The sequence below is a fragment of the Carettochelys insculpta genome, chromosome 11 (genome assembly GCF_033958435.1).
Source record: "Carettochelys insculpta isolate YL-2023 chromosome 11, ASM3395843v1, whole genome shotgun sequence".
Lineage (NCBI taxonomy): Eukaryota > Metazoa > Chordata > Testudines > Carettochelyidae > Carettochelys > Carettochelys insculpta.
Window position 1 is genome coordinate 25,251,002 of NC_134147.1, and position 266,037 is coordinate 25,517,038.

Here is a 266,037-nt window from a genome sequence, read left to right on the forward strand (position 1 = left end):
ACTGTAGTTCCTGTCCTTGCCGCACTGTATATTGGGGGCTGTAGTCTGCCTGCTCTAAGTGCCTGAGGTTGTACTGTCATAAATCTCCTTTAACTATGGGCGCCTAAACCTGTCCCCTGTCCTGTTCTGGAAGGAAGGGCTTGGCAGCACGTCTCTCAGAGAAACTGATCCTGCTTCTCTCAAGTTAACACGCACTGCTGAGAAGATAAAGCACATTTCAGACTAGGGCACAAGGCAGCAAATATGCAAGGATTTAGTCGAGAACCAAACAACCTGTTATCTCAATTATAATTGAACTATGTCTACAGTATTGATACACAATATACAAAGGGCAGATTTTAGCTAAGGAACCTCTGTTAGCTCGTGTGAACTCCATGTGGAAAATGCTTTTGAACAACGTATAATGAGTGCCTTAAAATGACATATTGGCCTCAAGATGCAGCAAGGACTGTCACTCTCATTTGGGCCTTCACAGTCACAGTTGACGCTGCAAATGATGATCCCAAATGGAACTATGAAGGGTGCAATCCATAGTCTACGTAGACTGAAGGATGCCTACTACTATATTGGCCTCATTTTTAAGTCCAACAAACTTGTTTCAGCAGGATAAAACAGTGGGACAGGGATGTCCCTATATTAATTTTATGCCTCCCTTTTCTGGTGATGAGCCCTAACATAAATAAGAAAAATCTAAGGAGTGCCCTAATTTACACTTGGCTGCCAATACTTTCTAAGTAATTGAGATAATGCCACATATGAGAGCTTTTACACTGGGTTTCTGACACGCTAGGAACCCTTCTCCAGCGGAGGTATTCCCATGACTTCAGAGTTCCTTTATATGTTGTAAACAGACCATAATATAGCAAAGCTGTTCACTCAGAAAGTATAGGAAACATGACTGACTCTTCAGTAATGATTAAGTCAAATTCAATATGAATAAAAATTAAAAAGCAAGTTAGCACAGAATATCATTTTGCTTCTTTTTCTCTTCCTAATCTCAGGGCTGGCATAGAGAAGTTACTCACCGTAGTAACGATGGTTCTTCGAGATGTGTCCCCGTGGGTGCTCCACGATAGGTGTCAGGCTCACCCCGGCGCTGCAGGTTGGATCTTTTCAGCAGTTTCTGCCGGACCGCGCATGCGCCGGCGCGCGCCGCTCCCTTGTGTGCTCCTGGCCGCGTGCGCGATCCGGTCCCCGCCAGTTTCTTGACCAACCGCCTCGGATGCTCCTGAAAAATACTAAACAGAGATCCGAAGCGGGGAGGATGGGCGGGTGGTGGAGCACCCACGGGGACACATCTCGAAGAACCATCGTTACTACGGTGAGTAACTTCTCTTTCTTCCTCGAGTGTCCCCAGGGGTGCTCCACGATAGGTGACTACCCAGCAGTAACCCAAGATAGGTGGGTAATCGGTTCATGTGCAGCTTGTACCCGAGAGGACCGCTGTCGAGAGACGAGTATCCTCTTGGAATACCCTGTGAAGGGCATAATGCTTGGCGAAGGCGTCCTAGGATGACCAGGTCGCCGCTCTGCAAATGTCTTTTAGCACAATGCCCTTGAAAAAGGCTGTTGATGCCGCCACCGTCCTAGTGGAGTGAGTCCTAGGCGGGGCCAGTAAAGGAGTCTTTCTAAGTTCGTAGCACATTTGTATGCAGGATACGATGTGCTTCGAGATTCTCTGCGAAGAGAGACCTTCTCCTTTTGATTTGGGAGCGAGAGAGACTAGGAGTCTATCCGTTTTCCGGAAGGACTTAGTCCTGTCTATATAGAAAGCCAGCGCCCTCCTCACGTCCAGGAGGTGTAGGCGCGCCTCTTTGTTGGAGTTATGAGGCTTTGGATAAAACGAGGGTAAAACTATAGGTTCGTTAATATGAAACTCTGAAGAAACTTTGGGAACAAAGGGTGGATGCAGCCGTAAGGTTACCGCCTCCTTGGAAAATACCGTGCAGGGTGGCGTTGCCATAACTGCCGCAAGCTCGCTCACCCTGCGAGCTGACGTGATTGCAAGAAGGAAGGTCGTCTTTATCGTAAGGAGATGGAGGGAAACTGTGGCTAAGGGTTCAAACGGTGGTCCCATTAGCACATTAAGCACCGGGTCCAAGCTCCACGAAGGTGGAAGCGGTTTCCGAGGCGGGTATAGGTTTACCAGCCCTTTGAGGAACCTGGTAACCATGGGATGGGCAAACACTGTCTGCCCTTCCTCCTCGTGTCTGAAAGCCGATATAGCGGCAAGATGGACCTTCAACGAGGATAGGGAGAGTCCGCCTCTCTTGAGGTCCAGTAAATACTCTACTATTACAGGTATAGGCGCAGCAAGGGGGACTAATTGCTTGGTAGAACACCATGCAGTGAATCGAGTCCATTTTTGCTTATAGGTCTTCCTGGTGGAGGTCCTCCTGCTACTTTTTAGGACTTGTTGCACTCCCTCCGTACACGTGCTCTCTAGGGAGCTGAGCCATGGATTAACCATGCTTGCAGTCGCAGGCCTCGGGGGTGTGGATGCACTGTGGACCCCTGGGTTTGTGTGAGCAGATCTGGCGCCACCAGGAGGGGCATCGGTGGATGGTCCGACATGCGCAGGAGTAAGGGGAACCATTGCTGTCGATCCCACGTTAGGACTACTAGGATCATTCGGGCTTTCTCTCTCCTGGCTTTCTGCAAGACTTTGTGGATAACCACTGTGGGAGGAAATGCGTAGAGCAGGGGGCCCTTCCACGGGATCGCGAATGCGTCCCCCAGGGATCCCTGTCCCAGTCCTGCCCTGGAGCAGTATTGTGGGCACTTCTTGTTGTGTTGAGTGGCAAACAGGTCTATCTGGGAAAATTCCCATGCGTGAAAAATCGGTCGTAGCAGATCGGAACGGATCTGCCACTCGTGTGTGAGTGCAAAGCACCTGCTCAGCTGGTCTGCCTTCACATTGTGAGCGCCTGGTAAATACGAGGCTTTCAAGGTTATATTGTTGGCGATGCACCAGTTCCACAATTGGACTGCTTCCTCACATAAGGCACGGGACCGGGCTCCTCCTTGCTGATTTATATAAAACATGGTGGAGGTATTGTCTGTACTGATCCCAACTACTTTGGCTTGTATATGGTCTCGAAAGTGTTTGCAGGTGTTGAACACTGCTCTGAGCTCCAGTATATTTATGTGCAGTGACTGTTCCATGGAGGACCACAGTCCTTGCGTCACCTTTTCGCCCATGTGTGCTCCCCACCCTATGTGGGAGGCATCGGTAGTGAGAAAAACAGATATTTGTGGTTGGTGAAAGGGCACCCGTTAGCATGTTCTTGGGGTTCACCCACCATTGCAGAGATCTGCGCACCTCTGTCGTGGGCGACACCACCCTGTGGACGGTGTGTGCTGCCAGTTTGTAGACGCTCGCCAGCCAGTGCTGCATGCTGCGCATATGCAATCGGGCGTTCTGTACCACAAACGTTGCTGCTGCCTTGTGGCCCAGCAGCTGTAAGCACGTCAGAACCGGCACCGTAGGGCTGAAGGTGATGACTTGCATGAGGGAACCAATGGCGTGAAAGCGGGCATCTGGTAGATAAACCCTTGGTGTGATGGAATTTATACATGCCCCTACGAACTCTATGTCCTGTGCGGGGTCTATCTTTGATTTTGCCAGATTGATGACCAGGCCCAGCGAAGAGAACGTGTCTGCTGTGACGCGTATCATGCAAAGTACCTCCTCCTTCGAGGCCCCTTTCAGTAAGCAGTCGTCCAGATATGGGAATATAAACACCCCCTGTCTGTGCAGGTAGGCTGACACCACTGCCAAGGTCTTGGTGAAGACTCTGGGGGCCGAGGAGAGGCCGAACGGCAGAACCTTGTACTGAAAATGTTCTTTGCCTACCATAAACCGGAGAAAACGCCTGTGAGCCGGGTGAATAGTTCTGTGGAAATACGCGTCTTGTAAGTCGAGGGCTGCGAACCAATCTCCATCGTCCAGTGCCGTAAGCATAGAGGCGACTGTGATCATCCGAAAGCGTTGCTTGTGCAAGTACCGGTTGAGGCCTCGAAGATCTAGGATGGGCCTCCAGCCTCCTGTCTTTTTCTCTGTGAGGAAGTATCTTGAGTAGAACCCTTTCCCTCGGAGTTGCTCCGGCACTCTTTCCACTGCCCCTATAAGCATAAGATGGTCTACCTCCTGCTTGAGTCTCGCTTCGTGGAAGGCGTCCTTTTGGTGGGGTCTGGGTGGAGGTCGTGGCGGTGGGAGCGACTGGAAGGGAATCGCGTAACCCGTGGCTATGATCTCCAGTACCCATTTGTCTGTGGTGATCTTTTGCCACTGGTCGTAGAATGGTCGGAGGCGATGGTGGAATAGTAGCTTCGGATGACATTGCGCGATGGTAGTGATAGTGCAGCCCTCGATCTGTGTGTCAAACTTGTGGCCTTTGGCCCTGCCCCAAGGACGCACGGCTCTGTTGAGAACGTCACCTGGGAGTTCTGTACTGTTGGTGCTGTTGATGTCGCCCTTGCTTGTAGCCCCTGTGGTACTGGGGACGCTGTGGTTGATACTGCAAACAGCTTCTGTGTGTCAAAGGGGAGATCAACGATCTTCGCCTGCAGATCCCTCGGGATACCCAATGTCTGGAGCCAGGACTCCCTGCGCATGACCACTGCCGTAGCTGTTGAGCATGCTGCCGTATCCGCTACGTCTAGGGCGATCTGAACTCCTGTCCTGGAGGCTGCGTAGCCTTCCTGCACGATGGCCTTGAGCACCGGCTTCGTGTCCTCTGGAAGCGAGTCCATGAGGGAAGTCAGCCTGGAGTAGTTGTCGAAATTATGGTTCGCTAGATGCGCTGCGTAATTCACCATTCTCAACAGTAGGGTAGAGGAGGAGTAGACCTTTCTGCTGAACAACTCTAGTTTCTTGGCATCTTGTCCGTTCCCCGTCTTGTACTGAGAAGTTTTCGACCTCTGTTGAGACGATTCCACCACCAGACAATTTGGTTGTGGGTGGCTGAACAGGAACTCCATGCCCTTCATCGGGACGAAGTACTTCTTATCCGCTCTCTTGTTTATAGGCGGAGTGGACGCAGGGGTCTGCCATATTGTGGTGGCGGACTCCATGATTGCTTCATCAGCGGAATAGCTATTTTGGAAGAGTCTGGAGGTCTCAGGTTTTTAGGGAGCTTATGGTGTTTCTCCTGCACCTCTGCTGTTTGGATGCCTTGCGTGAAGGCCACCCTTTTAAACAGCTCTTGGAACTGTTTGAGATCGTCCGGAGGATGGACATCCCCTGGGCCGTGGCCTCGTCAGGGGAAGATAGCGAGGAACCGCTAGGGTAAGCCTCTCTGGACCCCTCTGGGTCCTGTTGATGGTGATACATCCTCTCGCTAGATACTTGTGAGGGAAAATCTCGGGGTTCCAGAATCAACTCCCCCAGAGATATCTGCGTTTCCGTCCCCGTCCGCGATTGCCCTCGGGGATATTGAACCGTCTGGGGGGATCTGTCCCTGGGAGTATGCCTATGGTGTCTATGCCCCGCGTGATAGGGGCGACCATGGCAACACGGGCACTGTTCCAGAGATGGAGACCTGGACCACTCTGGAGGCGCATACCCCCTGTGTCTGGGGGAGCGAGATCGTCTGGGTGATTGAGATAATGGAGAGACTGATTTGTGGCAGTACTCCAGGGGTTCAAAGCCCAGGAAGGGCAATGGTGGTCCGAGCCATGGTGATGCTGGCTGTAGGAATGGGGATGGGGGCTCAGGGTATACTGGAGGTGACCCCTGCCACCTCGTTGGAGTCTGCAGCATAAGTGGAGGGCTTAGAGCGAGTAGCCCTGCAGCCCTGTCTGGAGAAGGGCTGCAGTGCCAGGTTTTCTGTGCTGCCTTTCCCCTCCCCTGTGGGGCTGGCTCCGCCCCTTTCCGCGTTGGGGATCTTGGCCCCGCTGTCTGCGCCGTGCTCGGCACGCTCTGCTGTGGTGCCGCGCGGGTGGTCTCCTCCCGTGCCTGCAGGCTGCGTGCTTGCGAGTTCTGCACCGCTGGTTCCCCGGGGGTTGGTGCCGCTAGCTGCAGTGCCACCAGTTCCGGCGCTTGCCTGGCCGCCGCCCTGCCCGTGGTGCGGGGCAGCTGTTTGATTATCGGAGGCTCAGCCTCTGCCACGTGCGTCTCTGCGCCGCCGCCGCTCAGCTGTGACTGCGGCTGGGGGCTATGCGCTCCACCCGTCCCGCTCGCTGTGGCTGCCGGCAGGGATCGGGTTGGTGAAAGCTTCCTCCGTTTTTGCGCTGATGGGGTTAGGGAAGCAGCTTTCCTTTTATGGGCCCCTGCGGGTCCCTCCTGCTGAGGCCGCTCTGGTGCGTCTGGCTGGAGGGCCTTGTCAAAGAGCAGCATTTTCAGCCGCATCTCTCTGTCCTTCCTTGCTCTGGCTGTGAGCTTTGCGCAGAAGGAGCATTTCTGGGTGACATGAGATTCCCCGAGGCACCTAATGCACTGACTGTGCCCATCAGAGGCCGGCATCACTTCATGGCATGACTCACACTTTTTGAATCCTGAAGAGGACATTGTGGTGAGTCTTTGAGTTGTTAATAGGGTACTTAGCACCTTCTCTGTGCCTGTTCCCCTCTCGGACTCAGCCTGCCGCGGCAGGAGGCCTAATGGCCTTACATCCCCGGGCCTCCGCTGCTCCGCTTGCTACTAAGGCTGTAAAACTTTACTTTTTACTCTTTTTTCTTTTTTGAAAACAATAACAAGCTAACTTAAGCTAAAAGACTGAAAAAGAAACTCTAAACACTTTAAAAACATTAAATACGCTAACTCTGGCCGTAGCCTGAGTGGATTCCGTCTGCAGCCGATGGCGGTTAAAGAGGAACTGGCGCGGACCGGATCGCGCACGTGGCCAGGAGCGCGCAAGGGAGTGGCGCGTGCCGGCGCATGCGCGGTCCGGCAGAAACTGCTGAAAAGATCCAACCTGCGGCGCCAGGGCGAGCCCGACACCTATCGTGGAGCACCCACAGGGACACTCGAGGAAGAACAGAGAGTTAGCTAGCAGGATAATCACCTGGAGCCTCACACCACAGAGGGCCCCACAAAGCAGGCTTAGGCTTCAACTTAAACTACTGACAGCAGAGCTTGGGCTTCTGCTTCAACATCAGATAGCAAATCCTGGGCTTCAGTTTCCAAAACATTGCAGATACGTGAGCAGGTTAAGGAAACAAAGTGGGAGCCTGTCATGTTTAACCCCTTCCCCACACTTTATGAAAATTGTCCAATGAATATGAATATGCATAACTTGAAGACAATAAATATCACCTGTAACAAATCAATTTTAACATTCAAATGCTGAATCTGTATAGCCTATGTTTACGCATATATCAATTTTGCATGTTAAGATAATATGAAGTGTGGCTCCATTTATAATTCTAAATGTGCTAATGAGGGCCATCACTGATGCCTCAGAACCTGCACAGCTTGATGATCAAGTCAATGTATTAATGTAATTAATGCAATCTTGTGGTAAAAATAATGGATTTAAAAGTGGCTGCCCACCAGGGGAACTGGGGCCAGGGCTGCAGCAGCCCACCAAGGATTCTGGGGTCATAGCAGCCAGTTGAGCTGGGAACAGCAGCAGGCAGCCTGGCTGAGTCTGGCAGTGGAGCTGGGGGCAGGCTCAGGGACCTCTACTGCTCAGCAAATTCCCTTCTTTGGGACCATTCAGGTCCCAAGGGTGCTGTATCAGGGAAGTCCAACCTGTACATAAATTTCACCTCACTGGATTAATACAAATATTGTTTGAGTAAGGACAGCTGGAACATGTTTCAGCAGTAGTGATTCAAGGTGCTAATGAGACACGTGGCTTCATTCAAGTACAAATACAAATGGCAAAAATCTGTAAAGCCATGCTGCTGTAAACAAGCAATTTTTTTAAGAGTTAAAAATTAAAATTTGATCAAAAATTAAAATTGTAACAAAAAAATCTATTAATTCATTGCTGTGGATTTATGACTGAACTGTGAGTGCCTTGATTATAAGTAGATAGGGGTAGTAGCCAATGAACTCCAGGTCCAAATTTTCTCAGTTTTACAGTGCACAGATCCAACAATATAGTCCATGCCCATCTCTTGTTCAAATTACTCAGTTATTGTCTTATAAAAGTTTTATGCTCAGCTAAATTTAGGGGAGTTAAATGCCTTGCAAAGTAACAAATAGTGCTAAAATAGTTCCTCTTCAGATACCAAAGCTCTCATGTTCTTACTCCTGCGTTTTGCAGAGCGGTCAGTGACTTGCCCATTCCCAAGCACCAGAATTCAAGGAAATAATCTCTATTGCCAGTTACCAAAATAGAGCATGTGGTGGAATAGAGACTAACATCAAAGAAAAAAACACCTTAAGCAATCTCATGTTTGTATTGGGTAGTAAATATTAATCCTTAATTTTTATATTAAACTCATGAGTAATTGATCCGAAATTCCAGAACATTTGTGTTAGCCAAAGATACTGGCTACACTGTTAAAGAGGGTTTTGTTTTAAATAAATGAATATCTTTGTTCTAGTAAGCCTGTACTCTATTATCCACTCTTCATTTTGAACTTTAGCTGACACTAGTGTATTATAATTTAAAATGAATTTTAGCTAGACTTTAGTGTGTTGTTAAATAACGGACTGTCTTTTTTTTACTCTAAACTTTTGATCTCTAGAGCAATGTCCAGAAATAATCACTTGTAATCTATAAAAGACAGATATTTTCTTCAATTAATAAGAATAATCAAAAGATGCTTTAAACTTGGAGTTACTCTAACAGATGATTTTTGTCATAATGACCTGATTATAGATATACGTATACGGCCCAGAAAATGCTAATGAGACATGGATGTAAATTTATGGCACCTCATTAGCATACAGTCACATGATTCAGAGTCCAGAAGAAAAAGCTGTGGCTGATTGAATACATGTCTAGTTTACCAATGTAAATCGTATAACATGAAAGGTTGTTCATGGTCAAAAGTTCATTTTCTGTGTCTTTTCTGTGAATGCAGGCTATGAAGAAATATCAGTTACACTGTTTTGTCCATTACAACACACATCCATAACAGGTAAGTGATAGCAGCAGCGCTGACAGCTGCTGTCAGCCCTGGGGCAAGGTGGGAGTAGGACCTGACTCCATGACCTGTCAGGGGCAGGGGCTAAGAGTAGAAGGGGCAGGGTCAAGTGCAGTCAGCTCTCAGTGCAGTCAGCTCTCAGTAGTGCCCAGACAGCAGCGCTGCCCACCTCCTCCTTCTGCGGCTCACACAGCCAGTGCAACTGGCCCCCTTTGAAACACTATGCCGAGGGGCAACAGCCCCATTTGCTCCCCCATTGTTGGTGGGCCTCAGTGATAACTCAAATGGCTTATTGATTGAAAACAAGATCAAACAAAGGATTTTTCTTTGTTCTCAGCAGGACGTAAAAGGTGAAATTTAGCTAGTCAGTCAAAAGGGAACTCAAGTACACCACCTTTCTTCTCCAGTCTCAGATTTTGTGTGGATTTCCTTTTCTGTATATTGCTGTATTAAGTATTGCTTGGTGATTTAACAAAGCTTAAATCTAAGTTATTTCACTTCATGAATTACTGAGTCTGAACACAATAGTATCAGTAGTCAGAGTCTCAACATTGGTTCAGATATTTGCTTGCATAGCAAAACAATGCAGAACTGTTATATGCACACCTTCCTTTGTCCATTCTTTTCTATCAGACCATAGCTGCAGTCATGTTAAAAATAATTAGCTCACTCTCTCTTTTTTGGTCTCAGTGCACCTTTGCAGGCATTAAACTTTGTACCTTTACCTATCACAGATTGGGCTACAGCACCTGTGTAACAACTGTTATCCTATAGGCCCAACTGACTGCAGGGACCTCGAGTTCTTTCCTCAGGAATTTGTGATCAGTGGCATAGTGACAAAACAACTTCAAAATCAAAGTTTCTTAATTTTTTACAGTAAAGCTTTTACAGAAGCAGAATTTTAGGACAGACACTATATACACATCTATCTTACCACTTCCTCATACACCACCAGAGTGGATTTTGTATCTCTGTCTGGTTCAGCTGAACTGCTGCTGCCTCTCTTGTAAGGATGCCCCTTTTAATTCATCCAGAGTTCATTTTCTTTTGCATTTGTAGGCCTTTTCCTGTCCTGATCAAAACCACTGTCAGAGGCTGACTGGAGATGCAGGCAAAAATAATCATTCTTGTATTGTCCTGCAACAACTTTATCTGTATACTAAAAGGAGGCTATACTGGACCATTCTTTTCTTTCCTTCTTGTTTTTCCACAGTTTCTTACTACACAAAAAACAATACATCATACAGTAAGCATCCTTGGAACCAGTACATAAATTGGCACTGGGTATTGGTCACTGGTACCTCTGTTAGCTTGCAGACAGCCCAAGCAGATTGTCACCTCGATACTCTAAGGCATTTTCAGAGGATGAAAGGTAGGTAGAAGCATCTGGCATCATCTCACCTTGCATCTGTGAGGTTATTACCTTTCTTTCCTACTCTTTCTTATGCTTTCTCCTTAGACTTCTTTCCTTACCTGTCCCTTCAAAACTCTCCCCACCCCTCCCCACTGTTATTTCACCAGTTACTTGCTTATACTGAATTTCTGTCCTTCCTGCCTCTGCCTCCCTTGTCCAAAGTTTTCCACTTCCTTTCTCACATATTCCCCAGCTCCCTGGAGCATTCTCTCAGTCTTTCACATTCCCATCCTCCTTTGAGTCTGGTGGCGGTTGCTCCTGATCATGTGGTGGGGGGGCTGTCTTCCCTGTTGATGCAGTAAGGCAAATGATGAAGGAGCTGGCAGAGGCACAAATACGGAACACTCTCTGTAGGCTGCTGAACAGATTCAATAATTTCTCAGTGAAAGAGATAATTTGAACATGTGATTTGCTCAATAAGTAAACATTCCGAAACATTGAAATTTATTTTCTTTTACAAAAATACATATTTTCAGTCAAGTGGTAATAAGCTGACATAATTGCTGCCAGTTTACATGGTTCCAAAGTATCATATAGTACTTCAGTTAAATATTTAAAGAATTTACCAGAGTAATGGCCACTTTTCAGTTTCAGGGTCAGAAATGCTAGTTATCAGTTGTGCAAAACAAATTGCAAGTTAGAGATTAATTAATGCCATAGTGATATAATTTCAACGACAGTGTCTTGATACAATTTGTTAAACTTCTGATTCAAATATTTTTATACAAACTGTAAGAGTATTAAAATACATATGTTCTTAAAAATAATGTGACACTTTAAACCTAAACATGACATTTTTAGAAATATAGTATGAAATATTTATCATACAAAGACATTTGTTCTATGGTAGGTCTGCAATATTACAAGACATCTTAGCCTATGTAAAGCACAAAAAGCAGAATCTTTTGATAATGGTGAGCCACTTGCCCCCTAAGAGTAAAGTACTGTATTTATTTGTACATCAAGGCTTCACTGTATCCTGGTTGGAATGGATCCTCACAGTCACATTCTGCATGCAGGACAAATGTACACTTTTTATACCAATCTTAGTTTTCTTAATTTAAAGTGATCTCGTGACAACGAATTCTTGTTGCTTAATACAGAATGAAAAACAGTTATTTATGAATGTTTACTGCATGCATGTATTCTAAGTATCTTCACTGTTGTTGTAGCGCCTTCTGGATAGAGTCTCAACAATCCATAAGATTCCATCAGCTGGACGTAATATAGTCTCATCCCTACTACTATATTTCCTCCTTCTAAAAAACAGTCTAACACAATAATTTCCTTACATGAGAGATAAGCACACCATTAGATTAATACAATGATCCTCAGCTTCCATGGATTCTATGCCAGCTAACAGTACTGAGATCTATGACAGGATAAGCAACAGTAAAATTAAACTTGGTGTATTTAATAAGCAACACTATGCATATTTTATGATGGAGATTATATAGTTAAGTTTCCTTTCGCTAGTTTTAAATTCTGAATTTCAACAGTTTCTCTTTAAAATAATTGAAATTGTTACATGATAAAAAATAGTTAGTCTGAGGTTAGTATTAATTAAGGCCTGTGAAGACAAGCACCCATTATCTGACCAAAATTGACAAAGTTAAAGCACAATGTATCAATTTCTTTTTTCTTATAATGTTTTTAACAGATGACTCATTTTCTCTTCAGAGGCAACTGTGATAAAATCATTAAGAAGAGTTAAAAAATAAAACACAAGATTCAGGGCCTATGTAATACTTTCACAGGCCTCTGATAATAGCAGTTCTGATTCATAAGCAATGATATGTCAACAAAATTTCTCAACTATTATGTACTTCATCTAACTCGGAATATCATGGCAGTTCGTATTTAATACCAGATGAAAAATATCCACAGAAAAAAAGGAATTAAAAATAATATACATAAAATGGGGCAGTCTCTTTACATAGCCAGTGTGAATATTGCTTCCCCCTGAGTTAACATGAATGGACACATAAGCACCAATTTAAAAAATATTCTGCAATGCCAGCACTGCACTGTGATTCCGCTTGTTTCATATACCCACAGGTTTTGAATAAGAGCACTTGGTTTTAAACATAATTGACACAGAAATTCTGTTAGTGCTATCAGTGTTTAAGTGGAATTCCTGCAGGTTTATATTTAAAAAAAAAAAAAAAAAAAGCTAAAATTGCTTTTTCTACTGTCCATTGCCAAGAATTAGTATACCACTCACAGCTCCATTCCACTGATCTCTGCTAGTCTCACATGTGAAGCTTTGAAATGTGGTGTGTGTTTGTTGCATAAAACTCCTGGTAAAAATCATGTTGCACCAGTTTTGAGCAGAATATCCTGTAAATCATCTGGGAGTGCTAGTATAATTGCATCAATGTGCATCTGTAGCTGTTCCATGGTGTCAGGTTTCACAGGTAGATGTTCTCTGTCAGCTTGTAACTAGAAGAGGCACAATTAAATTTTTCAATTAAAGAAACTGCAAGTGAATTTCATGTTCATTGAAGAAATTGAACTAGTGAATTTGAAGTATGCCATCTAGCTAATGAACAGCAGGAATGCAAACATCTCCTCATTCCACCAGTATATTTCAACCTTGATTTGGCTTGATTTCCAGGAATGAAGTGACGTTTGCTTTCCGGGTTCATTTAGGATTCAAGGCTTGTTCCTACTGAAGTCAACAGCAAAACAAAACAAAAAACAAAAAAAACAACAATCACACTCTGGCTTTAATGTGAGCAGGACACTATTCCTTAATTTTTAGATTCTCTACTTGGATTTCCAACATTGGTAAGTGTAACTGGGTAGCATGTCCCTTAAGGCTGGAGGGTCTGCTGCTCACCAACCCTGATTACTGAATGAGCCACATGCGAGATCACAGTTAATTTTCCTATAAAGGGTAGCAGGAAGCTCCTGCTGGAAAGATGCTGACATCAGGAGCATTTGGAGACAAAGGACCAGTGAGTTGGAGGCTCCTGTGGGAAATCCCTGCCTGCATTTGGGTTTAGCAATCAGAGACAGAAGTTTGAGTTCCAGCCTGCAAGAGATGGGACAGCAGATTGGAAAATAAGACAACATGTGGCTGTGACAGAAGATTTGAGAGGCAAATATTAACTTTGGGTTAGGGTGATGCACTTTATTATGGGACCCTAAGGATTGTTTTGAATTATTTCTGTTATTAAACCAGCACCAGGCAGGGATAGTGTAATCCCAGAAAATAGCCTGTGTGAAGTTCTTTCTGGGGCCCTGAAGGAGGGGAAAAACAGAAACAAGGCACTGGAGAGCAACCTTGGGTGTCAGGTTGTGAGTCCTAGTAAACCAAGTTTTGAGAGGTCAGCTAGGCACAGGACTGAAACCATCAATTAAACTGAGTGCTGTTCAGTCACCAGTTTGTTGAAGTAGGCCACCCAAATTTAATTTAATAGCCAAGATGATCACCATCAACTTTCTGAACTACCAAAATCTTGGGAGAAAATTCAGTTTAATTTGAAGTGACTGAAAAAACACAAACACATTCACTCACTCAATAATATGAGGTGAAAAAATTCATCTGTACTTACTATAGTTACATACCAATTTATTCTTTAGCTTTAAGACAAGATCCACTGTTTCTACTTCGGTATGTCTCTTACTCCAGAAAAGTAGGTCCTTTCAAGATAAAAATTCACAGCACTGAAATATTTTCATATACAAACACATAGTATTTTCAAAAATACCCTTAGCTTACTTTTGAAAAAAATCGAGTATATTTAGAACATTACTGCAATATAGTACTCACTATTTATGCATTTGTAACTGCAGACAAACAGACCAGTCCATTTCATTTTCCAGCTCTCCAGTTTTACCACACTCTTTAGGTTACAAATGCTGCAAAGATTTTTTAAGTGTTTCAAACTGCAATTTAAGTTGGTTTTACTTTTATGTTATAGTTGAAATAAAAGGTTTTGCCAAATTGGATCTGACATGCGTCTCAATCTTTTTAATGGTTATGGCTGACAGGTGATGAGAATGCTGCTGAAACATGGAGCTAAGTTGTGACGCAAAAAAGAAAGTTTTACAAATCACTGATAGCAAAAAAAAAAAAAAACCATATTCTTCTCACCTCATTACAGAGTGCTTCTAAATGGAGGGCCTCCAACTTCTGTGTCATTTCCTTCCACCGGGTCCTGAACCAGCCATCAAAGTTTGGAGATTTCAGGAAGTGTCTTTAATAAAACCGTGCAAACAAATTTAAACTTTTATTTAATGACATTCTTAATCCAATTATTTTTTTACCTTCCACCATCAAATATCTTACACAACTTCATAAGATTGTTTAGTAGTCTTGTTGGGCAGGGGGGGTGTATAAAAAATAAATTCAGAAGATTTTTATCTTTCAGAAAAATTATTAATTCTGCTTGGGAAGAAAAGTTATGTAGTGGAACACATTGATTAAAAATGTCAACAATCTGAAAGAAATTTCTGTGTCCCGTCAAAAATATGCCAACAAGCCTTATTCTCTGAAGTCTCTATGAAGTCTTCAGGCACAAAGATTCTTGTATTTAAAATACTTGTCCTTTTTTTTGACATGCTGATTATCCAAAACAATCTCATGACCCCTGCCATTGTGCTTTGGGTAACAATTTCCAATTTTGTGAAAGAAAAGTTGATTGAGAACTAACAGGTTTCATGGTGATTACTGTACTTGCTAGTTCTTCATGGCCATTTCTACACATGCCACTTGTTCTGAAAGTGGCATGCTAATAAACAGCCCACAAAATGCTAATGAGGCATGTATGTAAATTTCTGGCACCTCATTAGCATATGGTCACATGATTCGGAGTCCAGAAGAAGCTCTTCTGGACTCCAAAACTGTGTTTAGAAATGCAGTTCCCAGGGGAATCTCTCGGAAGGAAATCCTCCTTCTGGAAGCCCCTTCTTCCAGAAAATGTGTAGACAGGAAGGGTTTGGAAAATTTTCAGGAAGAAGCAGCTTCCAGAAGGAGGATTTCCTTCCAGGAGATTCCCCCAAGCGCCGCACTGCTACACACTGTTTTGGAGTCTGGAAGAGCTTCTTTGGGACTCCGAATCGTGTGACCGTATGCTAATGAGGTTTCAGAAATTTACATCCGTGCCTCATTAGCATTTTCTGGACCATTTATTATCATGCCACTTTTGGAACAAGTGGCATGTGTAGAAACGGCCCATGAGTTTAGGGGTTAATATAACATAGGGTCTTTGAAAATGGATTCTTATTTTCCATATTGGTAGGTTTATGAGTACCGTTCTGCCATTTACTCCTGTTTATACAGATTATTGGTAAATATTTCTATTATGGTATTACTCAAAGGTCACTGTCAGGATCAGGGCCCATGTATGTCAGGTGCTGTGCAAACATATGCTGGAAGGAAACCCTGTCTTGGAGGACTTGCCTTCCAAGACGTAAAAAACAGAAAAAATCATAGTGGATGGGATATAACATGCAAGCAAATAGACATGGACAAGGAATAAAACAGCTTGCTTAATTCCTTTCTTTTTAAAATAAAGGTAAAGGTACAGTGAGGCCTGGCCAAGAAAACGGGAGCAAGAAAAAACATATAAAGGGATGGAGCAGTTGCCAGGGCTCATCTGCCTAACCACAATCAGCAAGCAGTGTTTTGAAGGCATCACAGCAGAGGTAAGTGGTAATGAGGCATCTGAAATATATCCAGATTGGGGTGTCTTCTTTTAAAAAGTTACCTGTAAAGCCCTATCCAGTCTCCCTTTAGTCCAGAGGTAAGCTGCGGTCCTGCTTTTTCAAGTGTTTTCGTAAAGTCTTCTTGGCTGAATTGTCTCAACTGTGGTGGGCTCTATAAAAGAAACAGTTTTTTGGCATCTTACAGTATGAGTTCTCTTTAAATCATGAAGACTTTCAGCTCATTCAAGGATTATTTACTTACCTTCCATGGAGATATGCTCTTTTGCAGGGGCATCAGGCTTGCCACATAACGTTCCTGAGAAGGAAATAAAACAATTTAAGATAAAAACCCTGTTCTTGGAGCCACTATATTTTTAATTATTTCACAGTAATATGTCACTTTGTCCAACAAATATTACATATGTCATCTTACTAATGGAATGATGAAGCTTTGTGTCAATTCCAAGAAATAACGTTTAAGAATTACACTTTGGGCTTCGGCAGGACGTTTCTGCTGTACACCCTGTGAGAAGAAATCACAGTAATGATCAATTATTCCAACATATGAGAAAAGGATTTCTTAATCGCTAAACAATTAGGACACACCAAAGCCAATGTTTATGTTACATTAATGTATACCTAACTAAAGCAGACTTAAGACATTCCTGTAGAGAAATCACTAACAAAATGGTGCTGATTTCAGATTCTCTTTCTTTATGGTTTTACATGGTATCCATATTTCAAATTCATCTAGGAAAGGAAACCAAAATATTAACAGAAAAAAAAATCTGGGAATAACCTTAGATCAGTTAAAGCTAGGAAATTTTTAGTGGAGAAAACTTACACAACAAGATTTCTAGGCCAAAGAAGTTTAACTAAAGTCTATCCAGGCTTTTCCAATAACTGTCTGGATTTTACCGTGATTTTTTTTATACCACTCCATTTGTATTTTTATATTTATCTGTTTATTTTTAGAAAGCATGTGGCTACCACTGCTGATGAAGACAAACACTCCCAGAAGACAACGTTTGAATCAGCTCAGAAAGGGCAAGTACGTAAGTATGTTAAGTTCATATTTTCAAAGTTTCTCGTTTTACTCTCTGGGAACTCTGTCTACCTACTTCATGACCCATTTTATAGGGTGATCATATTTACCTATGCTGAATACAGCACACATGGTAAAATTATTCAATGGCAATCAGAATTATGCAATATAAATACTCAAATTAACATCAAGTTGATTGAGTCTCTGTTAAAAAAAACACTGCATACATAGTTCAATTATTTTTGTTGACCACTTTATTTAATTTTTTTTTAGATGGAGAGGTATGACAATCCTCCCCTTCGTCCATTGCACACCTCTTTCACACCTGGGGACCAACTGACTCAACCCTTCCTCTGTCTGATGTTCTCCACCCTCCATGCCTGGCTGGGCCCTCCAGGATGCACCCATCTCTCCTGTTATCAGGAGTCACATTAACAAGTGGGCAGAGAGGCAGTGAGCACACAGGAACACGTCTGCCTCCCCAGATTTCTGCCAGAGTTCACACCAGAATGCGGTCAGCAGCAGCCTTCTACCCTTCATTCCCATTTCCACATAGTTGGAGGCTGCTAGTTCCTTCCCACCCATACAGTGCAGAAAGGCATCTCACATGTTCAGGCTGCTGCTAACCACTGACTTGACCAGCTGCCTCCTGTCCCCCTGGCTACAGCATAGGCAGAAAGAGGTTAAGGTGGCATTGTGCAACAGGACCCAGGGACGCTGATGCAGGAGTGTCTCAAAACCTGGCCAGAGAGCTGGCTCAGACCGAAGGGTGCCTCAGGGATGGAGCAGCCCCATTCACCCAGGGGACAGGACCCCCTGGTGGGGCCATGAGTGAAGATGGTGCTCAGTCCCTGCCTTGGGGGCTGCTGTGAAGCCTGCAAGATTCAATGCACAAAGAGGCTAGAAATTGCTTCCAACCACCATTCCAGAGCTTCGCCAAGGGGTGGGGAGGCACCTCCATGCCAACGCCATGTGGTGCTTTGGCACATGAAGGGCTTGACTCTTTCTGTAAGTGCCCTGGACTGGAGAGTCTCTGGCTTTCATGGGTCACCAGCTTAGCCAGAGGCACTGTGGGAAGGAAGTAGCTTGCCACTGAGGCTCTTAGTGATCTGATGCTCCAACCGGGGACTGGTTTTCATACAGCGCTGGAAACAGATTATCACCCTGCCAAGAGAAAGATAGTGGTGCAGGGAGGTAGAAAGGAGCAGGGAGAGGTCAGTGAGATGGGGCAGACGTAAAGGGCTGATGGGTGAGCAGCAGAGGCAACACATTGTTGCTTCACACCTGCCCGAACTCACCAGCTATTGCAGCTTGCAACACAAAGCCAGCACTGTCTAGAAATGGGACAGGCCCCTGATGGTTGAGAAAAGATACACAGGGGAACTGTGCTGATGGACCAGTGGGGGATTGGCCAGCTCTGTGCTGCATCTTTGCCACACCACCAAACTTGAACACCCACACCATTGTTGGCCACTGGACAACCCAATCCCAAACTTGCAGCTGGAGAGCAGGGAGACTGCCAATAGCAGTAGTCACCAGTAATGACCAGGGGAAGGGGGAAGAAGAGAAGGAGGGAGAGAGAAAATTAGTTACAATTTGGCCATTTTTCCATTTTTAAGAAAACATTGGGAAAACTGCTAGAGAGCTTAAATATTGGACTGTCTGTTTGAAAACAGGATGTCTGATCATCCTACATATCTGAAGAAAAATCTATCAGCATACAAAACAGTTTCAATAGAGATTTGCTACTTTACCTTTTGTAACTGTTTTATGATTTCTTCATCTCTGTTCAGATATGGCTTATAAGACGTATATACACCTGGAAGGAAAAAAAAAGGATAAGCCAAAAAAATAACTAAGCCATACAATTTAGGAAATAAAATAGTAAAGATTATATTTTTACACTGATGAAGTTTATTACCAGGCTTAGAATCCAAAGTTTTTAGGTTCTTCAGCTTTTTCACTTTCACTTGCTTTGGAACTTCACCTAAAAAAAGAATTAAAAAAAATCACCATCTTAAAATCTTTTCTTTGGGTGCATGCACCACAAATACACTGTAATACAAAATGATACATGTATTTACAAAACCTTATTTTTGTACATTTAGTATACTGCCTAATAACACAAGAGATATCAGAAGTGGACTTAAGCATCCCAATTAAAATATAAATGCATATGTGAAAAAATAATGGACAAATGATTAAATTTTGCAGACTTTTCATTGATCAAAAAGTACATTAAAATAAAAAAAAAGTATTAAAAATAAACTGTGGAGAAAATTAGCAACTGTGGCCAAATGATTCAGAGCGATACATGTGATTAAAACACAAGATATTATCCCTATGGCAAGATAACTGCCTTCTCCATTCATCTTCTAAATTATATCACATCTCTCTTTGATTCTTATAGGATGCGTTCATTCCCAGTTTCATCATTTGGTTGATAATAAGGCTCGTCAAGAGTACTTAAAAATTATTAGGGAGAGATCCAAGGCCAGCGCATCAGTCCTACGCTACTATTAATATTTTGCGGAAGATGTTTTCTCCCTTTCTCTTCCACATCATAGTGGTGCTCCATACATGGCACACAATAGCCTCATGATGCTATATAGAATCAAAAAGTGAAGTCTGGTAACATTGCTATTAGGTTTTGGAGCTGGATGCTAGATTCTTGAAGGGGGTCAGCAAGAGTTATACAGAATAGTTTGAGCTTTTAAAAAGGATGAAAATATGCAAGCTCGTAAGTATCATTACCTCCTACCTTGAAGACAGAAAAATAAATCGACTAGATCGACTTAAAGTACCACCCTACAAGATTTTCAAGAATTGGAGTTCATTTAACATCCTTAAATTTCACAGGAAACAAGGTTAACACGGTTTTGCATGATAAACTCAATCCTGGACACTGGCTCAGGAAGCACTTAGATTAAGTTATCCCTTAATAAGCATCCAAGGCTTCACTAAAGGCAAAAAAAGGAAGGACAATTATCTTTTAACACTTGGAGGCAGAGCAGTAGAGCTTATGTTTTACCTGGAAGTTTAATTTCTCCTATTCGGACAATATGTGGCCAGTGTTGGAGTGTTTTAGCAAAAAAAGGGTTTGTCACTCCCAAAATGACAGAAGGCCTAGAAAAAGGAGAATGGAAATTCAGTCATGAGAACAAAGGTTTCTGTCACTGAAATATAGATAATATACTATTCTAACCTGAACTTTTTCTTAAGAGTTAGAAACCAATACCAATGCAAAGAAATAATTACCTGTTTTAAAAAAAAATTAAACAGCATTTTCCAAAATCTCAGCTGTCAAAGAACTACAAAACAGATATATCGCAGGCTACATATACTCCTCCTCCCTCCACTCCCACTTCCCAGCTCTGCTCTGGTCCCATACCCCAGTGTCATGCCTGGCCCATCCCTGGCCTGGTTACACAACCAGTTGGGAGCCTGGCACCAAGCCCCATGGTGGCCCAGACCCATGCCAGAGCTGAGCCTCAGCCAATAGCTATGACTCTACTCCCGAACTGGGGCCTAGACGGGGAGCAAAGCTGGTAGTGAAGCTGCATCTGGTCTCTGGTCCAGCTAACAGTCTTCGGCACAGCCTGACCAGAAACCCGTTCCCAGCCCCAGCCCCTAAATACAGCTGTGCTCCTAGCTCCAGCCATGTGGCACAAACGGGGTAAGTTATGGGTGCAACTCACAAAAGTTTGGGAACTGCTGCCTTAGGAAGAAAGCAGGTTGTAAATCTTATCTGGCTTAAGACTAGGAAAAAGAGCGAACTGTCTCAAATTGTCAATTACTGACACCAGCTAAAAAACAATGATACCTCTTATTTGTTAAAGGGTACAGAAAGTAAATTCTTAAAGGGTTCATTACTAACACCCACTTGCCTATGCTGGAGCTGACCAAAAAGGGACACAACTCCTTTGGGTTTAGCCAGTTGTAAGTATCTTGATCAATTAGTTATAAATGTTTTGTTACTGTTTGGATGTAGTGAACTGCTTATTATTTAGCTTTTTAGGTATGTTTAGAACAATTGTATAAACAAAGTTTGTCTCTGGATTTAATAAAGGAATACATACATTATTCAGTGATTTCTTATAGGAATACCAATACTTTCAAATATTGATTCCGTCAGTAGACAGAACCTTACTGAAAGTCCATACTGTAATGTGATTACATTCCCCCCAACCCCACCCAAGTCTCATGTTATACATATTCTAGGCTAAGTTCTCCACAACTGCATTGGTACAACCCTGGAAATACATGGCATTTAACTGCATTTACATAGATATAAGAGCAATTTGATCTTGTGTATATCTAAAAAGACAAATAGCTACTTCAGGATTTTATTTTGACAAACTGTTATTGCTTAGAAACTTGTGCCCGTTCATGCACTTTGTCAAATGACCGATTGCTCCTCCAGATGACCAGTAATTTAAGAGGGGAGAAACTTATGAGATTGCCTATTTCCCTGCTGAGGCATGATTGTTTGCTATTAGAAAACACTGTGCTTTCTAAATCTAGATTGAAGTCACCCTAGGTCTTGGGACGGCATTTCATAGTTCAATGTATTTCACTGACAGTAATTTTTTCCCTTTTTGTTTGCACTGTTTTCGTAGTCCTGCTGGTCCCAGTATAGAAGACAGACAAAGTCAGTAGGGAGTGTAACACCTAAATACAATACACAACAGACTTAAACATAAGATGAAGTCGGCAACTGACAACTGCAATGTGACAAAGCTACCTCCTTGCCTTGATGGGTCCGATGATTTCAGGTGGGTAACTTGCCTAAGAGGCACATGGCAGTCCTCACTTGATACTTTCTCTAGGGCTTTTCTTGCTGTTTGTTGAGCCACCCTCATCATTTGCCAGCAACAGGAAAGGAGAGAAGACCACACTCCATAGTCTCTGCTGCCATTTCAAGTTAACCAGGGCAGGACAGACACCTTTACCAAAATTAGTTCTTCTCCTGTGCTGAATAGTAGGTTGATGATGGGGGGAACCCAGGCTCACCCTCTACACCAGGTTCCAGTTCAGGGACCATGTAATAGCAGCTTCCTGCAATGTCTCCAGCATCAGCCATGTGGCAGCTACAATTCCCTAGGCCACTTCCCCACAGACTTACTCACACAGGCCCTCCCCCTGGTACCTGCTCATGCTTGTCTCACCCAGACCTTCCTCAACACCTTTCCTCCTCATGTGCAGTGAGCTAACAGAGGGGGAGCCCTTTTTATCCATTCTCAACTAGTTATTCATTGGCTCCAGGTATCCTGATTAATCTGGTTCACTTGATTCTGGAAAGCTAATTGACTCCAAGTGTCTGAGTTGGTTTGATTGTCCAAATTGATTCTAGAAAGTTCCTGCTGGGTCTAGATTAGTCCTTGTTGTTTTACTCTGGGAAAAGGAGCCAATTTAATCTATGGCTAATATACTTCCTTGTAGACATCTGGTCTGAACCTGTCACAGCAGCTATAGGGCTAAGGTGGGTTAGTGGCTTACAGATTATTGTAGTGAAATAAATCCAGTGGCTTTACTAAGTCATTTATTGTCAGTGTCTAGACAAGTTATGCATTTAAGCTCCCAGGCTTCACTTTTGAAGATGTTGGTGCAGGTTCCTTTGAGGCCTGAGAAGACAGATGTGGAGTGATTGTTTTGCTATAGATTATTATTTTTCAAATGAGCTCACAGAAAAATTAAGTAAAAAATATCCTGTTACAAAACCATCACCTGATCCTGAATCACTGCATAGACACTGTACTGCTAGAATTCACCATCTTCAGAACAAGGGACTCTCAAAAATAAAGGCCTGTTTCTTGTATCTAATTTTTTAATTAAGACAAACAGAAAGATGCATTTTCTACTCATGTACACATGAACAGCTATAATTTTAAACATGCATCAATAAAATTTAGTTGAAAACTACTTTGGAGTCCATGCAACTGATTATTCAGTTTGCAATGTATTTGGCTGAAAATAAATGGACCACAAAAGTAGTGCCCCAGTTTTGATGCTTTTTCCATTACTGAGTTTCTCAGAAGGATTTTTCTTTAAAGAAGAAAAAATTCAACAGGTCACCAGTTGCTCTTGCTTTATTTCAAGGAACCTTGTTCAGAAAAAGGTCAGTAAATCTAATGGAAACAATAACAGATTACCTTGTATGATTTCAATACAATAGTTATTGTGAATTTAAGTACTGATCTGGTTACCAACAACACGTGAATTTGGATCTAAAGTTTCAATATTTGGTCCAAGAGCACTTAAGACAATCTAATATCTCTCAATCATATTTCCCATATCAATAAACAAATCCACAAATATGACTGATAAATTCACTCAGGGTCACTGAAAGAAGCATAATCTTTTTTGAAACATCTGTCTACATAGGGAAGTTAAATGGAATAGCTTTTGTGAATTATCAGCTATTCCAGGATAGACACTTTCATGACTGCTCTATTCCAAAATATGTCATTTTGTGCGATAATTATTTGGGAATAAAATGACTTTTATTCCAGAATACACTCTCTCTCTGAACTTTTCTGAAATAACTATTACAGAATAGCTTGCTCTGCCATAGCTATTCTGGTCTATTCCCCAAGCAGACAAGCCTTACTGAACACGGAAATGTTCCTCATTCAGGATTTAACTTTTCTACCAATGATGTAAAAAACCAAGCAGTTCTATAGCATTTTAAATATTAACAAAATGTATTTATTAGCTGAAAATCTGAAGAAGGGGGTCTTACCTAATAAATACATTTGTTAACCTTTAAGGTTCTACAAGACAGCATCTTTTTTTTTTTTTTTGGTGAAGATACAGACTAACAAGGCCAGCCCTCTGAAACTATTTGCCAGTCAGATACACAGACATCCCACTGACTTCATGTATAATTCCAAATATGAGACCATTAGGATTATATTACAGGTTTCAGATTCTCTCTCTCTCTGTCTGTCTCTCTTAAATAGCAAGATTAACTAAAATTAAACAAACTCATATAAACTTAGGGATGCAAGAGACCTGAGAGGCAGAACCCAGTACACCTAAACCACCAGACAGTTGTTTGTAAAGCCTCTTAAAAATCTCCAATCATGACAATTCCACAGCTTCCTTTGGAAGACTATTCCAGAACTTAATTACCCTTCTAGTTTAAATATTACTCCTAATATCTGATCTAAATCTCTCGGGACAGATTAAGCCCATTACTTCTTGCCTACTTTCAAGGGCACATAAAGAACAATGGACCAGCATCCTCTTTATAGAAGTTTTAACATACCTCAATGCTGATCAGGTCCCATCCTCAGTTTTATCTTCTCAAGACTAAGCATGCTCAGTTTTGCTTTAAGTTTTTAACTCGTCTTCACAGGCTATGTTTTCTAAAGCCTTTATCATATTCCTTGATTTCCACAGGATGCTCTCCAGTCTATCCTCATCTTTCTTAGAGAGCAGAGCCTAAAACTGAGCAAAATACTTCAGCTCAGGCCTCACCACTACAGAGCTGAGTAGAATAGTTACCGCCCCGTCTCTCATAAAATACTCCTGTTGTTAAATCCAGAAAGGCATTAGCCTTTTTTCACAACTGCAGGATGTTGTTGACTCATATGCCACTTGTGATCCAATGTAACTGCCAGATTCTTTTCAACGACTCAGCAGAGTTATTCCTCATTTTGTATTAAATAGTTAAATACAGCTACTGTGTTACAAGATCTAAAAGAAGGGAGTTTCTTTCCTAAGTGTTCAGAACAAAAGTCTCAAAAATTAGGTTAATTCTTTTTCAGTTTCCACTTTAAGCCACTGTTACTGTGCAAGAATGACTTGAACATCAATTTTTTCGCCTCTAATTCATCTTACTTACGGAGCCTGTGTACGAGTGGTATATTCTTTGAATTCACTGTCATGTATAGTGAAGTAGGGCCTAAAATCACTGCAGTACTTCAAAGGTGAAATACAACTGTGGGGCAGAAACACAGATGGTGAAATTAAGAAAATACATAGAGATACTTCACTAAAAGAGACCCTAATAAATGTTAAATTTCTAGAGCTTCATTTAATGCTATTCAATATTCTTCTTAGATCAATAGGCCTAAACTGTAAGAACAGTATTTACCTAACAAGTGCCAGAACAGTTTCTGAAGATTCAGACGGTGATGGTGCCATAACAACCACTGGTTCTCCTAACAACACTAGCTCCCAAAGCATCTGAATGTGAAAGAATACTGGACAAAAACATCTGCAAAACAGATTTATAGAAAGAGTACACAGACACTTTCAATATATTTAGCACCAGAATGAATACAAATACAATACCAGTTAAAAGGACAGAACTAGATAAAGGATATTTGAAAACTGTAATAAACATTTCCCCTGTTTTCCCAGTTATTAGAACAATTTGCCCATAACTAAATCACCAATTATATAGATCTTGCTACTTATTGTGGTTACTTTCAACTAGTGTTAGATGTACTTTCCTTTTGTCATCTTCACGCAAACAACACTTTAACAATTATTTGCAATTATGCTGTTAAAATTAGTCATTTAACTAAAGAGTCATGTTTCAGGAAGCTCCCACTAGCATCAGTATGATTTGTGAGCGTTCATTACTGTTGAAAAATCAAGTCAAATTCTTACCTGAAAAGATCTACCTCATGAACTGTAGGTAAAGCAATGGAGATTTGTGTGTCTACCTGAAAGGAAGAAAATTAACTTTTAAGTCAGTATAATGCAATTTAAAGTATTGAATAAAAGTTGCCCTCAAATATTTACAGACAGTGAGCCAAAAATAAAAAACCCATATACTATGTCATATTCCTATTATTTACTCATGCTGAAGTAAGGATAGCAATTAACTATGTTGAAAACGTACAGAGATCTGTCTTAGCCCAGGGATGACACCAAATATTTAAGGCATTTCAGTCCATGAGATCTACCTCATGATCCAATCCTTGTTGTGGTGAGGTGGTTTGTGGACAGACACCTGGAGAGCTATGCCAGCAGGGGCTACAGCTCCTGGAAGGGTCACCCAAATTGGACAGGTCAAAGGGTAGAGACCAGACAAATTTGGACCATCTCTCCTGAGGTAAAAGGGGTTGGTTTAGGGTTAACAACTGTTTCTGTAAAAAAACAAAAGTAGCAGAAGCATCTACAAAGAAACCTACAACCTACACAAGTCTTGGGAGCAGTTGACAATCTGCTCGGCTTGAATATGAAGCATGGCAGGAAAAGGCAAAAGGAAACTGCTCTGCAGATGACTCTTCTCTCACCCAGGACAACCACCCAGTTTGGTACATGGAATGTTCTGACCATGAATCAAGTGGGGAAGACAGCACAGATTGCAGCAGAAATGAAACTGTACAAGCTTGCAATTTTGGGCTTGTGACAGACAAGGATGCAATCTGGGCAGCTCTGCCTGGCAACAGGTGAATGAATCCCTCACCTATTCAGGATATGAAGAAGAGGGTGCACCACACACACAAGGTGTGGGCTTCATGTTATCAAGAGAGGCATCTGGTGTTTTAATGGAGTGAACAGCAGTATCTTCATGCATCATCACAGCTAGATTCTACACTGAAGTGGAAAAGGTACTAATTAATTATGCAATGTTATGCACAAACCAATGAAGCAGCTGAGGAATGTAAAACAGACTTCTGTGAGAAACTACAAAGTGCGGTGAACCAGAAAGCAAAGAAGGATATGTTGATTTTGATGGGTGACTTCAGTGCAAAAATTGGAAGCATAAATACAGGCAGAGAACAGACCATGGGAAAAGAGGCTCTAAGCAACATGGATGAAAATGGAGAGCGCTTCACTAACTTTTGTTGCTTCAACGGATTGGTAATAGGTGGTAGTATTTTTCCACACAAAAGGATACATAAGGTCACTTGGGTTTCACCAGACCACCAGTCAGAAAACCAGACTGATCACACCTATATCAGCAGTTCTTTCAGACAAATCGATGCAGAGCGTCTGCTCTAGAAGAGGAGCGGATATAGGTTCAGACCACCATTTGGTCATGGTAAAACAAGTTCAAGATCAAGAGGTACACCACAAAAGTGACCAAGCCGGGATTGAGATTCAACATGGAGCAGCTGAAGAATTTAGAGTTAAGAGCTGGTTTCCAAGTGGAGCTGTCCAACAGAGATGCACTTCTGACAAGCCTTATCCCGAAAATTGCTACCCTTGAACAAATCTGGGAGCACACCAAAACAGCCTGGAAAGAAACCTGCAATAACACACCAGGAAAAAGGACAAACTGTCACAAAGAATGGATCACAGCAGAAACTCTGAGAAAAGAGAAGAAAGGAAAGGATAGAAGAGCAGCAGTCAACAGCAGCAAAACTAGAGCAGCCAAGATGGAAGCTCAGAGACTGTATTCAGAAGCCAATAAAGAAGTTAAAAGAGTTGTAAAATGGGACAAGAAGAACTTTGTGGAAAACCCTGCAAAACAAGCAGAACAAGCTGCAGGACAGAGAAACTTGAAAGAGCTCTATAACATCACATGGAAGCCAGCTGGGTCACAGCATACAGTGGATCAGTCAGTACAGGATAAGGAGGGGCATGTGCTAACAAACCCAAGTAGCAGCTCTGTGTATAGAAGGAATACTTTGAAGAGCTACTGAACTGCCCCGCCCATATGGAACCTCCCGAGTTACCACCTGCAAATATACCACTGCAAATTAACAGCAGATCTACAAAAGAAGAATTCAGAAAAGCCATTGCCAATCTGAAAAACGGAAAAGGGCCTGGTCCAGACAATATCCCCACAGAAGCAATCAAAGCAGGCAGTGAGACATCAGTCAGCATGGTGTACTGGTATACTGGTATACTGAGTGATTGGGCAGCAAAATGGCAAATGAAATTTAATGTGGGTAAGTGTAAGGTAATGCATGTTGGAAAAAATAACCCAAATTACACGTACTACATGATGGGGTCAAATTTAGCTACGACAGATCAGGAAAGGGATCTTGGAGTTATAGTGGATAGTTCTCTGAAGACATCCACGCAGTGTGCAGCGGCAGTTAGTAAGGCAAATAGGATGTTAGGAATTATTAAAAAAGGGATCGATAATAAGACAAAAGATATCATATTTCCCCTATATAAAACTATGGTACGCCCACATCTTGAGTACTGCATGCAGATGTGGTCTCCTCACCTCAAAAAAGATATATTGGCATTAGAAAAGGTTCAGAAAAGGGCGACTAAGATGATTAGGGGCTTGGAACGGGTCCCATATGGGGAGAGGCTAGAGAGACTGGGACTTTTCAGTTTGGAAAAGAGGCGATTGAGGGGCGATATGATAGAGGTATATAAAATCATGAATGGTGTGGAGAAAGTGAATATAGAACAATTATTTACCTTTTCCCATAATACAAGAACTAGGGGACACCAAATGAAATTGATGGGTAGTAGGTTCAAAACTAATAAAAGGAAATTTTTCTTTACACAGCGCACAGTCAACCTGTGGAACTCCTTGCCCGAGGAGGCTGTGAAGGCCAGGACTCTATTAGGGTTTAAAAAAGAGCTTGATAAATTTTTGCAGGTTAGGTCCATAAATGGCTATTACCCAGGGATAAAGTATGGTGCCCTAGCCTTCAGAACAAGGGCAGGAGATGGATGGCAGGAGATAAATCACTTGATCATTGTCTTCTGTTCTCCTTCTCTGGGGCACCTGGCATTGGCCACCGTCGGCAGATGGGACGCTGGGCTGGATGGACCTTTGGTCTGACCCAGTATGGCCATTCTTATGTTCTTATAATCTATTAGGGAAAATGTGGGACACTGAGGAGACCCCACAACACTGGAAACATGACTACCTTATGAAGCTTCTGAAGAAGGGTAACCTGAAGGAATGCAAGAACTGAAGGGGCATCATGTTACTGTCTATTCCAAGAGAAGTGTCCAATTCTCTTGGAGAGAATGAAGACAGAAATCGACAGACAGCTCAGGGAAGAACAGGCCGGCTTCTGAAGCGAGAGATCCTGTACTGACCAAATAGCAATGCTCAGTGATCTTAGAACAGTCGCTTGAGTGGAACTCCCCCCCACCCGGTACATAAGCTTCAAGACTTTGAAAAAGCCTTTGACAGAGTTGATAGACACACTTTGGAAACTGCTGCAACACCATGGCATCCCACCCAAAATTATTAACTTGACTTGTTCAATGTATGAACCCTTGACATGCCAAGTTGTTCACAATGGTGTCTTGCCAGAATCCCTCAGCATACCATCAGGAGCGCAACAAGGGTGCCTATCATCACCTTTCATGCTCTTAATCACAGTGGACTGAATTATGAACAGGACAACAGATGGCCATCAATGAAGCATTCAGTGGACACTTTTTAAACAGCTAAAGGACACTGATTTTGCTGATGGTGTCACCCTCCCTTCACACCAACATGAAAGAAAAAAGTTACAACGCTAGAAAAAACTGCCTCAATGACTGGACTGAGCATTAACAAGGGAAAGACCAAGACAATGAGGATCAACCAGTCCAACAACACCACCATCAAACTGGGAGGGGGACCTGGAAGACATGGAGCAGTTCACTTACTTCTGGAGTATTATGGTTAGAGGAACAGATAAGGATATTGATGCCAGGATAAGGAAAGCAACATCTGCATTCAAGACACCCCATCCCATATGGAGTTCACAAATAGCATCTGCAAAGATGAAACTGTGGATCTTCAACACAAATGTGAAGAATGTGCTCTTATATGGATGAGAGATCTGGTGTACTAAAAAGTCTTCATATCACAAGATACAGACATTCATAAGCAGATGCTTGAGGTACATCCTTCACATCTAATGGCAAGACTGTCTTCCCCACTACCTGTTAGACTGATAGTTTTATTTACCCTATATTCTGCCTGACAACTAGGCTTGTCATACAAGCAAATACACATTACTTTGTCTAAGGCAAATTGAGCTTATGCACTGCTTGCCAAGGATACAGTAAGAACAGAATAATTCTTAATATGCACACCTACATATATCACACAAGAGTGTTAATGATCAGTGAGTTATTAGTCTTCCAATGACTCAGGTGTAGTAGCTTTCACTTACTCAACCAAAAAAACCAGAACACTGATTGTTGGGTATATCAGCAATAAAATGCTACAAAATTCACAGATCTAGAATACACCAAGATAGGAATAATCTAAAACAGAAGGATACAGGCTCTCTTTCAATGATCTATACTAAAAAAAAAAAAATAAGAACTGATGTTTACCTGGTGTGCGAACTGTACTATTTGGATTGTTCCAGGCTTGTCATGACATGTTGGAATTCGAACCTTAAGAACAAAAAGTAATCAGCTCTGCTTATATCCAAATCAATTTAAGCTTAGAATACCGAGTATGGGACAACATTTTAGGCAGCTCCAATAGCAATTACACTCATCCCTCGCTTTACCAGCACAATTGGTTCCCAACTTTGCTTGCAGGCAGAAACTCGTAAGAGGGACGCTACATTCCTATTAAATTACACGTAAAAGTCTCTGATTAGTTCTTATGGCTCCCAACTTGGGGAAGGAGTGGCAGCAGGTGGCGCTGCTTTTGAGAGGTGAGTGAGCCTTGGGTTGGGGAGAGTTAAAGATTGGGAGTAGCCTGGGGCTGTGAGCAGGAGACAGGGTTAAAATCTATTGGGGGGGTTCAGGCTGTCGCAGTTTCGGGCCTGCAAGGGCGGGGTTCGGGCTGCGGGGCCGCAGGGGTCAGGCGGCGGGGGGGGGGGGGGGGCCCATCTTGCTGTGGGCCAGTAAGGGGGTCTGTCTGCTGTGGTTTGAGGCCCTGGGGCTGGTGGGGGTCAGGCTGTGGGGCCACGGGGGTTACAGGCAGGGGGGTCTGGCCATGGGGGATTACAGGTGGTGGGGGCCTGGCTGCAGAGGTTACAAGAAGCCATGGAGCAGTCTGGCTGCAGGGGATACAGGTGGCTGCAGGGGTGTCTGGCCACATGGGTTACAGGTGGGGGTGTGTGTCTGACCGTGGGGCCGCAGGAGGTAGAGGCAGCCACAGAGCAGTCTGGCCAAGGAGGGTGTACAGGTGGCCACGGGAAGGTCTGGCTAGGGCAGGGGTACGGCAGCGGGGCCAACAGGTGTGTCAGGGCGTTGGGCTGCGCAGGTTACAGACAGCAGCAGGGTCTGGCCGTGGGGCCGAAAGGGTTGTCGGTGGGCATACAGGTGGCTGCAGAGTCAGGCTGCAGGGCTGCTGGGGGCACGGGGGGGCGGGGTCTGGCCACGGGGGCGGGGTCTGGCCACAGGGCCGGCAGAGGGTCAGGCTGCAGCAGGCTGGGGCTGTGGGGAGTGTAGGCAGCCGTGGTGTGTCAGGCTGCAGGGCCAGCAGGGGGTCAGGCTGCAGCAGGTTGGGACTGTGGGGCTGGCGGGGGTGTGTGTGTGTCAGGCTTGGGGGGTTGGAACCATGGTGGGGTAAGGCTTGCATGAACGGGGGAAGTTCACTTGTGGAGTGAATGAAGGTAGGTCAGCATCTCCCTTGTTTAAGCAAGTACTCCTAAATGAAGTACTCGTTTAACAAGGGATGAGTGTACTATTAGTAAGGTTGCCTGACATTTCCCATTACAAGACCCTGTTTTCAGTTGCTTGTAACCTTGACAAATTTTAACTATTTGGACTACAGTTTTTCTTCATGAAGGCTGTCTGCCAGAGGTTGAACCATTTGGAAAATAATGAATAAGAGGGTACTACTTCGAAGAGTGATACTTAATTCCTCCTGACAAATTTGAAACTTTTGATAGGGAACCACAGATCATTACAACAAAGAATTATATTTATGTTAAAGCATCCTACACTATTACATTGCTAAACTCTTTTAAAAGTAAGAGCAGGACTGATTTAATTAGGATTTTTTCTATTAAAAGGAAATGTTGCACTTGCCTCTGGCAAAACAAAAAACAAACCAGAGACCTTAGAATTGGTGGCATTTTAGAAGTTAGAAAAAGAACACTCCAAACAGATTTTATACTTTCCAGTTTAAAATGGTAGTTCCCAACACCTCAAACTTCTCCATAAACACTGAAACAACCAGCAACTGCCTAAGTACAGAGGGGGACAAAAAAGCCATGATTCAACTGAATGTCAGCAGGAGCCTTCCATACTTTCAAATTAACTAAATGCCAAAAAATAGAGTGATTATAAGAGAGCATTCTGTTTCCTTGTATCTGAAAATTAAATATTCAGAATGTAGAAAAACAGAAGACCCCCTCAAAAACCAGGCAGATCCAATACTTGCCAATTAGAAATTAAAATAAAAACAGAATGCTGCTTTACTAGTAAGAACAGGTTACTCTTGCAGAATTGTCTCACACAGATCTCCATCTTTGGGAATGCACAAACTTCCGGCCACAAGCCTGGAATCATTTGCTAACAATAACTCTGCAAGCATGAAATCCATTCAAGTCTATGAAGGAATGTAGCTCCCAAATGCTTCAGTTCCCATCCCCATCCGATCACTGCAGTTGCTTATGATTTAGTGTAGAACCGTTTTAGCATTTTACTTTTTAAAAAAATGGTTCAGTATTAATACTAGGAATAGTTTTTTCAGTTGCTTAATTTCTTAGGCTGTCAGGCCCACATATGGACTAATTTGGAGTTTATTTTTTAAATAACATAAAATTACTAGGACAGGCCAGATTTTCCTCCAATTTACATCACTGTATCTCCACTGATTTGAATGGTGTTGCATACATATAGTAGAAAATACGCCCCTAAATATTCTAAAATGTTTTCTCCAATGTATCAGTATATTTTTGAATGTCAGTGAAATCACTAAGAAACCTGCTTGTAAAGTATATTCTGGAGGAAAGGTACTAGCTAGCTGCAGAGGTCTGGAATTTTTTTTTTTTAACATATTAAACCTGTACGTAAAATCTTAGTGACCAAACTAATACTTATAATTTTACTTACATTTTCAAAGGGCTCCCGGATATTTAATCTGGATCTTCCCAATCATAACTATGAAAAACTAGGCTGAATACACTGACTATTATATACAGTAAATGGGTAAAGGAGAAACTTGGCAAAAAGACACAAATTTACCTTCATTATAAGGCCCATAATAGGCAAATTTAGTGTTTTCCCTGGGACTGGTAGTGGCCAATGATCAACATCACTGCAAACTGAAAAACAAAATCAAATAGGTAAAGTATGGTATATATCTAGTTTATAGATGCCATACTCTAAGAAATGCAAATTACTTGTATACATACTGAATAATTTAAAGGTTTAAATTAACGTTTGTCCCCAACAGCATCACTCCGCTGAAACTTTTTCACTTAACCTTATCTACTTTGCTTCATATTCTGAAGATATCGTATTGCATAGCATGGACAAGTTCAATGGTGCATGTTATTCTAATATATTGTAGATAATTCACTGGTCCAATAAGACAATGCGATATCTCCTTTTCCTGTTATTTACATTACAGCAGCAGACAGAAGCTGCAAGTTAGAATCAGGACTCCATTGTGTTAGGTCAGTGGTGTCCAAAACAAATGGCATTGGAAAAAGTTCTGACAAGGGCAACCAAAATGATCATGGGTTTTGAATGGGTGCCACATGAAGAAAGATTTAAAAGATTGGGTCTTTTCAGCCTAGAATAGAGGAGACTATAAAAGAAGAGATATGTTAGGAGTCTATAAAATCATGACTGGTGAAGAAAAAGTGAATAAGGAAAAATTATTTACTTATTCCTGTAACATGAGGACTAGAGGTCACCAAATGAAATTAATGGGTAGCAGATTTAAAACAAAAGGATGTTGTTTTTCACGCAGAGCTGGCCTGTGGAACTCCTTGCCCGAGGATGCTGTGAAGACAGGACTTTAGTGGGGTTCAAAAAAGAGCTAGATAAATTCATGGAGTCTGTCCATGGCTATTATTATTGGTATCCTGAGCCTCGGTTTGCAAGAGGCTGTTCCATTCACTTCCTCTGGGGGATCTGGCATTGAACACTGGGCTATATAGACCTTTGGTCTGATCCATCATGGCTGTTCTTTTGTTCTTATGTAAATTAGTTCTTATCACAATTTACAGTTTTTTTTAAAGATAAACAGGAAATATTAATGATATGCAATGATAAAGCCATATGGCTGGAAAGTTTACATATTTGCTAGAATTTGTAATTGTAAACTCTGTTCTCTAGTAGAGATGTTAAAATTTAACCAGAGAGCAACATCCTAATTGGATGAGGGTTACTAGTTATGGTTAACCAGTATGTGCTGGAGGTTGCTCCAGCTCCACAGAGCTACTGTGAGCAGAGGTGCTCCAGTGAGGCAGGAATAGCCCTGTCCATGGCAGCCCCGGGTGTGCGAGGGACAGCTGCGAATGGGAGAGAGGTGACTGAAGAGGCCGTTCTACACCAGCTGAGCCGGACAGCCCCTGCTCGCAGCACACCATGGACTTTGTGGATGGGGACAGGCCAGCTGAAGCACCCCCTGCCCGTGACACTCCTGGGACAGGATGATGTGGCAGGTCCGGACAGCTCCGCTCGTGCCACGAGAAGAACTGCTCCAGCCTGGCTGGAACTGCCCCAGCCTGTGGGGGGTGCTGCCCAAGTTCAGCTGGGATGGAGCACCCTCCCCTTTCCAGCCTCACTTAATCAGTTAACTAGTTAAATCCATCATTTAACCAGTTAACCAATTAGATGGAATTTTACATCCCCATTAACAAGTTCAGCAGGTGCTAGCTTTAAACACAGAAAAAAAGTTATTGTGGGGTGAAAGATTGGGATACAATACAATAAAATACTGTTAATACCCACTTCAATAAATTACAAATCCCCACTGAAAACGAATCCCAAAACTGCTGTTCACTGAAGCACAAATCAGCAAGACTGCTCAGGATAGAACCAGCCTGGGCAATAAGGAGAATATATCTTACCCGTCGCTGATTTATGGCACTTAATGAAGTTCTAAGATAGTTATGAGTCACTTACTTGTGAGCTATTGCTTTTGAGAGAGGGGACAAACCCAGATTCTTAGGGTCCCCATATCAATAATTTCATATAATCCAGTGGGTATAAGGAAGCCATTAAAATGCTACTGCCTCTTCTGCCTATTCTCCCTTATCAGCAAAAGCTCGAGTCATTATAGCTCTCTGTGACAGATGAATCCAAATTGCAAGTAGAGCAAATTAAATATGCTACTAACTGTATTGAGCAGGCGGTACCCAGACTGAAAAGACAGACTTTTGGCTTTTTAAATGGGAAGCTCTGTGCCATCCTTGGAAGAAGTCAGGTTCTACCATATTGTCTTCCAGATAAGTCTTCACCCCATTTTTAAAAAGTTTAACTTATAGTCCAACCAGATGGAAAATACATGCAAGTGGACAATCTCATTTTGTCCAGTTCACAGCTAGATATGCCATCAGTATTTAGCTCATTTGTTGCATTGAATTTCTATCTATAATTTTATGAGCTTTTCCAAAACAATAAAATAGTATTAACTAACCTGCTTCCAGGAAAAGGTCATTCTTAACAAAATATTCTGGTGCTATATGCCTAAGCACAGTGTGGAAAAGGTGGATATAAGGCAATCTGCTGATGAGAACCAAGGACTGGAATAAAGCAGAAAAAAAAAATCCACGATTAAATCATTTTCATTGACTCCCTTCCAAAAATAATAAGCATTTAAAAAAATAAAAACAATCAAAATCACAATCACCACAATCATTTACCAACAAATGTGAGGTGTTAACCACTCATGTAATTGCAAGTAACTACAAACAAATTTATAAATGTCAGTGGCTACCAATTTATTGTTTCAACCTAGTGTAGTTTTGTTTTGAAAAACAAGTGGCATGGTATGATTGCATGCAATATAAAGGCTTCTGTGTTAAGCTTGCACCGTTTATTGTAAGTAAACAGGTGGCTATAATAAAAGGAACCCAACCAGGAAACTCAAAGATAAACTGAGTTCATTTTGACTTGTGCATTATCATCAGTAATTCATACTCTGCAAGACAAATTCTGCCCCCAGTTACATGTACACAAACTTCTATGACAATAAAATTTGGCCCTCCAACTGGAATTTAGTTAGAATTCTATCAGTTAGATACAACCCAAAATAACATTCAGCTAATTCTTCTGAAGTTTTACTGCATTTGCAGAGCTAATAAAACTGAAAAGTAGTTAGAACCTTATTTTTCACTGAAATACACAAGTGCTACCTCAAACCATAAGATGTGTTGAATGAGATGTTTTTAAAAATAAAAGCAAAATAAAAATAAGCATTTTTCAGAGTTAACCCTCAAGAGCACTAGTTCACACATACTAACCTTTTCACCTTCCAGGGATGTCCAAGTTACTTTCTAATATGGCTCCATCACACTGTAATGTTCATCAGCTCAACAGTGCAAGTGTTTTCCCCACTCAGGGCAGGTCTATACTTATGTGAAGATCAACACTCTGGAGATCAATCTTCTGGGGTTTGATTGAGTGCCTCTAATAGGGATAAGCTAAATTGTAAATAGAGGTTGCTCACTTTGGCTCTGGTACTCCTTGAAGCTGTAGACCTCGCACAGTGGAGACATACCAGGTATTTGACTTAAGGTACCTGGAGCCCAGATACTCAATTCTCATAGACAGAGTGGTGTATCTTAAGTAGAATTTTTTGTAGCGTTGATCTCCAGAATCTATCTGATCCTATACATTAAAATGTATAAAACCCAAATTTGCTACTTAAGTTTTTCCTCCATATGATAAACTACTCTTACTAAAAGATTATGGTAGATAAAAATGCAGAATATATAAAACAAGGACTTATGAATAACATAACAGACCACAATGAATGCACTACAATTTTCTGCAGTTACAATTTCATGGTAGGTAACTCATGATTCATTCCTTAAGCATCAATGGATTCACAACTGTAAAGAAAAGAATGACACACTATTTCTGATCCATGTTTTTCTAGTAAGACATTTGATTACCTTCTGGAAGTATCCTCTTTTTAATGTTTTGTCTCGAACCTGTCTAAAATATACATAGCCATAGTAATATGCAGGGTCCTTCTGTAGAAAAAGAATACAAATTTAATAATTTAAAAGACTGTCCCCTATTTTTAAATGTTTTATGTGTTAGTTAAAACATTATGTTTTCTTACATATTCTAAACTGGATATATGTAGTAAAGCAAAAGAATCATTTTCTTCAGCCTCTCTATAGGAATGAAACATTCTACAAATGCTGAAATAGAAAAGCTCAAGATGAACTTATTGTAGCGTTTATCAAAGAGATAGCCATGTTAGTCTGTATCTTTGAGAACAGAAAGAAGTTCTGTGGCACCTTATAGACTAACAGATATTTTGGAGCATAAGCTTTCGTGGGCAAAGACCCACCTTATCAGATGCATATTCTGAAGCAGGTCATTGCCCACAAAAGCTTATGCTCCAAAATAGCTGTAAGTCTATAAGGTGCCACCGGACTTCTTGTTGTTATTGTAGCATTATCTGGACTTATTTCTTCAATAAGCTTGCTGTTTCTAGTCTCCCTGTACATATGTCCCCTGAAATCTTCTGCAATAAGACTCAGTATCTCTTGAAAACCACTATTGGAAAGTCAAATAAAAGGCTATAAATCATGTCATCAACAGTTGGACATGTATTAGCAGTAAGAAAAAATAACATCAGTATTGAAATTTCCAATAAGAGTTGCATTACATAATGTAATGTTTAAAAGGTGAACTAAAGCATTTCTATTGACCTAAGAAAATATTGTTTAAAATTTGTCACTTGACACCACAGATTACCTTAAATATCAAACGTCACAAACATCCCCCCCACATATACAGGTTGAACCTCTGTAGTCCAGCACTCTCACCCAGAAACAGAATGATTTTAGTTAGCCAGATGACCACTCGTCATGGATGTGGTCAACTTTCCCATACACCATAAAGTTTTGTTACAGCCATCAGTCCTGGCTCTCCGTGTTCTGCGCTCTTATTTAAATTTAATTTACCCCTGAATGTCTTTTTTGAGCACAGTGAACAGTGGAAGTGTTGGTAATGCTGCTAGACAATATTGATCTCTTGTGATCCAGCAAATTCTCTTGTCTGACACCAGTCAAGTCCCAAGGGTGCCGGACTAGAGAGGTTCAATCCGTACTTGGATCAGAGTTCATGTTACAATCTATCTCTGACAAGTAAAGGATCCCTCATTCTAGATTGATTTTGCACATTTTCCTTTTGCAAGATGTTTTTCCTTTCCTTTTCATATTTAAGTAATTTAAATACTGGTCTCTTTCGATTTTATTTTAAAAAATCTTGTAACTATTAACGAACCTTTAAAAGCACACTTTAAAAGTTCATGTAAAACATTTCCAAACCATTAAGAAAAAGAACGCACAGACTTAAAAAGAAACCTATTTTAACACAAAGTGTTAAAACCATTCCCATCCACCCTGAAACATAAGAATTCACAACCTTTTCCACCTGTATTTATAAATCAAGGCCTGAATTCAGCGTTTTGTACTTTCCCTGAAATAGACAAAGATAATTAGTTTTGAAAAGGAATTCAGAAAGTGCAGCTTCGATTGAGGTGATGCCATCAACAACTGAAGGAAAAAACAGACCTCTGAATTCAGATCTTGGAAAGTATTTTTATTTTTTATTAAGAAAAAGGAGCTATCATTTACACAGAACCATGGATGGAATTACTTCCTGTCTCTAGCTTTCAGTGTAATCTATGGAAAAGATCTGGTCATTAGTGGAATTTCCTTTTACCACACCACACCATTTATCTAGCAATGAAAACTTATATACAGAAATTGCACATAATAAAAGTGATAACTACTAGAATACTTTACAACTCAAATACTATCTGGTAATGGCATGCAACAAAAGAAGGAAATCGATGAATATTTCTCTCTTTGAAAATATCTCTTAATCAACATCTCTGAACTAATTCGGTCATTATGACACCAACACCAAACATTCAGATCAGAATTAGGGTACCTGTGCTAAAATTTAAGTGTACTTCTGAACTTTCAGTTTTTAAATTGTGATATATTTCCTTTTAGTGTGTTTCCAACCTTTAAGGAAATTGGTAAGTCTCTTTCCAGCTGGTCCATCATACAGTGAAGTGAGAGCTTCCTACCAGAAGACTGTCGGAATCTAAAACAAAATTGTGTGTCTCCAAGACAACCTATGTCAAAACAAAAAGAGAAAATAATGGTATCTTCATTTCAACAGACTTTAATTGAGAGTCTGTCTTTATAAAGATGTTACATCAGAGAATTTCAGTTTGTTTGCCTTGAAGTGCTTTGAGCCCATATGCACCTTTTCTTTAAAAAAACAAACAAACAACAATTTGGTGTTTTGGTCCACAGAAAATAATCCTCCTTGGAAAATACCCCCTCCAGCTTTACATAACATTTAGAAAGTCTCCCTGCCGTCTGCTCCTGCTCTTTGTCCGGGGTAGCTTCTCTTGCTCTCACAGATGTGGAATATACACCAAGCACTTATCACACAAGACACAAATGATAAAGAATATCCAGCCCTGTTGGATGGCACCATTACCTTCCTTTCAGTCTTCCAAATTCATGCTCCACTATCATTTTCTGATTTAGTGCTTAGTTAAATCACCCTTTTCTCTTATCCAAGTGTTCAGTAACATTTATGTAAGCCAAGGAAGTGAAGTGTGGGATATATTAGCAGGAGTGTTCTAAGTAGCACACAAGAAGTAATTCTTCCTCTTTACTCTGTGTTGATTAGGTTTCAATTATATTGTGTCCAGTTCTGGGGGCTACATTTCAGAAAAGATGTGGACAAATTGGAGGAATCCAGAACAACAAAAATGATTCAAGGACTAGAAAACGTGACCTATGAGGGAAGACTAAAAGAGCTGGGTTTGTTTAGTCTGGAAAAGAGAAGACAGAGGGGATATAGCAGCTTTCAAGTACCAAAAGACTGTTACAAGGAAGAGGGAGAAAAATGATTATATTTAACCTCTGATAGGACAAGTAGCAATGAATTTATATTGCAGCTAGGGAAGTTTAGGTTAGACATTAGGAAAATATTCCTGTCCACGTGGTTAAGCACAGGAATAAATTGACAAGAGAGACTGTGGAATCTCCAACCCTGGAGATTTTTACAAGCAGATTAGATGAGCACCTGCCAGGAATGGTCTCCAACCTTTTCATACCTAAGATCACTTTTTGAATTAAAGGGCACCCCAAATTCTACCCTGAGGCCTCACACCTTCCCTAAAGCCCCCCCACAAAACCCTTCTATCACTTGCTGTTCCAACTCTCACTTACTTTCACCACATTGGGATTTGAGAAGGGGCGCAGGCTTGGGGGGGGAAGGGGTCGCTCTAGTCTGGAACCAAGGGGTTTGCAGTTTGGGAGAGGCTCTGGACTGAGCCTGCAGCTAAGGGTTGAGGTGTAGGAGGTGTGACAGGTGCAAATTCTGGGTAACAGACAAGGTAGAGGAGGGGTACAAGGTTGCTGGCTACAGGAGTGGGCTGAGGGGGATGTGAGCAGTCTCATGCTGGATGGCACTTACTGCTGAGTGGCTCCCAGTTAGCAGTACAGAGAGGCTCAGGCAGGCTCCCTAACTGCCCCAAACTCATGTTGCTCCCAGAAGCAGTGGCACTGGATCAGTTTTTGGAGTTGGGTGCTGAGCTGAACACTCCTCTTTTACACCTGCCCACACCCCTCACCACTCCTCAGAGCTGGGATCAGCAACCGGGACCCCAGGTCTAGCAGCGGATCCCCCAGCTGCAGGGCTGGGGACCAGGCAGCATCCAGAAGTGGAGCGACCAGGTACAGGGCCAGGCAGGACCCCAGAGCCAGTGTACAGACTCCCAATTCAGAATCATTTTAATTACTTCACTCCAATATTCCACTGCCTACCAAAGTTAAATCATTTCATCATGTACCTCAGTTTCCCCATGTGTATAATTCATACATTTCATAGTTATATTGGGAGGTTCAGTCATTGTTTGTAAAATGCTCTGAGACCATCAAGGGGACTGACCTAGAGAAAGACAAGCTTCACAAGCTAACAATCCTAATATTTCATTTATGCATAATAAACTGGGATTACCACAATACAAGTAACAACTAGATCTTAATACTATGAACTAAAGTTCAACTGTGAATTTCCTGGGTTTTTAATCTTGAGGGCGGAGAAATAATCACACCATTCCCTGTGACACACGCTTACTCTAAATTACTGATATTTACTGTCAAATTTAACTCAATATTGTTTGAGTTGGAAACAGAACACATCCAAAATATAAAATAAAATAAAGCAAGCATTTACCTGAATTGGAATCTGGAAAAGATAAATAGCAAATACTGGTCTTCTGGAAGGGGGGAAATAACCAAACAAACAGCGGTTATATTTCCTGAAACACGCAATTTTAAAATGACATACTATATATAACATACATGTATGTTTTAGCTCTTACCTCTTTATCTGTAAGTTTTGAATGCTGTGGATATATTACCTACAAAGAAGGTATTTTGTTTGAAAACAGGACATAACCTTAGACTGTAATACATTCATCTTTTAAATAGTTACTATGATGCAGTACTCACTGACTTGTCCATGTCTATTCTAGTCTCAGCACATGGCAGTGAAATCACATTTCACAACACTATCCTTTTTCCATCTGCTAAAGTTTGACTTTCACACTCCTCAGAATCAGTGCTTTTCCCTACTCAATCTTCATTATGACAGCTGCTAGTTATATCATAACTTGTTTTCTCAGCCAGTCACTGTAAAAATGTTTCTGATGCAAAAAATGTAAATTTACTGCCTCACCCCTACATCTGGGGAAAAAAAAAGATACAACTGACTGAATAAATATGGTAAGTAGTAAGAGTACATTTGCTGAGAATCAGTGTTCTCTCCAGGCTACATCATCCCTTACCTAGACAGCGTTAACAATCAAAACAGCTTGCCACTACAGCCACTTGAGGTGATCAAAAACATTAAAACTGTGAGCAAGAAGCAAATTAAGAGACACAGAGTACAGACTTGGCTTTTGAAATAAACAAAACATTTAATCATAAGACCTGTCACCAATGTGACATTCTATCTTAATTGTTTTTTGGAAGCTACCTAGAGAAATAAGGCAGGTATGTTTGGAGATTTAAAACACTTTGGATGGAATCATGACCCCACTAACGTCAGTAGAAAGACTCACATAACTTTAACGAAGAGGAAGATGTTACCCTTTAACTCAAAGCTCAAATCATATTCATAGACAGGTGTAATATGTTAAAGCACCAAAAGGGCAAAAATATTTTGTATTTGTATGGACAAGCACATTAAGAATTTATCTTGAGGCAGCCAGAAGTACACATGAAAATAGCTTTAAAAGAATGCTAAATTTACAAAGACTTCCTCTTTCATGAATCATGCAGAAAATGTGATTTCTTGCACAGCCCTCAACCTGTTTGTAATGCTGGCAGGTCTGCATTAAAATATTAACTGTAATCAAATCTCATTCTTCAAGACTTCAGCCAATTGGCTGTAGTGGGCTGGAAATATTTTTCCCCAATATCCGGACTTTCCTATGCATATTGTAAGGGTTGTTTTACCTTCTTTTGAAGCATCAGAAATCAGCACTCTGAGCTGGTTCCAAAAGCCCTCTTTATATATGCTGGGCTAGTGAGTCTTGTTCATATGCTCAGTCAGGGTCATTTTGATAGTCAATACAGGGTTGGGAAGGAATTCTTTCCCATGCCAGGTTAGCACAGATATCACAGGTTTTCCCCCTTCCTCTGTAGTATGACATATGGGAGCTGCACAGTATCTCACGGTCAAATTCCAGGTACTGCTTCCTGCCTCAGACAGTAGTAAGCCTCTTCCACTACAACATCTCAGAGCACAGGCCATTGATGACCATTTGCCAGCAGCCCGTCTTCGGCTATTTTTTCCACTTCCAACTCCCTCAAGATGAGGGCCCTTGTTCTCCCAGTAGTGGAATCTGTTGAATGGTCATCAGTTTTTCTGTAACTGGGATTGTTTTATGGGATGGGAGTGCTAGCCCTCCTCCTTCCCTCATCCGGGCTTGAAACCGGCCATGACGGACATATGGTGGCACCTTAATTTTTCCTATTTTCTGCCAATTGGATACAATTTAGATTCCTGAAGACTTAGGTGCTTTAGTCTAAATAATGCCTTTGCTTTTAGGATGTCTGTATGAAATGTAACTGCCTGTGATAGAGAGACAGCCATGTTAGTCTGTATTCTATCAAAACAAAAAAGCAGTCAAGTAGCACTTTAAAAACTATCACCTAATAAATCATTTTGTTAGTCTTTAAAGTGCTATCTGACTGCTTTTTTGTTTTGTAATTGCCTGTGAGATACTGGAGGTCAGACTAAATCATCGTATAGTTCCTTCTAGCCTTAAGTTCTATGGAACTATGAAACAAACTCTTCAATACTAGCAAGTAAGTATCAGACTCATGGTTGCCCCTGCAACTTTAGTTTTCCAGTCTTCAATTACATGATTAAATAATGGAAGTTTGCCTCCATTCTAGGACAGGAGCATGACACCTGGCTTAACAGTAAGGCCTATAAACTCTGTATCATTAGTACTAGTCAGTGATAAGGGTGAAGACATGTATTCTTTTTCTGCTGATTCTGAGTCTAGTGTACCCTACTCTAAGCCAAAGGGTATTTTGGTGAGGGAGAGCAGCCACAGCTTCTACCACCATTTTGTAATATCTCTATAGAGTTTCTGAGCTACGTGGCCTCTTCAGAATGACGCAGGAGGCTCAGTGAGCTTGAAAGATGCACAACAGAGAGATTCTTCAGTAAATTAAAATGTCTAGCACCCTATGGTATGGAACACCGTTTCAGATTGAAAAACAAAACTTAACTTTAGCAAACCAATCCACTTTTCAGTAGCTCGGCTTTCAGAAACAGCTTAACTTGTTTTGCTCAATTTTTTTTCAAATATTTCAAGAGAAGGCAGAGGCTAACTATGAAAAAGTTCAGCTCAAGATGTTAAGCCCTCCAAAGAGCTCAGTTGAGAACTTGTTGTGCTTCCATGCTTTAGAACAAGGATGTGCCTTTTGGGATCACCATGATAGTCAGCCAAAATGTGGTCACATTATAATCCTCTGAGAAATCTACTTGAATATAAGGCTTGCTCAAATTAGGACTGTTTGCATATAAGGCTGGCTAAAAATCTCTGAAGATGTCATCAGTACCTACAAATGTGAACTGGACTGTGCAAACACACTATCCCAACAGAGCAACTAACCATCCTCCATTTCAGGACTGCAGGGATAAAGCAACACTTTCTCTGCATTTGACCCTCCTGGTGACTGGTATAGTACCAAGTACCAGAGCTGAGGACAAATGTTCCCAATGCTCTCAACTGTTGTTAAGGCAGCGAAGAGGCATAAACGCCCTGATTTGAAGGCAGAGGAGTGAGAAATTGGGGGAGACACATGCAACAAGGGGACAAAGACATAGGACCAGAGGGGAACCGAACAACAGATGGTGGGAATGGGTAAAATAGAGCCAGGAATGTCCAAAGGACTGGGAAAAGGAGTGAAGGAAAAGATAAAGATAAGAATAGGGGACACAGGCAAAAGCAAATAAAGCAGAGGCAAAGATAACACAGGCAAAAGGATCCCTAACCACTTCAGATCATTGTGCACAGAACTGGTTTACAATAATATTACTTGTCTCCTATCATACAGAAATTGTGGCAGAGGCAGGAACAGAATCTAACTTGCCATGGTGGAATTTAAATGTCTCATCCATGAATACCAGTGTTTCAGCAAACCTATAGTAATAAAATCCCAGTTTATGGCCAGAATATAAGCCATTATTAATTCATAAAGGAAATGTAAAGTGATTTGAAAATAGTGGGTAATGGGGGCAACCGCATTTTACAAGATGTCTATAAAGAAAAATATGTAAGACAACCTTAATGAGTACTTTTACAGATTTGAAGTTTTCTATATATGCACAGTACTGTATTGTTCTCTTTCCTTTGAAAGTGTTTCAAGATAGAAGATCAGATTTGTATTCATTAATTTCAGTTAAGAAAAAAAAAATGTTCACTTTGTAATTTCCATACCTTTTGGTACCTCACACACTTGAGAAAGCTACCTGTACTTGATTACTCAAGGTAGAAGTCTTGACACTCAATTAAAGAGTTTAAATGATAGAAACATCTTAGACCCTAAGCCTGCAGGTACTTAATTTTAGAATGAGTACACCCCAGACAAGAACATAGGATTGCTTGTGCAACAAAAGCTAACCACATGCGTAAGCATTTGGTAAACATGGCCCATCGTGTGCTCTCTTTATTGCTGAGGAAAGCTGAAAGGACAGTGTAAATCATGTGTTGCAAACAAATTTAGCCTTGTTGTTAGTAATACATTATAACAATTAAATCAAATTTTTACCTTCAATTTCCTTTATGCTAATTATTCTATTTAAATTGCTCTTTTCAATAATAAAGAAAAGCCACTAAATCTGTTTCAACTTTAAGAGGTACAAAATCTGAGTTTCAAAAACTCAAGAATATATAAAGCAAAATTCCTTTAATCCGGCCTCTGATGATTAGGAAATCCTGATGGTCCAGCATCTGGCAAAAACAGTCCCATTTACACAGATAATCTGGCAAAATTTGACAGTCCAGCGTACAATAGTCCTCAGAGATATGCGATGGCTGCGTTCCACGCAACCCTCGCATATCTCAAAATTCGTGTTAATTGGGGGTGCTTGGGTGGTTAGGCCTGGGGTGGATTAGGGCTGCAAGAGGTCCAGGGGGTGGAGTGGAGGAGTGGGGGGTGGTAAGAGGCTGTAGGGGTGGTGACTTCCAATAGTCTAGAAATTTTGGTAATCTGGCAGATGTCCAGTCCCAGATATGCCAGACTAAAATAATTTTACTGTATTTACTAATAATCTGCAAGAGATTGACAAAATGGTCTACACTCAGACTGTTACATCTTGTAAACTTTCATTTAACATCTAGATGCTATGAGAATGATACCATTAGAAATATGTGGAAACCACACTCATCTTGGATAAAAATGACAAGCCTTCAGAAAAATGCACACTGAGAAATGACAGGTGTAAAACAACAATTCTTTGAAACTTAATTCATTCACTTCTCTTGGAGTTTGCCTGCCTTTTATTTCCAAAGGTGGAGGGAAACCCACCCAATGTAAAAAACCTAATTGTTTTAGGACCTCACATTTGAATAGCTCAATGAATGCATTGCTTTTACCACGGAGAAAATCCTTCTGGCTATATGCAATCCAATCTCTCTCTGTTTCCTCTGTTGCTGTGTGACTCAAACAATAGGGGAAGTGCCGAACATCAGAGAAAAAGACCGTGAAACGGACTCCAAATAAAGTGCTGTCAAAAGCCCAGACTTAAACCACCCGGGAGCATAGGCACAAACGCGGCCCCGGGGACGCTGACCTGCAGGGCCCGGCAGGTGAGGCACAGAGTGAGAGCCTCGGCCGGCATCTACCCAGGAAGGCACAAAGCGGCGTCCGGACATCCCCCTCCTCAATGCCAGGCGCCGGGCGAGCCGGGTCAGGGCGGGGGAGTCTGCTTGCGGCCAAGGCCGGATGCCGAACCGCGACGCGCTTCGGCGCCTGGCATTGAGGAGGGGGATGCCCGGGGGCAAGTCCCGCCCCTACCGACGGTCCTGGCCTCTCCCCGCCCGCGTCGCTCACCTCCACGGCCTGGCCCAGCTCCAAGTCGAAACCCACCACGCACACGCAGTGCAGCCAGGCCGAAAAACGGTCCCAGGGCAGCAGCGACAGGCAGTGGCCCGGCGCAGCCTCCTCCGCCTCACAGAGGCTCCGCGACGCCGCGCTAAGGCCGCCGCTCCGGCTCGGCTCGCGCACGGCCATGGCTCGGCCGCTCTAGCCACGGCCGGGCCAGCTCCGCCTCCGGTGGCCCGCAAACACGCGGGGAGGGCGAGAGTCACTCACGTGACACGCCGCGCGCTGAAGCGACCGCGGAACACAGCGGAATTTGAGAGTCTGACGCGCCCCCCAGCGGGCCGGGCGCGCAGTCCCCGAAGGCACAGGGGTCCAAAGACGCCCCCCCACGCTGCTCTCCCCGCAGCAGGAGGCGGAGAGACTGTCCGTCGAGCCCCTGGGGATGGAGCGCAGATTCGGAGCAGGCCCTGAGCTCGAACTGCTGTCGCCCTGCCCGCCCCTTATTAACGGCCGTCATCCCCCCCGCCTTTGGCGCAGGAGGTGCCTGATCGCAAACTTCATAAGGGTCGCCGAGCTAGTTCAGTGTGCACATGGAATTTTTTGCTTGTTTTCTGCTTTAGGATGTATTTAATGAACAATATCAATGCCACACAAGGAAGTAGAGGGTCCTTTGCATTTTCAGGCAAATACAGTAGACCCGACTTATGGGGAGGTTGTGTTCTTGCACAACCCCACATAAGTCAAATTTGGCATAACTAGGGACAGCCAAGCAACTGACCAGTGCAGCAAGAGCTTGGCTCTGGGCTGCCACTACTCATAGGAGAGGGGAAACTGACCAGTGCTTCTGTGCTGGTCAGTTTCCCAGCTCCTGTCAGCTGGGGCAGCCAAGAGTCAAGCTGCTGCCCCTGACAGGAGCAGGGAAACTGGTCAGTTTCCTGGTTCCCCTGAGTGGCCAGCAGCCAGGAACCAGGCACCACCTCCTTGCCACTCAGTGTCATTAACCTGAGATTCTGGCAACTTGAGTGCACATATGTCAGGATTCTACTGTATTTTCTGAAAAGCAACATTTTTTCCCAAGGCTTTGTATTTCTCTTCTGAAGTGACAGGTTTTTTTTTCCAAGCAGAATACCAGGCTAACAAAGGTTTGTGAGTGGTATGTATTATTAAAAAGTCCTCTTCTGGGTGCATTCTGTGGGCTTTACTTTCCATTAAAGAAACGAAAGTGTGAAGCCTAAACAGATTGACAGTGTCTTTAAAGGAATGAAAAAACAACCAATACATAAATATTTTTAAATCCCACTTTTTTATTTTTTCTAAATATAGGTTGCACCTCTCTTGTCCAGCACCCTTGTGGCCTGACTGGTGCTGAACAAGAGAATTTGCTGGACCAGGGGATATCAGTATTGTCTTGCAGCATCACCACTTCCATTGCTTACTGGCTCTTAGAAGACATTTAAGGGTAAATTAGACCTCAATAACAGCCCAGAACACTGAGAGCCAGGACTGTTGGCTGTAACCAAATGTTATGGGACCACAGGAAACTTGGCTACACCCATAATAAGCGGTTGTCCAGCTAACTTAAACCATGCTGGATTATGGATGGTCCTGGACAAGAGAGTGCTGGATTAGAGAGATTCAATCTGTACAACAATAGTCTCCCGTAACTACACATGTACACATCATTACAGGCATTTCACACATAAAAGGTGCTTCGCCTTTATCATTTTGCTTTGTTGTTGTGTATAGCGGATGTAAAGGGATTTCCTCAGATCTATACAGCTTTAGGCTTCAAACTGAAAATCTAAATCGGGGGGGCAGGAGGGGAAACCAAATGAAGAACAAACAGAAAAGACACTCCTCTCACACATCCCACCCCCAGGCTTAGGGAGGCCAGGGCTAATAGATTTTGTGGGTCCTCAGAATTTGATGTGGGGCCAAAAATGAAGGGTTCAGTGTGGGAGGGATTGGACTTGGCGTGTGGGTTCTAGGAAGAAGATAGGATGCAGGAGCAGGCTGGGGTGGGCAATTTGGGCAGGAATGGGGTGCAGGAGCAGGCTGGGGTTCCAGGGTCTGTGAGTTGGGGGGGGACACTTACCTAGTGCAGCTCCCCCACCACTGCCCCATCCCCTGCTATTCTGACTTGCTGCAATTCCAGCCAGGTGGTGGGAAAAGTCCCACTAGGCAGTGTTTCTAAATGCTGCTGTTGTGCTAGCTGGAAGGAGGAAGGGCAGTAGCACCACACACAGACACTTTGTGCCCTGCCAAGGAGAGGCTGTGGGCTGCATCCAGTTTCTGCTTGCTTGACTGACCCACGAGGCTCCCATGTGCCCCACTCCACAGCAGACTGGATGCATAGGAGGGGAGCTCTGAGCCTCGGGGGCCAGATACAGGCAAGCTGCAGGCCAGATCCAGACTGTGGTCCAGAAGTTCCTCACCCCTGACCTAAACGTAACCTTCAGACTTAACCTTGTCATTTCTCAGGTAGCAGCTACTCTCCTGCCCCCTGCTACCTGCCTATGTGCCCTTCAGCGTCAACTTCAGTGAAGAATGAAGACATGAAAATTCATTCTTATCAGGAGAGTAATGCCAAACCCATTGGGGACTGGGGACTGCAGCAGTAACTTTTTCCTCAGTTATTGTGAAGAGGATTTTCAAACTAGTCATGCTGGCTTTAAATTACTGTTTGGGAACCAATACAATTAAATTATAATTAATTATAACTATAATTTAATTGGCATTATCTGTAATGTGGAGAGAGTTATGTCAATACAAAAGTACTTATATTTGTAGAGCTAGTTTTAGTAAATAGACATAGTTGTAATTTCTAAACTTATAATAGCTAAACTGATGCAACGAAGGTATGTAGACAATCAGTAAGGACCTAAGTTTTGCTGCTTTAACTATGCCAGTATACTTAAGTAAGAAAACTCCCTGAATATGGATGAAGTTATGCCAGTAGAACTTGTTAAGTTTCAGTATGTAGGATAAGGCATTTTTATACTGGTACAATTGCATCCATACTAGGGCTTTTACTGGCATAATTGTGTTGGTAAAGTAACACTCCTAACCAATAATTGTACTGGTTAAACTTTTAAGGGTAGGCCAGTTCTTCAATATATTGCATTTGTGATGGGCTCCTTGCCTTCCCTGATGTAGTTATCCACACAAAGACCAACACAACCTGACCCTTTATCTGTGAACACCAACCATGAAAAAAGTAAATAATCCATAAGCAAATACTTCTCTGTCACTGCAGAGTACCAGAAAGATTAACATTCTGGGGATATGGTCTTTCATTGTGTATTTCTATTGCATAAGCAAAGAAAGTGACAGCCTACCACAGAACATATTCAGAGGCAGAGAACATCTGTATTGCACAGATCTCAGATGAAAAGTTCTTCAGAGATTGAAACTGGATCTTAGCACAATTCAGAATTGATATGCACTGCTGTTCCATCATTTGCATCCACGGACACTTTGAAGGCTTGTATTACCATGCATTCAGAGAACATTAGCTACTCTGAGGCCTGGTCTACTCTAAGAGATTAAATCGAATTTAAGGGTCTAAGTTCGATTTTAGAAGCTCTCCAGCTACACCCCAGTGCTCAACAGGTTGATTTTGAGGTCCTCTAAGTTCGCCTTTTGTGAAGCTGGCTTCCCTCCACAGTAACTTGAGAGGTCGAATTTGCAGAGTCGAAGTATACAAGTGTTAAAGAGAGCCTAGCCTGAGGCCTACTGGGGAGAGAGGCTGCCATGTACAAATGTGAAGCACAGAAAAAAAGATGTATTTTATTAGTCTTTAAACTATCTCGTAGTGCCCCTCAGGTGTCCTTTCAGGTTATTGCTCCACCCCCACTACTTTCCATGTGTGCAAGAAGTAGGAAACAGGAAGCCTGGCATTTTGAATTAATTTCTTTCTGATCAGAGCGGGGATCACATCTAGCCACTTTAGGGAGTCCCAGCATGGAGCCATCAGGAGATCCAGGATCTGAGTTTTGGCTAGCCCCCATCCCACCACACCACATGTCTGTTTGGCTATGAGGACCATACAGTGGCACATGAGGACTTCCTCCCTGCACAGGATATAGCAGGAGTGGCTAAGATAGTTTTTTTCTGTGCTTCACATTTGTACATGGCAGCCTCCCTCCCCCACAGGCACCATTCAGTGTGGGGGGGGTCTAGCCCCCACCTCCCTACATAGTCCCCCACCCCCAGACGCCATGCAGCTCACAGGCCAGCTCCCACCTCATCACACCATGGGGTGGCTAGACTGTGGGGGTTGTGCTTGTAGGAGAGGCCAAGACACTTCTTGTCTGCCATTCTCCCATAGGTGCCATGCACTCGGGAGCACAGCACCCGCCCAACCACAACACGTGGCTAGCCTCCGCGCCCCCACACCACATACCAGCAGTGCAGTGCAGACCATGCTTTCCAGACAGCAGCATGTCCTGCCCAGTGCGGGGTGAAGGCGCCCCGCCCTCGGTGAAATATTTTCAGGGGCTGTCGCCAGGGGGGAGTCTCCCCCCGCAACTAAGATTTTTGGGGGCTGCTGCCAGGGAGAGAGATTGTCAGGTGCTGGCTGGCTCCTGTAAGCCAACATGTGTCGGGGAAGGCTCCCCGGCAAGGCTGCACCTATTTTCTGGTGACTGCACCATGTTAACAGGTGCCTTAGCTGGCCCCTGCCAGCTGAACTTTGAGGAAGCTACAGCTATATTCTGGGCTGTCCCCCCGGCCCCACCCAAGCCTCCAGGTGACAGCACCATGTTAGATTGAACTTTTGCAGTATTTGTGAACTATTAAAACAAAATTTAAAACAAAAACAAAAATGCAGGACCTGATAAACCAGTATGAGAAATGAGTTCCAGAACTAGGTAACTCTCATGGAATTTAGAACTCATTGATTTCCATTGCTTCAGAAGCAACGCACTAGAAGAGATGCAGACTCTTACGGAGCAGGCTCCACTGATGTAAAACAAACGTAAATATTTGAAAGATTGGGGCCTTATCCATCTCCTTTCTAAATTTAAATCCTAATCAATTAATCTCTTTCCTTGCATAAGTCTCTCCGTAATGTTATTCAATTTCACTGCAACTTTCTGGACTCCTCCATTTTATTTGTGTGTCTCACTTGACATTGGCTGACCATTCTTCCGGGTGAGTGTGTACTATTGATTTATAAGATGGCACTATATTATCTTCGACCACCTTCTTATACCAGAAGTTCTGAACCTTTTCTATACTGCAAGCCACGTTTTTGTACCAGGACCTGCATGCCAACAGCCCCTTGTCTATTGAGCTAGGTAGCCAGCAGGTAGCCTCCCTACCATTTTGCAATTTGAGGAAGTGGTGGGGTGGGGTGGTCATGATCATCAGACAAATGGTTACAACTCCCAGAGAGAATATCTTTTCCTTATATATCCAGGTAATTTGCTTTCCTTTTTTATTGTTACTGCACAAAAATCTGCTTTCCACTGATCTGATAATAACACTCACCTATTTTCCCTGAATGGTAATAGTTAATTTGGAATTCATAGGAGCCACTGCAGCACAAGATGCTTAGATTCTGATGCAGTAGTTAGGACCCGAGAAACTCCCATATATCCTGAGACATTTAGACTAAATTCCTGAGGTTAGGCAGGTAAGGCCATGACTCAAATACCATTTAATTCTACTAGCCTCAACTAAACACCAACTGCCTGTGAAGACAAGGGAGTTTGCTGAAAGACAGACTATTGCTACAAACCAATAAGTGAGGGACCAAGGAGGGCTGCTGCCAGCCAATAACCTATGCCAGGACTTGGGGAGTGCCACCAGTGATTAGAAATAACTGGACTCAGAAAGGACACTGGGAGTGAACTGAACTCCTGCTGAGAACAGAGAGATTAGCTGGGAATGGGGGCACCCATAAGAGACATAAGATCAAGAAACTCAAAGAGATTATGGCTGAGCCCAGGTGGAGAGATGGCTGGCTACACTTCCTTTTCTCTCTTTTTACTGCTCTTGCTAACTTCACAATGTCCTTATGTTTATTTCTTGGCTCTAAATCTCTTTCCTTAAATGAATCAAAATTCTATTGCACTTTCTATTCCTTCCTCTCCCTGAGGCTTTCTTTTCTTTCTAATTTCGTACAGTATATCTTAATACTTTACCCTAGATAAGAAAAAATCCCTAGAGGGCAGATTTTCAAATTGTGGTATGTCTGCCTTGGCCAGATAATACATGGGTAAATTTTAAATTTAGAGTAGGAATAGCAATCTACTAAAAATCACTGATGATAATTATGAAGGTGATATTGCCAAGCAGTTTTGAATCTTGGAAGTGGAATGCACGGTCTTGAAGTTTGAGAACCACTTGTGTAGATCCATCCTGCTTTTATAAAGACATACCTATTACACTTTTCCTTCCATAAATATGCTGTCTGGTTTTTCACCTTAGATTTGACGTTCCTGCCTCCTCACTCTTTTATTTAATTCTGCACCTTCCACTTCACTAAGGTCCAGCCTTCCTTGGCCCCTCACTATATCAGGCTTGTAGAATTAGTCTGTCTTTCAAGTGGGGGAAAGGGTAGCCATTGCCTCAGGCTAGGCTCCTTTAATACTGGACCTCCCTAGCAGCCCCTTCTTCTGGACAATGTCCTTGTTGTCATTCCTAGGTAGAAGGTAAGATCACTTTTCTTGCTAAGTCCAAAGACCTTCTCTTCACTTATTTTTCTCTTTTGACCTGTTACTGTCAGTCATTCCCTCATCCGCTTGGGCTTTTAACTTATACAGTTCCTCCTAACCTCATTGTCTGTCTCTCCCAATGTTTGCTTTTTATTCTCCTTACCTCTCTCCAATGGTATTGTTCAAAACTATGTTCTTAATTCTTCCTTCTTTCTGTATATCCTGCCAAGGAACGATCTTATCTGTTACCATGGCTTTAACTTCTAGTTTCTTAACAGCTTCTGCTAGATTGCTTTAGAGAGGCTGCATAACTATGTAAATAAACCACTAGCCCAAGAGTTAGGACATCTGGGTGCTCTGCTTGGTTTTGCCATCTTTTTTGCTCTGTGCCTCTCTGTAAAACCGGGACATAATGTTGGCATCCTTTCTAAAATGTTTTTAGAACTGGTTGACCAATACCTAAGAGTTAGGTAATATTATATTTATGATTAAGGCTATGAGTTTGGAATGAAAATTCTTAATAAATTCCACAGCAGAGGTGTGGGGAAAAAGAAGTCATAGAAAAGTAGCTAAACATTTTAGGGTTTGTTGCATCAACATACCTGTTCACCTTTCCATAGGGACAGGCACTCTAAACCTGAATGGTGCTGTAATGCACCCCATGCATCATGTTATATTTTCCAGAGCAAGGTCAAGACTAGCAGCATGGGACAGGAGCAACTGCTGAATTGGTGTGAGGCAATTTCTCTCTCCAGCTCACACGTTCCAACCTCACCTTTCTGTACCTATACTATCTTCCTGTGTACACTGATGCAGCAAATCCTACAACAGTTAGTGACTTTTCTGTGACTTATTTTTTCCCCACACCTCTGCTGTGAAATTTACTAAATTAATTTCATATCAAACTCATGGCCTTAATAATTGATATAATAATACCTAACTCTTATGTGACCTCATGTACCAGGTCTCAATTGCTAATCAGTTTAAAGGCCTAATCAAATGTATTTTTACAGTCATTTCCAGTATTTCACAGACAATTTAAATTAATGATTTCAAATTCTATCACTACAATGATCTAGGACAAAATTGCTGCCGTATTTGATGACTCACCAATCTTCAATTCAGTCCTGCATCTGCTAATGTCTTTTCCGCATCTGACTCCATAGCAATCAGGAGCTGTGATTGCCTGGAGACACCAGAAAATATAGATTTACTGCACAACATTTAGCAAGTAAGTGCTGTAGGTTTCACATGCTGGGGTAAGCCATAAAGTTGAGGTTGAGACAAGAAGATACAGAGGGAACAACAGGAGATGGCGAAGGGAAGAACTAATTTTTACATGCACTTAGGTTATAAGTGCAGTCCTGCCTTAGGGCTTTTTTCAACTAAGATGAAATGTAGCCCCAAGAAACGAGGGTTTTTTTTTGTAACTTCCCTGCTGTGTGTGGAGCAAAAGAGCATCAGGGCCCTGTTCAGCCACACTCACTTTCAGGGGTTTTTATCCTAAGCATCTTTGCGTCCTGACTGCTCTACTCTCATCTAACCCTTCCTCAGTGGGACCTCCTTCTCCAGTCTTGGGGCGATGGCTTTTTCCCTCTTCCTCTATCAGCCTCGGACCTACTGTCCCTCTTCTCGGGGAAACATCCCTCCCGCCCCTCGTCATCTTAGACAACATTCCAGAGTCCAGCCCCTGCGAAACGCCTCTCTCAGCCCCACCCCAAGGCTCACGCCCCGCCCCCGAATCCCGTCCCGGTTCCCCTCGCTCTCCAACCCGGAAGCGCAGCCCACAGGCGACACCAGATCAGGATTCGGGAACAAAGTTCCGGTGAGGCTTCATTTTATATAACACGCATGCGCGCAAGCTCCATACCTGCGCACTTCTGTGCACGTCCCTGGGACGCTTGCGCAGCCAGGGGTGGGCGGTCGCTGGCGTGTCCTTCGGTCAGGCCCAGTTCAGAGCGGCTCCTCCCTCTCCCTATTGCCAACCCCCCCCCCCCTTCCCCTCCCCGGCAGCGCTGCTGCTGCTGCTACACCGGGTAGGTTCCCAGTTACTATGGCGGCTGCTGCGGGGAAGGTAAGAAGGGAGGGAGAGGCGCGCTCATGTGCCCCTCTGCCGTTGGCTGGGCCGGGGAGCGCTGGGTCCGGGGTGGGGGCCGTCAGGCCGGGGCTCAACCTGACAGGGTTTGTTTTGGTTCTGTAGGGCAGGAGAAAGTTTTCGATGTCGGCGGCTGCCTGAGAACGATTCCGAGCGGGAGGTATCAGGGCCTGACCGCCAGGCCTCTGCAGGAGCCGAGCCAGTCGCGCTGGGACAGCGGAGACCTCGCTGCTCAGGAGAGAACGACAAACGACATGCCGATGCGTAGGCACCTGCGGAGACCCTGAGCGGAACAGATCCCTCCCCCTCGTTCCGGCGCGCGGAGACCACAGGGAGATTCTTCCTTGAGACTTCCTATAGCTCACCCCCCTGAAAGAGACACCCCGGGCTCTCCAACGGCATCCCGCCTTATGAGACATCCACTCCCCAGTCTTCTGAGGGGCGACCTTCCTATACACCCAACCTCTTGCAGCCCCCATCTGCCGCCTCTCCTCCGAGTTGAGGAGGCCCTCATCCTGTCAGTTTAGTCCCGGAAGACCCTTCCTTGTAGTTTCCTCCCCAGTGGAGAAGAATTTGTAACCCTCCTTTGCACACTTTATCAAATTCCGTATCTGAGTGATAGCTTCACACTCTTGCCTCAGGTCAATTTTATCTGGTGCAAAGGAAGAGAACAGTGTGGTTTTGCTACCTTCAGTCAAGGGCCACCCACTCTGTTACCTTGATATCTGAAAAAGATGAAATGTGGACTATCATATGGATCAGTTAAATTGACTGTCTTTTGTGGAGCAAAGTCCTTATGCTCATTCTCCAACTCTTGATCTGGGTTGTGAGTCTGGACACTAAACCTTTTTTTCCTACCCTGGCCCCTAAATCTTTTCTTGCTTTCATGCTTGATTGGCTGTAATTTTGGTAAGTTTTGTTTACGGAAGGAAAAAAGAAGGGCAGTCTGAATCCTGAACACAAGTATTTGTGTATGACTCATATACTTGGATTTAAAGACATCTCCAGCTTCAAGGAATCTTGCTTCCCTGGCTGTGAAGTCAGATGTTTGTTCCTGGTCTCCCTGATGAGCATGGATTGAAAGTTGCACCTTCTAGATTTTTTCCAGTGTGCTGCTGATTCCGTTAAAGGGCATAATGGGGCTTTTCCCCTGGATTATTGACAGGATCAGTTTCTACAGTGCAACAGTGAGTTGCTAGGCCGCTTTCATGTACAGGTAACATTTGTCCCGCTTTAATGTAAAATTGCTGGGGAGATTTGGATTAAAAATTGTGGAAAGCAGTCTGGATCAGGAAGAGTTTCTCTTCATCCCTGTTTGGTGTGACATCCTCAATTTGTCCTCGATGCCTTCAGCCTTGGCCATCTTCACTTGCCGCCCGAACTCTCACCCATTTCAGGAGCGTCATGTGTACCTGGACGAGCCTGTCAAAATTGGCCGTTCAGTGGCTCGCTGCCGGCCAGCTCAGAATAATGCTACTTTTGACTGTAAAGTGCTATCCAGGAATCATGCCCTTGTCTGGTTTGACCACAAGACAGGCAAGGTAAGTCCAATTTTGTCTGTAAAAGGGAGACTGATTCTTTAAATATGAGATTATTTTAGTCAAGGATTGGGTTTCTGTAGGTTCCTGTAAACTGCAGCTGGCTTGAAGATCTCCTTGTAATCTGTATGGTCACATTTTGCAGCACATAAGATTCCTGGTCACACCACAGACTTTGATTTTTTTTTTTCTTTTTTCAGTTAAATTGATAATGCCCTGCTAAGGCAAAAGCTTGAGAATGGGGTTTTTTAAACATTATAAAATTCTTAGTAGAGGGAATTGGTGGATCCTGAAGATTTCCTGTGTTCATTCCTGTGAAAGTATGATGTGAAGGGTCTTATATTCTGTGTAATTCAAAAACTGCAATATAAAACTTGGAAGATTTATGTTAAGGAGATATTTATTTTGGAAAATCATTACTTTAAATACAGGAATCATTTTTCTAAGAAGAGTTGTTTTTTCCTAAAGCAGAGTTCCCTGGAATTATTTACTCTTTCTAATAAGTGCAATTTATTTTACACTAGCAAAGAGGATCACAACTTTTGTCAAAGAGCACTTTCCCAAAACTAAAGCATTGTAAATGGATAAAATCTATTTAATATTGTATTCTGTGTACTTGCATTTTTGTATGCTGAACAAAGTACTTTGGTATTAATTTACATGCTATCAGGATAACATTAGCTTCAGGGATTATAATTAATGACCTATAAAGTCTGTTCTCCGTGCTAGTGAGAGAGTTAAAACATGCCATATGTTATCTTAACCTGAGCCTGGCTTTTTCAATCAAATAAGGACTGTTGGTTTCATAAAATGTTCAGGGGCTTTGTAATACTTGATTTTGTCCACTAGGGACTGACACGAGGTAACCAAAGCTATTTTGCTTAAGATGTCATGTTAAATTTAAATTAACTAATAGCAAAAGCTGTGCTTTATTCACAAGCTTCCATGGTTGAAAGGAATGTGCTTTAAAAATATGCATCACTAATTCCCTGGCCTAATGCTTCCTTCTTTGCTGTTCAGTTTGTATTTTGATGCCTTTCTGAGTATGTGTTCTTCTATGAAGAACTCTTCATAATGCCATGAATTTGAATGGAATAGTCACTGTTTAGTTGTGTGATCCAGGCTAAGGAACAACACGGTGCAGTAAGATTTAAGAAATCTTTTTATAATTACCAGAGGTTATACAATACTTTGGCATGATGGGACAAGCGAAGAGTTTAATTTCTTAAGGCTGGGTTGTGACATGACTTTGAAGTTGCTTACACATAATTATCATGAACTACTCTTTATATGAATTCATATTTTACTATTTTTTTAACCTTCATAATGTGGTGTATGAGATGCTTGTTCATCGCATTGGAAGTAGCCATTTTGGAGTGTAACATTAGTCTATAAAACTTAATATTTCCAATTTGAGAGTATGTACTTGGTCTTTCCTGTTTTACATATTGAGTAGGACTCAGTCATCTAAAATGTCTCTTCCAATCTAGTCTAGTTTTTGTGACTGACATATTTGTGCAATGGAATGTGAATATGTATTTCAGCGCTTCATTAGTAAACTTCGAAATGGCCATTTGAATGGCCATTTTGAAGTTTTTGGCTAGTGTAGATGTAGCCAGTATGTTTGCCTACACCCCAATGCCTTACAATATGTTTTATGACAGCGCTGATATTCCTAAATCAAGTGTAGCTACGAGATGATTGTCTGTGAACAGGGGCTGAAATGATTGTTAGAGCTGGGAAGAACAGGCAAGAGTGAGGGTCAAGCTAGGGTTGGAGACTGGCGAATAGGAAGTGATGTGAGCTCTGGAGTTGCTGTAGGCCAGAAGTCTTCAAGTTGTTAAACCAGTTATTTGGGACATCTTTCAGGGTTAATAGTGAGCAGCAATTACAAAAGTATTTTATAATGTGGAGAAACTTTCATAAAAGTTCACCACAGGTCCCATTAATTGATTTGGGGTATAAGTAAATTGGACTTTTTTAAAACAGGAAACCTTAATTTCAACAATCAGTTTTAATTTGTCTTTGCAATTGTTCTTTTTAGTTGTTAAAAGGTTGATTTTTTTTTTCATTGATTGGTAACAAGTAAAATATATTGATTTGCATCTAAATATAATCTTTAGAGATTTAAATATAAACACATTTGGTGATTTTTTTCTTGATAACCAGGAGTCTAAATTGTATTTATACTTATTTGTTTAAGCAATTATATACCTCATATACATTTTCAGTTTCTTAATTTTTAGTATGAATTTAGTTAGAAAATTATGAATTTCTAAGTAGATTAACTTTTTACTTGTGGTTTTTATCAACTCTATTTGGACAAAATTGGAATTCAGTGGAAAGTGGACAAAACATTTTAATTATTAGAATATGACTGGACATATGAAGTTTATCAAGCATGTCTTACATTTAAAACTGATTTAACTTTCAAAAATTGTTTCTAGACAGTAAATTAATGTCACAGTGTCCTCCGAAATCTTACTACGCCACATATTCATCTTTCCACCTAATTTTTATTCATAAGACATTCTAGCTTATTTTCAATCTTAATTGGTTTGTGTTCCCTGTACCCGCAGAAGAGACTACTGCTAATTTAGCCCTTGAGCAAGCTTTCATTCCAGGTGCTTAGTCAATGCTTGACTTTCTTCTGACACTTGGTGGCAAACATGCCACTTGCATATTTTTTTATTTAAATGAACTGCAGCTGTCCTCAAATTGTGGGTCGGGACCTTGTTTTAATAAGCTTATCAAGGCTGACATTAGATTTGCTGGGGCTTGGAGCTGAAGCCTGAATGCCATTGTCTAGGGCTGAGGTCTTACATCCTGGGTAGCAGAGCTAAGGTTAAAAGTCCACTTACAGGGTCTTTGGACCCCTCATCTGAGGTAATGGGTCACGGGCTTTGGCTTTTGACTTTCTACCTGGGATGGCACGGCTCATGTGATCCCGGCTTCAGTTGCTATGTCTGGGGTTGTCTAAGAATTTTTATCATCAGAAGGGGGTCATAGAACAATGAAACTAGAAACTCTCTAGATTGTAGTCTTGAATTTCAAATTAACATAAATAGGTTTCTGTTTAAGAATTTATTTTTATCCATTGTGGATACCAAGCTTATTTGTGAATGATTGGCTGCCATGCTGGGAATGGGACTGCTATACATGCTATACTGAGTTGCAGTTTGAGAAGTCACAGAAGTATTGTTGAAAGATTTCGGCGCCAAACTTTATATGGCGTGCTTTACATATATGCAAAAAAGCTCCCTTCCCAGAGAAGCCTACATATATATATGACCAAAACAGTACTAATAGTTTAAAAAAACATACAGTGTGAAAATGGAAACAGACAGGTTTTGAGGGAAATCCGGAATAGAAAGCCAAGAAAACACAGGATTTGGTTTAATGCAGGGGTGGGCAATAATTTTTGATGGGAGGCAACTCAAGATTTTGGTCAAGGGGAACATTTTTCTATGGAGGAGGTGTAGGGTCTAGGTTGGATAAAGGATTGGGGTGCAATAGAGGCTCTGAGGTATGAGAGGGAGTTTGGTTGACAGTGAGTGGTGTGATCTGGGACAGGAGACTGGGGTACCGAGTCTGAGTGGTTATGGGTGCAGGACAGGATTCTGAAAAAGGGGAGGAATGTAGGAGGAGGTGAAAGGTCTGGGAGGTAGTCTTTACCTGGGAGGTGCTTACTCAAGCAACTCTATGCCTGCCTGCCAGGAGCCCCAGGCCACTAGCTGTTCCATGTGGCTCTCTGTGCTGGAAGGGAGTTTTGCACACTGCCCCTCCCCCCCAGCAAAATCTGTCGGCTCCCATTGGTTGGTTTCTGGCCAACAGCAGCTAAGAGATCTTGCAGAGGGCAGGGAGAGTATGTGGCGCTCTCCCACCTCTGCAGCCCTAGGGGCAGCCCATGGGCCAGATTAAAGAGCTTGGTAGGCTCAGAAGTGTCTGAATGAAATTGAAAAGCAACAAATTCTAAAACTGACGATAGGAAGTAAGTTTTTGTGCAACACATAGACTATGGAACTCATTGTCACAGGATGTCGTGGAAGCCAATGGTTTGGAAGGATTCAAAGAGGGATTAGATATTGTGTGAATGAACAGGATATCCATTATTACGGTAGTAAATACAATGAACTCTTTCATGTCTGACAGTCCTGGGACTGGAAGGTTGCCAGATATTCAAATATTCTGGATATTAGGGAGGTATACCTAGCAATGCATAACACTAAAGAAAAAGAAGATTAGATATTAAGAAACAAATATGCATGCAGAATACTTTATTTACCAACAATAGTTTTGAACATTGGAACATGAAACTGTATACTTACAGCAAATGTAACTAAAATTTACTTATGGTTAAAATGCTGGTTATTTGAGTTTGAGATAGTAGAATTCTGGATATGAAAGAGTTTACTGTAAGTAGGATGAATTTTAAATAAGGACTGACAAAAAGTAGTCCAATTAGGAAGGAAAAAGATATACGTAGAAAATGAGAAGTGACAGTATAGGAAAGAATATTGCCAGAAGAGATCTGGAGCTCCTAGTGGACCGTGAGTCCAAATGTAACATTGTTGTCAGAAAACTCAACATCGTTGGGAGTAAATTGCCTAGAGAAGCTGTGGGAATCTCTGTCACTAGAGATTTCAAGAGCAGGTTACACAAAGAACAACTGTCGGGTATTGTCTAGATAAGGTGTGGGGAACCAACAGCCTGTGGGCCAGATCAGTCTCCTGGATTAATTTGACCTGGCCCTTTGCAAGTCTGTGAACCAGCAGCTGGAAGTCCTGAGCTTGAACACCCCCCTCAGGCTTGAGTATGATTGCTGGCTACCCACTATAGGGGGAAACCCCAAGTCTCAGCACATCCCGTCAACATGTCTGGATACGAGCGCCAGCTCACCCTTCTGTGTGTGTGTGTGGGGGGGGGGGGAATCCTGGAGCCTCAGCTTGCTCCCTCCTCCCCCCCCACATACACACAGGGCTGGAGCATGAGTGCCAGCTCAGCCTGTTGTGGGGGCATGGTCTGGGCCAAGTTCAGTGAGAGTTAGGGTCATCCGTTTTGTTTTTTGTTTAGGGTGTTCTTGTTTTTTGCTTCCCACTTGGGGAGCATTAAGAGCAGGTGGGTAGTGAGGGTATTGTGGTGATGGTGGTTTTGTTTGTGGCCCCCAACTAATTTTTCAGTGGGCCATTGGCCCTTGATTTAAAAAAAGGTTCCCCACCCCGGTCTAGAAAACCTTCAGTCCAGCCACGAGTGCAAGGGAGTGCGCTAGATGAACTCTCAAGGTCCCTTTTGGCCCTATGATTCTATAATACTACAGTCGACAGGAGGCTATACTCCTATGAACTATATGGAGAGAACAGACGGGACCAACATGCCCCTGTTGCTGCAATGGCAGGAAAATGATCACATGAGGGAGAACTACATAATCCTGGCAAGTAAGCCACATATTGCAGAGAAACATAGATCCCTTCTGAACATCGCTGTCAATCTGACCTGTTTATTTTTGTCAATGCTATCCTTTAGCTTATGCTGCTTTTTCCTCCCTCCTTGCTGTTTGTTGTCCTGATATATTCATAGGGAGCAGTCATCTTCCCCTCTGTCATCTTGTTGCTAGCCTAAATAAGGTAAGCTCTTCCAGTTTTGTCTTTGACTCTCCATTCCCCGATCATCCTGCTATGTTTTTTCTGCACTTGTAGCAGTTCAAAATAACCTTTCTGAACATAGGTGAAAACTGTGCATAGTGTTACGAATGAGACTTTACCACTGCTTTGTGCAATGGCATTAATACTTCTTAATCTTTACTGGAAGCAGCCTACCTGATTCATCCTATGGTTACATTCGCTCATGCGTAGCTACATTCCATTGGTTGTTCATAGTTGTTTAGTGATTCACCAAGTTTCCCAGGTCTTTCCCCTTACCCCCCTTTGTCATTTCCAACTGATGAACTCCCACCTGGTACAAATTATTTATTATTAGATCCTAAGTGCATGACTTTACATTTCTGCCTCTTTTGGAAAACAATGTCCAAATTGGTCAATTACACTTTTTTTAAAACAAGCTGCCACTGTTGCACCTGATGTAGTGCTTCAGTGTACACCAGTGAGGAGCAACTTAGGAGGTCACATGAGTGGTTCTCCTTTGTCTCAGTGGGCCACAAGATAGTGGTAACCAAGTCAGCCTTCCAGGAAAGGGTAGCTTTAAGTACACTTGCGTACCTAGAATTTGCAGGTGTGTTGAGTGAACCATCACAGCACTTCAATGGGATGCACAGCATGTTTCTGCCAACGTTGTATGCAATCAGCAGGTACCTCACTTCATATGCTCTTGCTTTAAGTGCGTGTCATTTTTGTAACATTGGTAGGAGAAAAAACTATGTGGATGAAAACCATCAGAATCTGGAAACCTTGTGCATTGTCAATGTTTTTTAAAAAAAAAAAACAAAAAAAAAAAACTCACAGCACTTTAATGGGCCACATACCCACACTACCTATACCAAAGGGGGAGAGTTGCCCATTTGTGTATATAGTATTCCTCTGCAAGAGGTGGCAGCTAAGCTGGTAAGAGTTCTTTTGTTGGCCTAGTCCTTTCTGCAGTGGGGTTGAGGTGGCTTAACTATGCTAGTCAGGTGTGTGGAATTTTCATCACTGACAACTTTATTTTCTAGTGTAGAGTGGGCCTTAGAATCCTTATGAAAATAACTGACTTTTTTTCTTTCAAACTAAAGTCCTTTTCAAAAGGAAAGAAAGTAAGTATTTTCTGACCATATGAACTTGTGATAGATTCTTTATTTTGGTATCTGAGTTGTACATCCTCCATTTTAATTATCGACACAACATAAGGTGAGATATGGAATGGAAACCAGTAAAAAGTTCTTCAAATATCAGTTGGCATTTAAGCATACTTAAGTTTCGGTAATGTCAGTACAGAAGCATTATCAGATTCAGTTTGTATGAAGTGTACTTTAAATCCTACAGATGAGAAAACTGTTTAAAACTTTCTTGCTGAAACTGAATTAATGAACTAGCATAAATGAAGTACAATGATAAGCTTGTTTTATGAAATGTTAGAACAGAATTTGCTTATGAAAGCATGTTATATAGACAACATAACTTTTTAAAAAATCACGGGTGGTGGTAGATATCTCTGACTAGTGGATAATTTAAAATGTCATTTCTTAGAGCTGTTTCATTAACTCTTACTATAGTTAGAGGAGCTTTTCTAAGTTTGGTATTTTTTATACTAAGCTCTAAGTATTCAGAGTGGCTTAAATGTCTTCCATTTTTATAACTTGTTAGTGGTTTGTACATTTAAAAACTTGGTCAAGGTGTCCTTATGTTGTTTTTAGAAGTGATGTATCCCTATCATAATTCACTGCCACAGCTGGCTGACTTGCTGGTCTAGTCAGAGAGATGACACATTGAATGAAAGTGGAGGCAGTCAGAATCACGTTAAGAACTAAAGGATTCATCCAGTGCAGGCTCAGACATGCTAATAGGGCAGAAAAGAGAAGCTTTTGTTTCCATTTGCTTTGTATGCTTTTTCTAAGGATATATAACTTCAGGCCTGTAACTATTTGGTTCTATATAATGCCTGGATACCTGACAGTACTAAAATTTCAAACAAAAACCGGGAAACTTCTGCCAATCTACTTGATGGAAGAAAATGAAACATCACATACAAATACATGATTATTTCTGTGAGAGTGGACATAATAGATTACTTTCACTTGATGGTTCCCAGTTGCTACTTCCTTTTTAAATACTTAAAAGGAAACTGATTTTTGTTTGTTTTTTTTCCTCTTCTTTTGAGCATTTTTCTTAGATGACACTCGCAAGGCAGAACACAAAAGCCAGGAATGCACATCTACAGCAAAAGGATACATGTATCTTCATAATCTCTGAAGCAAGGAAAGAAATGTAAATATCAGGGTAACAAGTTGGTATTAGATACAGCCACAGTTACTGCTGAGCAAGGTGTGTCACAGAAACAAATCCTGTCTGGACCCTAAGTTAGCTGTTGAGAATGTGGGTAGGGATCTTAGTGCTTGACAAAAGGGAAACCTCTGTGTGTTATTAATTAAATATAAATGGTACAAAATTATAATGTATGTTCTGTTATCAATATTACAGAACATTTGAATGCATAAATCTTTGTATGCCTTTCCCTTGTTTTCATCCTAATTTTCAATTAAATTATCTTCTAGACAGGAACTTAAAAAAAAAAAAAAAAAAAAAAAGCTTTCTGTATGGTGTTCCGATACCCCCTGCCTTCCAAATTAGGGAACAAGCAGGAAAATGCAAGGAACTGGGAAACTGGTAGTTTGCTTCCTGTCCTGAACAAAATCTGTTGCACTGATGCATTAACCAACAGCACTCTTTCAAAACATATTCTGCTCTTGAAATATAATGCAAGATTTTCACTGATTCTAGTGAAAATTCTGTGTTTATATCTGATAGCAGAATTTGGTTGTTAATATCTATAGTCACAAATTGTTTTTTTTTTTTTTAAATCCATATGTTTGTTTCCACAAAACTAGTTAACTATAATAGACTTCACACAGGGCCATCTCTACTAGTGGACTGTTGCTTGGAAGTTTTTGCTAGTGCAGGATCTGTTTGCCTCTCTGCTTTCTGAATAAGACAGTCCAAAAAGAACATAAAATGCCCACATAGGGAAATCCAGGTAGTTGTCTATTAACCCTGAAATGTAAGTACTTCAAGCTGTCTTACTTTTGGCACACCTTAAACATTCAAGCTCCCTTTTGCTAGAGTAAGTGTGGTAGGAGCCTGAAGCAGTGTATTTCCAATAGTAAGCCCTTGAAATATGTCTAAGTATGTATTATATGTACTAAATAGTAGTATGGGTGCATTTGGAAGGTGCTGTCAGATGTCTCTTGAACTAGACTCTTTCTAGCTCTTGACTTCAGCTCCCTTTTCTGCCATGGTGATCGTATACACGGGCTTGTCTACACAGGGAAATATAGACCAAAATGTCAAGGTTTTTTTTTTAATATTTGTCTCAGAATAGCTCTGTATATACACATTCTGTTTCATAATAAAAGTTGCATGAGGCTCTGTCACAGAATAGGTTATTCTACAATAAATATTGGCAACTTTTCCCACATAGACATGACTGAGGCTAGTGAGCTGGCCCACGGGTCGAGACAGTGAAATCATGCCCCAAAGCTACTGCTCCAGTTTTCTTTTCACATTTCTGTGTTCATTGTCAAAGTTTGATACAATACATATGCCTCCTAGTTCTTTAGGCTCTTGTCTTATTCTTTTCTTGCAGGCTTTGCGGTCTTACATGCTTATTTTCATACTCTTCCTGGCTGAGACTTCTCCCCACAGGCAGCTGCTGTTTTCTGCAGGTGTCCCTTTTCCAACCTTCTGCCTACCAGCTGCAGCTTAGTGGTCTCCCTCTACACTGCTGTACCTTAACGTCAGGAAATCCCCATACAGAACATAACTAGGAGCGAGCAAGTGACCTGCAACTCCAGCTCAAAGTTTTAAAAAGCCCTAAGTGTCATTACTTTGTGACTGAAGAGAAATATTTCATCAGTTTCTTGCTGAAGCATAGTCTGTAGTTAACGGGTATCTGTTCGCTGTGGTTTTGCCAATTTTTAGTGCTTGTTGGCCATCATAGATTCTTACTAACTAATAATTAATGCAGTTAAACTGGTATAGTTTTGTGGTTTATTATTCAGCCAATAAGTACCTTGTGTAGAGAATTACAGTAAATGCTGAAAAGAAGAGTTTTGTTGGACTTCTAATACAAAAATGATTGGGCTTTTCTTTCTCTCTGCTGACCAGGATACACTTAATGTAAAAACTTAACTCCATTGTTCCCTTTCCCTATCCAAATACAGCTTTATTTTGGATCATCTTGAGATGTTTGTATTTGTATAGTTAGTTGACTTACTGCCATGCTTATTCTTACAATTAGTAGACATGGCAGTTGTGACACTTGGTTGTTCCTGGGGTGTAATAGAGAATAGTGTTTTGAAATATAGCTTGGGGCTTGCCTTTTCGATACTAGTGTTGTATAAGTTTGTACTGAAAGTGTCTTACAGCCTGGCGATCTCAGTGACAATAATTTTAGACAATGACTTAATTTAGCTAATTATGAAAATGCAGAAGTTGACTCTTACTTGAGACTAAATTCAATTTTTTTTATTACAGAATGGGAAGAAGTTTGGAGTAGTACAGGGTTAGGCTATAGGTTGCTACTAAAATAGCATTATCCCAACTGGCTTCTATCCCTAATGACTACTCCTGTTCTTGAAATCTAAAACTTACATATTAGGAATCTACATGTGCGTATCTCGTTTTCCATCATAACTACAGTGTTGTTACAAAGGCTCGCAATATGAAATCTTCACAATTTTTTCTGTATCTCTCAAAGCTACATTGGCAAAAAGGGTTTATGTATTCTTATAATAGCCTTAATCATATAAAACCAGAGGTTAGAGCTTGTTGATAGTGTATCTCATGTTTTAACTTGTTACTTGATATTTAAAAACAATGTTTATAATATTGCTGTAACAATTGGGAGCAAAGACTTTAAATGCTTTGCAGTATTTAACTTGGTACTACTGACATTCTTTCGAAACAAAAAAGCAGTCAAATAGCATTTTAAAGACTAACAAAGTAATTTATTAGGTGAGCTTTCATGGGATAGACCCACTTCTTCAGACCATAGCCATACCTGAACACACTCAATATTTAAAGCACAGAGAACCAAAAATATTAATCAAGGTGAATCAGAAGAAAAATTATCAAGGTGAGTAAATCAGAGAGTAAAGGGGCTGGGGGGGTGTCAAGTCTTGGGGTCAAGTCACCCTCTTCTGCCCCTCTACTCTCCGATTTGCTGACCTTGATATTGAGTCTGTTCTGGTATGGCTATTTTGTTAGTCTTTAAAGTGCTACTTGACAGCTTTTTGGTTTTGATAGTATATAGACTAGCACAGCTTTCTCTCTTACTATTCACGTTCTTGTTTGCTCAAGTATTAAAGCAGAGTAGAATCTTCTGTAAGGATCTGGACTCAAGTAGAGAAATTTTTATTTTTGAGCAATCCTTATACTCATGTACATTTCTATGCTGCACTGAAAAATTACTCTAAACAATTGAATACAATGGGGGTTTAATGCCAGTGCAGTGACCATATTAGGTTTAAGGTTGCTAGTGTTTCTGTAACATCCTGAGGTTAATTTATTTTGCATATTAAGCCCAGGCTGAGACTCAGACTTGAGTCTAAACTGTCCTTCCATCCACTGTCAGATAAGTGTGATTGCATTTAGCAACAACTCAGTACTTGGGTCATAGGAGGAGCCTGCTTGGGATGGAGATCGATCAGAGCATGAGTTGCTCTGTGACTTGGATCCAGGTCTGGTTGTTTTTCACGTTATACAGCTGATAGGGTCCTCACACTGTGGAAGAGGAAAGGGTACATTTTACTAGGGCCTGGAGGCTCTGGGAAGCCCAGTCCAGTTTGCAAATTATGGCATATATGGGAGAGGGCCCATAGTACAAGTTTGTACTGTGCCTGAAAAAAATTCTTTTTGGGCCTGGCGGCTGAAGCTGCAAACTGGAGTCAGAAGTCTGCATAGTCTAGCATGGACATGTTAGCATGTCTGAGACCTGGGTCTAACAATCTTAAACCCAGATTTACAATGTGGTGTGTACCTTCAAAAGCAGGCTTGGAACTACCAGGTCTGGAACCCTGCGTCTTGCAGACCTAGGTTTACAGTGCAGTATAGCTATATACAGTAGTTTGGGACTCGCGATCCCCTTATAGCCTTTACATCCAGGTCTGCCATCTCTTGCACTACTTGCCTTTGTGATATTTGTATCTCCTCATGGCTGCTGATAGACTTCCTTACTGGTATTAATGGGATTAAAGCTACTGCCAGAAACTTTTAGGACAAAATCAGTCTGAATAGTATTTGCAACGTCGCTACCCTAGTGTTTGCAGCAGTGCTTTATCTACAAGTCATTTTGAATTGATGTGATAAAGATCTACATGACTTGTAATGTATCTGTGCTGTGTCTTAACCTTCAGTAACACCTGAAAAATGTATTGTTGTTAAACAACTGGGGATCCATGTTTGGGCTAGTGCTGTGCCGGAGAAACTGCCGGACAAAGTAGTGCAATCTCCAGTTTGTATTTGTGCAGTTACTGGCTCCTCTGAATTTTGGGACAGTGTTTGGCAGTCTGGGATTCCTGACATGAAACATCCATAAGCAACTGTGGGATAAGTACCCACAATGCACTGCTCATGCAGTCTAACTTGGGTAAGGCAATGGGAATGCATAAACTCGACAGGGAAAAACAGTGGCTTAGGGTGGCCTGTTGGTCTGGGGGTATGAGGCTCCCTTATGGTGGGAGTGGTCCTGGGTTCAAATCCCAGACAAACCCTTCTTCTGCCTTTCTCTGATAGCTTACTCAGGCAGCTGGGAGGCTGGTGTCCTGGTGCATGTTTTTGTGGGGGAGGGATAGCTCAGTGGTTTGAGCATTGGCCTGCTAAACCCAGCAGTGTGAGTTCAATCCTTGAGGAGGCCATTTAGGGACTGGGGCAAATAGATGTCAGGGATGGTGCTTGGTCCTGCCAAGAGGGCAGGGGACTGGACTAGATGACCCCCCAAGGTCCCTTCCAGCTCTAGAAGTGGGGTGTGTGTGTGTGTGAATTTTCAGAAGGTTTGTACACACAAATTCAACTTTGTAAGAATGAGGTTAAAAATTCAAGTTTAGTACCCGTCAAATTTCTCTCATAGTACAGACACAGCCTAAGGCAACAGTCAAAATGTCTCTGAAAAATTAATAATTTTAAATATCCACTTCAAGCATTTTAATATAGTAATTTTTTTCCAATCTTCAAAAATCAAATCAAAATCTGGTTAATTGTTTCTTGAGGCAGCAAGTTTTTTTGTGCTTCTGACTGACTATCTCATTCAGAATTGCATAATTTTAGGATTATAGGCTGCAGAGAAACTAACTTAATGATATGATTAGATGAGAAGGGACAACTTTTTCCATACAAAAGATTGTAGATCTGGTGACGTGTATAAAGTTATCAGAATTTTGAACAAAGCAATAAAGCTCATAAAGTAAAAATAAAAGGACAAATGATGGGTTAAGCAAAGAGCTATTATATAAAGCTTGTTTTTGTGTGTGTTCACTGTTTCTGTGCTCACTGTTTAAGATATTTAGCAGCATATGATCATTTTCATTGCAGCATTTACAGTCTGAATATTTCACAAATCCAAATTATTCCCAGTGCTATGTTTTTTGTTTTTTTTTAATTTTTGGCAAATATTGTAGTGGGCTCATTGTGAGCAACAGAACTTTTTATAAAGAAGTTCTTGATGTTCCTGACTGTGTATTTTATGCTGTGTGGCCATTGAATTTCGGAGAATTGAAAGTGCCTAGAAAACTTACTTTAAAAGTTCCTCAAGACTTTTTGAATGATGAATTGGTGTGTTTCACATTTAACAGATTTTTTTTCTTCTGGTCTATACACCTCTGCAGATGATTTTTGATATTAGCAGCAGGTCATTGTACTTTTTAAAAATTAAAATAGCATTTTCTGCTGCTTAGTGAAAGATGAGAGAATTAGGGTTATTGGGACTGGAATCTTGACTGCAGTACTGATAACACACTTTAGTGTACATGCTCAGAAGTGTCAGAAACAAAGGAAAAGATGTGTGAATTTATATATGTATTTCATGTTCAATTCTTCTTTCAGAATGACTATCCACGAAAATAGTTTTTCAAACAGCATTACTCTTGGAGAATGTGATTCCCTGTTCCATGCAGTATTTTACTAGGTGTTCATAGACTCTATCAGTGCTTCTTTTTTTCTACACAAAAAAGTGCTGGAACTCAAGCCCGAAACTGCTCGACTAACAGCCCCCCCAAGCTCAACCCTGCCTGCAGCCACAAACGGCCCTCCCACAGCCCCATCCCCACTCAATCCACCTGTTCAGCTCCAACTTAACCCCCCTCCCCACCCCCCGTGCAGCTGCATGGCCTGGGCTCTATCCTCCCCCATCCTGTGGCCCCAGCTCAATCCACACCCTCCCTACCACAAAGCCACGCAGCCGTGGCTCAGCACTCCCCTCCCCCCATGTGGCCGTACAGGCCTAGCTCAGTGGTCCTGGCTCAACCCCCCACCCCCCAAGCCCCAGTTCAACTCAACTCCTCCCCCCACAGTCCTAACCCGCTGCCGGGCTTAATTCACCTCTCACAGTCCCAACCCACCACCAGGGTTAACCCTCTCCAGCTGCTGCCCCCAACCCAGGACTTATATCTCAAAAGGAGCGCCACATTCTCTTGCTGCTTCCCCAGCTGGACAGCTCCAGCCGTGTATAGCTGCAGGAGCAGCTCCCTGACCTGCATGCTAAAAGAGCAGGAGTCAATTTAATTGGTTTAATGGTCCAGCTGGCTGTTAAGCCAATTTAAATCGAGTCCTGGCCTTTCTTCTGCAGGCAGGGAGTCAGAGGTGGAGTGGTGGCGCCTTTTAAAAATGGCACTGGGGAAAAAAGGTGGCAGAACACACTTCCGCTATGTTCCACCAGAAACAAAAAGCCCTGGACTATATCAGATGATAGCATGTTAAGATTTTCTTTTGTTCAGGTTGTTTATAGTGAACTCATCCCTGTGTATCATCTGTGCAATTTACAGCTTAATCTTCACTTACTCAAATAAGCCAATCATTCCTTTATTTGGTAACTAAAATTACTGTTGTTTAGATGACTACCATGGGAAAATCAACTCCACATCCCCCAAAAGGGGGAGAAAAGCAGGTTAGCACAGTTAAGAGATTCTTTACTTCATTGGGGAGGTCAGTCTCTAACTCAGCTGCAGATGGGTGAGGTAGTATCTTTTATTAGACTAACTTCTTCTGGTGAGAGAGTGAGGTTTCAAGTAACACAGAACTCTTCTTCCACTAATCAAAGTGGCACCAAACACTGCTGGATCAGATGCAAAATCTGAGACTGCTCCAATGATCAACAATCACTACATAATATCTTTCAAGATCCCTGGGTTCTACACATATCTGCCTCAATATGTGTGATACACCTTATCCAGTGCACTGAATGCCTCAGTAGCAACTATGTTGGTGAATGAGACAATCTCTATGTTCTTGAATGGACTCAGAGGAGAATAAGACGAAAACACATCACCTTTTTCCACAAAAAGATCACTCTAAATTTGACCTGTCAGTCAGGGCTATTTCTGGGAATATGCAGAGTATGCAGCTGCATAGGGGACCGCTGAATTTGGGGTACCTCTGTGCCTCAAATTAGGTCGTGCTCTATGCTCTGTATACCTAGTGATGGCAGACTGAAGCAGTCCCGATTTTCGCCAGTTCCTCAGCCTCTCCCATTCTGCCTCTTGGTCCTAGTGGCCCAATTTCCTAGTTCTTTGGCTCTTCCCACTCTGCTACAGGACCCAGTGGCCCCAATCCTCCTGGCCCACAGAACTGGTGGGCTGTTCTATGCCCCTTTCTTCCTGCTTTCCTACCAGTCTTCCTGCCCTGTTCCTGCTCCCACAACCCTCCCACCAAGTTGCTGCCTCACTCCCTGGCAGGGGTGCTGGTATGGGCTGCATAGGACACAAGGGCTGCATCTATACTAGCCAAAAACTTTGAAATGGCCATTCAAATGGCCATTTTGAAGTTTACTAATGAAGTGCTGAAATACATATTCAGCGCCTCATTAGCATGCGGGCGGCCGTGGCACTTCGAAATTGACGCGGCTCGTCCAGACGGGGCTCCTTTTCGAAAGGACTCCAGCTACTTTGAAGTTCCCTTATTCCCATCTGCTTATAGGAATAAGGGGACTTTGAAGTAGCCAGGGTCCTTTCGAAAAGGAGCCCTGTCTGGACGAGCCACGCCAATTTCGAAGTGCCGCGGCCGCCCGCATGCTAATGGGGCGCTGAATATGTATTTCAGCGCTTCATTAGTAAACTTCAAAATGGCCATTTGCATGGCCATTTCAAAGTTTTTGGCTCGTGTAGACACAGCCAAGAAGTCATAAGGACCACTTTGCTGTCAGTATTTGTCCTTGAAGGAAACCTGCATAATACTGTCAAAAGACAAGTCTGGGTGCTTAAATTCAGATCTTTGCTAGATGGTAAAAATCATGAACTGAATAGAGACACTAGGTTTATGGCTTTTTATAATATTTTGCAACCCGCTAACCCTCTCCTTTTTTGTTCTATGATAACATTTTGTGTTTAGGGACCATTTCATGTTGAGTGCTCCCTGGGAATATATTGTTAGTACTTGTGCTAAAATATCATTTCACTCTTAAGTTTCGCTGTGACATTCTCAATTTCTTTCCCAGACCTGAAGACGAGCTCTGTGAACGCTCAAAAGTTTGTCTCTTTTATAAAGTTGTTCTAAGGAATATTTGTTCACTCATCTTGTCTCTCATATCCTGGGATTTACATGGGTACCACAGCGCTGCCTACAACAAACTGAGTGTTTTTGAACTTCTGCACAGAATGTTCTGGATCTTAAGGGTGCAATAATCACAAGTCCACACAGTTCTTAAAACTTAGTACATCGTACTGTTCTAATGGCACTGTTCATTAGCAAATGAACCTAACTTCAAAAAACTCACCATCCTAGTAATTAGTTTGCAGTGATTGTTTTTAGTTCATGGTTCCTGTTTTTAAAAAAACAAAACAAAAAACTATTTGTCATTGAATAACTTACTAAACCTTTCAATCTATTTATAATAACTATTAACTAACACTGTTTCTGTCCCCCACACGTTTAAAAAAGTTGAGAAATGTGGAAGTACTAGTTGGGATAGAGTGCTGAATAGCAGATGATCTTAAAATCGTCTTGAGCTAATTGACAGCAAACTTAACTCTTAGTCTATTACAAACATTGTTTTGTGTTGCCTTATGTGTAGACTGGTGACTGATTGAAAAACAAGGCTATTCAAAAAGTACTTTGTACAAAGCTACATCTTTAAACTGGGTGAGGCTTTGTACAATGCCATTAGTAAGAAAGAGTCTATGTGGGAGAATTCTGTAAAACTGTTAAATACATAAACAGCATAATGGGTGTGTAAACCAGTTTTTCCCCAAAAGGTTTCAGTGAATTATTACAATTCTGCAGAACTGGAAATTTTAACATCTTTGCTATCGTTAAGATTGAACCATTTAAAATTCTGCCCTACAGAGAGGAGCGATGATTCTTCCAGCTTGCTAAATAGTATGGAACCCATAACTCATCTATAAAAATGTACAAGTAGTGTGTATAGATGGATATATGTATTTTATTAATAGGGCAAATAAATGGAATGCTAGTACAAACAGCTCAACAGTATTTTCACAGTTTAGAAAAACAAAACAGTTTAGAGTTTTTGGAAATGTAGGTGTGAACCCTTTGTTTTAAAATAATCTCATTCTTTTTTAATAATAAAGCCTTTACTAAATAAGTCTCCTGTCAAGTTCTAACAAAATAGAACAAAGATCATCAACTGGGACCTTCCACTTTTGAACAGTTCTCTCATGGAAAAGTGTACGGTTGGTTGTAATTGAAGATAGTGTGTAATCCTTCCATCAGTGTGTTGTGATGTAAACGACAAGAGGTTATCTACAGTAAAGCCTATTTCATAAGGCTTGTTTTGTCCTTCCCAAATTAATGTTTCTTCCATAAAACTCAGAAGGGCAGGTACCGTCAAGTCTCTGTAACTTAGGGGTTATCCCAGAGGTTCTATCTTGACAGGTGTTCCAAGATGGTTATGCAAGTCTGTTGTTGATTCTCAAAATGGAGATGGATGTGAATGGCATTGTACTGAAAGAGTAAGTCTACGCAACAGTGAGCCTCACAGCCCAGGGTCAAGGACACAAGCTTTCAAGACTTCATCTTTTAAAAATAGCTGTATAACCAGCGCTTTCGGTGCGCCAACTGGAGCGTCAGTGCTGAGCCTAGGGAATAGGTGGATTTTAGAGCTGAAGCCCAATTTCTAAACATTGCCTATACAGCTATTTTTAAAGCACTAATAACACGAATCACATAAGCCTGAATCTTTTGATCCTGCCTGAGAGCCTTGTTGCCACAATACTGGTTACATCAGTTCATAAAGCATTGCTGTTCTGTCCAGTGGAACAGTAGATAGACTTCTCACAATTGTATATTGACTGATTCCAAGGCAATCCCCACTCTTATAAAATCCATTTCTGTTACTTAATGTCATTGGCTACAATTTTTGAGGTGTTTTCTTGGAATATGCACATAATAAACTGTGTGGAATGTAAATTCTTTCTTAAAGACCTGAGTCAATTTTTTTCTATATGTGAGCCTATAGTTTTCTTGGAAATAAAGTAATTCAAACCTAATATTTATTTCTTTAGGCAAATCATCCCTTGAAATCTAAGAGCTCAGTTGCACTGTTTTGTTAGTTTCAACTTTCTTAGTAAATTTGCAGCCTGCTTCCATTTACTCCACTTACTCTTTAAGCATCTTCTCTATTTATTTGAGTTTTGTAATAGGTTTTAGAACTGGTACACACAAGTCTATTCTTTCTCTGTGCATGCTGATCTGTTTCTTGAAAATGCAAGAGATTTAGTATTTGCTTTCAGAAAGATAAACAGCATATATTGTACAAATCCTAATGGACTCTTCTGTAATGTACCTTTTTCTTAAACAGCTACAACTCTCACAGAAAAGCTGTGATTTCCCTGGGAGGCACCATGTAGACCAGTGGATTTGTCATAAAATCCTCAGTTCTCATTAAGCTTTTATATTAATTTCTAGAGTGAATTTGGGCAAGCAGCTTTAGGAAAGCTGAAGGAGCCTAGGACCTCAGTGGACTGTGGACCTCAGTCTCAAAAATCTGCAAAATAGGAATAATGTTCACCTATTTCATAGGGGTATTTGAGACTTAATTAGTTTCTGTAAAATGTTGTGTAGGTGCTGTACTAAGACTACCTGATTGTATAGGTGAAAATTAAATTTTAAATCTATTGGCGCTCTCAGCTGTACTTAATTCACTAGGTCTTTGGCTTTTGAGGACAGAGAAGGGGCAGAGTGAGGGTTTTCATATCAAGGCAATGACTTAAGGTATTTTAAATAGGCATTGAACAACTTGTTAGCTATAATAGCTCTTCATGTAACCGAACATTCTTCTGTATATTGCAGGAATGTTTTCTAATACTTGACTCAGAAATGCTCCTGTTATGAAATTTGGCATGTAAACCGTATATAATAAATGTTTTGTTATATGGACTACATCTTACATATTGATGGCTTGTATATCTCAAGTAAATTTTCAGTATAAATATGGACTCCTTTTTCATGTCACTTAAACTTTTTTATTCTTTTGAAAGAAAAGAACAGAATATGAGACCTTGAATTCTGTGTCTAAAAATCCATATGGGGTAACAGTGAATTAAAGTCTGGCAGGGCTAGCATGTCTTTCAACTAGCTTAGGCAAAAAGTGGGTTTCATTAGTTTTATTTTACCTTCTTTCCTAGAAAAAAACAACAATCCCACAATGAAATTAAAAAAAAAATAGCTTCTAATAGAAAGAAACCACTAAATTATCAGGAAAAAATAATTCCCTAATGTGGCATAGAAAACTGCGTGAGTTGCCAGTGGGTTGAAATATAGATGATGCTGAAAGTCAGGAAACTGACTTGACTATTTATTCTGTTATTTGTTGCATCAATTGTTGAAAATGAATTCCATTTTCCCGTCTCTCTAGGAAGGAAATTGGGTTTGTACTGAAAGCTTAAAAACACAATCCTGAAATACATATGTCTATAAATTACTGGTTAGGAAGGATGAAGGAGCATGTTTTTTTAAATGGTTGCCATGTATGTTATCTGACAGCCTCAAATCTCTCTGCTTATATTGTCATTTTAGTGATCGTGGGTTTTTTACGTAGTCGAATTGAACCTCTGATCTTCATAGTCTGTCTAAAGCTGAGCTGAGACAGGAGGAAAAGGGCTGAAGGAAGAGTAGAAAAGGCCAGAGCACAGGGACTATAAGGAGGAGTTGGGCAATGGCCAAAAAGAAGGGGCAATACAGCTCTTATTCCCCAAACAAGAAGTTGAGGCCTTGCAAGTGCACTTACAGGGGCGAATCAAAAGGCAAAATATTTTTTGGAAAAAAAAAATTATCTTGAAGCACAGTGATGCGCTAATGTTTACCATTTTTAACTTTGGTAACAAGGGGATATTGCCAGTTTTTGATAAAAGGTTGACATGGATCCTGTGGAGTGAAATTTGCTGAATTTGTGTGAGAACTCAAACTGATTATTTCTTCTTTTTATTATTTTGGGTTGTTTGCAACTCATGTTCTCAGGTTAGCTTCCAGTGAAGCTGAGGCTGTGATAGTGAGTGGGAAGAAACTAAAAGTCTGATTTTTCACCTCTTTTTTTACAGTCTGTCACTCAGTTGAATAGTTACTGACATGAGCTCTCATTTTAATAGCACTTCTCACTAGTAGTGTTGTTTATGATTGCTGATGGGACATTATATTTCCTTAGAAAGAGAGGTGCTGATAAACTCCAATGATGTCGGATGAGGGGGATTACAAGCACTGTATGGCTACGTCTACATGTGAAGCCAACATCGAAATAGCTTATTTCGATGTAGCAACATCGAAATAGGCTATTTCGATGAGTAACGTCTACACGTCCTCCAGGGCTGGCAACGTCGATGTTCAACTTCGACGTTGCGCGGCACCACATCGAAATAGGCGCTGCGAGGGAACGTCTACACGCCAAAGTAGCAGACGTCGAAATAAGGGTGCCAGGCACAGCTGCAGACAGGGTCACAGGGCGGACTCAACAGCAAGCCGCTCCCTTAAAGGGCCCCTCCCAGACACAGTTGCACTAAACAACACAAGATACACAGAGCCTACAACTGGTTGCAGACCCTGTGCCTGCAGCATGGATCCCCAGCTGCCGCAGCAGCAGCCAGAAGCCCTGGGCTAAGGGCTGCTGCCCACGGTGACCATAGAGCCCCACAGGGGCTGGAGAGAGAGCATCTCTCAACCCCTCAGCTGATGGCCGCCATGGCGGACCCCACTATTTCGAAGTTGCGGGACGCGCAACGACTACACGGTCCCTACTTCGACGTTGAACGTCGAAGTAGGGCGCTATTCCTATCCCCTCATGGGGTTAGCGACTTCGACGTCTCGCCGCCTAACGTCGAAGTTAACTTCAAAATAGCGCCCGGCGCGTGTAGCCGTGACGGGCACTATTTCGAAGTTAGTGCCGCTACTTCGAAGTAGCGTGCACGAGTAGACACGGCTTATATGATCCTGCATCCTAAAATGAATGCTTTCTCCTTTAATGTAACCAGTTGAGATTTTCTGTCCCAATTGGTGCATATGTTGGATATGTGTGCATAGTATAGTATTGGTGAGGATGTGATGTGACTGACAGTGGAAGAATGAGGCTCCTATTTTACCCTTAAGTGTGCGTTGGATGGTTTAATTTCTTTTGCTCTAAGAACTCTTTAAGATTTTTTTTTTCCTTCTTAATTCCTGGTGATTGTGGTTGAATCACCAGTCTCAGAGGCTACATCTACACAACAGGGTTTTTCCTGACAAAACTGGGCTTTTATTGGAAAAACCCATGGTGTGCCAACATGCCAAATGCGTTTTGCTGACAGTCCTGTCAACAGAACTCCGTATATCTGCTGGCAACATTATACCTCTCTGCATTCAGGTATAACTCCTTTCTTGACAGCTTCCTGTCGACCAAACAGCTGTGTAGATAGGGCTTCTGATTCACCAGGCACCCCCTTCACAGAGCTTCTGGTCAGCTGTTCTGTCAGGTGAGGGTGCGGCAGTCTGGCTGCTCTGTCGACAGAGGGGATTGCTCTTTCAATCTGCTTTTATGTGTTGATGAAATCTGTCAACAGAAGTTTTTCTGGGAAATCTCTCCAACAGTCACCGGTATTGACAGATGCTTCTCATGTAGATGTAGCCCAAGAATGAGGGAATATGGAGAGCCTAAGGGAAAGGATTAGGAGTTTGGTTTTGATCATGTAAAGTTTAAATTCATGGTTATGCAGGTAGGTGGGGATGCAGGTTTTGACCAAGGGCTAGAAGTCAGGAGTGGAGTGAGAGATTTGTAGTTCAGCTGTACAAAGATGGTGGTAGAAATGATGTGAGTTGATGAGAATTCACAGGGTTTTGAAAAACTAAGGATGGGAGACAGGATATATAGTATAATCTCAAAGATGTGAACTCCTGAGGAGTGTAGTTTGTTCTTGACTCTGAAATGCTTATAACAGAACTGCCACATATTTTGTTTGTTCTAGAATTTACAGCTGATCATTGACTTAAAACAGTTTTGAAACTTCCCTATGAAGAAGATGCTGGTTGAAACCATTTCCTTACATGTCAAATTGTGTGTTTTTTAAACTTACCCTTTATTTTACTAGTGTAATGTTTAGTACCATGCTGTTTCAATTTGAAATAATTTTTCTTGCTGTTTTTTTAGTGTTTTGTTATGCAGGGGGTGGTGGGAAGCTGACACACAAGCCCAGTGGTTTATTTAAATGTCCATTCAGATGGTACTTTAAAAAAAAAAAACTGAAGTAAAACAGACTGGCACTAGTTTTTATAATAGAATTTCAAAATGTATGCAAACTTAACATCCTGCTTAAGAACTTTACAGATAAACTATGTAGACTTGGGAAAAATCTTTAAAGGCACTCTGTGTGAGGTTGCTAACAAGCCCTTCAGCTACCAAGGTGCATAGCTCTTGGAACATTAGTTTAATCAGCATAGCGTTAGGGTGTTAGTCAAGCCAGTGAACACAGGCAGCAGAGCACTTTTCTACTTGCATGTGTGGAATTTTCTTGGCATTCTCCCCCTTTGGCTATGTCTAAACTGCGGTCTCCTGGCAGAAGTCTGCCATGTCAGGAGCATTGTGTCAACATCCCTGCATTGCACAATGCATTTGTGTATCTTTTGCCAACAGTTCTCGGTAGTCTAGACATAGCCTTCTTGTCACTGTCATTGTCATGGTGTGGTTGTGCTGTTTCTCATACCAATTCAGTTATTTCCTGGTTGCTAAGAATAGAGTCCATTCTCATGTCTCTCTGTTTAGCCATACCTTCTGTCCCTCCATGATGATATCTAAAAGTTGTTGCTCATCAGAAGAATGAAGCTGATACGTCATTTTCTCAGTTCTCATTCTGTATCATCAATACACAGCCAAAGTGTATCCCATTAGCATCTTAAAAACTGACAATCTCACTCCTGGACCCAACACACATAGAGACAGCATCTTCAGCTGTTCACAAAAATCTGAGTACATTTCAAATTGTATTGATCCCGGGAAGTCACAAGAGTTTTTTTTGCTTTTTATCAGCATTGACTGAATGAGCCTTATGACATATGGCGGCAAAACCAAACACCTAATACGTCAGTCAATAAATGCTTTTCAAGGGCAGGGCGAGTTGGTGCACTACCCATCAGTAGCACAACTCATAGGTGAAGATTTTTGATATAGGTAGCCTTTCATGGGTGGAACCAATGGCCTAAAAATAGTTGGAGAAAATGTGTCTATTCATCCAAGCATGTGCTGGCTGTAGTAACAGAAGAATAGAGCTGACCTAATGATGTTTGCAAAGCAGTAAGGAAGATGTTATGCGTTTGTGAATGAACACCAGTGGGAGATGGAAATCCCCACTTGAAATGGCCATACCTATCAGGGTGACCTGAACTTTCCTGGATTTGAAATTCTTTGCCTGTTTGACTCTGCCTGCCAGAGTCAGGTTTGGAAGCAAGTGCCAATATAGTCCCATCTTATTGCGATTAAACATTTGGTTCTGGGTAAGTTCATGGTTACTCAACAAATTATTTGAAAATTTTAAACTTCACCAGTAGCATTCTAGTCAGCTGTCAGGGGCTCCTATGCCTGGGTTGTCACCCCAGCTTGGAGGGGGAGGCTGGGAGGCAGGATGCTTGAGTTCTTACCCTGACTCTAAGTGGGGAGTGTGGGCTAGTGGCTGGGGTGGGCTGGGAGGCAAGAATCCTGGGTTCTCAGCCGAGCTTGGGGTTGGGGGTTCAGTTGGGGGGGGGCAGTAACTATAAGATTTAGCTGAAAAATTTTTGGGTATGTGTTTGTAAGTGGATACATATGCTGATTTTCGTGTTTGGTTTGTATTTTCAGTAACTATACTGCTTTGTCCCTTGAAAAGATTGTGTGCTTTATAAGCATAATAGTAATGCCAAGTTGTGCCTTACGGGAAACTGCCCGCAAAAGGTGGAGAAGGAAGAGGGTGAAAGTGGAGATGGGAATTAGTCTGGTGGAGAGCAGGTGGAGAAAAAGTAGTCATTTGGTTATGATGGGAAAGAGAAGGGATAACTGCTGAGAGCAACGAAGATCATAACATATCGTGCTGATATTTTCAGGGAGAAAAAAAAATCTGCAAGAGGTTTATCAAAGTAGGGGAAAGAATGTGGGCAGTTATTGTACATCTTCTTTTGCTGATCATTTGGCAGATGGCAGTGAATGGTTCCAAAAACTGAATCACCTATGTGCTTTAAGCTTCATTGACTCTCAGTAGACTGCAGCTCTGGGCCTCCGTGGTATATTCTGCAGTCACTAACGCTTCTTCAAAGAAATGGGGCTCTTTAGAGCACCTGCCTAAGGTACTCTTAAGGTGCCAGTGCTTAAACCTAAACCAGTATTTTAAATATACTATTTCGCAGTACTCTATCCAAACATGTGAGCCTTCTAACTTACTCAAATGGTGGGTGGGTGAGAAGCATGGTAGTTGTATATACTATGAACTTTGGGTTTTAAGTTTTAATCAATAAACACCAATAAAACACTCAGGTAGAAAAAAGAGAGATGTTGGTGTTTATTGGATAAACAATGAAAATACCAGAAATGGTTACTTGTATGTACCATAAATTATTTTAACATGTTTTCCATTTATTGGTCTTGAGACCCTGATATTGAGCACTAAAGTTTCCGTAGTACACTGTGACATAGTGCTCTGTGAAACAGAGATATGTTGAAGGTCACTAGGGAACATTTCTAAGATTACCCTGGACAGTATAAATTACTCTAATATATACAATAACATTACTCATTTCAGTATGTACAAAAAGAGACCAGAAGCAGCCTACATTTTGAACAACTATATAAATCTCAGATGCAACAAAATAAATATGGAAAAATTAAATTAATATCCCCCCCAAGCCATGCAGGTAATATACTTTGTACAGAAGTTTAATACATTATTACTTTTCAGTTAATGCAACACAGAGGGCAGATCATGTAGAAAACAACTAAAATGCTAAATGTAGAGCCCCACCCTAGTTCCTCCTTGGAATTCCTTGGCAGTCCAGCTGTGTTCAGGCAGGCCAGGCTTCCCTGCCTCATTAGGCTCTCACATGCAGCTCTCCACTGCAGTTAGATACAGTGACTCTGCCAACTGACCCTGACATTTGAGCTAGAGCTGAAGCCCAGGCTCTAGCACCACATGAAGTGAGAGGGCCCTAGAGATCAGGCTGCAGCCCAAGCCCAGCTGTCTACGTGGCAGTTATATAGACCCTTAACCCAAACCCTACAAGCCTGAGTCAGCTGGCACAGGTTAACTGTGGGTGTCTAACTGTAGTGCACACATGCCCTTAGTTTGAGCTGGTGAAAATCGCTGAAGCAGGCAAAGGGATGAGTTCCTGTCCCCCTCTTAACACCTTCCAAAATTTCAGGTGACTGACCTCCTGATCAGCTCCAAGAGGTGATCTTGTTTGTTGGGGACCACTCCCTTGCCAAACCTGTTCCTATGGGGAAGTGAAGGCTTTTTGTGTACTGAGTACATTTTGGTGGGTTACTACTTAATTCAATTATCCTCTTTTTGCTGATGCTGGAATTCCAGTCCAGCATGAAGCAACCCCCCCATCCCTCCCCCAAAAAGCCGTCCAGCTCCTATTCAGCATGGAGTTTGCAGCTTGTTGAGGATACACAGGGAGAGTTGATAATCTGGCACAAAATTAACTGGGTGGGCAGAAAGGTTCCTCATGTCATCCCAGGATGTGGGAGGAGGGGAAGCGGAGGCATTGGCCCCCAAAGCTGTGGGGTCACAGAGCTCCTCCAGGGTGGTGGGGAGCAATCACCTCCAGTTCAGAGTCAGAGAGATCCAGCTCCTCCACCTTCCAGGGGAGTGTGAGCTCCACTGGCTACAGGGCAGTGGCAAGGAGAACCAATTCCTCCAACTTCTGGGGTGGGTTGGGGGATGGAGAGAGCAGGGAGGAAGGCAGAGAGCGTTCATCTGGCCACCAGGATGGTGGTGCAGCACAGGGGTCACAGAAAGCGTCCATCCTAAAGCAGCCAAATTTTAATCCCTGTGCATGCCCATGTCCCAGAGGGTATTGCAGGATCTCATTTGAATTGCTACCTCTGCATCCCTGTCATGTGTGAATGAGTGTGGGTGTCTGGCAAGGAGGATGATCGAACAAACCCACAGTAGTCCTGTGACCACACATCTTTCTCTGTTTCTAAAGACTTTATATGTTACTGGAGTGAAGGGAGAAGATGTTGGGATGTGACGGTAGTTCAAAGTGGTGGGCAAGACCCCGGGGTGGGTGAAATTTCATAAGGGGGACGCAATGTGATTGGCTGCTGGGTGCCAGGCTCATCCGTCTCATTAAAAGCATTGAAATGTATTACTGTTTTTATGTTGGAGTATTCATGTTTACATGCCGATTAATGATGTTTTCACTTTCTACCTACTTATTTTCTTGCACATACCAAGAGGGTTTTTTTATATGAAGATAACTGAAATTTCGGTCGGTTTGGATTATGCTAGGCTGGGGGGCTCTGCTAATTGTAGGGGTGAAAAGTGAGGTCCCTCATAAGAAGCTCTCTCACCCCTGGGTTATGAGAGAAATTGGCAGGTTGGAAAAAAGGTGCATTGTGGGAAAAGCATCAAAAGATTGTGGAGTGAGCAATATACATACGTGCACTGTGATTGAAGGTCATATAAGGACCAGGTGAAGATAAGTGAACAATACTAAAACCAGTGAAGTAGTATTGAAAGGAGTAATAAAGACTGCAAAACAATTACTTAGGATTGCACATTCTAGATTGCACAGCTACTTAGAAACACACACACACAATCTGCACTGTCACTTCCTCATTTTAAAACCACACCTACCATTTAAAGTTAGGTGCTTGAAGAACAGAGTTGCTATTTGTTAGGGAGAGACTCAAGAAAAATGTTAATCTAAGATCAAACTTACTGTATTAAGGTAATGGGATTTTTAATTGAAAAATTGTTTAATTTACCAAATTGTCTCCATATCTTTGAGACTATGTATTTCACTTAGTTTAATTGTATATAAAAGTAGGTTAATATAGGAAATAGATGCTATCATGATGATTCAGTAGTAGCCTTTGTAATATGCCTTTCTACAGAACAAGAATTTTGTTAAGCAGTTCCATGAACAATTTGTTTAAGAACCAGTGTAGCTGATCTCCAGTTAAGGATGTTAGAATGAATGGTTTTATGGTTATTTTTTAAACAAAATCATGCCTAAATTCAATAAGAACTAAGGAATACAGATTGACTGCTTTTTAATAATTTGAACTTGGACTGAACTATATATTCTGGGCCAGAATTGGACTATTATGCTTAGTAGAGACTTGTGTAGTAAATTTACCTGTTTTAAATTCTACTTTAACAGATTGAGATACAGAGCTTTACGAAGTAAAAAAATAAAAGGTTTTGATAATTTATTTACTTTGTTGTGTGTGAGATTTTAATTACACACACAGCCCTACTTCTGTTCAGTTGCATTCTATTGCCATTACAACTAAAAATTATCATTGTAGGCTTTTTTAATCCAGTGGTTTATGCAAAAATGTACCAAACCATTTTACAGCATAGTTCAAAATACTTACATATTTAGTAAAGTGTGCGATTGTGAATGTTTATAGTAAAATAAAGTCATTTTAAAATTTGTTTTGGTATGAGACAGGAGTTACATGGTTTTTTATTTTAAAAAAGTATTATAATTCAGTGTATTCTAAGCCTCTACATGTGTTCTGAGTTGCTTAAAATCTGAGACTTGGTCTGTGATGATCAAGTAGGTCGATTTGCAGATACACAATTCTAGCTGTGGCAATTATGTAGCTAGAATCAACTTAATATGCAATTGACTTACCTGTCCATCCTCACTGAGGGAGGTTGATGGGAGAGTTTCTCCCATAGATTCCCCTTCCTCTTCATGATAGTGAGGCATACAGGACTTGACTACAGATCCTAGATATTTTGAATTCATGCATGTCTACCATGTGTGAAACCAAACTCCAAAAGATCAACCCTGAAAGGGTTGATCTCCCAATAAGTATAAAAAGCTCTGAGTTACAAAATGTTTAATGTCAATAAAAGTTCAGGAAAGGTGACTGAATTAAAAGAGAGAGTTTTTAGTTTTAAATTAATGTAGTAAATAAAATGGTCTGTGCTTAGAAATACTTGGAATATCCTAACAAAAAAGCAGTCAAGTAGCACTTTAAAGACTAACAAAGTAATTTATTAGGTGAGCTTTCGTGGGACAGACCCACTTCTTCAGACCATAGTCATACCAGAACAGACTCAATATTTAAGGCATAGAGAACCAAAAATAGTAATCAAGATTGACAAATCAGAAAAAAAAATTATCAAGGTGAGCAAATCAGAGAGTTGTGGGGGAGTCAAGAATTAGATTAAGCCAAGCATGCAAAAGAGCCCCTATAATATCCCAGAAGATTCACATCCCGGTTCAAACCAAATGTTAATGTGTCGAATATGAATATAAAAGAGTTCAGCAGCCTCTCTTTCCAAAGCCTGTTTGTCGTTAAGATTTGTATTACCATATTGTATAGGAGCTCTAGTCGTGGACCAGGATCACACCATGCTAGACAGTGTACAGACACACAAGAAAAAAAAAGTCCTTGCCCCAGTGAGCTTGCAGCCTGTTTATTTCAGAATCCCCTTCAGATTGTTTTAAGTATCAGAGGGGTAGCTGAGTTAGTCTGTATCTTCAAAAACAACAAGTCCTGTGACACCTTATAGACTAACAGATATTTAGGAGCATAAGCTTTCGTAGGCCACAATTTGCTTTGTCAGCTGCATGAGTGGGCTGATGAAGTGGGTCTTTGCCCACGAAAGTTGATTCTCCAAAATATCTGTTAGTCTGTATCTTCAAAAACAACAAGAAATCCAGTGGCATCTTATAGACTAACAGACATTTTGAAGCATAAGCTTTCATGGGCAAATACCCACTTCATCAGATTCATGAGTGGGCATGGTCCAAAATATCTGTTAGTCTATAGGGTGCCACAGGTCTTGTTTCTTCAGATTGTTTGTTTGTTTTTTAAAAACACTAATGGCAAGTCTACAGTACAAAACCGAGTCTACTTTAGTTGTGGTGGCGGCGTTGTACAGCCACCACAGTAATGAAATTGCTTTTGCATGTCCATGTGTGTTGACAGTGCACATTCTCACCAGGAGTGCTTAAACTGATTTAACTGTCTGAAAGGAGGAAAAAGTTGATGTAAACAAATCAGTGTCTACAGTGTTATACTGTAATTTAATATTATTGTTTTTTTAATTTGTAAGGAACTGTGTGAAGCAAAAAACAACTCTTCATCATCAAACAAAAAATTGCTTAATGATGCTGCAAATTTAATTTCATGGAAGAAAAAATGTTACTTAACATGTTAGCAGCATCTGTTTTTAAAGGTATACTTGACTGTAAAGGTACATGTTAATATATTTCTGTCTGAACAGGTTTTGTAGACTTCCATTTTCTATGCCTCTTTGAAGTGTGCTCAATCTGCAGATTCAAGTAAAATATGTTCTATATGGATTACTAACATTTGAATCCAAATGCAACTTGCATAAAGTTTTTCTCTGTGTACGTTCAGGTTCAAAATATTAGAGATTTGCAAATACCAGGAAAAAGTATTTTCTTATTTGGTGCCTGATACAGATGGCTGAAGGGTCTTTGAACCAGCCACGCTGGCTTCTTATTTATGGATTATTTACTTATCTTTTTGTTGTCTGGTTACTTGGAATAAATTCCTCCTTTACTGATCAGATTTAACAAATCTCCAATTTAAATTAAAACGAACATGCTTTTAATAAAGAATAACTTTTGTATACTATGGAACAAACTTTAGTATATAACATTTGTAATACTAGAATTTTGTATTCTGAGCACTTATTCATTTAGTGCTAATGGGCACAAAATGTGAATATATTTTTTCACACTAAATATTTCTTTGAACAATACTTTTTCCATTGGTGTGTACTATGTAAAATTCTAAAAGTAATCTGAATTAAAAGACACATAACAGTTTCAGGGAAGACATTAAAAAGGGAATGTGTCAGAATTCTGGGTTTATTTGATGTGCTAGCAAAAACCCTGCTATAAAATCCACTTATTGAACCTTAAAAATCAATTGAAGCATGGAAGAAATTAATTTTTGATTCTAATTCAGAGTTAGGTCATTTTTTATTTTACAGTGAATAAGATGATATGCTACCCCAGCCCTTCATTATTGGTAGTTCCCAGGCACAGTAGAGTGAAATACATTTCCTGTTGAGATTCCCTCTGAGTACTGAGTATGCACTGGATACAGTTCCAGCTGTGAGGGTGTGGCAAATATGTATAAATCATACTCAGCAAATCAAGCCTTAGAAAGAAGAAAGCAGGTAGCTATGATCTTTTCACTTAATTACTGGTGGAACAACTAGTAGAATTACAACTATCTAATTTAAGGAGTCGGTCCTAAGTGAGTCCTACTGTGGCTATTCCTAATGGAAAAAATAGCGTGGTGTTCAGCTTTTGTTTCTCTTAGATGTTTACTGTCATGTCTTTTCCAGATCACTTTTTAGTTAGAGTCCTTCCTTAGGAGAAAAGAGGACAAGAAAGTATCCTGTGCTCAAAACATGTGCATGTATGTGTTTTTAAAAATAAATAAATAAAAAGATGTTGCTGAAGAAAGTCCTTAAATACTTCCTAAATTGTGCCTGAGGCTACATCTACACTGACCATGGAAAATTGACCACTCAGGTTCGATCTTCCTGGGTGCTGTTTCGCCCATATGCAAAATGGTGCGTTTTGGGCTCAGCGTTGACCCTGGAACTCCTCATGAGCCACAAGGATTAAGGAAGGTCAATGGGAGGAGCACTCTTGTCGGCCTTCTGAGAGAAAGATAGGCACAGAAGTCGACAGCTGAAAAGTCAGTTTTAGGTGTACCTAAAATTGAGTATTGGCTGTTGATCTTCCAGGTGAGTATAGACACAGCCTTATTAAGAGTTGAAGAAACTGCTTGTACTGACGTGAATTGAAACTTAAATACACATGAGTAAATATTTAAGAGAGATTTGTCATAGAATTGTGGGAAGTTCCCTTTTGTCAGCCAGAAAAGTTTTGTAGTTTTTTTTATTCTTAGAATGGGGTGCTATGAAGTATTTGTGGGAATATTTAAAATTAACTTTAAGCTGCCGTTAGGTCTTAGTGTTTCTAGTGTTAAATGTTCAAGGATAAATGTCAAAGGGGAAGTGAAGAGACTATTAAGGTTCCTCAACTGTCTATTGGGAAACAAGTTGTAGAAGAAGTGGGGGGAAGGGAGTAGATGGGGCTTTTGATCATGAATGAGGTATGTGTGTTGTGGACAGAATCAACTGTCACAAGCTAAAGAGAGGAGAGTGAGTGGAGTTAGGAACTTTGGGGTGGGGGTGGTTTGCTAGTATCTAGGTACTCCTTAGAAACAGAACAGTAGCCGTGTTAGTCTGTACTCCAACAAAACAAAGCAGCAGAAATGTAGCACTTTAAAGACTAACAATGATTTATTCAGTGATGAGTGTTCGTGGGACAGACCAACTTGATCTGAACAAGTGGATCAGTCCCAAGTTGGTCTGTCCCGTGAAAGCTCATCACCGAATAAATCATTGTTGGTCTTTAAAGTGCTACATTTCTGCTGCTTTGTTTTATAAATATTAATATACCTACAATCTAAATACTATTCAACTATCTTAATATTTTTGGTACACACAATTACATATTTAATATTTTAGGTGGAAAAATTTTGCTAGCATCAAAATTTTTTCATGGAATACCTATTCACATCGTGCAGAACATGAAGTATTTTATAGAACACAGTTTGGGGAACACTGGCTTAGTGAACATAGGAATGTTGAGGTGTGAATGACTTATGACTTTTTGCATCTTTATTTTCTTATAATATAAAACAATTAAAAAAATCTTTGTAGGTGTAGTTGGTAGCACCAACTGCTGAGGTCTCTAGAATCCTGTCTATAATGCTGTGTGTTCCATTATTAATAATTTTGCCAAACTATAATTAGGACTATCAACTTGCTAAAATATTAATTGTGCTGCTGAACAGTGGGAGGATACCATTTTTAATATTTTGAATGTTTTCTGCATTTTCAGATTGCAGTTACAACACAGAGCACCATATACACAGTGGTCAGTTCCTATTTATTTTTTTACAAATATCTGCACTTTAACAAATATAGTGTTTTTCAGTTAATCTCCTACACATATTGTAGTGCAGTTTCTTTATCATGAAAGTTGACATTGCAAATGTAGAATTACATAGAAAAAACTGCATTAAAAATAAAATGTTAGAGCTTACAAGTCCATTCTGTCCTGTTTCTTGGTCAGCCAATTGCTCAAACAAGTTGGTTTACATTTTCAGGAGATATAGCTGCCCACTTCTTGTTTACACTGTCACTTGAAAGGGCGAATGAGTATTTTTTGTGGCACTGTTGTAGTTGGCATTGCAAGATATTTAAATGCCAGATGGACTAAAGATTCATATATCGCCTTCCACTTCAACCACCATTCCGAAGGACATATATCCACGGTAGTAATGGGTTCTTCTCCATAATGATCCAAAGCAGTGCAGACTGACATGTTCATTTTCATCATCTGAATCAGATGCCACCAGCAAGTTGATGATGTTGGATTTTGTAGTTTTCTGCTCTTTTCTGAGAGCATGGTCCAGAGGCTTACCTCTTTCAGATTTTAGAAGATACTTCAGATTCTTACGACTTGGATTGAGTGTATGTTTCTAAATATAGCTCACATTGATACCTTCTTTGCATTTTGTCAAATCTGTAGTGAAAGCATTCTGAAAATGAACAGCATGTGCTGGATGATCGTCCAGGACCGCGATAGCGTGAAATACATGGCAGAATACTAGTAAAATAGAGCAGGATACATACAATTCTTGCCTAAGGAGTTCTGTCAAAAATGTAGTTTAAATGAGTATGGTCAGCATGGAAGCATGCCCTTTGAAATGGCAGCATGAAGGGACATACAAGTGTTTAGCTCCTCTGGCATGTAAATACCTCATGGAGCCAGCTGCAACAGTGCCATAAGAATACCTGTTCTTATTCAGGGGATATGGAATATATGAAGCCGGCAGCATTATCTCCTGTAAATGTAACAGATTTGTTTGTGTTGGCAATTGGCTGCACAAGAAGTAGGACACAGGACTCCTAGGCTCTCGAATTTTTACACTGCTTTGTTTTTGAGTGCAATTGCATAACAGAAAAAGGAAAACAAACTATACTTGTAAGAAGCACTTTAACAGTAGAGATTGCACTATGATTCTTGTATAAGGTGACTGGAGAAGTAATTTTATTTTTATAGGCAAATATTTATTATAAAGTGAACACAGGACACTTTGCATTCTGTGGTGTTTTTGAAATCAATATATTTGAAAATGTAGAAAAACATCCAAAATATTTACCAATTGAGATGTATGATACTGTTGTTTAACAGTGCAAGTAAAACTGCTATTAATCTTGATCAACTTTTTTTGTTAATAGCATTCATTAAGTGTCATAAATTGACAGTCCTGCTTTTAACTGTTTGGACTGAAACTGCCTATATCTCAGTTGTTTGCAGAAATTTCTACTGAAATAGCGTAGCTGTTTCTGAAAATTAAGCTAGGCAAATATGTGGAGTTTTGCCATGTTAAATTCTGATGACCTTTCCTTTGGAGCAGGGATGTGTCAGACAGATATAAACACGTGGGAAAAACAAAATTTTGTGGGTTTCTTGGGCACTCTCTAGTTGGGGAGATATGCAATAATTCAGTATTTTGCAGTTTTGCCCTGAGGGGACCTTTGTCTGATCATTAGAGACCTAAGTGTATACAAGTGTCAGCCCATGGATGCAAATAGACATAAGTGTCCACTAATGTGCAGGGTTCTACTTCCAAGAGACCTTGCAGCCAACAGAAAGGAACATGGTCCCACTGTATCTGGGAGCCAGCATCCCATGTTGGCAGTTCCTCTTGGCAGTGCAGCTACACTGCCCGTCCCCCCCCCCCCCCAAACCCCACCACCGTCTGCAGTGTCACCTGTCTGGGGTCATACAGCCCCATTGGTGGTGGGTCTGGAGGTTGTACAGCTGTGTGGTGGGCAGGAGCTAGCAGTGTGCGGCACTGGCTCCCAGGAGTGACAGGACCACAGTCTGTTCTTGTATTGACTTGAAAGCGATAATGAAGTTACAACCACAGAGAAACCATTCAGTGCAATTTCAAGTACTTGCTGGAGCTGAGGGTGATATCTGATAAGGTTTGTAGAGTGCATGCAGGCTATTGTATTGTTTCTTTAATCTTCCTGCTCTGTACTAAATTATTGTATGGGTAAATGTGCTAGTTTTAGAAAGAGCAGTATGCTAACTTATAGCTAACAATTACTTATGTATAGTCTCCACGGGATAAGTAAAGCACAGAGCCAAATCTGTAATGAGATGTACAGATAGGTCTGGTCCTGAATAGACTATTCATTGGGTAAAGATATGAGTTTAGAAGTGACTTGCAAAGCTTCAGTTCTTTGTAGAATTGTTTTATTTGATGTAATGTTTTACTTCTCCTTATTGGTTCGAATTTTCTTAGGCTGAGGAATTGGAAGTGTTTTAACTTGAAGCGCCTTAGAAGGCAGTGTTCTTGTAGCTAAGACTGCATAAACCAGAGATCCAGTGTCATTGTTCTGTGATTATCATTAATCCAAGAAAGGACATTTACATATAAGGCATGGATAAATTACTCCTGTGTTAGGAAAGAAGCAGACTATTGTACTTATATGAGTCTGAAGTTACTTTCAAGTCAATAACTACAGTACAGCTAAATGCAAAGTAATAGTCTAATATCCAGGAGGTCAGAGATGATCTAATGGTCCCTTCTGGCTTTAAACTCTGCATCTGTGAATGACAGGGGAAAATAAATAGCCATTGACTAAGTAGCTCAGCCTATTTTGTGTATTGCTGGAGTGCTGAGGGCAAGGGTGTGGGTGGGTGAAGTATGTGATCATGTTAGAAAATATCATCCTGCATTCACAGAAAGAATTGGATTATCATTGCACAGGCAACCTTAATTCTGGTGCTTTTTAATTTTTGAGTGTTTGACTTTGAATCCTTAATGTTCTTTGCACATTTAGGTGTCTAATGTGTTATATACCCAACCAACTTAATTCTGAAATCCATTTGGTATACATAAGGCATTTGACAAACACTGCAAAACCAGGAAAATACTAAGTTAAGCCACTTAACAGTACAACCTATTTTCTCCACCCACAGGCATGTAATTTACCTATAGTTACCATAACCCACAGAAAAGACACTGCAACTTCAACTTCAGGCACCTTTTTACACTTCATGCACCTCTCTTTCCTGTATTATGCTCCATTCAATATCAACAGATGTGCATGGCCATGCTAATTTTTATTGGGAGAGGGTAGTTGTGTTGAAGAATTGTGCTTAATAAAGCCGTTTAAAGAGAGTAATGGAAGGCTACTAAATGCCTTAACTTTTTTTTTTGAGTTTCACTCAGGTGCCTTGTGTATTTTGTTTGCTAATTTTTTTTATTTGCTTAATTAAGGGTAAGGATTGGTTGGGGTATTGAAGTCAGGCATATAGAAATGCATGTGCTGATGGAGATGGTGTGTAAGTCCTATGTTGTAGGTTAAAAGGTGACAGAAAAATGCACTTCCTGATTGTTTTTTAAGGGCACCTGGCTATTATCAGCATTTCAGGCTTGCATGAGCAGGGCATAAATTTTGTTATAATGTGAACATAGGGTAGAAACAAACCTGAATACAAACTTTATAAGCTTCCAAGGCTACCTTTTTGTCTCAGACTTAAGGTGGACCACTGTACCAAATACATCAGTCAGCAGTGAAAAGGACTGTTAAGGAAAAAATTCAGCCCAAATTTTTCTAACAATAGAATTTTATGAAGAGAAACCAAACAAATTAAATAACGCAAAGGCCATAAAATTCTGAATTTTTTTCACTACTTAGCTATTACCCTGAAAGAAACGAAACACATCTATGCTCAATTTGAAGCACATGGGAGAATGCAGTAGCAACTAGAGTTACAGCCAGGTATCTCCATAATAAATATATACCATATACACAGAAAAATATTGTTGACCATTATTTCTTATCCATGAAAGCTCATTACCTAATAAATAAAGTTGTTAGCCTTTAAGGTGCTACAGGACTATTTTATTATTTAGTTTATCAAGTCAAGGAATTGAAAGTTTGCACATCTCTGATGGTTGTCTGTGCAACCTTCAATGTCCCTCTTGTGTGCCCAGCCTGCGAACTGATGAAGTAGGAGTCAGGTTAACAAAATAGTGTGTAATTATTTATGATTATCATAGTCTGTACACCCAAGGAAGCAGAATTAAGTTTGTTCTATAGTAAATCAGAAGGCTGCTATTAGTCCAGAGGGTGGCATGTACCTTAATTTAAGGCAAGTGGCATGTTATTAGTCCAGAGGGTGGCATGTGCCTTAATTTAAGGCAAGTGGAGAAATCAGCCCATTTTGGCTTGGCTATCAGCCCTCCTGTTTCACCTACCTACAAATTCTATGCACTCCCAGTGTCGTAGCAGTGGTGGTGTTATTGCTGCTCTTTTTTTACTGGTCACAGGAGCCCAGTTTTTAACTGTTTGTGCACATCTGCTAGGAATGCAAGTGGAAGAGTGATTTTTAAGTTTAACGGAGAGATAGGGAACCTATAGCCCACAGGGCTTTGTACCCCAGCCCCACAGTGAGGTGAGCTGGCCCTCATATTCCAGCCACTCAGTGAGCCTCTGAGCGCTGATTCTCCACGCCAGCCCAAAGCTTCATGGACCAGGTCAAGGCAAGCTGCAGACTCTGCATGGCAGGCGAGAGGAGGTGGCTTGATATGGCAGCACAGGAAGACTGTCTCTGTGCTTACTGGCAGACTTCAACCCCATTGCTCCCAGTAGCCAGGAATTGCAGCCAATGGAAGCAGCTGGGGATGGTACCTGCAAGTGTAGTACAGCACAGAGCCAGTTATGACCTCCAGGAGCTATGCCAAGTAGGTGCCCCAATACACTGGCCCCTTCCACTCAGACCCCTCCCCCACAGCCTGTTCCTGCACCTCCCTCTTGTCCTGATATTCTTCTCCCTCCCCTGCCCCTGCCTGCCTAGCCCACTCCTGAACCCTTCATTTTTGGCCTCAGCAAGCCTGCTACCCCTGGGCACCCAGACAAGTTAATCAGCCTTGGTGAGAAGCCCTGAGCCATGGCACTCTCCCCACCACTCCATGCCTCTAGCATGGAGTGTCTCCCTTCCTAATTCCAGCGGCCATCTGCAAAGAGTGGAAATACTGGAGCTGTTAAAAAAATTCATGAATTTATTTTATAATATAAATGCAGACAACCTGAACATAGCTCACCTCATATGAAGTTATGCATGTGCCTTTTTCAAAACAAATATAATTTTGGTTACATGTATTTTCATTAATTACATCTAAAAATGTAACTTGGAACAAAGCCGAAAGAACAATGATGTTCAAGGAAAGCTATTTTCCAGTGATAATGAAGAACAAAACCAGTTGCTAGTGTCCACAGTTAGCTAACGCTTATTAAAGCTCTGTATAAACACTAATTTAATTGTAGGTAGCACAAAGGATTGGATAATTTTCTTTGATCCAAGTATAAACAGTGCAAGTGTATCTGTTACATTTGGAAGGGTGTGAGTAACCAGTCTGAGGTGTTGAAAAATAATTAAATAGTCATATATGCTATATTTTTGTCTAAATGTTTGAGAGAAATTCTTGAATTTTAATTTTGAGAACTCCTGATAAAATTGTGACAGCAACCATATAATAGCTACATTTTTGGTAAATTAGGCAGGTGTGTTAGGTCACAACAGAACCTTTAGTATGTATTAGGTGATGCTACGTGGACAACTGTATGTGGTAACTTTGAGTGAAAGCTTTTGTTTATAGGCAAGTGAGAGGTACTTCGTCCACGTGCTATGAATGCTCTCTTTTTTAGAAATGTATTAATCCTTAAAACCAAAATATATTTCTTACAATGGCCTGATTAGGCACTCACCTCTTTCACAATGTCTCTGAGCCTGGGCTCCAGCCCAAACACAAACATCTACACTGGGGATGGGCAACAATGAGAGGCCCTCTTTCACCTCAAGGGGCCACAGCAGTTTGGGGCTGATTGGGGTTCTGCCTGTGGCTCTATGATTTTCCTCGTGTGCCTCACTTCCCTGCTCCTCCCTCTCCTTCCCAGAGCTGGAATGCCATGAACAGCGTTCCAACTCTGGGCTGGACAGGGAGGATAAGGGACAGAGCACAGATCAGATTAGCACTTCTCCTAAAGTGCTGGGAGTGAAGGGGGAGGAATAGAAAGTACTTGAGGTTCCCAGTGAGCAAGGGGCACATAGTAGTAGGGAGCCAACCACGAGTGAAGTCCCACTGGGCTGCAGGGTTACCCACCAATGATCTACACTGTAGTTTTATAGCCCAGCAGCACAAACCTGGTTAAACTGAGTCAGCTGACCTGGGCCGACTGCCGATCTTTTATGCCAGTGTAGATGTATCCTTAATTACCATGTGTCTGATTTCTTTCTCAGACCAGTGAAAATCATGAGTCACTACCTTTGAAGTCAGAGTTGTTGCAGTGTCAGTATAGAACAGTATAAGTGGTGGGAGAATTGGGCCTTTTGCTTCCTCATCTAGGAGAAAAAAATAGCTAAGGGCTTGCGTACAATTGAGGGCTACAGCTGTAATTGACCAGTCATAGATGTGTCAGGTTAGATTCAAAATAGAAAAGGCAGATGTTGATGCATCTTAAAGATTTGGGTGTGAGAAACAATATAATCAGATAGGACAGTGAGATGGTCAAATGTGTGTGGTAACTGCTGTATTCTCCTATTACTAGCATCATCACCTGTATGGGGTGCATGTATTATATGTAATTTCATCTTTGCATTGCAAAATATTCAGTCATGTGGTTATCTTGAAGAACCTGTTGATCTGGAAGTCCCAGAATAATTTGCATTTGTCCAGAGATGCTGGCCTGCTTTAATTGCTTACTTAAGAAAGTCACAATCACGATATGGTTCATCAGATCTAACGTCCTAGCAAACTCTTTTTATTCTTGCTTTGTCTGAGGTGTGCTTTGATAGAATTGCAGGAGGAAATGTTAAACTTCCAAATGTCATATTTGTTTTCTGTGCTAGAAAATCAGTTCTATGTATTTGTAGCCCCACCCTCTGAGTTCTCTTTTCAGTTAATTATGTTCATCTGTTGTATGGAATGTTGAACTTTAAGGATACTGGATGGAAAGAAATGTCATGAAGAATGTGATGTTTATAGCAAATCTCCTTTCAATAATAATCATTTGCATAATAGTAACAACAACAACAAGACTTCATTGTTTTTGTGGATACAGACTAACACGACTACCCCTCTCATACTTACGTAGTACTATCTGTTTAAATTAGTAGGCTTAATATTAAAACCTCTACATAGGTGTTTAAATTTCCCATAAAACTTTGGGGCTGTCTTCCTTTTTAAAAAACCCTAAGGGGATGTTAACTCTCTCCCTGGAGAGAGTACATTTACTTTTGACTGAAATTACTGTAAGGGTTTGCATCTTATCTCCTTTAGGAAAACTTTTGATAAACAATTTGCCACTCTTGCCAATACTGGCTATCCCTGAAGTTTGTATTTCTTCAGTTAGGTTAAAGCTGTGCCTGTATACATTATTCTCTATATAAATCGGTAAAATCTACTACCTCCCATGCACTCCACACTGATCAAACAAGAAATGGAAACTCAAAATGGCTTTAACAGGGGAAGGGGCTATTTCCTGTGTACCTGGCCACTGTGCAGCAGAGTTGAGAACAGTCTGCAGAGTGGTCACAGTGATCCGTTGTGGAACAGCTCCTGGAGGCCAGTTCAGTCAATATACACAATGCTATATCTAAATTGCTTCTCTGTTGTCTCAGGTCTGTGTGCAACTGTGAATTGATGGAAATTACATCTTTCATGCTGCTGCTTTAGGAATGGTATAGATAAGTGCTCATGGAGGAAGTTGTTAAAATATGAAGGATTGATGAAATACTTTGAGACAGCCTGTCATCCCATTCACAATCAGGAGATGTGAGGAAGGGATAGCCCGTACTCCTCTCTGTCTGTGTGTAAGGAGAAGGGCTTTTTATTTGATACTGGTAGGTGACAAAGGCAAACTACTGAGAATGAGCCAGGAATAGCGTTCTGTTATATGATTATCACTTGGCATTTTTGCCAAACTTGATTTGATTTTGTTTGAAGTTGGGGGCTTTGATTATTACTCTTTGCTCTGAACCTCACTATTGGTGCATAGCTCACTTCTCTTATTTTCTTCTTATTTATCTTCTCTTTTGGCTAATGACTGCCTGATAGACTTTTAAAATTCTGCTTTATTCATTTATTATGCTTTTACATTGGAAAAATGTGAACAGACTTAATTTGCTTCATGTTGCAGGTAAAATCAATTACTTGAACATCTTAAGGAAGAGCTGGTTTCTTCAGATGAGCAGATTTTTATAAACTGGATGTGCTTTTTTTTATTCAAGGTTTTTCAGCTTTTGAGACTGAAGGAAAAATGACTGTTAGTTTGGAACAGTTAGGTTCACTTTTTTCCTCAAACACTTACTTCATTCTCTTAATTTGATAAAAATGGACAAACTCCTGTAAGTTGATTTCCTACCCCCCCAACCCCCTTCAGGATTTCTTTTGTTAGTGCATGTACCAGTGTTGGTTCCTTTTTGGTTTTGCCTAGCAAATACAGAGCTTCTAGCATAGGTGCTTAAACTAGGATGTACGTGTGTGTGTGCGCGTGTGCGCACCTTAGCACCCTCCAGGCTTGAAGTGATGTCCTTCATGTACCTGGTTTACTAATCAGTACAATGGCTTTCAACTCCCGCCCCCATACAAATGTTCCAGCCCATCTAGCTTTGTGGGTTTTTCTTCCATAAAATGATAGTGTTGCTTTTGTTAAATGTCCTAGAACTTCTAGTGCAGTTTTATTCAGATCACCTTTGATTTTAATAATTTTCAATAATTTCACATTTCAAATCTAAGAATCTTAGAAACAACTTGTTCACTCGTACAGGAATTCTGTTCAGGGTACCAACATTTCCCACTGAAGAGGAGACTAAATTAATTGTAAATCTTTGATGCCGTGGCATTCCACCCACCAGAAGTGCTATCATTTTGTAGTTGCCCATAGTAAGCAATAATATTACTTAATCACTACTCAATTCATTATCCAAGGCACCAGGAAATAAATTCCAAGAGAATACACGTGGCAATGATAACATTATATAATTTCTCATGTCTTCAAAACAGTGTATTTTATCCTAGGCACTCAGCTTTCAGAGCTCAGCTTGAGGTTTGTTTGGTTTTTTTTTGTATTTTCAGAGTTATAATTGATCATAGTATATTGGCTCTGGCTCTTCAGGGGGAACCATAGAAAATATATTTTTCATAAGGTCTTCTCCCTGGATGAGCAATACTGTAAAATTCATGTTTTGATATCTTACATCACACTTTGCCACTTAAATATTTTGAAGGCAATTCCTTATCAAATTCTTCTCCATGTCATTCTGAACTAAAATTGTGTTAATGAATCAGGTGGCTGTCTCTCTAAGCCCTATTGTGAATAACCATTCCTCTTTCTTGGGACTCTAGTCTGTCTTTAGGCTGCCCCCCTCCCCCCCCAACCGCCACAGTATGACACAGGTAGAAGAACCTCAGACACAAAGGACACTCATACTACAAATGTAGTGGCAGTACCTAGGTGTATCTTTCAACAGGCAGTTAGAGGTGTCTCCCAGAGATCCTAAAGTCTTGTGGGGGAAAAAAAATCAGTGCACCAAACAGAAGTTAGGCAAGTTGAAAACCAGGTGAGCTGGATATGTTTGGTAAAAAGGAAACTATCAAGCTTCTGCTTTGGACTCTTATCTGTCAGAAGCATCTGTCATCTTTTTATAAAGGTATTAAAGGGTCTCAACATCCTGTTGACCCATGGTTGTATTGGGGCAGATTATAGACGCAAAAATGCTTTCTTCTGTTTTTTTGGTCAGCTAAAGTATTGTACTGAATATTGTAAAAAGTATTGTACTCAGTTGTTTCAGATGAAGATCATAATAATTGAAACACATGCTTTTCACCTTCAAGTTGGTCTGTTGTTGCATGTTGTAGCTGACAAATAAGGTAAAGGGTAGACAGAAATAATTTTTTGTAGGAAATAAGTCAAAGCATTGTACCAGTTCACTGCGTGCTCAGCAAGTCCTCAGTTCAATTTGTGATCCACTTCATAGTCCTAGTTTGTACCTTTTAAGCTCCTTGACTAGCTTTATTGCCTTTATAACTGCTTCTGAATGATATATTTTTAAAAAATCGATTTTTAGCTTTCTCGCAATGTAAGGTAGTGTGATACTTGCAAAAGCTGATGGGTGATTATTATTGCTTCAGGGGGCTGCTGAGGTCAGTCTGAATCCAAACTTGTCTCCTCTTAAACTACATGCAAAATGACCTTTTGTGTAAGTCTTCTCTAGCTAATAATAGCTTAATAATGATCAAGCATTATGAATGGAAAAGGGAAACCATCTTCCTTACACTAACCTCTTTTTTTTTTTTTTAAATTTTGGAGGAGTGGAAGAATGGATATTTTAGTAATATAATACAGAATTTACAAAAGTTTTTCAGTCTCTAGATACTGCTATTGTGATGTGTGTTTCAGAAATGTAAGTGGTGGCTTTTCTACCTTTTTCCTTGGCTTGTTTTGTTTTTATATTTTTTTCTTTGATCGCACATTTGTTGATGCTTAATGGGAAAACAAGGTGGGCACTATGTTAGAGAAATGTAATGAAGTAAAAGTCCAATTCTTGATACTCTTGTTAGCTGATCTTGGAGAAGGTCTGTTCTAGACCTAAAATACTGCTTGAAAAAGTTGGAGGGGAGAGATGTTCATTGTAGGATTAAAGGCAGTAGTATGCACCTGAATCTCAAGACCCTTCTTGCACTAGATGTCTCTCCATAAAGATGGAGACAAATGCTGAATGTAATGTGAAATTCTATGGGTTGTCCTGCATACTAAGTTGTGGTGTTTTAAAACAACATAAAACAGTGTTTTTGTGGTGATACTATCAGCTTTAACTGCTGCTTACTTGCTTTAGTGGCCAGATTGATTTATATTAGGTCTTGCTGAACTAGTGGAGGCTAAACTGCCAGGAAATGCCAGAAGATATTTGATGGTTGATCCTTCAAAGACTTCTGAAGGGCGTGAGAGAAGTTGTACCTTGGTAATGAAAATGTGGGTTTAATCTCATTGCCCTTGTCCATATTAGGAAGTGTGGGACTGGGTAACTATAAAGACAGAAGTGATCATGGTGGTCATCTGGTCTGACCAGTTTTTTGTTACTGAAATATTTGCTTCCAGTTTTACTATACCAATGATGTATAAAAACAAAATTTTTAATTTAAAACCTTTATTTTCTGATTCTCTAAACTGTTAACCAGGATTGTGGCCCAACCAAAAGGAATTGAGGGAAGACTACAGTGTGCTAGCTGTGACTTGAAATGACATGGATTGCAGTCTTCCAGGCAAGAATAGGCAAGCAATTGGTACTCTCTAAAACAAAAAATATTTATTTGGAAGTGAATGGTTAAGGGAAATAATAGATATAGATAGAATAAGGTTTATAGTAAAAATAATAGTGGTGGCAAACTAAAGCAAAGCAGTAATAAAGTGGCACAGCAAATCAGGTACAATAATCTAATTTTGCTTACTCTTCTATAACGTATAACAATATCATATAATTCACTTAACTAAATATTCAGTACTAAATTCTTAACATTGAACATCCAGTAAGTGCTGATCAGGCAATTTGTAGATGGGTAGAAAAAGATCTCATTCAAATCACAGGCATCTGGCTGTGACTGACTGGCAAAATCCATACTCTTGAATAATAATAAGCAAACTTATATTCCTCTCGTCAAGTTCCCTCTGATTCATCATTTGGTCCTTCTCTGTCAGTAAGTGCTGATTGCTTCAACTGGCTCTGCTCCTGTAGAAGCTTGGTTGTTTCTAAGGAAGCTGTTGCTGTGGAGACCTTAGAATTTTATGGTTGCTGCTGCTGGTCCTTTTACTGTTCTTGGCAGGGAGCTGCTTCTTTGCATGATTCTGCTTTTGCTTTTCAGATGGCTCCTGTACAGATGTCTGCTTTGTTGAAAGTGCCTTGCAGTGTCTTTCTCCCTCAATGTCCCCATCCTCCTAGCTGTCATCTTTATATACAGTTTTGTGGCTCATTTATACAATTTCATTGTAATTCACCCAGTTAGCTTTCAGTGATTATCATATGCTAATTTGTTAGAGACAAGTGAAAAATCAAGCTCAGCCAATCATCTTCTAGGAATTAGCCAATGTTAATGAGTCACATGCACAAGAAGCTCCAACTTTCTCAAAGGGCTCAGTGTATCCCTATGGTTTTTTAGGTGATGTCTGCATGAACCCTAGCTACTTCCTGTTGGGAAACCCAATGTATTTCTGTGGACTTCAGCATGTCTTTGTGGAATTTTGCTGCATCATTCCCCATGGAAGTGGAATTGATCATTTCGTCATGAGAACTGAAATTTTTACATCATAGGTGTTGTACCCCAATTATTTTTAGAGATTACATCTTTGGCAGTAAAACATACATGCTGTTACTGGATTTTTTTTAACTTAAACTACAGGGTGCACATCTTCAGTCCAGCACTGTCGAGACCTGACCACTGCCAAATGAGAGAATTTGTCAGATCACGGGAGGCTGATATTGTCTAACAGCATTACCAACACTTTTACTCCTTTCTGGGCTCTTAAAAGATATTTGGGGATAAATAAGAGGTGAATAACAGCACAGAATACTGACAGCCAGGACTGGTGGCTGAAGTGCAAACAAACTTGATGGGATCACAGGACAGTAGACCACACCCATAAGAGGTCCTCCAGCTAACTAAAATCATGCCAGATTACAGGTGTTGCTGTATGAGAGAGCTCCGGATTAGAGAAGTTTAACCTGTATTTATTTTTTTTATTGAATTAATCTTTATTCTTAAAACAAAATACTGTTCTAAGCATTTCAAAGGAGCCTGACACTATCACCACTCTTTTTATGTCCAAATACAGTTATGATTTTGGCTAATTTAAACCTTTTTTGTGGTTTTCAGTAAGCCTTTAATGCATGTCAAAAAACAAGCAAAAATATCTCTTTACCTTCACAACACTGGCTGTAGCCTTTCCATGGTTCAGTTTCTGTTTGAACTAGTGCATATGTTTTAGAAAACTATATGATCTAAATTTTTAAACTTCTAGTGATTTGTTGTGGAGAATCCACAGCTATTGTTGGTAAATAGTTCCAAAAAATTATTGCCCTCACTGTTGTAAAAGTGCTCCTAATTTTGAGTCTGAATTTGTCTAGCTTGCACTTTTAACCATTAGACCTTTCTTGTCTGTTAAATTCAAGACCCTCTTACAAATTGCTCTTCCTCGTTTAATTATAATTTATCTCTTGGGTAAACTAAATAGAGCATGCTTGTTCAATCTTTCTAAGTTAAGTTTTCCAATCTTGTGGTATTTCTCATTGCTCTTCTCTGAATTCTTACATTTTTCAGCATCTTTCTTGAATTTTGGATACTAGAACTAGACACAGTATTCTAGTAGCAATCACACCAGTGACAGTTACAGGGGTCATTTACCTCTCTGCTCTTACTCAGTATTCCTCTCTTTATACATCCAAAGATGGTTTAACCCTTTTGATGACAGTATGTTGATAGGAGGTCAGGTTATGCTAATTATCTGCCATAACCCTCAAGTCTTTTTCATAGTTTCTGCTTCCCAGGATAATCTCCCATCCTATAAGGATGACCTGCATTCTTAGTTTTTGATGACTTAACATTGATTATTTTAAAATTCATATTGTTTGCTTGCATCCATTTTACCAAATAATTGAGGTAACTATCAGTGACTACTTTATTTTCCATGTCCTCAGCCCCTGTTATCTGCATACTTCATCAATGATGACTTTCTTCCTGGTCATTGGTCAAAATAGTGAATAGTTATTAAGCTAGAACTTGCCATGAAGTAATTTCTAGTGATGTGATTTCGATCCCTTGAATAAAATTTAAGATCTAGTAAGAAGTGGTGAACCTTTTTATGGTGCAACTTATATTTTACAATTACGTGAGAATTGGCTTTGGAAGCATGAAACAAAACCTATTGTTTTGTTTTGTTTTTTTTTTTTTTTTTAAACTTGGATCCCATGTCTTTTAAGGTGTGGCCTAGAACTTTGAAGTAATGAAAACTAAATTGAGATAAAGGGATCGTTTTGAGTGTAAGCACTTGGCTGGAATTTAGATAATTTGAAGTAATTCTTAGCTCTGCTAAAGAGTTTCTTGTGTTGCCTTGGGCAAATGGCTTAATCAGTTTGTGCATCATATTCCTGCCTGTAAAAAATGAAACTTTTTCCTTTTTCCAACTCTTCTGTCTCTTCTACCTAAACCATATTATCCCTTTTGGGAGACACTTTCTATGTGCATATGTCCTGTGCCTGACAGTGTCCTCTTGGGGACTTGAGGATCTATTGTAATATAAATGTGTGTTGCTCGCAGTGTTGCTATGGACTTTGCATTTGTAATTCTATAATTTTGTTCTTAGGTAAAGCAATTTTCTGATAGTTAACTTCAAATAAAAATCTTTGTCAGTTCTAATCGTTCATATCCAATACTTCTATACAATTAATACGAGAGCTAATTTTGGAGCTTTTCCTAGGAACTTTCCTTTGTTTTTCTCTTTCTGGGTGGAATAGTTCCACATCTTTTGGGGTTGTTGATTCAGCTTCCATAAGCTGTTGTGTTTTCTTTGTGGTATATTTTAAAAGGGAAATGATAGAATATGAAATGGCAAATTTTAAGAACACGCTATAAAGGAAAAAAAAAATTAAATTGAAATTAATACTTGTATTGAATCTGCCCAGAATTTATAGCAAAAGGTTGAATTCCCGAAAATCTTAGGTGAGCCACAATGACAAGATTAAGGAAAAGAGATGTTTAAAAAGTAGTGATTAGTCACTATGGTGACAAATGTCTTATGGCAGCGAGTCAGTCATCTATATATAAACTAAAGTACTTGTAAATTAGAACTCCTCCCCTAGATCTGGCTGTCTTCAAAAATATGCCTTTTACATCAAAATTAGTGACACTGATGTTAAAGGAAGTCTATTTTTGTACAGTGTTCTCATATTTTTTGGCAAAATGTTTTATCTTTTTGGAGGGGAGAGTGAAGTGTCACACAGAATAGTTTGTGGTGTGTTTTTTTTTTTTTTTTTTTTTTTTTTTTTGTTCTAATTGGCAATTTAGTGGCCATACCTGAATGATGCAGTGGATATATGGATTTTTTTGGAGTTGAATTTTAATTTTTAAACTTCTGTTTAAATTCAACACTTCAGTTTCTCCATAGAGCAGTGGTGGCCAAACTTTTCCTGTCTTACCCCTTCTGCCACCAGTCATGGCATCTGTCCACACTCCCTCTCTATTATGGCACACTTGTTTGAGCAGAGGAGCTTGTGCTGAAGGTGGAGCTAGGAGCTGAAGTGGGGATCGGGGAGGAGCTCGGACTGGAGAAGGAGCTGGCATGGGCATGGAGAGAGAAGGAGGGCAGACAAATGGCTAGAGTGGAGCTGCAGGTGAGTGGTATCCCCCACCCTCTCCCATGGGTGACTGGCCCAGACCTTGCAGTGCTTCTCCCAGACTTCATTCTCTGCTCCCTATAGGAGGTGTGCCCCTTGGTTTGGGGACCACTGACATAGAAGAATAATATTCATAAGAGGCACAGCATTATTGTTGAGCATGCTGTTGGGGAGAAGAGAACTGTGTCTCGGGCCACGCTTTTCTCAGTCTTTCATTTTTCTATTAGATTTACAGGGATCTTACATAGTACTTTAACACTGTTCAAGATGCTTGGGAATCATTCTTCTACAGTTTGGCTGCCATTTTCCAATTCTGCTCATTTTTTTGCTTGTTGAATAAAGTTTATACTATCCAGCTTGATAGAATCAGGAACCCCAGGGCTTTCAAGCATAGAACCTACATTTGGAGTTCATTCTGTTGGCTTATGAGGCATTTGAGTTTTGCAGTTATATTTGTGGCACCTTTGCTATTGAGCAGTCTTACTGGCTCACATTTAGTCTGTTAGGGAGCAACCTACAGGGTTTGAGTATTTTTATTTTAATTTTTTACTCATGGAAAAAATATAAAACTGCAGACTGCTGTTACACAAAAATGTTGGTTGCGTAGTAAGATGTTAATAGTTTATGACCACTCAGGTATTCTTTTCAAATGTTTTACTCTTAAACATTACTTTTTTGTGTTTTGTAGCAACAGTAACCTTGATTTTTAAGAGAATAGGGCTGGTTTGGATAAGTTGGTTTAGGTTTTCCATGTGCTTTAGCTACATAGCAAATTACCTTATTTGACTTGCTAATCTAAGTCTTAGTGCAGTCTCCAGGTGAGAAACAAGCTAGACCTTTGGAGTAACCTTTTCGTTCTTTAAGTTTGGAGACATGGACAATTTATTCTTCATATGGTTAATTACAGTTAGGTTCTATACTGTTTGTGGATCAGCATGTGAGGGAGGCAGAGCTGCAGCTCCTAGAACCAGTGATAAGAGGGTATGTGAAGATTCAGTTCCTTTTTAATCAACTATATATGCATCCATCTTTGCCTGCCTGTTGGTGCTACATTTGTTCAAGAACTCTCTTAAACAGTAAAAGCTATGATCACAAAACTTGGTATGCAGCTTCCTCATACCATAACTTAAACCAGGGCCAGGGTTCATTTGTACCTGGACAGGGCAAAATGTCTGAATTCCAGGATTTCTCAGAACATGGGATGAGAGGGACATTAGCAAGTGGGATGACATACTCCAGATTCACCCCTGGGGGGGTAGCAAGTGCAGGGAACAGTGATTTTTTTTTTCTGGGTGACCACTTGGTGCAGCCGCAGCAAGAAAACAGTAGCCATGTGGAGATGGAGCTCCTGATCCTAGCAGCCTATGGGTGGGTAACTCCCCACCCCTGTGTACCTTGCAGGGGGAGCCCTGCTGCTCCATCACAACCTCACAACCCCCAATTGTTAGGAACAGGAAACTATGCCTAGCATTCACCACCACACATTAAGTGTGTTGTGCTGTTATTTAGCTGTAATTTACCCCTAAATGTCTTCTAAGAGCCCAGTAAGCAGTGGAAGTGTTGGTAATGCTGCTAGACCATGGTTTCCCAAACTGGGGGGTCGACCCAGCCCCCTCCCATCATTCTCCCCACCCAAAGAAAAAAAAATTTGCTTCTAGCTCTCAGCCCCTGCCATTTTATGTGGGCAACCCAGTGCAGCCGCTATAAAAAGCAGGCAGTTGGTGAAGACCCACATGGAGCTGTGTGCCTCCTGCCGAAAGGAGTGAGGGGGTTGGGGAGGGAAGGGGAAGGAATAGAAGGATGGGGTTAGATGGGGACTGGGGGTACCTGGCTTTGGGAGAGGGGAGGGGCTTGGGTGGCTGGCTGTGGCATTGCAGGGCTTGGGCTGGTGGGCAGGTGGCTGGCCCCGGCAGTGCGTAGCTCAGTCAGCTTGTACAGGTGGGTGAGTAGCTGGCGTGGGCAACTCTGGCGGTTGGCATGGGGCTCAGGCAGCTGGGCTGCACCAGGCATCTGCAAGGGGCCAAGAAAAAAAACTGTGTGCTTATTTTTCACTTCAAATAACATTTTTATATCAAGGTTTTGTGTTTATTTTAAATTGCAAATTTAATTTTTTGTTAAAAGAGAGTTTGGATGATGGTAAAGAAGAGGTAGGGGGCATGAGGGTTTCTCAAAAAATAAAAAGGGGGGGCATGATGCTGAAAAGTTTGGGAGCCACGGTGCTAGACGGTATTGACCTCCCGTGGTCTGGCAAATTCTCTCATCCAGCACTGGTTAGGTCCCAAGAGAGCCAGATTAGAAAGGGCAAATAAAACCCACTGAATCCATCCCTTAGGAGGCAAGCTGACTGCATGTTAGTCTCATGAAAGAAGGATCACAGCCAGGCTGATCGTAAAGTGCAGTCAGGATTTTGGGTGAGCATTGTACTACAGGACCTTAGTATCCTGTTAAGTCTAGACTAGAATGCATGTCATTTGCTTTTTATATAATTTGTTTCCAGTGTTTTAACTTGCATCTACTTTGCTCTGTGAGCTTTACATTTATACTTGATTTTGCTATAAACATCTTGAAGTACTTTGTGTTAAGCAGAGTGATGATCTGAGGTGAGACTGCTAATTATGGGTGTATTCTTCTTTTGGGAGCAGCAGATTTGTGAATATTGGACTAAGGGTTGCATGGTCCATGGAGACACTTGGCAAACTCAGAGATTGGAGTGTGCTTGTCACTAACCTGTAAAATAACAGTGGGGTGGAGGAGAATGCTTGTTACCTATAGCTTGCAGTGTTAGGGGACTGATCCACAATGGGATCAAACAAGGCTTCCTCACATCAAGGACATGTGGTAGGGAGGCATCTCACAACTGGTGCCTCCAGGAAGCATCACGATAGCTAGTGGGGTCTAAAAGGTAAGTCTTGGATTACTGCTTCATTATAGTACTGTTTTATTATCTGCAAACCTTCAGAGCTAGAGCTTGTATAAAAGTTTTTGAGGTTTCAAAAATGGTGCTTTTTTTCAATTTCAACCAGTTTTACTCTGGAGGTGAGGTGAGTGGGGACTTAAATTATTAATTATAGGAGTTTACCATTTAATGGAATTCCATTAAATTGCCAGACAATTTTTGATGAAACATTTAAACTTACTTGGAATTACAAATAGCTGTGTTTTTGGAGCCCTTGTCTTTTAGTTTGTGTATGAAGAGTTTGTGCAAGAATATTTCAGATATCCTTGGAATTGTGTATGAAAGTTTGTGTAGCTCAAGAAGCTCAACTAACAATCTGTGTTACTTTAGGCTGTTCATTCTGATCTGAGAAGTCAAGTATTGACATGTTAATGAAGTGTTTCTCTACTTTGTTTTTTTTTAGGATTTAATTACTTTCTGCTTTTTACAGATACATCCCTTTCCTGCTCCAGTAAGCTAATAAAACATCTTCAAAGAGTCTGTAGGCAACTGGAGCAGAGGTTGTAGAAAGTAGTTCTGAAAGTAAGGGCTTGTCTATACCACTCCTATTGTGCAATCGCGGCCCTACATTTACCTGCTGCTCCCTCTCCTGCTCAGCACAATTTGAGTGCCATGAATTGGTTGACTTGAACCCCATCCCTGCTCCTAGTCTCTCCCAGAGCTGCACATCTGAGCTCTGGGGTCAGGACGCAAATCAGCCGATTCACAGCATTCCAGAAGTGCTTGGAGAAAGGGAAGGAGCAGGCATGGGCTGCAGTTGGATTGAAAGATGGGGATGAGTCTGGGCAGGGATCTGACATCGTAAAGTAAATGTAAATTTTTAAAATTGTTTGAAGTTGATGACCTTTATTACTATTGGAATGATTAAAGCATTTCTACTAGTTTTAAAATATTCAGCATGCCATGTATGAAGGTATTTAATCTTACTCTTGAGGTCATGGTTAGTCCACATGACTGATTTCAGTCTTGAAGCCCACTGAGATGATGGAGGGCCACTTATACAGCCCACTCATTAGCCTGGGTTTCCCATCATTGTCCTTTAGTGTAGTTACATACCGAGTTAAAGTCTGATCAGTGCTTTCTTTTAAAAAATAAAAAAAGGCTTTCAGAGAAAAAGACAAATTTGGATAAGGTTTCATGCTTGAACATTAGATGACTGAGTGGGGTGAAAAGAGGTTGAGTGTGAGTGGGAAGAGAAGGAACAGTTAGAAAAATGCATATTCCTCCAGACAGTTTAAATTCACTCCTCTTCCTAATTTGGAGACTCATTTAGCCGCTCCCTTCATGGGAATCTAGGATGGGCAGAGATAAAATTCCCTTTCCTCCCTATCCAGCCAGACAGGAAAATAATCCCTACAAATTTCTCCCATACAATGTGACATTATGTATATGCAGATTAGATATAGTCCTCTGGCTTCTAGCAAATTGCTCCTGTTCATTGAACTAGGATAGTGGTTGTCAACCATAGGTATGTGTACACAGATGGCTTCTGGGGTTGCATAAACTCATCTAGCTATTTGCCTAGTTTTACAACATGTACATAAAAGCACTAGTGAAGTCAGTACAAACTAAAATTTAATTCAATTACTTGTGTATATTATAGGCCGAAATGCAAGTACAATATTATAAATCCAATTGATTTATAATTGTATGGTAAAAATGAGAAAATAAGCAATTTGTCAGTAACGTTGTGCTCTGATACTTTTATGTATTTTTTTGCTGGTTTTGTATGCAAGTAGTTTTTAAGTGAGGGGAAACTTGGAGGTGTACAACACAAATCAGATTCTTTAAAGAAATACTGTGGTCTGGAAGTGTTGAGAGCCACTGACCTGGAATGCAGTGGAACTTCCTTTACCCCGATTTGGGTTGTACTTTTTAAAAAAATAAACAGAAAAAAACCCTACCCTTCTTCCAATTAAATTACAAAACTAGTGGCTCTTTGGGAATGAAAAATAGTAACATCTAAACTTTACTCAGCAATTAAGTAGATTTTCAGGTAACGTTATTGGGAAAATAAAATTTTAATGTTCTTGAATGCTATTATCAGATGCTTTGAAAAAAGGATTATGTCAAAGAAGCATGATAAATGGGAATGCGTTGAGCTTGGGTGGATGTAAATCTGGTTTTAGTTAATATATTCAAATTATGTTCCAGAAAGAGACTAAGCCTAAACTTAATTTATTGCTTATACATAAATGGGAGTAGTTGCCAAGACGTAGGATGTTTCAAAGGAAAAAAGGGCAGGAACCTTGAGAGTTGAGCAGGAAATAATACTGTAATTCAGCCTTGGAAAAGACTTGAGGTTCTTTGCTAATCTCGCCAGGGTTAGCAGATAATAAAGTGGATAGCAGCTTCTGAATGAATGTGAACATGGGAGGAAGCAAGAATGGAGGCATAGCAGTACAGTTTTGAACTGAATATAAAGGCATCATGAGCTGATCTAGAATGTCATAGTGCTTTCTGTAGCACAAGAGGGAGCACTGGGAATATTGTGTACTGTTTATAGCTTTTGGATTCTAGCAGAAGGTCTGTGCCTGTATACTCCAGATTGTGGTTTAAAAGATAGAATGGAAAGCTACAGTAAAAGTTGTGGAGTATTTGAACTGTAAGGAAAGAACAGGAAGAGTAATGATTGGGAAGAAGGTTTTATATTCTAAATGTTTTGTGCACAAAGGTGCATGAAATGATCATTAAAATAAGCTTAAAATGCATTTTAGACCGAAGTAATTCTTTAATTTTCAGTCTAGATGTGATTTTTTTTTTTTTTTTTTTTTTTTTTTTTTTTTGTGGGAAGTCCTTCCCATTTTTATAATCTTAGATTGTTAGCCTGTTTCGTAGTTGTACTTTAGTTTCCTAACTGTGAATAGACCTTAGAATATTTTTCATTTCAGAGGATTCATACTCAGACTTTTTATTTATGCTGAAGTAGACAAGGGGCCTTATTAACCTTCATAGCATGAGAACAAGGCAAATTGAAATACAAAAAGTGATAACTAGTATTCAGTCTGCAATCAATGCCACCACCTAGCATATTGTATTTCTACTAATCAGAAGCGTGGTGGCTAGGCTATGCTAAACATCTTAAGTGATGTGGACATATACTCTTAAATCATTTACATGCTTTTGAAAATCCCACCCTTAGTAACCTATATATAGTCAGAGAAGTCTATCTTCAGGCCCATGTTTCCTAAAATACAGGTTCTACCTCACTTGTCCTGCACCCTCAGGACCTGAGTGGTCCCAGAGGAGGGGAATTCAGGCCAGCTGCCTGGAGGGGTCACCTCACAAGGCTGCCTGGCTCCCTCCATGTAGCAGGGATTGTTGCAGTTGAGGGGCTGCCAGTGGGGCTCAGTGCCCAGTGGGCTCCCAACCGTAGGGCTGTTGGGGTCCCCGTGGTTGTGGCTGCTGGTAGGGCTCCATACCTGAGCTGTGGTGTTGCCAAGATTCTCCTGGTCTCGCAGCTGCTGTCTGGTCCAGCAACATCCATTTTTCTGCCAGATGAGGTACGTTTGCTGAATGAGAGAGTGACAAATAAGTGAGTTTCAGCCTCTAGTATCTCTATTCTGCGTTAAGGAGTCTTGTCTCTTCTTTTTGGCCCTGTATCTGCTTCATGAGTCTTAATTTTTAGCCCAAGCTTTTCTTTTGACCATTACTGCCTTGTTGTACAACATGACTTATTTATATAATAGAACGCAAATTTCTCATGGATACGCTTAACAACTTTAGGTGTCGCTGTGTTAACTAAGATGACTGTGAATTTTAGCATAAATACTGCAGTAATGCTTGTTGGTAGTCCTTCTTTAACTGTTTGTGGCAGCCAGTAGATTAAACCACTAGCAGCAATAGTTTCTGTAGTAGCTATGCTTGAATTTATAGGACTAGTTATCAGATATTAGTGTGTGTTTAGAACACAACTAAAATTTAAGTATAGACATAATGTAAAATGGGAAAATGCCACATCCGTGAAACAGTATCTTGTGTTGGCAAATACAGTAAGGTCTCAACATTTGCATGTGGCACTTCCTCAGGGCTGTGGGGCCCCCATATTCACAAAAATCGACATTCTGAACATGGAACCCTCGCCAATGTTGCGACCCTGCTGTAAAAGTTTCTCCTTCCTAGCTTGTGTATTAATTTGACATAATTATACATTAGAATGGAATTTGCAGCTTCAGTTAAATCAAACTTAATTCTTGCAGTTAACTTAGTGCAATTTTTTTCTTAACAGTTCTATCTTCAAGACACTAAGAGTAGTAATGGTACCTTCATAAACAGTCAGAGATTGAGTAGAGGGTCGGAGGAAAGCCCACCATGTGAAATTCTGTCTGGTGACATCATCCAGTTTGGTGTAGATGTGACAGAGAACACGCGGAAAGGTAAGGGTACGGATCAACTTTTTTTATCTCTATTTTTAACTTCATTTGTAAAGTGTATTTATTGGAAATAGTGTATTACACAGAAAATTTTAATGGGTAAAAACAATTTTTAAATAGGTTGTGGTATTGTAGGGGAATCCAGGGTTTTCTGTGTGGTTTTCAAACGTTTCTACCTTCCTGAGAGGAGAATGGCACAGTATTGTCAAACAATAGGATGGTGCTGATGTGGATGGCAGTCTGCCTCAAGAATTTCTTGATGGCATAGTTTGAAAGTGATCCCATTAAAATACAATTCATCAAGGTCTTCATAGACTTACAAGTTACCTTCAGAGTATGATCTGAGTAAAGGTGATCCAAATGAACTCTGCTTTTTACCTCCATCCCAAATGTTTCTACTGTATATTTCCTGAGTTACTTTCTGAACTGAAGAATTTTTAGTTTTTTATGGTATAATAAAAGAAGCTTAAGCGCTAGTTTGGTGCTTTGAATAATGTATCTAAAAACCTACCCAACTTAATATTTTATCAAATGTCCTTCATTCCTGTGCAAACTTGATTTTGATGAGGAATCAGTGCTATGGATAAAAAATGAAATACCACTATGCATTACAGATTTGTCTGGAAATGGTTAGATTTACTGTGAGTAACTGCCACATATAGTGCATTCCAGGGGTATGTGGAATGAACTGTACCATAGAGTACACTCCACCACAAATAATGTGGGAATATTATATTTGGCAAAATTACTGATTACACTGAAAGAGAAGGTGCCAGAGTTTGCAGTATCTGGGTCCAATCAAAAGGCCATGGGAGTTAGTTGAAGAGAACACTTTGAACTTTCAGGTTATAAAAAGGCGAGTCTCAGTTACTTGGGCTGATATCTACAGTTCAAGTAAATTTATATAAAATTTTCTGGTGAATGCTGTCTAAGGAGATGTATGGCAAGAGTAAGTATTCTCATAGTTTTAAATTCCTTTTTCAAAATATCACAGTATCTCACACTGTATTGCGCTCCAGTCACTTTACAAATTCCATTTTGGTAAATTTAAGCTGTCCAAAAGATATGTTGTTGAAAAGAGCTCCCTATACAGTGATTGTGTACATAATTTTAAAAATAAATTCATGTGACACATTTATAAATAAACTTATGAATTTATATTTATGTAACCGTTGGATGAGGGGAGAAATTGGCATTCAGAACAGATACCTCTAATTCAGCATTTCCCAAACACAAAACACTTCTTGGCTTGGAATATATTGGTGGAATGCATACATGCTTGTCTGGTGGGTGGGAGGTGTTTTATACTGAAAAATTGCTGCATGTAATGCTCAAAAGTTGATTTGAGTGAAGTTTTTTTGATGTCTTGTTTTACAAAGAACAAAAAATAACGGATGAAATCATCTGACTGAACAGCTAATGTCCTTGTAGCAGGATGGTTAGAAATCCTATAATTAAATATAAAAATTAAAAAATTAAGTACAAACCAAAACCAAAGCCTTGGTAGAACAGCCAAAAGAAGAATGGTTAGTATCGTTCTTTTGCACAAAAAGAGAAAGGACAATGATGTTCAGAAAAGGACTGTCCTTCCTTAGAGCTTAAACATTTCTCTGAAAAAGTAATGGAAAAGGGATTAGATACAGAAAAATATTTTAAAATTTTGTGGTTTTATAAATTTATTTTTACAGAAAACTACTGGAAAATAAAAATAAACTTTTGACAGATTTTTTATTAAATTAGTATTTTTGCATCTTTCTGCATGGGTGCATAATTATACTATTATGAATGCTTTATAAATTAATATATTTACAATTCAAATACTATTCATATATCTCAGTATTTTTGATAAACAAAAACTTTCTTAGTTAATATTTTAGAAGGAAAGATATTGCTAGCATAGAAATTTTTTCACCAAATGCCATATGAAAGTAATGCCACTCTGCTAAAAACTAAATTCCATTCTGCTATCTATACAACACGGTACACAAACACAAGTCCTTTTAGCCTCCTGGGAATCAATTACTTGCTGATGATGTGCCTGTATGAGCAAAGAGTGGTACTTGTGCTTTTGAAAACCCTTGGACATTATACTAATATCATTATGGCCTGTTTTTATTATAAAGGCTATTGTATTTTAGTTAGCAGTTTTCCCAGTAGAGAAATCAAAGTCCATTTGGGTCTGGTTCATGCAACTAATTGTTAACATAAAAAAGGTAGTGCTGCCCTACAGGGTTATTGTGTAAGCACTTTTTCCTCAAATTTATAGCGTTGAGCAAGAGTCCCTGACATAGACCTGGGATGAGTTCTTTCAAGCTTTTTTTCTTTTATTGAAGAGGGTGACTTTGTTAGGTTGTATTACATTATTGGCAAGCCCCTAGGCAAGTTGTCAGTAACCTTGGGTGGTCAGCTCACCAAGTTAGTTCACTGTGGGCTGCAAGAGAATTTGCTGAGAGTGAGCATCAGCAGGCACAGCCCTCCACAGCTCTCAAAAGCTGTGGTTCGCTGCTCCTGATGGATGGGAATGCTGGACTATGCAACTGGGAGCTGAGATGAGTGGGGCTCATACCCGCTGATGCTCAGCATCAGCAAACTCTCATGGCCAGCCAGCCTGTTACTTTGATGGGATGAGAGCCAAATGTTGTCAACTTATGACCTAGGCCAAGTCACGCTTGCATGACTTAGTGCGTGTTTCTTTTGTTGTTCACTCTGTTAACATTTCTCTACATTTTGCTTTGTTTAGTGATGGCTTGGTTTCTGTTACAGTGATTGCTTACATTCCCAGTGAATTTCAAAACATGGCATGCATGTAATTTTTTTGTACCTGATAGTAGAAATCTTGTATAGGGGTTCTGAGAAATAATCCAGAAGTGATCCATGAAGTTTGTTACTCTCAATTACATGTTTAACAATAACCATTTCTTAAAATAACACACTCAATTTGAAATCAGGTCAATCCTGATTTCTGTTTTCAAAAATGGGGATTTACTTATAGCATAACTGTATTTTTATGAAAGGAAGCAATGGATATTCCTGTTTGTCCAATGAAACCTAGTCACTTAAAAAAAAGTTAAAAGTAGTTTTAGTTATATCTATCTCTGAATCTTACTGCCATTTTAAAAATTGTATTTCTCTTTTTAAAAAATAAGTTTTTTTTCCCTATATCCTGTGGTGCTAATGTGGAAGGAAGTAGGAAATAAATAGGAAAACTGATAAACATGATGTCAAAAGCATAAAATTGTCAAACTGAAATGAGAGAGAAACTTATTTTTAAAAGAATTTTCATTTATTTGAGCTACTGCTATTATACTATCAGGTAAGACGAAAAATCAAAGTATGACTTTCAAGGTTACAGTCTGTCCTAGCTCATGACGCAAGCTGCAACAGAGCTATAACTGAGCATTTTAGTGCCAGTGGTAAGCAAGCACATTTGTACCTCCTAGAGGCAATGTATTGCAGTGGGAAAGAGAGGTGAGGCATGTAGGGTCACAAATCCACCCAGATTTTTGTCATCTATTTAGCACAGATGTTTTCAAACTGTAGGGTGCATCTTCCTATGGGGACCTGCACCACAATTTAAAAACTGCTGTCCTCTGCCAGAATGCAGCATATAATGTTGAAAACACCAACAGATTTTGATACATCCTTCATTGATCAAGGGGTAGTAAATTCATTTGCTACCTCAGTGTTTTCCTGGTTTTGGTTCATATGAGCATGCTCAGATAAGCCATGCAGTGTACTCAGTACCCTGACTGCTTGAGTATGGCTATGATCTGAAGAAGTGGGTCTGTCTCACACAAGCTTATCAACTAATAAATTATTCTGTTAGTCTTGAAAGTGCTGCTGGACTGCTTTTTTGTTTTGCTTGAGTTATTGTGTGGAAAGCCAGCTCCAAACAGGTTCACTGAGCTGGAAAAAGGAGGTGTGGATGGCATTCAGCATCCTAGGCTCCAGCCAATGCCACTGCACCTGATTTTTGCATATTTTCTCATTTTTTCCACCTCCTGCGGGTTCTGGGTAGCTGCCCCAGTCATCCCACCCTAGTTATGGCCCTGAGCTATACCCAATACAAAAAATGTGTTATTTTTCAACTTTGTCCGATGATTTATTCATTCAGTGAGTAACTGAATGGCATCTTATGTGGTTATCCATTTTCCTTTTTTTGAACATTTGCTGTCAAAGAATATGAAGTCATCAAGTGCATCTTCATTTCATGCAAAGAAGTTGCAAAATCATTATTTTGCATCTGAGAAGTTAGCAAATAAAAGCCACAGAGCATAAGGAGCACTAGTTACCCTGTACTTCCACTTTCGGTTATTTTCAGAATGAGACAAACCTTTTGGAAGGGGGTGCTTTTATTGAAATTTGGCAAATATATTTAGTGTGTTTGGGTATCTGTTTTTGTATTTCTCCTAAGCTCTGAATACTGTGCCCTATTTGTTTATAGATTAGACCAGCATTTCCCAAACTATTTTGGCCACAGAACACTTTTGGTCTTGGAATATATTGTCGGAACATATACATGCTCTTCAAGGTGTGTGGGTTTCATACCAAAATATTGCAGTGCACAATGGTCAGAACTTAATTTAAGAGTGTTTTAGATGTCTGTCTTTTATTTAACAAAACAAAAGATAAGAGAGAGTCACCTGAATGAACAACTAATGTTCTTTTGTACAAAAATAGAAAGGACACTATTATTCAAAAAAGGACTCCTTCCTTAAAGCTTCAAAAATTTTTATGAAAAAAACACAATTAGGTACAAAAATATTTTTAAGATTTTGGTTTTATAAATTTATTTTTACAGAAAATTACTTGAAAATAAAAATAAGTAATATGTGACAGTTTTGTAAATGAGAAGCGTGTTTTTGCATCGCTGTTTCAGCAGAAGTCTCATAACTATGCTATTAGGAATGCTTTATAAATATTAATAGATCTGCAATCTAAGTACTATTCAAATACCTTAGTGTTTTTGGTACACAATTTCTTACTTAATATTTTAGAAGGAAAAATATTGCTAGCACTGAAATTTTTTGACGGAACACCTATTCACCTTACAAGGAACACAGTTTAAGAAACACTGGCCTAGATTATACCTTCTGAATACTTCCTATTTGGTGGTTTGACACCCTCTGCTGTTGTGACCTTCCTTTTACTACAGTTTAGAACATCAGAACAGCCATATTGGCTGAGACATATAGTATGTCGAAATCCAGTATCCTGACTTCATACAACAGCCAGTGTTGCATGCTTAAGAGGGAATGAACAGCTCAAGACAACTTTGAGTGATCCATTCCCTGTCTTCAACTCCTGGCTTCTGTTTTGCCATTGATAGACCTATCCTCCAGGAATGTATCTAATTCTTTTGGCCGTCGCAACATCCCCATACAGTGAGTTCCATAGATTGACTGACTGTTCATTATGTGGAGATTTGTTTGTTTGTTTGTTTTTAAACATGCTGCCTATTAAATTATATTTGGTGATCCATACTACTTGTGTTATGTAAAGTGCTAAATAACTCTACCATATTGACTTCACCCTACCATTGTTAGTTATCCTTTTAGCTACCGCTGCACGTTGAGTGGAAGTTTTTCAGAGAATTATCCATGATAACACCAAGATCTTTAAGTGATAACAGCTAATTTAGGCCCCATCATTTTCTGTGTATAGCTGGGAGTGTTTTCTGATGTGTATTATGTGTACTTATCAACATTGCTCATTACTCAGCTGCCATTTTATTGCCCAATCACACAGTTTAGTGAAAACCCTTTGTAACACTTTGCATCCAGTTTTGGACTTAACTGACGAGTTTTTGTGTTTTTTGCAAATGTTGTCCCTTCACTATACACCTACTCTTATGCATGATTTATAAATTTCCTTAAAAGTGCACAGATCACAGTACAGATTTTTAAGAGCCTACTATTCACCTCTCTATTGTGAAAGCTAACCATTTATTCCTATTCTTTGTCTGCAGTTAGCAGATCAATGGGAGGATTTTCCCTCTAACCCCATAACTGCTTAATTTCCTTTGTGGGCTGTGGTGAGAGACCATGTCAAAGGTTTTCTGAAAGTCCACATACGCTGTATTTACTGGATTGTCCTTGTCTAAAGGTTTATTGGCACCCCTGAAGAGCCTAACCAGTTGTTCAGGCATAGTTCCTAAGCAGAGGTTACATTAGTCATCTGCCATTGATCTGAAACATAATTTGAAGTAAGTGGGGGGTTACTTATCACAGATAGTAGGTCTGCAATTTTGTATCTGATTTCTGCTCAGAACTCTTGAGTGACTACCATCTGGTCCTGGTAACTTATTCTGTTAAATTCATCAATTTGTTCCAAAACCTCCTCTACTGACACTTCAATCTGGGACAGTTTCTCTGACTTGTCACCTAAAAAGAATATCTTGGTGTCAGGTTCTCCCCCACAATCTTAGCAGTGAAGACGGATGCAAAGAATTCATTAACTTTTCTCAATATCTTTGTCTTTGTTGAAGTCTTTTGCAACTGAATTTTGCTAGTAGCCAGGGATTGTGTTGTTGTCGTACATCTGAAGTATTAATATCCTCCTCTTACTAAGCATATCCTCTTCCTTTGAGCTCATCCCTGTTCTCTCTCACTTCTCAACAAAATATTTATAGAGGGAACAGAGGACAGCAGTCTTCTTTTCTAGAGTTCTTTCTGAAGCAAATTATTTCCTCCCTTTCCATCTAGTATCTATTAGATACCACTTCAGCTAAGCCCTGAGATGGACTTTGCCTTTACCTGAGCTTTCCAAGCTTTCTTTTCAGTGATTTTGAATTGAAAGCAGTAACTAGAAGATTATAAATGAGTGACCTTGAAGCGCTTGCATTCTCTCCATGGTCCTACAATTTTCTGCAGTCATTGTCTGTTTGAGCGTCCATCCTCAAAAAGATCTTCATTCAAGTACCCTTCTTTCTTTGGGAAATAAATTCTCTCTTCATAATCCTGTAGTAGAATGATTCCTCAGTTTATTTTGGGAAATTCCTGGCCACCTCAAATGTCTGAGGCCAAATCTACATTATAAATTTGCATTGGTTTAACGGTTTCACTCAAGGGATCTGAAAAATCCACGTCTGAGCCCCATAGCTGTACCAATCTAACCCCCAATGTAGACAATACACCTTCCCATTGACAGAGGTACTTCCTGTCATGGAGAAGGATAACTACACTTATGGGAGAAGCAAATATACCAACAAGAGAACATCTTCACTGAAGTGCCACAGCAGCCCAGCATTTAAATGTAGATGTGCCTTCAGAACCTCCCAGCTACTAAAGGACTATCTGGGAGCATTACCTGAAGTTTAGTTTCTCCATCGTCTCTAATTTCAAGTGTGGTCAGTGGCTCCCCTGGGGAGCAATACTTCCTAAATATGTACTTGATAGAAAGATTTGATTCTGTGATGTGAAAGACATCTGACCATTCTTTCCTATAATGGAATATATTTGGCATTCTTTCTGTGATTAGTACTTTAGAGTGGGGTTTAAATTCCCAAAACTATTCCCTGCTCTTCGGTGAGCCCAAAGCCAGGGAATTGCAGACGTGAACAAGTGTTTTCTGGTGGCATGACATATTTCATGAAGATAACTAAAGTCCTATCCAGTCTTTTCTGGGAAATAATGGCTCACAATGGGGACAGATGCTACGGACAAAAAAAATACTCCTCTAAAATCCTTATCTTGGTATTATATGTAGACCAAGGAAGAACTCTTGTTTGGATCTCTCTCCCTTATTTCCAGGTTCCATTGGGTAACTGTGTGCTTCAAAATCTTCGGTCTTTCTTTTTTTCTCTGGAGTCTAAATCTCATCCTGAAACATTTGTTACCTTGTGTTCAAAGCCAGGTTCATCATATCTCTGAAGTTATAAACCGTTAAAGTTAAGTGTTGATATTTATAATTTGTTTTTAGAGGAGTTGCTTTGTGCTTATTTGACATAACCTGTGCTTAATCTTAGTTTATTATAAGAAAATGTCTTACAGTCATACCTTCCCTTCTCTGTAGCCCAGGAGTTTTCACTTCCAGACTGTGAAGAATCCTACAGAAATAGAGATGTTATGTGAATATCTGCAGAGCAATGAAAACATCTTTCTTGATAAAATGAAGTTTTTTGAGGAGTAGCTGAATGTGTTCCAGATGTGGTCTAAGTGAAATATAAATTGGATTTCCATATCTTACTCTTCTCTGAATTGTGAGAGGCCTGCAAAGGTCCTTGCTATATTCTACATGAATTCCAGAGCAGAGATTCTTTCTGCATCCTGGGATGCACCCTTCAGCAAATCTTAGGAAGATCGTAAACAAGAAGCTCCTCTTTTTGTTACCCTCCTTTGTCCCCTTGGACACACGAACTGCTAGGTGGATTCCAGATGTTACAAATTAATTTCTGGAAATAAGAAAATATTCTACTCTCCAGACGCACATGTACAAAGCTATCCAGTAAACAGAGGATGATATTTGGAACTTTCTGGATATGCAGAATTTCTTTTCCTGTTAACTAAATTCAGTTAAGACATATGCTCATCCATCGTTTAACAAGTACTTTACTAATGAGTACTTGTTAAAATGAGGAACACACATCTACCTTTATTCACAGTATGAGTGAACTTCTCCCACTTATATGAGCAGAGTCCCTGGCTGGGGGCATGGAGACCCACAGCCCCGTGGCTGGAGTGGAGCCAGCCGTTGGGTCCCTGGCCTGGAGGCTGGGCGACCTGCAGCCTTATGGCTGGCTCCACTTTAGCAGTGGGGTCCCTGGCCAGAGGGGGAGAGACCTGCAGCTGGAGCCTTCTCCCTGCCTTCCCTCGGACATGCAACTGTCAGACAGCCCTGCGGCTGGGGGAAGAGAGGGAGAAGGCTCTTAGCCTGGTTCCCTCCCCTGCAATGGCAGGAATGTGAAACTGACCAGCCATGAGCTGATCAGTTTCCTGGCCCTGGAAGCCCAGGGGAGACTGGAACCAGCCTGCCCCTGGTTCCCAGCTCCTGTCACTGGGAGAGCCAGGAAACTGACCAGCCCTGGTGGTTCCTGGCTCCCCTCCCCTTTCAGGAAAATTTGAGTTGTGCAGGGATTGCAGGAACAACCCCTGGGCAACTCATGGATTTATTGTATTAGACTCCCCCACTGCCTGCCCCACTGACTCCACCCTCAGCCAGGTTTTAATGCCCCCCCGGTCCCAAACTGTCCCCAGCCTTAGACTCTCCCTGCAGCCCCACACTGCTCCCAGGCTTACACACACACCCCATCAACCCCAAACCGCCCCCAGCTTTACAACCCCCCCTGCAGCCCCAAACTTTCCCCCCAGTCTTAGAACCCCCCTCCCCTGCATCCCTCAACAGCCCCAGCCTTAGACACTCCTCCTCCTCCTGCAGCCTCTTCACCAGGGCTGCTAGGCTGGGTGGCTCCCCTGCTCTCAGCAGTCAACTCAAGTGTTAAGGTTTCAGCACCTAGGTATTTGGTAATTGCTATCCCTAGTGATAGCTGCTGGAGGTGGCAGCTATCTCTATTGATAGATATCTGCCTGAGGCAGCAGTGTTAAGAAACTGCAGATGGCTTCTTTAAAAGTCACATGTAGCTGTGAACTGCCCAGCTAGTGACCTTTAACAAATCTAATGGGACCCATGTTTGGGAATCCCTGCTCTACATACATACACTACATTCTGTTTCTGATGCCAGACTATTCAAATACATCACAAAAGTACCTAAACTCAGCTGGTTTGTGTGAAGTTACAAGCCCTTGGAATGAATTGGAGACTTTTACGTGTATTTTAATGGGAATTTAGTGTCGCTTTTACAAGTTTTCGCCTATGAGCAGAAATTTGGGAACCTATTGTGCTCATATAGTGAGGGATGAGTGTACTCTCATTTTTTGCCTAGCCTCTCATTTTGTCAGCGTTGGTGTTTGGAAATCTGTAATTAACTTTCTTACCTACAGAGAGCTAGTTGTCTCAAAAAAAAAATTGCAGGTACTATTGAACGTGGAAAATTCAGAACTGAAACTGCACAATAGGTCAGGAATCAGCACCAGGCATTAAGTCTTCAAGCTTCAGGTTGTTAGGTTCTACTTTCTCATGGTCAGAGGCCTGCAGCCAAAATAGTGAGAAAAGCCATATTTTCAAATTCAGTTACAAAATTAATGTTTGAGGAGTTGCAATGCATGTGACTATAACATCAACCCATTCTTTTTGTAACCCCTGTTTTAAGAACAGCATTATCACAATGATTTGTATCAGTTAGAAAGTTTATCAAAACAAAAAGCAGTCAAGTAGCACTTCAAAGACCTAGCAAAATAGTTTATTAGGTGAGCTTTTGTGGGACAGACCCACTTCTTCAGACCATAGCCAGATGAGAACAGACTCAATATTTAAGGCACAGAGAACCAATAACTCCTTGCTTACTGTTTTTCGTTCTCTGTGCCTTAAATATTGAGTCTGTTCTGGTCTGGCTATGGTCTGAAGAAGTGGGTCTGTCCCATGAAAGCTCACCAAATAAACTATTTTGCTAGTCTTTAAAGTGCTACTTGACTGCTTTTTGTTTTGATAGTGTATAGACTAGCACAGCTTCCTGTCAGTTAGGAAGTTTGTTACTTTCGCCCCTGGATTGGAAAGCAAAGAGGACAGGGAGAGCTCTGCACCTGGGGATAGGCTCTTAAGCAAGAAGAAGCAAAGTTCACATCAACCCTCCACGCCTTGCCCCCCATTCCCAGGCTCTACCTCCATTGGCCCCCAAACCTGCCCCCCATCTCCAGGCTTTACTCACCACAGCCCCTAAATCTGCCCCCCAGCCCCAAGCTTTACCCTCCATCCTGCAAACTCACTCCCCCCCAACCCCCAGTGTAACCCAACTCAGCCCCAAGCCAGCCCCTGGACTAACCCATCCACGGTAATGCCTATGTTTGTCAGCAAGTCAGGTGTTGCTGGATGGCAGGCAGGGCAGCAGAGCCCCCCTGGGAGTGAGGGCTTTTGACACCAAGTCCTGCTGTGGCCATTGGGGGGTGGGGAGGTAGAGCCAGCTCCTTGGGGCTGTGCTAACACAGAGGGAATCCAGGCAGCCAGGGCAAAAACAGCCCCTTGCCTGAGGTTATAGCTGGGAAGCGGCACAAGGCAGCTGGCTGCAGCCCCCCACCAGTGTGGCCAAGGGGAACGGAAGTGCTCGAATGTTGGGGGGCCTACACCTAGTGGCCACGTGTACCCAACAGAAGGAAGTCTTCCTGCCCTGGTATCGCTGAGATAGTGGAACTGGATTTGATTGGTTTAATGGCCCGATCCTGCCCACTGCACTGCCAGCTGTAGAAACATATGTAATTGGTTCAGCTGTTTCAACGGTGGTGGGGCAGGGAGCCACGAGTAGTCTGTGGCGCCAGCATCCAGAGCCACAAATTACTCCTGAAATAGGTGCATGCAGCTTTGGAGACCTGTGGTGGACTATGAGCTGGCAGACCCAGATGTCAAGGGCTGGTACTTGGAGGCCTCCCCTTTCTCTTCTTTTCTACTTCAAATTTCCTTATTCATTGATTGTGTCAGCCCTGCATGTTTCTTTAAATCATGTTTGTCTGTCCATTAAATAAATATTTCCTTAACTGATGACTAAGGCTCACAGTATTCTTATTTCTTCTCAGTTACCCATGGATGTATAGTCTCCACAATAAAACTGTTTCTCCCAGATGGTATGGAAGCCAGATTACGGTCAGAGTAAGTAGAATTAATTATCCATTAATATTTGCTGAAATTAAATTGTATTATGAGGGCTTAAGTAGATTTACGTAACATGTAGCACATGTAGATTTGTATAGTTGTATATGCATGTGTAGTACATACTTTCTTTCGGGCATGGGTCTTGTATGTCATCTAGTACGCACAGGTAATGTAGAAATTAAGAGCACTTGCACAAGTAAAATTAGTGGAGTGACAAAAGTGGGAGAGAATGTTCTCTTGGTGGTGAACTGTGTGTGTGGTGGCTCATGCTCAAGTGACAAATGTGTGTTAAAATTGCTATAAACAGTGTTATGTTTGCTGCACTGAGGTAGATAAAAGCATAGGGGTAGGAACTTGTAAACATAATTGGAAACTTTGTTAGTGCACAATGGAATTAGTTTTGTGCTGGTATTTGGAAAAATAAATAGCCTGGAAAAGTTGTTTTTGTGTCTTTCCATGAAGACTTGTATATTTTATGTATCTAAGTATGAATGGGAATAATTTTTATGAATTTGTTGAGGTGCCATTTAGATTCTAAAACTGAAAACTAGTCAACTACATTTGCCAGTTTGGTAAGTATTATAAGCCAACCTTATGGTGGATCTTAATTAGGGTAACTTTTTGGCTTGAGTGCAGTTAGCACTATTTTAGTAATTTGAACATTAACGCATTAGTTGAGTTCAGAGCCGGGGCAGAGCCCTGGAGAGCCTAATGAGGAAGCTAGTGCGCCCTTATCCTCCAAAGAGTCTATAGGCCTGACCTCCCCTGGTTTGGCAAACTCTCTTGTTCAGGACCAGTCAAGTCCCAAGAGTGTTGGACCAGGAAGGTCTAACCCCTCTCCCCCTCACTCAGTATCACGTAAATCTCTGTTCTTTCTTAATAAACTTATTCTTGTTTTTATTACAAAACCATCACAGTGTTGTATGTCAAAATGAAGTGTGAACGTTCACCTACCCTGACAGGCTGATACATGCTGTCTCTGGAGGTAGCCAACATAATTTCTGAGACTATCCAGTGAGAAGGATTAGACACGGCAGGTCTGGGGAGCTCAGTAATTGGGATTCACTGACTGTGACCTACAAGTTTAGACTGGTAGAGTCTTGAAGAGTTTGCTGACGGGGTAGACAGAATGGTGTGTCAGAGAAACGACACAGTATACCATCAGCAAAGCTCTTACTCTTGCTGAGGCAGAGGCTCGCTGGTGTAGGTGTCCTGATTGCTTGGCCTCTGTGGTCACAGAATGCCAAAAGACAGTATAAATCATCCAGATTTCTTAGTACAATTACTTATAATCATGGGCTGTTGATTCTTCAGTACCTCTAATATATATATCACTCTTCCAGAAATTCGCCAAGGACTAAGAATGTGCTTAAATGGGCCTCCTGTTAGAATTGTTTGATATGAAAGGAGCAGGTTTAAGTAACTGTTTTGAAGTTATTGTTTGTCTCTCGTAGGTCAACAGGTATGAACTTATAAAGAGAAAATGTGCATAGAGAATTAATTAAAATCTAAAGTCAGTTAACTTCAGGTCTGACTAGAAGGAGTAAGTTCAACAAGACAACTTCCACATACTGTGTTTCTTTTTGTTTTTTACTATAATTCCTGCAGTGAAATCTTACAGCTTCTTAGTCCTGTTGAAGTGGCACAGGAGAGCAACGAAGGGTCCTGTGGCACCTTATAGACTAACAGAAAAGTTCTGAGCATGAGCTTTTGTGAGCACAGACTCACTTCATCAGATGCTGGTCTTGGAAATCTGCAGGGCCAGGTATAAATAAGCCAGAGCAAGCAACACCTTGTTATCCCCACCTTTGCTCTGGCTTATTTATACCTGGCCCTGCAGATTTCCAAGACCAGCATCTGATGAAGTGAGTCTGTGCTCACGAAAGCTCATGCTCAGAACTTTTCTGTTAGTCTATAAGGTGCCACAGGACCCTTCATTGCTGTTACAGATCCAGACTAACATGGCTACCCCTCAGATACTTGGCACAGGAGAGACACTCTGCCACACAGCTGGTCCAAGTGTCAGCAGAATTCCTTGATTGTGAAGGTTGTTTGTGGGATCAGTCAAATCTTCTGAGCCGGATACTCTAGAGAAAAGAAGTTGTTGGCATGGGATTTGTAAGACTCTTGAGTGCTGTGCAGTGACTTCAATTTTACATGCTCTGACATTTCATAGGAGCTGTCTAGGGTGGTAAATTGTTTCATCAATCCAGAGTACCTACAGCCTGTGACAGATATGGTCAGAGCCCCTTGTGACAATGACTTGCTGTACTGAAATACCACTACATTATCCTTGTTGTCCTCATGGGCATCCCTCAACCCTTTGTCCTGCTGTGCCAGGACATACGGCTTCTTCCAGCACTGACACAGGGATGAGGTCACACCTCTCACCGGCATACCACTAGACACTGAGTGAAGCTCAGCTCTGGGAATGCTCAGTAAAGAGGGACTTGCTTCGGTGCCCAGGTACACAGTCCCAATGGGAACTAAACCCTAGATAAATATGTCTTACTCTGTTTAAAACTTTATAGAGGGTATGCTCTCCTCATTTCTTATAAAAAAGAGATGCGCAGCTGCTTGCCTCCATTACAGTTGTTTACACAATTTATTAATAAAATCATGTTTGTTATAAAAAAAAAGGATTTAAGTGGTTATTACTAACAGCACACAAAACAAAGTAAATTACTAAGCTGGGACATGGCCTCGTATCTTGGTAGGACCAGCCATAGCCCCTCTCTCCCAGGCTTGCAGGAAAACCAAGTCCACTTAGGGGTCATTGCTCTTATCAGTGAGTTTTCACATTTCTGAAATACCCTTCATGAGCATCACTTAGCATATCTACATGATGTTAATTAAAACAAAAAAGCAGTCCAGTAGCACTTTAAAGACTAGCAAAATAATTTATTAGGTGATGAGATTTCGTGGGACAGACCCACTTCTGTCCCACGAAAGCTCATCACCTAATAAATTATTTTGCTAGTCTTTAAAGTGCTACTGGACTGCTTTTTTGTTTTGATAGTATATAGACTAGCACGGCTATCTCTGTTACTATTCAACACAGATTAAATTAACTCTCCATATTTTTAACTTCAAATACAGGAATAATATGTGCACATAAATAGAATATACACATTCATCAGATTATAACAAAGTATTTTGCATAAATTATTTTTCATTTATGCATATTCATATTTATAAGCATATTTCCATAAAAATATTAAATGCGCTGTCATGCAGCTTACGTCAGCACTGAGTGCAAAGAATTATTTTACGAAGAAGAAAAGTGTGTGTATTTGGAAAGCCTTCTCCCACAGCAAGATCTGCTTGGTTTTTACCCACCAACCAACAGCCCGTCTGCTTTTCTAAACTTCAGCACATTCTCACATCAGGAGGCTCTGAAAACTGTGAAGAAGTCTCAACTTGTGAATCTAAGGAATAGTTTTTCTAGCTTTTAAAAAAGAGCCATGAACAGCTAGTGCCACTCCTGATGGAAATAGTCAGTGCATCATTCAGCAAAGGAATCCTTCCTTCCTCCTTTAAACATGTAATAGTTTTACCAGAATTGTAGAAACCCATCTCAAATACACCATTTCAAGCCAACTACAATCCAGTGTCAAAATTCCCATAGCTGAGAAAGATCTTTAGTGAAACTAACCAAAGGTCAACTACAAGCACATCTAATTAAAACTAATTTTCTAGACCTGACACAGTCTGGTTTTAGGCCAGGAGCTGAAATTGGAACTGCTTTGGTGGCAATGAAGGATAATTTTCTCTTCTCAGTGGTTAGAAGGCAGACACAATTTTCCTTCTCCTGGGCCTTACTGTAGTTTTATGCACTATGAGATACTACTGTTTCATTGGAGACTGGTGGCAGGGGCCCAGGGCAATGCATTAAAATGTTTGAGTCATTTCTGAAAGGCAGACTCAACCAGTAAGCCATGTCTATGCTAGAAGGTAAAATAATTTTATATTGGCAAATCCAGGTACAAGAATTGCATAGCTGGAGTTGACTTATCTAAAATCTATTTTTCACTGTCCACAGAGCAGAAGATTGGGAGAAACCCTCCCATTGACTTTCCTTACGCCTCACAACTACCAGGAGTACTGGAGTAAATGGTGATGCCAGGACAGTTCAATTTAGTGTCCCCGCTATGCGTGTTCAGTCAAACCCCAGAAAAATGACTGCCAGCAAGTTGATCTTCCCAAAGTGTAGACATACCCACTAGACACCTGAATTGCAGAGGATCAGTTGTCTCTCTAGTCTTTATCAACATCTGCATGTATCCAATAGGTTAAATGGGCAAACTACATATGTTCAAATGCATTCATTATGAATGTGGGAGATGAAAAGTGGTTTAAAACAGGGATGAACAAACTTTTTTTGTCAGACCCCACTTTCAATGCCTGCAGTTTAGCAGGGCGCCCTCAACAGATCTAATGTAATCCAAAGCAACTGAAATTGTGGTCATCTTCATATAAAAAACTCTTTTGGCACGTGTAAGAAAATAATTATGTAAATGTAAAAACATTATTAATCCATGTATAAATGTGACTGTATGTACATAAACAGTAACACATTTCAACGTTTTAATGAGATGATAGAGCCTGACACCCAGCCGCTGATTGTGCTGTGCCCCCCTTATGAAATTTCATGTCCCCCACTTTGTGCACCCCTGGTTTAGAAAATGGAGAAGCACAAATAAGACTATTGTGGAGATGCCCAATTGCTTAATCTGTTTTTTCTTTCTCTACTTCTTAGCAAAGCTAAAGGGTTGTAGTAACCTTAGAGAATAGCTCTCCTAGTGATAGAGGAGCTGAATGGGACTGTTCTCCCTTAAACTGAAAAACAATATTACCTGCCAACCTCATTCTGTGTCGACCTGCAGTCTGAGGGAGTGGTAGTTGGTATCTGCTAGCTGCAGCCTTAGATATCAGCCTTTTTCAATGTGTGCTGTCCTATAAAGTTGTGGTGACAGGCATCATAGAGCTTGGCTCTCCATAGCTGAGTAATAGCACCTTTTGTAATGTAAACCAAGTACCCTGAATGCAGCACTGGTAGAAGCTATACAAAGACCCATAATGAATAAATTAAAAGCATTTTTAAGCAAAATTCATGGATTTCAGAATTCACACGTTTTCTTTCCAAACGACTGAAATTTTGTGGCAAATTGGAAGCCTGTAATTTCCAACAGGAAATGTACCTTGGGTTTTGCCAATTTGTCAAATGAGACAATTCAGCAAAATATTTCATTTTAATGAATTAATATTTTACAATGAAATTGTTCTGTTGGAAAATTTCCAACCACTCCATTTGTAATTGCCTCAATAATAGCATTTTACTTTTAATTAGATTAGAGGGTGAAAAAAAATTCTTTTTAAGCACAAAAAATATGCATTACAGTTTCTGTTCTGGTGAACATTTTAGTATCAATTAAAATACATGATCCAATTTTAATTGTTTTGGAACATCATTTGTATTTCATGAAATGTAGTATTTTGAACTTTTATATTAAATCTTTTTATATAATTTTTGAATGTTTACAACTCTACTGTTAAACATCAAATAGGATGAAATTAAATTACTAAAACTACTTTTTTGAGACTTGATTTAACATAATATTCTGAATTGATTTAATTAAGTCAGCATTACTTAGTATAGGAAGCTATTTACATTTTAGTGTAATTTGGTTTCTCAGTCTCAGCCTTAGTATGGAATATGTGAATCAAAACTTGTTAGTGGGTAAAATCAGACAAGAGATGAGAGGAAGTACCTTTCATTGGACCGATTTCTTTTGGTGAGAGACAAGCTTTCAAGCTTATCCAGAGCTCTTCTACAAGTCTAAGGATTGTCTTAAATAGGGTAACCAGATGTCCCATTTTTAAAGGGACATTACCATATCTCAGCCCACCTGCAGGTGTCCGTTTTTTTCTTAAAAGTGGGCAAATGTCACATATTTTCTGTCTCTTCCCTCCCATCAGTACTGGTGGGTCCTACTTGCTGGATCTTTGCCAGCCAGCCACCCATCAGCAGTGGGTGGTAGGGTCCAGTGGGTGTGCAAGACTGGTGGCTGGGCAAAGCTGAAATGCATGGGGCCAGCCACTCCCCCTTCTGGTATGTTAGCGAATCCCCTGCTATGTGTCAGCTCTTTGCCAGTAGGTCTCTTCCCCCAAGCCCCTACCCTGAATTGACTTTTTCCTACAATGGTTGGTGAGTGAGGACTGTTGGTGGCTGGTTACATGTCACCACTTCAGCCCATCCATTGGATCTTTACATACTGCTCCTTGCCCTGTCTTCTCCCTAGCTGTAGCTCCTGGGGGTCGGTCCCTTCCCACACTCCAGAAATGGCTAGGGCTTGGCTCCTTGCTGCGGGGGAGGGAGGCAGCGCACCTTCCCCTGCCCAAATATCCGCTGAGGGGAGGGAAGATGGAACCAGGGCTCTGTTCCCCAGTCCTAAAGGGGGTGGGTGGGTGGGTGTGTGTGTGTGTGTGGTGAGAGAGAGAGAGAGAGAGAGAGAGAAAGAAAGAAAGAAAGAAAGGTAGCAGATGATGGTGGTGGGTACCAGGGCTGTTTTCCCCAGCGTCAGTGAAAGCATCTGGAGTGGCCTGGTTTGGGTCTGGGGTGGTTTTCGCATCCCAGGCATAAGCTAGCAGGGAGGGCTGGGGTTCGTGGCTGCAGCATCTTAGGGGGGTACAAATAGTGTGGGGGCAACAGGGCTCCCCCTGTGCAGTACTATGTCTGAGCACTGGGAGGGGATTGAAGTAAAGGACACTTGCCTTTCATAACAGGGTAGAGAGCCCTGTTTCTAAGGGGCTGCTGTTTTCCTGATGTGGCTGCCCCCCTGCACCAGCCACTCTGCAATATTGCTTTCCCCTACATTTGCTTCCACCAATGGTGAGTCTGAACTATGTTATCCCTTCTGTTGAGGCCCCCCGCTTTCCATGTTCTGGGAAATTCTGGGATTTCAGACTCTCTACAGGAGCAACCAACCCCCGATCTTGGTTCAAGTTAGGGTAAGAGGAAGCTGCCTACCAAATATTGTGGCCGTCGCTCTTATAGTTTAAGAGGCGTTCTCGAACAAACATAGGACAGAAGCACTGTAAAAATATATAGTAGCTAAAAATAGTGATTGAATTTTTAGAAAGTAGCTCACTGATTTTTTTAACTTTTAGATTAGAACTGAAAACTAAATTAAGCCATCTATTTCCTAGCACAATTTCACAAGACAATTCTGAGTGTGAGCTGTAGTAAGCAGAGTTTTTAACTTGAACTAAAAATGAACAATGACTTAAATTAAACCTTTACAGGAATGCTGATAGTTTTGTGGATATTTGAACTGCTGATCATACTTGTTTCCTGGTTTAATTCTGTTACTGGACAAATTACAAGTTTTGAAATTCTTTTTTCAGTGTCATCCATGCACCATTACCAAGTCCAGTTGACAAGGTAAGTCATCTGTATGGTCTTTCTCTGAGAGAGACTTCCACTACAGACTATTTTACATGCCTTTGTATTTACTGCTTAAAAATGTAAATATTGTTAATTCTGTATCACAAAGTGTATGTATGGTAGTGTCAGTTTTCATGGTATGGAAATACTCACTGAGGGGTGGAAACATTTGCAAAATAACACAAAGCATGACACGCTTCGGAAAATGCGATGGGTATCAAGTAACCAGCTGAAATTTTGTGCATCAGAATAGAGGCATTGAGGAGTTTGAAAAGGGGAATGACAAGCAAAATGACTGACATGGAAGATGGCTTTTGCTGTGCTATGTTCTATGGTTTGGAGTGTGAGACGTAAGTTTTAATGAGGATACAACATTAGGGCTGTGTCTACACGTGCCCCAAACTTCGAAATGGCCATGCAAATGGCCATTTCGAAGTTTACTAATGAAGCGCTGAAATGCATATTCAGCGCTTCATTAGCATGCGGGCGGCAGCGGCGCTTCGAAATTGACGAGCCTTGCCGCCGCGCGGCGCGTCCAGACGGGGCTCCTTTTCGAAAGGGCCCCGCCTACTTCGAAGTCCCCTTATTCCCGTGAGCTCATGGGAATAAGGGGACTTCGAAGAAGGTGGCATCCTTTCGAAAAGGAGCCCCGTCTGGACGCGCGGCGCGGCGGCAAGGCTCGTCAATTTCGAAGCGCCGCTGCCGCCCGCATGCTAATGAAGCGCTGAATATGCATTTCAGCGCTTCATTAGTAAACTTCGAAATGGCCATTTGCATGGCCATTTCGAAGTTTGGGGCACGTGTAGACGTAGCCAAGATGTCACAATAGTTGAGGAAGGATAGAAAACAGTAAATTTAAAGGAGGCAGTTGTATCCCATGCTTTTTAAAAATTGTTTTGGAACCCTTTACTCCCTTAGGAGATAAACGTTGTCACTTCACTGCTTCTAATCTTGACTTTGATTATGCGCTGGGTGACAGTTTAGGATGCACACATATATATCAAGCCCTTCCCTGCCCTGAGCCAAGGCTATAAATTACCTGCTATTTCTTCCTCTTCTTGACAAAGTATCTTTATGGACCTGTTCCTTTCCCCTTTTTGTCTGTCTCTGGCAATGTTTGATTATTGTCATTATTATTTCTGTTTTAAGTGTTTCTTAGATATTTTCCAGCTAACCAAATCCTACAACTTAGTTTTGATTTCTCCACCAGTTCAGACTCTACTAACAGATAAGGTATTAAAGTGAAGGAAAGTTTCACATGAGTTTTCTTCTCTGGATGGGCCTGGAGAGAGTCTAGCATAGGGGTGGGCAAAATCAGCCCAGCTTTCTCTCCAGCCCAGCCAGCTGATTAGCAGAGTGTGCATACTTAGAGCCAGCAGTATGTGTTCAGCTGTCCCTCCCTGCCACCTTACTCCTTCTGCTGTCGAGATGCTCCTAGGATTCTCATGCTAGCTGTGCAGCGGAGGAAGGTATGGAGAGGAGAAGGTAGTGTTAAAGTCAGGGTGTTCCCTTGTATCACATCTATGCAGAGCGGGGATTGGAAAAAGTGTGGCACACATTGAGGAGCTGCTCCAGGCGTAATCATGCATGGTAAGTGACTCACTCAGAAGTGCAGAGCAGGACAGATTTCCCTTTGAGACAGAGGCTGGCTTTGCTCAGAAGCTTGGTCAGTGGCAGCCAGTGCTCTTATTTTGCCACACGCACACACATCATTGCTGTCCCATATATGCTGCAAAACACAACTCAATGTGTGTCATTCTGTCTCAAACACATTGTTTGTCTTTGAGACTTGCACATTCTTTCTCTCTGTAGCCCCCCAGCTCCAACCCTCTGGCCCAAGCCCCGGCCTTTCTGGGGTTGGGGGGCCCAGAGCCAGCCCACAGACAGTACCAAAATTCATGGAGTGGCCCCTCTGCAAACATTACTGTCCACCCTGGTCTAGCATGATTAAGAAAATGACTTCTTGCTGTTTATAGATCTTTCAGTAAGTTGGCTCAAGCCAAACTTAAAAGCCACCTTGTGGAAGAGGCATTGTGAAAACACTAGGGGGGAAAAAAAAATCCTTTAGTATGTTGCAAAACACAGGTTATAATGAGATTTGACCCAGAATTTTTGACGGAATTAGTTCTAACCTTTCATATGAGTCATTCCATTGCTGATTTAAGTTCCATGACCAGTCAGCGATGTGGGGGAGACATCAGCTGGTGTTACGAGCAGTCAGCTTCTGTTTAGTTCGAACTTTGCAAAAATTATACTGCAGATGTGTAGACTGATATTTTGTTTCGATAGAATATATCCTAGAGGTGTGGCATTGTCCTAGTGAACAGGGTCTTGTGCTAGGAATCAGGAGACTGGAGTTTCATAGCCAGCACCAACCCAGGGCTGCTTGGTATCTTGTGCAAATGTGTATCTGTTGCCTTCCAAGTCTGCGTGCGTGTGTGTGTGTGTTTAAATTAGGTAGTAAACTCTTCAGAGCAGTCACAGAGAGGTAGCCATGTTAGTCCATGAGAGTGCATCACCTAATAAATGATTTTGCTAATCTTTAAAGTACTGTAGAGCTGCCTTTTTCTTCAGGAGAGTGACTTTTCTCAGCATTTCTTTGTATAAACCAGGGGTCAGCAACCCCTTCCGGCAGGGGTGCCAAGAGTGGCATGCGAGCCATTTTTTTTTTTCATTGGCACACGAGCTGATTTTTTTTTCCATTGGCATGGGAGGTGGGAGCTCAGCCCCCCTTCCCCCTGTGCATTTTCCCCCCATGCAACTAGGAGCTTGCTCAAAGCCTTGTTGCGTGTGGTTTATCAAAGGACCAGCTAATGCTACCAACAACCACCTAAATGTTAAAGCTCTGCTTCTTCATTTATTAATTAAGCTGTTGTAATTAGGACTATTAGTGACTTTGAAAAATTTCACTGGCTCTCAGACTGTACATAGAGGTGAAAAAGTCAAATTTCAGCACTCCACCTCAGAAAGGTTGCTGACCCTGGTATAGAGCATAGCACAGTGGGGCTTCAGTTCTGGTAAGAACATGTAGGTAGTATTGTAATACAAACATAACAAAGGTGGCTAATAAAGATAAGAGGGAAAAAAATATGGTAAGCAGCGAACTTCCTTTAATATTTATAAATACACCTTAGAATTGTTTGAGGTAACATACCCAATGTGATTTTTTTGTATTTTCTTCTTTCATAGGTTGCTGCTAACACTCCCAGCGTATACTCTCAGGAACTGTTTCAGCTTTCTCAGTATTTACAGGTAAAGTTTGTTTTTCTGTGAAGAGATCTTTTTATTCATTAATTTGATAGTTTATGCACCAAATAGTAACCCTTTATTCAAAAGGTAAAAGTTTGATATGTATTTATACACCTGTGTATATTTCAAATGATGATTCAGTTTATGAACACTAATAGTCAAGAATTAACTGCCTTCTCTGTTGTAAACAGCATAAGATATACAGTAATTGCCTTTATATACAGTATCACTTCTTCTATGAGTATTTTACAGATAAATGATTTGGCTTGTATAAGTATAGAATTCTATATGCATGCCTCCCAGCAAATTTGATAGGCATTCTGTATGCTGTTGCATCTTTATAAACATAAGATCCTTACTCCCTCAGCTCAATCTTAGAATTGAGAATAGGTTCCAACCTTCTTATATTTGATTGTGGTTTGGAAACATTTCACTTGAAAAATATTAAATGACTGCGTACTAAGCTTTTTTGTAGTATTAGAAGAAAAAACTCATAGAAAAATAGGAATTACTAAAGTGCAATAATATATCACTGTGGATTTTTGAAGAATTAGTTTTTAATCTGTCACTTCACTGCCTTTTTTCTTTCAAATAGACTTATTGTTATATTCCTCTTTCTATGAAATACAGTATAAATGTGGGTTATGTAGATTGGGTGGTGGTAGGACATAATATAATTCCAATGCAAGGAAGAGGTACCTACCTTTTTTTAAGGAATACTCTAGTTTTTCGAAAAGATGAAAGGCGGGGAGAAAGATAATGAATTAGCTTGCCTGTATGGAATATTTCTTTTTGAGTCAAACTAAGTTCAGCATTTCTTTCTGAACTGTGAGTTATGATCTTTGAGGTTGGATTTGTGGAACTGTGTATATTTTTCGAAATGCATCCCAAAGTTCCTGTAAGGCATGCGAAAAAGCATCTTGCCACCTCTTGCTCTTAGTGACAAATAGTTCTGATAATCATAAAGCTACCCTGAAGTAAAAGGCAAATACGTGCTTAGTTGCATTCCTTTATTAGAGGGAAATGTGGATTTCTCAGTTTTTCAGACAGCTGCTGCTGTCAAACCAATTTGGTGGGAAAGTGCTAGGAGTATGTTCAAGTGACTTTTTGACCTGTAATTTGATCTGATATCACTTGATTAGCAATACAATAGGTGATCTTATTTCTAAATCCTTATATTTTCTGTTTTAAGTTTTGCCTAGTAAATATGACAGGTCTCAAAAAATAGAAGAGGTTTAGAGAACCTCTTCAGCTTCAGTTACACTACAGCAATCTGTCAACAGAGGTCACTGTCGGAAAATGTTTCCCTACAAAACCCCTGTCGATAGATAGCAGTCAGGGTGTATGGTCATGATCTTTCTTGGCCGAACAGGGTCCCAGAAGCCCTGTATGCATGTCTTGCAGCCAGGAAGCCCTTCTGGGCGCTCAGGCCAGGCACGTCCTTAAAGGGCTCCTTGCTAATCCTTGCAGTGGTCTGCGAGGCACACACAGGCTTAGGCCCTCATGTTCCCCCCCAAGGGATCAAACATAGGCCACAGCATGGACCAGGAACAGTCCCCAGGCAAGGCACACGTAGACTAGGCCCACACGCTTCCCCTGAGGGATCAAAAACAGGGAAGAGCCAGCATGGACCAGGAACAGTCCTTGGGCTGGCCCCTCACTGCCCAGGAGCTGCTGCAGGTCCTGCTGCCTATGGTCCTGGCCTATTTCCACCTCATCTGGGGGGAGCCACTGGACCCCGAGGCTGATAAGCTAGGGCTGGGGCTGGGGCAGCAGTGGGGGCTTTGGGAACATTGCCTGCTGCTGCAGGACCTGGAGCACAGCCTCTGGCATGGGGACTGGAGGGGCAAGAGCAGCCAGGGCATGAGGAGCAGGGAGAGGGGGAGCAGGGAGGGTGGGGCTTGGTTTCAAGGGGGGCAGACAAGCCAGGTGTGGGGGAAGAGGGTGATAAGAGAGAGCAGGGTCTGCCGGTGGGTACTCCTGGGCAAGTGTGCTCCTGCACAGTCCTGATTTTGCAGATCTTGTCCAGCATCAGGCCCTACGCCATGTCCTGGCGCTTAAGGGCTTGCTTCTATCATTCGGGGGCCCACTCTTGTGACTCCCGACCCTCCTGTTGACGTTGCCCCTGCAGCTGGTTTTGGCAGCCACATACAGGCGTAGTACCTCAGCTCCTGTGATGTGGCAAGACCATTGCGCATGAGCCCACTCCTGTAGTCGCAGCAGTGGTCCAGCTGTGGCAGGTGCTGGTCCTGGACTGGCTGACCCTGGGGATGCGGGGCCGCTGGCCCAGCCCTCTGAAAGTGCAACTGTATGGGAGGAGAGAAGGAGAGACTCTGTGTCATTCCCACCCTGCCTCCTTCATCACAAGCAGTAGCCCCCATGCCAACACATGGGACGTGGCCATCCCAGGAACATAGCTGTGTGTGCCCTGCACAGTGACCCCTGCTGCACAATGGCCCTGCTGAGGTACGGGGAGCAGGCTGTGCGCTGCACCCACCCTTCCTGCCTGATGATCTGGTGGCCTGGGGAGGAGGCCATGGGAGTGTCCCTGCATGGCCAAGGGGTACGCTGGAGCAGATTGGCACTCCACTGGGTCCATCCTCCCCCATGGGCACTGGTGCGCATGCAGCTTCTCATGGGGCTGGCATCGGGCTGACGCCTGTGCCAGGGGCTGCCCACTGGGTTTCAGTGGGCCATGTCACCAGCTGCATGGTTGCACATGCTGGGCCCACATGTTGGGGCCCTGCCTGGGCCGGCCTGGCAAGTGATGTGGCTGGGGTTCCTGTGAGCGTGCAGCTGCTCTGGCTCCAGCTGCTGTGGGGCAGTCACCTTGGCTGTGTCCATGTGTTCTACCATTGGGACACAGTCATCTCCCCCCCACCCACCCCGGGCAGCTGGTAGAGTTCATCATAGTACGGACAAGTGGGTGTCCTTGCCCCTACTATTGACCATCGCCTGACATCCCAGGCCCTCACATAGCCCTGTTGTAGCTCTTTGACCTTGGCCTGCACCTGTTTCATGGTATGAGCTGTGTGGCTGTGTCCCACCTGGGATTCAACCAGGTAGACATACCTGGGGGCATTTTGGCACTTGGCACTGAGGTCCAGGGTGATGGCCTTGTTGCCCCAAAGGGCAATGAGGTCCTGGAGCTCAGGGCTGGACCATGAGGGGACCTGCTTTTTTGGTACCCCGGATGGGTCCTGGGACCCCTTGGGCGTGTTCCATGAGGGGCTGGGTAGTCTTGGGTGTCCTGACTCATATTTTTTTTCCCCAGAAGTGACTGCAATGACATGCAGCTGGCAAGGTGTGGCTCTGCCGCTTGCCTAGGCCAGCTTCCTGCCACGGGGTTTTTGGGGCAGCTTGTCTCTTGAAAAGCATCTGGAGGCATTGGTAGTGGTCAGATTGCTGGAAAGAGGGTGTCTTAGCACTCCACCTGGCCAGCCCTATGGAGGACTGTACTGTTGACAAAACTCTCCCACCGGGCCATCCATACAGTGTTGCTCCTGAGATACATGAACTTCTCTATGCTCTCTAGTTCAATCCCCTCTACACTGATCTTCCTTCCTATTTCCTTATCTCTGAATAGCATTAGTTTTGTTTTACTGATGTTCATAATTAGTCTGTACTTCTTCCCTTTCTCATTTTGCACGTGCACCATTCTTCCTAGCTTCTCCGCTTCTTCCTCAGTGATAACCATATAACAATAATAACTATGCTTATGTCAATTAAAATTTTCAGAAAGATAGTTGAATTGCAGATATTGGTAACTATTTATTTTATTATGTTGAGCTTGATCTGGGTGTACTGTAAATGTGTACACAATTATATTTATATAAATTTTGTTGCAGATAGCATGCTTTAGTCTGAGACTCTCACAGTTTGTTTTCTTTCAAAAGTCACCTCCAAGATTTTGGTACTCTTGTGATCTGATGGATTTGGCTCCTAGCCTGTCTGTGTAGAGAAGGATAAATTGCACCATCTAGTGGCTTGAAGGAGAGCTTTAGAGATTAGCTTTTTGGAAACTGGTCTTTCATTTAAACTTTATTAATTGGGTAGCTAGAATTGGGAAAGTTGCCCTCTGTAAACTTGTTTATTCAGGACACCAGGCGCTGACTTGGTTCTCAGTTTAACTGCTTCTGTTTTTTTCCAAATAGATGGAATTGACCTGCTTGCATTTGTATTTTTATTGTAGGAGGCCTTACATCGGGAACAAATGTTGGAACAGAAGTTGGCCACCCTACAGCGACTGCTTGCTGTCACACAGGAGGCTTCAGATACTAGTTGGCAGGTATCTGCAGAATTAATATACTTAATATACATTTGAGGTATAAACCGTAGAATATCGGTCTAAAACTTAACATATGCTAGGATATAAACTGTACTTTGAATTTATTATAATAAATATACAGGTAAAATTTGAAGGTTGGTTCTCTCATTCAGGTGGTAAGGAGCATTAGTAGCAAAGTACATATGTGCTTTATCTTAAAATAACCAGTACTACTAGTTGCTCCAGAAGTGAATGTCTCCAAAGAAAGTGATATTTACCCTTATTAGATTTTTAAAATATAGAATTTTCTTACAAAGTGCTAAAAGAGTGTGAGCATTTTTATTGTGTTAATTTACATTTATTATATTTTCCAACAGGCATTAATAGATGAAGACAGGCTCCTGTCAAGGTTGGAGGTCATGGGTAACCAATTACAAGCCTGTTCAAAAGTAGGTAGCTCACTTCAGATTAATTGTATAGTATTCAGGAATGTTGAAGGGCAGTATACTCTTGACATTTTTCAAAATTAAATTCTGGTAGTAAAACTTTCAGTGCAGTTGGAACAAACACTTTCAAATGGGCTCCCTGCAGCTTCAACATGTTGGGATTTTGGCTGTCAGGGAAAAAGGGTCCTGGTGCCTTTAAGATCGCCCCTGCTGCTTTGGGTTTTGAAGGATTAGTAAGAAATGGGGAGGAAAGAGGGTTGGGAGGGCATGGTCAGTTACATGAATTAAATAGCAACCAGCAGGGCCTGGCTCAGATGAGGATGCAGATCAGTATATGCATCAGTTGTCGGCTGGGTACTGTAATCCCCCCCAGCCAAAATTCTCTCCACAAATGCAATGCCTACTCTGTTCACCTCTTAGTTTAGGGCGGAATTGGGTTTTATGTTCTGCTATGGACATATTTGTTGGGGGTGGCAGGGCTTTTGCTGGGGCTGGGAAAGAATTTTTCCCTGACAGATTGGTGAAAGAGTGTTTTGGGTTTTTTTTTTTTTTTTTTAAATTTTGTTGGAGCAGGTTAAGGGATCATGGGGTAGATAATGAGGTTAAAACAAATTTGTCAATTTAACAAGACGCAGGCAGTGAAGGTATTAAATTCATGGGGTGGTCAAGTACTATGATTAACTGGAGATGGAAGTGGTTGTCGGGAAAGGCTGCCCTCACATAAACAAGGAACAGGGGTTTGGCAAACCTTTCTTCTAGCATGGGAGGTAACTGGCCCCTCTTTACTATTGTATCTTTAATCCTCATGGGAGATGGTGGTGTGTCAGCAACAGTCAGAAATCAGGCAGGGAAAGGGGAAGTCTTGTGGCAAAAGATGGGAACAAATTTAAAAAAAAAACAAAAAACTGATGTGCAAGTCATTTCCAGATATTTTCCAGATAAAATTTGGGGCCTAATTAAACCACAAGTTTGTCTTGTCTGTTGTTCCATGTGGTCACAATAATGGGGTTTATTGAGTTGCACACTGAACAGATCTTTAAGCAATTTTTGCCAAAACTAAATTAGATGAAATGGTGTTCGTAATCAAAAGTTATCAACATTTTCCTAGGATCTCGTACACAGCCAAAAATATATGCCAGGGAAAGACTTTCAACTTAGCTAAAACTTTGTTTACAGCATCTACTAACCATAAATAGTGTTATCATATGCATATACATGTAAATACATAGTACAGTTTTGGCAATTGTTTCCAACAGCAGCCAGTACTCATCGGCATTTTTACTCTGGATGCAAATTTTTCAAAAGTAAACTTGAATAATTCTTCATCTGAGATTTTAGAGACTGAAAGGCAAGCATGCTTTGAATAGCTGGTATACTGTTAGCTTTCCAGTATGCTGTGTGTCTTTTTTATTTTTATTTTATGACAATCTGGATTCTATTTTAAAAAAGAAAATAATAATGGAAATTCTGTGAGAGGAGCCTACACTAGACCTTCCAAGTGGGACATCTGTGGTATACTAATATGTCAAAGTTTGTCTGCTAAACTTGACACTGTATTGATAGTGCACAGATAGGAATTCATGGATTTTAATAGAATTTTTGTTGCTTTAATAATCAAATCTAATTCTAGAATCTACTTCCCTAAACATTCGAGCAAATGTCTGTCTCACACTAGTCTTATACCAAGCCATTCAAACATCCACTGAACATTTTGTTGCCCTTAAGATTGTTACATCTATCAAAATAGTTCGTTTTCTTCTTGGCAGAGTAGGTCTTTAATTGTAGTTTAATATAAAGAACTACTGCATGTTGTCCAAAATTTTAACCTGCAATAGAGCATTGCTTTGAGATGTAGCTCAGTTCTCTTGAACTTTTCTATTTGCAGAATCAAACAGAAGATAGTATACGAAAGGAACTTGTGGCATTGCAGGAAGACAAACACAACTATGAAACAACAGCCAAAGAGTCCCTGAGGAGGGTCCTTCAGGAAAAAATTGAGGTGGTCAGAAAACTCTCTGAAGTGGAGGTATTTAGCTTGCTTGCTTGTTTGTTTTATAAGCACTATTTGAATATTCCAGATTCCTAGTTCTTTACTCCATTCCAGCACCTGCACACATCAGTGTATTGGAGATGTGCATTTTCTTGTTACATGGTATTTTAAGCAACAAAGAATGAGTTAGAGCACAGTACTGAACACAATGGTAGATCAGTAACTTAAGTCCTATTTTTTCATTTAAGAACGAAACCTCAGTGAAAGTGTTTTCCATGTAAAAAGTAGACTGCTGTCTGATTCCAATCTCTCATTTGACATAGTTAATATATTGTGTATAAAAATAAAGACAATATATAAATAAGACTTGAAAAGCTGAAAGAATAACTGGCTATGCAAAATATTATTTAATGTTTTTAAATTAAATTTCATTGGTCACAGTCCACCAGTTATTTTATTCCCTTCCTTCAAATCCTTTCTTGATGATTGAATTTTTCTTCCCTTTTACCAGTGATCTCTATCTATTCCTTCCCTTTTATGCAATTTTTCTCATTTTAAAAGTAGCAATTTAAATTTTGTTTCCAGTATAATTAAATCTACTGTTTTACTCTTTAATTCCTGTTCCTCTTGAGCATCATTTCCTGTGTCAGCTTACTACAATGAGTAATTTGTGTTCTGATTTCTCATGGCTTCAGTATAGTTATTCATGTACATAAACTTACTCTCATGTATAATTGTTATAATTGGGTCTCAATTAGTAAACTTTTTCAATAAGACCTGTCCTTTTTATTTTTGGAAAGGATCATGAAATGTTATGGCACTAATAATAACTTGAGGCTTGACACACAAATTTGTTTATTATTTTGTTACTTCTCTTGGGAAGCTTGTTAATTATTGCAGGTGCATTTTTGCTCCTCGAACCGTACTTTCTTTGACTCAAATGGAATTGTAATACTGAATTTGTGACACATAGGCCGGGTCTACACTAGCCAAAAAACTTCGAAATTATCATGCAAATGGCCACTTCGAAGTTTACTAATGAAGCGCTGAAATACATATTCAGTGCCTCATTAGCAAGCAGGCAGCCACAGCACTTCGAAATTGATGCTGCTCATCCAGATGGGGCTCCTTTTCGAAAGGACCCCAGCTACTTCAAAGTCCCCTTATTCCTATCTGCTCATCGGAATAAGGGGACTTCAGAGTAGCTGGGGTCCTTTTGAAAAGGAGCCCCGTCTGGACGAGCCGCGCGGCGGTGAGCTGCGTCAATTTTGAAGTGCCGTGGCCACCCACATGCTAATGAGGCTCTGAATATGTATTTCAGGGCTTCATTAGTAAGCTTCGAAATGGCTATTTGCATGGCGATTTCGAAGGTTTTGGCTAGTGTAGACGTAGCCATAGAAATATGTTAATTTCTTTGTTTGAACTGTGGGAGAGAACGCTTAATCAGACTGTGATAAGATTTTGTATACTTTTTTCAAATTTGGTCCAGTCTGAGTCCTTTGGTACTTGCGGATGGTGTTTGTAGCTGAATGCTTTTTTTTGTTAAATGTGTATTTCACTCCTTTCTCGTTCATGTAATTACCAGAGAAATCTAAGCTCAGGTGTTACTTTGTTTTTGATTAAAATAATGCAATGGCTGCTCAAGCTATGTATTTGAAATGCAGATATACTAAAGACATTTACTTAAAATTTTGCAACCATTAAGATGTTTTAAGAGCCTTTTTTACATGAGATTGAATTGGCCTGATGAGGGCTGTGTTAGACTGAGTACACGTACAAATTGATTGAGATGTTAAAATAAGTGAGATCTGTGGGAACTGTGCAAACAGAACACTTTCTTTTTCCCTATATTCTTGGCAATACTACAAGTCAAACCTTTCTAATCCAACACTCTCTCATCTGGCGAAATTCATGGTCCAGCATAATTTTAGTTAGCTGGATATCCACTTATCATGGATGTGACCAAATTTCCTGTGTTCCCATGGAGTTTGTTTACAGCCACCAGTCCTGGCTTCTGTGTTTTGTGCTGTTATTGAGCTTTAATTTACCCCCCAAATGTTTTCTAGGAGCCCAGTAAGCAGTGGAAGTGTTGGTAATGCTGCTAGACAATATTGACCTCCCATGGTTCTTGAAATTCTTTCATTTGGTACAGGTCAGGTCCCAAGGATGCCAGACTAGAGAAATTCAACGTGTACTTCTTTTTTGAGTGATTGCATATGTCTATTTTATACTGTGTACATGCTGCATGCACTGTTGTCAAAATTTTTTCCCTCCGTGATATCTTTTGGGCTAGCTCTAGTGCCCTCTGGAGTCATTCTTGTACTTGGTGATATAAGTGCTCTGCATCCACTCATTTCCTTCTTACCACTCGTGACAGTTGCTGGAACAATCCTTTCTTGCTGTGGGGGCAAGATTTTTTCCCCAGACTCATTCAGAATATTAATAGGTTAGTGTATACAGCTTCTGCAAATTGTGTCAGTGTATATGGTCAGTTTATATCACTCTTATTAGCAAAAGACTTTTTGCCTGGCATTCCTCGTCCTCAGGCTACAAGCCTTGTGCTATGAATTACCTGCGCTCAAGTTGTTTTAAAGAGCTTTGGAGGCTACAGATTATTGTTATAGAAGCTGCCCTTGGACCTCTCTGAGCTGAGCTGCTTCAGTTAAGCACTGAATACTTCAGCATTGCTCTGAAGCGCTCTCCCAGCATCAGACTCATCCCAGCTTCATTCTCCATCCCCAGTACCGAGGAAGAACAAAAAGCAGCTTCCGAGGTCAATGGCACCATCAGTCCACTGGTACCCAGTGTCTGGTTGGTGTTAACAAAGGGTCCTCCACTGGTCTCAACACCCTTTGCAGAGTTGTCTGTGCCACTTTGGACATGGGTAGAAGAGCAGCTCAGTGCAGATCTCCTCATCCCCTCTCCCCCCTTGTTTCTTTTCTGCAATGGTGAGCACTTTCTCACTGTACTGCTTTTTGTTCTTCCTTGGTACTGGGGATGGAGAATGTATTCAATATCTTGATTTATAGCAGCTCCAGCCACAGTGGCCTTGCTCACCAGTGAGATGGTGATTGGACCAGTCAAGACCTTTGGCAAACTCCTTCTCCAGTCCCCCACTTCAAGACTAGAGGAAAAGTATTATGTGCCAGTAAGCAAGTTTCATTACCTGTATTCTTACTCTCCTCCAGGGTCCCTTGTAGTGTTTGCTACTAATGAAAGGGATAAGCAGGGTTAGTTGAGTGCTAACCTGAAACTAAGTACTGGAGGGGTAGCCATGTTAGTCTGGATCTGTAACACCAACGAAGGGTCCTGTGGCACCTTATTGACTAACAGAAAAGTTTTGAGCATGAGCTTTCACGAGCAAAGACTCACTTCATCAGGTGCTGGTCATGGAAACCTGAAACTAAGAAACTAGACCTTTCCAAGAGAAAAGCGTATTCTATGGTTAGACTCCAACTGCATATCGCCAGTCAGCAAACTTTTCTGGGGAAATATTTTCATCTGTGGAATTTCCCAAATATGTTCAGACTCCCTACCTCAAGCTTTGAGTCAGGAATTTGCCGCCTTCCTAGAAGAAGGTAAGAAAGTGGCCAGGAACTCTTACCAAACAGCTGTGGAACCTGTTGATTTGAGGGCTCAGAGAATGGCCTCCATAGTCACCATGAGGCACTCTTTCTGACTCCCAATTGTCACCAAGGTCCAACAGTCAATCTAGGAACTCCCATCTGAAGTCTCTTCCCTTTTGCTTGAAGCAGGTGGACTCAAAACTGAAGAACTCAAGTGATAGGCTATGGTCCTTGGGCTTGTATGCTCCGTCAACCTTCAGAAAACAGTTGATGCCATGATAGCTTCTTAAATTCTCAAAATCCTCAAGACAGGAGACCTGCAAAAGAAAAGGCAGTATTTATAAATGGTGCCAGCCATTCCCTTCCATGTTAGCATCCTAGCTGAGGCCCCAGAGATACTCTGGCAGGTCCAAGCAGACCATATTGAAGGTATGTTGGAGGGCACTGTGCCAATAACCATTTCATTTTTTGGAGTGTCTGTTGCTCTTAAGCCTTGCTTAGACATTTATAACATCAGAATACAGTAACAGTCAGCTATACCCTTCGGTTTTTGTCTACACCTCCTTCCCACCCCTTCTCTTGAGCGTCTCTTTGTCCAGGTGGTGCATTCCTCCTGTGTAGGGGGTTGTGGAGGAAGTTCCTCAAGATTTGAGAGGGAAGGGATTTTACTCCTAATATTTTCTGATCCCAGAGGCAAAAAGGGGTACTCCAGTCCATCCTGGGCCTGCATTGCATCAACAGGTATCTCAAGAAATTGAGGTTTTACGTGGTCTCCATGACCTCCATCATTCTTTCCCTGAACTCAAGAGAGTAGTATGCCACCTGCTACCTAAAAGATGTGTAATTTTCACATTTGTCTTCCATGTCCATATAAGAGTTCTCAGAGTTGAAGTAGGTAATTGCCACTACTAATTCATTAGCCTTCCCTTAATGCCCATCAGTAGTCCTAAGGGAATTTACAAAGAGTTTGCCAGTTACAGCTGCTGTGTTCCGATCTGCCATGTCCTCAATGATAGGCTGATTAAAGATTGGTGGCAGGCTCAGGTGCAAGACAGCATCAGCATGGTCCAAACAGCTTTCAGAATGCTGCGTTGGCTTATAAGCGAGCAGAACTCTGTTCTTTCCTAGTTCGGAGAACAGAATTTTTGGCAGAGTGCTCAAGTCAACCCGAGCCAGCACTTTTCTGCCAGAGGCCTGCTTCCAGGTCATGACAAACCTGCTATCCAAAGGTCATAGCTCACCCAATCACAGCAACTAGTGTGCCGTGCTTCAAGCTACTTAGACTTAAGTGGTTCAATACACAAGGCTGCCTCTCACGCCCTTCCAGATGTGGCTAATGGCAGTATATTCCTTGAACAGATAACACACAGACTTAGTATTTACTGGAGCCCACCTGATCCTCACCTCCCTGGGCTGGAGAAAGAAGTCATGGTCAGTAATGATGGACGTGCCCTTTGTTGCTCCACAGACTTTAGGATCTTTAGTCTTGGATGCGTCACATCTAATGTGGGGAGCCCACCTCAGGGCTCAGGATCTCTGGTTGTGGAAAGAACTCTCCCTGCTCGTAAATGTCAGAGACCTCAGAATAGCGTGTCTGGCATGCCAAGTATTTCCCAGATCTCAGACCAGATGGTTCTGACAGACTGCACACTAGCCATGTTCTTTAGCAACAGGCAAGGAGTGGCCCAATCCTCTGCTCAGTGTCAGGAGGCCTTCGGTCTTCTGTGTGAGGCACTGTTAATTTTGAGATGTCTCACCTCTTTGGAGCCAGGGATCGTTTGGTGGATAACCTCAAGTAGATTGTTCTCCTTTCCCCACAAGTGGTCTCTTCACCTGGAGGTCAACAGCATCATCTTTCAAAGGTGGGAGTCTCCCCAGGTGGATCTGTTTGCCATAAAGCAGAAGTGAAATGCTATCCTTAGCTGTATGGGCTCCTTCTCCAATCTCTTCCTGCTCCTTGTGGGCAGGCCATCTGCTGTACACCTTTATGATTATTGCCTTGGTTCACAAGGTTCTTCTAAAAAAATCAAATGGGACAAGGCAAATGTTACCCTGATAGCTCTCGTGTGGCTCTGTAGGATTGGTTTGGTATCCTTCTAGATCTCTGTGACAGCTCCACTTTACCTGGACTTAATTTCGCAAGACTACAGCTGATTGCTTCATCCTAACTCACTTCCTTGCATTTGACTGTGTGGCTGAACCCTGTAGAGCAGGTTGGACAAGTCTTGCTAGATAATATAAAATTTTACCTATTTGGCCAAGTTGAAACGTTTCATATATGGGGTTTTCAAACAGGATCTCTCTCCATCTCTTCTCTTCAGCCTATCTTGAACTATTTGCTCCATCAAAAGCAGCAGCATCTGACATGTTCATTTAATGGTCAGCTCAGCTGTTCATCCCCTAAGTGAATAGCAGATCAGTTTTTTGCCACAAAATGACAGTCCAGTTTTTCAAGAGGTTGGAAAGATTGTGTCTTAAGCTCATGATTTAACCTCTCTGCTCCTCCACCAATGGCACTACTCTTCTCTGTCAAGGACACCTTCCTGGTGCCTATACCTTGGCCAAAAGGGTCTCTGAGATCAACGACCTGTATCAGGACCATCTTATACTGCAGGGGTCAGCAACCCCCAGCACACATGCCAAGAGTGGCATGCAAGCTGATATTCATTGGCAGATGAGGCAGGAGCTCAGCCCCACCCATCCTCCCCCATGCAGCTGGGAGCTTGCTAACTGTGGATTAACAGAAGACCAATAGTGCTACCAACCCGCCACCTAAATGGCAAAGTTTTGCATATTTATTTATTTATTTAGTGAGTCTGTTGTAAGTAGGACTACAGTAAACTTTCATATCCAGCCGCCCAAGGACTACGAGGTTGCTCAATTATTCAAATATTCTGGATAATAAAGAGGTAAAGAAAAACAAGATTAGCTATTAAGAAACAAACAAATGTATGCAGAGTACTTTATTTACCAAAAACAGTAGTATTGTACACTGTAAAATTATATTGCATTTGCTGTGTGTAATTATATTTACTTTATACTGTATTTATGGAGAAAATAACTGAAATTTACTTACGGTTAAAATGCTGGTTATTTGAGAGCTCAGGATGATAGAATGCCAGATATGAAAAAGTTTACTGTATTAGTGACTTTAAAAATATTGCTGGTACTCAGACTTTACGTAGAGGTCAGAAGGTCAAATGTCAGCACTCTGCATGTAAAAGGTTCCTGACACCTGTTGTACAGTATTTTTCAAGAACAAGACACAACTGTACCTTATCTTCCCTTTCTGCCAAAGGTGGTGTCAAAATTCCAAAACAACTAGGTCATTCTTCTATCTTGTTTTACCAAAATTTCTCAAAAGCGGTGAGGAACAACGGCTTCATGCATTAGGCAGGTCCTTACTTTTTCTTTTGGACAAAGCCCTTCTGCAAGTCCATGCAACTCTTCATGGTGGTAGTGGAGAGGATGAGAAGGCTACCCCTGTCAACCTGAAGAATTGCACATGGATAACCAACTGCCTATATTTGGGCTTCCTGTGAATAGGCAAATGTCCTGGCTCTAGTTACTGGGACTGCTCATTCCAGAAGAGCCCAGGTTTCATCAGCACCATTCCTCAAGAAGGTAATAATCCATGACATCTGCAGAGCTGTGACCTGGTTTTCTCTACATATCTTCAGGTCTCACTATGCAATCACTCATCATGCCTAGAGTAATGCCAGTTTGGGGAAATCATTGTTGCTTGTCAGTATGTCGATAAACTCTGAACTCACCTCCTGGGGTACTACCTAATGAGTTCCATTGTATAGAATCAAAATGAGCAAGCACTCAGAGCAAACTGAGATGCCCATTCCATGACCCACCTTCCTACCCTTCCCCTGTAGTTCTCAGCAAGAGTGAACAGAGAGAGTGCAGCCTGCAGTGTTCCCTGTAAGCTGTGCATTTGTGTGTTAATTCAGGAGAGATTCAGATGTTGCCCAGCTGATTAGCAGAGTGCCCACAGGTAGGCTTTTTGTTTGTTTATGGTGCATGTAAAAATTTCTTCTGCACATGGATGAAAAAATCCACACGTGGATGGAAAAGATTAGAGGGAGTATTGATGCCTAACTGTGCAACTCCAAAGGGCACTAGAACCTGCCCAGTGAATATCAACCAGTAGGGGAAAAATTTCCAACAGTGCAAGTAGCATTGTTAGCTGGTGGCCAGGTAATGTGCGGTGAGGTACTCCCCTGGGTCCTAAACAACCCAGTTTTTTACTGTTAGAGCAGACAGTTCCTAGCACTCTCACCCATGGCCAGGCTGTAGTAACCAAACGGTTAAAGTTCTTTTGTTGTGCCGGCTGTGTTGCAGTGACAAAAGGGTTAACAGCAGGGTCAGGCTTAGAGCTTAACTAGTTACAAGTTTATTAAGCTACAGTTATAAGCGTGCGGTTACAAAAGGCTATTGTTTACTTCTTATATGCTAGCAAAGTACAGGTGTTAACAAGTTACGTTACAATCCAATACAAAGATATCTGTTACCATCTAACACAATGATATCTTCGCACAATGACATCTAGTTACAGAGCTCTAATTCTTTAGCTGTGCACAAAAAAAGTCAGAGACCTAGCATGGGTGTATCTTACCCTCTCTGCGTCTCTCGATACCAGCGTAGCCAAGCCGGATCGGTCACTCAATTCCGCGGAAAGAAGAATACGAGGTTGGGCGTCCCCAGTTGTGGACCTCGGGAGGCAATCACCTGACCCGACCAGCAGGAAGTTGGTTGAATGCACTCAAAGTTAGAGTTCTGCTGGACCCATCTTTTATACCCCTTTTGGGTTATGTATTCTCTTTCTTATCTATGGTGCCAGATCATACTGGTCTGTCTTTGTGACGCCAGTTTGTTACAAGGGCATTTCTACTTAGTTTGCACTTGTAAGACAAGAGATAAGCAATTTAGGAGTACAGGACATTCTTTTGTGCGGGCGGGGCACGTCCCCTTCTGGGTGATTGTGTGTGTGCATCATATTGATCAATGCCAGCTGGGGTGATTTCTGAGGGTCCCCCCCCCTCATGTTGACAGTCTGGCCTGTTAGCCTTCTAGCTGTACTTTCTGCTTCTCAGGGTCACGATAAGCTAGCATATCTGGGCCTCAATGAGGGCATCAAAGACTGTGCTGTCAGCAGCCATTTCCGTGCCCTGTGTGCTCCTCGGTGCGGGGGGGCAACGAGCAAGCTGGCTTGTAAGGGGGAGACTCTGTCTGGCTACAAGCATGCACACCACTAGCACGGAATGGATGCAAGCGACATGTCTCAGACAATAGTTATGAAAGGTTAATAACTTCTTCCGGAATGTACTCTGATTTTTTCATAGAGGAACAAGTTGTGTCTCTGGTTAATGTAAGATTGTCCTTATCTAAATTGAATGTTACAGAAAAGGTGTTTTGTTTTTTTTTAAATTGGCAGAATTTTTGCCAATGCTTAATCCATCCATTTGGCTTTTATTAACAGAAGAAGAAAGAAGGTTTTTACATAGTATTTCTTTACATAAATTGAAACTTCAGTATCAGAGTATAATATGCGTAAAGTGTGGACGTATTGGTTTTCACAAGTGCTGGTTTTTTTCTTATAGCGAAGTTTAAGTAACACTGAAGATGAATGTACTCACCTAAAAGAAATGAATGAGCGGACTCAGGAAGAATTAAGAGAATTAGCAAATAAGTACAATGGAGCTGTAAATGAAATTAAAGACCTCTCTGACAAACTAAAGGTAGGGACAGAATTCTGTCTAACCTTCTGCAATTGTTCGCAATGCTAGATTTCAAGGACTATGTAAAAACTAGTAATAAAAATCTAATGGAAACTTTTTTTACCATCAAGAAGAGAGTGACAGCTGTTTCAAGTTGGTAAATGACAGTATAGACCTGTGTCATGAGCATAAGCATTTTGAAACTGAGACAGTTCAGCAGTCCTGAAAAGTTCTTTGGACACCTCTGTTGTCCCAGTAAAATAGATGTTTGTTCTGTGTCACTATGAAGTTATTGAAAATAAATTGTTCTGGTATGTGTTCTCTCTTGTTACAGTTTCAGACAAACTGCTTCTTAATAAATAGAGGCTTCTAGGACAAATAGCAAATACATTGCTGTGGAATTACATTTAAGAAATGGAAATACAGGAGAAAATGTAGCCCTATGAAATAAACAAGGTTTCCATTAACTTATTTTTGGAAATGGCTTTGTAGAAAAAGTTGACAGACTGAAATTAAATATCCTTTTTAGCTTCTCTGATAGTCACATCTGAATGTTCACTCACATGGAAATTAAGTGCATCATTGTCTTAACACTGAATTCTTTTCCTTACATTTGAGTAGGTGGCAGAAGGAAGACAAGAGGAAATCCAGCAGAAGGGGCAGACCGAGAAAAAGGAATTGCAACATAAAATAAATGAAATGGAAGAGCGAGAACAAGAGCTTCAGGCAAAAATAGAAGCTTTGCAGGCAGATAATGATTTCACCAATGAACGGCTAACTGCTTTACAAGGTCAGTCAACTAGTCAAAAAATACTTGGCTTATATCTTTTTTTTTTTTTTCCTTTAATCTGTCAAATATCTTTTTCTTGGAATTCTGTTTACAGTACGGTTAGAACACCTTCAAGAGAAAACTCTTAAAGAACACAACAGCTTAGGTAGGTCTGATATTAATGTTCTTTGCTTAAAGCTGGATTTCATCTTTAAATTCTTCAGTATATTAATTACAGCAGTGCTTATGATCTGTGTGTTGCTGATAGGAAAAAAAAGGCATTTAAAATTATGCGGTTGGCTGTCTCTTCTTATTCACTGATCATAGTTGCATTTGTCATGTTAAAAGCAAAATATGGATGTAACAAAATTCCAGAAGAGGGTGCTATTATTTAAAATGTTTATCAATTTTTACTTTTTTCCATTGCTAGTGTGTTGAACTCGTTTGTGCAGGAGACCATTTTTTGTTTTTTAAAAAAATTAGGTAATTGACAGTTGTCTTTTGATTATGGTAATTTTTGACACATTTGATCAGTATGTGACAGCATGTGTTGTATAAGAAGATGTTAAATCGTATCATGAGTTGTAACATAGATTATTTGATTTGATTGTTCTGATATTTAGAATGAGGAGGCAACATGGAAAGCTAATTATATTTCACAGTGTTCTACATAAAATACTTGGCTTGAATACAGAAATAACGTCTTTTCTTAATTGTAGGCATACAAGTTGATGACTTCATACCTAAAATTAATGGGAGCGCAGAAAAAGGTAGTGTATCCTAAATAAAGAACTCTTTTATAGTTGCTATTTAAACTTGAATACATTATGTTGATTCTCTAAGATTTTATTTGAATATTTCCTATTTCTTTTTTAAAATAAAAAGTAGTTTGTCTTCTATTTAAAACATAGTCTTTTAGATTAGACTTGTCTAAGTTTTGTAATAAGACTATTTAAAAACCTAATGAGCCGAATCAGAAAGTAATAGTTCAATGTTTCTTCAGATGAACTCCCATTGAGTTCAAAGAATAGCAAGGGGGAGAAAGCCATGTTAGTCTGTATTCTAACAAAACAAACCAGCAGTCATGTAGCACTTTAGAGACTAAAAAAAAAAAATTATTAGCTGATGAGCTTTTGTAGGGACAAAGCCACTTAAGATCAATAACGTTTCCAGTATAAACTAACAGTTATATAGCTCAGAGGTCCAAAAAAATAAATAAATTTAAAAAAAAAAGCTGACAAATCAGCTATGTGAAATTGAAGGGTGAGGAGGTGTGAGGGGGAAAGACACTAATAGTCTTCAAAGAAGTCTGCCTAGGATGTCACAATCCTGCCATTAGATTAACAGAAATAGTGCCATTGCTACTTTAAAAAAAAAAAAAAAAAAAAAAAAAAAGCGTTAAGCATTTTTGTGCTTGTTTGCCACCCAGACACTGTACCCTTCAGCTAGTAAGCCAGAATTGGTAAGTAAATAGGCCTGAGTGGAGTGAATGTGAATGTTTTTTAAAATGTCCCTTGAATGAAATATGTAAGTATATAAATTGCATAAATGGTAAAAACTAAAGATTTTTAAAATGCAGTTTTTAGTTGAAGATGTTAATAAATAGATGCAATAACCACCTTTTTCCACAAAAGAATTTAAACTGATTTTTATGACCGGTGTCCATTTAAGATGAATAGAGTTTTTTAAACTTGACTCTCTTTGGTGGGTGGAGAGGATTAATTATTGATGTAGTTTGGGACTGAGGGGTTTTTTTTTTTTTTTGCTTGCTGTCCAAAAGCATGCATTATCGCATCATATATAGTAGTCAACCTCAGGCTTTTACCACATACAGAGTGGTGCTCATGCATAGGACTAGAGCTGTTCCTAGAATGCTTGAAATTATAAAATGTTGAAAAAGACTTAAAATTTTCAATAAAAACACATAATTAAAAATGTGTTACGTATAGGAACCTATGTATTGAAAATGGGGCTAAAATTAAAGTTTTCCAATAATGGGCTTTTAAAATAACTTACCTTGGTTAATGTTGAAGATGTTCTTTTATCTGCTGCACTAAATATTGATAGTTTAAAGCATCATTGCTTTTGATCACTAATTTTATTTAATAAACTAGCACATTTGTTGAGAACCAATGCTTTTTAAAAATGTTCAACTTCTATTGAGTCAAAATGGTTGTTACTGCTAATGCAGTATTTTTTTTCCTCTAACTGAATTGAGTTTCTATAAAGCTTAATTTTAGAAGTCTCCTTTTGCTTGCTTATTAAAGTATGTCATAATTTTTACCATGCAGCATTTTTTTTGTCAATAAAGCCCTTCATCCTCTTCGAAGCGTGAATTTTCCCATTATCATGCTCAGTGTTGCCCATGTGCTATTCCAGACAGGGTTCTGACGTCCCCAATTCTTCTTTTTTTATATTTATTGAAATTTTCTTTCCATTAGTAGTTATCCTTCTGCCATCAATAAGCTTATGTTATTGTTTGCCCTCCATGGGAATTGAAATTGTAAATTGTCCTGCAGAAAACGCTTTTGTAGAGAGCTTGATTCTGATGTCTGCAGCCTTTATAAATACCATATGCATTTTGAAGGAATTGTAAAAATACTATATATTGAGCCTTACTAGATTTTTTTTTTCCACCCTAGTTATGAAACCTAGTTATGGCTGTGAAAATAGAAGCTGCTTATGTGGCTATCTCAGAATGTATACAGAGAGGGAAACTTAGACTGCTATCTGAAGAAAGTGAACATGTGATTAACTTGCCTTACATGCTAATGTCCCCCAAATACCAGTTTTATATATATACATCTATCTGGCTTGAATACCTGACACTTAACTATGATGCGTGTTATCTTTTACTCCTTCGTGCTAAAGTCCGTTATGTATGGCATTTCTCTGAGCTACTGCCAAATCACTTGATTGGCTGTCAATTAATTATAAAAAGGTGTAGCATTCTATGTTAGTGACCAGATTTTCAAAATTTAGGAATTTTAATCTTACTGACATTGTCTAAGAAAGCTGTTCAGAAGTAGAGGTGTTTTGCATCTCTACAAACTGAGGACAGTTTTCTGCATGAGAAAATATATTCACATTTTTTGTAAGTGGAAGAATGGTCTAAAACTGAAATGTCGTCTTGTTCAGCTACTGAATTTTGATGTATTCTCTAGAATATACTTTGCACTATGATTTCTTTTACTCTTCATGCCATCAAAATCATAAGAATATTGAGAGCTAGGATTTGAAAGTACTTTGGACAAGAGCAGCATAAAGCTAAACTGATTTTATTTTATTTTAAATTTTGAGTTTCTGGATTGCAGATGTAGGTGTGGTTTTAGAACAGAAAGTTGAAAGGGACATTATCAAATCTAGAAGTTGTTCAGACTAGTTTTAGGTACTGCATATAACCACTTTTTGTGGTTTTACAGACATTTTTTCATTTAAAAATATCTCCCCTTTGTTGTGACTATATTACCACCTCTAAGCACTGAAAAATAATGAAAAGTCCCCAAATGTAAGTGACAGATTAGTTTAAAAAAGAGATTTCGATAAACAAATCACCATTTTTTCAACTCCGTGGGCAAACTTTGCACCTATAATTTATGCATGGTTGTCAGAGGTTTAGAATGTAACCTAAATCCCTGATAGTTCCTGCTAGGCCTGTGCGTGCACCCTGCACTTTGTGTTTGTCTGCAAAGACATGGGCTGTATAGATTGACTGCCCTCAGTTTTTGGTCAGCCACCTTGGCCTGCAACAGAGCATTAATGTACCATGTTTTTTAGGTCTGTTTAGCATATCTACTCCTTTTATTTATTTTTTTATTTTTACTTTTGTTTCAGGGGATTCAGTCCCTTGCGGGAGGACCTTTCCCTTTTGAATAGTATTGCCACTGTTTTCTGTCAGGCTGTTCTGGCTCCAAGCAATGTTGAGAGGCCATCTAAGTCACAGACAGCTATTGCCGTTGCATCTAGTATCTTGGGATAGTCTCTTCTGAGACTTCATCTTTCCATCTGGTCTCAGATACAGACCAGGAACCCATCTGGATGTTGGTTACTCAGGCTGTGTCTACAGTAGACATAGCAGTTAACTGCTGATATGTGATTTTAGCAAGTGCATAGCTAAAATTGACTTTCCAGGGGTCAGCTTCAATGGCTGTCTATATGGAAGAAGGTTGATGGACTATTACTCCTGTGGATCTTCCTTAATCCTCACAACTCACAAGGAGTTGCAGGGTTGACTTTGACCCTGGAAAGCACCATTTTGCGCACATGCCAAACAAAACCCACAGAAGAATGACCCTGAACAGATTGATCTTCCATGGCAAGGTAGACATAGGCTGAGAGAACACAGTGCCCCATCAACTTAATACATCATGCATATTGTGTTTCCAAAAATATAATTGTGTTTTCTTGCGATGAGGCTCCAACCAAAAGCAAAATAAAAATTGCTGATGTAAAAAACCCAAAACTGGGTATGTGTATGAATTTTCAAATTTTAGAAGTAAAGAGAAAAAACAAGCTTAGCTTTAAAAGGACTTTTAAAAATAAGTATTAAAATATTCAAATTAAGAATAAAATATGTAAATGTTTTTCCATAGTACAAGGATTTAATATCTTTTGTTCAGTAATAATTAAACAGTAATGGTGGGAACTGCTGGTCTCAGTGCACAGTAAGACAGTCCCAAGGACTTCATCTTTTATGTGCTACATTTATTTGTAATTTAAAATCTGTTGGTGAACACCAAGTTAACTCTTTCAGCACAACTATATATGTGCCAGTGGAAGTAGTCAGAGATGTGAGTGTAATTTATGACATAGCTAAACTGAAATTGGTGTTGTAGCTAGTGCTAAATGTAGGAATTTTTGTAAAATGAATCTGCTACTAAACTTACTGAAGATTTTGTAAATAGTATAGTATTTCTTTATAAAATATATTTTTCATTTGTTTTCATTCATTTTCATAGTTCAGTATTAATATTTTAAATTTAAAATCAAACATTCTTTTAATTGAATGTTAAGTATACATTCCCAGTATTTTCTGCAACCAGATCTGAAGAACAATCTGTATAACTACTAATCTCTTTAAAAAAAAAAAAAAAAAAAAATCGACTGTTTCAACAGAATGTCTTGTCTGCTTGTATGTTAGGTTGACTCATCATATTGAAATCTGGGAATAATGCCTAATGTAAAATATTTTAATGTATATTTCAGATTTTATAATTAAATCCGTTCTAAGATGAGATATAAACATAAGTGTTTGTTTCTTCACTAGAGCACTTTCTTTCAAAGAGTGGAGGGGACTGCACTTTTATTCATCAGTTCTTAGAGTGCCAGAGTGAGTATAGAGCATTCATCGCATTGACTTAAAAACAAAACCAAAAATATCAGATGCATCACTTGAAAAATACATGTCAGTACTACTTTGTTTCTACAGTAGAGGAAATGCATAATAAGTATTGAATTACGACATTATGAACTCGAGTAAAGCTGACTCTTTTAAGAGTAGGAGATATCTTTGTTGCTTTTGTAAAGTGCTGAGCATGTTACTTGTGTTTAACATGTATCCACAATTACTACTGTAGCAGTGAGAAGGTGAGTGCCACAGTGTTGCCGTGTGCATGTAAAATTGACCTACTTCTGTAATATCGATAGCCTGATTAACATTGTTAGTGCAAAGAAAAATTGCAGGCTGCGGCAGTCAAATAGGGATGAGGTAACCTGTTGTCTCTTCTCTGTTTAGCATCATATATGTAATTTCTGATCATGTTAAAGTTTTATAATTCAGCTGGTTCTAGATCAAGTGTGACTGCAGGACACAAACATGCAAAGAAGAGACATCTTGTAGAAAGGAAGATACTTTTTGTGCTTGAGGTGAAAAACTAACTTTTCAGAAGTAAATGGTTTTGAGTATAATTAGTAGAGAAGCAGTTATGTCTGTGTGAAGCAAAAAGTTGCACGGATCAAATGGTTAGGGAAAACGCCGTTACTATTAAGTATTTCTGAGGTGGGACAGGAACAGCAGTCACAAATTAAAGGTGAGAAACCTGAAAGTGCTATGAAGACATAGCTGGAAAATAAAACTTTTTTCATAACATGGAAACAAGAACAATGCTTCGCCTCGTGTGCCTCACCTCCCTTACTGTTCTGTTAGAAAGGACTTGACAAAATCTGTTTGGTGTCACTTTAAACATTTAAGTTTAATTATGTATTAATACATTGAGCTGAGAGAGGTACTCAAACAAGTGAGGCAATAACTTTATTTGATGCTTGATTCTTGTCGTTATACGTGTTGACCTGTTGTCTTAAATACGTTGCTCATAAACCATGAGTCAAGGTCGCCAAAATCACAAACATGAAAACAGACACATTTTGGGTTTTGAACATTTGAAAGGATACGTCTGAGACTCCAGGAGCTGAGACTTGAAACTATACACCAAATATGACTCATGATAAAATCACCAGAGAAAACAACTGGACTATGATTACTGCTAATCTACAAAGCTGGCCACACTATACTGACTTTCTCTTCCCTAGGAGTTCTTACAGTTGTCCAGGTTTTTTTGTCTACAGGAAGAGACTGGACATCTGTAAAAGTGCCAGAAAACGAGGAGCTGCCCATCTAGCTTCCGCAAGTAGTGCCTGGTGCTTCAAAAGAGGATTAGAAGAGTCAGTAATACTGGATCTGCTAGGCACCAGCAGGAGAGATGGGAATGAGACAACTTTATAGTATGTCCAGAAGAGAAGAGGATGGCTGAACAGCATTTGTAAGGGTACAGAGGAGAAGGAAAGAATGCCTGAAATGACAGGAAGAGAGAGAAACCATGTGGTAGCAAAGCACAAGCAGAGAGGAAAACAAAATAAAGAGTATAAGGAGACTGTGATTAACTCTGTAAGATACCAGAATACTTAGTGTTGATAAATACCATCATCCATGTAACCCAGCTGCTATAGTTGCAGAGGAGTGTTAGGTGATCAGTAATGGGAATGAAGGGAATTGGCAGCAGCATAAATTGTGAGTAGGAAAAGTGGCATATAGTTGAGATAACACTGAGGCTTGAATTTGCTGCAGAGCCTAAGGAAGCTTGCCTCAAAATCCCCATTTAATTAGAATGGAAATTAAGCACCTAGTTCACTTATTTTCTTTTGAAAATCCCATCTTCTGCCTTAAGATTTTGGGTCACATTATCTGAAAAGTTCTGTGAAACCCTGTTTTGAATGGTCTGGGAAAACAGTAGCTTGATAACTGAATTGCTCCTCACCTGTTCCCTCCATTTCTCACAGCTTTTTGCATTAACTGCAGGACTGCCTCACCATATGCGTAAGAAATTTGTGGTAACTTTAAAGTCTCACGGATTTCAGTGGAACCAGATAGTCACCTTTTCGGTCTTTTGTGGTGATGTAGTCTTGATATTAATGTGAGACACTTGATGATACCACTGTTAATCCTTGGTGGGGTTTTTTTCTGCCATTGGCCTTAACCATTGCTTCTGAGCTTTATTTTTTTAAATAAAAGTGGATATTTTATATATGGCTAACTCTTAAGTTCAACTTTTAAATGCAATTTTTAATTTTTATAAGTAGAAAATTCTTTATTTTCACAGTTATTTCCAATATTTTCATAAATAACATGGGAAACATTAAAGGTGACACATGGAAAGGGAAAAATTATTCTCATGTCCTTTTGTTTGTTGTAAATATGCTTGAAAGTATATTATATTTTTGTTTTCATTACATTTGAAGTTTTGTTTATCCTGGAAGACTCTGATACTTGGACTAAATATAGATAAAGTGATAATGCTTTAAGAGTTACTTCTGAACAATTAAGAAAGGAAAAAATTTAGTCAAAGTTCAGACATTCAAATGAATTATTTTTAACTCCTATGTAACTTCAGGCACTGATGCTTTGGATAAAAGATGTCTTGTTTAAAAATACATCATGTTTTATAATGAGCTAGTGCACCTAAACTGTTCTGAGCCAAAGAAGGGTTGTTATCTTACAATACCCTGTGGTAATACCCTATAGGGGCCTTGTTGTGTTATATGCTGTAAAACGAACAGTTTGGGGTCCTAGATATTACCGTAATATAAATAATAAATAAGGCAATTCCTGTCCAAAAGACAAAAATTAATTTTAAGATAGAAAAAACAAACAGAAAACTCTAATAAGTTCCTCAAGCACATACTACTTGAGGCTGCATTCATTCATCATGAAGAAGCAAAAAAAAGTGCAAGCTCGTTTTTTACACCATTATTTGCACTTTACCTCTGGAGCACAGAGTCTGTAAGTAATTCTTACAACAAACTTCTATACTATACTTACATGCCACCTTTTTAAGGAGCAGTCTCTAGAGATGATCAGTTCTGGTATGGTAATCAAATATTTTAACAAATGAATACACATACAGCCAAAACTATGGATAAATGTTTTTATTCAAAGTTTAAGCACCTCTGTAAAGTAAATTTGTCATATTTACAGACTGGAGTACTTTAAATCTCTAACAAAGTCAGTGTTGAGTTGTAACTTACTGCAAAATTATGGAATAAGGGATTAATTTTAAGTAAAGATGGTGAAAGATGGTTGATCTTGTTTACTTTTTGTCTTTACATTTTTCTTTTATTTTCTTTGAGTTCTCTTACTTTCTTTCCACTTCTCTGTTTGGTATTGGCAACTTTGGTAAACTTCTTCCAAAATTGATTGTATTTCATGCTGTTATGCTGATTGGAGTCTCTGAGGTCCACTAATGTTTAGTCCAGAGGTCTGCAACAAAAATAGTGAGAAGAGACATTTTTTCACATTTGGTTACACAATCAGTACTTCAAGAGATGCAGTGCATGTGAATGAGACCATCTTTAATAAAAAAAAAAAAAAAAGAAAAGAAAAAAATCACAGTACTTTTTTTGTAACCCCTGTTTTTAGAATAGCGCACACAATGATTTGTGATGTGATTCATGTTTGCTGCAGGATAGTCACAAACTTTTTACATATTCTGTTTCCTCGCACTTTAAATGTTGGGGAGAGTGGGGCAGTTCCTGTCCCCAGGGGAGGTAGTGGCTCTTTGGGGCCAAAAGGAGGGAGGCAAGTTGGCTGAAAACTTACCTGGGATGTTCCCCACCATGGTGGGACAGGGAGCTGGGCTGGGGAGAGGACTGGGAAGCTCTTAGCTGCAGCAGGCTGGGCCCATCACCTTGGGAGCCAGACAGCATGGGCAGCAGCTCAGGATGCTGCCTGAGCTACGCTGAGCCAGCCTTGGGGGCTGGGGGGTGCTGTCCAGCTGTAAGGGCTGCCAAATTTGGCTGCGCTTTGCAGGCTGGGGCTCAGGCATTCACTGTAGCAGGAAACTGGAGGTGGCAGATTTGTGCATGTCCTCCCCCACACCCAGGCTCCCATGCTCTCCTGTGAGCTTTGCAGATGGGCCTTGTCTGGGGGTGGAGCTTACCACCCACAGCAGAGGCAGGTAGAGGAGCCGGTGACAGCTGTACCAGAGTCCCCTGCAAGAAACCCAGCAGCACCAATGTTCTCTCCATCTGCCTGCACGCATTCTGCCTTCCCCTCCCCAGTTAGCCCCCAGATCTGCCCACCTTGCCTGGCACTCTGCCCTGCTGCTGACGTGCACTGGCTAGGCAAAGGGAGGGAGGGAGCCAGCCAATGTGGAAGATGCAGGTGGGTGAGGGAAGGAGGATGCAGAGTTGCCCCCCTCTAGGGCCAGACAGCTCTCTCCTGGTTCCAAAAGGGAGTCATTTGCAGCTCCAGACGCTGCTGCTGCTGATTCCTCTGCTGCTCCCTGCCCTGTCACTGCTGAAACAGTAGAACGAAATTCGGTTGGTTTAACAGCCCAGTTGCTCCTGAGGCCCTGCTGACTGTTAAACCAACTGAATTTAGTTCTTTTGTTTCGGCGAGGCAGGGAATCTCCAAGGAGTCATCGGGGACAGCATCCAGAGCCGCAAATGACCCCTTAAAAAGATGCATGCAGTTTGAGCCGCAGAGTGCCAGCCCCTCATCTAGTCCATGTATCAAGACTTTCTTGGTTATCTTCCACTTACAACCATTGCAAGAGCCATCACACCAATATAGCTCTCTTGACTCGGCTGGACGTGCTCATACAAGCATAGCCTGGTCTTCCTCAACTTGCCTTCAGTTTGCTCAATACGCATTGGGCCCTTAAACTCATTTTATTTCCTATCATGCAATTTTCTACCATTTGTCCATCTCAACGTCTTCATTTCTGTGGTGGAGAATATAATGTAATCTTTTTCTAGTGGTTGGTGTAGTCACTGCTCTGGTCATGAGGAGGGAGCCAGTTAATTTTAAACACTGCACCTTTTAACATTATTGGCAACTTGTGTCATCAAAATGCTGGGCGTATCTCAGTATAGCATCATTGGCACCAACCACTGATCCCAGGTGTTTAAATTCTTTCGCTCTTCTAAGCTGTCTGTGATGTCACTTACGGTGAATTCTGCTCCCCCACTTGTCATGCACACATTTTACCAATATTCACTCCTTCCAGCCAGCTCAAAACTATGCAGCCACATTCCAGAGTTGGCTTGCGGGGTTTCAAAATCTTCTACCCATCACCAAATCATGTGTATGAATTACTGCAAAATATGTAGCCAAGCCAAAATGAACTTTTCCATTTCCTTTGAACTTTAGTTGATTAATTCTTTGCCTCTTGTATCTTGCATACTGTTAAATTGTTATACAGCAACAAAATTGGAAGCATCACTAGCAGCTTTTAATCCATCAGTTTTATTCATATGTGGCATCGGGTTTGTGGCAGAAGCTATTCCGAAAATCAAACTGTGGTCTGCAATGCCTATATTTAAACTCATCAACTATATATGCATGAGCACTCCATGAGTCACTATTGTGGAGGAAATACTTAAAATAGATTTTTCCATTGGAATTCTTAATTTAAAAAAATTAGGAAATACACTACTGAAAGTAGTTTGAGATGGCCAGGAAAATATGTCTGGGTCCTAAGACCAGCTTTTTATATACTAATTGTAGATTTCTTATAGTTTTGACCAGGCATGGATTTGTTTAGAGTCAAAAATCTAATACATTTTGCTGCCATATACTGGTTACACATCCAACTGTTTTATGGTGTGGCTGCCACCATTGTGAATTGAGCTATTTTCATCTATAAATCAGGCAGATAGACCCTGAATGTAGATGCAGGCTTCTTGTGTTCCATTCCTTCTCCAGGGGTTTAGACAGGTTTCCCCACATAAAGGCAAGTCTTGCCTTTTGGTAAAGAAACTATGGCTGGTACATATCTGAAAATCCAGTCTCTCTTTCTCATCTTAGTAGAGTTCTATAATAATATGGAACAAGGCAAAAGGAATGGTGCTTTCCCCTTTGTGCCCTGCTTCATCTTTCCCCTTCCCACCCACACAGTGTCCATACACCATGGCTTCATGTAACTGCTACAGCTCAGTCTGAATGGCCAGTGGGGCAGGAAACCGATTTTGAATTGCGTGACTATTCTGAGTTTCAGCAACCTCTCAAAGCACTTCCACACTGTGAATGTACTCAACAAAGTGCTTCAAGATTCCATCCTATAAGGGGGCAACAATAACTTGCCATTTACAGCCTTGCTTAGTCTGTTTTAGGGTGTAGATATCTCCACCAAACTTTCTTTACTCTTCCTTTACTTTTAGAGGCAAACTAGGGACTTACCCTGGAAAAGTGGTCGTGGAGGTAAAAAACTACCTCCTGAATCCAGCTTTATAGAGGAGAGAGACATTTTATCATATTCCTCATCTTTTTCACAAGGCACTCTTTTGTGAAGTGCAAACAGGAGCATAGCTTTTGCAGGCAGGTATTTAAATCCAAAGCTTCTTAGAGCCAGAGCCAAACTAAAGCTTTAGCTTTAACAACTTTTGGTTCTCATGTTCAGCACTAGGAAGAAGTATTTAACTGATACTTGATATCCAGAGGAGGATTACCTCAGATTCTTGGGTGTCCATCTTTTTCATTAAGCATTTTTATTATATCCAGTAAAATCTCTACAACTATTGCTCACACTTAAAAACCAAAAACAAAAAACACCCAAAACCCTATGTCTCCTCCAAGGGTTCTTTCGGAAATGGGATTTGTTTTTTGAAGGAACCCCATCTACGCAGCTGTTTTTGTTTTCAAAGTAGTCTCTTTTGGAAGCAAGCTCACCTGAGAATATGCAAATGAGATGTGAGATATGTATAGCTGTGCCTTATTTGCATTTCTAATCTCACTCATTTGCTTTCCCCTTTCGAAAGGGGAATGTTGTGTAGGCACAGCCAGTCAGATCTTCCTGTAATCAGAGAGAGGAGAAGAGCTGATGATTCTATGAACTGGTTAGGGACTTTGCTATTAGCATCTCTTGTATTGATTGTGGTGCTTTTTTAATGCCTGTCACTGTATTGAGACTTCTTTGGGTGTTTTTGGGAAGGTGAAGACGAAGCACTTTCTTATTTATGCCTCCCTGCTAAGTCTATTATGATTGGAGGTAAAATCTTGTATTAAATAGCCACAGTACAAGCCTTTTTGAATATATGCTGATTACCACATTCTCTTCTTTTTGGATAAAATGGCTTTTCTCATGGCCATAACTCTGGGCATCTGGCAACAGAACTAGAAGCGGAGATCTGGGGACACAATTATTTCAGAGTCCACTTCCTGATAGATAATTAGTTTTTCTAAAAAGCTGCTAACTTCTAATTGTTCCAAGTTTGACTTTCTCAGTGAGATATAGATATAAAAAGCTTTAGATTAACTTAACATAAAATTAATCCTGCATTAATGAGCTGAAACACTTAAGAATGGATCTCATTAAATAGTAAAAGCAAATACTTGATGTAATTTATGCGTCCTTCATTGTTATAGTTAATTGCATGATGATCTGCTTAATTTTCCATGCCAGAGTTGAATTTTTGTTCAAGCAGGGGTATGAAGTAATACTGTCCTCTTTAAATTTGGTCATGGAATGTGGACAGCATAGATGTGCACAGGGAAATGCTTGCTGAATTTGGACTTGGAGAGTAACCTTTATTTTATTTGGCAGACAATTTCATAGACGAAGGACATCTAACTAAAGTGGAAGAAACAAAGCTTTTGAGAGGTTAGAGTTCTGATTTATATAACTCTGTTTTTGAAGTATGTTTTCTGTAGTGGACTTGGTTAAAAAGTTGCTAACTGATACAGGGCTGCCAGTTTTATTTAAACCAACTTAGTAATTTTTGTTAAATATTGGCAATATAAGTTTTTTTTGTTGTTGTTTTTTTTTAAAGTCCATGAAGAGAGTAAATATATTTAGTGCCCATTTGTACATCACTATATCACTATTTTAGGGGAAAAGAAATCATACAAAAGCTGCTATTTGGGGTGGGAGGTTGTGGAGGACTGGTCTTGGCTGACTTCTCACCTGTGTATTTCTCATCCAGAGGTTTTTAAGAATTTTTTGCAAGCTTGTTTAAAATTTCTTGCTATTAAATAAATTTCAGACTGTTTTCACTGAGTAGAACCAGAAAATGTCTGTCTTAGGTACAAGGTAAGAGGAAAAGGGTGCAGGGCTTTGTAAATCTAAGAATATCGTATCAGTGTTAAAATGAATCCTAAACTTATAAACCTGCTCTTTTTAAAGATAAAACATGAATGTGCAATCCTTTAAAGTTTGTCACTTTCTTGTGCCATGATCTTCTTGTAAGGAAAGCTAAAATTTAAAATTATTGGTGAACAGCTTAAGTCCTCTAACATTGATGAGACTCATTACAGAGCCAAAATGCTTTTAATTTATGATAATCCTCACATTGAGCGCAATATTAATGTTTTAATGTTTGTACATTGGATATAATGGTAAAGTGCTGACATGTAGCAATTTTTAACCCTTTTTCATGAATGGCTTTTAATATATCTGAGTATTGGTTACTTTAAAATAATTGTATTTATTTGATAACGTAAATATATTTTGGTCATTCAGGATTCCAACTTTGTTTCTAGAATTCTCTTTATCTAGATTTTTATTTAATCTTCTCTATGCAACTCCATTTTAGCTTGTTACCAAGCTTGTACAAACTCCAGATAACATGCCATGTTTGGCAAAAGAATGCATACAATAAGCATAACTGTAATTTAACACTTGCATGCCAGTATTATCTTGCAAAATAGTGAGTTATTTTTAGAATGTATTAATGCAGTCCATCTAATATAAGTGTGGTGTCAGATTTTAAAATACTTTATTTTATTGTCTCATGTATTTTAAGTGGCTCACTTTCCCTATTGAAAGTGTGTGCAAAGATTGAAGTAGATAGAAAAATGCCAGGAAAGAGCTTTTGTGTTAACAAATTGTGATATGTAAAAGTTACTCTTGCTTTTCATTAAAGCATAATACTTTACACACTTTTAAAATGTGAACTTGGTATTCATGAAAATAGAAGACTAATAAGTGACTTACACTAGCTAGTTATACGTTTAGCTATTGGGACACTTTTTTAATTGCAACTGCATTGGGATAAACTGGATAAGTGAGGTCAGAATCGGACTACTGAATGTAGTTCCTTCCTTAAGTCTGCCACTGCACCTGGTAAAAATACCCATATTTTTTGATGTTTCCGTCAAGTTTCTTAACCAAGGGAAACTGAAGAACTACCTGAACATTATTGCATTACACCCAGGTAATGTCCACAAGAAAGTAGAATAAAGCCACTGAAGCCATTTGTTCTTTTTGAATCCTTGTTTCCAGAAGCACAATCTAATTCCACAGTGTATCAGTTCCACAATCTACCAAAGCCACTCAGGGCTTGCCATATGCTTACTGACCATGTAGATGCACCAGCCGCTGATGACTCTCTTGCACACCAGCTTGCCACTCAGTAATATGCTGCATGAACACTGCTACAGTGCAGTGGAAATCCTGCAGCCACTTACGATTCTGTGTTTTCAATCGCCATTATGCTAATTCACACTCCAAGATTTTCACTGAGTCACTGAGCAGCTTGTTGCACAATAATTCACCATCTAGACAAGCTCTTAATCACTTTGACTTCTGCCATTTTAGATGCTAGGACTGCATATGGCATTTTCTAAGATCTAGTAGTATCTAACCTTGGTTATGAATTGGAGTGATGTGTATGTGATGGAATCCAAGGTATAGAAATTGCACCTTTCCTCCCATTTTGCATAGAGCAAATACTTGCACCTGTGTGTGTGTGTGTGTGTGTGTGTGTGGAAATGGAGTTACCTGATTTAAAACGTTGGTCATCGTAACATTTCTGGAATAGCCACTGACATGAACAATATGAGAGAAATTTTTAGAACCTAAATTTGACAGTGCTAATATAATCACCTAGTTTGTAAACCAAATTTGTTGTTTTTGTCAATGCTTGTCACAGCTCCAAAGGCAGTTTTATGGGCTCGATTATTTGGTGCTTATGTGCCTTCTATCCAGGTATCATAAAGTGTTTTAAAAACATGACTGAATTAAATCTATTGTCCCTGTAAGACAGGGAAGTACTACTCTTATATTACAGATGAGGAAAGTTAGATACTGAGGTTAAGCAGCTCATTCATGGTAAAATATGAATTGTGAAGCAAAGCAAGGCAATAGGTGCCAGAACTCATGAACTGTTAATCTTGGGGGAAGGCATATGTTGATAGCTGCCACCTTCTTTCTTGACTCACATCCATCTGTTAAAAGTGAGACACCATATTTGTGGTTGACTTTCTGATGTGTCCCACACAACTGGATGTTCCTCTGATATGATGACCCGTTCAGTCTTGTTTATTTGCCCCCATAAAAGAGGGGAAAGAGTATTCTGTTAATCTCTTTCCCTTTAACTGCTTGTCTGTTTCCTGGAGAAATTGCTTTAGTTTTTGTTGAATTTGTTTCTGCTTTTCAGTTCTAGAGTCATTATCTGACTAGAAGTAGCAAACTCACTGTCTCTTTTACATAGCTTGATATGCCAGCGTTGATTGTTTCCCATGTACTTATTTGTCTATAACTGCATGTTGTTTCTTCCGTCTTCTGCCAGATGCTTTTGTTTGGCTTCTACATTAAATATCAGCAGGTGAAGATTGTATACTGGGAGCATTGTAATAACTGTCTGTCTAAATCCATCATTTATTTCCCACTTGTGCCTGAGGAGAAGGGTTCACCAATTTGTGGGTAGACAAAAGTGCTATCCAAACAAGTCAGTGTGCAATGAGCCAAGAATAGTTTATTATGTGTGTCCTCAAGTCTTGATGAGACCATGACTCTCAACTCTTGTCTTTTGGTCCACCGCCTTTGTGTCTGTGCATCCATCTGAGCTAAACTGAAGTTGAGAAATACAATTAATCTATTACGGGCACATAACGTAAGTCTTTGCCCTTGTTGAGTCAAGCAGACTTTTGCGTGAGAAAAGGATGAATTAGTATAATGAAGTCCACTTCCTTACCTCTTTTCTCTCCATATGAGGCCCCTAGAGCTAGCCAAAAGATGCTCCTGTGGCTCCACTAAACTTAATGTAACTATTTACTGGACAGACTATAAAAGGCTGATCCATAAGCCGTGTCAGTGGTGCTTGTCTGCAAGTCTACAGACCATTTTCTATTAACAACCTAAATTTAAAGCAATTTTTTTAAAAAAAGACAAATTAAAATTCTGATTATTCACATGAAAATGAATCTTTCCTCACAGTTCATTTCAAATTTATATTGCAATACAATGGACTTAGGCATAGTTTGCTGTTATTTTACTTATTCAAAACATTACAAAATCAAGTTTTGTTCTCAGCAGCGTTTTCTTTCCATCATGATACAATATCTGTATTGTTCTGGAAACATTGCTGCTGGGTTTTTTTATTTGTTTTGTTCAGTCTTTCTGGGAACAATCAGCTTTTACATTGTGTTCCAATTGGCAAGTGTACAGCATTAAACAGAAGCCCACACGATCCACAAGGCAATTACCAGCTCATGTTAGACTAATATTAGATATGCAATCCTATGGATATTAAGTTCATTTTGGAATGGGATTTAAAGAGACAAAAACACTGGCTTTTCCTAAAGCACAAGTGTAATAGTTTTCTTCATTCCTGTGCTTTAAGCAGCATCTTGTAGTAGATCTAAAATGTATATAGGGGGTGGGAAAGCCACAGAAAACGTGCACATACTTTAGTTGATGTTCTCCTTCTCTTACAGAAAACCAAGCAAGAGCAAAAGAATCTGATTTGTCAGATACTCTTAGTCCCAGCAAGGAGAAGAGCAGTGACGACACTACAGGTATATTTGAGTGTAAATTTCTGCAAAATTATTTTGGTGTGGTGTGTGTTAGGTTTGCTATTAAAATCTAAACCATAAGCTGCGCTTACTTAGCTTAGCCAGACAAAGGGTAATTGAAGAACAAAGTTGAAGATGGTATTTTGCTATCTTGTAACCACTTTGTGGGACTATGGGTGGGACGCAGTATAAAGGTTTCTTTGATCTGTTGGTAGAACTTGGTTTTAGTCTATCTGCTCTGTTAAGGCTCTTGAACTTTCTTGTTTTAGATGCCCAAATGGATGAACAAGACCTAAATGAACCTATTGCTAAAGTGTCTCTTTTAAAAGGTAAAGAAATTTGCATATTTTTAACATCAAGATGTAGTATGTCAGGTGCATATTCTGAATAAAATATGCATGTTTTATTCTAGACTCTCTATTTCTATTAAATGATATTTGTAAATAAATGAAAAGCGCTTAGGTTTAAACCTTTGAATTGCTTTATTAAGGAAGTATATTTGATTAGAAATTGTGATTCATTCATCTGAGGTAAAACAGTGTAGCAGAGTGTTAGTGTAGAGATAAGTGATGTGTTTTTTCCTGGATGTATACACTGACTTCATCTGCCAATAGATAAAATTTAATACTGTCAAGTTATGTAAATTAACATAATATTTTAGTACTAAGTTTCAATGTGTGAAATGTGTTGCTTCTTTCTGGGGAAGTTACATGAACATTAGTGGTTGTAAATTTTATCATAGTGTTTCGAAGTAGACAAACCTTGAAGTACAGAATACATATGCATACTTGAGAATGTGTGGTGGGTTTTTTTTTGTTTTTTGTTTTTTTTGCTTGTCTGCAGCTCCTGTGCAGGACATGAAACCAAGAAATGATTTGCGATATGACATATAGTACAGGATCGAATCCCTGTCCAACCACATGACAAATATTATGTTCTCTCAGCCAGGAAACTGAATTCTAATGTTGAAAAATAATTAGTTCCTCTGTATGCAGTATTTTTGTCGTAAGGCTTGTGGTTGAAAAATTATAATTTGCCTATAGAAGTAAGTTTAAGGCTAAAATTTGTAATACAGATATCAGACCCAAAAGAATTCACTTACTTAAAAATCACTTTGTCTATTTTGTCTTTTTAAGATATGCATGCAGTACCATATGCAAAATTTGCTTTATTACAAAAGTATTACCTTTACCATTGCAAAACTATTTTTAAGAGTAGTTCTGTGATTTTTTTTTTTTTTTTTAAATCGTGTTTTTAAGTGGAAAAAGCTAATGATGGAAAAGAACTGGTTGACCATCTACTTCACTTTTCTGTAGTATTCAAGTGGGTTCCTATTGGTTTGTTTATGAATGCTTTAGCAACCCTATATCTGTTGAGGTGTGTGGGGAAAAAAGGAGAATTAATCCCAACAAAATTAAAGATTACTTCTGTCAAACAGCACTTAATCCAGTTACATTACCTACTTAGGCTACTCCTTTAATCAGGTATGATTTTTCACACCTGTGAATTACTTATGTGCCATAACACTTCCCCAATTGAAAAACCAAGTAGTCATCAGTACTGAAGTTTCAAATTATATCCAGTAAGAAAGCAATTTCATGTTCTGCATTTTAGTATTTTGTCTTGCCAGACCACAAAAACAAACTGCTTCTTAACTACACATTTAATAAATTACTAGAAACTGACCAGCTCTCATTCATTTGCCTGCTCAAGTTTATTGCTTCTTACTGTCGATTGTTGTGAAATATCTTGTAAATATCTTTATCCCTTAACTTCCATTGTAATAATTTTATAGTCCTGTGAGCCAGTGATTTCACTCAACAAACTTTGTTAAAGTGCTGCATTAGACATCTCGCTTCCCTTGCTACTGAAAAGGACCTTACTTGTCAGAGTAGGACGTAGTTGGCTTAACTAGCATTAGTAGGGCCAAGGGTAGAAAAAAGCTTTTCTAACTAGAACCTGTTCCTAGGTCTTCTGTGGACAAGAAGGTCAGATGGAAAACTAGTCTTCCGGTTTGTTTTAATTATTGATTTAGAAAGTTACTGTACTTCATGGAATAAAAGGATGGTGGAATGTTGAATTCTTTTTATTTTTTGCATATGTTTTTTAATCTTTAGTCTTCAAATTCATTAATACTATTTCTAGTTTATTGCAAGCTAAAGTATGTATAGTGAGAGAGAGAGAGAGTCCATACTTCGGATGTTTGCCAGATTGTTTTGTTCATGAGGTGATGTATTTCTCAGCCACTAATAGAGTTTCTTCAGATATTCCTTTTAAAGACAGGCTAAGTCTGTTAATGGCTGATGCTTACAAAGAAGAGTTGCAGAATTAAAAATAGATACCTGTGTCCAACAAATATACCACAGGAAGCATTCAAGACAGCCAGCAATGGTAGTTCTTATGAACTTCCTGATGTTTCTTTACACTGCAAATGAAGTAATGCAGTTAGTGTTTGCGTACTTGATGTTTCAGGGATTTGACAGAACTTTACGGTTTTAAATCCATATTTTTTATTTCAGTCAAATAATATTTTTCCCCAAAGGGAAGCTTGCTGTTGGATGTGGTCCTTCAAGAGTCCAGGAAGTGAGCTAGTTGCCTCAACTAGGAGAGCGGTGCAAATGTCTTCCTTCCACAGATTCTGGTTTTTAGAGATGCATGTGAATATTGGATAACTAAGAGCCTAGCCAAAGTTCTGCACTTAGGTCTGCGTGCAAAGGACCACTTCTGTAAAGGCAGCCATATGTGGGGGGGTGGTCTTTTAGTGCCTTTTGTTCTGCCTGCCATCAGATTTGAAAGTGTTGGTCTGATCTGGGTCTTATTTTTCCTACAATGGTAGTATAGGGCTTTACAACTGGCAGATGCTATCATTAAAAAGGTAATTTCAATTATGTGGAAAATGTTTCCACTGGTTCTCTCTGACTATCACATGATAAGCCTCGCATGTTTGTGGTATGGATTTTTTTCCGACAGCTGAATCGTAACAGAGAGGGAGCTGTGCTAGTCTAGATACTACCAAAACAAAAAAGCAGTCAAGTAGCACTTTAAAGACTAACAAAATAATTTATTAGGCAAGCTTTCATGGGACAGACCCACTTCTTCAGACCATAGCCATGGTCTGAAGAAGTGGGTCTGTCCCACGTAAGCTCGCCTAATAAATTATTTTGTTAGTCTTTAAAGTGCTACTTGACTGCTTTTTTGTTTTCCTACGGCTGAGAGACAAGTTCAAACTTCTGTCCTTGAACCAGGTTGGTGGGGAAACATGTCTTGGCACAAATTACACTAATTTTTATACAGCAATTGTAACACTGTCAGTGGAGACAAAATAAAAGAAATCCTTGATATATAAGAAAGTGGCTAACTTATTGTTTCAGTACATTGATACTTGGACATGCAGCACAACTTTTAAGGGTTGGCAAATATATTGGAGCCAACAGATGCCTTCTGTGCTTTGAAGTTCTGATTATATTTATATACATAAAATCTTGGGCACTTGTCCTGAAGTGCTTTTGAATGTTACTGCTTGTCCTTTTTTCTGGTTTCAGTATACAGCAAGTTAGCTTACCTGATAGCTACTGAAGGCTTTCTAATACTTACAAGCGTAGTCTATCCCCATCCTCTATCTGTTTTGGAAGTTGGATGCCTTCTACACGTATGATGACAATTCATACTTCCCATTTTGATTTGCTTGTACTTGAATAGTTTAAAGACTGTTTTGGAATAAACTATTTATTTCTAAGTTTTCAGCTTTGTATCTTTGCCACCCTCAAAGAGATGTATTTATGTAAAACTAGAAATTTAGTGTCCTTACTTTCCTTATCACGCTTTGTGTCAATTTTCTGGTTTTTGCAGGTGTTGTATTTTTATCTTTGCCTTACTAATTTAGTCTGTTATGGGTCAACTATTTGTAAGATCAAGAAATAGCAAAGAAACTGAAGTCTAGATACATATTCTAAAATACTTCTTGTTTCCTTTTATGTTCTTCCCAAATGAAAGATTAACTCTTAGGCCATGTCTACACAGCACTCCCCTTCTGGAAGAAGAAAGCAAATGATCAAGATCAAAAATACAAATGAAGCATGGATCTACATATCTTGTGCCTCATTTGTATATTCTCACATGATCACACTTCTGGAAGAGGCTTTTCCATAAGTGTAAACAGCCATGTAGATGGGGTTGCTTCAGGAAAAAAATTCCGTTTTCGAAAGAACCTGTCTTCCTGAAACAAATGCGAAAGAGCTTAAAAAACCCAAAAGCACGGTTACTGCCTTCTCCTGTTATGTGGGCCTACCTGATAACTTGATAAATTTTCCAGATTCTAAGGGGCAGTGTTATTGTTAAGATAGAATCTTTGCACCAGAGATCTTAGCTGAGATTTCAACTCTTAGGGTATGGCACTATTTTACTACTAACTGACTTGAATACAACTTGCTTTCAGTACAAGAATGAAAAGGTTGCCAGTCTCATTAGACAGGACAGAATGCCCAACTGATCACGCATTTTTCTCAGAGACCGAGAACAGCGTCTCGGTAGTATAGAGAGACTGTGTGGTTAGAAAATCTGGTAGTCCATAATAGAAATGTTTAGTTCAGTTTTTCAGTTTTTGTTCTTTTTTTTTTCATAATCCCTCTCTGCAAAAATCTAAATTTTTAAAAGGTATGTTTTAAAAAAGTTAGCATCATTAATTCCCCATCCCTATTGCAGTTGCTGTGGAAATTAATTATAGGACTTAATTTTTATATGTTTGTAATGATGAAAAAGCTATTCTATTATATTTCTCATTTGCTGGAGATGTTGTAATTGACACTTCTCCTGTATGTTGAGGATATACTAAGACAAACTCATGGACTCACAACATAAAATACATATTAATATTCAGTTTGATAAAAATCGGATTTGTTATATTTTAGGGGCAACACCTGCCAAAGAGGTCAGCCACAAAGAAAGATCCATGGTCAGGATGTTAACTGCCACAGCATGGAAATGTATAATGCTACTATGGTGTTGGAGGGGGAAATCCCATTAATAGTCACATAAAAAAATTTCAAGAGGTCCAAGACATGGAGTTTATTATTGTACAAATAATCCAAGCAGAAGATATTTTTCTGGAGAGATGTGATAAGTACTTACTCGTGGAATGCTAAAATATCTAGCTTATTTTAAGAAAAATTATAGTTTGAGATAAGGAACTAACTAGAGGTGTTACTTCCTTGATTTGATATAAAGCTAAATGCAAAAATAAGTTTTATTTTTGCCACATGTTAATAATGAACAATCAGTAGTAGTTTGTCTAGACTCTCCAGCAAAAGCATCTCTGGTGTTGATTAAGGTTTTTCTTCTGCATAGTATGAATTTTAATTCTGTATGAATTTTGTAGTTTATTAACCATAAGATTTATAATACGTGCTTTCCATGTTTCTCATGTAGGAAAGCTGGATTATCTTGTTCATTTCCTGCAAGCAGACAGTTGACTTGAATTACTTCGATTTTATGGTTTCCACCTATGCATCATATGAAGTTTGCTATTGTCTATATGGGGGCAAGGGCCTGATTCTACAAACCCTTACATGAGAAATTTTAAATTAGTGAGAGTTTCAAGGATCACATCCTAAGATTTCAAATTCCTTGGAAATAGAATTATCTTTCTCTTTTAGCTGCCAAGCCATACTACTGGCACTCTGTTATTAATAGACAATAGTTAAGAGTATTTTACACATCTGTTTATATTTTGCTCTTTTTGCTGCTCTTTGAGTTTAAGTTGAAAAAGTATTTTGGACAAATGTGAATATTGGCAATCCATTGGTACAGAATTCTCTTTACTCCATGAGATCTTTTATTTGTGCAATTTTATAAATAATGCCAAAACTTTGCAATGGGGAAGAACAGATTTGAAAAGTTGTCTTGTTGTTGAGATACTTGCTATTATTGGAGTTAAAATACTTCCTTAGACATGATTTGAGATTAAAGGAACGTGTAATGTGTTGAGTAACATCACAGTGAAGTTGGTCCTACATCTGCTTTTGCTGGTGACTTTAAATGTCTTGTTCAGCGGTGCCTACGTAAAATCAGGGTGCTTTCATATAGGAGCCTAACTTTAGACACCCAAGTTCATAAATGTTAGCCCAGATATGGCATTATAAATTATGTGTTTAATATGGTTTTATCATTGCTAAAATGACATAGTGAATTCTTTGCGTTAGCAACTTGTGGGGTTCACTTTCAGAGAAACCATGTATGTTGTTTATCCTGTGTGAATTATTTCACATGCGCAAAAATGTGTAATGAAAAATTAGCAATGTTATGGTTTTTGAGCGTAATCCTAAAATGTTTGAACTCTATACAACATAAAAAAATTTCACTTAATTATGTAAAGTAGGATTCCTTATGTTATGAGGTATTTTTGCATGCTCAATTTAATTGATAGTTTTACCTTAATTTTCCTCAAGATTAAAACAAACTGCTAAATAAATTAATGTTTTTTGTTAACTTCTACCTAACCCAGTTATAACTATTGTGGTCAGTGTTGTGTGATTTGAAGCCCAAAACATTGCCTGTCTTTATATGTCAGTACATATAAAGTGGAAACTTGTGCTTTAAAATGAAAATATTCTTTTATCAGATGACTTGCAGGGTGCACAATCAGAAACAGAGACTAAACAAGAAATTCAGCAGCTGCACAAGGAGCTGATTGAAGCCCAAGAGCTAGCTAGAACAAGTAAACAAAAATGCTTTGAACTTCAAGGTGAGACCAAAAATAAATTTGACTGACTGTCCTGTAGAATCTGAGTAATTGCAATGGAATAAGTGCAAAGACAAGTAATGGTCCATAAGTAAGATCTCCATTAATCTTATAAGGGGGTGATTAAACCAATTTTAGCTAAAACAGTAAGTGTGCCATTTTTTGGGAAATCAGTACAAATTTCTTTATGCTCCCTCCTCACCCACCTTTGTACACAATACTGTTTAATTTCCAAGACAAACTGACTGGCAATACTGTATTAATTATTTAGAACCTGAAATTAATTATACTACTACCAAAAATCATACTAAAATGTTAACTTTTTATTAAACTACTTACATACATATTTTTAGGTCTGCTGCTTTGTTGAAATAATCTGGTTATTTTAATCTTTCAAGCCAAATTTTGAAATTAACTTGTAATTTTCAACTATATGGTTGAACTTTTTTTTTTCCACTTGTAACTAATTACAAATTCAGGCACATTTCCACTTTCATTTTATAGCACTGTTGGAAGAAGAGCGGAAGGCATACCGGCTGCAGGTTGAGGAGTCCACCAAGCAAATACAGTTTCTGCAAGGTATGAACTAATTTAATTTTTCTCTTGATTCTTTATAACTCAGGTACAAAAGCAAATACGTCTCACTTTTGGTGGTGTTGAACAACATTTATAAAAGGAAATAATTATCTGTGAATCGTAGTCTAATTTCTCTAAAGTGCTATTGAGAGTTGAACTGTGTGTAAACTTCTGCTTCTCAGTGATTCATACCTTTTCTGATTCATTGTATTTTGTAGGTGTTAGCAGGAAATAACGGCCAGTGTACAAATTCTGTCTCCTATTCACCTTTAAATTCTCCAAAAAGACCTGTTGTGCTACCTTAAATTGTCTTTTAACTGGCATTCTGAACTTGACAGGCATGCTCAATTCTTACAGTGATTTTGGTTTTATGCCCCATTCAGCTTCTTCCCTTATTGATAAAAATTTCCCTTAAAAAGTTCTTTAATCCATTCCAAAGCAACTTCCAAAATCAGAATCTGAAATCATAAAAAGGTAGGTTGTGGTTCCACTAAATTATTTTAAAGGAATGGCATTGCTAGCTGTTTCCACCTAAGGTAAATAAGCAAACCTTGAGTTTGCCAGCCCAAAACAGATAAAACACAATGGAATCCAATGCTTAGATTGCTTTTACATTCAAACCTATGGGCCTGAAAGTGACCTTCACCATGGTGAGAGAGAGCAACTTCTCTGAGAAATAAAATAGCTATAGCAAATGAGTTTACAGGTGGTAATTTCAGTAATATATTTCTCACACTGAAAAGTGTATAAAATGCTGCATATGCTTTCCAGCAAAGAATATTCGCAGAAAAATCTGAGGAATAATCTGATGAATTTGCTTCCCTGTTAACACAATCCAGCTAAAAACTATCTCCAACCAAACAAAACAGTAGCAAAAGGGGGAAATCTGATGGTTCCAGAGAAGGACAAATCTAAAAAAGGATCTCCTCAAGTTGCTGCTCTCCTATTTTTTCTTTTTTTTTTAGCATGGCTAACGTTTGCCACTGGTGTAAAAATCAGTCTGCCCACAAACCTGGCAAGCCCATACTGAGGCCCCATGCCTCTGTTCTTTTCTTCTGCCATCTCCCTTGCTCCTTGCCGGCTGTTCCTTACAGTGAACTCTCTGAGGTTCCACTGTCCTCAAGCACTCCTAGAAGATGTTTCAATATATTTTCTAGACAATTGGGATGGAATTAGGAGAGTGGACCATGGTCATCAGTCCTCTAGCCCACCGCTCTTCTTTGACCATACATCTGTGATGTCCCGAGAAGAGCAGGAGAATGGGAAGGGACAATGGCATGAAAGCGACTGAATCTCTCCACAAGAGACGGGCTCTCTGTCTATATATGGGAAGAGTAGAGAGACTGAGACCATGTACTTAGTCATTGTATATTTAAAAAGCTTAGATCAGATGAGGTAATGGCTTTTGCTGATTGCATGGATGAGAAGATATCATGGAAATTGCATTTGATAGGCCATGTCTACACTAGCCCCAGACTTTGAAATGGCCATACAAATGACCATTTTGAAGTATACTAATGAAGCACTGAAATACATATTCAGCACTTCATTAGCATGCAGGCAGCCACGGCACTTCGAAATTGACGCACCTCGCCACCACGCGTCTCGTCCCGATGGGGCTCCTTTTCGAAAGGACCCCGCCTGCTTTGAAGTCCCCTTATTCCCATGAGCAGACGGGAATAAGGGGACTTCGAAGTAGGCAGGGTCCTTTCGAAAAGGAGCCCTGTCAGGACGAGCCGCGAGGCGCGTCAATTTCGAAGTGCCGCAACCGCCTGCATGCTAATGAGGCGCTGAATATGTATTTCAGCGCTTCGTTAGTAAACTTCAAAATGGCCATTTGCATGGCCATTTCGAAGTTTGGGGCTAGTGTAGACATGGCCATAGTTTGACAAATTATACCCAGCGTTTCTGAAACCATTCTAACACTGCTTGGCAGCTGTTCAAATATTTACAAATGTAACTATTTGAATCACTTTTGTGGTTTTTAATTCAGTTGACCTTCAGTTAGTTAAAGGAGGAGCTTTTTCCTTACAGGTTTTTTCAAATGTAATAAGTAAAGATAAATTTTTCGAAGCCATACTTTACTTTATAGCCCAGCTGCATAGGTTGCAGGCAGACATTGAGAATCTTCGTGAAGAGAAGGAGAATGAAATTTCAAGCACTCGGGATGAATTGCTTAGTGCTCAAGATGAGATTCTGCGACTTCAAAAAGGAGCAGAAGAGGCCGCATCAGAGCGAGACACTGATATTGCTGCTTTGCAAGAAGAGCTGCAGAAGGTACGGGCTGAACTTGAACGCTGGCGGAGAGAAGCCTCAGAATACGAAAAAGAAATTGTCAACCTCCAAGCTAATTTCCAGCTGAGATGCCAGCAGTGTGAGGATCAGCAGAGGGAGGAAGCTACTCGTTTACAAGGTGAGAAGGTTATGGCTCATCCTGATGGTAGCTGTCAGTCACTTTGAGATATCTGGCAAATATTTAGAATTAAGTACTCAGGCTATTCTGTATTTTCTTTAGTATCAAAATCTATAGTGTAAACAAACACATTTGAAATTTACATAAAACTTTACATGAATGTACCACACGATAAGTCTGTGCTGCTTTCTTTCACTTAAACACTTGTGTATATTTTGTCTAAATTGTTCCTTTAATACATTAGTGATAGACTTACCTCTTCTTTTCATTGAAGTAAGAGTATAATGGTACTAGCTGAAAAGCATGGCAAACTTACACATATACATTATTACCACAAGAATTGCAAAGTTCTTGGCAAACCTCTTTAGCTGTAATCTTTTAGACATCTGACTAAGAAGCCTGGAGGATGTCCTAGTTTCAAATCCATTTTGGCTGCCCGTTCAAGGAATTAGACTGCACTTAAAGGGTCATCAGTTGTCAAGACCATTGCACTCATAGTGGTAATCCAGGTCTCAAACCATGATCAGTTGAGAGGTGGCAATGAGGCATTTCTCAGCTGGGAACAAATTCCCAGCAGATGTAAAATTAAGCCAGAGTCTAGCACGTTTAGAGTCCACTTCAAGATCTATTGCTTTGATAAAAGCTTTTCCATAATAAAAATAGTGACACAATTACTTCTCCCAACCAGTCTGTCTCATTGTAAGAGGCTCTTGCTTTGATCAGATTAAAAATAAGAGCTCCAGAGACTCCAGTTGTCCACTAGGTATCTTGTGCCAGTAGGCTAACCTAGGTGGGCACCAGTATTAAAAATATACAGATGATGAATGGATGCCCCTACAGTGCTGCACTCCAGTAGCATTTTTCAGTGTCAACCCCATTTTTGGTGTTTTTAATTCAGCCTGTGTTAACAGAAAGGGGATACAAATTTCCTATACTGACATCTACATTAAGAATAGAATACATATTACAATTTTGAAAGGTGGAATCACAGAGATCCCCTTGAGCCTGTCACCCAGTGTGCTGTTAATACCATTGAGCCCACCTATTTGTCCTCTGGTCATCCCATCAACCTGTCCTGCTGGGCCAGAAGCTCTGGTGTCCTTCAACAAAGGCACAAAATTTGGGTAACAGTCCCACAGCAGATTAACATAGACGCTGATAACAGCTCAGCTTTGGGAGTGCTCAGTTATAGGAACTTGAAAGCACTCAAGAGCCCAGCCTCCAAAGGGACCAAAACCCAACATCAATCCCTCTTATATGGTATGTAAGTTTTACACAGATGATTCATAAAGTTTGCTCTCTTTCTCAGTGAAAGAAGGAGATGCACAGTTGTCACATGCACACCTCTCCCTTCTGAGGTACCAATATTTACACTAGATTTGATAATAAACAAAAGTGATTTTTTTAAGTAGAAAAAGGAGGATTTAAGTCAGGCACGCAAGATCCGGCCCACCAGACATTTTAGTCTGACCCCTGTGGCAGGGAGCAGTGCTGTTCAAAGCAGTAGGCTCTCTGCTGTGGAGGGAGGAGAGCTCCGCATGCTGCTTTTGCCCTCAGCAAAATCTCTCCACTCCTATTGGCCAGTGGGAGTGGGAGTACACAAAGCCCTCTTCCCCCTTCTCTCTTCGTTACAGTTCTTTCCCCTTCCAGGTCCTTTGTGTTCTCTTGAGGTGGGAAGCAGTCTGTTAAGTCAGCTGAAAACAATCATTGTTTGCTTCCCATTCCTTGAATAGAATTTCCCCAGTCCGGAAGGCCTTTGTTGTAATCTGTGCACCCTGGTGGAAATATGCCAAATTAAGATGGATTGCAGTATCAGATGGCATTGTCATATGTCTTTGTAGGACCAGCAACAGTTTAGGCTTACTGGAAACCCAAAACTTCATAGATCATTGCCTTGAGCACTGGACCATTAAATTTAAGTACTACTAATGGCTTTCACTAGAAGACTTAGATTAATAAACTGGCTTATACTTGATATTTTAAACTTCAAATACAAGGAAGGTTCATGCACACACATACATATTGGGGGACTACACACTGTAATGATAAGTTACTTACCCCATTTTGCATACAGCATATCTGAGTTATGAATATTCATATTCAAAACATATTGCCATAAACATGGGGTCACAGTGTCCCAGCAACATACAGTAGGAGACAACAGTATACATTGTACGAAATTTCTTCAGTGGTGTATAGATAGAAGTTGGCACAAACATAAGATTTAGAATTTGGTAATAATTACTCCTTCTGAAGGTCTCTGTCTGCACCGCTGTGATAGACTTGTGCCATATGATTCAGGCTTGGATTATGAAGCTGTTTAATTGCAGTGCAAATGACTGGTCTTGGTTGGAGCATGGACATTAGGACCCTGTGAGGTAGGAGGGTCCCAGACTTCAGGCTGCTACCCAAACTGGAAAATCTGTCTTTAATTCACAGCTCCACAGCCTGAGTCACCTGGTATGGGGCAGCCATGGCATCTAATTGCAGTATAGATCTGTCCTAAGAGTTTTGCTTAACCCGATCTCTTATCATTGCATCCCCAAGAATCTTAGTCTGCTAATTGCACTGGTTTTTGGTTTTCACAAGTTTGATTTCAAGCTTTTAATGTTTGCTTTGAATGCTTTGTTACTTGTCTCTAAGGCATCTGGCAACTTCCATATCTCCCTGAATTCTCTTCATGTTAATTTTGTAGTTAGATGTCAGATTCTGGAAAACAGAAGCTTCAGATAAACTTTTTGGTAACTTTTTCAGTTCGTTGTCTCGCTCTCTCTCTCTCTCTCTCAAATAAAAAACTTGCCTCCTGGACCACAGAATGGCATCATCACTTCAGTCTGCCACCTGTGGGGAGGAGGACCCACAGAGGATTTGGGAGAGCCATGCAGCTCCCTGGCCCCTCTTCCCACCTTTGCACTCTGCCCCTGGGCCACCCCTTTCCCTGGTCACTCTCCCCAACCACCATGAAAAGCTGGGGTGGGCTGTGCGGCTCCCATTCCACAGCCTTCCCCACCCCTCCCAGCACCTCTCCCTCCCTCTGGCCCTGGGCCCTGTCCCTGCAACCAGACCTGGGACTCTCCTAGGAAGGGAGAGGCTAGGACCAGTCACTACTGCCAGGCCATGGCAGGAAGGGGAAGGTGGCTCTCAGAGCCAAGCTCTGGCTGCTGTTACTGATTCTGCCCACCTATGGGTCGGGCAGCAGGAAGTGGCTCCCATCACTGGCGGTAGTCAGTGCACAGCTCTGAGCAGGCCCTTCCAGCTCCTCTGCTGGGGAGGGAAAGGGCCACTCGGAGTCAAGCTATGACTGCTGCTAATGACAGGTGAGCCACTTCCTGCCATCTGACCTCGAGGCAGGGGAATCAGTAGCAGTAGCTGGAGCTGGGCTCTGAGCAGTACCATCCCTCCCTGCCATGGCCTGGCAGTGGCAGCTGCTCCCAGGTCCTCCTATAGCTAGAGGTGGCCCAGCTCCACCAGACCACCCTTGGTGCCCTGTTGGAATTGCCCACAACAATCTCCCTTAATACTTTCTAGATGGCAGACAGATCAGAGTGGGGAGAGGGGCCAGGCCATGGGTGCGGAGGCCCCACAAAGGCCAGGGCTGGCTGCACAATTCCTCCCACACCCACCCCCTGGGAAGAGAGGGGGGTTGGCAAGCATAGTGAACTTGTAATAGCAGCACTATGAAGACTCTCTTACTGTCTTGCATTTTTATAAGAAATAAAGGGACTAATCTAAGTGTGTTAAACGTCTCAAACTATTAATAAAGTTGGCTTATAGTTTGCTATATGACACATACGAGTTCTGTGCCATGAAATTTTTATAACATAAGCAGCTTGACAAGTTAGTTTTTTCAAGTCTTCAGATTTTTCCTTGTTACTTTTTGAGGGCATATAACACAATGATTGCTTTTGACTGTTTTACTCACAGTAACTTTTACATTGTTTATAGGTGAACTTGGAAAGTTGAGAAAGGAGTGGAGTGATCTAGAAACTGAATGCCTCTCCTTAAAGAAGGAGAATTCTTTGCTTGCATCTGAACTTCAACGGCAAGAGAAGGAGCTTCATAGGTAAGCACTATTGAATGTAAGAGTTACAAATAGCCTTAGCTCAAAAGGTTTCTACAATAGCAAAAAATGACTTTAGAAATTAGGGGCTAAATGTTTTTTTGTTTAGTCTTTTTGAAATAGCTTGTACACAAGAACCAACATTTATTATATGCACTCTATTAACCTGTGATTTACAGATAGCTTTGATCAAAACAGTGCACATTTCCATTTACACATTTTCTGTACTCCTGTTTTTTAAATGTCTGTATATTGCTAAGTAACACAGATTATGCTTCAGGTGATGCATTCTATTTTAAATTAGATTTTGCCAATTTAATAGGGTATTGGGGATATGAATTTTAATATTAGTTAAACTTGATCAAGATCATTGTCTTTTACTGCCGAAAAGAGAAAAACTATATATGTAAGGCTTTGGTTTAGAAAATTCTTAACATTTGGAGCTTACAGATAACACAGAGAGGGTTTCAGGATCCTCCTGTCTGTTGTCACATCACTAGTGGTAGACTTCAAAGGAGTGATACTGAGTTATAAGATGTATTTCATTTACAAGGTTATGGCAATTAATAAAGATAAATGTCCTTTTTTTCCAATACTTACATACTTTAAAACTCTACTTTTCAAGTGTGAGGGTTATTCAGAATATTGTTTGATCTTATAGTTCCTTCACTCTTCCGTCATTTTACCTTACTGCTAAAGAGTGCCTAAAAACATCCAACTTGTATAGTGGTAATTTGTCCATTTTATCCCCTCTTCCTCCAGTGAACCTTTTATCTTTCGCTTTTGATATCTTGTGGTTTGACTGTTGGGACAACATATTGTTTTTCTTTAAGTAGTATCCACATGGGTGCTCCATTTCAGGTGCTCCATCCACCTTTTGCTTGAATCCTTGATCAGAGATATTTCACTCTGATTTGGGCTGCTCTCTAGGGGAGGGTAGTTTGCTTGTGCACCCCAGTATAGCCTTCAGGCGAAGCAGACATGGTTGTCATAAAATCTCTGATCAAGGGCTCGAGAAACATATGCACCCCTGAACTGAAGCACCCCTAGAGAGACATTTCAAAGAGCCACAGTTATTGCAGAAAGTGAATAACTTCTTCTTGTGGACTTGAATTTTTACTAAGTACTTACCTATTTTTTTAGCTGTTTTCAGGGCCATAAGTTATAGTTGTCATTATTAATGAACGTTTCTTGCAGCGGAGCATTCCAAGAAGGGACAAGTCACTGTTTGATGAAAACAGAAGCCAAACCTTATACGTGAATTTCTCTTTGTTCTATTTCTGCTCCAGTTTTTTTAATTCCTGATATTTCCCACATTTTCTCCTCTACTGCTCATTTATACTATACCCAGTCTGATACCACCACTACTGCACCTCTCCATTAGTTACCCATATAAAAATATATTTTCCTCTGGTATATTCCCAGCAACCCCAATGTTGCCAGTCCAGGGCACTCGTGGTATATTTTCACCGACAATCTGTACTATTTTATTTTCCCACAGGATTCTACTCCATCCTGACCAAATAAAAATGTGACAGGCCAATTTTCTAAAAGTAGTTGCAGTGGTCTGTGCACATAGATATGATCATTTTTGCACTTGTGGGACATAACACAAAATGTTCCTGCATCGATGTTGTTGTTGCATGTGGAACACAAATATTTTTCTATTCTTTTTTATAAAAAGCCAGTATTTTCTAAGAGTGGTTCTTGTTTCTGTGACTTGTATGTTGGTATAGGCACAAGTTACAATTAATGTAAATTATCAGAATTAATTGTTTAACTTTAGATTTTTATGTTTATAAATACACAACTTTAGGAGAACTTGATTTTCATGACTACTATATTTTCTTCTATTCTAGAATATGCAAGGTAATTTGTTACTGATAAGCTAGAATGAACTAAAGTTAGATATATGTACATTATGGCTACCTTATTTCACTGAGATGCACTATTCTTGTGACTTTCTAATTAAAGAATCTGTAATGATTTTTTTTTTTGTACAGATAATCCAAAAACTATCAATTCTAGGCCAAAATTATTTCTGTTCCCTTGTTATATGGTGTGCTGATGCCACTCATCCCAGGAACAGGTGCAGTGTGGTAGTGCTGTATGGTATACATTTAAGCTTGTAAAGTTGTGGCAGATTAAAAAGTGCGTTATAAATGATGTAAATGTTTTATTTTAATATGTGAAGCATGAATTGAATGTTGTTTTGCAGTTCTCAGAAACAGAGTTTAGCGCTAACCAGTGATCTAAGTGTTCTTGAAATGACCCGAAAGGAACTTGAAAATCAAGTGGGATCTTTGAAGGAACAACATCAACGTGATGCAGCAAGTCTAAAAACTCTACTCAGTGAAGCTGAGAATCAAGCAAAGGATGCTCAGAAAGAGGTAAAAGGAAAGACAATTCCTCTTATGATTGGATCCTATGACCAGCAACTGTTTGTTTATGCTAGCTAGATGGAAATATAAAAAAAAGTAGAAAATAGCTATGACTTGAAAACTTCTCAGAATTGTTATTAACATTAGTGGTTCTGTGCCAGTGGGACTTGATGCATAAATGAGAATTTGTGAACCTAAGAGGGAAGCTCGGATACATGAGTGATTGGAAACTTTCTAAATATTTGCTTTTGCAGGTTAAGTGCACTGTATTTTAAGCTGTTAGTGGGCATCTTTCACTTATAACAACTCTTCAAATGGCAAATAGTCATCTTCCTGACCACAGCATTAAATTCTCAGTAACCTTTATAAATAGGTTTTTAGATAGTTGATGTGCTATGTTAGAGACACCCCTTTTTCCTGTGCATTGGGAATTCACTTTCTCAAGTGTTGTTACTATTCAAGTGTCTCACTTGAAGCCTCAGTGCTTCAAAAGGTGATTAAGAAGTGCATACAACCAAGTAAGGACCCCTCAAATGAAGATGCTGAAACACATGATCTGTACGGGAGAAGAGCTGTAATAGTTCCTTTTCTCATGAACCCAATTAAAGATGTTTTATCCAGCAATTGGTATATTTTCTCATTATTCATTTTGCAATCCTTTTCTTTGGTTCGTCCGAAAGAATCACCATAGCGTTATGTGCCATTTTCATATTTCAGAAAAATTAAGTTAAACTATTAACATCAATTTTATATCTAAAGAAGTTCTGTGTCCATGCAGGAGCTGCTTCTTTTAGCTCAAGTGGTAGAGACCTGTGCCTTGATGCTTAAAGCAATGATTTCTACGTAGAGACTATAAGTGCCTGCACTTCAACTACCTCTCCTGCCACTTCCATGCTGTTGCTGCCCTCTGCCTTGGAGCTGCCCCCAGGATCCTCCTGCTTTCTCTGCAGGGTTGGGGAAGACCAGGGAGGGGAGCTCTGTTGTCAGGGTGTCTACCTACCACCACTTATCTATCCCATCCCCATACTGAGGGAAGACATGATAGGACTTGGTGCTTGCTGGCAGCAGCTTGTACGTCTGAATGCACTCAGTGCAAATCTCCTGTTCTCTCTCTTTCTCTGTCACTCACACAAGTACAATCTTTAACACTCGCCCCCTGGCCCAGCACACACTTGTGGTGTTACTTTTTTCAAAGTGTGTTATTTTAGGTTTTTGACTGGTCTGTGCATTTAATAATTATCTCTCTCACATGCTTAAATTTAATTCCTTCAATGAGGTTAGCTCTGAAAGGTCTAACCTGTTGTGGCTGCTGTAATTATCCCTATGGCAATTTTATGTAGCTGTCGCAGACTCCCCCATGTCCTCGCCTTGTACCAATCTTTGAAATGGCAAAATTGCCATAGGGATAATCACAGCAGCCACAACAGGTTAGACCTTTCAAATAAAAGTATGTTCTCAATTATACCTGCAGTACATTGAGTTTCTTTGCTATCAAAAAGCAAAAAGCATATATACAATGCTTCTAAGCTTTAAACACAGTGAGGGAGAAATCATAGTTAAAAAGAAAACATAGGACAATTTCAGTAAAAATGAAAAAACATTCTTTGTTGTTTTTCTTTGGGAAATAAGATGGTTTTAATTATCCTCCAAATAAATCTTTCATCTGATGTTATATGGAAATACTAATTCAGATCAAATTATCCTGAAACATTGATTGACAAGGAAATATTTTTTTTCCTGAAGCTTCATTGACATACTTGAATAGAATTTAAAATCTAATGTCCAATTTCAGATGGGTCTGTAGATTATTTTTCTTTGCCTTTAGTATGAAAAGACACAGACTATGCTCTCAGAGCTGAAGTTGAAGTTTGAGATGACTGAGCAGGAAAAACAATCAATCACAGATGAGCTCAAACAATGTAAAGACAACCTGAAGCTGCTACAGGAAAAAGGAAACAACGTAAGTCTGTACAAACTGTGTTGGGCCTCTTTGATGGAAGATGTCATGTTGATTGTGACTATATCTGAGTTATACAGCAAAGACCAGGTTTACAAAAGATAATGGTAAAAAATTTCATTTATAATTCCATGTCTCCTGTGATACAGCTACTGTTTTTGTATATACTAGTCACCATTTAGATGTCTGTGATTTGCATGTGCAACTATGCAGATTGAAAACAAAATTGCAGTAATTATGCACACAAATTAGTTGCATAACTATGCTTCTTCTCTCTTTAGAAATCTGGACTAATGACTAGTTAACAGAGCCAGGCAAAATGTTTTCACTTAAAAAAAAAAAAAAAAAAAAAAAAAAAAAAAAAAAGTGCAAAAAGCCAAAACTACCTGTAAAGAAGCCAAAAGATTTGGACCCAAACAATTTTATTAAAAATAACAGTAAAAACAGATCTTTCCCAGGATATCTTTCTTCCATCTGGTGGTGGTGGGGGTTCAGCAAATGCTATTCTCTGACTGTCTCATGCTCTTGTCCTTTAAGGACAAAGGGTCCTGATGGGCTAATATAATAGGGAACATGTGAAAGGACACAAGAGGGCACGTGTCTTCCCAAATGCCAGGGCTGGGAGGGGAAAAGGGCCATCCAGCACCTGGTGGTGGGGCTGAAATAGAGAGGTGGCCTGGTCTCTCAGTAGCAGGGGCCCAGCCCACCACTCACCAGCAGCAGTGGGGTAAATGAATCAATGTGCACTTGTTGGTTGCAGAAGGGGAGAGACTGTCCCAGCACTTACTGACAGGAAATAGAACAATTCAGCCAGAGGAGCAGAGCAAACCAAGGCTGTGGCTGCATTTCCCTACCACTGCTAGTGAGTGTAGGGAGGTGGGGATCCCTGCTGCTTGTTCTGGCCCCTCTGTTTCCCTGGGCTGCCTCACTCAGGGGAGGGGCAAGAGGGAGAGCAGGGGCAGAGGAGTGGAAAGAGGGAGGTTGTTACATGGCCAGTAGCTCTCCCAGATCCCTCTCTCACTAGTGGCCCCTGACGAGTGCTGCACCTACTGGGAAATGTAGTTCAGATGCAGTATGCTTTCCAGCCTCATTAACTGGAATGGTCTTTTCTGTAGTAATTAATTTTAAATATTGTCACAGGATTGAGTTTGCTGCCAGAGACAGCTTTTGGTGCCTATAAAGCACAGCATTCTTTGAATGCCATCGACACTGTTAGAGCCAACATAACTACCTCACTCTGCTATAGACCTCTTAAGGTAAAGCAGGCTTGGGAGAGGAGGAAAGAATGGGAAGCCACACTCACTCTTATTGCTGCATGTGCAGTAATTTCTCAGCACTTTCTTTCCTGCGTGGAACCCTTTCACAAATTAGTGACAGACCACACACTATTGGTCCCTTTTGGCCTTAAGCACGATAACTAAGGGGGACGGGAAAAAGGGCCTGATTGAGCAGGAAATACATTAGGGTTATGTTTTTACTACATTGTAAAACCAGGTCTATATCACCTATATTTGGAGAGTAGGTGTTTCAAAGCCCATCCCTGAGTGTCTATGTTGTATTCTAAACCTTGGTTTTCATTTGCCAGGCCTGGGTTTCTCAACTGTGCTGATATGCCCCTACTGTACTATGCAGACCTTCTGACTCGGATTTATGGCTTGATCTGTGTTCAGACTGCAAACTGATAGGGGAGAGAATCCTGAACCAAGTCCTGCAAAGATTTGGGTCCTAGTCCTATCTCCCACCCCCACAACTGAGTCCTAGAATTTGGATCTGAGTGGGAGACTGGGTTTATATGTGGTGCAGACATCCCTTTAGTGGCTGGAAGTAAACAGTAGACTCCTTACACTGAACTTTTTTAAGAACCTGGACCTCAGGCAGCAAAGAATATAGTGCTCAAGAACCTGAAGCACAGGAAGCAAATCAAGTTTGTTAACGAGAAACCGGGAGGAAGGATTGAAGGGAAACGGGGATGGAGCTGAGAAGGGTATTTAACAAGGAAGGAAGGGATGTATATGGAGATACTGGATTTTGTGGAAAGAGATAATGAGATCAGACATACAGCAATATCGGGAATTGCATAATTGAGCTATTGCAACCTCTTTGGCTGGCTGAAAGAGCACAGGAAGGGAGATATTAGACGTAGAAGACTGGAGGAGGTTTGAATAAGATGAACAACAGTAAAGTGTCTATGGAGAAAGGGACTCATAAGAGAAGCCTTTGTTCAACAAATCTGAGGTGACACTTTTTTAAAAGTGAACATTTAATAAAGCTTGTTAATTCTCAGAAACCATCTTGCTAGGTGACTCGGAACATTGTGAAGCTTCCAGGGGCTGGAAACTTTCTCACAGTACCACTAATCTCTTCTTGTGACTCATCTTTCACCTCATTCTTGGCAAAGGGTGTTTGGGGGAAAAAAGGATGCCAGCTGTAGAATTTCTTCCCTTTTGTGGCCTGCCAAAACCTGTTTTTACAGGTATTCAATTATAATGTAAGGGGCATGTGTTTTTAATCAGGAAAGGCTGTGTCTACACTTGCATTCCTCTTTTGAAAGAGGCATGCAAATGAGGTGCAGATTTACATATGATAGGTCATTTGCATATTCTTTAAAAAGAAGAAAAGCAGTGTAGATGCGGCTCTTTTGAAAGTAAACCCCATCTTCGAAAGAACCCTTCTTCCCATAGAAAGGGAAGAAGGGTTCTTTCAAAGGTAGGGTTTACTTTCAAAAGAGCCACATCTACACTGCTTTTCTTCTTTTTAAAGAATATGAAAATGACCTGTCAGATATGTAAATCTGCACATGGTTTGCAGTTTGTTTCCCTCATTTGCATGCCTCTTTCGAAAAAGAAGAATGCAAGTGTAGACGGAGCCGAATGAGTTTAGCTGGAGGACAACAATAAGGGCACTTTTTATTCAGAGGTGAAAATTAAGTCCTTCCAGCTCTATGAGAGATATGTATATCAGGTCCCAACTCTTTGCCCTGATTCCTGCAAACCACCCCGCAACATCCTGCCCTGAGCTCCCAGCACTCCAGCCCACACTTAGATTTCTTAGAGGTACTGTTGTATAGCAACTCATACCACCACCTGCTCTAAGGAGGTCTCCCTCAGGGAGTAAGGGGAGTTGTGATACAACAATACCTATGAGAAATTTTAAGTTACTTAGCCTCCTGCTTTCATTGTAAGTCAGGGTGCTATGGGGAGAGAATAAAAATTGTCTCGTCTTTTGTGGGTAAGTCCGTTTAATGTGACAGCTGCTTTTAATTTATGTCATATAAATGCTAGAGGAGGGAAGATTCCTTTACTCTGTTTGCCAAGTCATATTAGAAATTCACAAGTTTGTGTTCCTCTTTGTTTTGAAGGGGCAAAGAATTAATTTTAAAAAGCAACGTTACATTCTAAATATATAGGCTTGTGGAGCTACATTTATTTGCATGTTTGTGATTATAGATGATTTCCTGAGACTTTGAGTGATGAATTTATTCATGTGAATGGTTTGGAGCATGTTCAGTGCTTTGATCAGTTTGAAATTGTTTGGCACTTCTTTGGCACTGCATTGATTATTTCTACCACCATGAATCTCATAGGGAAGATGGCACTTGGGTTTTTAGCATAAACTTCAAGAGTGATACCAGATTATAATTACGCATAACTTGCCTGTTATATATTGCTTTGATTAAAACAAATTTAAATTAGCATAAATTGAAGGAATGTATTGCATAGTGTAGAATATCTGTCTTCTAAATTTTGTATTTATTGACCCTTACTTGAAGTTGTGCTATGAAATGCCTGTATTCTTCAAAACAATTTTTATTAGCAAGTTATTCTATAAAGTCTAAAATCATGAGGTTAATTTATATTTAGCTGGCTATGCAAAATCAACATGGCATCAATACGAAAAAGCACTAAAAAGACATCTAGCATGATCCAAACTTACTTCTGAGGAGGTGCGTGTACACATACGTAGCCGGAAAAGCAGGCCTCCACTGAGGATAATTTTAAAAATTTAGCAGTTACTGATTCTCATCACCTATGTCAGTCATTCCTTTTAAGCTGAATTAACCAAAGAGAGATTATCCAGCCAAATCTTTAAATAAGGAGGTTTATTAGTGTCCGTCAAAATTAATTGAACAAGTTTGTATGCAATTAAAACATTGAGACCACAAGGTGTGCGTTAAGTTGATGGGCTGAAATTTGGCTAGAAGCACAACATTGTCACAACATGAGTGATGAAGAATTAGTCAGACTTTCAAATTTTAGCAATTGGCACTATCAGAAGCTGATGACCTGGTGGAGATTTTCATCTGCCAGGGTGTCTGATAGACACATACTCAGTTGTTGTGGTACACTTCATTTCTGATGTTGAATAATGTTGCAGTCTCATAGAAGTGTCTTGGCTACAGAGTGTACCATTATATCACAAAGCAGGTAATTCATAGAGAATTTTTCCTTGTGGGTAGTCGGCTGAAAATTTCTGAGAATGAAGAAATTGATCGAGACTCTATAGTGCTTCTTAGACCTTCTAAATAGGGTCCATGGCTTAGAAATGCCTAAATGAAGTGTCTTTGTGTAAAGAAAAACACATGCTCAGTCTTGTGGCCTTTTTTGTTTGTTTTTTTGTTTTTTGGACACTAACATGATAGCCTAAGAGGTCAGACTAAATCTCATATTGACCAGAAATTCCAAGTAGCGACAAAGGGATTCCAAGAGCATTTTTCTGCTTGCTTCATTTTATTTTAAAATACCCATGTTCATCTGACTAGCGTGGTGTGCTAACATTGTATACTGAATTAGATCATGCTGTATCCTGTTAGATGTCTTTAATACATTTCAATTAAAACAAAACTCTCTGACTTATTTTCCCCCATCTAAATCATATTACCTTATTGATTTTATAGCACAAAATGATTTTTAATATCCCTTCCCTTCTTTAGCCTTCCATATTACAACCCGTCCCAGCCGTATTCATCGGCCTAATCCTGGCTTTCGTGTATTGGTGTTACGGCCCATTGTGGTAGAGAAAGGTACACGCACTACTGTTCAGTCAATGTATGTTTTGTCCCTGTCACTGTTTGTGCCATTTTTGTAAAACAGTGCATGGTGAAATGCTCACAGATATTTACCTGAAGCAAACCCTTCATTTAACATGCCCTACTGGTGTTACTGTCACCTGAACAATCAACTAATCATTTAACATCTGTGTTGCTTCTTTGTGGTGATTCTAACCATGCATTAATTCTAACCTAACCAATTTTGAATGTATCTCTTCTGACATGGTCTCAGTTTGTTTTTAGCAAAATGGGGCAAATTTTCTGAACTGCTGCAGTGGAGGGCCTGGAAGAGAACTTAATTACTTAAATATGGAAAATGAAGAGTTTGCCTATTTAAAATGAAATTTTGGTCCTTTAGTTCTTATTTGTGGATTTAGAATTTTCTCTCTGGGTTTGAACATTTTTCCACTTTTTTCTCACTATTGCTGTGAAGGTGGAAAAAGGACAAGATCGAAATAAATCGATGGTGGGTTTGCATTCTCAACTCTAAGCTTGCACTACACCTACAATGTCTCCCAGTGTATCCTGTGTAAAATACTGGTTAAACTTGACATAAAATAATGCTAATTATCCTGATAGGATCCACTAAGAATTGATGTCTCAGACCTGGATTAAACACACAAAGCAAAGATAGATGTCATTACTCCATACCATAGGTCTGTCAGTACTCTGGCACAAACAACACTGAGTGTCTTGAGCCCTCAAAAAGGTTTAATAGGTGATATTATCCTAGGTCGTATTGTAACAAAGTTGGAATACAGTACTACTAAAGACTCTTGTGGTGACGTGCCATTGTGATGACTGCATCTCTTCAAGTTCTTTCTGTTAAGACAAATATGTTTTAGACCCCTTGGTGTCAAGATTTCCCGAGAGTAAGGGTTCATGGGAAACATTAGCAATGTTTATCAACAGGTGCTCAGGACTTGTCGGAACCAAGACGTTAACTAAGTAGTATAAACTAGAACAAATATGATATTGATTTTTTTTTCTCTCCACACAGAAACAATGGCCTTGGATGCCTCTGATGGCAGCTTTGGTTGCTGTAACAGCTGTGGTGCTGTACCCAGGCCTAACCAGAGCTTCTCCATGAGAACTGTTGTTGAATCCATTCACCGTCCTCCCTTTAGAAGCTGGCATCACTCACATACTGGGGAAAAACAGATTAATTCTCTTCCTTTTTACCTCTTAATGCAACAAAGCTCTGCGTGAGAACAGCAGTAGGGTCATTGCTTTAAAGTGTATAAAATGTATCTGTCTATAAAGAGGGAATAAAATTATTACTTCATTCTACTGTGAGCAATATTTTTGCTTACAATTTCATGTAATTTTTAAATTGGTATGTTGGGATTCTAAATACTATGATGGTGGCCTAAAGTAGGCTTCTTGGTACCAAATTATTTATAATGGGTAGGTTTGTGGATATTTTACTTTAGAATCTGATTGCCAGACTTAAGAGAGAAACACATTTCTAATTTGGATACCCATGCCAAATAACCTTATAAATATTTGGAAACAGGCAGTATGCTCAGTGCCTTTCAGTTGGAAATATAATTTTTTTTTACATTAATGTACCATTCTTACTTGCTGTAAGTCACTGAGCTCATGGGAACAAGACTTAAAATAACTTCTCCTTCCAGGCCTTTTGAAGGAAACAAATATTTTGCTTCAGGAAAGATTTTGTTTTGTTGCTAACTTTGGGAATAAATACAATTCATTTCCAGCCTTAAAGAGATAGGTAAGACATTGGATGGTAAACACCTGCCACGGATATTTTGTGTGTGTGTGTGGGAGTGTGCTTGTGTGTGTTTTGAGTGAACTGAGGTATTTCTGGGAGCAAAATCTTGGTTATTTGATGGACATAGTGCAGTGATCCAATTTATATTACCTTTAGTTTGAATGTAATTTATTAAATTTCATATATTTAAAGAGACACATCTTTAAAGTTTGAATATTTTCACACATCACATTTTTAGCAACTTATTTTTTCAAGTCACTTAATACTTTCAAAACTGAACTGGAGAAGTAATATTTGTCTATTTCGGTAAGTTTTTATTGAAAACTTCAGTGTTGGGGGTAATTGAAAAAATCCAAGGTAGGCAAGCTGTTCCTAAATTAGAATCATCTGACAATTAATGGGTGCATCAGGTTAATAAGCTGAGAGAGTTTCCTTTTGGTAATTAGAAACTTCTGCATTGTCATTACATGACATAATATGTATAATATACCTTCATACAATGGTCTTCATTAAAAAGTTTATTTCCTAATTGAAAGGTGGCAACTGATAATTATCAACTTTTTGATTAGGTAACCACTGTTAAAGAACGAATTAAGTGTTGACTGTAGTTGCCTTGTGCAAGTCAACAGTTCTGTTTAAAAAGTTTATGAAAATTCTATATAATATACTAAAGGATTGCAAAGTAAAATGAATTCATGTGATAGAAGTTTAAAAATAGGAAGATAATCTCAGTGAAGATTTAATTGGCTTTATACTATTGGCAATCACCAGGTATAGTTGAGTATTTAAATAGGACTTTAGCATATAATTTGCCTTATGAGGTTGGAGGGTCATTGTCCTTTTAATTAAAGGTTCTGTCGTAAAATACTTGGGATTTGCTAATGGGGGGATTATTAGATTTCTGGAAGAATAAGTCCACAAGTGATTTTTAGAAAATAATATTGGGTCACCTAGTTAACATTTCATCGTTTGCAGTTGCAAGAGGGTACCCAATCACAAAACACTCATATGCCAGTGGTACTCAGTACCTCTTGTATATAGACTATTGCAAATATTGTTCTGAAATGCTTTACTTCAGAATTACATTTTTTTAAAAAGTAAATAATTGTTTAAAATCTATTTTGTAAAGGTATAAAAAGTACAATAGAATTTCTCGAGTACAGATTAAACTATTTGCACTAACACACGTGATGTGCATGATTTAATAAAATAACTTTACTCTCCCTATCATGTTTGAGTTGAATCTCATTTGAAATCCACGCATCTGTTAAGGTCATTGTGTGCTAGGGATTACTACAATGTTCCCAGCATGTTTGATAATCAGAAAGGTTTTACTTTTCACATTCACATTGGTTTAAATTTCAACCACTTTCCTGTCCAGGTCTAGTTTTAAGCAGAAAAGAAATGAGAGCAGGAGCAGCAGTGGTTTGGTGCTGGGGAAGAATCTGGAAGAGTTTTGGGGTGGGAGGTTGTTTCATTTTGTTTGTTCATTCATTGTTTGTAGTGGAGCTTGGAGGGTGCCTATAGTACAGGTGAAAAGCCAGGGGAGGGCTCGAAGGGTGGCTATGGATAGTGCAGAGAGCCTGGGTCAGCTGTGAAAGGAATTGCTGAGGTTAGTTCAGGAGCTGGAGGCTTTCCTAGTTCTGCCCCCTCCCTTTTTAGCCCTTTTTTTCATCCCTCCTTTGCTTTGTTCACCTGCGTAACATGACCACCTTCCTGAACCTGGCATCCATGCAGACCTGGTGACTGCTGAACGGGAAGAGGCCACATGAATGAAACCTGTTGATATAGTAGCCCCTGATGGCCATAGGGAGGAACTGCAATCAATTCTTGTAGCCCAGCTAGCTTTAGGCATCTTTTACACTTAAAAGGTGTAAAGTGCTGCTGTGATAACTCTTGAATGTGGCAGTGTGGCCATGGAAGGAGTGCTCAGAGATTTCGCAGTGCTCTAGGTAGACCATTTCCATGAGGTGAGTAGCTAACTGTGGTGGGAGCATGGTTCCTGGTGCTGTAGCTGGATTTGCTTTCATGCTTTACAGTTCTGTAACTTGGTGGAGGCAGAGGGTTCATATCCCAGAGCCTTAAAGTGACAGTATAGATTTAGCCTTAGCATGGCAGGGCTGCCAAATTTCTGTATGCTGTGGGATGCCTGACTGTTATTGGCCATGTTTTCACAGCACTGTTCTCTTTAAAATGGCAGTGGGGAACCTATGTCCCATGGGCTGGATCCCCTTTCTGAGATAGATCTGGCCTGCGGGCTCTTCCTGGCAAGGCAAGGAAGCAGCTCTGCATGTTGCTGTTTCCTCTCCCCTATGGCTAGGGGAACCTCAGTGCAGAGAACCACTCACCTAGAGGCTTCCCCCGCTGCTCCCACTGGCTCCAATTGTGGCCAGTGGGAACAGCGGTAGGGGGCACAGACCCATGTGTGCCCCCAGGAGGCTGCACAGGTAAACACCCCACCCCATTTCCCTCATAAAGCCTTCCTTCTGCCCAGACTGCACCCCTAACACCCTCCCACACCCCCAGCCTGTCACCTCCTCTGCATTCCTCTTCAGTCCAGTCCCCTCACTGCCAGCCTCAGCCCTGTCCCACTGCCTCTACAGCCCCGACCCCCAGCCTGCTTTTGCATCCTCCTTCCTGCCCAGATTCCCCATCCTACTCCCCATCAGCCCCCTTCCCAGTGAACACTTCATTTTTGGGCCCATCCTGAAAGCCAGGGGTGGGGACAGCATAAAATCTACTAGCCCCAGGTCTAAGAGTAGCTAATCTGGCCCTCAACTCAAAAAGGTTCCCCACCACTGCTTTAAACAAATACAAAAATTGTGTGAATTTTCAGTAGTCTTCAAAAATCAAACAGCTGCCAGTGTTAATCTAGCATGGCTATATAAAATGGAAAAAAAGGTTCTTAATTTGGTAAATGTACATGCATGTATGCATATTAATATTGATTTTGTACACAAGAACACACAACCTGCATACTTTGCATGGATATGTGTGTGCAGTATATACATCTGTGTACAGATACACAAAAGTGTTCCCAATAGTATAGTTGCTCTTTCTGGGAACTGTTAATTTGTGCATGTTTAATAGATCAAGAATAAATTAAGATGCATGGTTCATTCTACTTTCAGGGAATAGCTGGAAAAGGGTTTTCAAGTCATTTTCTGGTCTCCAGGGGCTTTATAATAAGGAAAGCAAAAAAAAAAAAAAAAAAAAACTTTTCCAAATACAGCCACCCAGCTGAGTGCAACCTGCCTTGCCAGGTTATTACATACATTTACAAAATTATCTATATTTACATGCACTTTTACAACCCTTTTTGAATTGGAAATCTTCTGAGTAACTGCTAACTAGCTCAGCCTGGGGATTACAACAACAAAATATTTTTTTTTAAACTAACAAATCCCTAATACAATGAGTGCCTCACACAAGGTGGTGAGCACCCACAACTTTTAATATTAGAGAGGCACTCAAAATCTGTTAGGATTGGTTCCAGAAAAACTGCTTAATCTGTTACACAGCTGAACTGACACACTAAAATTTTGTCTACTCTGACCACATTATATTACTGTGTCTTAACATTTTTAGTATCCCACTGCAGACCTTACTTACATAAAATTTTGATGTCTGTTTTATCTGTGTAAGGACTGCAATGATAGACCTTTAATTCACAGCTTAAAGGGGAAGTATAATTAAAATAGAACACAAGCTTTTAGCTGTTTCTGAATTTTATAGTCCTTTTTGCAATATGGTTGAAGTCATCTTGTGATCACATCAGAGAGATTTTTTTGGACCACTTTTCATTTTTGTCAAAAGAAATTACCAGGAAAACCTGGGTGCTAAACGAATATTAATTTTATGGCAAGGGACAGTACTCTGTAGTTATGTCGGAAAGGAAACAATCAGTCTCTCACTGAAGATTCAGTACCAGATTGATTGATTGATCTGTACATTGATCGTTCTCAATTACACATGAGTAGGGTCTGCCTGCCTTCCAGAAGCATTCTTTCAGGCCATGTTGGATTTCATTGCATGCACAAAGAAGCATCTGATCTCCACAGCCCACACATACTTGTTTTTGATGGGCCTCGTGGCAAAGTTGCACAATCATGGTCAGTCGTGCCCAGCTTCATCTGTGACCCGTGCAGAAGTGGCTGGCAAGTCTACATTCCTAGCAGCCACTCCTTAGCTCTAGTGTTCACAGTACTGAGCCATGTCCTCTTGTCCATTATACTGGTGGCTAGACTCCATTTCAGTGCTGCAGGGAATTCCCTTCATATACCCATTGCTGTCACTCACCCTGGTGTCAGATATGTTGGACCTGAGCTGGGGGCCTACCTGGGTGCACTCAGTACCTGGGGCTGGTGGCTGCAACATGATCTAATCCTTCATATCAAGGTCAGGAAGCTCAAAGCAGTGCTCTTGGCCTGCCAGGTGATCTTGCCAAACCTGAACGCAATGAGATGCAGGTCCTCACAGACAGTGCAGCCACAACTTATTGTATTAGCAGGCACAGTGATGCTAGGTCTTTGGCCCTGTGTCCGGAGGCATTCAGCCTCTGGGACCTTTGCATGGGGCATGCCAGCCATTTGGTGACCACCTACCTTCCTGGAACCAAGACATCCTGGCAGATCACCTCAACAGGACTGTCTCATCTCTCCAAAAATGGTTGCTTCATCCAGAGGTGATCAGCCCAATCTTCTGAAAATGGGGGATTCCCCAGGTGGAAGTAACTCATTTTATTCTTAGTAAGGAAGGGAAAAAGCATCCTGTTGGAGGCCTTTCAGTTTGCGTGGTTGGGAATGCTGAGTAAGCCTTTCTGCCAATGCCACTAATCCATGGAGCCTTGCTGAAAATAAATCAAGGTGAAGTGTCTTTTGTTGTTGTAGTCCTGGCATGACCTCGTCACCACAGGTGCAGCATGCTTCTGGGTCTCTTGGCAGCTGACCTCCTGCAGTTACTGCTCTGCCTGTATCTGCTGTCCCAGAACCATGGCAATCAGCTGCACCTGAACATGCCATCACTGCACCTGGCAGCTTAAGTGCTGGGTGGCTAAATATGGATGAGCCAGAATGCTCCATTATGGTTCAACAGGCCTTGTACAGGAGAGAGCCTTCCACCAGGGCTATCTGTGTGGCCAAGCAGCACATTCATGGGGAAGAGGTCCAGCTGCGAGATATTCTGGCCTATCTGCTGCACTATATAAGCTCTAGGGCTTGTTTTCTTCAGTGAAGGTACACCTGGAGGCCATTTTGGCATTCCACCCTCCACTTCAAGGCAGGTTGGTCTTCACCAACCCCATGATGCCACAGTTCCTGACAGATCCAGGGCACCTGTATGTCTGGGACCCAGTGACCGCATGGGACCTGAATCTTATGCTGTCAAAACTTCATAGGTGCCCCCCTTCAAGACCTTGGCTTCCTTTTTCCTTCTCTCCTGGAAGTTTTCCTATTTGGTTGCTGTAACTTCAGCCCAGGAGGTGTCTGAGAACAGGTCGCTCACATTAGTTATCTTATATGGTCTTATACAGGGACAAATGCAGCTGTGTCTGCACACAGCTCATATGCCTAAGATTGTTTCCCTGTTCCACACAGGCCAAAACATTTCCTTCCAGTTCGCTGTCCAAAACCTCATGCATCAGATGAAGAGCACAGGTAGTATACTCTGGACATCAGATGGGTGCTGGCCTTCTGTAAGTCAGTGCAATTACTCATTGCTCTCTGACAGAATGAAGGGTTGCCTGGTGTCAGTCCAGAAAATCTCCTCCTTGGATCATGGCCTGCATCCACTATGGCAATGAGCTGGTGAAGGTGCCTCTGCTGGCAATTGACATCTTCCATTAGAGTGTAGATGTCTTTGGCACCCTCCTGGCGCAGGTGCTGATGCAAAAAATCTGTTGGGTTGCCACCTGGTTGTCAGGCCATATGTTTGTATCACACTATGCGCTGACCCAGGAGGCTCACAATGACACTGGCTTTGACAGCAGTGCTGCAAGATGGTGAACTCTGAGCCCACCTCTATTCACGCTGCTTGTGAATCACCTACAATGGAATCAATATGAGCAAGCATGCAAAGAAAAAACTGTTACCTACCTTTGATAACTGTTCTTTGAGTGTGGTGCACATGTCCACTCCGTTCCCTCCGGCCCCTCGTTTGAAGCTGTCATCAAGAAGGACCAGAAAGGGCATGGGCTGGCAGCATCTGATGTACTGCAGCATGTGTGTCACTTTAGAGGGCACCACGGTCAGCCCGATAGTTACTGATAAGGAAAAATTCACTTGATGGTTGTGCATGTGGACGAATGGACATGAGCAACACATATCAAAAGGTAGATGGCCATTTTTCTCAAATACAGACACCAATGCCAAGTGGTTAGTTTTGTTCATTTAAGATCACCAGCTTCCAGTTTACGTGAATTAAACTCTGCTACGTGAAGTTCCTGATAAGTCACTTAACTATAAGACAATAGTTGGGTGTAGATATATACTACCAGTATGCTTTCTTTTTTCTTTGGGTTTGTTTGTTTATTTTTTTTTGTTTGGTTTGGTTTGGGATTTTTGTCAGTAGGGCTCAGACTGAGATCTTGTCTACACTATCACTTCCCCCTCTCATCAATCTAATCTATGCAACTTCAGCTATGTAAATAGCATAGCTGAACTCAATGTACTTACTGCGCTGTCTTCCACACAGTAAGGTTGTCAAGAGCTGCACGCCAGTTGACTATAGCTACTTTTCTCATCCTGGTGTAGTATTGGAATTGATGAGAGAATGCTCAGAGATGATTTATTGTGTCTGCTTAACTGCAATAAATAAACCTCCAATAGAGACAAACCCTCAGCTAAATTAGTCCTGTTGATTGAAACATTGAAAATGTTAAATATAAACCAGTTTTAAGTGTTTTGTTTGCATCTTTCAGAGCCTGAAATATACACACTGAGGGGGATGAACTGCCCCATCCATCACAATGAGTTTTAATTTAGCTGCCCAGTGATAATTAACTATTTCACTTCTGTTAAAGTATAGGAAAAGGTAGAGGGAAGACCATCTTTGGAATCTGCTGATGTATATCAAAGCCCTGCAAAGGCTGTGTCAATTCCATAAAGCCCATCCAAGCAAGCCTTGGAACCAGCCAAACTTACCCCCTCCCCTTGAAAGCAGCGATGGTTAAGATCTACTCTGCTGGTGGTTTGGGCAGCCAGGAAGTTTCTTCCTCACCTCTGTTAGTTGCTACTTTCTCTGCCAGTGGCTGTCTGCAGACTCAGGCAGATGTCATAGCATCAATTACTCACTTCACATTTTCCAACTTTCCTTTGTAATCATGAGGACGAGGAATATTTTTAATGAAAGTGGTAGATTCTGATGCCACTCTAAAGGTGGCATCTGGATCTTTAGGTATGTGATTAGTGGCAAGTCATATACCCTTTGGCAGGCCAGGTTGTCTTTGCCCCAGTGAGAGAGGGAGCCAAGTGTCAGGAGCCCAGCATGATCACATGGGTCCTGTTCTGAGAGACTGCACAGTCTGCAAAGAATAGCCTCTCATTTTTGGCAATCTCAAATGCTGGAGTTTGGCTTGTGGGCAGAGCTCAGGAGGGTTCCATTGCTACTTCTATTCCAGTCTGAGCCTGACTCTGTTAACTGTGAGTAGGCAGCTTACAAACATACATTTTTACTCAAATTACATCTGTTCCATTACCCAAACTGAATGTATGAATCAACTATGTGCTTTCTAGAAAAGTTGTTCGGCAATCAGTGCAAAAGCATTGAACTGACAGCTAGGTGCAGGTACTTTGCGCACATAGCTGTAGGGAAGTTGCGGCTAGTTTTACCATGGTGTCCATTTCACACCAGCAAAATGCAATTAATTCTTTAACAATAAATATTATTAAAATGTTCTGAACTTGCCTACGATATGAAAAAATTCAATGTTTTCATATTCAGTAGGGGGGAGATAGCTGGCAACTGAGACCGTGCTCTCCAGTCTCTGCTGAGCCTAGAATATCATAAGGCGATGGAAATAGGGCAACTGCTCATCCAGCATTGTTATATTCAACTGCCTGTCTGTTTTCAGGGAAAATAAATGCCTTTCCAATGAAAATAAAGCTTTAATGGTTTGATGCACTGATTGCCTCCTTATTGCTGTTAAACTGGTATTGAGGCAGGAATAGCTATCTTCTAGGTTCTCACATTCTAGTTGCATGTTTTCTTGCTTACTTTGCAAACACTCTTGTACACATATATTCAGGGGTCGGCAACCAAAATAACAAGAAGAGCCATTTTTTTCAAATTTGGTACAAAACTTGATAATTCAAGAGCCACAATGCATAGGATTAAGACTTCATTAGAAACATCCTCAAAACACAGATACAGTATCATATCCCACAGTGCACTACACCTATTAAAGGGGGAGTTAGCTAACGTTTCGAGATCACATTTGCTATTTGCATTGTTGGGCTTTTAGGTGTTCCCCGTTTATTGAAAATAATCAGGAGAGGGTGTTTTGCTTTGCAATTGTAGTGTCGGGAGTCACAAAGAAGTCCTTAAGGAGTTGCATGCAGCTCTGGAGCCGCAGGTTGCAGACTCCTGCATATATTTGAAGCAAGGGGTTGCTGCTACTGGCTGGCTTAAAAATGCCAAAAAATTAATTTAGGCAGGTAGTTTAGAGTGAGAAATGTGGCATGTTCATCTTTTTTGCAGGAAGGAGGCTCTTCTAAATTATTGCTGAAATAGCCTATTCATCATAGACATGTATCTGGTCTGCACTACTGTAGTGTCTGAGCTAGTCATGATCTCTGATGTATTTATGTTCACAGCACCCCTGTGAAAGTCAGAAAGGATCTTTATACCCATTTTCTGGATGAGGAGCTGAGGCATAGAGTACCTATGTGAGTTGCCCCATGTAACACAAATTTGTGATGGAGAGGGAACTTGAATCCAAATCTCTTAAGTCTTAGGCTAGTCCCTTAGCTACTGAGCCACCGTTTCCTTATAAGCAAACTATTAAGTACCCTGAAATTACATCTACTAGGTTGACAAAAATACTATAGTCAAGCTTTATTTGACCATGGCACAATGTTAGATCCATTAACTGTGATACATTTGAAACATGAGAGCAGTTGCCAGTGTGTGTCATACAGTAGCAGAAGGAAAGAGAGTAGGTGTAGTAATGGCAGAGTGAGTTCACAGCTGCAGTGGATGGGGTAGTATTTTTTAACCGGATGCTGCCTCTCTGAATATAAGCATACAGGCCAGCAACTATCTGTCTATGATTTATTTTATAAAGGAGAAATGAAAAATTGCACCTACCAAAGTCACCCTCTTAGGCTGCCAGACATCATTATGATGTGGGCATGGTTGGTCTGGCTTTACAACTGTTTAGCTGGGACCTAGCTTTCAGCCAATCTGCCTCATCCTCCCCTTCCTCAATAATGACAAATACCTCCTCCTTGCCCACCAATCACACAGGGCCACCTCTGGTGTCATCCTAGGATGGTGGTGGGATCCCTGCATAATAAAACATCAAGATTTTGGAGCAACTCCAGCTATCATATTCTGCTCTGTAATGTTTTGGTAAACTTGCCTCAGTTCCTTTCCTTTTGCCTGACCTGGTGCCCCAGGATCCCTGCTTCTTTTTGAAACGTGTGCCTTACTCTACCTGTACGCTGCTCTCCTCCCAGCCTGAGAAAACCAAGATCTCTGGTCTGTGCAGAGCACAAAGGGAATCTGGAACTATGGTAATAGTTTCAAGAAAGGTAGTAGAGAACAAGAACCAACGGAGCTGCAAGAAATGCATTGGGCTTATCAAATAGGAGACACGTTTACTCTCACTGTGACCTTGGGGCAGCACTTTTACCAAACGGTTGCTGGAGGTCTGCCTACAGCAATTCAGGTCCATGTGTCTTCACACTGTACCAATAGACCTATACTGCGGAGGACTGATAGCTCTTGGAAAGAATAACAACTATGCTGGCCAAAGTGGCGGTTTTGTCAGTTGGACACAAAATTGTGTTGATGGGCGTGGCACTTGTGCCAACTGAAGGTGGTTTTGCTGTAAATCTAGTGTAGAAAAAAATGTAAATTGATGTCAGCATCTCCCTTAGGTGCCTTAATTCAAGGTTGTATCACTTGGGCTAAATCATTGTACATGATGATTTAAAGATTTTATCACATTTACTTCATTGTTCATTACTTATCCCTAGAGCCTGGCTAAACATCTATTTAAAAATGGACAAAAATTCCTGTGAAACTGTTACTCTGCCCTCTTCCCCATGCATTCATTCATTCATTCATACATAGATGTATGTGCATGAAAACAGGTACCAACAGTTACTTGAGTAGTCTGTACACTTTCAATAACAAAGGCAAATAGAAAATGCTGGTGAAATGTCTCCTCAAGCTCTGAAGATTCAGAGAACAAACATTTAACAAAAGTGAAATCAAAATAGGTGTGATGCCATCTTGCAGTATGAGGTGCAAGAAAGGTCAAATGCAGTCAATGTTTAAAACTTCACACAACCTCCCTTTGGCCTGTATCATTCATTTAAATGCTGTGCAGCTCAATGCTAGCAACTTTGTTTGGGCTTCTATTAACCGCCTGTTAAGAGCCTCAAGAGTTGTGTGCAGTGTCCAAGTGGAGACAATGCCACATTTCAGTGCATTGTGCGTTTACTGAAAGTGTTCCCTGTAAGCTGGGTAGTTGTGCAGCCATTTAGGAGAGATTCAGATGCTGCCCAGTTGATTAGCACAATGTCCCCAGCTAAGTTTTTGTTTCTACTGGTGGTGCACATTCACACATGCCTCAGTGCACATAAATTTCATCCACACATTGATTGTTCCTTCTATTTTTCCTGTTGCTTACTGATGATTTCAGTTTTGCTTTCGATGTATGTGGCCAGGGGATGGAAGCAAAGTCACAGCTGGGCCTGGAAAAGTGAGAGCAGTCTACCTTCCACTTGTAAGATAAAAGTAATCCTTTTCTGTTCCCTCTTAACAGAACTGCTCCTGGAAGGCAGAAATAAACAGTAGTAGTTGCTCTATGCCACTGGAGTCCTTAACAGACCATCTACAAACATGATAGGAGCAAGAACTTCTACTGGACCGCTACAGTTGAGTAACAACAAAAGAGACAAATTCATGCACTCTTATTTCAAGTACCATCTGTGTTTTCAGTGCTGTGCAATAGAAGATATTTGTATTTCAAGGACATTCCAATTTAAACATCCTGAAGGAAAGGGCAGTTTTTTCTCATCTTCATGCATTGTGTTTACAAAATTGCAGGCTACCTGCATGCTAAATGCTGTTGGGAGGGGAAGGAACCCCATCTGGCTTACCAGAATGTTGATATTCTTCATTAACATTTTTCTTGTAAAAATTTAACATCAGTCCAGAAAGTTCTTTGAGGGAGCGTGCCAGGAAACTTATGTTGGTTTTAACTTCTGTAGCCAATTTCCTGTGAATGAAGAGAACATTTTAAGCATGAATTTTTGGGATCCGTTTTTCTTCCTCTGCTCCTATGTCCTGCTCTCATGCTTTTACCTGGTAAGCAAATTAAGATGTTGCAGAAGAAAAAGATGAGCATCAATGACCCAAAATAAGCCACAGAGCAACCCTTATTGACAAACAAAACCATGATGAAGTAATGGCCAAATGGAGTTTATAAAAGAAGCTGAGAGCACACATTTTAGGAATTATACCTCAGGGAAATGTGTGATCCCTTTTGAAACAAATGTTTAACATGCATGGTTTGGTCTCTGTTGAATTATTATTCTGAATCTGAGTTAACTGTTCCAGTTAAAGATTAAATTTAAAATTCTAAATTTAAAAAAATCAAGGTAAAATATATGAAAATTCATGCTTGCAATTTTCAGAAGACCATGATAGTATGATACAGCGGTTAGCTCTTTTCTCAAGGTTGCTTTGAAATCTGTGTTTGAACCTCCTGCAGCATCCTTCTGTTCATGCTTGACACACAAACCAGTAACTGTCTTATAACAGTGATTTGCTATATTCAGCACTGAAAACCCCATTCACAAAGGTTAACGTGCCAAATCCCTGGAATGTGGTGCTTATATCCCATTTTAGATGCCACTGTGATCCACAAAACTCCCACTTGGCTGCTGGGTAATGCTGTAGGTGCCTGAAGTCACTGGGATGACCCTCAGCTCCAAAGCGATCCATGAACCAGGGAGATGTGCTCCTCTGCTAAACGTACATGTGGGATCTGCTCCAGCGGGTGTTCTCAGAGGCCATTTCTCCCCAGATGATTTTAGAGGAGTTAAGTACAATCTCCTTTGAATCTTTAGCCCAGTTACTAAAGCACACGCCTAGGCTATGAGAGGCTATTAGGTCAAGTCCCACTTCCTGCCTGATGAGGAACAAGGATTTGCTGCTTCTCAGATGACTGTGCTTATCCACTTAACTATATGTTGACTTACTCCTTATCTGGCCTGATTATTAAGTAAGTGGAACAATTTCAACAGGAGAGTTCAGACGACACCCACATTAGAATATCCCATTGCTATGTGGTTATTTGGCTACTTATCCAAGAGGTGCCGACAGACACCTCTTCATATCTCTTTGGCTGGCCCTCTGCTACAGAGTTTTGTCTGCAAGGCTCATGGAGCATCCACACTACAAATGCTTTCTGTCAAAAAAAAAAAAAACTGTTGAAGGAACACAGCCGTTTTCTTGGGGGAGTTAAGTCTCTCCTGTACGAGGCATAATGCCTGTCAACAGATTCTGTCAACAAAAAATTGCGTAGACAATCCAGTGGGCCTTCTTTTAACACAGAGGGCTTCTGGTTCACTGGGCAGCAGCGTTTGCAGAGCTTCTGGTTGCCTGTTTGGTTGACGGAAGCCTGGGCAGTCTGTCAACAGAATGCGTCCATACCTAATAGAGGCGCCCTCAGTCAACAGAGGTTCTATCAGGAAATACGTCCCAACAGTAACTTCTGCCCACAAAAGTTTTGCAGTGTAGATGCAGCCTTTGACTGAGGTGGAAGGGAGACTTGAACTGCTGATCCCCTCTCTCCCAGCTGAAAGCACTACTCTGTGGGCGGGAGGGTATAGGGTCCTTCTTTGCCGGTTAGGCAGCTCATACCCAACCTGTAACTTAGGCAGAGGAACACCTGTTTTCCCGTTGTTCCTGGGTTGCTGACACAGACCTGTCCCCTGTGTAGTGGAGGGAGCTGTTTATCTTTAGAGTGGGGCTGAACATGCACCCCTCTTGCATCTCCCATTGGCTAGCTTAGATGACTCCCTGCTGCATGGGTCACATTCTAAGGCCATCCTCATTCATTGGATAGGCTTTATGGATCACAGTGTTCCTGTGGTTTTCTAGGTACCTAAAAGTGAGCTGTTGCAGTGCTCAGTGTCAAAACATCTCTGCTGCAGGTTGAACCACTCCAATCTGGCACTCTGGTCCACCAACATCTGTAACTGGCATGATTTTAGTTAGCCAGATGACCACTTATCATGGGTGTGGCCAAGTTTCCTGTGATCCCATAAAGTTTGTTTCCAGCCACCAGTCCTGGCTCTGTGTTCTATGCTGTTATTTAGCTGTGATTTACCCCTAAATGTCTTCTAAGAGCTCAGTAAGCAGTGGAAGTGTTGGTAATGCTGCTAGATAATATTGATCTCCCATGGTCCGGCAAATTCTCTTGTTCATCACTGGTCAGGTCACAAGGGTACCGGACTAGAGAGGTTCAACACATACCTTTTGTAACCTTGGACATGAGTGTTGGGGCTCAGTGAACTGAGTTACAAGTTTGTATGCCTCCTGGAGAAAGGCTATTCACGTATGTTACTAAACATCATAGTGCTGAGGCTGTTTAAAGCCACTGAGAGGAAAGCCAAATCCTCCTCGTGTCTGTGCAGTAAAGGCAATGACACACCAATTCATGCCTGAGATTGGTGCATGTAGTGAACATCTGCTATATGCCAAACTCATTAGACTTGGAATGCATTCAGCAAATAGCTAAATCTGTGCTGAATGAGTTGATAATGGCTATTTTTGCTTTACATCTGGATGAGAGATGACTAGCTGCTGAATGGCCTTCAAGGAGGATACAATCATACTATCACATCATCCCTCTTCTTTGCCGCCTCACTGCACAACAATGAACCCATTTCTCTGCTGCTAGTTGGAGTCTTGCCAGGACAAGACAGGGCTTTCCAGTCTTGGACCTTGTCTTCGCTAACCCCTGTGTCGATCCAATCAATATGACTTCAGCTATGCTATTTGTGTAGCTGAAGTCAATGTACTTAACACAACATCTTGTGTGTGGTAAGGTCAATAGAAGCTGTGCTATCAACAATGCTGGCTACTCTTTTCATCCTGTTGAAGTACCAGTGTTGACAGGGGAGCCCTTCGAGATCAATTTATCATGTCTAAGCAGACATAATAAATCAACAGTGGCTCCATCACTGAAGCATCAGTCCCTGGAATAGTGGAGACAAGCCATTGGTAAGTCCATTTACTCCAGACCCTACTGCCCCCCACTAGACAGTGATTCTGGAAAAGGAAAATGAGGCATGAAGATAAGAGAAAGAGGCTAAGATGTTATAATTATTTCAGGCTCGAACAGGACACAAAAGTGGAGGCCTCAAAACAAGAGTGAGAAGAAAGCGTAAAAGGGAACTAGGAAAAGGTTAAGTATCTTTTGTTGAGCCTCTTTTTCCTAGCCTGTGCTATAGCACATCTACAAGGAGCCAGGACGGCTAAGTGCCAGGGGATTGATATACAGGTAGACTCAGCAGAGTTCAGTTTTAATTTTGCTTGGAAAGATTGATTTGAAGCATTTTCCCATTTTATCAATTTTAAATGTTCACAATGGTGGAAAATTGAGTTTTTAAGCATTTTACTTCAGTTTTATTGATTTAAGTTTTCACAGTGATGAGATTATGGAGCAATCGGGTGATGAGGGGTCAGACAATCAGTATTTCGTGGCAGCAGATGAGAGTCAAAAATTACTCATCTACCTGTAAACTTGTTATTGTCAATTGGCATTGTTTTCTTCAGTTTGTGGGTGCAGTGAAATCAACATTTTACTGACATTTGCCCATAAAAGTTCTAAATCTTCCAAGCTTAGCCTGACTCCATCACAGCCCCTCCAGCTGTCTGTCTCCGCATACCTCGAAGTGTGTCCTCGGTGTCCTATGTCCTTCTCTGATAGATTCAGTTGAGAGTAGGAAGTGGGATACAGCTGTGAGGGAACCACTGTCAAGAGGAACAAACATGCCCTACTAATATCGCAATTTAAAAATGGTCTGTTTTGTTTGCACATCTTTGAGAAAAATGGGGTGAGTGTGATAGGCCTTATTGACAGACTTCATCAGTAGGTGTGTGGAGGAAGACATGGTAGCCTGAGTCTGGCTGGGGATTCAGACATGCACAGTACAGCAAAGAAGGTGCAGAGATGAAAGTGGGAGGACACAAAGGAGATTCAACTATGAGCATGTGTGTTTTCACTTGTCACTAGAGAACTAATAGAGAAGAGCCACCAATCAGACCTAGAGCAGAGTCAGAAAACCCTTACCTTGTGGAGAGTTTCACAGTTTTTGGATCAGCATGAGGTGAGTGTGGAGGCAGAAATAAATGGGACATTTGTGTTAAAAATGCATGTAATGAAGGAACGGGGTGAATGCCAGTGATACATGGAAATGCCTTGTCTTGTAAGGCCCATTTTAGGGTATCATTGAATGTAGGACTTGGGTCCATTATAAACTAGCTTTTAATTTTCAATTCAGTTACTGACTTCTGGACTGGAAGTGTTTAAATAATTTACACAGCCCATCCCTGATGGTACATGGTCTTTGTACATGCAGACAAAGTGGCCATGTGAGGCTATTGTTAGAGATCTTACCTCTTACTCCCACGCTTTTTGTCTACTTACCAACAAATATTAGCAAGGAAATGAATGAGAATTTCAAAGCTTATCTTAAAGCTGTAGTCAGGGGAAAAAAAGCTTTAAAATTGCAAATGTTTTGTGTATATCTTTTAAAGTGCAGTGCAATTATACTTTCGCACAAAATACCACACTTCTTAACAAGTGATCTGGTTTTGTAAATAAAAACCAAACAGATGTTTAAGCTCAGAATCAATGAAATAAGGAATGATCAAAGCACGGAAAAATTGGAAATCAAAGTTCAGTCAAACTGCACTGGGAAAGTAGTAGAAGAAGTTTATACCAAAATCTAAAGTTACTTTCTTTTTCTTTGGCAATGGGAGAAGGAGAAGCAAAGTTAATCACCCTTTAATTGATTTGGTGAAGCAGCACTCCCAGAGTTTTTAGTGGGGAACCGAGTCAGATGTTTTCGGAACCTTGTGGTTTTTTCAGTTAAGTCCAAAGATGGTTTATGGAATGTGACCATCTGTCCTGTATTAGGTAGGACAGTCCTGTATTAGTGATGCCAAAAAGGCGCCCCTACTCATTTTTTAAAGGGGACTAATTGTCCTGTATTTGACCCCAACCCCACTGACCTTTTTTCTGCTAGCAGCTGCCAGGCCAGCTTTTTGTGTGTGTGGTTGGTGGATGCATATGGACTCTGTGGTACCTCTTGCCTCTTCTAATCATCTCTCAATGTCAAAGCTAAAGCCCATTTGCTTGAAAGCAGGGACCAGTATAGCAACACACCAACATGAAGGGTTGCATCAATTACATGCTTTCTTGTTGATTCACACTTGTAAACTGCTGTAGCAAACTGTCTAATTCTGTACACACTTCCTCCAGTTAATTAGGTGCCTTTCCATGCACACACTATGGCAGTTGGCTGTAAATTGCCTTAGATATATGTTGTGTCCTTAATACTTGCCATGTGTTGCTTGCCTCAAGAGATGGTGCGTAATGTAGACTGATACCAAGAAACATGCTATGATGTAATGAGAATTTGCTCAGCCTTTAAAAATTGCAAAACAAAAGCAATCAAATCAAATAAAACCCCAAATCCCTAATTAATTAGATAATGAAATAACATCATGCAAACATTGCATAAGTGTTTTTGTCCTCATTTAAATCTTTGCAATTAGTGAAGTTAATGCTACATTGATATTAAAAACCTACATGCCATAAATTTGCTAATAGTAATGAAAGAAGATCCATCTTAACAACCACCCACCCCAAAAAAACTCCCAGCAACTTCTGGGGGATTGTTCAGCAATCACTTCAATAAGACATCATTCTTATATTTTACTGAAAATATCATGCCCTTATATGGCTCAATTTTTTTTATTTCTTAACATCTTAATTTTAACTCTGAATTATGTTGCAAGAAGTATGTGTTTTTGCTTTAGAAAGGTGGAGATAATTACTCTAATTGAGGTGATGGAATAAACTAATAGAAATAGTAATAAAATATGCATTTTTAGGGGCAGGGAAAACATGACTGTGATACAAAGTAAATACAGGATACACAAGAAACAGATTTAATTTCTGTTTGTGGTACTGCAGAGTTTCTATATTCTTTTCTCTTAATTAAACAGAAAGGTACAGTAGGACCTACACAAAAATCTATTCGTCAGAGATTCCTGAAATCTTCCACAAGGCACTGAGCAGGTTTGTCTCGCTTTCAATAAAGACGAATCCTGTTATGCAACTAGTTTTGATACCTCCCTTAAACTATTACTTTCCATACTTTACTCTGTTAAGATGTGTGCAAAGTGCACTAATGCTAAATAAAAATATTGACTAAAATTGATTAATAAAAAAAGTCTCAGCACAATAGAATTCTAGCAGAGTGCATTCAAATTTTAGCTAGTTGCCTGTGAAATTTCAGGAAATCATACTTTTGGCTGCAAAATTTATTTATTTTAGCAGGATTTTCATGAAGTATTGCGGGCACTTAAGATAATGAAGAGTTTAGCTCTGCCGTGCAGCTTACCAGAGGAGATGCTAGAGCCGTTCTAGAAACTCAGGTATTCCTCATGTCATTGTTTTATTTCCTTCATAAGGCCACAATAGAACACATCTCCAGTGCATAACCACTGGGCCCTTGTGCTGCTCTGAACCATAAATTCTAAGTTGAACAAAGCAATGTGGTATGTTCCATTTGTTTTTAATAAGTACAGTTATAATTAGTCATGTGGTTGGAATCCAGTCACTTCCACACTGGGACCCTTTTTAGTTAAACGTGAAGTTCCTGCAGCAATGAAACAAAGCAAAAAAAAAAAAAGGAAAACCCTGCATTTTTTCCAGATATTCCTCTGATTAATTCCTCATCTGGCTGCAAAGTATCTGGTGTGCGTCTGGATTCATGGATATGACATAGTTTGTGAGCAACACTGGATGGAGGGAAATAGAGGAGAATTCTGAGGAATGGAACCCTCCCCTGCTTCTTCTTCACTTGTGATCTTTGCTCCCTCCCCTTACACTTATACTTAAAATACGGTTCTACAAGTGGTTCCTATGATGGTCTCTAGCCCTGGTCTTTGCATCCACTTCATTATCTGAATGGTTGTCTCAAGTTCTGTTTTGGCTGTGTTGGACTGTAAACTACCAAGTGGTATGTGATCTCGAAACATTGCATAACTCCCCCTCACGTCCTCCAGGGGGAGACGGAAGGTTTGGGAATGAAAGTCAGGAAGACAAGAGTATAAACCCACATGTACAGTGCCAGGAAACAATACAGTGGGCCTCAAGATTCGCAAACTTAATGTTCACAAATTCAGTTATTCATGAGCAGCCGAGAGGCCGCTTCCCCTGGAGTCCCAGGCAGGAGTGCCAGCAGCCGGGCTCCAGGTGGGAGCCATATTCGCAAAATTTAACACTTGTGAGGGTTCTTAACATGGAACCCTCATGAATGTTGAGACCCTGCTGTATGTAAAAAGTTTTTGTGAATGTCCTGCAGCAAACATACATCGCATTACAAATTGTGTGTATGTGCTAGTCTTAAAATAGGGAAAGTACGTTTTGATATTTATTAAGGACTGTCTCAAATTCACATACATTGTGGCTCTGTGGCTCTTGAATTATTGTTTTTTTTTTTTTTTACCGAATTGGAAGAAAAAAAGGCTCTTCTTGCTATTTTGGTTGTCAACCCTTGGTATAGTACATTGAAAGTTCTTTCCCTGTGTGTGTGACATATTACACACCATGCAGGGGTGCAGAACTGTTTTGGGGTCAGAGTACACAGACCCACAGAAAATCAGCTGGGTGGGCAAAAAGCTTTCCCTTACCCAACTGAGAGGCTAGCCAATTTTGTGCTGGCCCCTGAGGCGCTTGTCAAAAGTGAGGGTTCAGTGCATGGGAGGGGGCTGGAGGGGCTGCGGGGTCTGGGCAGGAGGTAGGATTCAGGGGTGCGGTGGGGTGGGGGGTCTGAATGGGAGGTTGAGTGCAGGGATTGGGGTGCTGGAGTGGGCTGGAGGTGAGTGGTCTAGATGGGAGGGTGCAGGAGCTGGCTGGGGGTGAGGGGGTGGAACCTGCAAGGCTGGGAGAGTACAGGAGCAAGCGGTGGGGAGGGATGGGGAGGAGAGTTTGGGGGTCTGGGATGGAAGAATGGTGCAGGAAGGATGTGGGGTGTGGAAGGGAAGGGGCACAGCTTGGAGGGGAACGCACATTGCTCAGTATGGCTCTGCGTGCTTCAGGGAAGGCAGCCACTGGCACCACCCCCATCTCTCCCCTTGGCTATGATTCAGGCAGTGAGAGTGGAGTGAGGGCGGGCAGTGACTGCACACAGTGCTTCTCTGCAGCACACAGCAGGGCTCTCCCTGCCTGGCTGTGCTCACAACCCAGATCAGGCCCACAAGGGTCAGGTCTCCCCTCATCCTGCAGCGGTGCGAGTTGGCCTGTGCTGATACTCTCGCTGTGCCACCCTTCACGTGGCTGGAAAGCCAGCACAGGCTGGCTTGTGCCACCGCAGAGCCGGGACCAACAAGTGTATTATACAGCTTCCTCTTATCAGAACTGAAAGGGAGGTCAGGGTTTGGTTGTGCCTGGAGAACGTGGTGTGCTTGAAATGGGATTGCATCTCATAACCATCCAGGAAAGAGAGACAGTCACCAGGCAGGTGAAAGGGGATTGCTGGGGGCACCCCTGCCCCCTCCCCTCCAGCATCCAGGACAGTCCAAGCCTACCCCGGCCAGGGTGCCTAGGGTGGGTGGAGGACTGAAGCCCCCCCTACCCAGCCAATGCATACAGAGAGATTGCTGGCTGTTCCCCTTCCTCAGGCAATGAGGCGAGAGTGCGTAGTCTGCTGCCTTCCTCACTCTGGCACAGAGGACAGACAAGCCCGGACATGCACCCTCACCTGGCTGTGTCTAATGGAGCTGCAGCAGCCATGGAGAGGCACTTCTCACCTGGCCCTAAGCTGCCGCATTGAGAGCGGGCTGGGGTAGTCCTCCCTTTGCCCAGGTCAGCCTGCAGACTGCCACCTCACTCCCACCATGCCCCAGAGTAATGTTTTAAATGTAGACAAAAGTTAATTCAGATACGGATCTGAGCAATGCCAGGTGATCATCCAGTACAGGGTAGAGCAAACTTTTTATGGCAGGCCCCACTTTTCGTCCCTGCACTTAGCAGAGCCCCCACAACCTGTCTCATGCAATTCAAATTGATGGAAATTTCAGTTTTCATATGAAAAAAAAGAATTTCAGCATGTGTAAGAAAATAACTCCGTAGAATGTAAACACTTCATTAGTCGGTGCATATGAATGTGAATACACAGACATAAAAACAGTAACATAGTTCAACATTTTTAATGAGATGGTTGAGCCTGAAACCCAACCACTGATTGTGCTGCACTTCCCTATGAAATTTCATGCTGCCCTGAGGAAGGCCACCCGCACTTTGCACACCCTTGATCTAGTACGTAGTATTTCACAAACAGACTATATCTTCTTGAAATCTTACTTCTCCTTACCATTGTCATATTAATTTTATAGCCCTGTTCATCTGAAGATAACAAGTGAACAGTACTTAAGTTTCTTGCCAGTTAGGTTGGCAAAGAATATATATTCTTATGCCCAATGCCTTTTGGGGTAGAACATGGCAGTCATGTAGCAACAATACACATAGGAAAGGAATGCTAAAACAAATAGCAAAGCTAGTTTAAGAGGAGGTGGACTTTAGACAAGCAACTTGCAATTGCGCAAGCAGGACTCAGCCCAGACACCAGGGTTAATACTTCAACTCTTGTGAAAAGTGCTATGATGTGTAACCGGGACTTTGGTTTTACATTTTGTCCAAAAGAGAGAACTCTGGTGGCACAGTGCCCACCCGAACTCCAGGTCTGTGATGTGTCTTGAAGGAGGCCTAAAAGACTGGCTGTGGGCAGGGCAGATGGGAAGGGTGGCTTTATGCTGCTTGGGATCTGCTCGTCCCTTCCGCCCCAAGTCACCAGAATGCAGAGTGCTTCAGCCATTCCCCCCCCCCCCCCGCATCACTAGTGACTGTACGTGTCACACCTAGTTTGCATTCCTGCTGAACGAATTCCCCCAGGAACCACTGCGACCCATGTGTGGCATGAAGGGGGTTGAAGAACAGGATCAGCAGATGCCCCATTTTTAAAGGGACAGTACTGTATTTAGGGTCTCCTGCTGGTGTCCTGAATTTTTCTTAAAAATTGGCAGATTGTCCCATGTTTTCTCTCTCCGCCATTGGACTGGTGGATCCAGCTTCCTGCTTGCCCTCGGCAAGTAGGAGTGCTCCAGGGGCCAGTTGATGGAGCTAGGTATTTAAGGCAGGAGGAAGGGTGAAAATTCAGAACTCTGAGCCAGCTGCTCCTCTGGTGGTCTGCCAGTGCAGCCCCTGGTGCATGCCAGCTCTCTGCCAGCAGGAACCTGCCCCCATCCTGTTTCTAGCTGGCACTGACTGCAGTAGTTGGTGAGTTCTGACAGGTGTCAGGCAGCAGCTGACTACATGTCACCTCTGCTGCCAAGTCTTTGTGTTAACCATCTTCCTGCTTTGCCCCTTAATTCACCCTTCTGTCCCAGCCCTACTTCTCCGTATGCCCTTCCTCTGCCAGTGGGCATGCTTGGCTCCCAGCACTGTGCGGACACCCAGCCCCTGATCAGAGCACTGAGCTCACCAACAGCCTGATCAGAGGCTCCTTCGTTCCCCACTGCCTCTGACTGAGCCAGTGCCCAGGGAAAGCCCAAGACCCTCTGGCCTGGAGCACTGACCTGGAGGAGCCAAGCTCTGCATGTGCCAAAGCCCCACACAGCACAGACACAGGGGAGCCTTTCTACCACTCAGCTAAGCCGTGGCATAGCAGGAATGGAGAGTAATCTCCAGCCTGTTCACACCCTGAACCTGAATGCTCCATAGCCCCCAGGGCAGAGTTTTAGTACCCTCTTCACACACCCACACCCCCAGCCCTGGGTCCTGCTCTGTCCCCTGGAGGGTGCCTTCATCTTCTGTGTCACTTCTCTGCTGGGTTCGCAGAACCTTCTGCAGTCAGGTTGCATGGGCCATGGTGCACAATGCATCCTTGGGGCTTAAGTCCTTCCTGCACAGGCTGTAGCCAGAGGTCAGAGGCAGCTGGATTATCTTGGTGGCCAGCAGATGGAGATGTGAGCAGCCTTTTGATACTGTGTGGACAGAAAGGGAAAAGCTGCTTCCAGGGAAGGAAGCGATGAACTCTGTCAGATCATCCCTTTCCCTCCCATCCACCCTCCCACTCCTCCCCTGCAGCTAGCAGCAGCTCCCATGCTTTTTTTCCTACACAGTGTGGAAAGGTTGCAGCTGTTCATGTTCTGGTGAGAACCCTGGCAGAAATCTGGGGAGAGAGCATATGATTCTGCACTCTGCCTGCAGCATCTTACCCAAGGAACATGCAGTGTCAGATATCAGGAGAAGTGAGCGTGTTCTGGGAGCTGAGCCAGGCATGGAGGGCAGAGTATGCCAGGCAGGAAGGGCTGGGTCAGTGAGTCATTCCCATCCTCCCATGGGAGTTAGGTGTGTGTGTCACCCCTCCTTTTATCTAAAGGCTGTAGGGTTCAAAAGAAGAATCCAACTACGCAGTGTTTCTTTTTAATGGGCTCAGTCAACTAGATCAGTGTTTCCCAAAGTGTGGGACATGTACCACTGGTGGTATGCAAAAGGGTTTCAGGGGGTACGTGGCAAAAAATAAATTGCTAAAAGTCAGGAGATAAGCCTGGGAGGGCACTGAGAGAGGGGGTGTGCCAAAAAGGCCGAAGTCCCAAAAAGGTTACATGAACATTTTAGGTGTGGGAAACACTGAACTAGATGTTTGTTTGTATGATTGAACATGAGTGATTTTTACCAGGTGACCTATATTCAGCACATGGAAATATGGTCACCCTCTCTCCAAGGCCATAGCAGGGACCGGAAAATGGGGACGTTAATTCTTTAGACTCCAAAATAAGAGTGCATCAGAGTGACTCACCACCACCCCTTCCTGGAGCACCTGTGTTTCTTGGAGATCACCCACTCAATGCCTGGCCCAGCCCAGCCCTGGTAAGTTTGTGAGATCTAACATGATCATACCACCAATATCATGGCTGCAGTCAGTTAAAATGAAATTAAAATAATCTGTGAGATTAATGAGTGCACCTACTTTAGTACTCTATAATCCTCAATTTAAAAAGTAAGCAGCCCAGTCTGTTGTGCAAATGGTTTTGAGTCCCAGCTGGAGACTAAAAGAAACCTTGAGTATGAGCTTGGTTGGAAGGGGGCCTTGTGAGAAGAACTGAGCGCATTACATGCCACTATATTGTACTTAGCTGGCTGGGAGGCGTGTGCGCAAGGTACTAGCACTTTTGGATAGCATTGAAATTGCTCAGTCATGTGCTGAGCAGACTTCATGCTGCCAACAACCATTCACCTTTTGCTCAAACAATGGGAACCCTGGCTTCTAGAGCAGTGGGGAGCTGAATATTATCTCAGCTGGTTGCCACTGGTTTGTTTCACAGATGAGACGGGGCTTCAGCTCAGAGGCACCCTATCCACTCAAGGATAAACAGTGTCACCTGTTTATTATAGCAAGGGAGAGGTAATTTAAATAGTAACAAAAACAAACCATTGTCTTCCTTTGTATCAAAGTCCAGTTTTGGTTGTTAATAATGCCCCAGTGTCTGGTAAAGTTATGGTTAGCATGGTCTAGAGGAAATTAAATGGTGTCAGCCAAGTAGATAAGCATCTTAGGTCTAGGATCTGATGTGGTTCCCTTCTGGAGCAATGGCTGCATCCATAATGATTTCAGCAGGAGTCACATTAAAGCTACGTCTACACGTGAAGCCTACATCGAAATAGCTTATTTCGATGAGTAACGTCTACACGTCCTCCAGGGCTGGCAACGTCGATGTTCAACTTCGACGTTGCGCGGCACCACATCAAAATAGGCGCTGCGAGGGAACGTCTACATGCCAAAGTAGCACACATCGAAATAAGGGTGCCAGGCACAGCTGCAGACAGGGTCACAGGGCGGACTCAACAGCAAGCCGCTCCCTTAAAGGGCCGCTCCCAGACACAGTTGCAATAAACAACACAAAATACACAGAGCTGACAACTGGTTGCAGACCCTGTGCCTGCAGTATGGATCCCCAGCTGCCGCAGCAGCAGCCAGAAGCCCTGGGCTAAGGGCTGCTGCACACGGTGACCATAGAGCCCCGCAGGGGCTCGAGAGAGAGCGTCTCTCAACCCCTCAGCTGATGGTCGCCATGGCGGACCCTGCATTTTCGAAGTTGCGGGACGCGCAACGACTACACGGTCCCTACTTCGAACGTTGAACGCTATTCCTATCCCCTCATGGGGTTAGCGACTTCGACGTCTCGCTGCCTAACGTCGAAGTTAACTTCGAAATAGCGCCCGGCGCGTGTAGCCGTGACGGGCGCCATTTCGAAGTTAGTGCCGCTACTTCGAAGTAGTGTGCACGTGTAGACACAGCCTAAGTCCTTAATCTCCCAAAATGAGTAACAGCCACAATTTGGTAATGTGGGCAAAGTAAGAAGCACTTTCATTTTGTTCCACTGCAAGGGGTTCCAGGGAAGGACAAATGTAACATCAGTCTTTGTCCTTCACAAAGAAGTGTTCCACTTTACTGTTAGGCCATTGAAATCAACAAATGCCCTTGCAGTGTCCCAGAATGTAATGAACAGACTTTGGCAAGCATCTTTGGAAAGAACAGCATTCTCTATTCAGCTCACACAAAAGCATCAGGAGTGGCATTTGAACAGCAATTTCAAGGGTATGGTCAATATGTTGTTCGTAATATTTTAAGTTCTTTTCCCTTACTGTTGCTTATAACAGGTGCTTTGAAACACAGTGCTCAAATTCACCTTTTCACTCTCATTTGTTGCTTCCCTTCATGCCTCAAATGGTTGATGGAATTGCTGCTCAGGAGTAACGGAATGCTTGGGTTTGATTTTGGTTTTAAAAGCAGAATTTGTGAAATGCTGTGTATTTTGAAAATAAAGGTTCAGTTATAAAGTATTTCACTAACTTTGCAAAGCAACACTGTCTTGGCTGTGTTACGTATGCACACTCTGGCTGAGACCAGGAATATGTGTGATATTACAAAAAGACTCCAAAGTAGTTGAAATGTGATGTTACCAGCTTTTGAGCATCTTTTTTAAGAAAAGCAGAGTCCCAAAAGCAGCCCTTAATCTCACAGAGATGGTTCTTGGTATGCTAAATCACTAAGTTTTACATGACATTAAGGCTGCATGTCCTCTATATTGCTGAAGCCAAGCTAGCAAACAGCTGTGTTTGAATTCAGTTGTTTTGATGTAATATTCCTGAGTAATAAGGAGTGATTCATTTTCTGAGCCTTATGCTAGCCCTACTTTACTACCGACTTAGCCTCCTACATTTTTAGAACACACATCTCAGAAAAACAAACCCACACTCCCAGTATCTCCCTTCATTTTAGCATTTGGATACTTCCATGTAATTTTCTACTAGATTTCTAAATATCTGCTTGTCTCAGGTGCACCAAGTCCACACTGTGCTTTACAGTGTCACACAACCTGCGATAAATGAAATCCTGGGGTTCAGACAATCCATGAATTCTGAGAACGGTGTACCCTCTTCTCGTCCCCTCAGGAGAAGCCGTTCCTGACTCAGTTTTCTTCCTGCCCTTCCAATCTCCCACTCACCCAAGAACTAGCTGCAGACAGGCAAATCATACCAGGGATCTTACCTGGGATCAGGACACTCTGGCAGTGGAAGAGAATAGGGAGATAGAAACAAAGACAAAAGAGGCAGCACTAGCTAGGTCAGGGGTCAGCAACCCTACCCCTCACCCTGGCATGAGTGGCATGTGAGGCAGGAGCTCAGCCTCACCCCTCCTCCCCCATGCAGCAGGGAGCTTGCTCAAGGACATGCCGCCTGTGGATTAACAGAAGACCAGCTAATGTTACCAATCCCCACCTAAATGGTGACACTCTGCATCTTCATTTATTTATTAAGGAAGCTGTTATAAGTAGGACTATTAGCAACGTTAAAAGTATCACTGGCGCTGGTACAGAGAGGTCGAAAGGTTAAATTTTGGCACTCTGCCTTGTAAAAGTTGCTGGTCCCTGATCTAGACACAACAGGGTTCTGGTCCACGATTGAGCTCCTAGGCGTGATAGTAATGCAAATAACTATAATAAGATGGCAGTGAGGGGAAGTAAAATCTGGTACTCATTATGGCCCTAGTCTTGCAAATGCTTATACATGTGTTTAACTTTACTGGTGAGGCAGTATCGTGGGTTTCTGAAGTTAAACGTGTGCATAGGAGTCTAATCCAAAGCCCATTGAAATCAGGGTAAGGACACCCTCTGATTTCAGTGGGTAGTGGGGGGTAGTGATCCTGATGAGAGAGACACAGGCATATGCCTATTTCAAATCCTATAGTAAAGAGCCTTAAAGAAGGAGCTTATTCATCCTTAGTGGTTTGGAGGTTAAACTGTTCCATTGATTTCAGCTTACACTGTACCTCTGTTTTCATAAATTGCACTCTTAGAAAATAGATGGATACTCAAGTGTTTAAACACGGTAATTTGGAAAATGTTCAGATTGTCTTGGCTATGTTATGTATGCACGCTCCAGCTGAGAGCAGGAATATGGGTGATATATTTGTGGTCAAAAATAGCACATGTTCCCGACGACATTTTCTGTGGGAGTCTGTGCATCTGCTTCAAATCTGTCTAAATTACACTGGAGAGGTCACTTGCATTTGCATGGGATCAAAGGTGAGACCAAAGAAGTGATGTTGAAAATTCAAAGCGAAATTCACCATCTTGCCCCATGGTGGCTTAATCATATGACTGACTTGCTGGAAACCAGCCATGAGCCTCATTCCAGGGAGAGATGCTTTAAATGAACTTCCAGTGGACAGTTTAAATAATGTGCACATGGGGGGGAAAGAAAATAGCATCTAACGGAAGCACTGTGCATGCATATGTGTGTTTAAGATAAACAAGATGGAGTGGAAGGCTTTTGTTTGGCCTTCACTGCTGCAAAGCCAACTTTCCCCCAGTGTCTGATGGGGATAATCTGTATTTTAGCCTTACTGGTGAATTTGTAGTGACAAGTTTTCATTTTAAATGTTGAAGAATTTCCTGAGTGGGTCTCATGCAATTACTTTGATTAACAAGGAGGTTTTCAGACCAAGATGAAAGAGACTGGGAGGTATTCAAAGGTCATAGCTTCATGCTACTCCTCTCTCTGCTGAGTTTATTTTCCACAGCTTTTTAACACTTGGATCGAGTTCTCTTTTGAAAATAAATAGAGAAATATTTCACTTCTCCATAGCCTTTGAACATGCTTTCCAGAGATGCTGGATGTAACAAGGATGAGGAAACATGCTTGTGCTGATATTGAAAACAGACAAACAAGCTCCGTGTCTTGCCCTGATCTACAGTAAGAACACAAAAATATTACTTTATAATGAAAGTAGATTTTTTTAAAAGAAGAAAAGCCATGGCTTCTGATACATTTTTTTTTTTGTATTTTGGTTAGCAATGTAACATTTCAAACAGGCTGAGGCATTCTGTTTAAGTAGGGACTGTGACCTCAAAAGTAGATAATTCAAATCTTTTTATCTATAATTCTAAAAATATGGGTGCCTAAAATATAATCAGAAAAAATATCAGTTATGGGGCAATTGCTCATTCTAGTAGAAATTCCATGACTTTACTTGGGGCTATTTAAAAAAAAAAATAATGGCAATCTCCCATCACTTAGACATAAATCACGTAGGGCAGGTCTGCACTGTATTCAGACAGCATAGCACACACCCTAGTGCCATGGTAAGACATTAGCTCAGTACATACCACCAAGGATCATACTTTGACTCCCCACGTACCACCACAGAAAATCCTGTCAGGGGACGCTAGTGCCACCTGAAAGCTGGCTAGGCCGAAAGTCTCACACACAAACACGAGGTCTGACAGGCCCCTGAGTGAGGTGGTGAGGGCCTACTGTGCTCCCTCAGAGGAGATGGAGCCTCAGGGGGAAGGGATGGGGCTGGAGACAGCCAGCCCACCTCAGCGCCGCCCAGGCTATGGTGCACTTCCCTCCCCCAGCTCTCAGCACTGCCTGGAGTGCACCATGTGACACTTCAGTAGTGATTTAAAGGGCCCGTGGCTTAGGCTGAGAGCCCTGTGCCCTTTTGTGTTGCTGGGCTCCTGGGCAGTTGCCCTCTCCCTCCCGCATCCCTGGGCCTGCTTATAATGTTTTGGGCAGAGCCACTTTACACTGGATCATATTCTGCTTCAAAACACAACAGGCCACACCCCCTTGGAGACGCTTCCACTGCACTCTCCAGAGACCGTTAAATCTCTGTCCTCAACGGCAAGAAAGATGAAACCCGCTTTCTGTCCACTCAAGGCAGTTGGTACAAAGGGTTACTCAGCTGCCACCTAACTGTGGGAGGAGTTCACGCCTCACTGAAACATATAGGCAATACTTAATGTAATGTCATTTCATTTGTGTCAGCAAATGCTCCGACGGCATGAGGACTTTTCCTGACCTAACCAGCTCTATGAAAGACGGCAGAACCAGCACCAATTCTGTCCTCTGCCATAAGTATTTTGTCAACTGGCACACAATACCCTGAGAGGCACAGAACTCTGCTTCTGGCATGCAGCAGCAACATATACACCGTAGCCACCAGGAGAGATGTGGGGGCTACTAACTAGCAGGCCACACCTCCTCAGAGATGTTTGTGCAGACAGGCACGTTAGCTGGCTCTCTTCTAGTGTACTCCTGGGCACTCTAGGGGGATGCTAGTCAGAATTAAAAAGATGGCACAGTGATGGTATCAGGATTGGCTGTGACCAGCTGTCTATTCCTCAAAGACACCAGAAGGGACAGCAAGTCGTTAGACCTCCCCTACCAGAACCAGTATCAGGAAGATTTGGCGAGAGATGGGTTGGGAGACAGAAGGGCCGATAGCCTCACTGGCCCCCTGGGAAAGGTGAGGACAGCCCTGCTCCACACTGCCAGAAGGTGAAGGACGGGGGGGGGCCTCAGGCAGAAGGGATGGGGCTAGGGCAGACAATGCTCAGATCCACTCAGACCGCAGCTCACACCACCAGCCCTCAGCGCTGCCTGTAGTATGCAGTGCTCTGTCAGCAGTTTAAAGGACCCAGGGCTCTGGCTGCTGCCACTTGCCTCACTGGGTTGAAGGGCAACTGTCCCCATTTCCCTCCCCCATGTTTTGGGGGGTTTGGGGACAAAAGATCGGGTTGCCTAGATGTGGAAGGGTGGGAGAGTTTATAACGGAAGGCAGCTCAGAACCATTTGTGGTTCTCCATCACTCAGTTGCTTGGTGATACAACGACCAGATTACAGCATGATTTTACACGCAATTGAAAGTAACGGTCAGGAGGGTGAAATCCTTGCAACCTGCATGGAGAATACGTAAAAGCACGGTAATAAAGGCTGACACTAAATATTCCAAATAAAGCAAAACTGTCGGAGGGCCAAAACAACGCGGCCATGGGTAAGCAAGAGTAAAAGAGGCAGAAAAACGGTATTCTTTAAAAATTGGAGGTCAAAGCCCTGTGAGGAAAATACTTGTACAAATGCTAGCAAGTCACATCTTAGGGCAGGGCTGCACGAGGCAGGTAAGTCAATTGCAGATACACAATTCTAGCTTCTGCACTTGCATAGGTAGGATCGACTTACCTAGCTGTCTTCACAGAGGAAGGTCAACTAGAGAGTTTCTCCCGTCAATCTCCCTTACTCATCGCGCTATTGAGGAGTACAGGGGTTGACAGCTGACCCCAGATAGTTCGGTTTTGCATGTCTGTACCAGGTGCATGAAATCAAAACCAGTAATATTGACCTGGATTAGTTGTTCTTCCTGATAGTGAAGACATATCCTTTGATTATAAAAGTATCATAAGGCAAGTCAAGAAGGAATATGAAGATCGGGTAGCTAAAGACAAAAACTTACAGCATAAAAAAAAAAACGTAGTACAGCTGTTGGGCTCGATGGACCACAGGTCTGATCTAGTATGGCTCCTCTTATATTCAATGTTGGTGCTGGAAATTACATTTTTAGCTTGCTCCATTTGGAGCCATCATGTACACATTACAAGAATCAGTATGGTGCTGGTTACAGTGTGGGGTCCCAGTGGGAAATGGCCATTGGGCTATACAGTTTAAATGCTGAGGTTATATTACATTGGTTGCTGTAGCCCACATTTTCTCCTTCACTGAGCAAAGGTGAAGGCCATATTAATTTTGTGTAAAAATTTAAATACCCCACTTCATAAAACTTCAAGACAGGTGGTTTAGATAGTGGCATAGAGAGTACTCTTACAAGTTGGCAGATGATGATAAGCTGGAAGGGGTTGCAAGTGCCTTGGAGGACAGTATAATTCAAAATGAGCTGGACAAACTGAAGAAATGATCTGAGGTAAATAGGATGAAAATTCAATAGGGAGAAATGCGAAGTACTCCACTTACAAAGGAACAGTCAGTTGTGCATATACAAAATGGGAAATAACTGTCTAGGAAGATGTATTGTGGAAAAAGAGCCAGGGATCCTAATGAACCACAAGCTAAATATGACTCAACAGTGTGACATTGTTGGCGGGGGGCAGGCAATCTTCTTTCTGGGATGTATTAACCAGAGTGTTGTAAGCAAGACGTGAGAAGTGATTCTTTCACTCTGCTATGCATTGATTACACCTCAGCTGGTGTATTGTGTCCAATTCTGGGCACCGCGTTAAAGGAATGATCTGGACAAACTGGAGAAGGTCCAGAGAAAAGCAATAAAAATAATTAAAGGGCTAGAAAACATGACCTATGAGGGAAGAGTGAAAGAATTGAGTTTGTTTAGTCTGGAAAAGAAAAGACTGAGAAGGGACATGATAACAGCTTGCAAATTCCTTAAAGATTGTTACAAGGAAGAGGGAGAAAATTTATTCTCCTTAACCTCCGATAGGACAAGAAGCAACTGGTTTAAATTACAGCAAGGGAGGTTTAAGTTGGCCATTAGGGAAAACTTCCTGTCAGGGTTATGGATGTTAAAGTTTTGTTGGTTAGCCAGTAAGCCTCACCCTAAATGGATGAGGCTTACTGGTTACGGTTAATTGGTAGGGACTGGAGCTGCCATAGGCAGGGGTTGCTTCATCCCATGGGGCCCCCAAGGGCTAGGAAGTTCCAGCTGGGCTAGAGTAGCCCATTCCTAGATGGCCCTGGGAATGAGTGGGTAGAGTGGCTGGGGAGCACCTGCCCATGGAGCTCCCAATCCAGACTGCTGCTGTACCCTCTTTTCCTCCTACAGTGGGGATGTGGGCAGGGATGCTCCAGCTGGGGCGCAGCCTTGGTCCCTGATTCGCCACTGCAGCCTCCTCACCCCACCCTGCCCCCATTTAATCAGTTAACTGGTTAAAGCTAGAGTTTAACTGGTTAACCAGTTCTATGGGATTCTACTTCTCTAGTCAGGGTGCTTCAGCGCTGGAATGAATTGCCAAGAGAGGGTGTGGAATCTCCATCACTGGAGATTTTTAAGAGCAGGTTAGACAACCACCTGTTGGGGGTGCTTTAGCTGGTGCTTGTGTAACCCACGCACCTACGTGTGGTTCACTAGCCCATGGAGTGGCACCTACACCACGTCACAGAGAATGAATGAGTGTCCTCTACAGCTTGAGCTGAGACCCAGCTGGCTTTTAGTTCAACCTATAGACATGCCTGCACTAAACTCCAGAGATCCCAGGTTCAAGTCTGCCTGTGAGCAGTTACACTTGGCCCTGCCAAAGGTGCAGGGGATCAGATTCAATGATCTCTCAAGCTCATTCTGGTTCTATGAATCTAATAAACTGCTAAATGCTGAATTGTGCACGCGTGTACACACACACACACACACACACACACAAAAGTGGTGTGGTGTGGTGGGAGGCGGGTTTGACCTATTACAGAATACAAAGCTTTGAGGACTTGGAACCACATGAAATGAATTTGCAAAAATATAGTACAAGATTTTTGTCCCCTTATGCCCAAATCTCCAGTTTTTGCCATTCCTAAGAATTAATATGGTGCAAAAGGTCTTTAATGTGATAACAAAGGTTGATAAAACTTAACAGTTGGTCTCAGTATGAGCCAAGCTAAAGTATGAAAAATAATATTTTTGTGTGCAGTTTGCTTAAAAGGTTTGCCAAGTCCCAGAAAGAACAAGGTGTTAATTAGAGAAATGTTTTGTCTTATGATAATTGTTTAGGTGGCTGGGGGTGTAGGAATCCATTAACAACAATGGACATGAAGGCAATTCACCATATCTTCATTGCTATATTTCAAGGCTGAAGGAAAAAAACTTGATAGTAAAGGCAGTTTCTATTTCTAATACACACGCAACTAAATGATCTGTATTTTGCCAATTATAATATTATGATTTTTTTTACATTGCTGAAAAAGTAATGTGTCTGAAGGGATCCTAATACAACTGGGTTTAAAAAAACTGGCTCAATTTTAAAATATCATTTACCTTTTACTAGTGTGCTTTTAAAACTGTATTACTGTTGCTAATATAGTGTATATGTATTTTAAAAGTAATTTCCCTGGACTCTAATAAAACATTCTAACAGCATTTGTTCTCGAAACAATTTTAACACATATTTTTGTCTTTTGGTTGTATTTTTGCCCTCTAGGCACTACATAGCTTTACAAAAAAAAAAAAAAAATGGCTGGCTAAGTAACACCAGACTCAGAAAAGACGGCTGGCCACCAGGGAGCTCACAAATGAGAAGCCCTTTCAGACTGCAATACAAATATGTTCTGTAATGAAAGCAGAAACCCCCCTGCATTTTAGCACACAAGCAAGAGCAATGAAACGCATGGAGGTTTTGCCTCTGAGAAGTGAAGGGGGTCCTCACATTCCAGCTCTGGTAAGAATTGCAATCATCTCAAATAACATTTTTCATATCTGAAATAGCAAAACCCAGTAGCTAGCCCATCAGAACAAAGTCTAAAAAATTTATTTTACACATTGGTATTTAAACCAAGTGAGAGAGTGCAGCTAATCTCAAACATCAGATCAAAAGCTAAGCTTGACCATGAATAGGACATCTGTAAAGTGGAATTGGGCTTCAACGAGGTTCTCACTTGTTCAGTGGTGAGATCACAGGAAATGCCATGTGCATAGAATTAAATATTTGGCGGTAGAACCTCCTGCAGCGCACTGTGCGAGCTTGATATGGAGAAGAGGGCAGGAAGGTGATTCCTTCCTCATTTCCTCCATGCAAGCAGCCAGACAGGACCTCACTCTAGTATTCAAGAGAGCACTAGAAGTGATGTCCAGATGCTATGGCCACAGCTGGGTATGACCTGCTGGCTGGAAAGACATGCAGCTGTCCGGCTGGCTGTGTCTTTATGACAAACCATCACAAAGTCCCCAATTACACACTTCCCACCAGCTTCTGGGAGTACTTTCTTGGCCAGCAGGCTGTGAGGAGCATGCCTTTGCTAGTGTTCCTTGAAAGCACTGACCAAGAAGGCATAGGAGACTTGTCCCAGTAGCACACCACATGATGTCAGGATGAGAGAACTCATCCTGAGAAGAATACCAGGAAGAAATGCAGCCAGGTTACCTTCCCTTTCCGCAAGAGCATGATCAAGCCTACAGTTGCTAGCTCACAGGCTGCTGTGTGCTGCCAGGGTCATCCATTGTTCCTCTTTTGAAGCAGCCCTAGGGCAGAGCCACTTAGCCTTCATCCTTACCCATCCTCATCCCCTTTGCCAAGGCTAGCGTGATCACTTTTGAACCATAGGCACAGACAGGTCCACTTTGCACCACTCACCTAGGCAGCTCCCATAGCAAGTGCACCATTTTGCCTTTCATGTTGCAACTGTGCCTAAGTCTTGTAAGGGCTTGGAAAACAATATATTTTGCATGGCACGGAGTCTAGGCTGGCCTGTTGCCCCCGCCGTGTCTGAGTTGAGCACCCAAGTGCTGTGCAGAAGCTGCTCAGGCATCTCCTTTTGAAGTAGTAAGCTTTGCCCCGGCTCGAGGAGGAGACTGTATTGTTTTATTTTTAAAGGAAGTATATTAGGCACATCAAAGAATTAGGCATATTCTCGGCCCTGAGGAGCTTGCAAGCTAAACAGATACAGAGGTGAAGGAGGTGTGGGCAGGATGCAACAGGAAGTTGCCAACCGTGAATTTCATGTGCATCTGGTTAATGGCACACGTTTTTAATCATCTGTTTTATTCGCTTTTCTTTAACAGAGTCTAGGATTCATAGGCCTTATAAACATGGGCGGTGGGTAGCATAGGCAAAAAATAGCATTCCCTTCCCAAAACTGCCTCCTCTTGCCAGCCAGCCAGGAGAACTCGGGCTGCAGCTCAGCTCCCCAGATGTCAGGGAAGGTGGCGCTGCGGTGCTGCTGCCTGGCTTGCCGACTGGCCAGGAGGAATCAGGCTGTGATGTGGCTGCCACAGATGCACTGGCCGCTTGGGAAGAGTGGGGTTGTGGCACCTGCTGGAATGAGGGACACTGAGACATTGAATTGCAGCAAGCGAGGGTTAGCTTGGACAATAGGCAAAAATGTCTGTCAGCATGTTACCACTGGAATAAATTGCTTAGGGAGGTTGTGGACTCTCTATCACTGGAGATTTTTAAGAGCAGGTTAGACAGACACCTCTCAGGGATGGTCTAGAGATGGTGCTTAGTCCTGCTGTGAGTGCAAGGGGTGGACTTGATGACTTCTTTAGGGTCCTCCTGGTTCTCGTGTTCTTTGATGTGAAGAAATGTCTCACAAATTGCCTACAATCACCGTCACTGCTATAAAGGGGGCCAGCAGCCTTTAGTATCACTGCATGTCCTCTGACTAACGCACCTGAGCATGAACATATCTGGCTTATGAAGGGCATGTTTTGGGAGTGGGGAATAGCTATTGGTCACTGATTCCATATCCCAGCACATGGTGCACGCCAAGGGGCTGACCTGAGGCTGTTTGAGCCCATCTGTAAATCTCAAAGACTATTTGACGAAAAGGGCTCTTTGGAGGCACCATTTCTTTTCCTCCTCCCACAGCACTTCCCTGCCACTTCACCTATCCCAGTGAGGATGGTGGAAAAATGACTGAAACACCGGAGCTAAAAAAGAATGCGATGAACAGGTGTGGAGGCCAGTGGTCATGGGAATAACTTGTTTGTGAGACTTTGCAGCATAGCCTTCAATAGAGGCTTGTGTTGGTCATAAAGCATTTCCTTTCATGCACAGGAACAGGTGAAGTGGGGGCTCTGCTCCTTCAGGGCACCCTGTTCTGCAGCACCATTCTCTTGGTTCTAGAAAATAGCTTGGAGGCAGGGGAGCCTCTGTAGAATCGGTGAGTCTGTGGACTAGATCCCTTGCATTTGTCATTCCCCCGTCACCTTTCTGGGCAATCCACTTAGCGCTATGGGCCAACTTCTTCTGCAGTGCTCAGCACCACGATGGCCTTGGAAGTCAGTGGAAGCAAGTGATCAGCATCTCTGAATATCAGATTAACATTTCAGAGCAGGCCCTGTCCCCCATCAGTTCTGAGGCACGATCCCTTAGAAACAGTGGGTGGCAGCATCGCACTGAGCTGGGAGGGGAGCAGTGAGACCCTGAGCCACTGGATATGGCTGCTGGACATGATGGCCCTCACTTCTGGCAAGTTCCCAGTGAGCTGCAGATTCTCAGGACCAAATGCCAAGTTTACTTGGAAGGGGGGCAACTTCTTCCTTCATGTTCCTCCAATACGACAATCAGCGGAATGCTTCAGCAGTCAAAGGTGCCAGGCCTTTCTGGCCCCCTCCTGTAGGATTTTCGGCAAGCATGAAGGGAAGGACAGGCTGGCCCCAACACAATGCATTAAGCCAGGGTTGAGCAAACTTTTTGTGTTTGGTCCCACTGTTCATCCCTGCAGTTAGCAAGCCCTCACGCCCGTCTCCTGGTCTAATGTAACCAAAATTTCCATCAATCTGGATTATGTTCGTACAGAAAAAACAAAAATGAAACCTTCTGGCATGTGTAAGAGAATAAGTCTGTAGAACATAAGAACTTTATCATTATGTGACTACACAGACATAAAAACAGCAGTGTATTTTTCCAACAGCCAATTGTGCCATGCCCCCCGCCCTTATGAAATTTCACATGCTCCTGAGGGGCCTGCTCCCCACTTTGTACAGCTCTGCATTAATCTGTCTTGGGATGATAGGGTGTCAGTGGACTAGATGCCAACAATAGATTGCAGATAGGCTCATGTTAAACCCCAGTTCCTTTGGCTGCTAATAATATCACGCTGAGTTTGCCTAGCTCCTGCAGAACAATCATCTTGCACATATGAACCAAAAAAAAGTTCCTTTCCTGACCTTCAAACAGGCTGCGTGGGAGGCCCTGGATACCTTCAGTAAAAGCAGAACAAATGTAGAGGCAGGGCCATTGGAACAGAAAAGTGACACTGAGCAGAATGCACTGCCAGGAGCAAGAAAAAGCACGTTCAGGGGTAATAGGCTGTCAGGAGAAGCATTTGCTACTCAGTGGCAAAGATGAAGCTCGAACAGTCACAACTTCACTATTGCTTTTTATTTCCATGTACTCCTGAAATTTCTTTGTGCTCTGCACATTAAAAAAAAAATTAATTTAGCCACCCTGCAAGGCAGGGAAGGGTAACCCCTGTTTTACAGAAGGCAAAACTATTACAGCAATTAAGGGCTAGAATGTGTGTTGCTCTAGGTTAAGTGCATCACAGTGTAGGAGGATGTTACAAAAAGCCTTCTTCATATTGCTAGGAACAAAATACTCCTTTCCTGGTGGCCAGTCCTGTTCCTGTACAATACTAATAGTTTATATCAGAATAACTCTCAGAGGCTGCATCTCCACTACAGCAATCCTTTGAAAGAAGTTCTTCAGAAGAGCTTTCCTGAAAAAACTTCTTTTGAAAGAGTGCGTCCATGCACAAAAAAGTGGATCAAAAGATCGATCTGCTCTTTCCATAGAGAGTGTCCACACAGACCCTGCTCTTTTGAAAGAATGGGCCAGGGATTGAAAAATCTAGCACCATCAGAACTGCTCTTTTGAAAGAAAGGCCTACAGAGTGTCTACACATGCATTTTTTTCAAAAGAATCTTTCAGAAAACAATGCTCTTCCTCATCTGGGAGAGGAGGAGGGCTGTGGGAAAAAGGGCTGCATTCTTTCAATTTCAGATTGAAAAAATGGATTTTTTGTAGCTGCTCCAAGTTTTTTTTCAAAAAAGACCTGGCTTTCCCCCCAAAAATTGATAGTTTAGATGCAGCCACAACGTGCAAGATGGGAAACCTGTCTCTCGTAAAGGACAGCTCAGTCTTCCTCCCTATAGGCGAAAGAGCAAGGTACGAATCCAGTCATGCACGAGCTTACTGACTGCATCCTGATCTCCTAAGTCTATGTGCAGGGTACACAGTCAGTTTGCATATCTGCATGTGTGCATCTATTAGGTGGAGTCAACAGCTTTGTGGCACTGTCCACCCCCCTCTTTATTCCTAAGAATGCTACTCTGAGCTGAGCACGAATAGAGTTGGGAAGCAGGGGTACGGATGGGGTGACCTCATCCCACCATACAGCCTTTGCCGATATGGAGTCAGAAATCCCTAGGCAGTTCTGGCAAACACCCAAAGATTTCAGGGGCGGTGGGGAATGATCCTGAGATTCTTTCACTGGGCGCAGATCCCATCGTCACCACTATTTCTGTTCCTCACTGGAGAAGTTCAGAGAGACGCTTCAGAGCTTTCATATTTCCCATGAGACATCCCACTCTGGCCTACTGACTTTATTAGGTATCTGCTTACGTAAGGAAAGTGTACAGGCTGCATAAGGACTTCAGGATGTTGCTTGATTATGGTGAGGATGTATTATTGATATCAATATCTGGCAAGTGACTTCAGTGCAGCATTTCCAACTGTGCACCCAAAAAACAGTAAAATTTGGTCCTGGGTCTAAAAAATGAAGTTCTGACTTTCACTGGGCATCTTGATTCTGTTCTTTTTGGCTTTATTACAGTAAAGATGTGAGTGTTACCATAGCTGGTACAGTCAGAAGCCGGAAATAGATTTAGCTAAAGCCTGGTGTTCTCAACTGGTTGGTTTGCAACGGGGTATACAGTATAGGACATGAAAGAGTTAAACTTTTTCAGCTGGAAAATGAATTAAAAGATAAAACTAGCAGCCTGGTGGCCTCCTGCTGCTAAGACAACAGCAATTCAGCTGACAAAGATCAGCCTTTATATCAGGTCCATTTCCAGGAACACATGAGACTGGACAGCACAAAAATGAGAACTCTGTAACACAGAGTGACTGCACTTGGAGAAGCAGAAGAGTCAGAGCAAAGACGGTCCTGGGATTCAGCAAAGACTCCTGGCTATTTCCCTTTGTCTTTTAGCTGGTAGGTGGAAGGGGAAGATACTTTTACTCTGCTGCTATGAACCCCTCTTTCTATCAAACTTCAGCTTGTATGTAGTTTTATAGAGGGTTTTCACAGCGCCCTTTTAACTAGACACCACGTTCACCTTTATAAAGCAGCAAACTACCAGGAGTGACAATCTGATATTCAGACAAAGTATATTCTAGAACATTGCTCCGTGTTCCTTTGAGGGAGAGCAGAGGACTTATCCACTAGTATATCTAAGTTGTTGACAATTTGTCTACAGTGTTAATAAAGTCTTTGAACCTAAAGATTTATCAGACCAGCAAAACGTAGAACTTTTTGGTAACTGCAATTTAGGTACCACAAAGGCTTTAGAACAGCATGGTTTAGTAAGATAATTCTGTGCATGCTGTAAGGCAAGATACTATGGTTTTAAACATTTTCCTGTAAGGAAGAAATTATGGACAAACTGATGTAATCTTTTCCTAGGCTGATGGGCAGCTATTTAAAACTGAAACACAAACAGCATGGAATTTTTATTTACAATTTCTAAACAACGGAAGAGCCTCTCCATATGATTGTAAACTTCTACATTGAAAACATCAGTGTCTGATTCTAAGTCATATCAGATGTGATCCAATTTTGTCAAACCTATATTGTCTTCCCTGCTATAGTGGTTTTTCGGAGTAAAAATAAAGTGTAGAATGTAAAACTCTCATGAAGCCAAGAGGATCAGAGACACTATTTCCCTTAGTATTGAACTGAATGCCTGCACAGTTAGCAGAAGCTAATGATGTTAGTAGTTGTTAGGTTTTTTTTTTTATTATTTATCATGTTAACAAAATTATATTAAACTAATCAAGACTGAAGGGAGAGACATGACTTTTAAAGAGGAAAAATGTGCATTAAATTTAGTTGAACTGAAAACAAACTGTAGCACAATCCAATTATCTTTGATATTCAACTCACATCCATGATCGCTAATGCAATATGAATCTCCAAAAAGAAACCATATGGGCTTTGTTGTTTTTCCTGTATTTTATCTAATTACAATAAGGGAACAGCCTAAGACTATTTTAATCTTTTCTTACTGCTGTGATTTAATGGGTTTGTGTAATTTATCAGAATAATCTAGTCATGATTTATGAGAAGGAGGATATTGCTAAAACCAGTTACATGGTAACTTCTGTCAAATGTGAATGGGACTGCAATCAATGACTTTCTGAATTTAGTCAGAAAATAATAGGTTGCTCTGTATTGATCTTTGTGTAGTTAGAATAAAATTTGCAGCTTGTGTTTACTGTCCTCCGTAAAAAGTACAATCCCTCTGCAAGTTACCTTTGATATATTCTTGTATGTGACAGGGAAGCAGTGTTGTTCTTAGAAAGTGTGAGCATTCACAGTTGTAAGGTGGGGAGAACAATAATATAAAGAGTTCTAGTATTCACCTTGATAATGTGCTTCACGATAAAAGCAGGCAGTATGTTACCATATGATGAGACCTAATTAATGGAAAGCATGCAGAATAAAATAAAAAAAAGAAATAATCTTGTGACTATGTGGAAAAAAGTGATTGCTGAAATCATTCAAAAGAAGCTCTGAAAAGTTGTTGTTAAAATTGGGTGTGAAACACAGTAGCCCCAAAGTGTTCTATTCCCTGTGATACACCAGAGACAGTCCTAGGATTCTGTGGAAAGTCAGATGTGCAGGGTTCTAGGGAAACATCCATATATTCCACAGGAAATGAGCCTGTAGAAGTTCCAGCCTTTTTGAGCTCAGTGGAGGCCAGGGCTTGAAAAAGATGAGAAGGGAAATTCCCCAGTTGTGGCAGCTGTCGTGGAAAGAGTCCTGAAGTGTTGAGGTGGCTTTACATCATCTTGTGATGAGACACAACAGAGGGCACTATTTCAATCTTCTCCTCTGTATCCTCTCTCGTTCCATTCCAGCCCCTAATTCTTCTTGTGAAGAAGTTTTATTGTCTTCCCCCGAGAGGGCAGGGGGATTAGTGGTACGGACAGATCTTTTTCCTTTAGACCTTTAGAGATTAAGTAGCAAGACAAGAGGTCCCTAGCCGGAGCCTTTCTTCTCTCATAGGTGTCACAGTTCTGCCTTCTGGTCAGAGTCCAGGGAATGCTAAAAATTCTGTAGGCAGGCTGTTGCTTCGGCTGCTGCTCTCCATTCAGATTATGGTGGCTAATTAACCTGGACAGGGAGAAGAGATTAAGCCCTTGGTGGTGTTTGTGTGGAAATCTGCCTCAGGGCCAAATAGCCTTTGCCTCCTCCCTTATCTTTTAATGATAATATCGCTGGACAGTATTTCTGTGTGTATTTAGATCAGTGGACTAGGTACATGCTTCCCAAACATACAGTCCTGCACAGTGCGGGTGCTGTGCAGCAAATTCTCTTGCCTGTACGTAGTCTGGCCTTGCAATACACAGTGGAAGTTCTCAGCATTAACAGATCTTGGTCAGCAGCTTTTGTCTTTTCAGATGCATGCAGGTCCTATAGTGATATTACATCTTGGGTAGCGAAGGACAGTGGCTGAGATTTTTAAGCAATCTAGGGGATTTAGACATAACCTAAAATAAAATTAAATCTCCTAGAGTGCTTGGAAAATCTTAGACAAGTCTCCATTTACAAAACACCTTTAAAATTTGACAGTGTCCAGGAGGAAACAATATCAATAGATATTATTTATGTTATTTGGAAACAATATCAATAGATCTGAAAAGATGTTAAGTACAGAAATGCATCTACCTCTGGGATAAAACAGTGACTACTTCACAGCACACAGCAGCATGGCATACCAATGAAGGAGATATCAAATCTGATATCTAACTGAAGTTACATGGAGAGCTTTTGGTAATTATCTCATAATGAGGTTGGAGCAGAACTAAGACAAGATGGTGAATTTTGTTCATTAAGAGCTTTAGCCTATATCATTCAACTCAGTGGGAATTTTTCCATTGACTTGAATGGGAGCAGAATCAAGCCTTAATGATTTTTATGGTACATGCTGCTTTTCCTGACTTTTCATAAAAATTTAAAACGTGCACACATTGTATCTTGTATTATAGTACCGAGAACTCTGCTGTTTCCTGTTTTTGTAAAGAGCTTTTCCTTTTTGAAGCACTACTGAAAACAAGCATGGTGGAAAACAATTGGAAAATGTTGTCTGCTTCCTGGAAGATTTTTTTAAACTACAGTCGAAAAGGAGCTACAAAAAAGTTAACGAAAGGGAATAGCTAATTAGGAAAATAAATGAAACCATAAAAACCTGTGAGAACATCCACAAAAGTCATTTGCCTTCCTGATTTCAGTTTTTGAGTTTGTAATTGAAAGCATCTACATGTCGTGAAGTCTGAAAGCGGCACTGATAAGAGAACATGTGCCTATACTGTAAATCTGTTATCAGTAGTGAAAAGCGAGCCAACTTCACATTACCAGAAAAACCCAAGAGTTAGAGCTGGGGGACTGTGCAGCTGTACTTAGTCATCACCTCAGTCTGAAACAATTCTTATGCTGTGGAAAAAAATCTTCCTTTCTTGTATGGCTGAATAGTTATTTCTTTAACTAGGCTATATTTATCTCTAAAATGTTTTACGACAAGCATTCACATTAGATTTAGGAAAGTGAATAGAATTACTCTAATGACAATAATTAAATCAGAAGAGATAAAAAATAAGGATTCCTAAAAGGGTAAAACTCACAAGTGCTGCAATAGATAGGACAAATACCTTATCCACTAAGTTTCTTAGAATTGTAAGTCCAGAAGGGACCACTCTGTGCTTCTGTATTTTGTACTCTGTACAACAAAGGCCGTAAAATGTCTCTGAATTAATTCCTGTTCGGAGTAGAGCAGATATTTTAGAAAATCATCAAACTTTGATTTAAACATTTCCAGTGATGAAGAACCCATCACAGCCCTTGGTCAATTGTTCCACAGGATAATTGCCCTCACTGTTAATAATGGGCACCAGATATCCAATCTGAATTTGTTTAGCTTCTAGACAAATTTGTCTTTGCTAGATGGACACACCTTCTATCATCTAATTATCGTCCCCATTTAGGTACTTATGCCAGGTCTGCATTAGTCATTAAAGTCGACTGCAGATATGCAATTCCAGCTATGGAAAATTGACATATCTACAATCGACTTGCCTGGCCATCCTCACAGAGGGAGATTGATAGGATAAATTCTCCTGTTGCTCTCACTTACTCCTCATGAGATTGAGGCATACAGGGATCAACTGTGGACCCCAAATAGTTTGATTTCGTGTGTCCACGCTAAGCACATGGACTCAAACCCCATGAGATTGACCCTGACCAGGGTGATCTTCAGCATAGTGAAGACATACTATTGGAGATTGTCACCAAGCCACTCTTGAACTTTCTTGGTGGAAAACTAACCAGACTGAGCATGTTAAGTCTTTCATTAAAAGACACGTGTTCAAATCCTTTCATCATACACTTGGCTCTTCTCTGAGCGCTGTCTAATTTTTGACCATCTCTTTTGAATTCTGGATTCCAGAACTGGACACAGTATTCCAGTGATAGTCTCACCAGTGACATGTCTTATTTATACAAAGAGGAATCTTTTTTGCTACTGTAAGGATCCATATTCTTCTGTTAATAAAAAAGGAAACCTACAGTAAACTCTTGACAAATATTTACACTTTTTTTCCTTCTCTTAAGAGAAACCACTTCCAAGTCTCCCAAAACCAACAGAGTAACATTTTGTTCCACTTGCTAAAAAGACCATCTCCATTAAGTAGCCACGCTTTGTCGCTCTCTTCTTGAGTTCTCACTCACTCAATTTCTTGGTATTTACATGGTTGTGAAACACACTTTTAGTGCATAGTAGAACTGCTGTGTGACTAACCACACTTAGTAAGTATAATTGTTCGGTGAAATTTCGGTGGAACCATATTCTGTCAGATTATGCAGTTTCATCAAAATCAAAATGTTTTCCAAAATTAGGTCACTTTCACTGGAATTTCATTCTGAAGAACATAGAATAAGTTCTGACAATGTCAACACAGAATTTCTGACATCTTCAGAACAAACCTTTTTGATTTTTTTTGAAGTGCTTAATTTAGCTTAGTCTCACATCTAGGAGGAGAAGATGGCCTCGTTGTGTTACTTTGACCTTTCTGAGAGTGAAGGGCATATCCCCTGCTACTATCACTGCAAATGGAATGGAGGAATATTGAATGGAGACATAGATACACCTTATGTTGTATGCACAAGGTCTCAGATTGCCTTAATTCAGTCCTGCCTAAGCATGCTGCAGCAGGAATCCACATAGGCATACAAATGGTACAAAGGAGTCTAAGTGGATGGCCAAAAAGAGATGTCATATGATCCATGGTTCTCTGATTCCAGTTAAGCAGAATGGCATAGGGATGCAGAGATAGTATAGTGGCTCTGGAGGGGGTCACATTGTAACCCCACAGCCTGCCTGCCCAGAGACTGGAGAGTAAGTTCTGGTTCCCCAGCCCTATTGAGTTCTCTGGAGTCAGAGCTCTCATTTATGCAGGGTATGAGTTTTACTCAGGGGCGTGCAAGTTTTCAGGAAACTCTGGCTTTTGTATCAAAACAAATAAGCAGTCCAGTAGCACTTCAAAGACTAACAAAATAATTTCTTAGGTGATGAGCTTTCATGGGACAAACCCACCTCTTCCAATCATAGCCATACCAGAACAGACTCAATATTTAAGGCACAGAGAATCAAAAATAGTAATCAAGGTTGACAAGTCAGAAAAATATTATCAAGGTGAGCAACTCAGAGAGCTCAGCTTGATAATATTATTCTGATTTTCAACCTTGATTACTATTTTTGGTTCTTTGTGCCTTAAATATTGAGTCTATTCTGATATGGCTGTGGTCTGAAGAAGTGGATCTGTCCCACAAAAGCTCATCACCTAAGAAATTATTTTGTTAGCCTTTGAAGTGCTATTGGACTGCTTTTTTTGTTTTGATAGTCATATTAGTCTACATACAATCTCTCTGCTACTATTCAACTGGCTTGTGTGTGTGTCTGTTTTGATTCTTCCTCCTTTTACTGGAAGGAATCTTTCTACATCTAACAGATAAACTTTCCCACATGGAGGATACTCATATCTGCCAACATTATGTTAGGAGAAACCCAGGGGAGTTGGCATCCTGGGACTTCAGCTGGTATGGAAACTTCCTGTTCCTCAAGAAACAATGCCTCTTTTCAGTACTAAACCTCAGCCACCTTGGCCTCCAGAGGGGAGCACCTGTGAATTGTTTCAATGACAGAGAGGAGCATGACTTGAGTTGCTAGTTTTTTCACTGAAGAAACGAGGATTTCTGTTACAGTGCAGAATCAGCAATTCCTGTCTCATCTCAGACCAATGCCACCAGCCCCATTAAGCCCTGCAAACCCTAAAAGAGCTCTTCCCCCAACTTTCCCAGACCATGTTCATCCACAGAATGTGCCCAAGCTATGGTCATTTCAAAATAGTCCCAGGAATGTATTTGCCAGTATTCGCAACTATGGATGACAGTATGATTATGATTTTCTGTGCAATGCTAGAACATTTAAGTTTGTACAACCCTTCTTAAGGACCTATATAAGAGTTAGAGTAGAGCTTGTCCAGCATTTGAACATGTAGCGCACTGTATATTGAAAACAATAGTCACAGCAGCAAGTTTAAAAAGAAAAAGCAATCTTCCTCTTCCAGACCAGGATGGGAATCAATTCCTGCTGAAGCATATCCTGTTTTTTTGCCTGAATAAAAGAATCCACTTCCTGTGATGGTCTAAAGATAAATGTCTAGCCTGCATAATTAGCCAATAAATAGGCAGGATAAGAGGCTGCTGGGAGAACTCCTGTTTCCGAAAACTTTTTACAAGTGGCAAAATATTTTCCTTCTTCTGAAGCAGAGTGGTTTTATCTGAGTAAATCTCCTTGGAAACCAAACTTCTTAGCTTGCCTAAATATAGTGGTTCTGATGTGGGCAAAGGTGCATCTTTGGCCATGTCTGTACTAGACATTAAAGTCAATTTTAGATGTGAAATTCTAGCTATGGCAACTGTCTAGCTAGAATCAACTTAACTTACCTGGCCATCCTCACCGAGGACGACCTCCCTTACTCCTCACAATATTAAGGCATGCGGGGGTCCATTGTCGACCCCAGGTAGTTTGATTTCATGCATCCCTACTAGGCATGTGAAATTGAACTCTGAAAGATCAACCCTGACCGGGTCAATCTTTTGCATAATGAAGACATGCCCTTTATGAATGGGGAGGGGGACTTATACCCAAGGAGGACTGACAGAGGCATTAGTGCTACTCTGTGCCAGAGGACAAGAGCGTTAAACTTTTAGCAAGGGTTCTTAGGGAACCTCACTGGTCACCCTGCCCTCCCCAACATGGCATGAATTTCTATTGCTCTGCATGTAGTGACCATGGCACTCGTCATGATGAGTTTGCGAAATGCAGCTTTTTGCATATTTCTTTCTCACCAATCAGGTACATTTCAGAATCATAAGCTGATATTGGGTATGAACAAGGTGCTGAGTAGCTTTAATTCCCACTGACTTCATTGTGAAGAGTAGCCATGTTGATGGTGATTAATGCTTTCTATAAGTCATTCCTGTCAAGAGTTTTTTTGATGATAGTACTACTGGAAATTGTTGATAAAATACTTTGCAACACCACCCCTGGAACTTGCAGTAGTACTTCCATGAGCTATTAGACCTCCAAATGCTTTTGTAAGTATTGCTGGAGAGTAAAGGAATGGCTCTCTCAAAATGCTGCTTATCTTAATACTCTGGTACTGTTCTTTAATAAGTAGTTAGAGTACTAAGATAAGCAGCAGAACAAAGCAGCAGAAATGTAGCACTTTAAAGACTAATGAAATGATTTATTCAGTGATGAGCTTTCCTGGGGCAGACCCACTTCTTCATGAAATTGATCTGAAGCAGTGGGTCTGTCTCACAAAAGCTCATCACCAAATAAATCATTTTGTTAGTCTTTAAAAGTGCTGCATTTCTGCTGTTTTGTTTTGCTTATTAAAGACTTCAGTTCACTTTGAGACCCAGTAACAGACTGTGAGCTGTATGCTGGGGAGGCAGTGGCTCCTCTTCCTGCTGGGCTTGCAGGAAGGCAGGTGGAGAGATTAATTATATAGAAGTGTCTCTGTGCAGCAGTTCTCAAACTGTGGGTCAAGATCTCAAAGTGGGCAGCCAGGGCTGGCCATCACCATTGTCTGCAATAGGAAGATATGAGATGAAGCTGCCTCCAAACAGGTGTTTCAGGAACGGGGACTAGTAGATGAATTAGGCTCATTGAAGAAGTCATGGGGTTAGGATAATATTTTGTTCATTACAACTAGACATCTGCCACCACGCTGCTTGTGTGACCATTAATCCCACCTAGGCTGCGTCTACACGTGCACGCTACTTCGAAGTAGCGGCAGTAACTTCGAAATAGCGCCCGTCACGTCTACACGTGTTGGGCACTATTTCGAAGTTGAAATCGACGTTAGGCGGCGAGACGTCGAAGTCGCTAACCCCATGAGGGGATGGGAATAGCGCCCTACTTCGACGTTCAACATCGAAGTAGGGACGTGTAGACGATCCGCGTCCCGCAACATCGAAATAGCGGGGTCCTCCATGGCGGCCATCAGCTGGGGGGTTGAGAGATACTCTCTCTCCAGCCCTTGCGGGGCTCTGTGGTCACCGTGGGCAGCAGCCCTTAGCCCAGGGCTTCTGGCTGCTGCTGCTGCAGCTGGGGGTCCGTGCTGCATATACAGGGTCTGCAACTAGTTGTTGGCTCTGTGTATCTTGCACTGTTTAATGAAAGTGTGTCTGGGAGGGGCCCTTTAAGGGAGCGACTTGCTGTTGAGTCCGCCCCGTGACCCTGTCTGCAGCTGTGCCTGGCTCCCTTATTTCGATGTGTGCTACTTTGCCGTGTAGACGTTCCCTCGCTGTGCCTATTTCGATGTTGGGCTGAGCAACGTCGAAGTTGAACATCGACGTTGCCAGCCCTGGAGGACGTGTAGACGTTATTCATCGAAATAGCCTATTTCGATGTCGCAACATCGAAATAAGCTATTTCGAAGTTGGGTGCACGTGTAGACGTAGCCCTAGTGTTATAAGAGACCTCAACAGAATAGCAATTCAAAATTCATTAGCGAAAGGCTGAATGGTTATGGTATCACATTTGCTTTTCAGTCTCGCATGAGTGCAATGCCCTGGTGCTTAAATGTGGCTGGCTGCAGCTGATTCTGATTTTCCCATTTTAATATATTTTATTGTTGACTTATGCTTTACTATAAAGTTTAGTTTGTCTTATTTATGAGTGACCATGAGGCTATGGGATTTCATCCATTGGGTGATGACTCATTCATTGGGTTGGAAGCTCACTTTTAATGCATGACATATTTTAGACTGTCAGATGAAAAATGTGTATTTTAAAGCTCTAAATGAAATGTATGGAAATGGTTAGTTATTTGTTTTTCAAATCAGGTTTGTAGCTGGGGTTTTCTGGCTTTGTGCTGGTTCCTGTCTATCCCGTTAGTCCCATGTACAGTATGTGCCATTAGACACAAAGATATGGGGTGTTAAAGAGAAATGTTTACCCAGCCCTGTCAAAAATAGCTTGGCTTCATTTCTCTCTTTTAAAGAATACAGATGGATCTCAGTAACAGGCAAGACTTTCTATGAGCTATAATGAATGCAGCATTCTTCTGGTCTGACAGAGGAAAGCAACATTTTTAAAAAAATCCATAAGGAGAAAAGTAGCACTAATAGAAGATGTTTCAATCTTCTTTCTACTGGTAACAAAATTCCTCTGTCGGAATTTAAAAATCCCTGCAAGTAGCAGGGAGGAGGGGGAAAAGGGGTGTCTGCTCCCAGACCAGCTGCATGACTGAGTAAGCAGAAGAAAAACTCAGGAGGGCTTTAAAAATCCCTGAGTGGCAAGAGGAGGAAAGGGGTGCTTCTATGCACCTAAACAGACTTGCAGAGCTCACAGCAGTGGCTCCCTACCTCACCTGATGAGGAAAGAAGGGAAAAGCACCCAGCAATGGTATTGAAATTTCCCAGGGCTTGCAGTCAGAAGGAGTGTCTTGGAACACTTGGGAAACCAGTAGTAGAGTTTGCCAGGCTGCCCAGAGTGGATACTCACCTGAGCTTGATGGGATGCCTCCCAGGAGGCCAATTAAGTCATAATTAGCTCTGCTCAGTATACACTGACTCAATTATGGAATTGAAAGTGGGGGTGAGGGGTTGGCAAAAGTCATTTGTTTTGGTGGATTTCCTATTCCAAGTTAAACACCCTGTTATTCCTGAGTAACAGGCTCAGCTGTGTGGCTGCAAGGTGTTTTCTTCTGGAAGAAAGGGGTTTTCACAGGACAAAATCCCCAGTGTAGGCAAGTCCTAAAAGTGGTGGGAAGCAATAGTTTATAATGGTGTACATAAAAAAGCTCCCAGCATGAGAGTTTGCTATGGAATGTTATAGACTAACAGATATAGAAGGTGCCACAGGATTTCTTGTTGTTTTTACAGATACAGGCTAACATGGCTACCCCTCTGATGCTATGGAATGAGGGAAGTTTTTGTACCTTTGCATACAGGTGACCAACTGTCAGCAAAATCAATGGTAACTAGGTAGGTAGTTATAGCAGTATTTGATCTGTTTTCCTGACAAAGTTCAAGTACTAAACCAAGGCTTAAGACTTTACCCTGCCCTTAACAATTTACCTTGACAGTGCTCCTCCCAGTGAAGCAGGTTGCTATGCTTTCCATTTTGTCATGTGAATTGTCATAACAACTTTAGTCTTAATAGCCTATTGTTATGGTTTGCAGATTTTCCTGGTAATGAGTCCTATCAGCAGTATTTTGTGCCTTAACTTCAGCTGCAACAATACTTCCCACTATTTATTGAGAACATTGTTGTGCTGTCTCCTTTCAGAATGGCAATGAGGCAATTACAGGGCGTGTGGGTTACTTACCATGACACAACTGCATTCCTTTAGCATTAGAAAATATTTCCCAACCTGCAGCAGCAGTACATTCACTTTCCTGCCTTCACACCTTACATTAAAGCAGATTATGTGGATCAGCACTACTCTTCCAGACAATAAAGAGGGAAAGTAACCTTTTTCCTGCAGCAGTTTTGAGAGAGATTTTATTTTTCTGAAATTGCTGTTGGTTTGTGAGGCTTTGCACCTGGTCACAGTTCAGCAGGTTTTACATGATGGCCCTTCTCTTATCTTCACCGGAGTGACTCCCATTGACACAAAGGTAATTATGATCAGAATCAGGCCCTGAGTTTGCCAGGGGCTGAAAATTTGCAAACAAGCATTAAGACACCCAAATTCACAATATTTGCATTCTACCTTTCTAAGCCCTCCTCTCTATATATATGGAGTTTTAATCAGACTAAGTGGTTGGAGAAATAGGTACCTACAATTAGTCATTGCAGACATTGACCCTCTGCAAACTGGGTAAGAACAAATGAGTGGTAGCATATTATGCACACTCTGTACAGGTGCAAATGACATAGGCACAAAGCACTGAAAAAGCAGGCCAGGAGTTAATCTCCGGATTTTACAATCTAATTATACCCTTGTTGGTGTTATTTCTTTGCAGCAGGTGGCAGCATTGTAAAATACTTGCTTCTCTGATTTTTAGCCCTTTATCTTGGATTAATATATATATATATATTTATTAGCAGACAGTCAATACAGTTCTTGTATACAATTTGAGTCCCCAGCTCCTTGTTCCATTGAAGTCAGTGACAGAATTCCCATTGATTGCAGTGGAAGTAGAATGAGGACTTGTATGTGCCATCAGTTTTCTTGTTTGTTTCTTCAAGCAGAAATATTTTTCTCTTGAAGTTTGGCGGCAGAGGCTTGTTGCTGCCAGATAACCATCAGTCGCTCTAGTACAGTTAGCAAAGAAATCCCATTCTTTTGTCACTATGGACATTTTGTTGTTTCATTGAGCTGTTCCAACTGTCAATGTGTGCCCTATATGAACTGAAAGGCACAACCTGGGCACTCAATCAAGATGCTAGTGGAAGTGCTTACTTTGAATATCCCTTTATTCTCCTAAGCTAGTAACTTACAACCTGTACACATGTGTACAGAGTGTTTCTAAGAGATGGCAGATGGCAGGGAATGTGCCTATGGGGCAGGTGGGAGTACCTCACCCACTGTTCCACCTGCCTTGAAACTTCTACTTGGGAGCACCAATGATGATGGATTTTTGAGGCCTTTCCCAGTTGCATTTCAGCCATTTGGAGACACTTGGAGACCTCATTTTGCTGCTGGAAACCTGCCCCTGCACAGAAATAAGCTTGAGGGTTCTACTAGAAGAGGGCTGGTCTAAGATGCTGTCATGGTGGGGCCCAATGGCAGAGACTGCACAGGGACAGCACATCCCTGCTCAGGGTGCACACTTCTCCTGGCCAACACTCTACCCTTTGGGGGCAGTGTTGGCCAGCCACAGACTCCGAGAAGACTAGGATACACCCACCCCTGGTTAGTCCTCTTGCAGCCAGGCTCTCTGTGGTACTGCTGTCCTGTCAGTAGTGAGCCAGCTAGCCAGAGCTGAGGCCAAGCAGAGCCACACCCAGGTGATGCTGGGAAAAGACCCTTACTTCAAAGTAAAAACAGAAGGCTCAACAGAATCACTGTCTCAGCTGCCTATGGGCTCTCTGGCGATGGGAGCAAGAGAAGGAAAATGATCTAGTCCTTACCATCCTTCAGGGATACCTGGACAGAGACTCGTATTCAAAGAGTGAGGCTTCCCTTTCTCCACACGAGTCCATTGTCCCACTGGCCAGCTGGGGACTTTAACTTGTTTGGCCAGCTTCCTCCGGGGGTAGGCAGTGCTTTTTTAGTGCCAGTACTTGCCAGTACTGGGCACTGGCACTTCGTCAGCCCCATTCATGGGATTGACTGGGAGTGCGGGGTGGGGAGCTGGCTGAGTACCCACTCCTCTTGTTTCACAAAAAAGGCACTGGGGCTATGTATCTTTCTGTGGTTAGGGCAGCTGCTCCTGGGCCTTGCCCTGTTTTTATTCTAGTCACTCCTGATAATTAGCTGCAGCTGGAGGGCCTCCTCTTTGGGCTTGACATTTCTGGTTGGGGCTGGTTTTCGTTCCTTTTCCAAAAGACTAACCATTTCTCCCTTTCTTGTACATCCCCCATGCCTGTGTCAGAGAACATACCTGGTGTAACTGAGGGCTAAATATCAGAGAGGTAACTGTGTTAGCCTGTATCTGCCAAACAACGAGGAATCCTGTGGCCCCTACATCTGATGAAGTGGGGTTGTGCACATGAAAGCTTATGCCCAAATAAGTGGGTTAGTCTTTAAGGTACCACAAGACTCCCAGTTGTTTTTATAGGACTGAGTGTAGTATTTTGTTTATGTCCCAGGCCTTCACTAGTGCTTATCAAACTATAACGGACATCCTGATCTGCCTTGTGCAACTGCACATGACATTATGTGGCCTGAACTTACTTGGCAATCTTGTGGATGTCAGACTGTGCTTATCCTGGCAGTCTGAGAGAAGTTGCAAAAGCAGCATGCAGAAGCACTGACTTCCCTTGGCAGTGCGCCATTCCTGCCTCACCCCAGGCGATGCCCTTCACCCTCAACCCTTCCCTCAAACCTCACCACGCCCTGCCACCTCCTGCTCTGTTTCACCCTCTCCTCCAATTCTTTCTACTCCCTTTCCTCCCCAGGGCCTCCTACACAGCACTGAACAACTAATCACTCACAGGCTGTGCTGGGAGGTCAGGGGAGGAGCTGATTGGCAGGGTTGATGGTGGGTATTGAGCATCAGCTACTTTTTTTTTCTGGGGGTGCTCCAACCCGTGGAGTCAGGACATCTTCTGAAGCTCCTCATAAGTAATGATAAGGAAGATGGGATTGGTACGGAAAGTAGCATGTTATTTTGGAGGGAGCTCTGGAGCTGGTTCTACAAGGGGAACCAGAGGGTATTCTTTTGCTGTGTAGGAGTCATGTCTGTAGCTTGGGCGTGACAGGGTCTGTGTCTCTTTCTCAAGTGACTTCCATCCATCCCAGCTGCAGGTGCCTGCGGCTCAGAATCTCAAGGGACTCTTCCACCTGGATCTCAGCAGAGCCCACTGCCGGTTCCTCACTTCACCACACTCATTTTAAAAAAATTCAGATGCAGCTGCTGGGGTGTGAGAAAAAGCAGAATTTGGCTCTTTATTGAATCTTTTGTCCACTCCATGAGGTTAGAAGAGTGGATCCCAAACCCCTGGGGCAATTGAACCAGTTTATCAGCCCTAAGGGCCAGGCAGACCCAACTAGTGTACACTTCCATTCAGTGGTGTCCAATGCTCCAGCCAGTAGTAGAGCCTGAGCTGCTTCAAACACGTGTCCTGACTGCACCACTGAACAGGAGGTGCAAAGCTCTGGAGAGGGGGCCAGCCATTAAGGCAGGGAGGGGAAGCGCAGTGACATGCACTTTAAAGACCAGGACTGGCACAAACCAGAGCCTGGGAGAACCAGTCAGCTAAGGAGATTGAAAACTTTCATACCTGTAAAAAGAGAAAATATAAATTATCAGCAATGCTATCATTACACAGACCGGCCTCAGCTGAGATCAGAGCTGACATACACATAGTAAGAGACAGGCCTTACGGGGAAGAGTTTATAGTCTCACTAAACATTGTCTGAGTGGAGGTGAGTGTCGTCCTTACCAGGACAGCTGTGGTACTGTTCCTCCTGCTGTCTCAGAATGCAGCCTCTCAGTGTCAGGCCTCTACTGCTCCTGGGTGGAATTCTGCAATTCACCTGTGCTCTGACCAGGCCCTGGGTTACAACACCGAGCACCAAACATGTCTTCTTTGTCAGGTCCAGCTGTGGTTTGGGAGCCAGTGAGAGCATACATGTGCAGCGCTTCAGAGCCAGCCTCTTCAGCCACAGCAACGTTTATTCATTCCTCAAACGTACAAAGTGTATCTGCAAAAGTAACAAGAAGTCCTGTGGCGCCTTATAGACGAACAGATTTTTTGGAGCATAAGCTTTTGTGGGCAAACACCCCCTTAAATTTATGTTCCCAAAAATCTGTTGTTATATAAGGTGCCACTGGACTTTGTGTTGCTTTTGCAGATACAAACTAACCTTCTGATGAAGTGTAACAGTATAAGCTCTATATGCAGGGGTATTGCTTACACACTTGTGAGTTCTGCTTACCCCAGTCAACTCCATCCAAGGAACAGTCAGGCTGCCAGCATTTCACTGGAAGCCTGTACTCATTTACCCGTCCCACCTCTCTCTCTTTCAGGGGCTCTGTGGTTTTCAAACTTCTCTGATATCAGGCTTAGAGCTTGTCTACACTTGTGTTTTGTTTCCAGAAAAAAAGGTGGAGTGTTCACATTGCCATGTACAAAAAGTTGAGATTAGAGGCGGTTTCTCTCGAAATAATAACTCCAGCTCTGCAAATGATTTTCATCAACCCCCTACCACCCACATCAAGGTTGAAAATGAATACATGTGAACAAAGCTCAGCTATTATCGGCTCATGTGAAGGCTCCTTTTGCAATGCTGTGGCTGCAAATGAGAATTCTCTATTTCGTAATGCTGTGGCTGTGTGAATGCGATTTTTCACATTGAAGAAGGTATCATAGAAAGACCAAATTGGGTACACCGTGGCCTTAGTCTTGGGAAGAATAACCCAGTCTAGTCTAGATGGAGCCATGCAGTCAATTTCTGGCCCCTTGTTAGCCCAGCCATTATTTTAGCTGCTTTCAAGTTATGCACCTGAGGCTGTCTTATCTGTGTCATTGTCTTACTGTTCCTGCTTTGTTCTTTAACAATCCCTTTACAGCCTCCTATGATTCAATTTTATGCTCTGAAGCAGGCTACAAGTACAAAATTAAATGGGAAATTGAGTCTCCTTTGAATTCATGACAATAAAACAGATAGCTCTCCCTTCATCACAGGGGAATTCTCTATTGTTCTGAATGGCAGCTGCTGGGCACTGAGCTCCTTTGAAAATCTGACCACTGGAGGTACAAGTGAGATCAGAATCAGGCCTTATCAGGGTAGGTGCCAAATGAGTCACACACCTCCTGGTCTGTTTGTGGAAGGGGAGGCACAGGGAGGGAACAACCCTGAGCGCACTCCTCAAAGGGGATGGCTACCCAAGGTCTATGCTTGCACTGTCAGACCGGAGGGGCAGGAGTTGGTGTGAAGGTGCCACTGTGCACAGGTTAGGGACAAAAGGTGCAAAGGTTAGGGGCACAGTGTAGAAGATATGGTGCAGAAGGGGAGCATGAGTTAGTGGAAAAGGGGATATAAGCATGGGCTGCAAGGGTTGGGGACCCTGTGGGGGGAGAGAAAATGAGAGGAGAGGTAGCTCTGTGGTTTGTGCGTTGGCCTGCTAAACCCAGGGTTGTGAGCTCCATCCTTGCAGGGGCTATTTAAGGATCTGCAGTAAATAGATGAAAAAAAGTGGGGGGTGTGCTTGGTCCTCCGAAGGGGGCAGGGGATTGGACTCCATGACCTTCTAAGGTCCCTTCCAGCTCTATGAGATGTGTATGTCCATAAGGGCACCAAAATACAAGTTCACCCAGGGTGCTACTTCCCTAGTGCTGGCCCAGGAGGCTATTTTTTCCTTTTTCTTAAACTTTTGCCTGTTTTAAATTAGACAGTGTGACATAGCTGAGTCTCCAGATTATCCCACCCATGCTGTTTCAGCTCTATGGGGTCCACACATTGAAAGGACAAACCTAGCATTTGCTTTTTATCTCATCGTGCCAATATCACCTGTATGGGCTTCTTCGTTGCCTGAGAGTGTATGTTCTATAGCTCCCTCGGACCCCACAACGATAGGTCAGCATTATTATGCCTTTCTCATAGATCGGTAAACAGTGGCACAGGAGAGTGATTCACTTGCCCAGTGTCACACTGGAAAACCGAGCCAAGGTCTCGTGATTGCCAGCCTGTTCCAAAATTCACTAGATCAGCCCATTTCCTCTCCTATGAGGTATGTCCGCTCACTGGGAAAAACACAGGGTGGAAAATTAATGCCTTGCGGGCCTCATGACAGGGCAGTGCTGTCCATTGGTCTGTCCATCCACCTCCTGGCATAGCTCTGTCTACAACACATACAAGGACCTGGGGGGATGATGTTGGGAGAGAGGAAGCCATCCTGGAAGTGCTGTTTGGGGTAGAAACCCTGTTACTGTTTCCATCAGGGCCTGAGGTCAGGAGGCTTGCAAAGGAAGTGGGGCTAGCTCCCAGCTCACCCAGCCTGTTGGGTGAAGGGGACTGGCATAATTGCTACCTCCTCCCTCATCCTAGCATGGCAGATACCAGTAGGCCCCCACACCCCGACAGGTGAAAGTTGTCAAACCCCTTGCGGACCAACTAAGGCCAGCTGAGGCAAATTACCGCCCAGCTCTAGAAGGCAAGATAGAGACTTGCAATAAGGTGAGAGCTAGTAACTGCCTGAAGTTCCCAGCGCCAGGAGGAGGGCTTAGGGCAGAAGGCGTCCTACTGTAAGGACAGCCATAGAGACAGAGAGCTATTCCTGAAGCAACCAGGAACTGAGCTTAGCAGAAGGCTTCTGGGGAACCTCAAAAATTGGAAGCAATGTTTGTTTGGGATGTTTTATCGTGGATGAGGGTTTGTCATAAGCCCCAGAAGAGGGTATTGCTAAGTCACGCTTTGAGTGCTGGAGTGTTACTGGCTTCTTGAGAAGGGAAACTGAGGCATGGAGTACATACTGAGCCACACTCACTCCCTGTGCTACAGGGCAGGCACACCTTACAACAGGTCTGCCTTGCAGTCCATATGCAACCAGATCTCATTGACGTCATAAAGACCGAAGTCCTGGGGATGACAAGTGATCCTTCTATCACTTGAGCAAGTACAAGAGGACACCCAAAAGTTATGGAATTGACATGTTATTCCCTCTGAGCTGCTCAAAAGTACCTTGAATCCAGTGACCATCAGCTTGCATCAATGACTTGAATATGTGGCCATACATTAGCAGAATGGAAAGGTGGCCTCATCTTGTCCTTGAGCAACGGCAAAGGATCTCGCACAGATTACAGTCACTACAGACCAATCTTCTTTGTTATTGGTTCCTGGGAAGGTCTTCGTTCACATTCTGCATGATAGGATGCAGTGGCTCCTTAACAGATGTTGTCTTCAGAGCAATGTGGTATCACTGCAGGATTATCAACCATGTCCACTGTCCTTACCATCCAGTTTCTAACTGAACTCCACTGAAAAATTAACCACCCACTTTGTCTGTCATGCATCATCATCAAAGTAGCGTTGGAGGGGGTCGAAGTGTTTGCACTTTGGCTCACACTGTAAGGAACTGGTGTTCCAAAGATTTTGCTAAATCTGGAGCGTAAGCTTCCTGCTGGTGCCAGTGCTTCACAGGTTGATGGAAAATTTAAGAATGTTGCATGCCGTGGTCAGGTCATGCTGTCCATCCTGATGACATGGCCAAAGAACACTAATCCTCCTTTTGGATCTAATGAACAACTGCAGGGAAGCCAGCTTGTTGCACGATTTTGACATTTTGCACAAAATCTAGTCTCTTGAAACTTCAGATTTGGTCCTGACTGCACATAGTCCACCTCTAGCAGCTCCAAGTCTGCCTGTGAGAGGGTCCAGGTTTCTGACCTATCTCACACTACTGATAATAAATGGATCTGATAGATCTTTAACTTGCAGCCATAAGTGAGACATGGTGTTCATGCAAGAGGCAGCAAAATTTATTTGCCAAAGAACATCTAGTTGGCTATACTCATTTGAATTCTGCTGGCAGCCTTGGTAGATGACCCTGTCAAAGCTCTCCCTGGTATCAGTTCCACCTGCGCTGGGGTTCTGGTGCCCAGTTCTGGACCTTGTAGCAACCCTGAATAGTAATGTATCTTTTAGTGAAAACTTTGTATTACTATGTATCTTTGTATCACCCACTATTACAGTGTATCTTTTCAATAGGCCACAGACTTTTGTATTACTCTTTAGATTTGTTATTTTATACTACTTTGCACCTTTCTATTATCCTTTGTACCTTTCTATTATCCTTAATCCATTTTACTGTTGTATTAGCCTGTAAATGTGGTACTATCTCTGTGTGAGAATGGGTGTGTGTGAGATGCATCTGGAAGCATGAATGTGGATGCTTAGAGAGTTACCCTATGGAGCCAACCTGTCTGGACAACAAAGACCTGGTGGCTGAAGAACAATGGGACCTAGATTCTACAGCAATGACCCACCTGAAGAGGAAGATTGTCCCATCTGTAAGTGATGAGTCACACAGAAACCTTGGCCTTGGGAAAGGAGCAAACCCTTCTGCCATTGACTGGTGACTCTCAGTGCCTGGGGCAGTGGGACAAAACCAGAAGAATGTTTTGCACCCCTACAAGGTTGGGTTCTTCTCGTCTTTTCGACATTGGAGCATTGATTTAGATCAGCAGAACCTGGCTTCACACTCACATCTCAATCATCTGGCCAATGGATTAGAGTGAGCAGCTTTGGGTAAACTATAAGCAACCACAAGACTCTCTGTGTGTGTGTGTGTGTGTGTGTGTGTGTGTGTGTTTATATGCCTGTGAGTAAACTAAGTATATTATATGCACCTAATATGATAGTGCTGTAAACTTGGTGTTCTTGCCTTGTTCCTCTAAAATACCCCGTGTGCTTCTTATATGCATAACATCCTTGGTCTTCTGTGATGAGATATTCATCCCCAAGGTGTGGGTTTCATCTTGGATACCTTGGTGAGGAGGAGCTGGAATTCTCTGTCTTCTCTACAAGCAAGTTGGTATTATTGACGTGCAGTCCCTGATCCCACCCATGGGACCACCCCAGAGTTTCATGGGTTACCAAGACTTGACCTAGAGCTGGGATCTTTGCTAAGCAATGCCATCACCTGTGATCACAACTCTCATTAGCAGACTATGTGCATGCATATACTGCATCCTGAGCGTTTGACTCTACAAGATGCTGAAAACACAGAACCCAGTCCAGCAAAGCACTTAAGCATCTGCTTAACTCTAAGCACTGAATAGTCCCACTGACTTCAGTGGGACTGGAAAATCACACACGTACTTCATTGCTTCTGCCGGCCAAACTTTGCATGTCCCCAGGGCTCCTTGCATTCTTCAATATTCCTCACCCCCTAGCTCCATGTGTGCCACTCTCCCATGTCTCTATTTCATGGACTCCCTCCAGTTCCCTCCCTCATGCCAAAGGCTTTGTCTCCGCACACTCCTTTTCCCCTGTGCTACATACTCTCTGTGCTGCACTACTATCCCTTTCTCCCCCATGCCAGGGCTTTGTGTATCCCCTCATTCCCCTTTGCCACATCTCACAGTCCTCTGTTCTCACCACCTCATTCCAGGGGTTGATTTATTGCAACACCTTTACCCCTTTCCCGTTTCTTTCTTCCATTCTGTACCAGGGGCCCCTCTTCCCCACCTTTCCCACACACCATGGTACCCAATTTTCCCTTCTCCTGCCACAGGGGCTGTGTGCATCTCTATTTTCTTTCTTTCTTTCTTTTCACTTCCAGACTGCTGGGAGAAAGATGGGGGCAGAGGTTGGGCTATTGTTATCCTGGAATGTATTATTGGCTATCGTGCACCGACAATATTACAGAGTTGCTCTGCTAACAAAAAGCCAGGGATGCTGGGGGTGTCCCATCAGTTTTTCCCTTTCAGTTCTTCCATCTTTCCCCAAAATCATCAGCACTCTGTTCATTGCTAATTGGTGTCTAAACAGTTCCAAGATACTTTGGAATTAATAATTTGTAGTAGTCAAAAGTTATTGTCTCAGAAAAGTAGGCGTGTTAGTCTTCACAAATGCAGGAAAGCAGTCCAGCAGCTACTTAAAAACTAATAATATTATTTATTAGGTGATGACCTTTCATCAGTGTCCTACACTGATAATAGTGAGAGACCATGCCACACACTCTCATAGAAACTGAGGAACCACCTAATTGGTGTCCTCCTTCCCTGCTAATTTAACTGATTCCTCAGTTTTCTCTGTGCTTTTCTTTCAGTACTCCTCCAAATCTGAAGAAGTGGGTCTTTCCCATGAAAGCTCATCTTCTAATAAATAATATTGCTATTCTGTAAGGTGCTACAGGACTGCTTCCTTTGTTTTGAAAAGTTACTGTGTTATATAAAGTTTCATGTTTTTAGGTAGCTGGTGGGATCAAGAGCAGAGGGCTCAGCACATTTCAGGACTGATTCTATTTTAGAATTGTGCTTTTGAGGATATAGCCAAAGTTTATCAGCCATCCCTGGGGCCCATATGATAAGCTTAAAAGCAACCTATGAAACTTAGACTTTCTGTGCAAATTTTCCATCTGGGAAAAATTTGTTTTGTGAGAAAGCTAAACAAAATAAGAGCTTTGGCTCCTTTCGAGCTACAAGATAGCAAAAGCATTTCACTTGCTCATTCTTCACATAGTTTTTATTTATTCACCATCATGAGAGCAATACAATGGCAGTGAGAGTTCTGAACAGTCAGCTGCATCATGCGTTTCTTACTAGATAGCATGAATACTCTCACATTCCACCATTCCATCCATCTGGGGTCTCCTCAGAGCAGAAATCTACATTCTAAAGCATGCGCTGCCAAGGTGGCCCAATATGCTTGCCTGTTGTTGCAGACACGGCAGCGCTTTTGTTTATTTCACATAGAAATCCTCTGTTTTTTGTTTTAGAAATGTCTGAGCTGTTCCACTGGAAGACATCCTCTTGTAAGGATCAGCCAGCTGCCCAGAGGAGGAGCTTGGCTGGCCTTCTGTGCTCTAACACCAAGATTTCATTTTTGTCCCTGAGAACCACATGACCCAGCAGAAGTAATAGATTGTTTTTTTTATACTTAAACACAGACTCTTCTGAATGACTGAATTGCAAAACCTAGAGCCTCCCAGGGTCCCTGGCAAAAACAGGTGAGCCATTGTGGTCTTCAACGACCACCAAGCTGCTTGTGTACATGCAGCTAGCCACTGAGATGGCTAATGAAAATGGTGCACACAACTAACTGATCTGAATAGACAGTCATGAGTAGGTGTTCAAAGTGTTCTGTTTTTCTGCGTGGCCCTGGCTCCTCAGGTCTTAACATCACACCCTGAATTAACTTCCTTAGAGCAGGGGTGAGCAAACTTTTTATGATGGGCCTCACATTTCATCCGTGTAACTAGCAGCCCCCCTCACCTGTCTAAACTAGTTCAAACCAATGGAAATTTCAGATATCTTCATACGCAAAAATCCTTTTCAGTATAAGAAAAAAGGTCTGTAGCATATACAACTGTTTTAATCAGTGCCTAAACGTGAATGCACAGACATAGAAAGAGTAACAGATTTCAACATTCTTACTGTGATGGGTTAGGCTGAGACTCAGCTGCTGTTTATGCTGCATCGCCCTTACGAAATTTCAGCCCCCCCAGGGTGGCCTGTTATCCACTTTGCATACCCCTGCCTTAGATCAATGTATTTATTTTAATTATGTTTTAATTAATATTTTAAAATATTTATTTTGTTAAATTAAATTTCCTTCCAACTCCCATAGCCAGACCCAGAGGACAGTTGTCAGAGTCAGTTCTCAAGGGGGGAGGGGATATTGGCCTGTGAACTGGCTGCAATCCGAGCTACCCTGGATGCATGGGACAGAGCATGTATTTGTTGGCTTATTTTGATTTCTGAAACAAAATGGTGCCCCTGTCAATGTCTGAGTACTCTGCCATCCCTTAAAGGCACATAGAAAACTATGCAATATAATGAATCACACCAATCAGCTTTACTTCAGAAAAACCCCATCTTCTTGAGACGCTCCCTGACTTCCCTCTATGCCAGTGACAGGCAACCATGATTAGCAAGTGGGCCACATGAGTGGGCCTCCTTCATTTCAGTGGGCTACATCAGCAACCTGCAGGGTTTCACCTGCTGCCTGCACATCCCCTTTCTGACCCCCACCCCCTTGTGAACTGGGGAGCTGGAGCTCCACGCTTCCTATTCCTCCCTCTTCTTCCCAGCACTTTTGGGACACGGTGAATCCACTGCTTTGTACTCCATCCCAGTGCCCTCCCAGAGCCTGAAGGCTGCCAATCAGCTGACTCACAGTACTCCAGAAGGGCTGGGAGGGAGGGGAAGGACTAGAATAGTGGTGTCTAGTGGGAATTCAAAGCTTGTCAGATTTGTGGTTGCCGTCTTTCCGTATTCACCATGTTACAGCATATAGAATTTTGCTAAACAATATTACAAAAAATAAATACTTTCTGGCCTTTGAATTCACAATGAAACTGTGAGGTGACGTAATAATCACAGACACAAGCATGGTAACACAATTCGCTGCCGCAGAGAAAGGCTAACTGTGGAATGGCTTTGAACTCCGTGTAGCCTGTAACAACCGCCCCCAGCCCCGGTGGGGCGGGGAGTGACATGGCTCCAGCTGTCCCCTGCGAGTGACATGCAGACAGTGGTGGTGTCCCAAACCCCCATCTTTGCCATGCCCTGGGGTGCTCTCTTTCAGTGCAGGCAGTGCCAGGGCCCACAGGGGTTCCCACTGGCTGGCAGGATGCCTCGCCTGGGTGAGTGCCTGTGCTAATCATCTTAAGCATGTGTGATGAATTCAAAGAATTATTCTTTCTGACACATAAGATATGCATGTATTCGCCACAGTGCAGTGTCCTATTCACCGAGCAGCGAACGTATTGGACACGGTGGCTAGAAAGTGCAGGGCTCCCATGTGTCAGTGTGAGAGCTATGCTGAAGAGGGTGGCAAACGCAGGTGCTCAGGCTGCAGATGGAATCCCAATGGGCCGTCACTACTCCTGTGTACGGGCCGCCTCCCCAAAAGCCCAACTGAACAGCCAGAAGTTAACGCAACTTGGATCAAGAAGTGGAATGAATTCTAAAACTGAGAAGATCTCATGGCTTCCACTGGTCCCAGCTATGGTGGGGTGGCAGATGGAGGGACTGCTCTAATAAGTAGGTCCCAGGCCATTCACAGCTTTTCACGTAAACAAGCCCCTTAAATTCCACCGGAATGACAGTCCACAACTAATGCAACACAGGCCCCAGGAAAATGTTGTGCAAATGGGCAGCTACGTTCTGTGTTAATTCTAGCTTCTGGCCACAGATAAAAGGTACAAACAATGAGTCTTCCTATGAGAACTTATAGATTATAACAGATTTATTGGAGCATAAGCTTTCGTAAGCAAAGACCTGCTTCATTGCATCTGACAAAGTGGGTCTTTGCCCATGAAAGCTTATGCTCCAATAAATCTGTTAATCTATAAGGTGCCATAGAACTTCTCGTTATTCTTGTGGATGCAGGCTAACATGGCTACCCCTCTGAAACTTGTCACCATGCAAGGTAAAAGGTAGGTCACATTGCAGCAGGCTAATTATGAAGTGACAAAGATAAGGCTGGAGAGAACAAGACCTCTGCGTATGAAAGAAAAGGCTGAAGCTGGGTGGCAAAGGATAGATGAAAAAAAAAACAGGCTGGCCACAGTTGCTCCTTAAGCATCTGAATGCAGATGTTGGTCTAACTGGGTTCCCAAATTAGGAATGTGAATACAAATGGTCATAAAAATAGTTTCTCTTTGTTTCTTCCAAACTACTTACACCACCACAATCTTGTCTGTATTTCTCCACAAGCAGCTCATTCCCACCCATGCAGCTGCCTCATCGGGATGCTGGGTAAAGGTCACAGAAGGCCAAGGAGCTGGATTAGCCCGACTGTCGGCAACTTAATGCAAACGCACTCAACGTTTTGCAGCGGCTCTTGTAGAGGCAAAGAACGTCTTTGCTTCCCGCCCTGTCTAGCCACTGCATAAGATCTCAAAAATCCTTTATGATGCAATCAATTAGACTCATGCCAAGATACAAATTAGCTGTCTTTCCTTTTGCTTCAGTTGGTGCAGAACACGGGTGAATCATAGTGACCTGTGAGTATGAAGTTGTGGAAGAAGATGATGAAGGGCTTCTTTATCATGGTTTCTGAAGTGTTGTGAATGTTTTAAGTACTAATTTTTATTTTGCGGCATTTGTTGTCCACATGCTTTGGTTGTACTATACTACACCATACTGGGTTTGTATAAGTCTAGTACATGCTGAAACTTACAAATATTTTAAATCCACTGCTATTTTTCTAATGAGAGCCAAGTGGAACAATCCTGGTTCCTTTGTCCTTCACTTCAATCATTGCTCTGATGATTTCCGAGCCTCTACAATAGTGGGTTTCAACCAGGTGCATGTGTATTCCTTGGGGTATGTAGAGGTCTTTGTACTCATCTACATACAGGCTGGACCTTGCTGGTCCAGAATCTTCAGAACCTGGCCAGTCCCAAAGAAGGGAGTTTGCCTGACTGGCCCTGAATGAGGGAGTTTCTTTGGAGACCACCAGGCCATAGCTGCTGGAACTAGGGAGTGCCCCCACTGGCTGGAAGTGATTTCCATTATATAGAGAGTTTACAAGTCTAGTTTAACAGCTTTCGGCCCCATTATTATTAAAATTGTCCCAGCTCCCCTTCGCCAGCCTCCCAGTCATCCTCATAGCCTTCAACCTTGCTGCTGGCCCTGGCCACTTGGCTCCACTGAGGCCCTGGCTGGGCTTCCTGCTCCCTGCCAGGTTCTGGGCCCTTGGCTCCCTGTCCACAGAACTGGGTCTGCTTGCAGGCCCTAGCTGAGCTCCAGGACACTGGCTTCCCAGCCACAGAATGAGCTCTGCTTCTGGTCCTTGGCTGGGCTCCAGGGTGCTGGCCCCTGCCAGCCATGGGACCAGCTCTTCTGCCAGTCCTGTATGGGCTCCCTGCCCTGGCCAAGCTCCCTGCTCCTGACTGTGGGATTGGCTCTGGACTGCTGCCCCCTATACTGCCAGGCTCCCAGCTGCCCCTTGCAGCTCTCTGGTTCGGGAGCTGTCTGCTAAAACTTGAAGTTGCCTGGCCAAAGAGTCCCATATAAGAGAGGTTCAACCTGTTTTGGCCTCATTTTACAAGTTAGAAAAAAAGCACTACCTACATTAGTATAAATTAAAATCTCATACAGGCAAAATAGAATATAAGCAATATCTCAGTGACTGTGCTGTGGCACTTTTGTATTGTTATGGCTGATTTTGTAAGCAATTAGTTTTCATGTGAGGTGAGAGTTGGCGTATGCAGGACAGAGTCCTGAAAGGGATACGCTAGTCTGGAATGGTTGAGATACACTGCTCCACAACATGGAAGAGATTTGGAAGAGGTTCTTCTAAAGGCTAAAGCAGAATACTGTAGGCTATTCACAACATTTTGTTACAGAGAGGAGATACATTCTCAATATGTACCTAGGCATACCACGTCCTCTTACTGAGATTAGTTAATCATTCTCTATATGCATTAATACTCAAGGTATCTTTTACATTTACATTTTCTGCCTGTGATGTGATTTACTAAGAATAGCAGAGAAGTGCTACTGCAGTGGTGTTATAAAAGAGCAGTCTTTCCACCAACTGAAACTAAGTCAGCTCTCTTTAGTTACAAGTGACAACCACTTTCCCAAAACTCTGTATATGCTTGATTAACATCTGATATTTTCATTCCTTCCTCTCTTTGAATCATGGGAAGCCGTTACTATGGAATGCAAAAAAGTTTTTAATGAAAGTATGCATTGTAACTTAGATGTCTGGGATCTGTTTCATAAGCAAGATATGATTCTGAGTGAGCCAAGAACACAATCACATGAAACTATGATAAAGTTGGTTTTTATGAAACAAAGCTTGGACTGCATTAGTCATACACAATCATATGTTCTCCATTTAGTAATATCAGTGAATGCTAGCAACAGTGTCTTTTCCACACCTCCCTCTGATACAAATGAAGTTTAAAAATACCATTCCTTAAAGCAAGGGTGTGCAAACTTTTTATTTTGGGTCCCACTTTTCATCCCTGCAGATAGCAGGGCCCCCCACAACCTGTCTAATGTAATCCAAACAGGTGGAAATTTTGGTTATGTTCATATGAAATAACACCCAACTTTTCAGCACGTGTAAGCATGTAAAAACTTTATTAATTGGTATCAAAATGTTAATTCGCAGACAGAAAACCAGCAACATCTGTCAACATTTTTAATTAGATGGATGAGCCTCAGACCAGCAGCCAATCATTTCACGTCCCCTGAGGGGCCTGCCCCCAACTTTGCACACCCCTGCCTTAAAGAAACAGTTGAGAGCTGCTATTCCCTATTTCTCGTCTTCGGAAAAAATAAACACACAGGTGTATGTAACATAAAGTGCAGCTGCTGAGTTCATTTGGGCAATTATTTCTACAGGGCATATGCCTTGTGATTTGGAGGTAATTTTAATGTTTTTTGAGGGGAATTTCAGTCTATGCATGGTGCCGCAATCCCTTATTTGACCCCAATAGACCTATCTCCAAGATGTAATTTTCAGCTAGAACTCTTAATTAGCGTTTCATTTTAGTAGCTTAGTGTTTTTGTTATGAGTGGTAACTTGGGATTCAGAAGTAAGGTCTAATCCTGTAGTTCTGGATGTGAAGCATTATTTCTCCATTTTGTCTGTTTGGGGAGAGTAATTTTCACAGCTGTTACTTTTGTTTACATACGCATGTAGCTCAAATGCAACATTAAAAACAGAACTTGGATCCTCCTCCGAGAATACATCATCTATCAAAGGAGCTAAGAGAGAATTTCAGTTATAGCACCTTTGAGCCAAAGAATTCTGAGCAGCCCACTGATGACACACCAATGTGCGTATGGCAATGGAAGAACGCTGTTTTTGTTAAATAAAGGAGCACATTTCAGTTTCAGGTTTTCACTAAATGAACAATAAGAAAAAACATTTATAAAATTACAGAAAACATCTCAATATGGTGTATTTTTTCAATTGCGGAAGGAGAAAATAATAATAAAGTTCTCCCCTCTACAAAAGAAGTCTAATTGTGCAGTAGAAGGGATGATGAGGAAATATCTTAACAATAATTGCCACGTAAAACAAACAAAAGAAACAGGATCTACTCTTGCATATAGTGTTGAAATATATATGTATATATAGTCACATACACACACATTTACCAGTACAAATATACAGGGTCAGGTGTTTATTCAACACATACATTAATATATTTGTAATAATATAGAGCAGTGTTTCTCAAACTGTGTTCTGTGAACAACTCGCAGGTGTTCAGTGAACATTTGGAAAAATACACAGATGATGTAAATTTTCTGTTATTAAAACCAGATACAATGTTACTTCTTCATTGCTATAATACCTGATTAAATTACTTCATTCTGTTTTTGTTGAGTATGTTGTTGTTTGTTTTTCGGTCTGACAAAAATTGTTTTTGAAGAATATTTTCATAGGTGTTCTGCATAAAAAAAATATTATTGTTTGGTGTTCTGGCCTCAAAAAGTTTAAGAAACACTGATACAGTATAGAAATTACCAAGTAGATATTCCAGCAAGTAGGGATGTAAGGATTAGTTTCTGTCTTCTGCTGAAAACGTAATTTGAAACATGTTTATCTTTGTTGAAATATCTTCACTTTTACTTTATAAATAAATATTAATGGCACTAACATTCAGCTTTTTAGCTCAGATTCTGGCTCCATGCACAGCCCAAGTACCTGTAGGTTTCGCTGCAGCCTTGAGTGGAAGCAATCTGTCACCCAACACCACAGGACAGTTATGGAACTATGGAGCCACTCTGAGGTTGCGACCGCAGCTTTTTAATTACTCTGCAGTCTCTGGCAGGCATGATGGGTGGTCATAGGTCCTCCCCAAATGCCATGACAGGGAAAAGCAAAGGGCCAGCAGGGCCAGATCTCTGGGTGGTCCAGTGGGCTGATGAGGGCCCTGGAATCTACAGCAGGGACTGGGCCCGTCCCCACACTCACTGGTGGCAGTGGGAAGCACAGTGACCTAGCCCCAGCCCATTCTCCTCTCCCAAATCCCAGCTGTGTCACTCAGGGGAGGGGGCAGGATTGCCCCCCCAACTCACTCGCAGGAAGTAGAGTGATATGGCCAGGACCCAAGGGGGCACAGCACACTGGACCTGGGTTTCTCCACTTCCTGTTGCCACCCGTGAGTGCAGGAGTGAGCCCAACCCCCATTGCCAGGTTCTCCTCTAGTCTCCTGGGTCATGTTGCTCAGGGAGGGGGCTTGGGAGAGGAAGTGAAGGGGGATGGAGAAGAGGTGGGGAGGGGGCAGGGCAGGAGGGGGGCTTGTGAAAAAGGGAGGAGTAATGGTGGGGAGGGGCAGAGTAGGGGGGCAGGAAGAGGAGGGGCAGGGGTGGTACCTGCAGTAGAGTGAGGGGTTGTCCTGACCCTCCCCCATGCTAGTGGTGGTGTGGGGTGGAGTCACATGGGAGCAGCTGTCATGTGACTGGTGTCTTTCCCCAGCAGCCATCCTTGGTCTCTGGACCCTTTCTCTGTGGCCTGCAGACCTGCGTAGATATCAAATTGGTTCAACTCTGCTGCTGACTACGGGTGTTGGGGTCCAGGGAGCACAGAAGTAGTGGGGCTGCCTGAATCCCAGAATCTGTCCCACTAACTTTCACCAGCTCCCCTGCCAGTAGGGATTTCTGTGCATAAGGCACAACTGTTTTTCTTACTGTGAGTAAACACAAAGGCCAAATCCTGCCTAAGCACAGTGCAGCCAGAGCAGCAAGGGGAAGCTGGATCGCAGGCCAATGTGTGTACTTCACAAGAATCCTGCACACCCCAAGTAGCCTTTCCTATGGCAGCTCAGCTCCGAGCTCCGTGAGCTATTTTTGCTGTTCCTTTCAGATGATAGCTGTTAGTCACTGCTCATGGGAGCAACTTCTTCTTGCTGCCAAAGTCATCATGATCTTCCTGGGGTCTGTTCCTGTTCCCCAGTGAGAAGTGGATTGTGCTTGCAATGCACCCACCCCACAACTTCTGCCTATTTAGTGTATTATTGTTACAGGTTGAACCTCTCTCTTCTGGCACCCTCAGGATCCGATCGGTACCAAGTGAAAGAATTTGCTGGATGATGAGAGGTCAATATTTTCTAGCACATTACCAACACTTCCACTGCTTACTGGGCTCTTAGATGACATTTAGGGGTAAATTACAGCTAAATAACAGCAAAGATCACTGAGAACCGGAACTAGTGGTTGTAAATAAACCTTATAGGATCAGCGGAAACTTAGCCACACCCATAAGTGGTTGTTTGGCTAACTAAAATATTGTTCCGGCATCTGCTGCCCTAGGAAGCCCATATTAACTAACAGGGCTTAAGGGATTCTGAGTGGCCATATGGCAAGGCTGATTCGGGCTTAGTTTTGTAGTTTGCTATACTCTCTCCCCACTTATACTGGCTTTTGGTGGGGAAAGGACAGAAAAGGGGAAAATGTATAAGATACAAAACAGTGTTAATTAAAATTCCCTCTTTGCACATGTTCAAAATATTATGAAACACTCATCTTTTGGGTTCAAATTTGCTGTGCGGGGTCTATGCTAAAGGTGAACTTTTTTGGAAAAGTTCAGCAAAAATCCCTTTCACAGTTTTTAAGCAATAGGAGAATAAGAAAGATACATTTTCCCATGGTAAGTTTTTCCACTATTTTTTTTTAGCAGGACTACAGCAAAAAGAGCTGAAGTTTAAATGTTAGAGGGAATTAGGCACTTAAGTAGCTCAGAAGAGCTGGGCTAAGTAAATACTAGGGTAGATCTAGCCATGTTTAGTCAGTGCTTAGTCAGTGTTTGATCCAGTCTTTTTAAAAAAAGAAAAAAAAGGGAAATAGTTAATAGACCATGAATATGACTCATAGAACTCAATTCAGTTTAGTTTTTCTAACATACCAATTGTCTACTATCTAGATCTGTCTTACACAGGAGGCTGTGTGGTTTTTATGCATGTTACGCTCTTGCCAAAGAGAAGTGGGTTCAAATCTTTAGTTACCATCACTTTTAGCTTAGCTTTGGGTGATCTAATTCTACACCCTAGTGGATATATTTGCATCACAGAAACAATATTGTTTTCAAACAGAACCTTCAGATTTCTCTGTAAACTAGAGTATATCTGTTCAAATAAAGCAGCAGAAATGTAGCTCTTTGAAGACTAACAAAATGATGTATTCAGTGATGAGCTTTCATGGGACAGATCCACTTCATCAGATCAATCTCATTTCCAATACAGACTGACACTGGAAATGAGATTGATCTGATGAAGTGGGTCTGTCCCATGAAAGCTCATCACTGAGTACATCATTTTGTTAGTCTTTAAAGTGCTACATTTCTGCCATTCTGTTTTGTTGGCATACAGACTAGCAAGACTACCTCTCTGTTACTTCTACATCTGATCAAGTGATTTTTAGCCTCAAGAGCTTATGCCCAAATAAATCTGTTAATCTTTAAGGTACCACGGGGGTCCTCTTGTTTTTGCAGATACAGACTAACATGACCAACCCTCTGAGATCAGACTGCTCTGGCACTGCATTTTAATACAAGTGTTTTCATTAAAAATGCTTTTGGTTTTTGGAGAATGTTATTTAATTGAATTGCACAGTAGACAGGACAGTTCTATAGAATTATTTATTTATTATGATGTTTTAATAGATTTTAAGAGGTTTTCTCTGGTACCGTCTGGCATCTTGAAAAACCAAGAGTCATGTAACAGGCTTGAGCTTGTGTTTTAAAGAAGACAGCATGTTGCTGTTGTAGAGGTCTAAGTGCCCCTGGGTACTACACTGTATTTATCAAACATGGTAACAGTGAGCCCAGTGCTGCAAATACATACACATGTGGTCAACTTGAAATCAGAGGAACTACTCACATTGGTAAAGTTGAGTACGTGTGTATGTTTGTTATCAAACTAGTCTACCTGGTAGATAAAGGTTTTAAATGAGGGGAGAAGGCTTATATGGACAGCTGACTACACCCTTTAATGTCAGATATTTGCAGTGGACAATGCTGATAGTGGTGTGACAGCTCCAAATGAAGGAGTCCTGTTGATCCTTCCTTGTCATCGAATGAGTCAGTAGCAAATCACAATTTGTGCATTAGTGGAAGGGAGTGGTACACCAATGAATTAGTCACAAAATGAGTGAAGCTCCAGCCTTATCTGATGCCTTTAACAGCACTGTCTTATCTTAGATGTCCTTTTAATAATTATTAATAATATTTCTATTATTAATGGTCTGGCACCACCTGGAAGTAACAAATGAAGATTAGGCCTCCATAGTGCTATGCACTGTATAAAGCATAGTAGGACACAGCCCCTCTTCTAAAGAATTTACACACCAAATAGGGGAGCTAGACAAAGAAGCTAGGGAGGAAGAACCATCATCATCTCCATTTTACATATGGAGAAACTGAGATACAGTGGAATGGCTACACTGCAGTTGAGAACATTTGAGACTGGCTTGTGTCAACTGATGTGGGTGTGGGCCATGATGCTTAAAACCAGGGGGGTGGGGATAATTTTTAGGATGGGGTGCTTGAGTTATGCCTCCCTTTCATAACCCTGTCAGCCCCTTTCACTGCCCAGCTGGCTGTGGAACCCCAGGCATAAGGCTGGCACCCAGAACTGGTAGTAGCAGAGCCACTGGGGTAAGCAATAACGGACCCCAGCACCTACAGTGGGGCACTCAGCCATGGGCTGGTAACTAGATCCGAGTGCAAGGCCAGCAGTGGAGACACCAGGTCCAAAACCCTGCAGTGCTGCAGTACCCCCCCCACCCCGCAACTTAATTCCCACACCAATGTATAAAAGTGCAGTGTTGACATTCAGGATCAACGGATCCAGATATCTGTACTGCAGGTTCAAACCCAGGAGCCTGAATCAGCTGATACAAGGCAGCTATGGTGTATAACTACCCCTTGTACAATTAAGGCCCTGAGTCTGCATAACTTTAATGACATGAAGAGACTCACTGAAGGAAATGCCAGTGCTAAGTGTCTGCAACATTAGAGCCTCTCTGAGTTGGTCCATGATCACACAGGAAGTCTGTGGCAGATGCAGAAACTGAACGTTGATCTTTTGAGTCCCACCCTTGTGCAGTAACCACAAGACCATCCGCCCTGTCAGCCAGGCTTTTAATATACCAGTTGAAAACATATTGTGTTCTCACATTTTCCTGTTTGGGAATTAGATTTGGTTTTATACAACATGAGTATTTATATTAAGGTTCAGAGTTTATTTATTAGGGTTTGGAATTTGCTTGCTGAGGAAAGAGTTTATAATCTGATTCAGGATTCATTATAGGTATTTCCACAAATTAAGGTTTCAACCACCATACCTGAGTGTACTGAGTACTGTTAACACTGGAGGAGTAAAGTTATTTATTAATAATTATTTTTATTACAGTCACTCTGGGACGTCCTAGTTGACATCAAGACCCCATTGTACGAGGTCAGGGGTCTGCAACCTGCAGCTCTGTAGCTGCATTCAGTTCTTTAAGGACTGCTGCATGGCTCCTGACGCTATAATTGCAAAGTAAAAAAACAAAACAAAACAAAACAAAAAAA

General features: G+C 41.4%; 2 protein-coding genes across 16 annotated transcripts; one reads left to right on the plus strand and one right to left on the minus strand.

The window, feature by feature from the left end:
- Positions 1-12,615: 12,615 nt before the first annotated feature.
- On the minus strand, positions 12,616-47,045 carry DENND6A (DENN domain containing 6A). 3 transcript variants are annotated; one of them, XM_075005721.1, is made up of 20 exons: positions 46,817-47,045; positions 41,563-41,601; positions 41,415-41,457; positions 39,179-39,291; positions 37,082-37,159; positions 35,602-35,707; positions 33,195-33,274; positions 30,378-30,440; positions 25,782-25,837; positions 25,261-25,383; positions 25,009-25,104; positions 20,191-20,285; positions 19,081-19,146; positions 18,914-18,978; positions 16,548-16,637; positions 16,377-16,430; positions 16,177-16,286; positions 14,562-14,664; positions 14,033-14,107; positions 12,616-12,901 (listed from the first exon to the last, which is right to left on the minus strand). In XM_075005721.1, exons 1-20 carry the CDS (start codon positions 46,994-46,996, stop codon positions 12,770-12,772), a joined length of 1,767 nt encoding a protein of 588 aa, XP_074861822.1. In that variant the 5' UTR covers positions 46,997-47,045; the 3' UTR covers positions 12,616-12,769. The 3 variants fall into 3 exon arrangements, with proteins under 3 accessions (XP_074861822.1, XP_074861821.1, XP_074861823.1); XM_075005720.1 differs by having other exon boundaries at positions 37,082-37,162; positions 46,817-47,044; XM_075005722.1 differs by having other exon boundaries at positions 12,759-12,901; positions 14,020-14,107; positions 37,082-37,162.
- Positions 47,046-55,464: 8,419 nt separating this feature from the next.
- Positions 55,465-195,024, plus strand: SLMAP (sarcolemma associated protein). Of its 13 annotated transcripts, none has more exons than XM_075005887.1 (25): positions 55,467-55,543; positions 55,670-57,105; positions 112,364-112,517; positions 124,130-124,202; positions 131,613-131,649; positions 134,842-134,904; positions 139,094-139,189; positions 139,546-139,617; positions 141,500-141,640; positions 150,780-150,917; positions 151,518-151,686; positions 151,781-151,831; positions 152,385-152,435; positions 156,932-156,994; positions 164,703-164,759; positions 168,815-168,895; positions 169,162-169,221; positions 175,509-175,631; positions 176,133-176,207; positions 178,297-178,617; positions 182,563-182,680; positions 184,896-185,067; positions 186,884-187,018; positions 191,946-192,035; positions 193,063-195,024. In XM_075005887.1, exons 2-24 carry the CDS (start codon positions 56,908-56,910, stop codon positions 192,027-192,029), a joined length of 2,532 nt encoding a protein of 843 aa, XP_074861988.1. In that variant the 5' UTR covers positions 55,467-55,543; positions 55,670-56,907; the 3' UTR covers positions 192,030-192,035; positions 193,063-195,024. The 13 variants fall into 13 exon arrangements, with proteins under 13 accessions (XP_074861994.1, XP_074861993.1, XP_074861996.1 ...); XM_075005889.1 differs by having other exon boundaries at positions 55,468-55,543; positions 112,364-112,511; XM_075005893.1 differs by lacking the exon at positions 175,509-175,631 and having other exon boundaries at positions 55,465-55,543.
- The last annotated feature ends 71,013 nt before the right edge of the window (positions 195,025-266,037 follow it).

Bases quoted from the DNA above. Each gene is read 5' to 3' on its own strand.
- DENND6A (XM_075005720.1), bottom strand. From the start codon at position 46,996: ATGGCCGTGCGCGAGCCGAGCCGGAGCGGCGGCCTTAGCGCGGCGTCG. The intron at 39,292-41,414 runs GTAAATGCTTGC...GTTTTGACATAG, and splicing joins TTTTCCAGATTCCAATTCAG to GTTGTCTTGGAGACACACAA. The intron at 18,979-19,080 runs GTAATAAACTTC...TTTTCCTTCCAG, and splicing joins AACTTTGGATTCTAAGCCTG to GTGTATATACGTCTTATAAG.
- SLMAP (XM_075005886.1), top strand. From the start codon at position 56,908: ATGCCTTCAGCCTTGGCCATCTTCACTTGCCGCCCGAACTCTCACCCA. The intron at 139,190-139,545 runs GTATCTGCAGAA...ATTTTCCAACAG, and splicing joins CTTCAGATACTAGTTGGCAG to GCATTAATAGATGAAGACAG. The intron at 185,068-186,883 runs GTAAAAGGAAAG...CTTTGCCTTTAG, and splicing joins CAAAGGATGCTCAGAAAGAG to TATGAAAAGACACAGACTAT.